The sequence below is a fragment of the Eretmochelys imbricata genome, chromosome 6 (genome assembly GCF_965152235.1).
Source record: "Eretmochelys imbricata isolate rEreImb1 chromosome 6, rEreImb1.hap1, whole genome shotgun sequence".
In the NCBI taxonomy this organism is placed as follows: Eukaryota; Metazoa; Chordata; order Testudines; family Cheloniidae; genus Eretmochelys; species Eretmochelys imbricata.
This window is the reverse complement of record NC_135577.1, coordinates 91,376,779-91,665,136: the sequence shown is the minus strand read 5'-3', so window position 1 is coordinate 91,665,136 and position 288,358 is coordinate 91,376,779. Positions and strand designations below refer to the sequence as shown.

Sequence of the window (288,358 nt, the reverse complement as noted above, 5' to 3'; positions counted from 1 at the left end):
GGGAGACAGGCCAGTCCTTGCTTACAAATACAAAGCAAATACTCACCAGCAACCACACACCACACAACAGAACCACTAACCCAGGAACCTATCCTTGCAACAAAGCCGGTTGCCAACTGTGCCCACATATCTACTCAGGGGACACCATCATAGGGCCTAATCACATCAGCCACACTATCAGAGGCTCCTTCACCTGCACATCTACCAATCTGATATATGCCATCATGTGCCAGCAATGCCCCTCTGCCATGTACATTGGTCAAACTGGACAGTCTCTACGTAAAAGAATAAATGGACACAAATCAGACGTCAAGAATGATAACATTCAAAAACCAGTTGGAGAACGCTTCAATCTCTCTGGTCACGCGATTACAGACCTAACAGTGGCAATACTTCAACAAAAAAACTTCAAAAACAGACTCCAATGAGAGACTGCTGAATTGGAATTAATTTGCAAACTGGATACAATTAACTTAGGCTTCAAGAGAGACTGGGAGTGGATGGGTCATTACACAAAGTAAAACTATTTCCCCATGTTTATCCCCCGCCCCCCACCGCTCCTCAGATGTTCTTGTCAACTGCTGGAAATCATAGAATCATAGAATATCAGAGTTGGAAGGGACCTCTGGAGGTCATCTAGTCCAACCCCCTGCCCAGAGCAGGACCAACCCCCAACTAAATCATCCCAGCCAGGGCTTTGTCAAGCCTGACCTTAAAAACTTCTAAGGAAGGGGATTCCACTACCTGCCTAGGTAACGCATTCCAGTGTTTCACCACCCTCCTAGTGAAAAAGTTTTTCCTAATATCCAACCTAAATCTCCCCCACTGCAACTTGAGACCATTACTCCTTGTCCTGTCATCTGCTATCACAGAGAATAGTCTAGATCCATCCTCTTCGGATCCACCTTTCAGGTAGTTAAAAGCAGCTATCAAATCCCCCCTCATTCTTCTCTTCCGTAGACTAAACAATCCCAGTTCCCTCAGCCTCTCCTCATAAGTCATGTGTTCCAGACCCCTAATCATTTTTGTTGCCCTTCGCTGGACTCTGTCCAATTTCTCCACATCCTTCTTGTAGTGTGGGGCCCAAAACTGGACACAGTACTCCAGTGTACTCACCAATGTCGAATAGAGGGGAACGATCACGTTCCTCGATCTGCTGGCAATGCCCCTACTAATACACCCCAAAATGGCATTGGCCTTCTTGGCAACAAGGGCAGACTGTTAACTCATATCCAACTTCTCGTCTACTGTCACCCCTAGGTCCTTCTCTGCAGAACTGCTGCCGAGCCATTCGGTCCCTAGTCTGTAGCGGTGCATTGGATTCTTCCGTCCTAAGTGCAGGACTCTGCACTTGTCCTTGTTGAACCTCATCAGATTTCTTTTGGCCCAATCCTCCAATTTGTCTAGGTCCCTCTGTATCCTATCCCTACCCTCTAGCGTATCTACCTCTCCTCCCAGTTTAGTGTCATCCGCAAACTTGCTGAGGGTGCAATCCACACCATCCTCCAGATCATTAATGAAGATATTGAACAAAACCAGCCCCAGGACCGACCCTTGGGGCACTCCGCTAGATACCGGCTGCTAACTAGACATGGAGCCATTGATCACTACCTGTTGAGCCCGACAATCTAGCCAACTTTCTACCCACCTTGTAGTGCATCCATCCAGCCCATACTTTAACTTGCTGACAAGAATACTGTGGGAGACCGTGTCAAAAGCTTTGCTAAAGTCAAGGAATAACACGTCCACTGCTTTCCCTTCATCCACAGAACCAGTTATCTCATCATAGAAGGCAATTAGATTAGTCAGGTATGACTTGCCCTTGGTGAATCCATGCTGACTATTCCTGATCACTTTCCTCTCCTCTAAGTGCTTCAGAATTAATTCCTTGAGGACATGCTCCATGATTTTTTCCGGGGACTGAGGTGAGGCTGACTGGCCTGTAGTTCCCAGGATCCTCCTTCTTCCCTTTTTTAAAGATGGGCACTACATTAGCCTTTTTCCAGTCGTCCGGGACTTCCCCCGATTGCCATGAGTTTGCAAAGATAATGGCCAATGGCTCTGCAATCACATCCGCCAATTCCTTTAGCACTCTCAGATGCAACGCATCCGGCCCCATGGACTTGTGCATGTCCAGCTTTTCTAAATAGTCCCGAACCACTTCTTTCTTCACAGAGGGCTGGCCACCTCCTCCCCATGCTGTGCTGCCCAGTGCAGTAGTCTGGGAGCTGACCTTGTTTGTGAAGACAGAGGCAAAAAAAGCATTGAGTACATTAGCTTTTTCCACATCCTCTGTCACTAGGTTGCCTCTCTCATTCAGTAAGGGGCCCACACTTTCCTTGGCTTTCTTCTTGTTACCAATATACCTGAAGAAACCCTTCTTGTTACTCTTAACATCTCTCGCTAGCTGCAACTCCAGGTGTGATTTAGCATTCCTGATTTCACTCCTACATGCCCGAGCAATATTTTTATACTCATCCCTGGTCATTTGTCCAATCTTCCACTTCTTGTAAGCCTCTTTTTTGTGTTTAAGATCAGCAAGGATTTCACTGTTAAGCAAGGATTTCACTGTTAAGCCTGCCATATTTACTATTCTTTCTACACATCGGGATGGTTTTTCCCTGTAACCTCAATAAGGATTCTTTAAAATACAGCCAGCTCTCCTGGACTCCTTTCCCCCTCATGTTATTCTCCCAGGGGATCCTGCCCATCAGTTCCCGGAGGGAGTCAAAGTCTGCTTTTCTGAAGTCCAGGGTCTGTATTCTGCTGCTTTCCTTTCTTTCTTGTGTCAGGATCCTGAACTCGACCATCTCATGGTCACTGCCATGATGGCCCACCTTGATTATCACTACAAAAGGTTCTCACCCCCCCCTCCCCCGCTCTCCTGCTGGTAATAGGTCACCTTAAGTGATCACTCTTGTTACAGTGTATATGGCAACACCCATTGTTTCATGTTCTCTGTGTACATAAATCTTCCCACTGTATTTTCCACTGAATGCATCCGATGAAGTGAGCTGTAGCTCACGAAAGCTTATGCTCAAATAAATTTGTTGGTCTCTAAGGTGCCACAAGTCCTCCTTTTCTTTTTGCGGATACAGACTAACACGGCTGCTACTCTGAAACAAAGTACACAGTGCTCTGAAAAACGTAGAAACTACATAATCCCTGCCCTGTGTTGTCTACAATCTAATATAGACAAGACAAAGCGCAGAACAACAGTTCAGGTAAGGGTAAGTATGAAGAGCAGAGATAAAGGTAGGTGTTCAGATACCGCAGAGGTGTGTAGTATAAACCATTCACAGGCTCTATTAAATAGAGATCAGTGGTAAATAAGGCAGGAAGGATTTTTCTGTCAGATGCTGCGTCCTTCAGAATTTGCAAACTGTATTAAACAGTTGGGTGTGGCTGGTCTGTTCATTTTAAGAAAAGGATCCCTAGTTTACATAGCTCTGTGAGATCCATTTGTGGAATGAATCTCCAAAGAGTTTGTAACTAAAGACTAAAGGAACAGGACACAATTCTGTGCCCCCAAAGGCACACAGAGCACATTTCTGTCTTGATGCAGAGATGTTAATACTCCTGGGCCTCTTTCTGAAAAGGCTGTGTCAGTTTGTGCCAACCTTCATCTACAAAACTTTGCCTTGCCTATAAAATTACTGGTTTACAGCTCCCTGATGCCTGTGAGAGCACAAGAGTCTAAAACTGCTGCACAGCACAGGAAAAGCAGCAAAACTTTTATTCTGGGATCAGTGTCATTTGCATGTTGTGGGCAGTGGGGGAATTCTCAGGGTCTTTTTGAGATGAACAGGAAAATAAAGACATCTCTGGCTATTTTCTTGTCTTGTACCATGGTAAGTTTAGCTAGAAGTTTAGAAATTCCTCTCCCTCTGCAGCTGGACCCTGTGTAGCATCAGTCTTTGTCTTTGACTGGCAATAGCAGGATGTCCTCTTGCAGGTCGGAAAGGTGCATATGTCAAAATGAAGAGAGTCAACGGAACTGATCAGGGGATGGAAATATGGACTCATGAGGAAAGATTTAAAGAGCTAAATATGTTTAGGAGATGGCATAAAGGTCTGCAAGCCTAAAGATGAAGGAACAAAGGAAACTATTTTTGGGTGGGGCCTGGAGTTATAATTAAGACTAATGGAAAAATTTTATGTTGAATATCAGAGAAGAGCCTTAGTAATAGATTTCACTATTAGCCAGGGAATAGTCTCCCAAGGGTAATGGTGTGAGCTGCATTGCTTGGGACATTTTAAAACTCAGCTGGACAAAGCACTAGAAAATGTATGGTAGGGAACAATCCAGCTTTGAACAATGGGTGGGCTGGAATGACCTCTCTTCCAATTGATCTTTTTCATGTGCAGAAAATATCCCTCCTGGGGGGAGGGACAGCTCAGTGGTTTGAGCATTGGCCTGCTAAACCCAGAGTAATGAGTTCAATCCTTGAGGGGGCCATTTAGGGATCTGGGGCAAAAATTGGGGATTGGTCCTGCTCTGAGCAGGGGGTTGGACTAGATGACCTCCTGAGATCCCTTCCAACCCTGATATTCTATGTAAAAACCTATTATACCTGAACATGTCCATAATATCCAAGAAAGGACATGGCAATTTTTTGAAGCTGTGCAGAGGCTTGGAATGTTGAATGTAGTCCCGGTAGCAATGGATTAATGTGCAAAGTGCCTCCAAAGGTGCATGACAATGCCATTCATCATGTTATTTTTATAGGTCCTGTGGCAGTACTTGGGCAGGATCATTGAGGGCACCATTGTGTTGTACGAACACATTGCAAGACATAATGCATGCCCCAAGGAGCTTACAATGGCCCTGCAGTTTATTATGTGGTTATTGCCCATATCGCCAATACTTCCAGAAATGGAGGCTCAAACCAAAGTCTGGAAAAACAGTAGTAAGTGCATTTCATCTTGATAATAGGAGTGCCAAAAACACACTGAAAGTAGCTTTCTGTGGTAAAAATGTGCCACATGATTACACCCCTCCATACCTCGGAGTGAAACTCAACCAGACCCTCACCTTCCATGATCATCTTGAGAAGGTAGCTGCAAAGATAAAAACGAGAGCCAACACAATTCAAAAACTAGCAGGTACAACCTGGGGTGCATCGGCTTCAGTGTTGCGAACATCTGCATTGACACTTGTATATTTGGTGGCTGAATATTGTGCTCCGGTATAGAGCAGGTGCCGCCACACGCGACTTGTTGACAACCAGCTGAATACAGTGATGTGGTGCATCACCAGAACCTTTCAGTCGACTCCAGCACCATGGCTACCTGTTCTGTCTAACTTCGCTTCCTGACTGATATACCGAACTGCTGCGACACTCTGCGAAGTTCAGTGAATCCAGGAAAACAGATGTCTTCCTATCCACCAAGACCTTGACAATGGCCCCCCCAACACCGTAAGTCCTGCAAGCCTTTCTGGGAACATTTGCTTAGCCTCATGCAATCGGGCTATGATCAGAAGGAGGTTTGGAAATCAGACTGGGCTAAAAAATAAGCACTTTGTACAGGATACCACACAGCAGTTTCCTGGGTTCACCCTTCCATGGTCATCTTGGTCAACTCTGAAGCAAATCCGAACTAACTATGGTAGATGCAGACATCTAATGCACAAATGGAAAATCAAGGACTCCCCAGCATACAAGTGTGGCTCCGCACAATAGACTATCAAACATCACCACCTACTGCCCTATCTATAAATATGAAGAAGTCATCACTGTAGTAAATTCTGCTATTCCTGATGTAGCCACTTGGCTCGATCAACTTCAGGTGAAATTGTAGCTGCTGCTCTACACCAGCCATACGAAAGAAGCAGCAGCCCATATGTGTGGTGAGGAAGCACTATATAATTTAAAACATAGTGTTTAAAAAAACAAACAGGATGAGCACCAAACCTCAGTATCCTAGAATTGAATGCCTTTGTCCTGGTCATTTGCCCCCATACCCACTGCTTTTGTTAGCTATGGATGCCTGTGTGACAGGGTACTGCCTACTGGCCAGTCCTCCCTGCTGCATGGCATGGCCCTTTAAGAGACTGGGGGTAGGCTGATACAGACAGTCTGAGGAAATAGGAAAGGGGTCCTGGGAAGAAGTAGCATTTAGAAGGCATCCTGTTACTGAATCTGTAAGGGGCTGGGACCTGGAGCCTTGCAGCATGTGGGGACAGGGCTTCCCTCTCACCCAGCCAATAAGGAATGAGCTGGAAGAGTTAGCCTCCTTCCTCTCACAGCAGGGCAGATGCCTGTAGGCACTGCAGGGAGTAAGAAGGCTCCTGCAGGGCCCTGAGTTAGTGGAAAAAGACTGTGGCAGGGGTTTGGCTGCTGAACCCTCCCAGCCTGAGGCTGGAGGGACTGACTGGGAAAAGGGCCAGCTGGAGGAGCTGACTGAGGCTCTACAGCTTTCCTAATGTACAAAGCCAACTCTGAGGAAGAGAGCAAGGAGAGGGACAGTGGGATTATATGAGGTACAGCCCAGCTCCAAGAGGAGGGCTGCAACCTCCTGAACAGGGGAGGAAACTGATCAGGATTCTTGCATGGACCCAGAGTGGGTATAAACTGGAGCAGCTAAATAAGTGAGTTACCCTCTGTAGAATGGTTTCAGAGTAGCAGCCATGTTAGTCTGTATCGCAAAAAAGAAAAGGAGTACTTGTGGCACCTTAGAGACTAACAAATTTATTAGAGCTGTAGCTCACGAAAGGTTATGCTCTAATAAATTTGTTAGTCTCTAAGGTGCCACACGTACGCCTTTTCTTCTTCCTCTGTAGAATGAGTGAATAAACCAGTCCCTGCAAAGAGGGCTTGAGCTGATCTGGTCTGGGTAATTTTCTGAAAAGACCCAAGGGACACTGAGTGCAATATGCCTGCAGAGCCATGATAGACCGCAAGGGGAGAGGAACATGCTCTCTGAAAGGCTGATCCTTTAAACCCTTGACATGTAGAGCTGACTTAAATGGAAGCTCTGTGTGAGATTGTTAGCATAGGGCACTAATGTTGTAAATTGTGGGCGGGGGAGAAGAACTCTGTCTTGTATCTACTTGCAAGGCACCATCCACGTGTATGGCATTACAGAAATAACAAACAATACTGGCTGCTGGACTTCCTTTGGCCTGGACACAAGAGATGCTGACAATGGGCTTTGGTAAGGACCGATTTTTCTTAACCAATCGGGAGCTCTCCCTAATGTTTCTAATAGAACTTGTGCTATGGTTGTTAAACAAGTGCAGTGTCTGTGGGGAAAATGTGACAGAAAACAAATACCGAAGTAGTAAAAGTAACAGAGTGGGTGTCAGGAGATAGGGGTTGTATTCCTAGCTCTGCCACTAACTTTTGCGTGACTTTGGCAAATAATTTAATGTCTTTGTGCCTCAGTTTCCCCACCTGTAAAATGAAGATACTGTTACTTACTCTCCTTACTAAAACACTTTGAGATTTTTTTTATGAGAAGTACTGTAAGCGCTGATTTGTTATTAATAAATATGAGTAGTTGTGATCACAGAGAAACACAGAACACCTACTCACTGACTTCTATGTTTTGTCATTTCTTATGGTTTAATTTTTCAAACCATCCTCACTGAAGTGTTCAGAGGCAAAACTCCACCCAGTGTTGAGTCTTACAAACCCCTATCAGTTCTCGTGAACTTATCCAGTAAACGTTTTTATTTTTATATTTTTTCCTAGCGATGCTACGCTGACCTAGTTTTGCTCTCTAGTTCTGCCCTAGAGCACTGGTATATGACCATAGCTTCTAGCATTAAGTATTAACACACTTTGTTTTCTACAGCTTTCGGCAGCTCTTTCTCACTAACTATTAAGTAGCTTTCATTGTTGTGCTACACACTCTACAGCTTCACTCTAGCAGCTGAGTATGAAGCTGATTGTTTTTACTTTTAACCCTTTTCCAGTCATTGAAGTTGAAAGTTTAAGTTGCTGTGTTCATTGGGAATATTATGCTTTTATTCACAGGATACATCTGTGCTGTAAGAAATTTCTAAACTGAAGAGAACTTAGTTATAAAGCTGGTGACAACGTTACATTGGGCTGCAGGACTCAATCCCTTCAGCATCCTGTACTGTTACTGGCATAGTTTTGAGAACTGTAGAGAGATGTGTAACTATGAGCTTTGTTGATCTGATCTCTACTACTTGGCTATTCACACAGCAACAAGTGAACTCTCAAAGTCCTGTCCCTACCATGTGCTTGGCCTAAGTGTAAAAACCTGGCATGGGATGTCTGAGGGCAGAATTCTCTATTTTGGATGTTCTGCGGTTGGGTTGGATCAGGACCAGGAGGGAGCGTAGTGATTTACTAGTCTGGTCTGAAACTTTGTTCTCTGGGCCCACAGTTAACATCCCAGTTTGCGCCCTTATGTAAGAGGAGGGAGACAGGCTCCCATTTGTCTCTAGGGCATCATTCTGAACCTGGCTCCAGTTTGATTATGAGCAGAAGTTCTTACCGTCTGATAACAGGTTGGGGAAGTCTCGGTCCAGTTCCTAGTGGGTAAATATCTAAATTCAATCCTTGGCTTTTCCAGTGAAACTGTCAAGGAGGCCAGTCACAAGAGTTTGAATGAGCCATAAAAATCAAACTCCTCTCTTACCTGTGGAGGGGGTCCTTCCTCAGCCCTGCCCTATTACTCCGGCAAAGCAGTGGTGGAAAACCATGAATTGCCATTTTCTATGCTATCCTTTGTGAATCTTCCATCTCATTTCCAGTCTTAACTGAAAAGACACTTGTCTTCCTTCCATGTGCCTCCTAACTTCTGACTTGGATACTATTTAATACTAGCAGTTGGCACCCTTCAAAAGGCTGCTGCTACCAATGTTGGTGTCTGTAGCATATTTGCTCACTGTTTTCTTGGTTAAAATACACTTAACTGATGACCTAGATGCCTTTTAATGCCATAAAGGTCAAAGTTCAAATTTGGGATTTTTTTGTGTGTGTGTTTACATGGCAATCCCCAAAGTATGAGCTGATTAGGATTCAAGGCTGTAGCTCTGATGGGCACCTGAATGTTTGACATCCAAAACTAAAGTCTGGTGACGTTTTGGTGAACTCGGCTAGTAAATTCAAAAGCCATCTTTCAAACAGGACCAGGAGGGAGCGTAGTGATTTACCAGTCTGGTCTGAAGCCTGTTTGTTCCAAAGGATGCCCTCAGTGTAGTGAGTTAGTTCAGAACAGGAGATCTCTGGTTCAGGGTGGAAATTCATAGAGGAAAGTTGACCTAAATCTATAAATAAAGAACAGTTAGTTGTCCTTTTGACAAATGTGGCCATGAAAATGTGAATGAGTTTACCCTGCTTTTGCTATGGATGTTAACAAGGGGAACTAACTTGTCCTTTAACCAAGGCCTTGCTATATATTATACTAGGGAAGCCCAAACTTTGGCCACCCAAAAGCAGATCCCTGGCATCTTGCTAAGAGCCCAAGAGCCGTGGAATCTGCATAAAATGCAACAGGTTGTAGCCGCCCTTCTCTTTCACACCAAGGTATAGGTGGCCCCTGGAGATTACAGGACCTGGCCTGGCTGCTCGTTCAAGGTGGAGCATTGCATGTTAAGATCTGCAGGTCACACATCTATATTAGAGATGAGAGAACTACTGGGCTGCATTGCAGAAGCTCGTGGGCTGTATTTGGTTTGTGGACCATGCCTTGGCTACCCACGCTATATAATGTCTCATCTTCCAAGCCCAAGACTATAACTAATTGTGGGTCCTCCACCAGCTCTCAGTGGATCCAGCCTCAGGTTTCTGATGAGTTGCTGCTGCCTAGACAGGCAGCTACTTAAATTGGCCCCAGCTGTATGAAGCCGCTGACAGCTACTAAAAAAAATGACCCCAGGTCTCTCTTGATTCTCCCACTTTCTACATTTCCTATCCCACTCCCTTTTGAGGTTTCCTTATTTTAACTTCTTGGGAATCTTTCTTTCCAGGTCTTCCATTTACTCTGTATCTTTTCTCTCTCTCCTTTTTTTTCTTTTAAAGGAAAACCCTGTCTTTTGTTCCTCCTCTTTGTTGGCTTCCTTTGTCTTTTCCCCCCTTCCTACCCTCTCTCGTTTCTCCCCTTTGTAGGTGCCTAGTAGCCAGAAAAAAGGGGGTGGATACCTGGGCCTGCAGCTTTGGCATGGAGTCACCTCCAGAAGCACATGCCAAACACTTCTGGAATCAGCCAAAAGGACTGCAATAAAAGCATCATCTCCACTCCTCGCTCCTCCAGGGCTCCCTGGGCTGCATTTATTCACTATCGTTAACAAGGATGGTGCCCCTAACTCCCTCCAGGGTGCCTGGAAAATGTCACCCTGTGATGTTAGAGTTTTAATCTCACTCCCGAGCTCTTCCCTCTGGCTGTCTCCGACCATCATGCTTGTATTCTCAGTTCTGTATTCTCTAGCCTAGAAGGCTGCCTCTTCGTTATGCTCCATTTTTGGGGAGAGGTGGGAGTCTGGAATCTCACCATTTCCTCGCTCCACCTTGCCTCCCTCCACTAAGGTTCCACATGTGGGTCACCAATTCTGGCCAGAAAAAACTTGCCACAACTCCCTTTGGAGTTGCTAGTCTGGCTGAAGGGAGCTGCTGCAGAGTGGTGGGAGATAGGCCACCCACCTCAGCTCTTCTTGCAAGGCTGAATGTGTTGTTTCTGCAGCACAGCCAGCCCAGTGTGGGAAGGGCACATGATCTCAGGTTCCCATGAGGGGTGGGTACAGCCCAATGTATTGCCACCCAGTCCTGGTTTTTAATAGCAAGTTAACACTTTGTCCCTACCCAATATCTTTCACTCGAGGATCCCAGAGCACTTTACAAACACCATTGAATTAAGCCTGCCTACACCCTGTGTGAAGTGGGTTAGTATCTTTACCCATATTTTAGGGGATGGGGAAACTGAGGCATAGACATGAAGTGACCAGGGTCACAAAGCGAATCAGTGGCAGAGTCAGGGTTAGAACTTGGCAGTCCTGGCTCTTCCCAGCTCTAACCAGTAAACCTTACTCCATCCCAGGGGTGAAATGTAACCCCTATGTCCTGACTGTCTCTGGCTCCAACTACTAGACTACCTTCCCTCTCTTTCTCTCTTCCTTCACTACTGATCCTCCCACCTTCCTTTCTTCTTCATTACTTTCCTTTCCACTCTTGCTCTTCCTCCTCCCCATACCAATGAGCTCTAGGAGGAAGGAGCTGATAATGCAATAAGTCAGGGTGGGAAACTCCCCTCAACCGTTCCTTCGTTCCCCCCCAACCCCTGTCCATACAAGATTGATAATGAAACCGATACCTTTCACCGGCGTAATTTTCATATTTAATGAGCGTGACTCAGAAACTATTACATTAATTAGTCAAATCCCACAAACCGTTAATGGTGCACGCGGTAATTAATATTGTATTCAATTAAAAGCTGACCCGTTTCAGGTGCCTTCCCCTGATTTGGGGAGCTCTTTGGAGACGGCGTATGTTCCAGTGCCTGAGGCCAACCCTTTTATTTTTTTCCCCAACAGCGGGTGAGGGAGGTATTCGTCTTTTCCGTCTTGCTTCTGTAGTTTTTTCTCCACGAACATATGCTGGGTTCTTTCCCCCAGTCTCTGAATCTGGCTGCTCTCGCTATACAGACAACCTGCTTTCTGTGATTTATGGGTTAGTCCAGCGCGGGGCTCACAGACTGGAAAATTTCCAGTTTACACAAGAATTCCCTGAAAAATGAGCCTGGTTAATTTATTTCTTTCATTAACGAGTTCGAACTCTGAGATAATCTTTCTGAAACCTGCCCCCTCCCCTACATGAACCCTGACAAGCTCAAGGCCCCTCTACCCGACTCCCAGCAGATGCTCAGATTGACTCCTCAACTAGCTGCAAACAAAGCCACAGAGATGAAACTCACTTTAAAAACTTCTGCAAAGAGGGATATTCTCATTGCTTGTGAGAGTGATTCCTGGCCATGTGCTCACATCCCAGGGCTGCTATTTCGGGGCTGGTAGTCTAGGTTCCCTAACAGATCCTGCACCCATTGAAGACACTGGGATTATGGCCTTTGGCTTCAAGAGAAACAGAGTCAGACCTTTGTGCTGGGCCTCTGTGTGTCACAGCTGCCCACTTCCCATTCAGCTGTGTGTATTCAATGGCTGCTCTGTACCCCAGTCTCTCAAAAGCTGCCTGGTGGGTTAGGGGACATACAGGTCAACAGGAGGCAGTAGGTCCTAGCTGCTATCACTGTGATCTTTGTTTATTGAACTGATCCAGTTGCTAGGTAGCTTGGGAGATGCTGGTTACAGTGACCTCACGGTCAGGAGTTCTCTGCTTGAAATCCTTTATTTAGGTTCAGGCCATTACTCCCGAATAACTTCTCCTCTCCATCCTTTCAGAACTATCCTGGCCTCAGGTTTTTAGAGTCTGTGCCCAGCTGCTGTCTTTGCTTCCTCTCTCCCATGCTGAACAGTTTTGGGATATGCTAATTCCTTGAGCATTTTTGGTGCTTTTCTTTGGACTCTGGTCTCCAGTGTTCCTATGTGCCTGCTGTAGGCAGGGGCCAGAACTGAGCACAAGACTCCTATGCACTCTCCTAAGGCTGAACAAAGAGAAATGATGACTTCCTCTCAGTCTCACAAAGGATAGCCCTTTAGATACGTCCCAAAATAGCACTGGTAATAGCATCACGCTGCACATGCCTGTTTAATTTGGTATCTGCTCTGACCCGTAGGTCCTTCTCTGGATCACTGCTCTCTAACCAGCTCCCTCCTGGCTTCTCTCTGTGTGTGGTATTATTCCCCCAAGTGTATTGCCACCATTTATCCATATTAAGTCTCTTTGGAACAGAACAAAGATCCTGTTGTCATGTATATATCCTAATATAACAAAGAACCAGGAATGGAAAATACAAAAAATGTTGATGCAATTGTTTCTAAATATTATATTTGTCTAAGTTTTGCAGGAGGGGTTGGCTGGCCTTTAAGGAAACATGTAATATTTTCAATGACAGCAGCACAAATGTCTTTTAATTACCCTTTAGTAAACTTTGTAATTTAATAGGACTTACTGTTGAGGACTCTGTATCTACAACCATTAGGCTCCTGCAGGTTATTGAGTAGTAGGTCCAGTAATTTCCATGTATAATACACTGACCTGCTCTCTGGTTCAGAAGAAATGATCATGTATTTACACTCTCTTTGTGTGGTGCTTGTCATATCTAGGTGGTTTGATTACATGGTATTGTTAGACTGTAAATTAGCTCTTCAAGGCAGGGACAGTGTCCTCTCTTCTGTTTTCTTTTACAGAGCACAAAGTTTGTACTTAACAAATACACTTTCTATGTTGATGGCATATTATGATTATCTGGCCACTGATTAGTATGTGCAATATCATTAAATAGCTGGAAGTTACCAGCTGAGTAAAATGTTACCAGCCACCTCAAACTGCTTATGCCAGAGGAATAAGGAAGGCATCAAGTTGGTAGAATGGGGTATAATTTATTTATACAACTAAATTAAGGTAAGGACACTGTGGGAATGAAACCTCTGAGCACGCCCAGTGTGAACTAAGGCTGGAATCTTTAAAGAGACCTAAGGGAAGTCAATGGGACTTGTGTGCCTAACTATCTCAAGCCTCTCTGAAAGTCCCAGTCTAATGTTTCCATCAGACTGAGCTGAGCACACAGGTAGCTGTTAAAACAGGCTGGACCTGATTCTCCCCTGCCTTGCACCGTGTGTCTTCATTTACAACTGCGTAATGAGGGTGCTAAGACATTAGCAGTAGGGCTGGGTGAATATCTGGCCGTTCCAAAAAACCAGGAAAAGAAATTCAGTTCAACCCCAATTGAAAGCAACATTTTTTCAGAATTTTTGGTAAATTGAAAAAAGTTGGAAAAACATCTTTTCAGATGGAACAAAATGTGTTGTTCCCTTGCTAAGCATTTCAAAAATAAAGCAAAGAAAATGAAAGGCTAGATTCACAAACCTGGTGGTGGTGCCACCCATTCCTATAACTTTCAGCCCAGTGATTAGTGCACTCACCTGGGAAGTGGGAGACCCAGATTTGATTCCCCCCTCTGAAGCAGTTATTTCTTATGAGGTATGGCAGCATTTCTGTCCTGGCTACCTAGCCCTCAGCTTGATCGAAATGGCAGTTCTCATCTGCATAAGCAAGTTATTGCATTCTGCATCTAGAACCTTGATTGTCATTTGGGGACTGCCAACTTTATGATTTAGAGGATAAAATCCCTATAACAGTCCCCCTGTGGCCTGAGGTTCCTACTTCAGGGGTTGTTCTAGATTGCTCTCCTTGCAGAAATGGTACTGTTACTTAGTAGTTGTATAACCATTATACCCAGGGGCTCCAATCAGGCGTAGGCCTGTGCAAACATACAGCCTCTGTCCCACAGAGTGTACAATTTAAAAAGTGGTAGGTGCTTAAAAATGTCTTGGATAGACCTATGTTCTTCTCTCCTAGCTTCCTAATTGTTAAGTCCCATTGCCTTGTTATCTTTTCGCTCTGTAGTCATTGTCTTTTGTGGCTTTCAGCAATTTTTGTACCTGCATTTGTTGAATCTTAGCTGGCCTGGGGGTACACTAGAACTCCAGAGTTACAAACACCTCAGGAATGGAGGTTGTTCATAACTTTGAAATGTTCGTAACTGTGAACAAAACATTATGGCTGTTCTTTCAAAAGTTTACAACTGAACATTGACTTAATACAGCTTTGAAACTTTACTATGCAGAATAAAAATGCTGCTTTCGGTTTATTTTTTTTTAGTAGTTTACTGTATTCGCTTTTTGTTTGTTTGTTTATCTTTGTCTCTGCTGCTGCCTGATTGCATACTTCCAGTTCCAAATGACGTGTGTGGCTGACCAGTCAGTTCGTAACTCTGGGGTTCGTAGCACTGAGGTTCTACTGTATTTTATTTCCTTTGCAGTGTGAGTGCTCCTAAGCGATGCATCTTTCCTCCCTGGCTGGTGGCTCTGCCCACAGAGAAGGAGACATTTTTGCTGCTGCGGCAACATCCATCCATGCCCATGTTAGCTGTGCGCAGCCAGATGGAGGTTCACTGACATAATTTGGTCTGTAAACCTGCCCATACATACACTTGCACGTACACATGCTCATGTCCATACTGACAGGCACATAAATATAAATACTTCTGCTGAAATCTGGCCTTATATAGTCACAAGGAGGCTGCATCTCAAGCCATATGTGAAGTGAATCCCTCTCTGTTGCCAGTGTGTTTCTTACAGATTGACCCTACAGCAAAAGGGTTTTAACTAAATGGCCCCACATACTTTTGCCCTAACTATTTTCCCTCTGCCAGTAGCTTTCTGTCTGCCTGCCTGGTCATACCCACAGCTCACTTGACTTCTTCCCAGAATACTGATCATCACTCATGTGGCTTACAAACCCTTTCCTTCCCTGCCCTCCATCAGTACTTCTAGCCCTGTCTGTGCACACAGACCCCTCGCGCTCACACATTGCCTGGCTGAATCTGTAATTCTGCTCCTTGGCTGATGCCTAGTTTTCCACTGGCACAATGCATGCTGGTATCTTCCACCTGCTAATACTTCGGTTAGTGTCAGGAGACTGTGTTATTCTTTGATGTGATCCACCCCTTGCTATTTTAGACCTTGACACCCCCTCCCACCAGTAGCTCAGTTGATACACCTCAATTCTGACCTACAGCAATCTCTGCTATTTCACTACTGCACCTTCCTTGGGTGCTATCCTGTCAGACTGTTGTGAGGTTTTGTGTCTAGCAGGAAAACCACCAAGCTCTCATCTCTTGTGCCATGGGGCCAGGATTTGAATACTGGTATGAAGAAGTGAGCAGCCACTATACTAACCCACAGTGCCATCCACACCATGTACCATTTGCTCTTACATATATTTGATGTTTCTAATTCTGTTGCACTGTGCTGATGTCATAAACCAGGGTTTATGATGAATACCAATATTCCCGTGGCCCAGGGCCTGCCTGGGTTGTTTCCATCTGAAGGGGATATTGATGGTCAGTTATTTCTTTGATTAAATCCTGTTCGTGTGCATTCTTTGTAAATAGCATCCTGTTTCCCTGAACACAACAGGAACTAAAAGGAGGCAGTTTCCTTATTCAAAAATCTAAGCCTGCTTTCCAGCCAGTTCTGTACCCCAAAGATCTCTGTCTTTGCTTCCTCTCATGGTCATGCTACCCATGTTTCTCTGGGTTTCTGGTTCCTTTCTACTTCGACCTGCACAGACAGACTCAGTCTCACCAATCAATGCCCAACCCGCTGCATTTTCACTCAGTACCAGGAAAATCCCTTTTATTCTTCTTCAGGTGGTATTTGCTCAGGCCTTCTCATGTGGCCTGCACCTTGGATGGTGGTTTCAGTTGTTTTCTCTGTCTTAATCAATAAAGAAGCTTAATTGTTCTTACATTTAGCCTGAATGAAAGGGGCCTAGCATGCCCATCAGCGTCAGTGACACCTGTGATTTGCCCATAAATCAAAGACCCACTTGATAGCAGCTACCAACACCCTCTAGCACAACAACGCAGTATGTTCTTGAGGGGTTGATTTTAAAGGTTGTAAGAATTCTTGTGCTAGTCTATTTGCAGCTAATCTTGAGGCCTCCTTTAATCCATGGGAATTTGCCTAAGGATCTCAAAATTTGGTTTACTGGAAATAGGAACCACTACAGAAGGCAAGGCACATGCCTACTCTGCTGCTCGTGATGCTGGGGAGCCACTTGCAAGGGTAGATGCTTTCCAAGAACAAGGCAGGCAGTCCTGAATTTTGTGTGTGCATCTCTCCCCAGCGCAGGGAGAGAATCCAACAATATTTCACCCAAATGAGAAATGTTATTGTGCAGATTAAAGCCACGCAGCGCCTGGTTTTGTCTTTATTTATGCCTTTCTATTTCCTTCTCTGCTGACATGGGTGCACATGCCGGGAAGCACTGAAGGACATAATTGGCGTTGTGAAAAATTATTGGGAAGCCAGGACGTTCCTTTGCAGTGATCCCCCCCTTCTCTTTCCCATCTGTCACCATCTAATGTGACAAAGTTTTTATCGGGCATTGAGGCAGAGGAGATTAAAAGTAAATACTGCAATCAGGAAGCAGCTGGGGGGAAAATGTAACACATTTCACACTAAGCTGAACAGCTCATCAACTTAGCCTTGTATATCTACAGTGGGAGGGAGCAAAGGGAGGAAAGGCTGCAGGGGGATGGGGAAGTTCAGCATGCTCCTCCATGCTGGAAAGCTGGAGGGGATTGTGGTTTCCTATGTATGCAGGGCTCCCACTTTCGGACATTTGTTTTGCTTGGGGAGGAAGAAACCCCACAGCAGTGTCTTCCTTTTTGTGTAATAAGGTCCTGTCAAGCAGTTTGTTTGCAGGCTCTGATCCGTGTATTGATGTTTGTGCTCTAGGCTCCCCTCCCTGCTTTAGAGATTATCCTCTGTGCTGGTGTAACTTTTGGGTGGGCTAGAGTTCACTTCATTTCCCATCTCCAGTGCCTTAAAGATACCCTCAGCTCCCATAGAAAGTAGCTGGAGATCCAGAATTCAGCCCATAAGGATTTTCAGCAAGGATTGCACAGGGTCAACCACATTCAAGTCCCAAAAGGAACTAAAGAAATTAATTTAATTAAATAACTATAACGATAAATGACTATAAAGATAAAGAAACAAATAATAATTTAATTTTTACAGCATGACATGCCTATTTTATAATCCACAGACATTACCATTTTGGTTATATATAAACATAAATAAAGAAAACTAATTAAAATCTGAACAGTTCAGTCCCCACAGAAATACAGAAAAAGTGAGAAGAAACTGAAAGTTCCCAAAAGCCTAGGTTTTGTTCACCTAAGTCTCAGTTAGAGTCTTTGATCACCAAATCTATACAGACTGCTGAGTCTAAAACAACATCTTCCCTCCACTTGCTTGTAGGAATTTTCAGCTGGAATCCATGCAGACTCTTCCTCTGCTGAATCACTGCTAGCCAGTCAGCTAACTGACACTCAGTTAAGTGTATAGATTAAGAGAAAACCCTCTTACAAGCAAATACAAAACTGAGAATAGCAAAATATAAATGACTCTTTCCCCGTTACTGCCTTTAAAGAAAAGTTGGTGAATCAGACTAGTTGAGACAATTTAACTAGAACAGTTTGGCTAAAATCAAAACAACATTCAAAGCATACAATTAAAACAGAAGTTGTTATATATATTTCCCTCCCAATTTCCCCTTGCTTTAATTAGCATTGCCCATGCTTCCCTGTTAGAGGGTTAAAAATATCACTAACCTGCTGCAAAATGCTTCAGAGTTAGGGCCAACAGCCTGTTCCTCCTGGGCTCAGCTTCTTCCAACTCACACAGGACAAATGGCTCCACCTGCACACTGTGGCAAGAGGCAATAGGCCAGAGTGGGGAACCAGGCCAGCCCCATAGGATAGAAGTCACTGTGGGGTGAATGTGGGTCAGGCTTGTTCTGCACCATTTCCCCCTCCAGAGCGTCCCACCCCCAGGGCAGAACTGGGCCCTCACCCCTCACATGCTTCCCCTTTAAATGACACTCTGCAACCCCTGGACTTTTTGCTATGGTACTGCCCACCTCCCACTCAGCTGGGAAGGCTCTAACCCCCATGAAGCATGGGGTACTCTAAACTCCTGTCACAGAATCACTAGCAGCTCTCAGGCAGCAGTGAGGGATGGAACACGTAGCTGAATGGGAGGCAGCGCACTCTGACTGGAACAGGCAAGGTCTTAGACTGGTTAAGCTGAACACCCATGAAGTTTGGTAATCACTGGCTTAAAGCACCTTTATATGTAACCCTTCTGCCCGTCAGAGTTGGCAGCAACAAGGGCCGGGTTCAATATCTAGGGGAACCATTCCAATAACACAATGCAAACCGGCTCGAGCCCCCACCCAGTGACCTGGGACAAATATATACCACCCCCGCTGGGCGCCTCCAAGAGGCAATACTTCCCCTCTCGCAAGCACATAGTCTGAGTGTAGCAAAAGCCTTTTAATAACAGAGAGAAACAATGTGGCATTATGTTGGGGAAACACCACCAACAGGATTCATAACACAACCCATGAGCAAAAAAAAACCCACCCCAGGCAAATTGGGGCATGCCCTTTTCCCTTTGGTTCTTGAGTCCAGCAACCCCAAATCACCCAAAGTCCCAAAAGTCCAATGCCCCAAAAGTCTCTGTCCCTGGTCAGGGCAGCCCCAGAGTTCGAAAGTTTATCTGCGGAGCTTTACCTCCCAACCTGGGTGGAAATGGGACGGGGGTAAGAGGCACCTTACATGATCTGAAGCTGACCGCCCCATTGCTCCATAGCGGCGCTCCGCTCCGCCAGCCGCCCCACAAACTCCTTCGCTCAGCTGCACTCCGCTCCGCCAGCCGCCCCACGAACTCCTTCGCTCCGCTGCGCTGCGCTCCGCTCCGCCAGCCGCCCCACGAACTCCTTCGCTCAGCTGCGCTCCGCCAGTCGCCCCACGAACTCCTTCGCTCAGCTGCGCTCCGCTCCGCCAGCCACCCCACGAACTCCTTCGCTCAGCTGCGCTCCGCTCCGCCAGCTGCCCCACGAACTCCTTCGCTCAGCTCCACAACCCACAAGCAGCTCCTGCCATCCACACACTGCTCCACGTCGAACTGCTTCACCAGCCGTCCCGCAAACTGCTCCACAATATATCTTCAGGCTCCCCCACTACTTAACACAACACTCAGTGATTTCAGCTCTTAGGTGAATTCAGCTTGTAGTAGGGGAGCCCCAGTGCTGGTGCACTGTCAGCCCAAAGTGAGCTCAGCAGCCTATAACTAGACTTCTAATGAAATCAAAATTAGCTCTGATATTCCACAGTGGAGAGAGGAGGAAGTGCAATTAGCATGTAAGGCCCTCACCAAGGGGCCCATGCCACCAAGTATCAATACTTGTCCCCAGCCTCTCTCTATTCACACAGTTTTGGAACCCATGACCCTTGCCTAGCGAGTGCTACTTAGTTGATGGTGAATCCCTCCATCATAACAAAAGGCCACGTACAGTTCCAAGCACAGTTCCCATAATCAGGGTAATAACAATTTATTCTTCCTGCCCCAATAACAGAGACGCTGGGGATCCCACAGCAGCCAAAGTGACCATTTGAGCAGCTATGGTCTCATTCTAGGCGTGGTGGGTGTGCCTATGCAAATGACATCGGCCCCTGAAGTTCTTTTCCACAACTTGCCACACCTCACCACCAGATGTCAGGGTGGAGCTCATCCTGACACTGCTTACATCCTCCCCCCAGCCGAGACTTTGTCGTCCCGACAAATCACACTCCCTTTATACCAACTCATTGGTTTCCTCCAAAGGGCCTCAGGAAGCCCACTTTAGCTTCCACAAGCCTGTGTGCTAAATGTATTGGCTCCTCACTAGTCACCCCAGGTGCATCATAAGTTAACCGTTTCACTGGTCTTATCACCCTGTCTCGTCTATTGAGAATCTCTGTTGCCGAGGTAGGGGGAACATCCTCTTGAGTGACGGATGGAGAGGCTTCCCTGGAGGGTCCCTCGGCTACTGGCGTAGGCCCCTGCACTCCTAGTTCTAACGCTGGAGGGTCCAAGGTGCCCAGGACATCCTCTACCTGTCTGTCCCCATTGTCCAGTAACCTGTGTGTGTCATCACAGGGGGGTCTCATCAGCAGCACCGGGGTATCAGAAAGGGGCCTAAATAGTTCCGCCATTGGGTTTAGGGCGGAAGAGGGAAAACTCTCGTTTGGTTCAGCTGATCGAGACTGAAATCTTGTCTCCATCCCAGGATACACCAGGGTTGTGTCTTCCTCCTCAGACTCACTCTCAGATGTGCAGAATAGGGGTAAGTTAGCTGCAGGGGGCCCACTGTCTGTGTTGGATGGCGGCTTTGGTCTAGCACCTCTGTTCTGCCCGGCGGCCCTGCCGTGGCCCATCTCATAAGGGGTGCTTACCAATTCCCCCACAGGGAGCAAAAGGTTTCTATGCACCGTCTTTATTTGCCCTGGACCGTCTTCAGGTTTGATCTTGTAGACCGGCAGATCTCCCAGCTTTTCCATCACCAGGTAAGGTATTGCCTTCCATCTGTCAGCTATCTTGTGTTTGCCAGCAATACCCAAATTTCGCAGCAGGACTCTGTCCCCCGGCTGGAGCTCCTGCGAACGCACTCTAGCATCATATCGATGCTTGTTGCGGTCTGCGTTCTTCCGAGCCGCAGCGGTAGCTAAGCGATAAGCATCCCGCAGCTTTTCTCTTAGTCGGGATACATATTGCTGATGAGTTTCATAGCTATCTCCATCCTCTGATACACCAAAGCACAAGTCTATGGGTAATCTTGGTTCTCGCCCAAACATCAAGAGATATGGGGTGACTCCCGTAGCATCGTTCTTTGTGGCATTGTAGGCATGCACCAGAAATGCGACATGCTGGCTCCAGGTTGCCTTCTGCTCTGGTCGCAAAGTTCCCAACATATCTAATAGGGTTCGATTGAACCTCTCTGGCTGAGGATCACCTTGGGGGTGATAAGGCGTTGTCCTAGACTTTTTAATTCCTGCTATCTTCAGCACCTCCTTCAGAAGGTGACTCTCAAAATCCCGCCCCTGATCAGAGTGTATCCGAGCCGGGAATCCATAGACTGAGAAATATTTGTCCCACAATACTCGAGCAACGGTGGTGGCCCTCTGATCACGTGTGGGATATGCTTGTGCATACCGTGTAAAATGGTCAGTCACTACTAGAATGTTTCCAACATTCCTCTTGTCTACCTCTACAGACAAGAAATCAATGCATACCAACTCCAAAGGTTTGTTGCTGGTGATGTTCTTGAGACATGCAGCCCTCGTGGGCAGAGTTTTCCTTTGAACACATCGAGCGCAAGTCTCACATTTCCTGCGAACATCTTCAGCCATTCGGGGCCAATAGAACCTACTACGAATAAGTTCCAGGGTCCTCTCCATCCCTAAATGCCCAAAGTCATCATGCAGGGCCCTCATGGCCAGGGCTCTGTACTTTTTTGGCAGTACTAGTTGTGCTCGTTGTTTTTGTAAAGGGTCAGTGGTCATTCGGTGTAGCACTCCCTGAATCAGTTTTAGTTTGGTCCATTCTCTCAGTAGTAGTTTACCCTCCGGGTTAGGTGGGACAACCGCAGCTGGGCTTCGCCCCTCCCTTTTGGCAAGTAGTGTATCACGAATGTCAATATCTTGCCGCTGGGCTTCTTGCCAGTCAGCCACATTGAGCATGGGCAAAGGAGATTGGTCTAATGCAATATAGTTCACTGAAGCAGAAGGCATGCATTCAGGGGGCAGGCCCAAAGCTTCTGCAACACATCCCTGAAAGCCCTCACGGGCCTCTGGCTCTCGGCGACTCACACTGCAAATAGCTCTCACTCCATCTGTGGGTATCACAGCAACTTCTGGAGCCTGCGGACGCCTGGATAATGCATCTGCATCTACATTGCTTCTCCCTGATCGGTACTGAATGCTGAACTCATAGCTAGCCAAGGCGGCCACCCATCTCTGCCCTGTAGCATCCAGCTTAGCACTTGTTAACACATAAGTCAGTGGATTGTTGTCTGTCCACACCTGGAACTGAGCACCATACAAGTAGTCTCGAAATTTCTCAGTGATGGCCCATTTCAAGGCCAAAAATTCCAGCTTGTGGGTGGGATAGCGAGTTTCACTATCAGACAATCCTCGGCTGGCAAAGGCTACAGGTTTACATTTGCCTTCCACTTCCTGGTACAGGACTGCTCCCAGACCCTCCAAACTGGCATCAGTATGCAGGATAAATGGTTTGCTTGGGTCAGCAAAAACTAGGACTGGAGCATGAGTTAGGCAAGTAATGATTTCTCGAAAAGCTCTTTCACATCTCTCATCCCACCGTGGCCCAAATGGTGCAAAGGGGCCATTGTGTCTCTGCACAGGAGGCTTTGGGGACCTCCCCTTATTCTTGGACTTAGATTTGTTCTTGCTGGACTGATGTCCCCTGGTAAGATCATTCAGAGGCTTTACAATCGTAGCATAGTTTTTCACAAATCTGCGGTAGTAGCCACTAAATCCAAGAAAGGTCTTGAGTTCTCTGTAGTTACTTGGACGTGGCCATGTAGTGAGTGCTTCTATTTTATCAGGATCAGTACTCACACCTTCTTGGGACACAATGTGACCCACATACTTCACTGAGGTTCTGCAGAACTGGCATTTGTCAATTGAAAGCTTCAGACCATAATCCTCCAACCTATCAAGCACTTTAAGAAGTCTTTCTTCATGCTCCTCTAAGGTTCTTCCAAACACAATCAGGTCATCCAAATAAACTAACACTTGCAGTAAATTCATGTCTCCCACAACTCTCTCCATGAGACGTTGAAAGGTGGCAGGTGCTCCAGAAATCCCTTGGGGCATGCGTTCGAACTGATAAAACCCTAATGGGCAGATGAAGGCTGTCTTCTCCTTATCTTCTTCTCCCAGAGGGATCTGGTAGTATCCACTTCGAAGATCCAACACAGAGAACCACTGGCTTCCCAGCAAACAGTCTAAGGCATCTTGCACTCGAGGCATAGTGTACTGGTCGACCACAGTACGGCTGTTTAGGGTGCGGTAGTCAATACACATCCGGATTTTTCCATTCTTTTTGCGGACTACCACAATGGGTGAGGCGTATGGGCTACGGGACTCTGTAATGATGCCATTCGCAGCCAGCTCCTGAAGATGATGTCGCACATCTTCCATCTCAGAGAGAGCAATCTTCCTAGATCTCTCCCTGAAAGGTCGAGAGTCATGTAGTCTGATATTGTGCTCTACTCCTTTTGCACATCCCACATCCCACTCATGCAGTGAGAACACCTTGGATCTTTCACAAAGTTTCTTCCTCAGGCGATCTTTCCAGTCCTCAGACACTGGTGAATCTCCAAAGTCAAACTTTGCTGGGTCTATTGTCGGAACTTGAGTTTCACACTGGGGTTTTACAATCGACTCAGGCTCAAAGAGGTCTGCTATCTTTTGTCCTTGCTTCACAACAACATCACGACTCGTTTCATTAGCAATCAGTATAGTCACCCTTTCCTGGGCTTCAGCAGGTAGGGTTATGACTCCACTGGGGACCAACACTCCTTCAGGGAGCTCTCCTCCCATCGGCTGCTCTATCATTGCTAACGTCCCTTTACTGCCTTTCAGACAGGTACTCATGACAAGCACTTCTTGCTCCGTCCTTGCAGGCACTACTAAGGGGGTTGTGCCCGCGTACTTCAGTGCCCCAAGCGGTAGCTCAGATGTGTCCCTTTTAGCGCTCTCAATTTTCCTATAGGCTTCAGCACAAAGCGTATGGATCATCAGGGTATTCAGGTATTGGTCCCCAGCCCGCCTTCTGCAGTAATCCGCGAGTACCTTGAAGAGACTGGAGTTGGTCCCTATCAGCACAGACATATCAGAAGTCCCTTTAGGGTCAGGGCATATTAAGGCAGCTGTGTCTACCTCTTCTCTTACCCCAGCAACCTCCTCTGGGAATTCCAGGTGCACTATGACATACCCTTGATAGGGGTATTCATCCATGCTGAGGCCACACAGGCCAAGGCCAGTCAGTGGCTGTATAGGCAGGTGCCTAAGCATCTGTTGGTAGAATGACTGAAATATAATAGTCACTTGAGATCCAGTGTCAAGCACTGCTTTACACTCCACCCCTTCAACCCTCACCGTGACCTCTGCTCGAGGCCCTATCAGTCCTGCAGGGATCCCAGCTGGACAGTCTTTTCTGGGGGAATCTTCAAATCCTGCAGACCTGGGGGGTCCCTGTCCCCAGACCCTCTGGCAGCTACCGGATCTCTCCCAACTGATCCTCAGCTTTCCATACACTAAGGAGGGGTTTTCTTCATTACGGCACTTGGCAGCACTGTGTCCATCCTGACCACATCGGTAGCAGAAGAATTGACCTTTTCCCCTTCGCCTGGGGGGGATGGTGGCTCTAAGTGCGGGCTTCTCAATCGCCACAGTTTGAGGCTTCTTATTCCTGGAAGTCTTAACTCGGTCAACGGTACTTTGCAGCTCAGCTATCCGTTCCGTCAGGACCTGCATTTGTTGGGCAAGTTCCTCTCTGGTGCTCACCATCAGTACACTGGCCGTTTGCAGTGGTGTTGTGCTGCCTGGCTCCGATGTTTGGGCTTCCCAAAACTCACTGGCAGCCTGCCTTTCTTCCTCCTCTCGGACCTCTTTTATCAGCTGGGAGTAACTTGGGGGATGTTCCCGTCGTTCTCTTAGCTGGAGATGAAGTAGAATCGGGTTCTGATACTGAGTTCCTCTTACAATTTGAGCCAGTCTGGTCTGATCCATCTGCTCAGCAGTCACTGCTCCCCTCATGACAGCTCTCTGAAGCAGTCTCTCCAGTCTCTGTATGTAGGCTGAAGCCTTCTCGCCCTTTTGTTGTCGGGAATTAAGGAACTTACAGTAGCTGTCTTCAGGGCCCTCTACGCTCCCAAAGTTGTGTTCAAGGGCCTCTAGGCAGTCCTTCACACTGACCCCAGGGTCAATGAGCTTCAGGGTGCGAATCACATCTAATGCTGGGCCGCCAAGGCTCTCTATAAGGCATCTTCGCTTTTCTGCATCTGGTACGGCCCACTCTTGCAGCATTTCAGTGGTATGCTCTAACCAGGGTTCAAACTCCTCCTCCCCAGCAAATAATCTTAACTTACGACAAGAGTCTGACTCAGCATGGGGCAGCACAACCTTTTCCAATATTTGCCCCAGAGCTTTTGTCCAATCATCAGCCGAGGCTGCAGCCCCTGAGCTAGAAGCTGCTGAGCCAGGGCCCAACAAACCTGACATATTAGCCATTATACAAACAGTAATTTCCTCAAAATATAAGCACAAACAAAACAAAAAAAAATATCAATTGTTTCCCAATGTAGTGGATCACTCAACAGGTGCTTGCGAGGGGTACTGACCCAGGCTATCCCGGACGAGCCCCCAAAAATGTAACCCTTCTGCCCGTCAGAGTTGGCAGCAACAAGGGCCGGGTTCAATATCTAGGGGAACCATTCCAATAACACAATGCAAACCGGCTCGAGCCCCCACCCAGTGACCTGGGACAAATATATACCACCCCCGCTGGGCGCCTCCAAGAGGCAATACTTCCCCTCTCGCAAGCACATAGTCTGAGTGTAGCAAAAGCCTTTTAATAACAGAGAGAAACAATGTGGCATTATGTTGGGGAAACACCACCAACAGGATTCATAACACAACCCATGAGCAAAAAAAAACCCACCCCAGGCAAATTGGGGCATGCCCTTTTCCCTTTGGTTCTTGAGTCCAGCAACCCCAAATCACCCAAAGTCCCAAAAGTCCAATGCCCCAAAAGTCTCTGTCCCTGGTCAGGGCAGCCCCAGAGTTCGAAAGTTTATCTGCGGAGCTTTACCTCCCAACCTGGGTGGAAATGGGACGGGGGTAAGAGGCACCTTACATGATCTGAAGCTGACCGCCCCATTGCTCCATAGCGGCGCTCCGCTCCGCCAGCCGCCCCACAAACTCCTTCGCTCAGCTGCACTCCGCTCCGCCAGCCGCCCCACGAACTCCTTCGCTCCGCTGCGCTGCGCTGCGCTCCGCTCCGCCAGCCGCCCCACGAACTCCTTCGCTCAGCTGCGCTCCGCCAGTCGCCCCACGAACTCCTTCGCTCAGCTGCGCTCCACTCCGCCAGCCACCCCACGAACTCCTTCGCTCAGCTGCGCTCCGCTCCGCCAGCTGCCCCACGAACTCCTTCGCTCAGCTCCACAACCCACAAGCAGCTCCTGCCATCCACACACTGCTCCACGTCGAACTGCTTCACCAGCCGTCCCGCAAACTGCTCCACAATATATCTTCAGGCTCCCCCACTACTTAACACAACACTCAGTGATTTCAGCTCTTAGGTGAATTCAGCTTGTAGTAGGGGAGCCCCAGTGCTGGTGCACTGTCAGCCCAAAGTGAGCTCAGCAGCCTATAACTAGACTTCTAATGAAATCAAAATTAGCTCTGATATTCCACAGTGGAGAGAGGAGGAAGTGCAATTAGCATGTAAGGCCCTCACCAAGGGGCCCATGCCACCAAGTATCAATACTTGTCCCCAGCCTCTCTCTATTCACACAGTTTTGGAACCCATGACCCTTGCCTAGCGAGTGCTACTTAGTTGATGGTGAATCCCTCCATCATAACAAAAGGCCACGTACAGTTCCAAGCACAGTTCCCATAATCAGGGTAATAACAATTTATTCTTCCTGCCCCAATAACAGAGACGCTGGGGATCCCACAGCAGCCAAAGTGACCATTTGAGCAGCTATGGTCTCATTCTAGGCATGGTGGGTGTGCCTATGCAAATGACATCGGCCCCTGAAGTTCTTTTCCACAACTTGCCACACCTCACCACCAGATGTCAGGGTGGAGCTCATCCTGACACTGCTTACAATACAAGGAGCTCTGATTTAATGGTGGATGAATTGACATGCATACCGCTCCTCTGTCCACTTGACAAAGTGTCCAGGAGCACTAGGCAACTGAGAACTGGGGGTGGGGAGACTGAGAAGGACATGAAGGGTGGAGGTTGGGGATTAGCAGCAAGGTGATCTGCAAAGGGTTAAAAGAATTGACAGTCCCATTCTCATTCTCTCTCTCGTACATATGCAGCAACTCAGTTTCTGGTGTTTTGCTTAGTAATTGTTTTTCTTTTCACAAAGTTTGTGAAAGAGTGTTCGTGTTTTCTTCCTCTTTTTTACACAATTAGTTTTGTGTGAATTCAGTGCTGGTGAAAGAGGCTGTATTGACAGCTCTGGAAGGTGTCAGAATCCTCTATTTATCCCTAGGGTAAATACAGCTTCCCATACACGCCACCCCCTGGTAATGTGACTCACTCCAAGCTTGGAGTGAAATGGGATCTTCCAAGGGGTGAAAGGAGTTCAGTTTCTGGAATCCATTCAGTCTTTGGCTTTTCTGCTAAGTGCCAGTATGGGGGGCAATTATTGGCACTTCTCCTCGTGGTTTATGTGATGTAGACAGCTGTCCTGCTGGGAACTAAACTCAGACCCAGCACCTTTAATTAATTTGATAAGGTCTCCCTATCACCAGCTCTGCAATCTTGAAGACACTTTCCCATTTTCGCAGGTGCAAAATCCTGCCAGCCAAATGCTGAAAAAACAAACCTGTCATTTTCTCTTTGTGTGATATGCCTTTGACAGTGCTTGGTAACTTCCGGAGGTTTTTGAAAATAGGGAGCGTGTTTCACCTCAAGTCTGTGATGGCTCTTGTGTGAGATGGGACGTTAGTGTGCTGTTTTGAGCAACAGAATTAGGTAACTCCAGGGGCTTGGAATGGGACTCAGTGTTACAGGTACAGACTTGGTACCGACTCACAATTGCCACAATCAGATTGCTGTTTGGTGGCCTATGAAAATTATGCTGATGATCTCGATCTGGGGCCATCCAGCTGGAACAACTTGGTCAGGTCATGGAATCTGTGCTCTAGGTACAGCAGAGGGAAAGCTGTGTCCAGATTCAGTACTTGGATTGTGCTGTGGCTCTGTGGCCTCTTTAGTGAAAACAAGGGTTTGCCGGCCATTGCAGCTGCCTGGCTCCAGCATTAGGCTTTGACTGTAGTCACTTATGACTATAGGATAGTCTAAAAGGCAAGGCACAAGCATGCCAAAAAAGGTGCACTCAATCAATTGCCATAATCAGAACAATCTGGTTCCATGGAGCTTCTAGGAGAGACTGTGGAAGGCCTCTGGCAAAGGCTTCCCCTTTAAGGAAATGGACTAGACAGGTTCCTATCTTGTCCTAAATGCATTGGCACTTTCTCTGATTTGGCCAGCCTTGCGGTAAGGGAAAGAGTTCTCTCTGTTTATGACTAGGAGTACTGACTTGAATAATAGAGAATGGATGGATGTTGTGGGGCACAAGAGTTATTATTCCCCCCACCAGGATGGGATAAAGTCCTGACAGTTATCTGAAGCACAACTGGCATTTCACACATGAAATATTTGGCTCAGAGCTGTGTATAGTGGCCAAACATGGATGATTACCGGGAAGAAGTAGTAAAGGGATGTCATCAATGTTAAATACACAAGCAGACCTCTGTGCTGGCATGCCTTCATATCTGGGATTGGCCAGGACCCACATGGTTCTGCCCATGTATAGACTTTGCAGGACCTAACATGGGAAAAATGGTTCTAATCATAGTGGATGCACATCTGAAATGGTTAGAAGTCCATATGATGACCTCGGTGACCTCCACTGCTACCTGTGAAAAGCTCAGATAGACCGATGTCATACTTGGGCTACCAGGAGTACTTGTCACAGACAATGGACCACATTTTACATGCATGGGATTTAAAGACTTTCTGATCAAGAATGGGATTAAACATATTAAAACATCCCCATATCATCCAGTGGCCTTGCAGAGACAGCTGTAAGGACTTTTAAAGTGTGGTTGGAGAAGAAGATTTATGGGAGCTTGGGGACAAAGCTGTCTCTATTTCTTCTGAAATACAGAACCACTCTCCACCTACAGGGAGCGTGAACCTGGCCCAGCTGTTGATGGAATGGAAGATAATTGGGACTTCATCCATCCTACCATGGAAGGGGGAGTGTTAAGGAAGCTAGTTTTTCAAAAAGCCATGACAGTCATGCTAAAGACAGGGAGTTGGACACAAAGAATCTGCTCTATACCAAAAGTTTCAATGCTCACCAGCCAACATGGATTCTGGGTACTATCCCAGAGCAAGTTGAACCTTGGTTATTTAAAATCTGTTTAAGTGATGGGCAAGTTGTAAGATGATATCAGGATCATGTCTGCTTGCAGAGTGATGTGCAAGCACCAGAGCCTTTGCCCTTGGGTGATGACCATCTGGAGGAACTGAGGCCAGGAGAGGATGCAGTTTTATCAGGAAATAGCTGAGACGGGGTATTGACAGACTTGCTGGACCAGGGCACTGAGGAAAGGGGGTCTCTGCTCCTGGAGGAGGCTCAGGCTGCTGCATGCAGGTGGTACCCTCTAAGAGAGAGAGAAAAGCCCCTGGTTATTTAAAAGATTTACATTCAGGATATAACATTGAAAGGAGAGGAATGTAGTAAAGTGGTCATCAAGGGGTTAACTGGGTTACTAGATTATTATGGGTTGGCGCTATGCTCCACCCCTCTCTTACTTTTGATAATTAGTGTGGGTTCCCCCACTCTGTTAGGTAGCTCAATAAAGCAGCATGTTCCCCACCTGCAGTATTGTAAGTAAGCGTGTTTCTTGTGCACTTTAAAAATGGTGGTTTGTTTACTTGTTTCTAGCATGCTTTTAGATGCTCAAAAAATAATTATAGACAGAGCTGGTAGAGCCACCTCTCTTTAAGAATGCCAGACTCTTCCAGCTTAAGACCTTGTTTTCAGTTGCTTATAACTTTGCCAAACTTAAACTGTTCAGGTTGAAATTTTCCATGCCAGGTGTTGCCTCTGGCTGAAATTTTCTACAAAGGTTTCAGCTAAATAGTTAAGCTGTTTCTGAGAATAAGATCATGGAAAAACACATTGTTTTGCTGGTGTTAAAAAAAATTCTTATGTTTTTGTTGAGAAGCTCTAGTACCTCTATTCATTCCAGCTGGGGTTTGAAATTGGAAGTCCAGGACATCCCTTTGGCCAAATTTGGGTGAATTTTCAAGTTTTAAGGCTCTGAAAAAACCTATTTGCATGTGCTCAATAGCAACTGGTTAGAGTTTGGATAGCTAAGTTCTCTGAAGAGCCTGTGTGCATTGAGAATGCTTCAGCCTCCTACAGCACCTGCCTGCTGACTGCACTGCAGGTGTCTTCCTCACAGTGACTTGAGTATGCTCCACCATAGGCCTGCAGATGCTAAGTAGGACTTTCTGCCACCTAATCTCACAGGGATATTGTGAAGATCAATTCATTAATATTTGTGATGTGTTAAGACATTATGGTAGAAACACTCGAGGAAATTAATACTTTTTATATTCAGTGTTGGCTTTGGATTGTGTGCCTTTTAAATGAGACCTGGGCTGCACATTGAATGAGGGCAAAAAGAAGTGTTGAATAACTACCCATTCACTAAGTGAAACAGGGGTCCCAAGGAGAAATAGTTTGTGATTATGCAATTTAAAGACTGGTTGCGTGGGTAACCTTAATTCTGGCATTTCCTAACTCTTATGAGTTTGCCATCTTAATGCTCTTTTAATGTTGGTTTGGGGTTGTTGTTGTTTTTGTTTTTTAAAGAAATTCAGTGGTGTTTAGTTACAATTAAATGTTGCCCAATGGTCTTAAACAAGTGAGGTTTTTTTCCTCTGTGTTTTTTATTCCTGAGCTAAGTTATAAGGAAAGAAACAACAGGGTTTGACATAAACATAGGTTCAGACAGAAAAAGCCAAGATTGGGCTATGATCCAGTAGCTATATGACTGGGTGTGGGCCTCTGCCTCTTGAGGGACCCCTACATTCCAGTAGCTGTTCTAGAATGTCTTTGAGTGCTTGATTGGCCCGTCAGTCCCCAGCCTGGCTTCATTAGGGTACACTTGTGGGAGATCTGCACAAAGAGTTAACCCTTTGCTTATTGGGGTGTAGTTAGGGATCTGCATCCTATTGCATCTGTTTATCTCCGCCAAGTTGTTCTCTCTGAGACCATCAACATTTCCGATGTAGTCTGCCTCTTTCTAGCATGCACTTAGAATTCGATAGTCCCTCAAAATGTCTTTGCCAATCTAGTTACTGTAATTTTCAAGGTACTCGCCTTTTCAGCCTCATTTTCAGTCTGTTTTAGCCTGCCTCTTCCTCGTCCTCCTTGATCCCACAGTAATGATAAGCTTGGCAACAGTCTGTGCACATAATAAACTTGATAGAATTCTATTCATGTTTGTTACACTGTGCCCATCACTGTGGAATCTGAGGACAATCTCAATGGCAGATCAAGGAGGAAAAGAGATGGTCTGGGAAACAGGTGGCACATGCAGTTTTAACAGTGTGTTAATTCCTTTTGTCTTGGGGCACCTGAAAACTACTGCTTCTTGGTCAAAAGTGAAATGAGTTGGGATATCTTAGCCTGATCCCTTGGGGATGTTTTTACACCACACAAGCATTGCATAACTTGACATGACTGCATCTGTGATCAGAAGAGGATCCGGACTGGAACAGTACCAGGTGCTGTAGACATGGTACCAGTGGTAAAGTTCCGTGTGGGAATCTTGCATAACACACATCCATGCTATGCCTGCATTAACCAAACACTATCAGCACCTCACTTTCATCAGCACCAAAATCACTGTGTTTTTTCAAATTAATGAAGCAGGGATGCTTTTATTCCAACACAGATATTTGACTGAATAGCTGGGAATACGCAAAACTATTGACAAGGTCATTTGGATTTTGTGTAAGTGATGAGCCCCTCTATCAATTCATTCATCCCTCAGTTCAGTGGCAGACATCGCTCGTTGCTTCTATTTCTCAGGGTATCCATCTGAGAAGAGCTTTAGTTAGATGGCACCAGTAGGTGAATTTAATGATCTCGTATAGATTCAGAGTCCTTGGGTAATATTATTTGTCATTATACAGTTACCCCTTTGCTAAAAGCTAGCAGGATTTGGAGCCTTGTGATTCAGTTTCCTATATGGAGAAAAGTTGGTAACATGGAGTCAGGTATTTCTGTAGTGTAATTTGTTTATTTACCAGATGTGCACATTCCCGATTCTTTGAATTGGCGTGATAACAAATGACAACGGAGGCCTCTCCCTCTAGCCCAGAGGTTCTGAACCAGGGGTATGTGTATGTCTGGGGGTACACAGAGGTCTTCCAGGGGGTAAGTCAATTCATGTAGATATTTGTCTAGTTTTACAACAGGCTACATAAAAAGCACTAGATAAGTCAGTAGAAACTAAAATTTCATACAATGACTTGTTTATACTGCTGTATATACTCTATTATATGATAATGTGATGTGCATATATGCACTGTATTAGACATGCCTGTTTTATGTCATTTACTGATGCATGCAAGCATGTTAATGAAGCTGAAGTTGTGGTTTAAGTGAGGTGAAACTTGGAGTACGCAAGACAAATCAGACTCGTGAAAGGGGTACAGTAATCTGGTAATGTTCAGAACCACTGCTCTAGTGGAAAGCTCTGTTAAGGCACCTTCAGAAGCAGCTTGTACTCTGTATCAGTCTGAGAAGGTCTCACACAGGTCTCTCTCTGGTTAACATGCTCTCTGCTCCTCTTCCTACTGCCTGGTCTGCACCTAAAATGTAGGTCGACCTAACTGTTGGTTAGGGATTTGAAAAATTCACATCCTTGAGAGATGGAGTTTAGTTGACCTAAGCCCTGCTATACCCACAGCTAGGTTGATGGAAGCATTCCTTCGTCAATCTAACGACCACTGCTCAAGGAGATGGATTAACTACAACGATTGAAAGCCCCCTTCCATCACAGTGGGAGGTGTCTGTGCTACTGCAGCATAGCTGCGTCTGTTCCATTTGTAGTGTAGACGTACCCTGACTCAGCTCCTGCCTTTCAACCTGTGAAAGCCCTAGTAAAAGGCTGCTCAGTGAGACTATGGCTTACGAAGGTGAGCCTGGGCATCTGTCCTCCTTTTGTGCAGATGTTTTGTGACACAAAGGCATCTCAGAGTTTCAACTGGCAGACAAAAAAGAGTGCTTTAATTTGTACAATACCCTTAATGACTATCTGGGGACAGTTACTGCATGGCATCTTTAACTCGTCCTGTAGAATTTCATCCTAGTTACTTGTACATCAATGACTCTGAACATGCAGCCATTGACACCGTTCTATATAATAATATTATTAAGAGGAGAAATACCTGCTACTCCAATTGTATGCAGGCACCACCACCTTGGGCTATGATCTTGTCACCTTGCTAAGCAGAATCTGGCATGGTCAATACTTGGATAGGGAGACCTTCAAGAAATAGGTTGAGATGGGAAGTCCTATTGGTGGTTTACTGTGGCATTTTCCCAGCCCTAGGAGACACTGAGCTGCTAGAGATGCTGCTTTTGGGTGATGCACAAAACTGAGACCCTGAATGCTTGCATATTTTTATAACTGGCTGTCTCCTAGGTGTATTTTAAAGAGCTCATGTGTTTTGTTTGGGCACTACTGAGTACCATGATGAAGTGCAAGTAACTCAATGGGATTTATATGAGCTTATGAAGCGGAGAATAAACCCCATAGTTTGCAGAGTAAATCAATTTGTAAAGCGCTTTGGGATCTTTCTGGATGAAAGGCTCTATATAAATGTAAGTCGTGACCATTCATCATTATTGAATATGAAATAGAGATATACACTCTATCAAGCAGCAGCAATAGGCTGAGGCTCATGATTGCTCACAAGGCCCAATCAATCATCAGATCACGGAATAAAGCAGCTAGAATAAAAAAGAAAGAGAACCCACAGCAAATCATTCCAAGCAATGCAATTAATGGGTGTCCAATAAAAATAGTGATCTCAGAACTGGGGAGCATGGGCTTTTCCTGAACAGCAAAGTCCAACAGGGCTGCACAGTGCAGGAGACAGGAATTAAAAGACAGACCCCTCCCAGATGGTATACCAGCCATATACACATCTAGTAAGGGCTTGCTAAGAAAACTATGTATATTCTTTTCAGAATTACCTTTTATTCCATCTGGTTCTGTTTTCTGTTGAACTTTTCAGGCTATAAATCTGGGGATTGAGCTGTACCTTCTGCAGGTAATTAAGACACCATTCCAGTTATCACATCACAATGCAGCCACAGGCCAAATGTGCCCTGCCAGTCCCCGCCTTGGTCACTCTTATCTTTAGCATGCAGGTGTGTCCTATATAAAACTACAGGTCCCAAAATGCTGTTCTCCATCTTGATCTAACCAGGAGGAGGCTTGGCTCAAATAGAGAACAGGATGCTGAGATCTGTAGTCTCTTTTGGCTGTTAACCCTTATAGAAGATGAGGACTGCTGCAATCTGTTCCATTTTATGCCAGTTGGAAAGGGTAAAGCATGGGAAGCTCCTGTACTCGGTGCTATGAGATCCAGTATCAGCTGAAGGCTAACTGTGGACTAGAACAAAAGGTCCTCAGTCTTGTGAGGGAAGGCAGTGTCTAGTATGATTTTTGACTGTGCTGAGAATGCTTTTGTCGTTCAAGCTCTTGAGGTGTTATGAAATATAATATTCTGCTCTCTTTTGTTTGTTCACTATTATAGAAGAGAGATTGAAAATTAATAAAATATAAGGGGGGAATGGCATAAGACAGTAAGCAAGTAAAAGTACAATCTCGTTAAACATAATGCACGGAGCCACAGCTCAGGAAAGGAATGGCAGGTAACTTCCTGTCTGCTCATAACACGGGCCATTCAGTTTCTTAGTGGAGGACTGCTGGCCAGGTATGGTCTGCACTTTCTATGTCTCAGCCTGCAGCCACCTTCATCTTTAATACAGAAGTGCAGCCCACAGATGCTACAGGTCCTAGTGTGTCCCAGTAAGCTAAGTGAGCTGGGACTGAGCTATCTCAGACACTGCTTCTATGATCAAGACTTTGCAAGGCTTTTGCAATCCAGTTTTGAATGAAGGCTAAGGACTTGTAAGACTGGGAGATGGAGAGTTAGCAGCAGCCAGTCCATGGCTGTGGAAATCTTGTGCACATGAGTTCAGGATGAAGTGTGGTTGCCTTCAGGACAGAATGTAAGACCCACCTTTTACCAACACTTCCGCATAACATTGACAATCATTATTGGGGGTGGGGAGGTGGGAGGTGTGTGTGTGGAAATCTACCACTCTGCCTGTTGTCCGAATGGAGAAATGAATAAAATTAGAAGGATTAGATCATTAAAGACCTCCTGAGTCCTAGGCACCATGCGCAATCCTGGGGCGGGAGAGAGAAGAGAAAACTCAGGGTTAGTTGTAAATGTCTTGTATTTTATAATTTAGTAAGATGCTCCATCACTAAATGGTGGGCCTGGTATAAATGCCTGGGTGGATAGCATACCATTCTTCAAGTGATCGGCCTTCAGATCAAGCCGGAGCATAGCCTAGGTTGGCCTGCCGATTCCATAATCTGCTTCTCAGTGTTAAAGATTGAGTTAAAGTGCCCGCAGTGTATTCCATTTTATGCCAGATGGAATGCAGCCCTTCATCTCCCCTTCTTTTGAGGGATCTGCTGCAGGCCAGCAAGCAGACGCTTACAAATGCTTCTCAGGTTTAGCTTAGGCACTGTCACAGGGTGAGTAGCATACACCGAACAGGGTATTAACCTCTGTGGGGATGCTGTTAAATGTAGTTGCAAAAATCATCAGTTTTACTTCTCATTCCAGCAGGTCCCAGAGACCCTACAGTAAAGACAGCAGCTGATACTAGGGATGGAGGACTAGATAGATCCTTCGCTCATCTTCACTTCTTTTCTTCTCAGGGTTTGATTACTATATTATCAGAGCACCTAGGAATCCTAGTAATGGATGAGGACCCCATTGTGCTAGGTACTGTACGAGTACAGAACAAAGAGGCAGTCCTGGCCCCAAGGGGCTTTGATGCACTCTGCTTCCTTCACGTCAGGGATTCCTTGCAGATTCCTTGCAGAGTCATAGTCATGCACGTTTGATAGTCATCCAGCTTGTTCTGGAGTTGGGGTTGGGGTCTGTTGTGGGGCTTCACAAGTTCAAATAAACATTCACACTTATAGCAGCTAATCCAAACTTCGAATCCTTTCAGATTCCTCATCACGGATTTCTCTGGCACATCTCTAATCCATCCACATTTAACACATGGATAGCTTCAATTTTATTTCCTAGATCCAGAATTCTTTTCTTTCTGCAGCAACATTGTAATTACATTGTTATTTCCAGCTACAATCGATAGCTTCTCAGTCGGGATTTAATAGCTTCGTGATTAATTAATTAGTTAATGTAGCTAATTTTATAACTTCTTGATTAATAGATTAATTAGTGAATGTTTGTACAGCACTTTGAAAATGTAAAGTGCTATATAAGTGCTAAGTATTATTATTAATTATTAATATTATTATTTATTATTCTGTCTCCGTTGGCCAAATCCTAGTGAATAATTAGTTCAGGCTGAGTGTTTTAATGCCGGACTTGGTTTAGAATTCAGCTGATAGCAAAGCATTTGGTGTTCAGGGCTTTGTTTGCACTAATGGACGCTAGTTCAGATCTTTCTTTGCTTTCTTTTACCTACATGCAGGTGTAATATCTTTGGGGAAAAATAAATGGGACAATATTAGCCATTTAAATGATCAACTAAGTAAAATATCTGTCCTGTTCCCTAAGGCCTGTGTGTACTGAATGTGCTTGTGTTGTATTTTTGTCTCTCTTCAGATTGCAAGTTCCTAAAGACAGGGACTGTATCTTTCTAGATTAGAAGGTTGTACAGTTGCAAGCCTGTTTTGGTACTTAACATTAATGTTGTGTTTGTGTAACTATCGGAAATGTCACCTGATGAACCTCCAGTCTCTATGGAAGTTAATACCACTCTTCAGCCAGCTCTACACTTGGAAGGCTTTGCCGGTATAGCTATACCAGTATGCTACACCCGCAAAACAATCCTAGTGTGGTCACATCTTATGCAGCAAAACTCAGCACATTTGCCAGTGTAGCCTACTTCAGCCCCCCCATCCCCACTGCCCCCATCTCCCCCCTCGCACCCCCCAAAAATGAAACAAGTTATACTAGTAAAAGTGCAGTTTTACCCGTATAACTGTATCTACATTTGGAGCTTTTGTTGGTAGAGCTCTGGCGATCAGGGATCATGTCACGGATCACACCTGTTCATGCCTCTGACCAGTATAGCTATGCCAGCAAATGTGTAGTGTAGACCTGGCCATACCGGACTGTACATTGTAAACTGTGCTGGGACAGAGAGGAAGATGGGACAGAAGGGATGGGAACGAGCTATGTGCTTGCAAAGGGATGGCTCAACTTTTCAGGTATGAGCAGTTAAAATTGAGCCAGTTAAAGCTGGTACATTGGGCAGAGTCTTAACAACTGCAAAATCCCCTAGACCAACCACAAAGAAAAGGAAATCCACTGTGAGTTTGGGGTGACAGGAAGGGGAAGAAAAAGAAAAAAGCCAAAGAAAAGAGGGGGAAACTTCAGGTATAAGTCCTCGTGAGTGACAGAGATCTTTGTATTTGTTTGTAACCAAATACAGAACTAATTTCAGGATAAACTATAAAGCTGTTGCTTGAGATATAACACTGGTTTAGGGAGGCCTTCTGGCATAGTGGTCTGAGCATAGGATTGAGAACCAGGAACACTCACATTCCAGGCCCCGCTCTGCTACTGCTGCCTTGTGTGACCTTGGGTAAGTAACGACTCTCTTTTTTGTGCCTCTGTTTCCCCCTTTTTAAAATAGGGATGATACTGACTGACCTCATAGAGGGGTAATGAGGCTTTCATCACTGGGTGTAATACACAGCAGAAGTACTGAGGCCTTGTCTTTATGAGACAATTGCATTGGCTTAATTCAGTGTTTCCCAAACTTGGGATGCCACTTGTTCAGGGAAAGCCCCTGGCGGGCTGGGCCGGTTTGTTTACCTGCCGTGTCCGCAGGTTCGGCCCGCCGCGGTTCGCTGCTGCAGGCCAATGCGGGCTGCAGGAAGCAGCACGGGCTGAGGGACATACTGGCCACCACTTCCCAGACACGGCAGGTAAACAAACCGGCCCGGCCCTCCAGGGGCTTTCCCTGAACAAGCGGCTTCTCAAGTTTGGGAAACACTGGCTTAATTGATGGTGTGATTTTTAAACCAGTTTAGTCAAACTGGTGGTAATCCTTCTGCAGACATTCTTAATTCATATTAAGAGTGGCTTATTTCAGTTTAGCTTAAGTGGTTTAAGCTAAAGCAAAATAGAGTGCCTTACACTGAAATAAGAGTACCTGTCAAGGGGTTTGCACAGGTTTAATTTAAATCAGTTTCAAAACCTATGTAGAATTTTCTCATGTAGACAATGCCTGTGTATTATTGCTAAGCTTTTCTTGATCAAGATACAATGTGGATGCAGCTGTTTCACCAGCAACTACATGGTTTATCAGGAAGTTATTAATAGAGTGGTCTTCAATGCAGTGTTGTATTCCTGAGTCTGCAGACTATCAGTTTCATTTCTTGTGTTGCTGCACTGAGATTTGCCCAGCAGCAGCCACAGAGTAAAATTAAGAAGACTGATCAGTTTTGCACTACAGTTCAGAATCTGAGGTTAGTTATAACATTGCATTAGTTTTATGGCATTTATTTGCTCTTCAGCTTTGGTGAATTGTTAACCCTAATGACTCTGGAGACGGTGAGAAAAGAAGAAGAGTGCAGTGGCAGTGTAGAGTTAGCCGGGCCTATCATACTTGCATGGTCAGATTCTTTAGCAAGGAACTGACCTGCTCTTTTGGGTTCAGTCAGAGTAAGTGGAGTTCATTTTCTTGCCAATAAAGAAGAAAGGTGTATTTGCTTGAGGGCTCTTACATAGAGTGGGGTGAGCCCAGAAATGAGGGGTTCAGAGTACAGGAGGAGGCTCCGGGCTGGGGCAGGGTATTGGGGTGCAGGAGGGCATGAGGGCTCCGGCGGGGGGTGCAGGCTCTGGGGTGGGGCTGGGGATGAGGGGTTTGGGGTGCAGGAGGGGGGGCTCAGGGCCGGGGCAGGGGGTTGGGGTGCGGGAGGGAGCTTGGGTGCGGCTGGGGAAGGGTGGTTGGGGTGTGGGCTCCAGGAGGGAGTTAGGGTGCAGGAGGGGGTTCTGACCTGTGGCAGGAGTTTGGGGTGTGGAAGGGCATTCAGGGTGTGGGCTCTGGCTGGGCGGCGCTTACCTCAGGCGGCTTCTGGTTGGCGGCACACCAGGGCTAAGGCTGGCTCCCTGCCTACCATGGTTTTGTACAGGTTCCGGAAGTTGCGGCATGTCCCTATGGGCCTCTAGTCAGAGGCACGGCCAGGCGGCTCTGCACACTGCCTACCCCAGCAGGTGCTGCCTGCCTCCGCAGCTCCCCTTGGCTGCGGTTCCCGGTCAAGGGGAGCGGCGGAGCTGGTGCTTGGGGCAGGGGCAGCGCCGGGAGCTCCAGTGGCCGCCTGTGCCACATGCCAGCTGCTTCTGGGAGCCACGCAGAGCCAGGGCAGGCAGGGAGCCAGCCTTAGTCCCGCGGTGCCGTCGACCGGACTTTTAGTGGCCTGCTAAGCCACCAGGGTCCTCTTTGTGACTAGGCAACCCTAGTGCAACCCTCTAGTTTGGACACTTCTATTTCAGTTTACAAGAGTGCCTTACATTAATTTAGCTTACATTGATTCCTTACCAGTTTCGGCTAAATTGATATTCCAAGATTTAAAAAAAAAGACATTAAGATGGTGATAAGGTTGAGGGTATACATCAGAAGCTTAAGGTTTAAAAAAAAGGGGGGGGGCTTTTGCAGTTATCCCTAAATCAAGCAGTATAAGCACAGGATATTCAGATTTAAGGTTACATTTAAAAGAAATCCAAACATTTTATGGTATGGAAGTGCACGCTTAAGGCACCCAAGCAACCATAACTCTGCCTTGTAGTGATTATACAACAACTATATGATTATAACAACGGCATTTTAGTTTCTGTGGGGCCAGATTAGATTAAAGTATTTTTAAAAAACATTCCCCCCCTCCCCCAATGTTTTTTCTTCTCATGGTGTTGCTACAGGGCAGAGTTAATGTTGTGTCTGCAGTTCCTTGTTGTGCTGTTGTTTGTTTTTTAATTAAAAATTTCATTTGTGACCACTAAGCAAAAGAAATGGTGAATGCTACCATTTCTAGTGATATGAAGATACATAGTATCAACTTTAAATTATGTTTAAAAATTTAACTATTAAGGGCAGACTCACTGTTATGCCAGAGCAGCACAAAGCAGCCAGAATGCACCAACCAGTTAAAATGAGATTACAATTTCTTTACATTGCCAGAGCAGTGCAAAGCCGTCAAAATGAACTGGTGAATCTGGCCCATAATTTGTAGTTGACTTATTGGGTAAGAGCAGGGGTAGTCAATCCTTTTTTTTTTTTTTTTTTTTTTTTGTCAAGGTCCACATTTCTTGGTCAAGGGGGGAGGGATAGCTCAGTGGTTTGAGCATTGGCCTGCTAAACCCAGGGTTGTGAGTTCAATCCTTGAGGGGGCCATTTGGGATCTGGGGCAAAAATTGGGGATTGGCCCTGCTTTGAGCAGGGGGTTGGACTAGATGACCTCCTGAGGTCCCTTCCAACCCTGATATTCTATGATTCTATGATATGGTCAAGGTCCAGATTCCAAAGAACATAATAAAAAACAATGATGATGATGATTAGCAAATAAACAGATTCCGGGGTCATTCAAAAGTGTCTGCTGGTCTGCCTATAGACTACCCTTGGGTTAGAGAGTAGGGCTATGTGAGAGAAATCCAGTCTTGAATTCCAATGTGTCTGCACTTTCAGGGTTCCCTGGCACTTATGCCTCAGTGCACAGAGAATAGCTGAGTTACCTCTGATGGCACAGTGACCCTAGTTTAAAACTGACCTGTCTGTAACCTATATAGTAACAATTGGATATAGAATTTGTTAATAACTTGATGTAATTGCAATTTATTTTATTCAAATATGGATTGTGCACAAGATTTCAATGAAATGTAGTGAAAGGGAAAGTTTGAGGAGTCTGTTGTTCTGTTACTGAAATAATTCTGGACAAAAAACCCAAAAAAACCACAGTACCAATGTGAAATTTCCTAAAGAACTCATTTTAAGGTAACTTAAACTCATTAAGTAATAACTGTACTTTTTGGTTTTTCATATGTAACAGTAGTTGAATCCCTGTTTAAGGGCAAAATGAAACTCCACCTTATTTATGGAGGCACTGGTGGTTTGGCTCCATAATTAATAAAGCACTTAAACCAAAAAGAGTCCCCTCCCCCAAGGGTTTGCATTAATTTAACTAAACCAGTTTCTAAACCACTTTAGTTAATTAGGCACACTTTTTTGTGTGTGTAGACAAGGCCTTAGAGACGGGAGAGTTAATACTAGAGCTAGTTGGGATAAAGTTTTCAAGAAATTTTGTTCCTGTGTTTTAACCAACTCTAGTGAAATGTCATTGACTTGTAGTACCCACAACTGCCTTTCCTATTTTCATCAGGCACTTCCCACCTGCAGCTTGACAAGTGAGGTTGCAGGCCCATTGTTGTATGCTACTTTATTTTTGTTTGCTTGCTAAGTTCATATCCTATAGGCCAACTTTCCCTCAAGTGTGGGGTACACCCCACCCAGGGGATGAGAGGCAATGGGTGCATGGGGTACGGCCTTTAACAACAAATGCTGTGGTTGTAGGGGGGCTGTAGCAGTTTAATGGGTGCATGGGGTACGGCCTTTAACAACAAATGCTGTGGTTGTAGGGGGGCTGTAGCAGTTTAATTTTCCTGCAGGAAGCTCAGCTCTCAAAAGTTTATGAAATATGATTGCAGGCAGCAGCTGCATACAAGAATATCAGTCAGAGAGAGGCTAAGGCAGCAAACAGACTTCACTGGTGAGATGCACAATTTCTTAAATGAACTGCGCCACAACTGACACAAAGCATTTGTTCAGCATTAACCCTGTCTGTACGGTGAGCTAAGCAGCACTTATAAGGCTATCTGTAATACTGCCATCTGGCTATTCCCAAACCCTACAATGCAGCCCACAACTACCATCATTTTTTTACAGGAGGCATGGCCTATCGAGAGTAGAGGTCTTAGCATGCAGTGAAGACGGTCATTTGGATTGAGGTGAATTGCCAGCTGGAATTTGTAGTCTCTAGGAGTTGCACCACTGTATTGAAAAGGAGGGTGCCTGGGATCTGCTCCATTAATGCAAATTAGGTCCTGTGTGCAGGCTTTTGTCAAGTTGCTGGTTAGGCTCCCAGTTAGGCAAAGTTTGGGTGACCCTGATCTGTTGAGTCACTGAAGCTGCCATTGCCTCTGTTGCTTTTCCTTTTTCCCAGCCCGTGCTTAACACTTGAGATGGTGCTTGCCCCTTATCTTCTTCCCTTTGTCGGGATGGAGGAACCTGTGCTGTGCGTTAGCGTCTCTGTGTGTGTGTGTGTGTCTGGCTGCCTGTCATTACAGCACTAATGGAAATACTGCACGGATCACAACTCTCAATTAGCTCCTTGGGAGATTGCTGTGACAGCCAGTTACTGAACAGCAAGGCCTGAAGGAATGAATTAATTTGTAGTACACGGCAGTTAGAGTCACAGTGTTAGTGATGGAATGAGACGGCAATAGACCCTGATTAGGCTCAGGTTGTGTGTTGCAAAGGAGTGTTACCTGCAGGATGGTCTTTCCTTCTCCCTACTGCCCCCCCCCCCCCCCCCCCCAGGACTGGGAATAGTCTCAGGCCATAGATGAGATGAGTGTGGTGATCTCAGTTTAACTCTTGGAGGCACAGCCTGCCTGAGGCTATCTGGCAGCCAGCAATGGACCTTCATTCTGCACAGACCAGGGCATGATGCAATCCAGCTGGCTTGGAGCCAGGCCAAAGCCACTAAGTGAGTAGTGTTCAGGGAGCGTAACACTATCTTTCTTTCTGTCTTCAAACAAGATCTCTCTTCCTTATTAGTTTAGATAAGTGTAGATCAGAGAGTGTACCCTGGGGTTGCTGCTCCCAGAGATGCTAGTGTCTTGGCTTCCTTGTGCAGCACAGGATCTCACTATGATATGGGGAGAGGCAGGAGTGAAAAATCTGCTCAGCATGCACTAGCAGGCAGGGAAGCTTGGAAGCGCATTCCCAGAAAATGTAGGAATCGTCACACCTGAATAAACAGACTGAAGTTTCCAGAGCTGCTGCCTGGAGCCAGTTGTGCATCCTTTATTACCCTGAAGTTCCCTAGTACCCAGCCCACTACTACATTATTGCCCATAAGCCTCTGGAGCTGCTGCTGCCCAAAGGCAGCATGACATTCTCTCTGACCTTGAAATCTCCAGATCTGCTGCCCAGAAGTCTTACCCTGAAATCGTCTTATCCTGAAATCCCTGGGATTGCTGCCCAGACCTAGCCTTTCATTTTATGTTGTATATGATTTTGTTTTTAGCGCTATATAGGGGTGCAGTTATAAACTGGTTTTTAGGTATACGGAATTAGATTTGTTAGGACGGTTTTGTTCGGGAGCTTTTCACCCCCTCGAGGGAGCATCAGTCAACTGGAGAAAAGAACTGTGAAATTGATGAGGTGCTGGGAATTGTCATGATTTGAAAGGAGACAGGCCCTGGGCTCCAGAAGTGCGTGATCTGCAAGCTGGGTACAGGAGCAAGGTTGAAGCATCAGGGGAAGATTAGGACCTATGTGATTTGCACTGGAACAGTCCTTGCTAAAGACAGGAAGCAGGAAGGGATTTTTTCCTTGGAGAGTTTTGTTTTTTAATGAATGTTGTGCTGGTGAACAGTACAGCGAGGCAGTCCTGTTGTTTATAGTGATGTGTATTCTAGTAGCACCAAGAACGTGCTGGATGCCATACAGAAATGTATGAAAAGACAGTCCCTGTCCCAAATTGCTTACATTTTAAAAAGACAAACACATGAAGGGTGAGGAAAAGAGAAATAACTTGCCAGCAATACAAGCCCTACAGGCTTTTGCCCACGGTTTTTCCACAGCGCAGGGCTAGCCCAAGCAGCACCAGTGGAAGCTTCCTCCGCTTACTTGGAGTGTGAGCTCTTTGGGGACAGGAACTATCTTTTTGTGCTGTGTTTGTTCAGTGCCTAGCACAAGGTTTGGCAGCCTTTCAGAAGTGGTGTGCCAAGTCTTCGTTTATTCACTCCAATTTAAGGTTTTGTGTGCCAGTAATACATTTTCACATTTTTAGAAGGTCTCTTTCTATAAGTCTATAATATATAACTAAATTATTGTTGTATATAACATAAATAGGGTTTTTAAAATTTTTAAGAAGCTTCATTTAAAATTAAATGCAGATCTTATCAGTTTAGTATGATCCTTCCTCTTGCTTTTCCTTGCTGAGTTTTCCAATGTCTGGCACGTATTTGGATACTTTAAGCTGCACCCAGGCTTCTGAGTGATCAGTTGTTAACCAGCTCCGAGAGGGACAGGTTTCATGTGTGAAAATACCTGTTCACACAGGTATGTGGATCCAAATGCTGAAAGCATTGCAAATGCAATTTTCTTCAAACAGTTAAATTTCACTGGCAGGGACGTCCAGCAGGTCAGAATAGAGGCCCCATGATCTCTCTCAGTAGCTTCAAGTGCACGCCGCAGATCTCCAAATTTTGATGCCCACAATCCTGAGCTTTTTAACTGAATGAGCTGCATTTTGAAATCTTCAGCACCCATCCACTGAAATACAGACAAATCCAAGTTGCTTTCGTTGAACTTTTCAGGTTTAATTAGAAAAGAAAACACTGGGCCAAATGGCTGGAAATCTTGAAATCTGTCAGAAAATTCTGATTCCAGTTCTTGCATGTACATTCTAATCTCAGCGTCAAACGCCGTGCGCTGTTCCACGTGGTGCGATAGTGATGTAAGCAGCAAATCCGGACTTAAAAATATCCCAGTACAGTGGCGCTGGAACAATTTTTATGGTGGGGGTGCTGAGCTGTGGCCCCTCTTGCTCCTGTCTGCACCCCTCACTGCCCCAGGCTGGGACCAGTGGGCCATAGCTGGGGGCGGCAGCAGAGCCCTGGGCCAGCAGCCGGGACCCCAGGCCGGCACTAGAGCCCCCCTGGACCAGTGGCCGGAACCTGGGGCCGGCAGCAGGCTGAGTGGGGCCAGTGGATGTAACCCTGGCTGGCAGGGGGCCAGCGGCCAGAACCCTGGCTGACGGGGCCAGTGGCCAGTACCCCAGGCCAGCAGTGGAGCCTGTGGGACTGGTGTCCAGGACCTGGGCAGTGTGAGTGCCACTGAAAATCAGCTGCAGAATCAAACCAGATTCCATTCAGCTCCTGTGGCTTAATGATTTGGGGGCTACTGGGGATAATGGAACCACCATTTAGGATTATGGCCCTTGCAGCATGGCCTGGCAAATAGTAGTGTAGGTCCCACAGGCAGCATTGTACTAGGTGCCTGTTTATTTTCTTGTAGTTGTGTGTGTAAACAAGGTGAGTAGGCCCATCAGCCAGATTCTTCCTGTACACATCCTGCCTTGCGTAGCCTTCCGTTCTTCATGGGTCTTTGGGTCTGTTGCTTGTGTTCATTCTCATGTGGAGCAGGTGCCAATAGTCTCACCCTGGACACTGTAACCGGTGCTCCTGGGCTGCCCAGCCTCCTAGTCATTGTGCAGAACTCAGAAGCACCATTTTGCTTCAGTATCACTGTAACGTTATCTGATTAAAATATGACCACATAGATCATTGTTGCAACCACTATTACATATTTGCAACAAATCTTGTGCAAAATGTGGCATGTAAGATGTCTATGAAAAAGTTATGATTTGCTGAATATAATTATGCTAATTGTATGCATGTATCATTTTTGTATTTGAAGTTATGAGTATTGGCTCTATACCTGTATTTCAAATGTTTGCTCCTGGGGTAACGCCACAAGGTAGTTAGCCAGCACATCTTGAAGGGACTATTCAAATTAAGTGGCTCATCAAGGAACACTTAACTCACAATGAACCATGGGAGATGCCCATCTACACTGAGTGGACGTTCCATCTGAAATATAGGTAATGGCTTCCTGCAATGACTAAGTGAAATCAGGCATGCACAGGTGACTTGCCCATGTGACTCCGAATGCTCATCTTGTCATTTGTAATTTTCCACTAGCTATGCTGAGGGCTTTGTTTGGAACAATGGGTTTCCCTCCACATGGCAGAAGATATAAAAGGCCCTGGAGACCCCCTCCATTTTGTCTCTTTTCTGCTCCAGCCTCTGTACTATGAACTTATATTAATGGAAGCATTCTAACCAAGGAACTGAGGACCTTCCAATGATTTGAAAGCAGCCAGACTTGACTTAAGCCAACAGTTTATTCTATCTCTGCTACAAGCCTGAACCAAGAACTTTGCAATTACTCTATGTATTTGATTCCTTTCACCAATTTTAACTCACCTTTTTCTTTCTTTTTATGAATAAGCCTTTAGATACTAAAAGATTCGCATCAGCATGATTTTTGGGTAAGATCTAAGTTATATATTGGTCTGCTTGTGTGGCTTGTCCTTTGGGATCAGAAGAACCTTTTTATCTGAAGAGATTGGTTTAAAGAACCACTCATCTCTATGTCTAATGTTCTCGGGGATAATACGGGGACTGGAATGCCTAAGCAGACTGCTTTTATGACTTCTTGTTAGCCAGTGTGGTGAAACAGAAGTTTACTTTTGTTGCTGGTTTGGTATATCCTATGGGGTCTTACACCCCAAGACTGGTGGCTATCTGCCCTATTTTCCAGCAGTTTGTCCTGAATTTGGCATCCTCAGTTGTGACCCACTGAGGCACAGTTACAATCACTTTCAGATATTTCTGGCCCAGGGTGTTTGGTGTGGATTCTGATGTGATTTAGTGATGTGAGTTACCAGCATTTCTGGCGTGGGATGTACTGGTGTCTTCACTGTGATGTTGGCATTGCACGATTGTCCTTTATTATTATTGTAGAAGTTTAGCAGCCCGAGGCATGGTCCAGGACCCTATTATGCTAGGCACTGTACATACAAAGAACTAAAAGAGGGTCCCTGCTCCAAGGAGCTTACAATTGAAGTATAAGACAAGAGACAACAAATGGGTACACACAGATTGGGGAATATAAGGAAGCAATGAGACTATTGGTCAGCATGATTGGCTGTGATCTCAGCACACCAGCAGCATAATAGGGATTTTACATCTGCCGGTAAAGCTCCTCATACTGTCCACTGGCAGTGATGGGACACCAGTGCAGCAATTTCTCTGTATTATTCAAAACCCCTTTTTTCATAGTTGTATCTTGGCCAGTTAAGAAATCTCTTTCACTACTGGAACCACTTGCTTTGGGCCTTGGGACTCACTTTCGCCCACTAAGCTAGTTAGGCCAGCACCTTATTTAAATTCCTCTGTGAATTTCTGTGGCTTGCAGCCTGAAGGCTAATCACCTTGTTGGGAGTGATGCCCATTTTCCCCAGTTGTAAAATGCAACTCTTCTGTTTTGGGATCTGCTGGGCACTTGCTTTGTCCAGATCTAAATGAGGACACAAGGAGTGGAGCTGATGAGAATGGGGACTACTGTGGGGAAGTTCTTGGACCTAAAGTAGCAGACAGCTATCTGAACGTTGAGACAGGGAGCAAAACACAAACGAAGGAATAGGGGAAAACAGCCTCAAAAAGAGGCAGAGAAGAGAATGAGAGGAGAGGAAAATTGATAAATAAAAAAAGGTGACTTAAGTGAGAAGAGAGAGGGTGATTCTCTCCTGATTAGAATTCATGAACTCTGTTCTTACATTAAGTCTATATATGACACCTGGCCTTTAATGTGAAGCTGCCTACAAGCATTAAAAATTAAAAGCAGAAGGTAGGATCCATCCATCTCGGGCAGTGCTGCTCCCCTCCTATCTGAGCTCTGCACAAAGCTATTACACATTGATAAATTATTTTGGGTAATAGCTGAGATATTACATTGTTTCTGAGTGAAGGTAAAATCTCTCCATGACATGGGCATTTATCAGGAGCGCATTTCATCCTATTTATTATGGCCGAGACGAGATCGCGGGCTGCGGGCAGAGCTGGCACGGCGTACTGATCACCTCCCCCATCGCCTCCCTTCCCTCTGTCACTTGGGTGATGGGATATTGATGGAGCTCATGACAAGTTAATTATTAACTAAAGATATGCAGTTCACCCTTGCCAGGGGAGGAGGCATGGAGAGAAGCAATGATAGCTCTTTAAAAAAATATATCCATTGTGTTCCTGGAATTATTTCCCCTCTACCCAGTACATGGTCCCCTCATTCTGCAGCCCCTAAAATTAATGTACAAGTTGTTTGGAGCTCACCTAGGTCCAGGCATTGAGTAGGGATGGATGGAGCTCTGAAGATGTGGTGATTGGGTTCAGTTAAGCTTCCAAAAGCTCAGATACTTTTCCTGCTTCCTTGGGTCTGAAATAAGTGCTGTAGAAACCCTATTGGAACAACTACTTCTATGGTACTTAGCATTTCCAGTTCTTGTGCTGGCCAGAAAACTGACTTAGCCAATGGTGTTAGAGCAACGAAGGTTTGTTTGAGTTCTGAAAATGATTTTTTTTCTCTTTGTGGGGAAGGATTGTTCTCATTTGCTTAGAAGCCTTTCAGCCATCCCTGGCAGTGTGGAGTGCTGTGTGAAGGCTGGAGGACAAGGGCAAGAAGGGTATTACCACAGCTAGTGTGGTTATGTGCTTGCTTGGGGACTCTCTCTCAATACTTCCTTGGGTGCTGGAGTAAGTGGGGCAGAGTTGTCTCCCATTACACTAGCATGCCAACTACCATCTTGGCTGCCACCAGGGATAGAACCAGGGACTTGAAGAGCTAAAAGTTTGAGTCTCTACAGCTTGAGCTAAAGTGCCTGGCTGTGTAGCTGGGGGGCTGTAACAGAATCACATCCTCTGTGGATCGGGCACGGAGAGGTATACACAGCACACACTGACCAGTGGGTAACATTAGCACATACATTATCACATTAAAATATTCGAGTGACTGAAGGGATTGGGACCTGCATCTTTTTACCTTTAGTTTGGCAGTTCCTGTAGTAGTAGGTCACTCCCATCTGATGGCAGTTTGGCCTGTGTAAAATGAGTTAAAGTTCCAGTTGAGTTCTTATTGGACCCAGTGCCACATCTGTGGAAAACCACCATGTTGGGGAGAAGTGAACAGAAGTTTGCCTTGCTATTGGCTATGCTATGCCTGTTCTGGGGAAATACAAGCTTCAGTCTCCTCAGAGGCCAGTTTTGCGCACTGTATTAGTGCTCTAGTCACAACAAAGGAAAATTGTCTGTCAAAGAGCATGTTGATTATGTGGTTTTACTAGTATATGAGCAAATGGTATCTCTATATGTTGTAGGCTGCCACAGCAATGATCCTATTTAAAATGCAGTCACAGGTAAAAGGATCATTACCTAGTAACCGAGGACCCCTCTCTCTGTCCCTGTCTGGAGACCTTCTAGAACTGCATTGGCTCTGCAGAGGCTCTCTTGTAAGGTTCATTCCTTAAGTGAACATTGGCAAAATTGGGGGGTTGTTTTGTTTTGCAAAACTAAAGGTGGCTTGGATTCAGTTCCCAGTATTTACATCCTCAAAAAGTTAATGATGGTTTGGATAAATCAGAGTTTTTCCATCTCTGTTAGGCCTCATCTTCTTATGGGTTTTTCCTTATACCCTATACTCCAAGGTTGTGTCCTGTCATACTTGAGATGTCCCAAGAAATGGGGCTTCTGGGTTTGGCCTATGTCTGCCTTCAAGTGTCATATCTCGGATACTAAGTCTGCCAGCTGGTGGTCAGAAACAAAAAACTATTTAGCCAAGCAATGTGGTATTTTCTTGGGACTGAAAATGGGGGCCCTATTCCATCCCTCACCATTTGGGTTTGTTCAGATTTGAACATGGGAAACTGGCTCCTGTTTGATGCCTATGTACAAGAGACCAATCTTTCTCCCCCAGGGATGTCATCGTACATTTCATTAGTGCCTCTCACATTGAAGTACCCCAAGGCATGTTATAGACTATGGATAGGCATCTCCCCTACAGTGCAGCCACTTCCTGGGTGGATGGCAGTAGCCAATATGCAGCTGCACTGAACAATGGAAGGGAAAATAGAGAATTATCTGCTTGATCCCTTTTCACTTTCTGATACCAGGGTCCCATGTTGGATTATTTGGAACTGAAGTGTCATCTAATTGATTTCCAACCTTTCTGCTCCCTGACCCCATGGTTCCAAAGATTCTGAGCGAAAGCCACAGCTCCAAGAGATTGTGTTGAAAATCCTGTTAGCCTGCTGTGTCACTGCCTGAAAGACACCCAGTTTAGCCTGAGTAGGTTAAAAAAATAGCCCATTGGACATAAATGTTCAAGCTGGATTCATCAGTGGCCTCCTCAAATTTAGCTCTTCCTTGCTGATACCACCCCATTTGCTCCTGCATTAAAATTGCAGTTTATAAAAGCAAAACTTGCAGAGATTTCACCTGCTTCATCCATCTGGCTTTTATAAATCTTGGTCAAAAAGTTTTTAGTCCCTTGATGATATCAAAGGTTTTGAGAAAGAGAAAAGGGCCTGGCTCCTACCTGCAGATAAGGTGAGCACTATCTGGAGTTTGATGGGTAGATAAGCTGTCTGGAGCCCAGGTAAAAAACTGCCCCACACTGCAGTAAGGCTAATCTCAACTGTCCTTGTCTGGTCATAGTGATTGGTCTGCCCTCTACTTAATATAATAAAATATATAATAAAAATATATTAGCAACCCTAAACCTTCCTCCTCCCTCCACTTTCCTTCAGGATCTTTCAAGGTTACAGGAGTTATGTAACACATACTCACCTAAAAGAAACTACATGAACTTATTGTCTTCACCCTTATTTCCCGCACCTTACCTTCCCAAAATGCCTTTCTTGTTGTTGTCCTCTCTTGCTGATGTCTTTTTTTTTTTTTTTTTTAATAGCGGCCAACTCTGTAATCACTTACTACAGAGTATAGTGCTTACTGCTATAATATGTGCGTTGAAGTGAGTAGGGCAATACTCATGGTAGTAAAACACTTGGCCTGATTCATCTCCCATCATCAGTAGGAGTCTTTCCCTGGATTTTAGTGGGAATTAGATCAGACCACATGCCCACATGCAGCCCTTAGATTTGTGTAAGATCTCCAGGGAAGAGACTCCATTTCCCTTTGTTTCATAAAACAGCCTGCACAACGACCGGCACCGTCTAGAGGCAAGTCGGACATGATGAGTTGGTCACCCTCCCTGGCTTAGCACCACTCCTGATCTCCTCAGTCGCAGCACCATTCACTGGCGCTGGGTTCCAGGCGAGGTTTTCCGACACCATTGGGGCGATGATCACTGGACCAGCATCGGTCCACGGCACTGGTCTCTGGCACCAGACCCTAGGCACCAATCCCTGGCTCAGCACCAGTCCCTGGCGCAATATCCATTGGCGCCGCCATGGTCCTCACAGTTGAGATCGGCGTTGTTGGACTCTGATGCGGACTCCTTCTACTCCAGAAGCAGCCGTCACAGGTCAGGTAGGCACTGACGTGATGCACCAGTGGTCCCCTGACACCTCCAGTGGCAGCTGCCTGCACAGTGGCCCTTTTGGACCCCCTGGGCTTATCACCAGGCCCAGGGCGCTCCTTCCAGGGGCTGCAGGTAGGTGGCCTCCAAAAATCGAGCTCCACCACTGCCTGCAGACCAACCTATGCCTCGGGGCTCTGAGACAACGCCGGCACAAGGACCATCTCCAACTCAGGCCACCGCTACCATGACACTGGCCACTGCCAATGTCTCCAGCACTAGTCAGGAGGATACAAGAGAGCTGGAGGGTCAGGAAGACCCTGCACCATCTTTGGCCTCATCATCCTTGTTCCCGGATGAGGTGGTGGCAGGGGCTTCGGCCTTAGGACCACCCCTGATTGGCCACAGAGCCCACCAAGACCTACTCCGCAGGATTGCCCGCAACATGGGGTTGCAGGCAGAGGAGGTGGTCGAACCTGTGGTCCCCATGGTGGACATTTTGGCACCAGAGGGACTATCTAGAGTTGCTCTGCCATTGATAAAAACTATCTAGAGCAATATCAAGACCCTGTGGCAGACCCCTGCATCCATTCCACCTACTGCAAAAGGGGTTGAGTGGAAATACTTTATACCTTGTAAAGAGCATGAGTGCCTCTTCTCGCACCCACAGCCTGCTCTTTGTTGGTGGTGTCTGCGGTAAACAAGAAAGAGAAACAGGGTCATCAGGGTCCGACTCCAGAGCTGAGTTTGCGGCAATAGTCGAGGAAGGGAAGGCAGTGGCATGAACCTCTTTGCAGGCCATGATGGATGCTGTGGATTCTGCCGCCTGCACCCTTTCCTCCGGGATAGCCATGAGAAAGTCCTCATGGCTGCAGGCATCCGGGTTGCACCTGGAACTGCAGCAGACCTTACAAGACTTGCCCTTTGATGGGGCAGGCCTGTTCTCAGAGCAGATGGACTCCAGGCTGCACAGCCTAAAAGAAGGAGGGGTAGAAATGGCAGGCTCAAGCCTTCCCATCTGCCCAGCCTCCTGCTCCCGGGCAGGGCCTGACCAAGCCATTGTCGAGCTCAAAACAGGCCTTTTGAAGGTGTGTCCAAGGATGGCACACCAGCCATGTCACCGGATCCTTCCCCTTGTTTCTTGAATCATCTGTCCCACTTCTACCATACTGGGTCCCAAATAACATCGGACTGCTGGGTTCTTCACATGGTAGAAGTTGGATATTCTCTCCAATTCTGCTCCTCCCCTCCCTCCCACCCCCATTCCCTGTCCCTTCAGGGACCCTTCTCACAAGCAACTCCTTATCCAGGTGGCAACAGAAAGCCCTCAACTAGGGCCACATACCTAGCAAAGTGGAAAAGATTCACTTTCTGCTCAGCATTGCACACCTCCACTCCAGGAGCCCATACCACTCATCCTGGAGTACCTGCTGCAGCTGAAACATCACGGTCTTGCAGCGTCGTCCATCAAGGTGCACCTTGCAGCTATTTCGGCCTTCCACCCAGGAGTGGCCAGGCGTTCAATCTTCGCCAACTGTATGGTTGCCGATTTCTTCTTCTTCTGAGCGATTATACCCATAAATTAGACAACTGCTCCCTGCATGGGACCTTAACCTGGTCCTCTCCAGGCTAATGTGGCTCCTCTTCGAACCACTGGTGACTTGCTCCCTTCTCTACTTCTCATGGAAGGTTGCTTTTCTGGTCACTGTTACCTTAGCAAGGAGGGTGTCGGAGTTAAATGCCCTCACTTCCGACCCCCACTACACAGTTTTCCATAAGGACAAGGTACAAGTTAGACCTCACCTGGCCTTCCTTCCAAAGGTGGTGTCATATTTTCACACCAACCAGGACATTTTTCTGCCTGTCGTCTTCCCTAAAGCCTCACGCTAATGTCTGAGAACAGAGGCTCCACTCACTGGACATTTGGCGGGTGCTGGCCTTTTACATCAAGCGCACAAAACCTTTCCAGAAGTTGAACTAGCTGTTCGTGGTGATTTGTGAACTGGATGAAAAGCCTCCTGATCTCATCTCAGAGGATCTCATTGTGGATCACGTCCTGCATCTGGATGTGCTACAAGCTGGCCCTTACGGCACACACCACAAAGGGGCAGGTGTCTTCAGCAGCATTCCTGGCCCAGGTCCCAATACAAGAGATCTTAATGGCAGCAACATGGTCCTCGGTACATGTGTTCATCTCTCATTACGCCATCGTCCAGCATGCCAGAGATGATGCAGCATTCGGCAGAGTGGTGCTCCTATCAGTATTTCCATAACTCTGACCCCACCGCCTAGGTAGGGCTTGGGAGTCACCTAATTGGAATTGATACAACAATCACTCGAAGAAGGAAAAATGGTTACTCACCTTCTCGTAACTGTTGCTTTTTGAGGTGTGTTGCTCATTTCCATTCCAATAGCCACCCTCCTTCCCCTCTGTCGGAATAGCCAGCAAGAAGGAACTGAGGAGGGGCTGGGTCGGCTGAGGTATATATTCAGCACCATAAAGGCACCACCGGGAGCTGCTCAGGGAAAAACTTTCTGACGATCGTGCATGCAGCGCGCACATACTTAATTGGGATGGATTTGAGCAACACCTCTCGAAGAACAACAGTTCCGAGAAGGTGAGTGCGACAAAGTTCCTCCTCTACCTTGGTGGGTCTTGCGCTTCTTGGCGGATTCGCTCACCTTGGAGCTTCACAACAGCCCTCAGTTTGGCCGTTTTTATGAACCCACAATCCAGGTCAACTCCTCCTGTGTCTGACCAGGAGTTGGGAGGATTTGGGGGGAACCCGGGCCCGCCCTCTACTCCGGGTTCCAGCCTAGGGCCCTGTGGAATGCAGCTGTCTACAGTGCCTCCTGGAACAGCTGTGCGACAGCTACAACTCCCTGGGCTACTTCCCCATCGCCTCCTCCCAACACCTTCTTTATCCTCACCACAGGACCTTCCTCCTGGTGTCTGATAATGCTTGTACGCCTCAGTCCTCCAACAGTATGCGTTCTCACTCTCAGCTCGTAGCGCCTCTTGCTCCTAGCTCCTTACACACACACACACACACACACCAGAAACTGAAGTGAGCTCCTTTTTAAAACCCAGGTGCCCTGATTAGCCTGCCTTACTTGATTCTAGCAGCTTCTTGATTGGCTGCAGGTGTTCTAATCAGCCTGTCTTAATTGTCTCCAGAAGGTTCCTGATTGTTCTGGAACCTTCCCTGTTACCTTACCCAGGGAAAAGGGACCTCCTTAGCCTGGGGCTCATATATCTGCCTTCTGTTACTCTTCTGTTGCCATCCGGCCCGACCCTGTTACCGTTTTTTTATGTGCATTTTATGTGGATATGCTGACCTATCAGCTATGGATACATTAATTTAGCTCTGACTCGTGGTTGGTGAATCTTTTTCTAGTGGTTAGTGGAAATTCACACAACCACCACAAGATTCAGCATGATTTGACAGAGCTGTGTGTAGGAGTATACCAGGACTGGAATAGCAGAGGATGCTTCAGGGCAGAGCTGAGAGGCACTGACAGAGTGGAATAGGAGGGTTACTACTTGTGAGAAATGAGGTGCATTGGCGTAGCTGTATGTGGGTTGCAGGCACATTCTGCACTGAAATCTTGCTCCTATGATTTGTTCGTCATTCTTATGAGTTCAAAATTCACTCAAATTTTAAATACGATTTTGAAAGTGCTCCCAATAGAAGAGCACCTCAGCAAGGAAAGCTACCTTATTGAGGTCAGAACATGTAGGGACAAAGTGAGAGAGGCTAAAAGTCAAGTAGAGTTGGACCTTGCAAAGGGAATTAAAATCAATAGTAAAAGGTTCTATAGCCATATAAATAAGAAGAAAACAAAGAAAGAAGAAGTGGGACTGCTAAACACTGAAGATGGAGTGGATGTTAAGGATAATCTAGGCATGGCCCAATATCTAAACAAATACTTTGCCTCCGTCTTTAATAAGGCTAATGAGGATCTTAGGGATAATGGTAGCATGACAAATGGGAATAAGGATATGGAGGCAGATATTACCATATCTGAGGTAGAAGCGAAACTCGAACAGCTTAATGGGACTAAATCGAGCGGCCCAGACAATCTTCATCCAAGAATATTAAAGGAATTGGCACATGAAATTGCAAGCCCATTAGCAAGAATTTTTAATGAATCTGTAAACTCAGGGGTTGTGCTGTATGACTGGAGAATTGCTAACATAGTTCCTATTTTTTAAGAAAGGGGAAAAAAAGTGATCCGGTAACTACAGGCCTGTTAGTTTGACATCTGTAGTATGCAAGGTCTTGGAAAAAATTTTGAAGGAGGAGTAGTTAAGGACATTGAGGTCAATGGTAAATGGGACAAAATACAACATGGTTTTACAAAAGATAGATCGTGCCAAACCAACCAGATCTCCTTCTTTGGGAAAGTAACAGATTTTTTAGACAAAGGAAATGCAGCGGATCTAATTTACCTAGATTTCACTAAGGCTTTTGATACGGTGCCACATGGGGAATTATTAGTTAAATTGGAAAATATGGGGATCAATATGAAAATTGAAGGGTGGATAAGGAATTGGTTAAAAGGGAGACTACAGCGGGTCATACTGAAAGGTGAACTGTCAGACTGGAGGGAGGTTACCAGTGGAGTTCCTCAGGGATCGGTTTTGGGACCAATCTTGTTTAATCTTTTTATTACTGACCTTGGCACAAAAAGTGGGAGTGTGCTAATAAAGTTTGCGGATGATACAAAGCTGGGAGGTATTGCCAATTTAGAGAAGGACCGGGATATCGTACAGGAGGATCTGGATGTCCTTGTAAACTGGAGTAATAGTAATAGGATGAAATTTAATAGCGAGAAGTGTAAGGTCATGCATTTAGGGATTAAGAACAAGAATTTTAGTTATAAGCTGGGGACGCATCAATTAGAAGTAACGGAGGAGGAGAAGGACCTTGGAGTATTGGTTGATCACAGGATGACTATGAGCCGCCAATGTGATATGGCCGTGAAAAAAGTTAATACGGTCTTGGGATGCATCAGGTGAGGTACTTCCAGTAGAGATAAGGAGGTGTTAGTACCAGTATACAAGGCACTGGTGAGACCTCACCTGGAATACTGTGTGCAGTTCTGGTCTCCCATGTTTAAGAAGGATGAATTCAAACTGGAACAGGTACAGAGAAGAGCTACTAGGATGATTCGAGGAATGGAAAACCTGTCTTATGAAAGGAGACTCAAGGAGCTTGGCTTGTTTAGCCTAACTAAAAGAACGTTGAGGGGAGATATGATTGCTCTCTATAAATATATCGGAGATACCGGAGAGGGAGAGGAATTATTTAAGTTCAGTACCAATGTGGACACAAGAACAAATTCATATAAACTGGCCATCGGGAAGTTTAGACTTGAAATTAGATGACCCTCAGAGGAGTGAAGTTCTGGAACAGCCTTCCAAGGGAAGCAGTGGGGACAAAAGACCTATCTGGCTTCAAAATTAAACTTGATAAGTTTATGGAGGAGATGGTATGATGGGATAACATGATTTTGGCAATTAATTGATCTTTAACTATTCATGGTAAATAGGCCCAATGGCCTGTGATTCGGATGTTAGATGGGGTGGGATCTGAGTTACTACAGAGAATTCTTTCCTGGGTATCTGGCTGGTGAATCTTGCCCACATGCTCAGGGTTCAGCTGATCGCCATATTTGGGGTCGGGAAGGAATTTTCCTCCAGGGCCGATTGGAAGAGGCCCTGGGGGGGTTTTTCGCCTTCCTCCGTAGCATGGGGCATGGGTCACTTGCTGGAGGATTCTCTGCATCTTGAAGTCTTTAAACCATGATTTGAGGACTTCAGTAGCTCAGTCATAGGTGAGAGGTTTATTGCAGGAGTGGGTGGGTGAGATTCTGTGGCCTGCACTGCACAGGAGGTCAGACTAGATCATAATGGTCCCTTCTGACCTTAATGTCTATGAGTACCTGCTCCTGGCTTGAATATTCCCAGATGCATGTGGTGTAGGTGAGGACAGACTCTTTAAAATCCCTTAGCCCCTAAAGCTTTTTTCTGTGAAATTTCCATTGAAGAAATGCTTTGTCTGTAAAGGTAAGTCACAGGGTTTTGCCTAGCTCCTGTGAAGATTTTGCATAAAACAGCCTTGCATTTTCAGTAGTAACTTTCAATTTTGTGCCCACATTTATCTGAGTCAAGAGCCTTCTGAAAATCAGGGGCAAGGTTTGCAAACTGCTTAGAAGGTGTAAAGGGCTCAATAAATGCTAAGTCCAATAGTAGAGTATCTTTAATTTTTGTGCGTGTAACTGAACATATTGAGACATTGATAGCAAGTTGTATGAAGAATAGTGTGTGGTTCATAGCTGTTGAACAGAATTTGTGCTTCTGAAGTCATCCTGTGCATTTTTAGGGCTTTAAACTGAGCCCAGTGCTCCTGAGATGAAGAGATGTAACATCTTCCCAACCAGTGAGTCCACTAATTCCCATAGTCAGGCAGGCTCATCAGCCCATCAACATTTACCAGACTGCAACTCCTCCACAAGAACACAGTCACTGATGGAGCCACATATGCAGTCTAATAGGCATATGTGACTGACATAATAATGTCTATACAATGCAAGCCCTGCGGGGCAGAGAACCTGTTTGTTTGACACTGTTTTGTAACTACACAGTATCATGTAGGAATATAAGAGCTGCCATACTGGATCAGACTAATGGTCCATCTAGTCTTGTATCCTATCACTGACCGTGACTAGTACCAGATACTTCAGAGGAAAATGCAAGGATTCCTGCAGGAGACAGTTATGCGATAATCTGCTCACGGGGATAGTTTCCTCCTAACTCCCAATAGTTAGAGGTTGGCCTGTGCCCTATTGCTGCACAGTGGCTATCCTTTCCAAAACTCTTGGTTTTTTTTACTAGTAGTATCTCTAGAGGTACTTGTTATCTGTATGTAAAGGTCTGATCCTTTTTAGAATTATGCTAAACTCTTGACTTCAATTAACTTTGTAGCGATGAGTTCCACTGGCTAATTACATGCATTGTGTAGCAAAGGTATTTCATTTAATCAGTTTTGAATTTTTGCTACCTTTCAAAATCATTGAGTACCCCCATGGTCTTGTATGTTACAGGGCTAGACAAATAATAAATCCACCTCCCACTGGCCCATTCTTACATCTTCTCATATTTCCTGCTGTCTTCTCTACTCTGCTAATGATGTCAGCCTTGATTGTGGGAGAAGCTGACAGACAAACACTGTGACGCTGTCTCCCACACTGCCCCTCATTCATGGAACATCCTCCACAAACTTACCTATAGAGCCATTTCCCTCAACTTCTTCAAATGCTTCTTCAAGACAGACCTATACTGTGATGCCTTTGGGACGCTAACTGGCTCTGTGAGTGCCAATAAGGAGATTCATTTAGTATTTATTTCTACCTTATAACTTATTATAAACCTACTGTTAAATGTCTTTGGCTCTAATCCATCTAGTTGTGCTCACGGGGAGTCTATGTAACTATATGTGCCTATCTCTGTTAACCCCGTCCGCTCTCTTCTTTTTCCTCCAGTTGTTTGTTACTCCTTGTATCTTGTCCAAAACTGCACTGTAAGCTCTTTGGTAAAGGACTTAGGGCTCCTCTACACTACTGCTTAAGTTGATATAAGTTATGTTGCTTAGGGGTGTGAAAAAACCACCCACTTGAGCATCACAACTTACATTGATTTAAAGCGGCATCTACACCACACTATGTCGGTGAGAGAGCATCTCCCGCCATCTTAGCTTCCACCTCTTGTTTAGGTGGATTAATTATGTCAGTGGGAGAGCTTGCTCCCATCGTCATAGCTCGTCTTCACCAGACGCGCTAAATTGACACCGCAAAAGCGCGGTAGTGAAGATAAGCCCTGAGTCTTTGTATGTGTCTATATGGTGCACTGCACAATGAGACCCAGAGCCTGACTGTAGCCTCCGAGTTGTGCCATAAAACAGATCCATAGTAACTGATATGCACTGAAGTGTACACCTTGTTACATTTCAGCACAGCAAATGTAACATTGCATACCATCCCATACCAATAGGCGTTCTACATGTTAACGCAGGCACACATCATCCTACGCACACTACAAATGGATAGGGAGAAACAACATCCCATATGCTCTCAGGTCCACCTTGAGGAAGAGTTTAAGTCGTTCTGTTTCACAGAGATGTTTAAAGAGAGAACCTTATAATAATTGTATGGGGGTGGGGGCGTGTGATGGCGGGGTGAAGAATTTCCATAAACCCATTGCCTCAGCTCAGAGAACCCGCTAAGGGGCAGTGGTCAGAGAGAAACAGAGGGAGAGAGAGAGAGATATCAAGTGTAGTAATCAGAATGAAAAATGGAGCTCCAGTTACTTTAAACAAGAGCTAATTTATCAAGAGAACGAGTGGATAAGTAGCTGAGTTTCAGGCGTTCAGTAAGTTCCCCGTTCTGCTCCAAAAATTATTCCACCCCTGTCTCCATGCTCCCATAAATCATCCCCTTCTTCACTTCTGCTCCGATTGCCAATTACTCCTTCCTACGACACGCTTTCCCCTGCCCAAGACAATCTGATGGGGCCCTGCCTTTTAATTTTACAAGTGCTTTTTTCTTCCTCTCCCACTATCCCCCTTCCCCCCCCTCCCCAGGTTCTTTTGTTCTGATTTTTTTATTTTATATTTTTATTTATTTATTTTTAAATAAGAAGGGTAGGGTAGAGATCTGTTTTTGGCACTTCCCAACTGGGAAGCTAGCTGGATTGCAGGAGGCATATGGGAATTAGTTATTTCTGCCAATGTGGAGTTGTCTTTGAATTTTTTGTGTCCTTTTTCTAGGTGCATGGCAGATTCTAGATCCATCAAATCTATACCAGACCTAAATGGCTTATTGGTGAAAGGTTGTTTTTCACCTTATAGAAAACCCTGTATTCTCTATCAGTTTGTGTTTTTCTTTGAACTAGATACTGCATATTGCATGTATAGCTTCAGTTCTCTGTAAAACATGGTTGCTTGAAAGAGTTTCTGTGCTGCACTGATTGCAACTGTGGGAATTGTAAGCTCCGTGGCAATGCATTGCTTCTTCTGCAGGGTCCCAGTACTAGGTGCTGTACAAACATATAGGAAGAGCGCATCTGGGCCCTAATACAGGTAACTTAGGATAGGTCTGTACTAGCAACTTTTGCCAGTGGAGCAATGCTCGTTAGGGGTGTGGGTTTTTGAATGACATTTCTATAGTAGCAGAAACCCTAGCATAAACACTGTTATATTGGCAGAAAAGGGGTTTTGCCGGTATAGCTTATTTCATTTGTGGTATAAGCTGTAGTTGCCCTGTTTTGACAGCATAAGCTGCGTCTACTCTAGGAGGGTTTGCTGGCATATCTATACCACAACATTTTTCTAGTGTACAGAAGGACTTAATATAGTGAGAATCCTCATACTATGTAGGCACTGGATGGGTATGATTTCAAATCTGAGAAAAAAATCTCAGCAAATCTATTCTTCTAGTGTTTAAAATATATGTGTCTTGAAACGTTGTCTTGCCTGTATATTTTGTTTCATAGCATAGACGACTCCATATTTAGTTGAGTCATATTTGTCTATGTTATAGTCTATATGTTTCACATAACTGCATTTTTTTGTTCACTAGTTCAGCATGCAAGTAATGTGGTTTTTCAGTAAGGATACTAATAAGGTAAAATCTATGGGAATCCAACAGCTGCTGAGATTCCACTGGGGAAGAGGTTGGGTGGATGCTGTGCTCCAGGAGAGTGGTGCCTAGAAACCACAGCAGTGGGTCCGTTACAAATGCTTGATAGGTAAGACACCATAAAAATTATCTGTCTCTCCACCAACAAGATATGGACAATAACATGGTCTTTGAAGGGTTAATTAGATGATATTGATACAGTGTGTAGAAAACAAGAAGAGCTTACTAAGGGCTCATGTGTACACCCTTATTTACGTTGGTGAGCGCTTACATGAGTTGTCCCGTTGAAATGATTGGGGCTGCTCCGGTGGGTAAGTGCTCACTAATCTGAATAAGGAGTATACAGCCTAGCAGTACGTACCAAGAGTTAGTAATTCCTGTAAGACATTAAATCAAAGTGGATGAAACTTATTGAATCTGAAAAAGGAGATTCCCCTGCCCTACAGAAGAGAGGATAGGCAAAGTGACAGCTCCGACTGCCTTACTGCTGAGAAGGCTGCTGCCCAGAGCTGATTTTCGAGCTGGATAATGGATGGAGGAGATGGATTACCTAGTGATAAATCACATGGAGGAATCGCTGATGCCAGAACTCATGAGCGAGGGGCGCTCCAGCACACACTGCAATGGGTATTGCCATCTCTGTCCTAGGAGCGCTCTTCTCTAAATGTGCCACTGTGAGATATAAACAGGAGTTAATTAGAGTCTGCTCGTTGAATGAGGACTTTACATGGGAGCAGATGTGAAAAAGGGAGCATTTTCTTTGTGCTTCTATCTGGGCACATGTTTCCTGTGACCCCTTTATGTGAGGCAGGCCTCTGGGCTCTTGTTTTCACCCTTTATTCCTATCCTTCAAAGACCCTGTGTCATCACTGCATCCCCTTGTCTGACCAAGGAGGGTGGGAGGCATCTCTCACTGGTCCTGTCAATGCCAGATTGGCCAGAGGAGCTAGTCACAAGTCCTTCCCTTCCCACGGGGGCTGTGTGCACTTCCTCTACAGTGTCCCCTCCAGCCCAGGGACCTGAGCTTGGGCCTCCTGAATGACAGCATGTTGCAGTAGTAGTAGCCCTCCTTGCTTTCCTGAAGTCACTGATGCTTTAAATAAGAGTTCCATGCATTCTGCTTCACAGGATGCAGACGTTCTATAAATTTTACAGGGAAGATTCTTGTGGCTACTGGAAATTAGCCTGTATCCTCCAATTCCTTCCCTCAGCCCTATGGATGATGTTGCACTGAGGAAGTCCGCATGCACCCAAACACCACACAAATGCTTTACATTTTCCTGCTTATCTAAAGGATACAGATAATACCCATGTAGACTTGGGCACGTCCTAAACCTGATACAACTCCAAATGGGGGTGAAATGGACTTGGGACATGGGGGTAGACTGGGAGAAATAGAGCTGGGAAAGACGGTCTGCTAGCTGGTTTTCCTTACTTCATATAAGCTCTTTTCGATCTCTAACTTCTAGGTCTTTTGGCTCATTTCCAGGATAGTGTTGTTCCTTATAGTCTATTCTCCAGGTCAGCATCTAGTTTAATTTTAAATGTTCTAAGAGATGGAGCTTCCCCCACTTCCCAGGGGAGGGACTATGCTACTGTCTACTAGATCCTTCATTTCATTCTCCCCTTTGGCTCTGCAGCCACAATGTACTAACTGCTCCACACCACACTGCTGACAGGCTGCAAATGCTGTTGGCTCACAGATCAGGGTGAAGATGAGGCACTCAGTATGTTTGACAACATTTCAGCTTCATTCAAAACACAAGGGAGATTCTTTTTTTAAATCCATATTTTCCAAAGAGAATAGGACTAAATGTGGAAGGAAGGATGCCGTGTTGATGTGAGAGCAAAAACACACCTCTCTTCCCTTCCCTTTCCTACCCCTCCCCCCTGGTTGCCAATTCTGATTGGACTTATTCCTGGAGGCTTCATCACATGACATAATATTTAATTGAATATTAATCTTTAATTCCTGGAGACTCCAGGACAATCCTGGAGGGTTGGCAACACTGCCTCCCCCAGGAAAAACATGTAGGAAGCACAATTTGGCAGTGTCCCCTGTTCAGGTTCATAACAAGAGCTGGAGAACACAGATATATTCCCCTCTGGTGGGGCAAAGCTAATCTGCTGCACAAGAACTGGTAAGGTAACCCTATGAATTGCACAGAAGGAGTTTGAAACCCAACATACTTCCCATAGAGTGGAACAGAAATCAGTGCCGAGCAACATTCTTGAAAGCCCACAAGGAGGCAGTCAACAAACATGTCTCGCTGCTTACCTCTCAAACAGGAGGATAATCAATTGCATGGACACCCAAACCTTGCCCACCCTAGAGGCTGCGTTGGCAAATTGATTGGTTTAACCTGTGAAGTCCTGAGTGGCTTGGGACCGCTTCAGTAATTATTAACCTGGCAGTGTTGCTTTACGTAAAGAATCTGACTGGTCTTCACCAAAGTTGGGCAATGCCCAGTCAAAGGTGGGGATGTAGTTCTTACTCTCTGTCTTGAGCATAGGTAATTGAGATCCCTCTGCAGCTATTAGGAATTGGGTTAGTGTGGCCCACATGTTGTTTTCAGAAGTAGGGGAGCCCTGCGCATCTCTTTAAGGCAAGGATTTTTGAGGCTTTGTTTATTTTTAAACATTTTTCTTCCCCCTCCTCCCAAAAGGGGATTAGGGAATAGGGAATCTCCTGGCTGAGTTCTCCTGAGAGCCTGGAACATTGAAATGACAGGCTCCACTATCCTGCTCTGTTTCATATTTGGAAAATCCTAAATATGTAGTTTAATACTAGAAACTTTCCCCACAATTTCCTGTTATTTCACAGCAACCCTGGGGAGTGCTCAGTGCTCAACCCCCTGCTCTGCCCCAGGCCCTGCCCCCACTCCACCCCTGAGTCTGCCATGCCCTCGTTTCCCCCCCCCCAAGCCTCCTGCGCACTGCGTAACAGCTGATCACGGCGGGCAGGAGGTGTGGGGAGGGAGCGGGAGGCACTGATTGGTGGGGCTGCTGGCGGGCAGGAGGCACTGCAGGTTGGAGTGGGGGGAGCTGATGGGGCGGGGGCTGCTGACATATTAGTTTGGCTCTTTGGCAAAGTACATTGGTAAATTCTGGCCCCTTCTCAGGCTGGCTGCCCCTGCTCTAGAGCAGAGCAACATGAAGGCTTGAAGACTTAGGCATCCTAAGTCAGGTGCCTAAAGAGTTTAAGGTTCTTGAACTATTGTTAGCTCAGCCACATCTTAAGGTGTAAGACTTGGCATGTTTGTTGTTAGAGGTGTCAGAACCACAGATTCTGCTGCTTCTTGCAAAGTGACACTGCTCCCCTCAGATGTGCCTCCAGCAGTTATCACTCCACACGCTGGACTGTAGGGGCTCCTTAGTACGCATTACAGGATTCTCTGATGGGGCTGGACTGGCTTATCCTTCAAGTGGCTCATAATTGACCCAGTGTGCCTTCCTTTCACCTCTTTCCTAGCCATTGTGCCTCTGTGCTGGTAGCGTGATACAAATGCAAAAATTCCTCAGGAAACTTCTGATGGGAAGCAGTCCTTGTCCATGCTGACCTGGCAGCCATCCAGAGGAGTGTAGCAGACAATCCTGAGGTGGGACAGGAAGAGAGAGAGTATGGTCAGGTCAGAGTGGTCAGGTTAGACTTAAGCACATTGCTCATAGATGTAACTCACCTACTCCTGTTGGATACTGGATGAAATAATTTGCTAAAAATCCACTCAATTTTGTGTGTGCGCATAGGTTTGATGCTGGATTTGACTGCTGTGAAGAGGCTGTGCCTGGGGCTTTATCCTCACAGCAGGTACAGCAAGGGCAGTGCCAGCTTTTCCCACTCATGCACACCCATTGCCCCAACAGTGTATGTTGACTCTTTAGGGGAGGGGCTTCCTCTGGAAAGTCAAAAGAGAGTTCTGTTTCTGATGAGTCCCTGGCCTCCCTGCTAAGCCAGTTGAGCCTAATGGGTCAATTGCTGCCAACTACAATGTGTGACTTAGAGACGAGTGGCTCAGGGGCCAATTCCCAATTTCCTAAGCCAGTCAGTCCCCTAACAAAATACATCCTGATGCTGTTTCTGTCCCGACAGCCATTCAGAGGGTGATTTCTCAGGAGACGCTTCTCCCTTTCTCACCCAAACGTTAGTCTGTGTTACTGTGTCTTCCCCTCCTGGCTTTATTGTGAGCCACTAAGGATTGGAATAAAACTAAATTAAAAAAGAAAAATAAAGGATAAGAGGAATAGGCTGGGCCCTGCTGAGGTGACCCAGTGCCAGTGATACCATCATTGCAAGAGAAGAGCCTTCTCCTATCAAGAGATCTCCAGGCAGCACTAATGTTTCCTGCCACATTCATTCTGTCTCTAAAACAAATCTCAGTGGGGAAGGTTATCTCAGAGGCTCTTTAGCCTATGTCCGTCACAGCAGGAAACCAATTAGGCTGCACTGGTTGCTTTCCTAAGCCTTGCTTGGTTGGGGAAAGAGCCAGCAATGTTTGGGATTAACTGGGAAAGGAGGGAGTTGAACTCAATTCAGAATCCCTGCCTGACAATGTTAGGTTGGTTTGTTTTTAAGTGAATTTAGCACTGGTGAAAGGGGCCAGGCTTGGAACTTAAGTTGTTCAAATTATTCTGTTTGTAGGTGAACTCACATTGAATTTTCCAAGTGTCATTTGTTGCATGTTACTTTCTGACAAATAGTTTAGTTCATATGAATGAATTTGACCCACACTGGGAGCAGAGTTAAAGTTGTGTTTGTGTGCTGTAAGGATGTGAGTACTCTTTCTTTAAATTTGTAGCAAGATGGGGAATTGTGGAAGGTTCTGGGCAGAAGCTGTGTAGTGAGGCAGAGAGAGAGAGAGAGAGAGAGAGAGGGGCTTTACAGATAACCTGGTTTCTTATTTCAATAAAGTTCCTTGTTCAGCATTAGAAGAAAGTAACTTTCTGTGATTCTTTACTGTTGTGACATGACACATGCAGCCTTAATGCTGGCATTTCTTGACTCATGAGAGCTTTGCTTTGTGTTATCAAAGTCAGTTCTGCTCCAAAAAATGACTTTGAATAAGGAAGGCATCTTCTTACTGGGCAGATCTGCCCTTTGTGTGGATCTGCTGTTTTTAGTGACAATGTTTTACTCTTGTTAGTCTGTGTCACAGATCACAGAGCATGCTATGCCTTGTACTCTTCTACAGTCTTTCTTTCATGAGTCTTTTCCTGTGGTAGGCCTTGAGCCTCCATGTCCCTCAAGGTGGCTTTCCAGGACTTTGCTACTCGTGGGACTGTAGGTCCCTAAGCTTCAGCATCGCTGTTTCATGCTTCAGCAGGGCCAATTTGGCTGGGCTGCCCCTAGGAGTCTTTTCTCTAGGCAGTTGGTAACTGGAAGTAATATGCAATGACATGGGTCAGCCTTTTAAAAAAACAGGTATTTGTCAACGGGAACACACTGTGCAGAGATGTGGATTCAAAAAACAAAGAATGAATGTATCTTGCCTTACATGTTAGCTTCTCCTTGGTTACTTAAGCAGGCCTGCTTAGCCTAGAGAGCCTTCAGCCTTGGGTTGGGGGAGGGAGCCTGCAGCTCCCACCTCTGACTTCCTGCCAGCCTCTCTCCAAGGCATGTCTACTCTGCAATGTAAGCTCAGGGTTAGTGGGACTCAAGTCAGCAGCCACTGGGTTTGAGAACCCAGGGCTTGAGCATCTACACGGGTTGCCAATCCTAGGCACAGGCACCAACTTTGTCATTTCCCAGGGGGTGCTCGACCCTTACTTCACCCCTTTCCCCAAGGCCCCACCCCACCTCTTCCTACCCCGTTTTGCCCCTGAAACCAAGTGCACCCTGCCCTTGCTCCACCCCCTTCTCCCCAGCACCTTCTGCACGCTGCTGAACAGCTGATCATGGCAGGCAGGAGGCAATGGGGGGGAAGGGAGAGGAGCTGATCAGTGGGTCCACCGGTGGGTGCTGAGCACCCACTATTTTTTTCCCATGGGTGCTCTAGTCCCAGAGCACCCATGGAGTCGTCGCCTATGATCCTAGGTAAGATTTTTTTTTATCCTGGGCCCAAATCCGGGACTGTGGCATCCACACTGCAATATGCAGACCTGAATGTGATTGGGGGAGGGGAGAGGGTCAGTGTTTGGAATGGATGGTGGGGTTGATTGCCATGCAATGTACTTATGAATGACCTGACTGGTTATCAAGTGGGAGGGAGGTAAGGGGGTTGATTCACAGTATGGATTGCTGTACGGAAGTGATTGGTGTATGGATTGATGTAGCTAATTGCATTGATTGAGAAATAGTGTTTGCATACAAATTCCCAGTTGTCCCTGGTCATGTGTTTACCTTTATTAATTGCAATACAGGTTATATGATGTGATACAGTGATAGCAATAAACTGGCTTAATATGAGCAAGAGCAAACAGTGAAACCATGTACAAGACAGTGCCCCGGCTGCCTGTTCTTTCCTTTCCTTTCCTTCCACATTTTCTGCACACTTGGTGCTAGGGGAAGGGGGTGGAGGCCTCCACAGGGAAAGGGATCAATATGGAGGACGGCATGGGGTAGTTTCCCTGCCCAGCCACTCATAGGGCCTGATTGCACAGGTTCACCCAGCCATGGAGTTGTCCAAGCTGTTCCTGGACTGTATCACGATACTGTGGAGGGGATGCAGGCCAGGGTGTGAATGCAACAGGAGCTGGCAATCTTGTAGCCATTAGTGATAGCAGCCACTCAAATGGTTCTTTCTGCTGAGCTCTGTCCTCCTTTCTTAGCTGTCATTCCTGTTCCAGGAACTGCAAAGCAAGTACCTGCTTCTGTGCTGCAACTGTGTCCTCAAGCTGTGCAGCCAGCCTGAGCCTTTCCTCTGGCTATTAAGTCTCTCTATCTTTGGCCTCTCTGCTTATTGGCCCCGTCCAGAACTTCAACCATAAGTTCATCATGAAATGCTTCCCTGTGAAACAGTGCGTGAAGACACGCTGGGCTAGGCTTCCTGCACTGTGAGCCAAGCTGTGGAGGTACTGCAGCCTATAGAGATCAAGGGGCCTGGAACAAGACAAGACACAGAGGCCGATGGTCTCAAATAGCTCAGTGCGGAAGCACAGCAAAAATCCAGGTGGAATTTCAAGGACATGAAATGTTACTTTTCCAATCTGAATTTCAATATTTTGTGAGAGGGATGCCTCAGACACGCCCTGGACATAGCCTGGTTAATTGCACTGAAAGAAGTGCAGAGACAATGGTAAGTTAAAAATCAAAGCCTTTCCCACCCTAAAAATTGCAGAATAATTTGGATTTGGGGTAGATAGTGGACAGTTGGTGGCCATACTACGAAAATTTCTCTATCGTTTCAGACCTTCCACATTTTGGAGGACATAACCGTCCTTGTGGTGCTTGACTGACAAAGAGAGGTATTAATAAGCTACCGGTGGGAAACCAGCAGTGTATACCCTTGAAGTATTCAAAATACAGTGACTGAACAGCTCATCTATGAGTGGAGTGTGCTGGTCAGCTACTGAGGGGGCCCTGGAAAATAGTCTCTTTCCTGAAATATGACTGGCCCCAGAATCCAGCATGGGAACTGATGGGAGGCAGCAGCTGGTGCCGAATGAGATCAGCTAGTGACGCTGCTGCTGCTACCAGTCCTAGAGGAGATTTTTCCACAGGAGCCAGTAGATCACCATCCCGACGGACCAGGTCATCCTGAATTGCTGTAGGCTCTGAGCTTGACACAGTACTCAGTAGCTGGTTAAACTCATAAAACAGGCATGAGGTCAGCGAGTTGCCCAAGATGCAGTTTTGGTTCCTGGTTTTCCAGTATTCAGATTTGAGCTGCCTAATCCACTCCCTGCACTGGTTATTGGTCCAGTAAATTTCCAGTGCTGCCTGTTTCTTTGCTGTTTGAAGATAATTGTGGTCATTCATGGTACTCTTACTAAAATCCACTGTTTTGCGCGCCTCGCACCCGTGATTAATCTGTTCGGCTGTGCTCCTGTCACCATGAAGCAGCACACCTTTGCAAAGGATGACTTCTGGGTGGTGTCCATTGCAAACACAGAAGCTTCTCTGAAGGGATGTTAGCAGCTTGGTGGTCAGAATAAAATGGAAGGGTTAAACGCTGACTTGTTGAGCTGCTGTACTACAACAAAGGAGGTTATTTCTGTTTCCCTGGAGTCAATTGGTGATTATTCGGGGAGAGGACAAAGGAAGTTGGCCCATGGGATTGTGGGAGACTTTTGACAGACTCCCAGGACCTGGGTCTGGGCAGGGTTGCATCTACACTGCAAAGTGATAGGGTTTGGACCCTGGGTCCCAGCTTGACTCGGGCTTGTCCCCGTACGAGATCTTAGATGGAATAGGGGATTGGGCTCAAGCCTGAGTCTGAACCTGGGCTTACGTTGCTGTGTAGACATTCCTCAGAGTCCTCTTCGTCCAGTTTGTCAGGGCTTCTTTTTAACAGAATCAAATCCCTTACTTTCAGCTTTCCTACCTCAATAATTCCCCCTCCTTTATCCCAAGCCAGGGCATCTGCCCACCTGTGTAGAGACAGTACTTTGCAGCCCTGATCACCTGTGTGGTTGATGAAGTATTGAGTGACAGAGTTAGTTCAGATCATTGTCTCTCTCCTGGGAGGACAGCTCCAGGCAGGAATCAGCCTTTGTGTCCCTTTGTAGCCCACAATACAAAAGTAGGTAGGTAAACTGAGTCACACATAATATTACAAAAATAGTGCACAAATCTCCCACAGTGCTGTAGAGTCAACACGGCTATAAAAGAGGATTGTAGGTTCTGTTCCTTCTCAAGCCCTACCAACTGAATGAGTCCAGTCAGGTACTTCTGTGAAAATCCATTGATGGCAGCTGTGAGTGTTATTGGGAGCAAAATTTGGTCTGCAGAATCTTTATGATTAATGATGCGTGAGATGTAAAGAACCCAGTTTGACTCTCAGAGCCCAGAAGACGTTTGTGTTAGGGGCAGTTAGTAAAAATCTAATTGTATGTATAAAGTGAGGACATTTGACCTGGAATCACTGAGATACCCTAAACATAAAACCTCCTGCTGTGCTGGCATTTTATATGTGGTTGTGGGTGTGGTTTTTTGTGTGCATATATAAATAGACAAATGTAAATGCCTTGAAGGACAAGTGTTGTTAGCAGAAACTCTAGAATATGCTTGGCCCAATAGAGCCCAATTTTGTTGACCTTAAGGGAATTCCCCTGGGCTCCTCTCTTCCATCAGACTTTTCCCTGACTAAGGAGTCTTTGGGGGTTGGTATTTCGATTTGATCAAAAGGCATGTTGAGCATCTATAACTCCCATAGAAATAGCTGCTAGTTGCAGGGCTTAGTTTGTTTTTGAGGCAGGCCTGTTCTTTTTATTTATGTGCTTATTATTGTAGACATTCTGGGAGGATTTTCTTTTCTTTTCAGTCTTGTACACATGCCCTGAGTTTTTATAATAAGATGCACTGTATAAATTAAAACATAAATCTTTATTGTAGTCACTTCAAAATCCTCTATACAATACACAGTACAAAGAATTTGTTAGCTTGGTTTAACACCAAGTGTATCTAATTCAGTTTACTTCCTCGACTTTCATTGGCTACTTAGTGGGTTTCGAAGGATGCTTATTGAGCTGTATGTTTGTTATTGTTGTCAAGTGCCCCCAATCTCTTTAGGCCCCAAAATGCACCTTCCTTAATTCCATGCTGTATTGTTCCTGGGGATATGCCTTTATAGTTAGTCTTTATAGAAAAAGAGAGGAAGTAAAAAGACAATTGGGCATTTAGGCGAATATACATATTCTAATGACTGGCTAGAGTATAAATGTCACTCTGCTCTCTACTTCATGGAATCAGAATTGTTTAACACTATGTCAGAGGCCATATACAGCTAATGGTGAATTGAGATTCTCCCTTACTCAAGTGGTAGGAGTCTGTGCTTTTGAAGTAGAAGGATCTGAGTTCTTTCCCTGCTGGGACTGTGAAATTCCAAGTGGCCATGGTATGTTGCATAATGATAACTAAAGTCCCAGGTGGCCATGTGTTCATTGCACTACAGAAGCCTCCAGAGGGTAAGAAGGCATCTTCCATCCCACTCTCCTAATGCACAGATATATTCCAGAAGTGATACTGTAATGGACTCCACTGCTGGAGACAGGATACTGGACTAGATGGTTTGATCTGTGGTGGCACATTCTATGGCCTGTAAGCCTGATCTAGAGATGCTGTGTGGTATGAGCCTGCCTTTTGGGAAGGTACCTTTGTGGGCCTACACAAATGTAAGTTACGTTTTTAATATAGGGCCACAGAATTTTAGACGTGTACATGGGCATCACAAGAGCGTTGTTGTGTGTGCAGTTTTAACAGTTTCTTATTTTTCCTTCTCTGAAATATCATCATCATCATCCATCATCATCATCATCGAAGAAATTTCTCCGTTGGGCCTCACTATATGTGGAGTTGAACAGTGCTGCTTTTGTGCTACAAAAGCATTACTGTTTCTTAGGGTGACCAGATGTCCCAATTTATAGGGACAGTCTCAATTTTTGGGTCTTTCTTATATAGGCTCCTATTACCCCCCACCCCCGTCCTGATTTTTCACATTTGCTGTCTGGTCACCCTACAGTTTCTCTAGTGCGTCGTCCTGTGTTTTTGTAATAGCTATGTCATCACTGGTTTTAGTCTGGTTCAGGTGAGAAGGTAGAGATAAGACAAGTAGCTGAGGACTCATGCTTTGCACCCACCTCTGCTTATGCAGATCCTGGCCTGGGCAGACTCATCCTCTGGGGTTCTTGGGAGATGTGAAAGAGATGATTGCACAAAGTGACAAACCTGCTAATATCAGTGGGAGGTATTGTGCTCTCGGGTATATGACTGGGTTATCTTTGAAAACTCATGGCGATTGGGGGAAGTCCCGGATGACTGGAAAAAGGCTAATGTAGTGCCCATCTTTAAAAAAGGGAAGAAGGAGGATCCTGGGAACTACAGGCCATCAGCCTCACCTCAGTCCCTGGAAAAATCATGGAGCAGGTCCTCCAGGAATCAATTCTGAAGCACTTAGAGGAGAGGAAAGTGATCAGGAACAGTCAGCATGGATTCACCAAGGGCAAGTCATGCCTGACTAATCTAATTGCCTTCTATGATGAGATAACTGGCTCTGTGGATGAAGGGAAAGCAGTGGACGTGTTGTTCCTTGACTTTAGCAAAGCTTTTGACAGTCTCCCACAGTATTCTTGCCAGCAAGTTAAAGAAATATGGGCTGGATGATGGACTATAAGATGGATAGAAAGCTGGCTGGATTGTCGGGCTCAACGGGTAGTGATCAATGGCTCCATGTCTAGTTGGCAACCGGTATCAATTGGAGTGCCCCAAGGGTCGGTCCTGGGGCCTGTTTTGTTCAATATCTTCATTAATGATCTGGAGGATGGTATGGATTGCACCCTCAGCAAGTTTGCGGATGACACTAAACTGGGAGGAGAGGTAGATACGCTGGAGGGTAGGGATAGGATACAGAGGGACCTAGAAAAATTGGAGGATTGGGCCAAAAGAAATCTGATGAGGTTCAACAAGGACAAGTGCAGAGTCCTGCACTTAAGACGGAAGAATCCAATGCACCGCTACAGACTGGGGACCAAATGGCTTGGCAGCAGTTCTGCAGAAAAGGACATAGGGGTTACAGTGGACAAGAAGCTGGATATGAGTCAACAGTGTGCCCTTGTTGCCAAGAAGGCCAATGGCATTTTGGGATGTATAAGTAGGGGCATTGCCAGCAGATTGAGGGACATGATCATCCCCCTCTATTCAACACTGGTGAGGCCTCATCTGGAGTACTGTGTCCAGTTTTGGGCCCCACACTACAAGAAGGATGTGGAAAAATTGGAAAGAGTCCAGCGGAGGGCAACAAAAATGATTAAGGGACTGGAATGATGAGTTATGAGGAGAGGCTGAGGGAACTGGGGATGTTTAGTCTACGGAAGAGAAGAATGAGGGGGGATTTGATAGCTGCTTTCAACTACCTGAAAGGGGGTTCCAAAGAGGATGGATCTAGACTGTTCTCAGTGGTAGCAGATGACAGAACAAGGAGTAATGGTCTCAAGTTACAGTGGGGGAGATTTAGGTTGGATATTAGGAAAAACTTTTTCACTAGGAGGGTGGTGAAACAGTGGAATGCGTTACCTAGGGAGGTGGTGGAATCTCCTTCCTTAGAAGTTTTTTAAGGTCAGGCTTGACAAAGCCCTGGCTGGGATGATTTAATTGGGGATCAGTCCTGCTTTTAGCAGGGGGTTGGACTAGATGACCTCCTGAGGTCCCTTCCAACCCTGATATTCTATGATTCTGGGTTGGGTTTTTTCCCACCACTCCAAAGACTGGTAGTGCTCTCTCGGCTGCTGTGGGGATAAAGATATTGACCCATAATGCAGGGTGGTTGTGAGGCTTAATTCACCAGTGTTTCAAAGCACTTTGAGAAGACCCACGAAGATCAAAATATTATTAATTGCGACAGTGGAGAGGGGAGCACAAAGAGGGTACATGGGGAGGCAGAGAATAAAGGAGAGGCAGGGTATTGGGGGGAGAAGGAGGCAGCAGTAGGTTAGACAAGGAGAGAGGACAGGAGTGGAGAACTCTGTTGTCTCTGCCCATGTCCCTCTCTCTTTCCCTTGCACTCTGAACTCCACCTGCTCCCATTCTGAAAGCAGCTCGGACCCCTTATCAGAATTCAGGATTGCAATAGGTTGTTTTTAATCCTCTCCATATCTCCCTTATTTTTTTTCCCCTTGCCGAGCTTGCTGGGCTGTAATGTTTCCCTCTGTGTAATCCATCACAGACACAATGTCGCTTGTGCAAATTAAAATGCACCTCAGAATAATAAAAAAGGGGCTTTTTTTTTCTTTCTTCCCAGCAGCAGTTCCTCAACACAAACCATTTGTCTCTGGGCAGGAATTCAAGAAAGTTAACCCTGTATGTGCTCCTCTGGGGTGCACATGCACCTACTGTTGAGAGAGCCCAGGAAACTTGGACAGTGGGATAGCAGGTGACAAGGGTGTCTGTGTTGTGCATTAAGCTGCCCTATGTTGTTGAGCTCCCAGATAGTTGGAGCAGTGAGTCAATTGTCTGGCCATTCATGGAGCAGATTGCAGTACTCTTCACTTTCAGGATGGAGGTACAGCCCATGAAGACTACATGTCCCAGCATACAGTGCTCCATGGAGAACCCAGCTGCCAGGATCTATATGAGTATTGCATCTTGGTACCTATAGTTTCCTTGGGTTTCTTCTATATCGAAAGATAAAGGGGGCATCATACAGCTCTGTGGGCTGTGTTTGGCCAGTGGGTCACATGCTGGGCACTTACGAATTGGCTACTGTATAATGAGCCCATACTGAGAGAGGAGTATTCCATCCTAGCTGAGACTTTATCTCTAAAAGGTTTCAGAGTAACAGCCGTGTTAGTCTGTATTCGCAAAAAGAAAAGGAGTACTTGTGGCACCTTAGAGACTAACCAATTTATTTGAGCATAAGCTTTCGTGAGCTACAGCTCACTTCATCGGATGCATACTGTGGAAACTGCAGAAGACATTATATACACAGAGACCATGAAACAATACCTCCTCCCACCCCACTCTCCTGCTGGTAATAGCTTTTCCAAAGTGACCACTCTCCCTACAATGTGCATTATAATCAAGGTGGGCCATTTCTAGCACAAATCCAGGTTTTCTCACCACTCCCCCACCCACACACACAAACTCACTCTTCTGCTGGTAATAGCTCATCCAAACTGACCACTCTCCTTACAATGTGTATGATAATCAAGGTGGGCCATTTCCAGCATAAATCCAGGATAAATCCAGGTTTTCTCACCCCCCCCCCCACTTTTTTTTCCAAAGACCACACACACAAACTCACTCTCCTGCTGGTAATAGCTTATCCAAAGTGACCACTCTCTTTACAATGTGTATGAAAATCAAGGTGGGCCATTTCCAGCACAAATCCAGGTTTTCTCACACACCCCCCCCCCCCAAAACACACACACACAAACTCACTCTCCTGCTGGTAATAGCTCATCCAAACTGACCACTCTCCTTACAATGTGTATGATAATCAAGGTGGGCCATTTCCAGCATAAATCCAAGTTTAACCAGAACGTCGGGGGGGAGGGGTGTAGGAAAAAACAAGGGGAAATAGGCTACCTTGCATAATGACTTAACCACTCCCAGTCTCTATTTAAGCCTAAATTAATAGTATCCAATTTGCAAATGAATTCCAATTCAGCAGTTTCTCGCTGGAGTCTGGATTTGAAGTTTTTTTGTTGTAAGATAGCGACCTTCATGTCTGTAATTGCGTGACCAGAGAGATTGAAGTGTTCTCCGACTGGTTTATGAATGTTATAATTCTTGACATCTGATTTGTGTCCATTTATTCTTTTACGTAGAGACTGTCCAGTTTGACCAATGTACATGGCAGAGGGGCATTGCTGGCACATGATGGCATATATCACATTGGTGGATGTGCAGGTGAACAAGCCTCTGATAGTGTGGCTGATGTTATTAGGCCCTGTGATGGTGTCCCCTGAATAGATATGTGGGCACAGTTGGCAACGGGCTTTGTTGCAAGGATAGGTTCCTGGGTTAGTGGTTCTGTTGTGTGGTATGTGGTTGTTGGTGAGTATTTGCTTCAGGTTGGGGGGCTGTCTGTAGGCAAGGACTGGCCTGTCTCCCAAGATTTGTGAGAGTGTTGGGTCATCCTTCAGGATAGGTTGTAGATCCTTAATAATGCGTTGGAGGGGTTTTAGTTGAGGGCTGAGGGTGACGGCTAGTGGCATTCTGTTATTTTCGTTGTTAGGCCTGTCCTGTAGTAGGTGACTTCTGGGAACTCTTCTGGCTCTGTCAATCTGTTTCTTCATTTCCGCAGGGGTGTGTGTGTGTGTGTGTGTGTGTGTGTGTTTCGGGGGGTGGGGGTGGGGGGGAGAGAACCTGGATTTGTGCTGGAAATGGCCCAACTTGATTATCATACACATTGTAAGGAGAGTGATCACTTTAGATAAGCTATTACCAGCGGGAGAGTGGGGGGGAGGAGGTATTGTTTCATGGTCTCTGTGTATATAATGTCTTCTGCAGTTTCCACAGTATGCATCCGATGAAGTGAGCTGTAGCTCACGAAAGCTTATGCTCAAATAAATTGGTTAGTCTCTAAGGTGCCACAAGTACTCCTTTTCTTTTTATCTCTAAAAGCTTAACTCAAGGACAGTATTTTATTTCTTTTTTTAATTGTTTTTTTAATACAAATTTCTCCTTAGTGACTTGTAAATTCTAGGAAGTTGTGTATAAATTCTTAAAATATCTTTTGTAGGGCAAGGAAAGCCCAGAAAACTGATGAAAGGTAGATAGGTGTTGGAAGAGCTGGGTGGGTGGATGTAGGCTAGTGGAGTGGAATGAGAAGGGGTGCTGTAGGGCAGGACTGAGGTGCACTAACAGAGTTTTCTGAGGAGACCAGGATTGGAATAGAAGGGGCATCTGTGGTTCAGGATTGAGGGACATTGGCAGAGCAGTATGGTGGAAGTTTACACAACACTTACGTGCCCCATTCCCCTTGCTCAGAACCAGCTATGAGAGCTCTTGCTTTCATGGACTGCTTCACCCCCAGACTTCTCACAAAAACGATGCTTTTGTGCATCAACCTGCTCCTAGAGCTCTCAGTCAAACACCTTTGTCTCCATAGGCGCTGGTGTCTAGTTTTCCCCAGGTGTGCTCCACCCGAGGCTCTGTCCCCACTCCGCCCCTTCCCCGAGGCCCTGCCCTCACTCCACCTCTTCCTTTCCCTGTTCCATCCCCTCCCTGAGGTCCCCGCCTGCCCACTGCTCTCCGCCCTCCCTCAAGCCCCTACCTGACCTGCTGATCAGCTTTTTAGCTCATCGGGGGCACCGCCAAACAGCTGTGGCTGTTTTTTTTTTTTCCCCCCCCCCCGTGGGTGCTCCAGCCCCTGAGCACCGACAAGAGTCGGCACCTATGTTTGTCTCCCTCGTGACTCCCTTCCTAATTAATTCTCCTGGCAAATTTGGGGATTTATTAGGTTAGGGACGGACGTCCTTTTAACTTCCAAGCTGAGGAGACTTTTCCCTAGCCTTCGACATCTGCATGTGCAGGATTCTGTGCTACAGGTTCAAGCTTGTCTGGGATGTGTGGGACATGGGATGACATCTGAAGCTCCTACTTCTCTGCTCTGGGTTAGTAATATCTGGGAGCTATTGTCAGGAGTAAGGTGGAAAGGCCAGGGCCTGAGGGATGCAGGGGAGCTTAGCTGCCATGTGTTGTAAAAGCAGTGAGTGGAGCAAGTAAAGGACCAGGCTCAGAGTGGGCAAAATGAACCCAAAGCTGTAGGTCTGTGGCTAAGGAGACTTCCCCAATGTTCTTAATCATTGCTGAGAATATTGGAATAATATGGTCACTCTGAAAAGTTCTAATCAGGACTAATGATGAGTAATGGGGCTGTGAGTGGGCTTTGTTGTGTCTGGAGAGATGGGTATATATCTGGCTGAGGGGAAATGCACAGCTGGATATGTGCCCTAAACATCTAATGGCACTCTGGGAAATCTTTCCTCTGTGCGTGGGCCTGATTTTGCTGTAACTTACAGTAATTCCAATGTCACAATTACAGCAGTGTAAAAGTGGTGTGGGTGGTCAACATTTGCTACCCTCCAGTTCTCCTGTATAATAGCGAATTTTATTTAGATAGCGCGTTTTGTGTTAGCTGCTCAGCCGCTTCATTCTGGATGTCCTTCAGGACTCTTGGGTGAATGACATCCAGTCCTGTGGACGTCTTGCTATTTAATTTATTGATTTGTTCCAGCACCTTCTGCTGTGACACCTACCTTTCTGGCAGTGTCTTGTCTATATTACCTGGAAAGAGTAATTCTGGGGTATGTATCTGCCCAGCTGCCGTTCAGCATCTCTGCAATGTCCTTATCCTCCTTAATTGTTCCCCTTTCCTCTGGTAATCCAGCAGATCCACCAAATCTCTCACAGGTTTCCTGCTTCCAATATACTTGTCTTATATTTTTATGAATGTGGTTAATTGTTTCAGAATCCCCCTGACATTCTATGTCCATCTTACATTTTACTATTTATGGTCCTTTTTACTGGCGCTGCTTAAATTGGATTTCCATTTTCTGGGCCTGAATAATCTCTTTGAGATTTGTTAAATGGCAAAATATATTTATGCCTGAATCCAAAGGCTGTATTCATTTAATATTCATGAGCTCTCCTGTGTCACAGGCATTCCTGCCAGAGCCATGTGAGAAGTGCGTGCTTTCAGTCATGATATTCTGTCCACTTCAGCCTCCCTATGCTCCTGCCCCCGAAGTGCGGGAAGGCAGCCAGCAGTGCCAATAGCCTTGGGCCCAGCCCCATTGCTGGTATCTCTGAGCCCTCCCACACTTTGGGGGCCTGTGGGGAGAGGCTGGGCGTGTGCCTGTCACCAGGAGAGGTAGAGACCTAGCCTGTGGAAAAGCTGGCAGCACATACTATGGGGTATGAGAGGTTATAAACCATTTTGAGAGAGAAAATTGTGAGCAAAATGGAGGACTGGGAACTAGGAAAACCCAGACTCTAACCCCTGCTGTCTATGACCCATGGCAGGTCACTTCCCCACTCTGGCTCAGTTTTCCCATCTGCAAAAGGAGGATAATGATAGTCACCCATGTCTCTCCCATGGTGGGTGAAGATGAACTGTTTGTAAGATGAAAAATGCAAAGTTTTATCTTGGTAAGGGAGGTTGGAATTTGAGCCTAAACAACTTCTTTGTGTCCCTCAATTTGAAAAATAGGCAGCCAGCACCAATAACATGTACTAACAGCCCTGCTCACCCTCTCACACCCGCTGAGTTGTGATGGGAATCAGGGGAGGCCCTGGGTTTTATGTTTGTTTGGTGTGATCTGTTCAGTTGTGGGGAGAACACATTCTGGTGGGCCAGGTTCCCCTGGGTCTGCCTCTTCCCGGGGGGCTGAACCTATTCTGTGACATTTCTCTCGTGATGGTGTTTCCTCAGTGCCCTTGCTGACTGCTGCGAGGGATATAGGGGGTACAAGAGAGGCAGCACACTTAAGTCTCTCATAGAAGCTCCGTGTCTGGAACCTTCAGCACCAGCTCCCAGGACTGACCTGACTCTGCAAAGAGATGATGCGTCCAATATACTGTGGAGAGGCTGCAGCGCTGAACTAACCAAAGAGAAGCATCTCCCCCCACCCTGCCCCTGTTCCATGGGAACCCAGGGAAGATGAATTGGTCTGTTGATTCTGAGCAGAAGTAACTTGATAGTTGTGTGCCTCTCTGGAAAGCACTGTGCTGCCCTGTGCCCATGTCTTGTTATGTGCTGGCTTCATTGCTCTGACAGCATGAAGGATGTTTGGTTTTGTTCCTAGTGCTGTTATCATTTATCATCCTCTTGTAAAGCTGGAACTGTCAGCTCGCATCCCCCCACCCCCCAATCCTGGCTTTCTGCTCCCCCGCCTCCCCAGCATTGAGATGTCTTGTATCCAAGAAGCAAACACTCTCTCCATCAGTAGGGATGAAGAAGTCAGCCCTGGAAGTGCAATGACGCCCTTTCTGCTCTGTCCGTCTCTCAGCTCCCCAGGGCCAAGAGTCATGGTTTGTACAGGTCAGGACTCTGGCTTGGGAGGAATGAGACGGACCTGATTCAAGGAGAAAGACTGCTGGTAAGAGCCAAATCATGAGGATTTACTCAGGGAATCTCCTACTGAGGCTGATGCCTGAGTAAGGACATCAGTATTCAATTTAAAATGACAGATTGTGAGTAGGGCCTTTCCCAGTCTTCCACCTCCTGGTATATTCGTTGTTTGGTCTAAGGTGTAGCACTGGGTTGAATCAAGTATGTGCATGAATGGGGGATATGCTGGGGAGGGACATAACTATAAGAAGAGTTTCCTGCCCAACCCCCCTTCTATACCCACCCAAGAAATAATCTACAATCACCCCTTTAATTGCAGACCAACAGCCCATCAATTCCCCAGCATCACTTTAGATAACCTAGAGGGAAACAGGGATATTTCTAGGGCATATGGAGTGGTAGGGAAGGGTAACTTAGGGGCTGAATACTATCCTTTGCCCTCATCTGCTCTGGCAATGTTTTAAGTTAAAAATCAGAAGATAGTGCAGGTACATTTTGGAGCTGCAGAATGTGACAGCTCCATAAACTACTGTGGAAACATGGTGCTGGAAGGCTCTACTTTTCCTATCATTCGCCATCCTGCCTGCTCTTGCCATAGTAACATAAGGATCATTGCATTGTGTTACTGGGAGTATTGTGTTCACTCTAGAGGATGGTATCCCATGCTGTCCTGCTGATATGCACCCACAATGCCCTGGATACACTGCTTATAGCAGTGAGAAAGGTGTTCAGGTTCCATGGCCCACTCATTCCTTGATTGATTCCTGTCAGTTGTGCTGATGGTTCTCTCTAGGAACTGGGTTCAGACCAACAACTCATTTCAGGTAGGACACAGCCACTAGGGGCAGATGGGTCCATATCCCATTCGCAATCCCCAGAACCAGTCTATCCCTGCAAATATGATGTTTTTCAGGAGTTCAGAAGTTGTTCTCCACGTGTCAGGAATCCAGTACAATTCAATATTTTCATTAATGATTTGGATAATGGAGTGGTGAATATGCTTATAAAATTTGCAGACAACACCAAGCTGGGAGGGGTTGCAAGCACTTAGGAGAACAGGATTAGAATTAATTTCAAAATGACCTTGACAATTTGGAGAATTGGTCTGAATTTAACAACGTGAAATTCAATAAAGATAAGTGCAGAGTAATTTACTTAGGGAGGAAAAATCAAATGTACAACTACAAATGAGGAAATAGCTAGCTAGATGGTAGTACTGCTGAAAAGGATCTGGGGTTTCTGATGGATCACAAATTGAATATGAGTCAACAATGTGATGCAGTTGTGAGAAAGGCTAATAATATTCTGGGGTGTATTAGCAGGAGTGTTGTATGTAAGACACAAGAGGCAATTGTGCTGCTATACTGGGCACCGATGAGACCTCAGCTGGAGTGTTGTGTCCAGTTCTAGGCACCACACTTTAGTAAAGATGTGGACAAACTAGAGAGTATCCAGAGGGGAGAGCAATATAAAAGGTTTAGAAAATGTGACCTATGAGAAAAGGCTAAAAAAGACTCCGGGCATATTTAGTCTTGAGAAAAGAAGTCTAAGGAGGGGGACACACCTGATAACAGTCTTCAGATATGTTAAGGGCTGTTATAAAGAGGTCTGTGATAGATTATTCTCCATGTGGAGAGTTGGACTGGAATGGACTTAATCTGCAGGAAGTGAAATGTAGGTTAGATATTAGGAGAAACTGTCTAACTATAAGGGTACTTAAACTCTGGAACAGGCTTCCAAAGGATGTTGTGGAATCCCCATCACTGGAGGTTTTTCAGAACAGGTTGGACAGACACCTGTCAGGGATAGTCTAGGTTTATTTGGTCCTGCCCTGAGGCAGGGGCTGGACTTGATGCCTTCTTAAGATCTCTTCCAGCCCTACATTTCTATGATTCTGTGTGTGATTGGAAGTTACTAGACATTGTTACCTGAGCTCTGTTTCTTTCAATGCACTGCGCAAATGAGAAGTGCAGCAGTACAAATCATTCCATCTGAATCAGCTGCTAATGCTTCCCTAACACAGACTTTGCTTTTATGTCCCAGGTGTCAATGGAGTTTTGATGCGCACTGGACTCCGTATAAAGGGCAGCCTTTTGGGCATAAAAAATAAAAAAAATCTTCACAGTAAGCAGAATGATCTCACTGCTCAGTTTTCTCTTCTTCTGGGCCAGGCACCATAATTTCCTTATGCATCTGTTGGAGCTGCCGGCAGCAGACTTCTTATTATCCTTATTTATAGAGTATCATAAATGTTTAGAGCTCTTTATAGACACATAAAAGACAAGATTCCTGCTCTCTGAGGAGCTGACAGGCTGCCAGTGCAACTCAGACATACAGGAGACATGGGACAGTAATTCAGACTTTGAGGAGGGCAGACGAGGCAGAAGAGATAAAGAAGGGAGCCTTTGCAAAAGACGTATGTTTGAAGGAGGGACTCAGTGGAGGAGAGGGAAGACCCTCATGGCACGGAAGCTTGGAGCTGACCCAAGAGTAGGGGCTGGCATGGAAGAAGGTGTGACGCTGAAAGGGGAACAAATTAGTTAGTGAGGGGGTGATAAGGGGGGAGGCCTGAGAGGTGCATGTCGAGTGAAGGTGAACAGAGGAAATGGGAACAAAAGTGTAGGCAACAGTGGAGTTACGAAGGGGAGGATGCAACGATCTTTAGAGCAACCTGGCCAGTCCCGTTACCTTCATCTCTATCCTTCTGCTGCTGCAGAAGGAGCTGAGAACATCTGCACTCCTCCTGCTTTCCCGCTCTTCCCTTTTGTTCTGCCTGATGTGAGCAGGGGGGATGTGATGTTAATGGACATCATTAGCAACGCTTCTGTTCATATCTGCTCGGGAAGTGCAAAGCACCACTGCACTTAACAGAGGAAACCACTTGTAGCTGGAACACCCATGCCGAGTTTATCTGTGTTGGTTAGACAGACTGCCTGCGGCTGACACCAAATTCCAACACCAGGTTCTCTGTCAGTTGACACCATGCTGAAAATTTGTGTCAGCACCTGGCTGGGCCTTTACTCTAGTGCTCCCAATGTTGCTCATGCCAGTTCAGCTGAGCCAACGTTAGCAATGGTGGGAATCTTTTCAAAAATATCCCCAGTGTTGGCAGAGCCCATGTGGAATGCAAACCCTTTGCAATGTGCTGGAACAACTGAGGATCTCATTCTCCAGTACTATAAATAGTTCATTCTATTCAAGCTCACCTGACATGAACTTCACTGGCATTCTGTGAGTGTGTCGTGGGCTGGAGGAGTGGCTTGAAAGCTTTGCTTTCCTTCTGCAGGATGAAGCGGTGTAGTTGTGGGTTGTCAGTGCTAGAGTGGAAGAGGCTTCTGTCTCCCTTCAGCTGTGTCCCCAAGCTGGGCCTGATTGCTTCCTGCAGCCTCTTATTAATCTTCTCCTGGGACAGTGCTATCAGCAGCCGATCAGCATTCAGACTGCCCTCAGCCACTAGCATTAACTCGATTAGGGCAGTGAGGAGTGACTTACAGGGGAAGCTCTTCTCCATGGTTGGCATTTACATACAGTGATTGATGTTGATATGTCCTCTAAACACATCCACATTTTGCATTTTAAACAAAGCAATTGCTGTAGAACTGCTCCCTGTCACTCAGGGGAATTTCCAGTGCCAGCAAAGGGCTTGTCTTCCTTTCTTAAAGGTTCTTTTCTCCTCTCCAAGGAGGAATTGGTAGTGGGGTGGGGAGCCTTTCACCTTGAGGTCATTTGTTCCAGTCCAGCCTCAGGCTAATAGAAAGAAACAAACATTGCTGTCTGGTGGCCTATGAAATGAGTTGGTGCGCACAGTCCTGGTTTTGGTGGGTAGTTATCCACACAACCACCACAGTTGGTACCAATTGGTTTCCAAGTCTCAGCAGAGAGGCCAAGGATTGAATTGTTCTTGGGGATTAAACTCCTCTCACATTCTTTCAGGGGGTCCTTCCAGCTCAGGTTTCGGACTTATTTTTTTTTCTTCAAAATTTCCTAAATGTTTCCTTCCTTGCACAGCGAAAGCAGTTTTGACTGGAGAGAAACTGCGCGAGAGTAGCAACAAAAAGCCACAAAGGATTAGTCTACAATTTAGATTGCAGCATTCTTGGGGGCAGAAACCAGGGCATCCACTATGTCTGCATAGTGTGGAGATCAATGCCCAGGGTAAATAAATACTAATAATCTGTATTGCACTGTCCACAAACCAACAAAATGACACTGCTCCAATACAGAATGTGTCATGGCAACAGACATTTCATCCTTTGTCCCTGACAGGTGTTCTTCCCTCCCTTGATTTGCAGTGATGCAAGAGTTTAATTTTCTCCAAATGAAATTCACAAAGGCCCATTAGGCACCAGTCCCTGGGGAGACCTGAAAAGCTCTGCTAAGGCTCATGGCGAAAGCACCTCTATTTCCACCCTTTTCGCTCACTAATTCTAAGTGTTTGTGGCTGGTATTCTCATGGGATCTCAGAGGCTCTGCATGTTGTCCATTTTGATTCTAAAAGCTTCATGCCTGTGAAGATCCACGCACCTCATTCCAACTACATTTTATTAATTTTGCAACTGTGACAGGTACAGTTTTGCTAATCACATATTGCCTGTGTTGAGTTATATTTGATGTTGCATTCAAATAGGCATTTGGTAGCCTTCTTAGCAGCTTGGGAGAAGAGGTGGAAAACGGCTCTGCAGACTTTTTTTGGCATTGATCATTTGATTGACAGTTGGCTTCCAAGACCAAGACACTTGCAGGACTATCTCTTGCCTTGGGTCCTGCCCAGGAAACAGATCAGCTAGCTTTACTCTCTATCCTGAAGTTCAGCCTGGATCAGGCAGTTTATGGGCTCTCTGGGAAGCTTCTTCCTTGAAAATGTTCCTACAATCTCCTCCGTGGCTCTTTTCAGAACTCCTGGCAAAATCCTATTTGGGTCAGTTTCTCCAAGTAACCGCCTACAATTTCCATTTCCCTTCCATTGAGATCGAGCCAGGGGAAGGGTCTGATGCTGGAGTTTTGGTAGCTGTAGGGCACTGAGCATAGTTTGATTTTTCAACTATTGACTTTTTTGGGCAGGGCCCAGGATCCTTTGAGTGACCGTAATTAATATATTAGTTGAATAAATAAAGATACACTTTCCATCTACATCTTTTGTTAGTTCAGTGTTAGATTAGTGTAGGATGGAAGTTAAGGAGGACTCAGAGGGAGTTTCATGAGCATGTAGCCAAAGGCATAAAAAGAAACAACAAATTATTAAAATATCACAGAAGCAAGAAGCCTGCAAAAGAATTGGGGGGCGGTCCCCTGGACTAGCGGGGAGTGGAGGAAGGAGGAGAAGGACATTGCAGCAAAGCTAAATGATTTCTTTGCATCAGTCCATTCCTAGGGTCCTAACTTTATTCAACCAATGTACCTTAGTATTGAAGTAAGGCTAAGTGAATGGTAAATATCTCTTAAAAAGTATTGGCATGATCCAGGACGTTACAACATTTGCTAGTAGTAGCTGACTTTAATAAGAGAGTGTATAGTTTTGTTAGCTCAGTTACTTCATTCTCAAGTTCATGCAGATCTCTTGGATTTATACATCTGTGGTGTTGGTGATGTGTTACTATTTATCAATTAGTTCCAGCACCACCTCTTCTGATACCTTGATCTCTGATGATGCCTCATCTTCCCTACCCGAAAAGAGTAATTCTGGAGGCAGTACCTCCCTAACATCCTCTGTGGTGAAGTCTTGTGCAAAGAAACCCTCTGCCTGTTGATTTCGGTGTTGGTTATGGCCTATAAAGCCCTAGGTGGCATGGGAGCTGCCTGCCTGAGAGCCCTTCTCCCTATGTGATACCTGCACAGGGACAGCCAGCCCTTTGGTACTAGAGAGCTGCTGGGAGAGCATTCTCTGTGAGAGTGCCTTGATTCTGGAACTTGTTGTCCACCCTGATCTGAAATGATCAATGCTGTTGACCTTCAAGGCATGGCACAAGGCGATGTCCTAATCTGTACCTGACATGTTTCTCTGTAACCCAGGGTGGCAGCAGAAATCATCCAAGTCTTGCTCCAGAAATGGAAGGGGAGAGCAGCTGTGTAGAGGCAAAAGTCAGAGATGGAATCCGTGTAGATGGGAGGTAGCAGTATATTCCCCCAGTGCCAGTGGTTCCTCTTTCTCCCTCTGCTGAGGAGATGGCAGTCTCCCATTTTCTTGCCATATCCTTACTTGTGGCAGCCTTTTTGATGGGGATAGGATAAAAGGCTATAAAAAATCCATGCCATTTACTCTTCTGATTAACTAAGCATGTAGCAAGTGGCAAAACTTGTTGCATCAGCCAACTAACAAGGGAGGGAAGCTGTGTTGTCTTCTCACTGTTGTCATTCTTCTTTCCACTGTTGTGATACTTGGGTCTACAAATTTATCCTAATTGTGAGTTTTTACCTGTGAAAAGTGAATGTAAATTCATAAGATGTCACAATAACCCATAACAAACGTATGGAAAAGGCGCAAAAGTGAGACAAACAGAATTAGTCCAGACAAAAAGACCTACTGATATAACTCAAGGACTGTTTGATCACGCTTAGTAAACAAGAAAATCACTGAACCAGAATTGGTGCTGGAAATTAGGCCTAATTGGTGGACAAAATAATGAGGGGATGGGCTATTCTATCCACCATTCTCTTTTGGGCTCCTGAAAGAGAGCAACTTTGGGGAGAAAAATTGACTGCTGGAGCAATCTTCCCCATCATAGTTACCACCACTACCATCTTCTGGGACCCTGGACCTTCTTTGTCCTAATCCAGAGAGAGTTCCAGCCAGGCCAGGCCAGAGAGAGGGACCAAGATAACACCACCACTGGCTCCAGCTAAATCACAAATACCACCTGGGATGTGAGACTCCCCTCCACTCTCAGGGGGCAGCTGAGCACTTGGATGGTGTTCTGATATTTTTTTGTGCAGGACCTGGCAGCCATTAGCTGGGAACCTAGCTTCCCACACAGGCTGTAGAAGGCACCATGCAAAACGGGGCTGGTGTACATTAATGCAGTAAGGATTCTCCACAGGAAGTGGCTCTGCTGGTGCAGGAAAAAGGTCATCTCTTTCTGGGCAAGCTGGTTGGGTCCATGTTGAACCTGGCTTGATGGGAAATTGCATTATGCCCAGTGTCTACCCACATCTCCTTAAGACATGGAATTAGTATGACAATCAGGGTCCAGACACCCCAAAGGGAGAACAGGGGGGCTGGACCCCGAAGAATAAGCCATTGAATCAACTGGTTATATACAATATTATTAAGTATAAAAATGTATCCAGTAAGGTCTTTTATGAAATCTTGTAATGTGAACTTGATGGTCATTAGAAAATAGGTATGCAGGTTATGGGTGTGTGTGTGGGTGTGTGTGTGTGTGTGTGGAACATTGTAACTGTAATGGTGCTGCAACTACAGCATCACCTCACAACAGTGTGAGGAAGCAATCAAGCAGGGAGGGGCACCTCCCAGTCTAGTTGTTTACATGAAACCAACTTCAAGTACCCCACCATTGCCCAACCAGAGGAGACAATGGTGGGGCCATTAAAGCCAATGGGAAAACATTGAAACAACTTGAAATTGAAAAGAAAATCCCAGTCTTGAAAAACTAAGGGCAGGTCTACACTACAAATTTACATCAGCACAGCTGCACCTATTCAGCTGAGCTGCTGCGGCACATCTGATGAAGACGCTCTAAGCCAACGGGAGAGAGCTCTCCCATCAGCTTAATAGCTACTGCCTCTTGTGAAGGTGGAGTTATGTTGGCAAGAGAAGCTCTTCCACTGTCCTAACACTGTCTATGGGGGGGGGCGTGTTAAGGTCAGTATAACTACATCATTCAGGGGTGTGGATTTTTCACACCCCTGAGCAACATAGTTATACCAAAGTAAGTATGTAGTGTAGATCAGACCTAAGAGAGGAGGGAATTTGCCCCACCATGAACCACCGTAGTCTGAGAGAAAAAAGAAATACTTCAAACCCCCTCTCTTTTTAGTGAGGGATATCCAGAAACTGAGGGCTGACATCTAAGCAGGGTGCTGTCTGTGAAACACTGGATCCCCTAGCATAGAGGGAACGCTGGGAAACTTTTCAGAGGCAATAGGTTGCCTGTACTAGAAAAGGGAATTTAGCTGATATAGAAGTGTAAAACTTGGTTGAATCTTTGTTTTCCTGTGTAACTTGTATGTGTTTGCATTATTACTTCATCTTGGAATCTGTGATTTTTTTTCTATTCAACTTTTTGTTTATTTTTACCCCAAATAGGTGTCTGTTGTGCAAACAGTGTGGCATGTGTCCCCCCCCCAAAGTTAACTGACAATTGGGGGCCTATTTCACAATTTTGGGGGTGATGTCCCACACGGGAAAAGTCTAAGTGTCTGGTAGTTAAGAATTCGGTGTAGACAGATTTGGGGAGATTCGGGACTGGAAGGGCTGTTGAGTTCACTCTCCAAAGAGTAACTTGGCTGGTGGAAGCCAGGGTGAAACTTTTATGCTTGTGAGTTGGCTCTTGGTGTCAAGGCTTTGAGCGACATCAGCATAGCATTAAGGCACCCGAAGTTACAAGGCAGGTGGTGATAGAACCCGTGACAGGAAACAAAACAGGAAGGTGGGTGAAGGAAGCAGAGCTAGAGAGGTCAATATTCTTTAATCCGCTGTGCATTAATCATTGAGAAATGAAGAGCTAACCTCAAAAAGGGGTTGAATCCTCAGCCAAGTTGAGATGCTGAGATTCTGAGGAACTGCTGAAACCTCCTTTTTTCCCTCATGTGCTATCATTCTATCGTTCTGTCCCCTCTGTCTTTTTTGTTTCTGAGGCACTGTGTGTTCCAGATTTGCTGGGTAGCCAGTTACCTGATGTATATGAGAGAGACTATCTCATTTCTCAATCGCAGCTGGGAGGTCAACAGAACACCTTCCTGAAGGACATTCAGCCAGCACTGCTCATCTCCTACCACAGCACCTTAAACTGGGTCAGCCCCCTCCTCAAGGATATCACATCAGAATCTCATTGAGTCATATAAATGACCAAGACAGATGCTGTTGCAATTCCTTTCCTTTGGTGGTTTGGATTTTTGAAAAGAATACTGCATCATTGCTAGATAAACCATTCATGCCACCAAGACACAGTGGCCAGAGTCAGTGAAAAAGGCACCTGCCTTAATGACTTATGGGTGGGTGGGTACATGAAGCCAGCCATGTATACATGTGGTACCAAGGAGGCGACAGTGTTCGTACTTGCTGTAGTATTTCATTGGTGACTGAAGCAGGTTGTAGGATAACTTATATTTAACTTAACAACAAGGGATAAGTTAGAAACACAGCACTCCTGTTGCTGTTGTCTAGCCTGGCTGTATTCTCTGTCTCTGTGAGTGTGTCAGAACTGCATAGTGTCCTGTCTGATGTGTAGCATCTTTAAACTCCCTACTAAAGCTTAGACTTCTTATGTTGGACACCTTCCCTTTTAACAAACTGGTTTCTGAACAGTTGGCTTCTAAATCCCAGCGATTTAACATCTTTTATTTTGTATTTGAGAGGTCTTAGTCAATGTGTTGCAATATTTCAAAAGGATTCCAGATCTGCTGTAAAGCAAAATATATTTAGGCATGTCCATTATTTTATTTTATTTTATTCATTCACTTATATTGCAGTAGTGCCTAGGAGCCGCAGTTGTGGACCAGGGCCCCACTGTGCTAGGTGCTGTCCAAACACAAAAAAGGCTGTTCCGGCCTCAAAGAGCTGACAATAGACAACAGAGGGGTACAGGCAGCAGAGCACAAAACAATGAGATGATACTGGGCAGCATGATGGCCAGTGGTATTATCAGACAACTTGGTCTCTTTCACCTAATCCAGAATAGGATCAATCCATGAAGCATTCCTCCAGCGTATCTGTTCTCCCTTCATTCTTCTCTGTTAACTGCTTGTTTTCTTTCATGTTTCCATTTCTGGGCACCTTTAGCAGATGTTTGATTCATTTATAAAATGGTCCCACTTTCTTTGATCAGTGAATGTGAACATGGTGTCACTTCTTCAATCGCTGTAACTTGTTCAGGTCAACAACCATCTTGCCAAATTCTAAATTTTGTTTTTAATCTGTATGAAGGATTTATGCCTCTGTTATATCTTGTTTTGACTTGACTAATGTCTTAGACAAGATAACAGAGTTATTTGTCATGCTTTGGTTTTTAGTCTCATTTCTGGTAATTGAGTGTGTTTTATAAGTCAGTTATATAGCAATTCTACCAGTGATTTTCCACATTGCAGCGGTGTTGCTCTGAACCTGAGTGGTACTAAATATGGATCTCCTCTTGCATCGCTTACTTATTTGACCAAGTGTCTGACTAGATGGACTCTACATTCTGCTAGTCCATTTGCTTATATATAACTTGGGCTAGATATCTCAGGTTGAAATCCATACTTTTTAGAAAAATCCAGAAATTCGCTGTTCTTGGACCATGGTCCAATGTTTGTTGTTTTCTGGGTGTCTGTTATGTGAAAAGATGGATTTAACGTCTTTGATCACAGCTGTGGTATCTGCAAGTGTCACCGTTCTGGAAGGCTGCTAGAACAGTTCATTATAAGCAGCTGGTCCTGTTTTCCTTGGTAGTTCTAATATGTCCCCTGGAAATGTTGGTTGATCATTGGGTATCATAGGGCATAGGTGCCGACACCCTGGGTGCTCCGGGGCTGGAGCACCCATGGGGAAAAAATGGTGGGTGCTGAGCACCCACTAGCAGCCCCACCCCCCGTGCCTCCCACCCACCAGCGGGCCCTGTGGATCAGCATCTCCCCTTCGCTCCCCACACCTCCTGCCCGTCACAATCAGCTGTTTTGTGGCATGCAGGAGGCTGGGAGTGGGGGGAGGAGCGAGGACGCAGTGCACTCAGGGGCGGAATTGGGTGGGAAGAGGCACGGTGGGGGTGGGGTGGGAAGAGACAGGGTGTGGGTGGGGCCTTGGGGAAGAAGTGAAGTGGAGGCGGGACCTGGAGCAGAGCCGGGGATTGAGGGCAACCCCCCTTCCCCCCGGCACTTTGGGAAATCGGCGCTTGTGTCATAGGGTCTCTGTTGGTGTTATGTATCCGTGTACTTCGGGCAGGTCCCACACTAGCTCACCATTTCAGCAATATCACTGTTCCATTGTGGCCAGAATGGGACTTTCCAAGCTCTTCTTTAGGACTTCATCATCCCAAAGTGCTCTTTGTGAATTCTTCCCAATGGTTTCCATCTCCTCACTGTAGGAATTAAGATATTTGTACTTTGATGGGAACTTCTTTAATCAGTGAAAGCTCACTTTTTTATATTGGGAATATACAGGTGGAAAGTAGAGTAGAGCAGAACAATTACCTCCCATGTCTTACATATGACATTTCTGGTAATTCACCCAGAATGACATTTGCCTATTTTGAAACTGCATCAAATTGTTGACTCATTCAATTTGTGATCCACTCCCGGATCTTTTTCAGCAGTACTACTGCCCACCCAGTTATTTCCCATTTTGGATTTGTGCATTTAATTTTTTCCTTGGTAAGCACTTGTCTTTATTGAATTGCATCATGCTGACTTCAGACCAGTTTTCCAATTTATCAATGTCATTTTGAATTCTAATATTATCCTCCAAAATGCTTGCAATCCCCTCCTAGGTTGGTGTCATCCACAAATTTTATAAGCATGCTCTCCACTCCATTATCCAAATTTTTAATTAAACTACTGAATTAGTACCAGACCCAGGACAGACCCCTGTGGGACCCTACTAGATATGGCCTCCCAGTTTGATAGTGAATCATTGATAACTGCTCTCTGAGTTTGTTTTTTTCAATCAATTTGCACTCCCGTTATAGTACTTTCATCTAGATGACCTGATTAATTTCAGCTGTGAAGTGAGGATTAAAGAGAAAATTATGACACTCTAAACAGCCAGTGATGATGCCTAGCATCTCTCTTTTAATTTGTACATATGTATTCTCTGCTGCTGTCATGGTTCTCAAACCAAACGTTACAGCCAGCCATTCACTGTCGCATCTCGGTAACACTACAGCTCTCCACCCTCCTTTTGAAGAATCTTGTGGAGGTCTTGAGCCCTTTCAGTAGGGCAAAAAGTAGCAGCACTGTGCTGAGTTCAGTACATCCTTCAGATATTTTTAGGACATGTCTATACTTACAGCTAGATCGGCACTGCTGCAGTTGATGCAATGGTGTCGATTTAGCGCAGGGGGTCTCACAAGAAATTTTTTGGTGGCCTCAGAGTGCGGCCACTAACTCTTGCTGGTGGCCACTTTAAGGAAAAACAAATAGATATGCACATATACAGGTCCAGATCATTGTAATTTATTTATGTAGGTTTTTATTGCAGACTCAATAATAAAAAATAATGTAAGTTGTCTCTGTTCTTTACTGGATCTAAACAGAATAGAAACAAGTAATGTGCTTTGCATGTTCTTGTCTGTTGTTTGTTTGTTTCTTTTGCTTGTTTGGTTGGTTGTGTTTTTTTTTTAGACTTGTTAGCTAGTAAGTCTGTTTCTGTGAAAAGTGTTGTTTGTATGTTTGTTAACACTGCTTTGCGCTCCCCCGCCTCCCCAGTCACCACCCAGAAGTCTGTGGCCACACAAAAAGCCCCTGGTAGCCACATGTAGCCACAGTGGCCATATTTGAGAAACACTTCTTAGCAGATCTGGTGAAGACCTGCTAAATCAATGGCAGAACGCTCTCCTGTCGACTTCTGTACTGCAGCTCCCCAAGAAGCGTAAGGTAAGTCGGCCGGCGAGTGTCTCCTGTTGACACAGCATGGTGTAAACACCACTGTAAGTCAACCTAAGTTACGTCGACTTCAGTTATGTAACTTACCTAACTGAAGTAGTGTAACCGAGGTGGACTTACAGCTGTAGTTTAGACCAGCCCTTAGTATTTCATGCTTTGGCTTCCATGCCCATTCTGAATCTTTATAAACGAATTTTCTTAAGTGACTTGCCCAAGCTGCATAATTGGATGTGAATTCACTAATTCAACATACCTTGCTGTCTCTACTTTTTTATCTTTGGGCCGCTGCATATTTTTGTCACTGGAGTCTTAAACTCATCGAGCATTATACCCTTTTGGTCAGTTTCTCTCCTAAGTAAATTTCAGTTGTGTGAAATTCACTCATAGCCTTGTTCCATTTAAGATAGTTTTTTGCAGTTCCCAGGAATTTTCACACTCATTCCTAATGTTGAGTAGAAGTGCTATAGGGCTGCACCAGGCTGCTGGGTTATCTACACCCACACTCGCTCCCGTGAGAGTCCCTAATTCTGGGACGTTGTGTGGTAAAAGGCTTCTGGTGCTGAATGTATTCCAAAAGGCAATTTAAAAAAGCAGTGTCTGCCAAAGAGTGTTTTGAAAGTGCAAATCTTGGAGCATTCTGTGTCCAAGGAAATGTGTCAAAACCCTGCCAGTGCAGCTAATCTTCTGAAGAATGTGTCTCCTGCCACCTCAGCAAACATTTTGTTCCTTGTAGGCATGTGGAAATGTTCCTTTTTAGTGTTTGCATTCAGCTCCGGGGGAGGGGGGTGTCAATGCACTACCTCATTCTGCATCCTTTTTTCCCCTGTACAATTTCTAAGGAATTTCTAAGCCATCTGTTGGCTCTTCTAGTCTACAAATGACTCTGCATCTTGTTTGTTGCTGGGAGACATCACTTTCCTGTGGACGCATCTTCATGGGACACAGGCACATCTTGGTTCTGGCTCGTTACCAGCATTGCTGTTCTGACTCCTCTCTGTGGCATTCTCTCTCTTGACTAAGCCAAGCACATCACATGTGTGCAAGCCCAACTGATGGCTGTCCTTGGTGTATTATGACAAACTCTTGTCTTGTTTAGCTCTTGTACCTTAATGACAGTTCACTCACTCTCTGGGAGCTGGCATTTGTTCCTCTCGTTGTTTGACTTTGACTTTGAAGTTAAATATTTGCTTTGTGTTGCTCTGCTTCCGTTTCTTACATTCACTTGCACTTCTGTATATATTTTGTATGTAGACCATTTGTGCTTATCTTTAGTAGCTATTATTTTGATTTGGCAGAATCAGTCTTTTATATTTATGAAGAGCTCATCTTTAGTTGAGGGATTCTCACATTCTTCCTTTAGCCCATCATCCACTTTTCTGCTTTGTCTTCACATTTCTGCAAAAAGGTTGGACTTATTATTATTTCTGCGTTTGCCCAAATGCTTGACATTTGCTGTCCTCCTGACAGTTGCCACATTGCTAATATTGTTCCTTTTTTGAGTCCTTATCTGGAATATATCTTTCATAAGGGACACTTTTTTTCTAGGGGTACAATTATTCTTAAACCGATCACTGCTTCTTCACAACTTCCTCTCCCTTAAAATGCATTGTGGATATGCCACACTTCAGCATAGGCATTATCAAAAAATGTGCAATACTTATGGCTTATCTTCCATTTTATTAACTCTTCTGGCTTTCAGCTGCAATTGAAATTGCTATTTGAATTTTTCGAGGTCTCCTCAGCATCCCCTACAAGAGCTGCTATGAGATTTATATGTTGCATTTGCAAAGGGTTTACTGCAGCCATTCTTAGTTCACCGTTCTCATTGTTGAAATTTGTGTCACTTCCATTAAACATTTGCAGTCTAGTTGCAATTTACCAGCATTCCATTCTTTTCACATCTGGTTACATGTGGTATTTCATTGATAACTGAGGCAGGTTTTAGGACACCTGATTTATCTAATGATCAACAAGAAATAACTGTTAACTGCATCTGAGCAGCATGTACTTTGTGAGCTAGCCTGGCTGTAGTTTTTGTCTCAGTCCTGCAGCTGGTTCCAGTCTGCATGTGTGTCTGTAAGACTCAACAGCAGTGTAGCCCCATAAAGCGTCCTGCAGGATGAGTGGCAACTTGAAATTTCTTTTCAAGCTTAACCCTTTTGTGCCAGATTAGTATACATCTGCATGTCTCTGTCTCAGTCTGCAAACTCCACTTTGTTTTGTGAACACCATTTTGATTGTAAAACTGTATCGTGCCTTCTCTGTTGTTTTTTACCTTCCATTTTGGACTGGGATTCTAGGAGGTGTTAGCAGTGCTTCCTAGGAGAGGATTAACAATGGAGCACAATCAAGAGTTGTTAACCTGGATGGTCAAATGAAAGCGCTAGCTGCTGCCCAGGGAAGCCAGAAGGGACAGGAGGAGGAAGATGATGATAGGAGGGTCCCGGAATCCTGAAAGGACACTGATCCAATCCTCATCTTCCCTATATGACAAAATCCTTATCACTCCTCAAGTGTAGCTGCGAGGAAGCTGAGGCAGGGATTCCCGTGTGGGTTTTGTTGTTTTTCCATAGATCTGTATATCTCTTATGCTTGTCTGTGAGTGAAGTATGATGGGTTTAGAGATTCCTGTGCAAAGTCTGTGTTGCTTTACTTACTTGCTTTAATTGTCAAGTAGCCCTGACGGGTGAAATAGTATTCCAGAGGGTCCACAGCTTCAGGGAAACTCTGATAGAGCGAAGTAGCCACTAGGGAAACATGGGAGAGTTGGTACTAGTTTCAGGCCCTAGACATTTGGACTGCAGAGTCCAATACCTCAGAAGGGGAGCTGGAGAAAGGATATGCACCCTGAGATTGTGTCTGGAGGCCCAGAGCCAGTTCTTAGTCTCTGTCCACCCCCAGCAAGTCTGAGGGCACAGGGGATCCATCCTGGTGAGCATCTGCCTGGGGAAACTCATCCAGGATTCTAACACCTTTATTGCATAATATTATCTCCAGCTGGAAAAACTGAGGCACATAGAGGTAGTGAGAGGGCTAGGGATAGAATTATTCTCACAGTACAATCATGTGAGGTTTTGGTGTGCTTTCCTGGGAGAATGTTTTAAAGCTCTGAAAAAACTAATGGGAGATAAATAATTGCTTGTTAGCCCCGATTACATTTGCTCGGCTTGGTTGGTCATTGGGTCGTGGTGAGATTACATTGTCTTCTAAATCAGATCCAGGGGATCATTGGTTAGCAGTGGCATTAACTGCTGGTAAAATGGTTGTTTATGTTTTGGTTAATGAGTTTGGGTTTGATAATGTAAATGGTATGAGAAAATTATGTGCAAAGTTGACTGATTTCAGTGTTGCAATAGAAATTAATTTTACAACTCTGAAAATGTAATGATCAGAGGTGATCATAATTTTGGCTTCAGATGGATCATTTTCCTTCCAAATATAGTATTTCTCACCCCAATAAATGTATTAATAACCTATGCATTGCACTCAATTTAATTGACAGGTGGTGTAAATTAACCCTCCTCAAAAAGGTGATTTACGTGGTTTGATTCTAACTGATCTATTAAATACAGGGTTGGTTTTTGTGTTGATTTCCGGGCAATTTAGGTAAAGTGGTTTCAGTTTGCTCTATTTTAGCTTCTGCTTATCTGATCGTTGCTCTACCTTTATTATTCTACAATTGCAGCCATGTTGGGAGTGTACGATAAAGCTTACTGAAAATGTGCCAATTCATCAGAGCAGTAAATACATCCCAGGTGTAACTCCATTCATTCCAGTAATGCATTTGGCTCAGACTATTTTGTAAAAGGGTAAGTGTTTTCATTGTAAATGTTTTGGAAAAGAGAATTTTGATTATGGAATTTACAAAAAGTGGGATTTCTAATCAGAAAATCAGTTTTAGTAGAGAGACAGCAGCCTCAAGAAATACTTTAAAAACTTGGCTTTTCCCAAACATTTCATTTGTACTGTATTAGAGATTACCAGGTAAAGGGCAAGGTGAGTTTATAATTCTTTCAGTTTCAGGTGGGAAAGGAATCTATTAGGGCAAGGATTAAATGAATAAAAAAAGGAAGGAGGGTATATTGTTTCTTAAATCAGAAAAAATCACCAGTCTAAGTATGGTATTAATTAGTTCTTGTCTGTAAACTGCTTTGAAGATACACACTAACTGCATACAGTACTGTGCATGAAAGAATGACTAAAGATATCTATCTTCTATACTGTTTAAACTGTAATCTCTTCTTAGGTGGGACCTTGCTTTCATACATGTCCATAAAGTATCTAGCTCAGGCAGAGCAAATCATCGGGACAGCTGCCTTAAAGGGCAAATTAGCTTTGCACCACTCATTTTCCTAACACATACTCAGAGTAGAGGGGCCATGAAGGGAGAAAAGTCCTGCATTCTGGCAATCATCAACATCAAAATGGTCTCTAGGGGCCACTATGGGCCAGGTATTCATATGTGCTCATTTCTCAGCACCCTCTGTTGGGGTCAGATTTTCAAGAGCTCAGCTCCCGTTTAGGCACAAACTGAGTGACGAGGTTTTCAAAGGAGCTCAGTACATTGGATGCTGAACTCTTCTGAAAATCTGACCAGAAGGGTCACCGTGAGAGCTGCTGAGTGCCCTCATGCCAAGCTGGTGTTGGAGCCCCTCAGTTTTGTAATCTTTTCTCACATCAGTCCTTACTGCCTGTTGGTCATTCTTGATGCTCTTCTTTGAATTTCCTCCGACTTAGCAACATCTTTCTGATACAGAGCCCTGTGGAAAGCGAATATCCCCTCCCTGCTCTATGAGCTGAGCTCTGCATATAAAGGCCAAAATCATACTGAGCCTGATTTAAATCTGTTTACAGGTGATGGAAGCCTCTCCACTGGCTGAAAAGGCCTCAGGATCAGGCCCATTGTGTTTCATTACAGCTACCATACAGATAATGTTGTGTTACCTAGTCTTTCTTAGCCACCCCTAGTTTACTTTTAGGTTTCTCCCGCCCATCCTGGTAATTGGGTTTCAGTTTATTCCCCATAGTTAGTTTTCCAGTTTTTTGGCTGGTGTCAGTTACAGGTCAGTGGCAATGAGAGAAAATTTCCTTGGATGATGAAGCATTTGGATGCGGTATGTGGAATGAGTCATAGCTCTGTCATTTACTGGTACAGGAGAACAAAGTTTAACACTTTTGGTGGTGGTGAGGGGATGCAGAGATCACCAGTGTGTTTGGGGGTGGGAGGACAGAGTTTGGAAGAAGGATAGATTTTGGGGGGGTGCAAAGATAGTTATGGGTGGGGGAGCATCTTGGGGCTATGTGTGAGGGGTTTGGGTTTACTCACACTACTCTTCTGATCAACCCTCTTTCAGCCCCTGCTTTCCATACTAATCCTGTTCAGATCCTGCCCCCTTCCTCCTCTAGCCACCACTGGTGTCTTCTCCTCTTCTCTATGGATTACAGGCCAGAGAGGCCTCCTGGAGTATGTCTACACTGCAGCGCAGAGGTAGACAGACTCGCACAAGTGAGGCTTGAGCTAGGACGCTGAGAATAGCAGTGTGGACGTTGCAGCCCCAGCAGAGACTGGAGCTAGCTGCCAGAGCTCAGACATGGGGTTGGGTAGGCTTGAGAGCCTGAGCTGCTGTCCAAGCTGCAAGGTCCACACTGCTATTTCCAGTGCTAGCTCAGGCCTGTCTACCCGTGCTGAGGCTTGCTTCCAGCTGCAGTGTCCAACATACCCTTAGTTACCTGACACCAGGTACCACAGGGGTCATGGGTGGCTTGGAGGAGGAACTACAGCTCTGCCCCACAGTGCTGCTGAGTTCATACCATGCACGATGTAAGATGCACTCAGCCTGGAGTGAATAACACAGAGAGGGGAACTGACTGGCCCTGGGTCCCAGTATTGGTGGTAGCAGTAGGCTCAGAACCCAGGTTTGATGACTCCCAATTCTCTGCCTCAGCCAGTGAATCACTCTTCCTCCATCTGCTCAATGTGTGAGATTTTCACATCCTGTGAATGCCAAATGAGGGCAAGTTACACCACTTTACTGCTCCCCTTGATTTTCGGAGCAACTTAGAGCTGCTACGCAGCTTGCATCATTCTTCATGTCACTGCTGCATTTAGGCCTACTGTGTATTTTATGATTAGCGAGTCACTGTTTCACTGGAACAGCTTCAAGCTTTTTCATCACTTGCTTATTTTTATGCCCTATGAAAGTGCAGCTCAGGCTGCAGGGACAAAAGTGCAATAACAGAGATGGACCTTTCCCAAGCCAGTGCCAAGTACAATGCATACATCACCATAGGTTAAAAGCAGAATTGCTGGCCAAACTTTAAACAGCCAGGTTTATTTACCTGCTCACAAGAGAATTTTGACAGAATCACAGAAATGCAGGGCTGGCAGAAACCCCAAGAGGTCATCAAGTCCAGTCCCCTGCACTCAAGGCAGGACTAAGAATTATCTAGACCATTCCTGACAGGTGTTTGTCCTACCTACTCTTAAAAATCCCCAATGATGGAGATTCCACAACCTCCCTAGGCAATATATTCCAGTGCTTAACCACTTGACAGTTAGGAAGTTTTTCCTAATGTCCAACCTAACCTGCCCTTCCTGCAATTTAAGCCCATTGCTTCTTGTCCTATCCTCAGAGGTTAAGAAGAACCATTTTTCCCCTCCTCCTTGTAACAACCTTTTATGTAGTTGAAAACTGTTATCATGTCCCCTCTCAGTCTTCTCTTGTCCAGACTAAACAAACCCAATTTTTTCAATCTTCCCTCATAGGTCATGTTTTCTAGACCTGTAATTATTTTTGTTGCTCTTCTCTGGGCTTTTTCTAATTTGTCCACATCTTTCCTGAAATGTGGCACCCAGAACCGGACACAATAATCCAGTTGAGGCCTACTCAGCGCAGAGTACAGCAGAAAAATTACTTCTCGTGTGTTGCTTAGAACACTCCTGCTAATACATCCCAAAATGATGTTTGGGGTTTTTTTGCAACAGTGTTACACTGTTGACTCTTATTTAGCTTGTGATCCACTATGACCCCCAGATCCCTTTCCACAGTACTCCTTCCTAGGCAGTCATTTCCCATTTTGTATGTGTGCAACTGATCGTTCCTTCCTAAATGGAGTACTTTGCATTTGTCTTATTGAATTTCATCCTATATACTTCAGACCATTTCTCCAGTTTGTCCAGATTATTTTGAATTTTAATCCTATCCTCCAAAGCACTTGCAACCCCTCCCAGATTTGTATTGTCCACAAACTTTATAAGTGTAGTCTCTATGCCATTATCTAAAACATTGATGAAAATATTGAACAGAACTGGACCCAGAACTGATCACTGCAGGACACCACTCGTTATGCCCTTCCAGCATGACTGTGAATCACTGATAACTGCTCTCTGGGAATGATTTTTCAGCCAGTTATGCACCCACCTTATAGTAGCTCCATCTAGGTTGTATTTCCCTATTTTGTTTATGAGAAGGTCATGTGAGACAGTATCAAAAGCCTTACTAAAGTCAAGATATACCACATATACCGCTTCCCCCCATCCACAAGGCTTGTTACCTGTGAAAGAAAGCTATCAGGTTGGTTTGACGCGGATTTGTTCTTGACAAATCCATGCTGACTGTTATTTATCACTTTACTTTCTTCTAGGTGTTTGCAAATTGATTGCTTAATTATTTGCTCCATTATCTTTCTGGGTACAGAAGTTAAGATGACTGGTCTGTAATTCCCCGCGTGGTCCTTATTTCCCTTTTTATGGATGGACGCTATATTTGCCTTTTTCCAGTCTTCTGGAATGTCTGCTGTCTTCCATGACTTTTCAAAGATAATGGCTCAGATATCTCCTTAGTCAGCTCCTTGAGTATTCTAGGATGCATTTCATCAGGCCCTGGTGATTTGAAGACATCTAACTTGTCTAAGTATGGTAATTTTTGACTTGTTCTTTCCCTATTTTAGACTCTGATCCTACCTCATTTTCACTGGCATTCACTATGTTAGACGTTCAATCGCCACCAATCTTCTTGGTGAAAACCAAAACGAAGAAGTCACCTCTACCATTTCTACATTTTCTGTTGTTGTCTTTCCCCCCCTCCTTGAGTAATGGGCCTACTCTGTCCTTGGTCTTCCTCTTGCTTCTAACGTATTTGTAGAATGTTTTCATGTTTCTTTTTATGTCCCTAGCTAGTCTGATCTCATTTTGTGCCTTGGCTTTTCTAATTTTGTCCCTATATACTTGTGTTATTTGTTTATATTCATCCTTTGTAATTTGACTGAGTTTCCACTTTTTGTAGGACTCTTATTTTAAGTTTTAGATCATTGAAGGTCTCCTGGGTAAGCCAGGGTGGTCTCTTGCCATACTTCCTATCTTTCCTACGCAGTGGGATAGTTTGCTCTTGTGCCCTTAATAATGTCTCTTTGAAAAACTGCCAACTGTCTTCAACTGTTTTTCCCCTCAGACTTGCTTCCCATGGGATCTTGCCTACCAACTTCCTGAGTTTGCTAAAGTCTGTCTTCTTGAAATCCATTGTCTTTATTGTGCTGTTCTCCCTCCTACCATTCCTTATAATCATGAATTCTACCATTTCATGATCACGTTCACCCAAGTTGTCTTCCACTTTCAAATTCTCAACCAGTTCCTCCCTATTTGTCAAAATCAAATCCAGAACAGCCTCCCCCCAGTAGCTTTCTCCACCTTCTGAAATAAAAAATTGTCTCCAATACATTCCAAAAACTTGTTGGATAATCTGTGCCCTGCTGTGTTATAGTTAGAAAGCTTTTCCTAATATCTATCCTAAATCTCCCTTGTTGCAGATTAAGCCCATTACTTCTTGACGTACCTTCAGTGGACATGGATAACAATTGACCACAGTCCATGTATAACCCCCTTTAAACATAGTTAAAGACTTGTTATCAGATCCTCCTTCAGGCATCTTTTCTCAAGATTAAACATGCCCAGTTTTATTTTAATCTTTTCTCATAGTTCAGTCTGTTCTAAACCTTTTATCATAGTGCTCTATACAAAGTGAAATGGGTATAGTTTCCCTGTAGTGCACTGCAAAATGCCACCTCCCCTCAGCAAAGGGGGAAGGAGCATTTCAGAAACCCAATAAACATCACCTTGGCTGGCTTAGTTTGTACATGTCTTTGTTTTATTTCTTGTTTTGTTTGAAATGCCCTGTACCACAAGAATACAATTTATTTATTTAACAGTTTTTCAGGAGCAGATAATAGTTGAGTAAAATAGATACTGTTTATTGCACTGTCTGACTATAACTCCCTGCATCATTCGTACAGCCTCACTCTCCCTCCGGCTTCCCCATATAATGCAGCCACAGAAACAGGGTGGACTTTGACCATGTGTCTGGTTGCAGCTTGTGGATACACAGTGGAAGCTCTTTCTCAGCTCAACCAGTTACATTTTAGGGTCTTTCTCAGTGACTTTTCCTTTAATCGTTTCCTACATATTTTCTGGTGCAGCATGATTTTATAATATGTTTGTAATAGTTCAAAAATTGATGCAGTCAGGTTAATGAGAGAGAATAATGCCCCCTGTTCGGCATGAACTATACTGCCAGGCTGTGATTCAGTGTTTCTTCCGTAGCGTCATAGTTTCACTGTAAGGTAATGCCCGTGTTTGCCCAGAAACATAGTTCCATGCAGCGTTTCACCATTTATCTGAATTGATCCCTGTGCAATTTGTTTTGCTCTAGAGGCCAGAGACCTCTGTTTCCCAAGAGGAATGTGACTGTCTAAGAGGCGCTGTCCCCTCTTGAGTAGGACTACCTTTTGTAGCAGCTGCCTGCTATTTAGTTTATCTGCCTATGCAAAGCTTTGCTGTGTGTGGTACATAGTGAGTGGGAGCTGTGTGATGCAGCTCTCATTAGTGTGAATGAATGGTGGACTCGGCTTCATGCTTATGCACACTTGTTGAGGCACTTACCTCTGTGTCTTGTTTTAAACTAATCTCAGGTGTTTAGTAACCACATGCATCCCAAGTTTGCATTCCAGCATCTCCTACACCATGTGAAGTTACAGTAGTACAGGACTGGATCAATGACTCTTACACAAGGCATGAATTCCCTACAGGGTTTCTAGGGAATCTGTCCTAGAACCTCTTTCCTATTTAAAGGCTAGATTGTTACATCGCTGACCATGTGTGGGAGATGTTGCTGAGCATACACTAGCCTAAGCAGTAACTGCAGCCCCCCAGGCTCTCTAAGTGTGAGAGGCCTGGAGTGTGACACACCCATAAACCCAAATGCCATTGTCTTGCTCGCCTGGGCATCCATCCCCATAGTTTAAGTACTGCTGTCATATTGGCTGGTTAGAGTAAGCCTGGATGTAGGTTTCCTATGACTACCTCACGTGCTAAAGAGCTGTGGCCTTGTTTCCTAGTTAAAGAAGGTGGGGCGGCTGTTGGGGTTTGTTCCCGGCATGTGTTCCCTTTGCATTTCCAGGGGAGAGATCACAGCCCTTGCTTAGAGGCAAAGCGATTCATTAACACACTGATTGGTTTTTCCAGCCCACTGAGATACTTATATGGCTTGGTCCAGGGTCTGTCATCTTAGAGTGTGAGGGGACTTGATGGGCACAAGGATTATGCAGATAAAATGGAGAAAGAGTCCTGCAGCTCTTCTGAGGGCAGCATGTATCCATCCAGCCTGCTTTAGGCTCTGCTTATCTCCAATGGTAGCACATTAGGGGTGAAGGGTGAGGCGATAACCGCAGAAAGCACTTCAGAAGTTTTACACTCCCCTCTCACTACACAAATTACACCACTAAACTATTCAGGCTGAACTAGCCAGCAGCCTTGGGGAGATGGGACCTAGATTCAGCAGCTCCCTCCTTCCTCTCTTCTCCCTCCTGTGGGGCTCAACTTTCCCTTAGTGACTCAAAAATGGTCCCACCAGTAGCACTGTAGGACAAGCCCTTTTGCAACAAAGAGAAGGCTCCTTCCAGGGACCTGTGGCTGAGGCCACTGATGTTAACCGCTTCTGAGGGCCTCTACAGCCAGGTCTGTACCAGGGTGCTGTGCACAGAAAAGAGGCATGGCCATGCTCGCTCAGAACACAGATCAGTGCAGCTGCCTGCAGAGCTCCAGGTGGAAGTGGCATTGACAGGAAGTGAATCCAGGGTGTTGGCCACAGTGCTGGGTAGAGCCCATCCCAGCTTGTGAGTAAAATTACCTGATGCTACACAGCCAGAACCAGCTGCCAAAATGCAGCATGTACTCAGAGCTGGCTACACGCCAACCATACGTGTCTCCCAGCTCAGGTCACGGAGCATTACATGGATGTTTTATACAACCGAAGTCTGTTTCGAGAGCAGCTGGTGATCAGCACCGGAGTCTGTTCCAAGCACAAGGCTGCTGTCCATTCTTGGCCTTGCGGAAGTGGATGCACATCTCCCAAGTGGCTGCTGGCTCTGCCGTCTAAGCCTTGTATTGGGTAGTTCTGTCTGTTCTCTAACGTGGTTGATCCAGAAAGGGAGTGAGTGTAGCAGTGGCAAATGTAGTTTGAATGACAGTCCTGGACAATGATGCCTGCTGCTCTCATGGAGATCAAGCTCCACGATACTGTGTGCTAATGTGCCTCAGCCTTGCCTCAGAGGTGCTACTTCTAGGGGAGGACCTGCTCAGTCAGTTCATGGCCTTTCTGCTCAGACTGCCAGCAAGGGCTCACTGAGTGCCAGTCGAGCTTGTAGTTTTAGGATGCATAAATTAACCAAGACTCTTCGCCCTCCCTCCCCAAATCTGGTGCCAGAAGATAATTTTGAGCCATCACTGTGTCAGGCTGGCTTTGAACAAGTGCCCTAGAAAAGGTAGTCACTGAAACTCCTTCCCCAATTTCTTCAGCCACCGAAGTTCCCCTCTGACGGCTGGAGTTGTGGTAGTTCCCACCTCAAAAGCCATTCTAGAAACCTGGTTAAAGGTGGGGAGTAGGACAGGCACAAACCCTTCCCCATGAAAGTTTCCTGAAAAGAAATATTTTCTTTTGGAGCCAGCCCCATGAGGCCTCACGAGGCCACAGAGCATTCTGAGATGGGCTGTTGATTATTTTTGGGGTGGAAGGGAGGCAAGGGACATGGCCAATTGTATGTGGGAGTCAGGGATTAAATGACTCCATTTAAATGTGTTTTCAGTTGGCATCAACTAGCAGCTTCCTAGGCCTGCGGTACATAGTTTTCTCCAAAGGACAGTTCCCTTTGTTCCCAACTAGTGGGTGGAGTAAAGTCCCAGCATCTCTGGGGGCAAACATCCATTCTCTCAAAAATGGATGGGTAATCCTTGGGTGGGAGAGGGGGGTATTTACATTTGGGCCCCATTATTGCAGACAGGTATTTGTGTCACATGAGTGGGGGAAGGACTATTTACTGAGTTGACGCACTGCATGGTGGAAATGGGGGGATTTTAATTAGCACCATGGGTGAGGTTGCAGAGACTATCATGTGAATCCAGCACCGGAGCAAAATGTCAGGCTCCTCCCTGTGAGGGTGGGGGGGGGATCTCGCATTCTCAGAAACATGTAGCCTCCCACTTGCCAAGCCTGGGGGAATGTGGGATTGCCCCAGGCGTGGAATAGCCAGGCGTGATGACACACTGTACAAGATCGCCAAATATCTTCCATGGGCAGGAACATCTTTCCCCATCGGAAGTGGGGCCTCTATGTACATGTGTTCTATGTGGCTAGAGGCGTGCAGGAGGCAACCGTTTTCGAGTGAAGAGGTCCCATGAGGCTCTTCTCTAAACAAGCACCTGCCCCATGGGCCTGCAAGCTGGCACGAGATGACAAACAGCAGGAGCTGCCCTCTCTGCCTCCTCCCTCACAACACCAGGAGATGAAGTCTATTGCCTCTTTTCTTCCTCATGTCCTGCTTCAACCCCCCACATCACCCCTCCAGAGTTGGTGGAGGGAGCTGGGGAACAGGCTGGCCCGGATAGGGCAGAGAGCGTAACTGCTCAGGGGCCCACATTCCCTTCAGCCCCTTCTGCAAGTGCAAGAGCGCGTGCACGCTCTGGTACTTCCTACAGAGAAAATAAAAACAGAGAAACAGGTGACTGATTAAAAGAGTTTCCCCCTCTGTACATGAGATTCTGCAGACAGGCAGGCAGGCAAGCAAGCAGGCCGACAACTGGACATTAAATAATTCTTCCATAATAAATGATTGGAGATAAAAGCCGGCCCCTGCTGCTGTTTGGATTGCTTTGTGTCTGCGTCTTTGTTTCTAGTTTGTTCCCCGGCCTCTGCGGGCTGGCACCAGGGCTGTCAGACCTTGGCCTCTAGCATTTCTAGGAAGAGTTTGTGCATGGGGACCTTGCCCTGCAGTTTGATGCTGTAGAAGTGCTGAACAGCTTTGGCGGCCGTCTGCCGCAGGAGGGGCAAGGTCAGCAGCAGCTTGCCCGCCCGCCGCGGCTCCTCGTGGCGCTGACTCAGCTCGTAGTCCTGCAGGGCTTCATGGAGAAGGTCCTGGAGTTTCTGCACCGCCTCCATGTCCTCTATGTGCATGGAATCTGTGAGGGGGCAGACAGATAGCAAAGAGCAACGGTCAAAAAACAGAACTGCATTTTTAATTTGAATCTAAGGCTTTGTCAATGCTGCGGCTTCTGGAAAGTAGCTCCTGGGTAGGAAGCATCAGAGCCCCTGTGAGAAGAGCTAGCAGGGCTGCCGCTGGAAGCGGTGGGTGCGCCCCCCAGTGTGGCTCCCTGTGCCAGGCTTTGCAGCACTCTAGCAGTGGGTGCTCAGGGGCCAGTAGGGCTGCAAAGGGTGGCTGGTGAATTGCATTAGCCCACCTGTAGAAGTGGTTTGGTTATAGAGAGCTGTGCAAGAACGACACTAGCTTGAAGTTAGGATGGGTACTTGGCTACTCCTGTGCCTACCAGCCCTCTATGTTCCCGAGGGGGAGTGGCATGAACAGTGAGGGGCTGCTGCTGTGCCATCAATCAGGAGTGATCGCAGTAGGTATAATTAACACTTCCATAGAGCTTCATCAGTATGAACTAATTGCTGTGCAGCTGCTCGGGATGGCAGAGAGACGGAAACACTTCCTGGAGTACTGGCAGGGCCATACCCAGCTCAGGACATGGTGGAGCAGAGGGTCACAGAGCGGCAACAGCGTGGCTTTTAACCAGCAAAACTATCCTTTCTCCACAGCTGCTTTGTGGCTCCCCCCTTTTGCTGAGCAGTGTGACTGGAGTGGCTGCACAGTCTATCTGAGGCACATGGGCAGCTGCTAACAACAAGCTTTTGCCCTTGAGGTGAGTGCTTACAATCGTATTTTGCCAGTCTGTGTGCTTTACAGATAAGCCTCAAACCCCAGCTGAGAGGGAGGTGTGTTACAGATGGGGAAACTGAGGCACGGAGCTGCTAAGTGACTTGTCCAAAGATACAACGAGTCAGCTTCAAATGAGAACACCAGATCTGATCCTTATCACTAGCTCTATGCCCCAGCTCACGCTCCCTGTGTTCATTCCCTTAGGGGCAGTGGGATCGGGTGGAAGCATGTACCTTACTGTGCTTTATATACCAGGTACTCTTGGAGTGGGGTTGCTGTTGTGTGATAGGTGAATCGGAGTAACAGCGCTGCTTCTCCTTGCCAGCTGATTTCTATAGGCCGAAGAACCCCAGCAGCAATGTATTTCCCATTTCCTCCCCTCTGTTTCTTTTATAAAGACCCAGCCGCACCCCAAACCCGCTCTGCCTATTGCCCTTCTCTATGCTGAGAAGAGCTCCAAATCTGCAGCGGCCTGCAAAAACTAAAATAACAGTGCAGGATTAATTTCCCAGCAATCCATCAGCGAGCGAGCGTTGATTGCATTGATAAACTGTTAATTACAAAATCAATGGCTACGAATTTTTACAGCTGCCAGAGCACCAAGGAGGAGGGAGGCTGCCAGGCTGTGGCCCACAGGGGCATACGGCATGGTAATCTAAGGACTCCCTCCTAACGTGTGCATTCAGCAAGAGCCATGCCTGCACTTCTGCAGAGCTCCATGAATGGGGGGACAGAGTGAACGTGTGATAATGGACAGCAAGTCTGTTGAAGTTGCTGCAGACAGGGCCTATTGCCTCCCCCAACAACAAAAGTTTAGTTTAAGCTGGCACCCTGGCGCCCCATAGGAGCAGGGGTCTCCATGTTCTACCCTCACAGAATTTGTGGCACAGTTCACCCCTTGCTGCAGAACTGTGCTCAAATCACCTCAGCACTATGTCTTCAGGCAGGGCAGCTGCAGGGAATAAAGGGATAAGGTTACGGACAGGATGAGATCCCCCAAACTAACTAGGGCTCAACTGCGGGGAGCCCCTCAGCACTAGAATTCCTCTGAATGCTTAAGCTCTGGGTGGTAACGGCTGACACTGTGGCACACACAGCACAGAATAACAGGGCAACAGGGGATTCAGAACCTGCTCCCTGCCGGGATGTTTCGAATGAAGTATTTGGGAAATGGTGGTCTTCACTACTCTTTATTTGTTGTTGTTCTCCAAATAAAACCACACCCCTTCTTCTCTCCAGTAGTCCCACACAGCAGCTCCTTGAAGCTTTACACACAAAAAGGGTCAGTGATCTGCCAGGGCTCCAGCAATGGAAGCTGTCTCCCAGCAATCTCCTGTCTGTGCTCAGCTGAATCACTCAGCTTCTTCACATAGACTTTCAGGCCAGAAGGGACCATTGTGGTCATCTAGTCTGACCTCCTGCACATAGAGGGCCCCAGAACTTCACACACATAGGGGTGTCAACCCTCCAGGATTCTCCTTGAGTATCCAGGAATTAAAGATTAATCTTTAATGTGCTGAAACCTCCAGGACTATGTACAACCAAAACTGGCACTCCTATACACACACACACACCCCTCTTTTAATAGACCCATAACCTCTGGCTGAATTATTGAAGTCCTCAAATCATAATTTAAAGAGACTCCATGATTTACTCGAGTTTAAACCAACAACTGACCCATGCCTATGCTGCAGAGGAAGGTGAAAAAACCCCAGGATCTCTTCCAATCTGACCTGGGGAAAATGAGTATGTGGGCAAGACCCACCAAGCAGACACCTGGGAAAGAATTTCTCTGTAGTAACTCAGAGCCCTCCCCAGCTAGTGCCCCATCTCTGGCCACTGTGGATTCTTACTAGTAGCAGTTGCAGATGGGCCACATGCCATTGTAGGCAATTTCATCATACCAGCCCTTCCGCATTGATCAGGTTCAGTCTTGAAGCTAGTTATGTTTTTGCTCCCACTGCTCCACTTGGAAGGCTATTCCAGAACTTCACTCCTTTGATCATTAGAAACCTTCGTCTAATTTCAAGCCTAAACTTGTTGAGGACCAGTTTATATCCATTTGTTCTTGCGCCAACAATGGTGCTTAACATAAATAACTCCTCTCCATTATTTATAGAGAGCAATCATATTTCCCCTCAGCCTTTGTTTGGTTAGGCTAAACAAGCCAAGCTCCTTGAGTTGCCTCTTGTAGAGTAGGTTTTCCATTACTCTGATCATCCTAGTAGCCCTTCTCTGCACCTGTTCCAGTTTGAATTCATCTTTATTAAACATGGGAGACTAGCACTGCACATAGTATTCCAGATGAGGTCTCACCAGTGCCTTATGTAATGGCAATAACACTTCCCTCTCTCTGCTGGAAATACCTCACCTGATGCATTCTAGGATTGCATTAGCCTTTTTCACGGCTGCATCACATTGGTGGCTCACAGTCATCCTGTGGTCAGCCAATGCACCTAGGATTTCTCCTGCTCTGTTGCTTCCAACTGATGTGTCTCCAGCTTACAGCAAAAATTCTTATTAGTCCCTACATGCATGACATTGCATTTTGCACTATTACATTTTATCCCATTGCTATTACTCCAGTTTTCAACATCCTCTAGATCTTCTTGTATGCTATTCTGATCCTCCTCTGTATTAGCAATACCTCCCAACTTTGTGATAGCCACAGATTTGATTAGCACACTCCCACTTTTTGTGCCAAGATCATTAATGAAAATGTTAAATAAGATTGATTCCAACACCGATCCCTGAGGAACTCCACTAGTAACCTCCCTCCAGGCTGACAGTTCACTTTTCAGTATCACCCATTGTAGTCTCCCTTTTAACCAGTTCTTTAGCCACCTTTCAATTCGCTCATTAATCCCCATCTTTTCCAATTTAACTAATAATTTCCCATGTGGAACTATATCAAATGCCTTACTGGAATCCAGGTAGATTAAATCTACTGCATTTCCTTTTACTAAAAATTCAGTTATCTGCTCAGAGGAGGAGATCAGGTTAATCTGGCATGATCTAACTTTTGTAAAACCATGTTGTATTTTAGCCTAATTACTGTTTATCTCTATATCCTTAATTATTTTCTCTTTCAAAATTTGTTCCAAGACCTTGCCTATAATTGAGGTCAAACTAACAGGCCTGTAGTTTCCCAGATCACTTTTTTCTTCTTTCTTAAAAATAGGTACTGTATTAGCAATTCTCCAGGTAAAGGGTATGACCATCCCCCCAGTTTACAGATTCATTAAAAATCCTTGCTAGTGGGCTTGTAATTTCATGTGGCAGTTCCTTTAGTATTCTTCTGTGGAGATTATCTGGGTCCCCTCATTTGGTCCCATTAAGCTGTTTGAGTTTGACTTCCACCTCGGATGTGGTAATTTCTACTTCCATATCCTCACTCCCATTAGCCACTATTCCCAAAGCTCTTTATTAGCCTTATTAAAAACAGAGGGCCATGCCTAGATTATCTTTCATCTCCTCCCTATCCTCAGTGCTCAGCAACCCCACTTCTTCTTTCCTTATTTTCTTTTTGTTTATATAGCTATATAACCTTTTACTATTGGCTTTAGTTTCCTTTGCGATCATAGAGTCTTAGAAAATCAGGGTTGGAAGGGACCTCAGGAGGTCATCTAGTCCAACCCCCTGCTCAAAGCAGGACCAACACCAACTAAATCATCCTAGCCAGGGCTTTGTCAAGCCTGACCTTGAAAACCTCAAAGGAAGGAGATTCCACCACCTCCCTAGGTAACACATTCAGTGCTTTACCACCCTCCTGGTGAAAAAGTTTTTCCTAATATCCGACCTAAACCTCCCCCACTGCAACTTGAGACCCTTACTCCTTGTTCTGTCATCTGCTACCACTGAGAACAGTCTAGATCTATCCTCTTTGGAACCCCCTTTCAGGTAGTTGAAAGCAGCAAACAAATCCCCCCTTAGTCTACTCTTCTGCAGACTAAACAATCCCAGTTCCCTCAGCCTCTCCTCATAAATCATGTGTTCCAGTCCCCTAATAATTTTTGTTGCCCTCCGCTGGACGCTTTCCAATATTTCCACTTCCTTCTTGTAGTGTGGGGCCCAAAACTGGACACAGTACTCCAGATGAGGCGTCATCAATGTTGAATAGAGGGGGATGATCATGTCCCTTGATCTGCTGGCAATGCCCCTTCTTATACAGCCCAAAATGCCATTAGCCTTCTTGGCAACAAGGGCACACTGTTGACTCATATCCAGCTTCTTTGTCCACTGTAACCCCTATGTCCTTTTCTGCAGAACTGCTACCTAGCCATTCGGTCCCTAGTCTGTAGCGATGCATGGGATTCTTCCGTCCTAAGTGCAGGACTCTGCACTTGTCCTTGTTGAACCTCATCAGATTTCTTTTGGCCCAATCCTCTAATTTGTCTAGGTCCCTCTGTATCCTATCCCTACCCTCCAGCATATCTACCACTCCTCCCAGTTTAGTGTCATCTGCAGACTTGCTGAGGGTGCAGTTCACGCCATCCTCCAGAACGTTAATGAAGATATTGAACAAGACCAGCCCCAGGACTGACCCTTGGGACACTTCGCTTGATACCGGCTGCCAACTAGACATGGAGCCATTGATCACTACCTGTTGAGCCTGGCTATCTAGCCAGCTTTCTATCCACCTTATAGTCCATTCATCCAGCCCATACTTCTTTAACTTCCCTCAAGAATACTGTGGGAGACCGTATCAAAAGCTTTGCTAAAGTCAAGGAACAACACATCCACTGCTTTCCCCTCATCTACAGGTGTCCAACTCTATTTGGCTTTTGGCAGTTGTCACTTTTCCCCTAAACTTTCTGTCCTCGAGGAGGTAGCTTTCCTTGCTGATCTGTCCCATCTTCCATTCCTTGTAGGCTTTCGGCTTTCTCTTAATAACCTCTTGGAGGTGCTTGCTCATCCAGTTTGGTTGAATTTCCTCCCACCCTGTGCTTGGGATGCAGGTTTCAGATAGCTTCTGCAACTTGGCAAAGTAATTCCAAGCCCCCTGTACATTCATATCCTTGAGTTCTTCAGTCCAGTCCACTTCCCTAACTAATTCCCTTAAGTTTGCCCTTTTGAAATCAAAGTCCCTAGTTGCAGACTTATTTTTGTTTATCCTTCCACTTAGTTTAAACTGAATTAGCTCATGATTAGTAGAGTTGGGGACTGGCTCAGAGGTACATCTGTAGGTGCAGGTGTTGGCCATTTGCATGAAGGCATTTATGTGTGTCCCTGCATTTGTGCAAGTGTACCCCTCGAGATGGAAATTGAGTCCATAGTGACATTACAAGGACATTAAGGTTAAGTCAAGTACTAAAAAGTTAGAAAATGCCAGCCTAAGGTCAGCTGTGCAACCTTAATTCATACGCCTGTGTGTATAGATTGTGATGCAGTTTTTAGTTACATGATCACATCCTATTTTTTCCACAGGAAAAAAAACAGAGGCATGCAGGGAGATCTCACACACTGTAACTCACCCCACAGACTGTCTGCTCTAGCATCCTGAGCTGGGCATTGCCCTGCTTATGCCCCAGGCATGAGCATGGTCAAGAGAGAGAGAGAGCAACACCGAGTACTGAAGCGCCTATTGCAAAAAACTCTGATGGCAGCATCGAGCTCATATGTCCCCACTTAGAGTATAGCCCACAAAACAACCTCCTGTGGTACTCCTTAGCACTTCAGCCCAACTGGGTGGGTGTTAGGGCCTGTAGCTTCCTTCACATCACTGCTCTGGTTTCTGCTCCCAGTGTAATGCAGGGACCTTCCTTTTAGGTTAGAGGCTATTTCTTCATAAAGAGTTTAGTAGATTGCCAAAAAGCCACAATCAAGAAAGAGGTCCACTGTGGCTAAAAGCCCATCCTGGTCCAGTGCAAAGTGAAGGCAGCAATTTAGAAATATAAAAGCAACTCATAACAAATGGAAAAAGAGGGAAATAGATGGCAATCAATATAAATTAGAAGTGATGAAGTGCAGAAAATTGATAAGGGAAACTAAGGACATCAGAGAAAAATCTATGGCTGTCAGGCTAAGGACAATAATGAAGGTTTATTTAAAAAGTATATTAGGGAACAAAAAATCTAGCAACAGTACTCCATTACTATGTGGAAATTGTGCACTTGTTAATAATGATGCAGAAAAGGCAGAAGTATTCAATAAATATTTCTGTTCTGTATTTGGAAAGAAGCAGAATGATGTAATCTCATTATCTGAGGATGAAGAACTACTTTTCAGTTCCTGAGTAACTGAGGACAACGTTAGACAACATCTAGGCATGAACATTTTTAAAATTTAAAATTTAAATAAGAAGGCCCAGATAACTTGTACCCAACAATCCTAAAATATTTGGCTCAGGAGCTTTCTGGCTCACTGATAATTTTTTAATAAATCTTGTAATACCAGGGAAAGTCCAGAAGACTGGAAGAATGCTAATACGCCAATATTCAAAAAGACCAAGTGTGATGACTCGGAATTACAGGCGAGTTATCCTGAGTTCAATCCCAAGAAAAATAATGGAAAAGCTGATTCAGGATTCCATTAATAAAGAATAGGAATATAACATTTGACAGTCAGCATTATTTTATGGAAAATAAGCATGTCAGACAAACCTGATTTTGTTCTTTGGTGAGATTGCAAGTTTGGCTGATAAAGGTAACTGCATAGAAAAAATAGACGTAGACTTTTGTAAGGTGTTTGACTTAGTAGTACACAACACTGATTAAAAAATTAGCACTGTAGGATAGCAATAAAGCATGTTAACTGGCTAACTGACAGATTTCAAAAAGTAGTTGTCAATGGGGAATCATCTTCAAATGGGGTTCTGCAGAGATTGGAACTAGGCCTGATGCTGTTCAACATTTTCATCAATGATCTGGCAGTAAATATAAAATCACTCCTGATACAACTTGTGGGTGATACAGATTGTCAGAGTGGTAACTAATGATGAGGACCGTGTGGTCATACAGAGCAACCATTGAAACAAAATGCCTTTTAATACAGCCAAATGTCAAGTTATCCATCTAGGGACAAAGAATGCAGGCAATACTGCTAGAATGGGGGATTGTATCCTGGAGAGCAGTGCTTGTGAAAATAATTTAGAGGGTCATAAGCAGTTCAACGTGAGCTGCCACTCCAAAGCTATGGCAAAAAGGGCCAATGTGGTCTTATAAACAGGAGTAGTGAGTAGGGGGAGGACTTTACCTCTGTTACAGCACTGGGGAAACCAACTGGAATAATGCATACAGTTCTGGTGTCCACATTTTAAAAAGAAGGTTGAGAAATTGAAGAGGATGTAGAAAAGAGCCACAAAATTATTCAAGGACTGAAAAAAATGCCTTACAGTGAGAGATTAAACAGCTTGATTGGTTTAGCTTACCAAAATAAGTTTGAGAGATGACTTGATTAAGCTGGATGAGTACCTTCCCAGGGAGAAAATACCAGGCACTAAAGGGCTCTTTAATCTAGTTCAGAAAGGCATAACATGAACCAATAGCTGGAAGCTGAAGCCAGACAAATTCATGTGAGAAAGTAAGGCCAAACTGTTAACAGTGAGGGTGATTAACCATGGAACCAGCTACACAGTGAAGTGGTGGATTCTCCAGTTCTTGATATCTTCAAGACTGGATGCCTTTCTGGAAGCTATGCTTTAGACTATTACAAACACAGCTCATTGAGCTCAAGGCAGAATAACTGGGTAAAGTTAAATGGCCTGTGTTATAGACCAGGGGTTCTCAACCTTTTTCCTTTCTGAGGCTCCTCCCAACAGGCTACAAAAACCCCACAACCCAGCTGTGCCACAACATATTTTTTCTGCATATAAAAGCCAGGGCCGGCATTAGGGGGTAACAAGCAGGGCAACTGCCTGGATCCCCACACTCCAGGGGTCCCCGCAAAGCCCCGCAAAGCTAAGTTGCTCAGGCTTAGGCTTTGGCTTGAGCCCCAGGTGGCAGGCCTCGGGGCATCAGCCCCATGCAGTGGGGCTTTGGGTTTCTGCCCTAGGCCCCAGAAAATCTAATGCTGGCCCTGCTTGATGGGCCCCCTGAAACCTGCTCGTGGCCCCACAGGGGACCTCAGAGCTCTGGTTGAGAACCACTGGACTAGATGATCTAATGGCTCCATCTGGCCTTAAGCTCTATGAATCTCTGAAAGCTTAGGCAGGCAGGTCTCATCATGCAGTAGCTTTAGCTCTGATGACTTTCACTGTTCCCTGGTGGACAGATGTGCGAGTAGCAACCTTTTCAGCTGCATGGGCAGTATTCACATAGCACACACTATCTGTTGTGATTTGGGGCAAGCTTTCTCTGCCCTAATCCCAACCAGTGCACCTCAGTCTGCTCTGGAGGGCCTCTCCCCATTTTCTGGCTAAAGTGGAGTTTACTCTCCATGGCCTGTTCAGACCTTGGCTTCTCTGGTGAGGCTGCTAACGAAGGGGGACAGTCAGTGCCGACCGTAGTGGTGCTTTTGGTGTTGTAGCCACTTGTCAACTGGGATTGGAACCCTCAGCTAATTTCACACTGGCCAGCATACACCCATACATTTGAGTAGGGTGTAAAATCTGATTTTACAGTCTGACTTCTCTCTAGTCACCACTGAGTTGGGCTAGATTCAGACAGGGCCTTTGAAACAAAAAGTGGTGAATCCCATTTTCCAAGAGCCATCTGGCTCCCTCTGACCTGGGCTTGAAAGGAACTGGTGACTTCAAGGTAAAGGGTTCCATATCCCATTCCCTGATCCAGCCTGTCCCCCTGACCTAGGTCTGATTGGATCCAGTACACTAGTGGGGAAAAAGCTCCATATTCAGTAGTTCTGTCTCCCATAGCCAGCCAGTCCCTTCTCTCAACAAACTTGAGGTCAGATTGGAGCTGGGGACTCGCGAGTGAAAGGGCTCTTATTTCATACCTCAACTCCTGTCCCAGCCAGTCATTCCTCTCCAACCAGGGCCCATATTGGGAGCAGCATTCTAAGAGGGAAAAGGGTCTATACCCTATTTCCAGACCCCCTGGAGATAAGGCCTACATTTCCACCAGGTACTCAATTCTCTTCTAAACTGAAGGAAAAACAGTGTGGGAGAGTGGGTGCTGTGTTAGACCCACTGGAGAGACTCATTGTTACCAGGAGGCAGAGCATTGCCAGGCACTAGTCCTCTGACTCCTCAGGAGCATCTTAGAATGCTAGATCCATGTTGGCATTGGCTCCCTGAGCCTCACACCAAACCGGGTCATGGCTTTACCTGAGTTGGCAAGGGCCAGGGCCTTGAGTGTGACAAACTCCTCCTTCTCCACCTTCAGCTTCTTGTACCGGCGCACCAGCTGCAGGATGGCCATGTAGAGCTCCAGCAGCCCCGTCAGGCGCGAGTGCTCCTCATCCATTATGTAGTCCTCGGCATAGACCAGCTTGTCCTCGTAGGGCAGTGAGCGGTACACAATGCCCAGGATGAGGATCTCCATCCAGGCGCTCTGCAGGAGGCTCATCTGGTCCCCCAGGGAGAGATTAGAGAAACCTGGCAGGGCAAACGACAAGCAGGGTCAAACTGGGATGGGCTCCAAAGGTTGTATCCCCCACAGCTCCCCAGTTTTTCTGGGAGTCACTCCATCTTCCCAATCCCCTGCTCATTACATGGAATCTCTGAGCACCTCTCCAAAGCCTGTGGTGAGCCTGCCAGCTCTGGTCAACATCCTTGGGTTTGTGAGGCTCCTGCTAGCACTCAAAAACTGCTGTGGAGACAGTGCTCTGAAGTTGTGGCCTGGGCTGGAGCTCTAATGCCACCTCCTTCCCCCCAGGCTTCAGAGTCTGAGCTGCTATGTCTACAGAGCTATTTTTAGTGTGGTACTGGGAACCCACGTCTCTTGACCTGGGCTGGAAGGCTTGCTGCTGTGGGCCGTGTAGACATGCCCTGTCTAGGTACTTACGTGGCCCTATCATGTAGTGACTGGCACCTCTGGAATTCACCCATCTCTCTATTTCCCAGTCCACCTGAAGCCCTGCCTGGAATCCATCCTTTGTGTTCCCCATTTTTCCTTGCAGCGCTGTCCTGAATACAGCCAAGTCCTCAGGCCACACCATGGTGGGATGTACCCTGACCCTGTTCCTCCTGCAGTACTGCCTGGTAGGTACTTTTCTTCCCTGTTCCTCATGCTGTATTTTATGTAATGCAACCCATTGTCTCCACACCCCAGCCAGGAACTCAGCTGACTTGACAGGGAAGCACTCCAAAGGGAGAGAGTGGACTCCTGATGGGGTAGGAAGAGAAAACGCTTGCCTGAGTTTCAAGCTCATCATGATCAAAATGCCATCTCAGCCAAGTGGCAAATTCTCTTCCACTGTAGCACACTGGAGGATCAAAAGTTAAATCCATATGAAAACATGATCCACTTCTGACCATCACGACTCCCCGCATTCAGCGACTCCAGCTTTCCAGTGAAAGAGCCCCACCCAATATTGAAAAATGCTCAGGCTGCCAGACCAAACCCTAAAATACCAACAGATGCGTCAGTATGAACAAACCAAGCAGCAAGAAGGTACAGATCCCTCCACAGACATAGATCCTGGCCCACATGAATAGAGCTCACTACAGAGACAGGCAGACCTGAGGCAGACCCTCCCCAAATACAGACGAAATGACCATAAACTGGGAGGCACAAAGCACTGCTCACACCAAAAGAAGAGTGAGTTCACAACCCACGTGACAGAGGAGAGTGAGACGAGAGGCTTTCTCTGCTCCAGTGTCTGACATAAAAGGGAGTTTGAGAAAGATTTCTCCAGAAATGATCAGACCTCATCAGAAAAGCAATGAGGAAAAACTCTGCTGGAGCCTCAGATAAAGGAGCGATATGGCAGAGATGGCCTCAGGCTCTGTAGCAGCCTGACATTGGATCCTGAATGGACACAGTTGCCCTGCGTCTATTTGTCAGAAATCACGGTATGTAGTGTCCCTGTCCACCCTGACAGAGACCTGAGCGGGGTGTCTGTCTCTGTTTACACTTGGGCAGCACTGGGGCAGCCTGTCCTGGCAATAGAGTTTCACAGCACTGAGTTGAAATGGGAAGGCCTGGGTATTTCTAAGCAGCAGGAACACCTAAGACTTGGTGTAGCATTCTCTCCCCTCTCTCACCTTCAGGCTGCTGCCTCTCTCTCCAACACTGGCTTTTTTTTCCCGTCCAGTTTTCTCTCATAACTCAGCATCCTCTGCCCTTGGATCACTCTCCTCCTGCAGCCCTGTCTGAGCTCATTAGCCTCTGCCTCTGAGACTCCCTAGCCCGGCAGGCTGCAAACTGTGTGCAGTGAGATGCCCTTTATTCCCACAGTCTTCACCGCTCACGTCGCTGTGTCTGGGCCCAGGTCACCAGCCACTGCAGTGATCATTTGATTTCTCTTGTTATCAAGTCAGCAATTAACAAAAGAGCTGGTGATTGCTGTATTGACCGATTGTGGGTTCTGTTTTTCTATCTGTGCTATCTCAGCCCAAGGAAGTGAGGGCAGAGGGATGGGTTAGTCTTATTTATTTATCACTACGCCATGTTTTGTGTTTGTGTTGCCAGGGGAAGAAAAGGGTGATAATGGCATGGCAGCCCTTGGACATCCAATTTCCCTTATCAGGCCCCTGAATAGAAAAGAGGCCCCAGGCTACATTAATTAACAGATACCAATCAGCTGTCACGTGTTGTGTGTGTGTGTGTGTGTGTGTGTGAGGTCTGGGGGTAGCAGTGCGTGGGAGGGAGGAATCAATAATCCATTGGGGAGGAGTGCCAGAGGGAATAAGGGAACAGCTAAAGACCACCAGGGAGACAAGCTGGAATAGAGAGTGAAATGAGTTAGATTGAATCCCTAGCTGAGAGCTATCTGCCCAACAGCGTCTGGTCTATCATCATTATGCGAGGGATGCTCGCGCAGAATCCCCATTGCCACAGGCTTCTTTCCAGATAACAATCCAGGCCTGTTCCAGGCCTTGAATATATTTGTATAGGAAGGACCTGCTGCGTTCTTGAGTTAGCTGTGCTCGGCCAGGAGTGCGTGGAGGTCCTGGAGGGTTCAGTTTTCACATTAGTAAAGTTTGGTGCCCCCTACTGCAGGCTGTCACAGCCAACAGAACAGTAACATATGGGTTCCTTCTTTTAAAAAATCTGTTTCTCTTAGATCTGCCTCTTCATTGTCCTCAGCTCCTCCTCGGCAGTTAGTATACAGTCCCCTTTTACCCCAGCCCTTGAAGGCAGTATTCTGAGTAAATGGGAGAATGGGCTGAGGTGAAGTGCGTATCAGGCTCCTGATCTCCTGACGCCTTGCTGACACTGCCCTCTACTGCATGTGGAGCTGATGCTATCCCCTCTGGGAGAGAGGACGTCTGCTGTGCAGAGTAGTTATAGCTTCGGTTCCCAAAGTTTATAGCCTCTCTCTCTCTCTCCCTCTTATCTGCACTCCCCATTCCTACCCTCAGTCCAACTACTGTGGCATTATCTATTCATTCAGCTACAGAAAGGAAGGCTGGTCCAGTGCTTCAGGCTCTAGCCTTGAGGGCCCTAGATTCAACTCTCACAGCTGTCCTGGGTCAGTTGCTTAGTCTTACTCTGCCTCAGTTCCCAATCTGTAAAATAGGGATGATAGCACTTCTCTCCCTAAAAGAGGTGTTGTGACAATAAATATGGTGAAGATTTTGAGGAGTTCAGCCATCTGGTAATGGGGCCCAGACACACAGAATTTCCTCCTGCTTTTCTTTTTGGATAGTGTCAATCAGTTCTTCTAAGTTATTTCCTTTCTTTGCAGCTGCTGGTGTGCACAGTATGTGGCTTTGCAGGTGCGTGTACAAAGTCCATCCTGCTCTCTATGGATCTTGTGCATTGCTTTGATTCCTTTGGCCTCCCAGAGCAATGCTCAGACGCATCCACCTCTGTAAGTACACCTTATTAATCACCAGTCTTCCCACGATGTCATCCATGACATCTCCAGCTTGACCTACTTGTCCCCAGTCCCAGCAGGCAGTACATCCTTTCCCCACTATGCCAGCACCATCAGAAACAGCCCCCTTTGCTCCTGCACAGAACTGTGTCCTAAACTTTCTCTTCAAAACACACCATGGAACCCCACCTCCTGCTGGGTTCTGATTCCCCCTGGGCTCAGTCATTCTCGCCAAAGTGTCGCCTCTGCACCCTAACTCCCATCCCACCTGCAGCTGCTGGTCTAAATCCCCCTTTCACACAGGCATGCTCTCCATTGACTGCAATAGGCACCCACGTAAGAGCGAAATGTGGCCTGCTTCCTATACTGCCATTGTATTGTTACATACAGTGCCTCCTTCATGCCTGTACAAATGGCAAGCACTTGTGGAAAACTGCTAGAAAGTATGCTCGCTGGAAATGAATTGTGTATATTGGACCTATGCAAGTAGTTTTCAACCATTCCAGACTACTGTACCCCTTTCAGGAGGCTGATTTGTCTTGTGTACCCCAAGTTTCACCTTGCAAAGTCAGACATAAAAATACAAAAGTGTCACCGCACACAATTACTGAAAACCTGCCGACTTTCTCATTTTTACCATATACTTATAAAATAAATTATGATCCTCTCCCCCAGTTGAAAAACTCTGATATAGTACACAGAGCAGTATAAACTGTCAGTGTGAAATTTTGGTTTGTATTGATTGATTGTGCTAGTGCTTTTCATGTAGCCTGTTCTAAACTAGGCAAATATCTAGATGAGTTGACATACCCGCTGGAAGACCTCTGTGTACCCCCGAGGTACATGGACCCTTGGTTAAGAACCACTGACCTATGGCACCTGTGCCTGTCTCTCTTACCCCCTTCAGAGATCAGTCATTACCAGAGAACTGTGATTTAAAGAGCCAGATTCTGATCTCACACTGGTATAAATTAAGTAACTCCATGGACCCCAGGCGAAGTGAACTCTGGATTTACGCTGGTGTCACTGAGATCAGAACGTGGCCCGAGGAGTTTAGGTCGAGATTTGTGGTAAGAACTAGAAGCAATGAGCAAGCCTGTCCCCAGGAAGAAGGAAGCTTCCTGTTCAATTGGAGCTAGTTAGTAGCAGTGTGAGGTTACAAGTCAGTTTGCATCAGCATGGACTCTACACCCAGCTTCAGCCATCTCCTCTGTTCTTGTCCATTCTCCAGAATCTCTGTTAGTTGGACTAAAATTGGGAGAGTTACTGGCCATAAAGACCTAATCTATATGCACAGCAAACTCACCAGTTGCCTCCTATACCAATGAAGAAACAAGACTAGGGAGGCAGGAATGATAAGAAACAGTACATAGACAAAACCCCACTGAATGCAAAAATAGAGATACAGGGTTAGCTGCTCAGGTCTGCCTGAGCTTTGCTCAACACAGAGCAAAGAAACTGTTTTATGTCACCTTTGTAACCCATGCAGCTGGCTAAAGGCTGTTTGGTGCAAGTTAGAGCACTATTTAGGGTTGCTCTAACTTCCACCCAGCCACAATGGCCCCCAAGGGATAGTTATGGCAGTTGGGGATTGTTGGTCATGCATCCTTTGCCATAGCAATGCTCCCTAGGCCAGGCAAACAAGATTGGTGGTGCAGAGCCAACTACACTAGGCCTATACTGCCTGGAGATCCCCCTCTGACAGGGGAATTCTCAGGAAGCCAACTAAGCAGCTTTGCACCAGCAGACTGGCATAGAAGCACAACAGTGGGGGGCCAGCAACTGGCTTGCAAGCTAGGGCCCCCAGTTCCCCAATTTTATTTATTTGTTTTACAGTAGAAGGATCATGGCTCTGTTGTCCTGGGCACTGCTTGACAATCAGAAAGATAGAGCCCCGAAGATTATACAGCCTAGGGCCCTGATGCTGCAATTGCTGTGTGGAGAGGTATATATTGGTTTCACCTTGACCAGCTCTCTAATATACAGAGCCCAACTGCATTAATGATACAGCATCTAAGAACTTCCAGCAATATGACTGCATTACCTGTGCTGTTTGCCAGCACAGCCTTCAGAAAGACCCAGCAATGAAAGGTAAATCGCCTCCACTAGATTACGACACTGGGGAACCTTCAGCAATGAGACATGATTGTCTCCGTGCTACTATATTAGGGCCTGGTCCTGAAGGGTGCTGAGCACTCAACTTCCTGACACCACTCCTACTGCTTATGCCCTTGTACTGAAGCATTCAGGAATCTACCGTGATGTGCTGCGGCTGTGTTCGCTCTGCTATACTCTAGCACTGTACCTGGTCACCTCTAGCACAGAGCCACACATGCATTTCCTTCCCATGTATTCCAGCTGCAGGTTGCCATATCCCCTGTGGAAAGTTATTTGATTTGCCCTAGCTGATGTAGTGACATTTGGGTTTTTTTATTTCAGTGATTTGGCAGGGTGAGGTCCCAGAATTTTTTTTTTTAAACCCACACACATAATTTGTGGCAAGTGGAGTTCATAATCTGTTAATTTATTATCATTTCTGTCATCCTGGAGGGCCATTAGCAGAGGTAATAAAGGAAGCTGTAATTATAGGATCTAAGGCCACTCCAGACACAGCTGCTGTCACTCCACTTGCCATATTTCATTCTGTGCTGGTGCTATCAGCTTCCTAGTGAAAACAGCACAACGGCTACCTTGGGACAGCCTCTGTTGTTGTCCCTCAAGAGAAGTCTCCTCGTCCGGCAGAAAAGCACATGTAAAAGGTAGATGAAATACAAATGTGATTAACAGAGGGGCTGGGTGGAAGGAGGAAAAAAAAAAGGAGAGCCTCATCCAAAGGGCAAGGACTCCAAGCTGGCTGGGGAGGACACTGAGCTAATAATGTTTGCTGAACACTTTTAAATCATGTTTTCATGTTCCTGATTGCAGGAGAGTGGCTTTAAGCTTAATCAGTTTCATTTTGCTGACATTAAAGAATAAGAGTTTGCTCTGGGACCTGGTATCTGAAGTGCAGGCAATCCTGTGCCTTGATTTTAAAAACAGCATTCTAATTTAACACAGGACTGACAGATGTGATCTTTAGTCCTTTCGCCTTGTTCTTAGTGTCTGAGATTCAGGGGCTAGGTTCACGACGGGGGGCTTAGGCGCTTAACTGCCACTTTAAGTTCCAAAGGCTTTGTCTACACTGGCAAGTGAAAGACAAAACTTTTGTTGTTCAGAGGTGTTTAAAAAAACACACACACACCCAAAAGACAAAAGTTTTGTCAATGACAAGTGCTGGTGTGAACAGCGCTTTGTCAGCAGGAGCGCTCTTGTTGCGGGTGGAAGTTTTTTGTCAGCAGCCGTGTCGCTAAAAGCTGCATAGTGTAGACATAGCCTTTAAGTCCAACATTTAGAGCTGCAAAAATTCCTATTCCCAGCAGCTCCTTAACACTGCAGGTACCTAAGTTTCCACTGATAAGGTCCCCATGGCATCTAAATTTCTTCCAGGGCCGTGCACATGTCCCCAGCTGCTCAAGTGTGGGGGGGCAATGACAACTTAAGTAGTCACTGGAGCAGGGATTTGAACTCTCCCACAAGTGCCCACCCACTGAGTCAGTCTCAAACTCTAACCCTCTATGGAATAAAACCCCAAAACAAAAAGCACAGTCACAAATGGGACAGATCACAGCTATGAAAAGAAACCAGCCAACTCCTCCCCATCCCAGTTTTGGTCTGAGAACTAAGAGGTCAATTTGATGTCATAGGCCATCCTGAGGCTGCCATTTTGCCAAATTCATCTGTTTTTTTCCTTAGCCATTGTGAGCAACTGAATGACTGCAAAAATAGTGTGAACTAGAGTTTCAGGTAAGGCATTCTGTGCCTGAAAGGGGGCTGACCTGCAGCTCTGCCAGAGGTAGTATAAAATTACAGCAGTAACAACTGCCAGAGGCTCAAAGAAAATACACAGCAAATGGCTGTCCTACCTTATCAAGGTAGATACCAAATCCTTTGGTGTCTGAAAAGATTCAAAAGCCAATTGGCCATAAGTCTGGCCATGCAACACTGGAACTCTCCTTTTCAGACCAAAAGATCCCAAGTGTGGCTATTAAAGGAGCAGAATAGTAGGAAGTGTGCCATGGGGTGTATCCACACTGCAGAAAAAGCCATGTGGCAGCCAGTCTCATAAGGCTTGCACTACGAGGCTAAAAATAGCAGTGTAGGTGTTCCCACTCAGGCTGGAGCTTGGGGGGAAGGGTCTCAGAGCCTGGGCTCCAGCCCAAGCAGGAACGTCTGCAGTGCACGGGAACCCACAGTCTCCTCTGTCCTAGGGGAAGCCTTTATCTACTATGTACTTCCCTGGTGAGCTATCTCTGACATACAATTTCTGGTGACATACCTGCCAATGTCTATCCCTGTACTTGAAGAGAACTCTGTTATTTCGAATGAACCACAGTGTCCCACTAAGACAACCTTGCAGACAATTCAAATTAATGGACTGATGTTACGAAAAATATTCCTTCAGGACGCTCTGGTATAGTGCGCTCCTAATGTGTGAGCCACGTGCCAGAATGCTGTTGCCTGGATTTGCCAATGGGAGATCAGTTTAACATCATAAACAAGCTGTTTGTAAGAAGGAGTCTGCTGGGCTGTTACAGGAAAAATACCTGTAGGGGCCTCTTCCCCTTGGCCCCAGGGCGATTTAAGTATTTTTATACAAAGTGGGAAAGCTTCAACAAGAGAATCCCAAGTGGCGGAAGGCATCTCTGGCCAGCCTTGACTTGAGTTAACTACCTCTGAGGGCCTAGCTTAGGCAGCTCCCCCCTTAGCATACTGGCTTCTGTTAATCCCCTTTTTAGCTCCGAACTCTCCCCAGGCCTGGGTGCCTAACTTGCGGCTCTGAATTCTACTGGGTGGCAGGGTGCCTAACGGCTATGCACTGCAAATGCTCAGCCTAAGTGCCCCTTGGGAATCAAGCCTCACATGTCTATGAGCGCAGTTGTGTGGGAACCTGAGCATGCAATCACCCTGATGTGTGAGCTCCTTGGTGTCTGGGGTTCGGGGAGTGCAGACTCAAGGGAACAGACTGCATTGACATGCCCATTTGAGTCAGTCCCCTTCCCCGTGCTCCTGATGCGCTCAGTTTGTTTTAGTCATTTTCTATTTCTGATGGGGGATTAAAATAAAAAGGCTGTATCCTATTTTATATATATTAAAATCTCTTGTATAAAGCTGGACTGAGCCCTCTGACCGACCCAGGAGCTGTGTTGATTGGGTTGCCACACTGGGTTTGTGTTGTTTTTTTTTTTTTTTTTGCCGGAAAGGGAAATACAGAGAAAACAGAGGAGGTTGCAGGAGTACCCTGTCCTTCTGGAAGAAAAAAACCGCCCCTTTTACAGAGCAGTAGTCACCTTGTGCTTACATCCCCGTTCTAGGAGAGCAGCAGGAGCAGCAGCAAGATGGAAAGTGCATTGGTTCCAAAATGAAATTCAGGGAGGAGTAGCTATTCATCACAGGTGTAAGCAAGAGATCCCTGAGCTACTGTAGGGCATCCCCAGTGCGTAGCAGTGATAATGGCCTGCAACACCTAGGTGTTTGGGAACTAATAGCCACAGTGACAGTAATCTGTGAGTAATCTGTGAGTAACTTTGTTTGGGTATGTCTATCTAGCAAAAACAAAAACAAAAAAAACATGGCAAGGACTCTCAGGGCTGGGTCAACTGACTTGGGCTTGCGCTCAGGAGCTAAATATAGCAGTGTAGACATTTGTGCTGGGGCTGGAGCCCGGGCCCACCTGAGCAGGAACATCTACACTATTATTTTTAGCCCTGTGGCGTGAGCCTGAATCAGTTCACCTGAGCTCTGAGACTCACTGTTGTAGGGTTTTTAGGCTGTGGAGCCATACCCCTAGCTGCATTGTGATAATGCCCTTTCTGTTAATGGAGTTAACCCTGCTGCTGGGTTAATGGAGCAATCCAGGCTGAGATTCCTCAATCAGCAACATAGCCTTGTTTGTGCTGAATCAGCCTCAGGTGGATTCCACAGCTAGCAAGTGGTGTAATCCCTGATACTGAAGATCTCCTTTAAGAAGGGCACCCATGGCATTAACCTCCGCTCAGAAACACTGCCTGCAGAAAGACCTATTTCTTCAAACTCTATAATCAGGGGTGTGGCTCTATGAAACACCTAACTCGTAGGCATCTAGCAAATCACTGGAAGAACAGTGGGAGCCACAAAGCCTGAGTTAGGCCCCTAAGCTCCCTATACAATGAATGGGGGAGAGGTAGGTGCCTAAGAATGGGATCCATAAAAACCTGCACACTAGGCAGAGAGCCATGTAAAGTAGTCAGTGGGTGATGCCAGCAAGAGGGGTGTGTCCTAATCCCCACCACCCACCCACATCATGGAGATAGGCATCTAAATCCAGGCTGCAGGCACCTATTTCTGCTTGCAATCCATAGCCAGGACCCGCTGTCTGGAGTCAGATGGTGTCGCCATCTCAGCCATTTCTTGTGAGGAGGAGGTGACAATGGTGACCTTCCTTACAACCTTTAGCGCAGTGGTTTCGGTACTCACACGGGACATGGGAGATCCATGTTTAATTCCCCCCTCTCTGCCTGATGGGTAGAAGGGATTAGAACAGCAGTTGCACATCTCTCAGGCGAGTACCCTAACCACTGAACTGGAGAGTGTTCCTCACACTGTAGGGCCAATTAATATATTTTTTTAATGAAAGTAGAATGACTTCAACAAGAGAGACCCACATCAGAATATCCTATATCCCAGTGGTTTGGGCACTCACCTGAGAGATGGGGAAACCCCTGTTCAAAACCCTTCTCATTGGACAGTGCGGGAATTGAACTGGAGTCTCCCACATCCCAGGTGAGTACCCTAACCACTGGATGTAAGGGAGGCCCCCTTGTGATGTTTGGCATGCTCTGAGTACACCTACTGGATGGGCCCTGGGGGAGATAGGCGGGGGAATGCCTGTCTTCCCCTGTTTGAGGATTTTGCTGGGGTTTAGGCATGAGAGAGGTGTCTGGACCCCTGCCGGATGCAGCAGTGCACATGTCCAGAGGGGCCTAGGGAATTTTTACAGTGGAAACGTAGGTGCCAAGTGAGTTTAGGCGCATATAGAGTTGGGTGATAGCTGAGCGGGGATTTTGTGGATCACAGTGTTATCTAAATCTGCACTTCAGGTGCCTAAATCCTTTTGTGGATCTAGGCCCAAGGTACCCACTTCAAACAGCCCAGGAAGTCTTCTCAAGGGGAGCCTCCAACCTTAGAATCCAATGATGACAAATTTTACAGGGAAACAGTCACTTAGAACAAAGAGGAGCGGCAGCCAAAGAGAGAACAAGGACAAGCTGCAGAAATTAGTCATTGTGTGAGCCAAATGTCTGCTAGGCTAGGACAACTGACCTATAGCAGATATTCCCAAATGATCAGATGGGGTCGAAAATGTTTCATGGAAACATGCTGCATGGCTGAAGCTAGGAACTGATGAACCAAGAAGCGGGATGGGAGAGTGTGAACTTGTACTGAAGCTGGAGTAATATGTGCAAGATTTGGCAGCAGATTAGGTCCAGTAGCTGAGTACAAAATGTTCCTCTGGGCTTGGGGGAAAGAAGGGAGAGGGGATGAGACTGCTGTATCAGATTATTCATGCCGCATGTCTATCTGAAGCAGTTTTCTGCAACGCAGCAAAGTGAGCCCTGGGGACACTTTCTGAAAGCCCTCCCTACTAGCCACTGCACTTTTGCTTTGCAATCAGAACTTCTGTTCAAGGTGCCAGGGCATCTCCCCTTGATACTTTATGTTATGGAGCTTGACATAAGGTCAAGCCGTGGACTCAGAATGCAACTCTTCCAACAGCAGGAATCTCATGGGAGCCCCCAATATCTGAATGAGGGAGATGGCCACTCCTTCAGTCCTGGATCTGTTACTGTAGTGCTGATATTCTACATGGACTGCTGCTGCTGCTGTGCTGAACGAAGAGTATGGAAGTCCTATGAATGCTCCAGTCAGCTTCCTGTCAGAGGTTGATCACATCACAGTCAAAGTGTTCCCAGCCTCCATCAACACAGGAAACAGGAGCTCCAGAGTGGCGCCTTAATCAATGTCCTGTAGGAGTGGGCCTTGCTCTGTGGCTTCGCTCCTTATGGCTAGGAAAGCTTCCCCTTCAGATGGGCAGTGAGCTCCCTATTCTGTGGTGGTGCAGCAAATGTCATGCAAAATCACCGAAGCCTACCACTGTACCACCTAGTCCCAAAGGTTAATCAGCAGGGGTTATTGCTGTACCACTCGGTCACAGGCACTACTGACTGCTGTACAATATCATCTCTAAGGCTACCACATAATCCCAGGACACTACGTGTATATAATAATTAATTTACACAAATTAATACACACTGTATTGGAACTCAATGTTAATGAGGCTTCACCATGAGCAGCTTTCTCTTGAAGTAGATTCAACCCATCAGAGTGCCAAGATAAAGTGATGCTCACAGAGTAAATAATCACCTCCCCTTGTCTTTCACACTAATGCCCCCATCCGTAACTTCCCCTTCATTACCTGGGATGTGCTTTGCCCATCCAATGATCACCACCAGTTCCCTGTCTGCTAAGTCACAGAGGGTTGTCAGTGCTTTGATGTCACTCTCCGGCATAGTGGGGTCAGGCATGGCATAAATCTTCTCTGGCTCAGCCACCAACAAGTGGGAGACGATCTTAGTCACTGCAAATGTCAAAGGAGAAGTTACTACTGTACCTTTCAGGAGATGGTGTGTATGTAGCAGCTTTCAGACAACACTTAGCAGGATACACAACTGATAGGAGTTCTCGTACCATACAGCCTGCAATTTGGGATCTCAGAAATGTGTTTTGTTCACAGCAGGAGGGAGACTGCACTGTAGTTAAGAGTAGAGTTTTCAAACTTCTTTGGCTGCATATCCCTTTCCAAATAATATAGTCTACCAGATACCCCCATCTGAGATAGGATAATAATAGACCTATGATTAGATTGCCAAGTCTTCCTAAATAAAATGCGTTGTCCGCCATTACAGGACTTTTCTCATGAATCCCCTGATAGAGCCTGCGTACCCCTATGGGTATGTGTACACCAGTTTGAAAAACACTGGTGTAGAGGTTGGAAACTAGAATCTGTGATTCTTCAGTACTGAGCCAACACAGTAGAAGTCTGAAAAAAGCAGGAGCCCATTTTAAGACATGGCTCAGTTATACCAGGTAGATCCCATGGGGATATGACAGGGTGAGAGAAGCCTAAGATGAATGTGATGGACAAACAACTGTTGGGATTTTGAGAAGTTCAGAAAACAACTTGGTGACATGGTAGAGAGAGATCAGGGTGTGGGGCTGATTTAGTGGATCTTGGGTGCAGGGAAGACCAGAACTTCACTGAAGTTATACAGTTAGTCTCTCTCTCTGAGAAAGCTCTGACTGATGATCCAAAGAATCCCATCATCAACGGGCCACAACCTCAGATGACACTATTCCACCCACACACTATACTCATTGGAAAAAAAATGAATATCTGACAATGGTGATTTGTAATGGAAACAGAAGGGGACAACAACCACACAACATTATTTGTGCATCCATGGCACCAACAGAAAAAGAAGCTGTGCTGGCCTTAAGGAAAACAATAGGAAGCTTGTACATACATGGCTTTTTGGCTGGAGGAGGGATCTGTAAGCTCAGATAAGTACTGCTCTCAGAGTCCAGTCTTCGCTTGTACTTCTGGCGTCCTCCGCGGACTCGATCCAGACGAACCCCTGTGGGTAAGAGAGGAAAGAAACTCGTGATCCCCTAGCAGTGTCGTAGTGAATCCTGGAATTTCACTGCTACAGCTTTGTAAGAGAGGAGGCCTGGATATTCTTCCTTACCCAGCAGAACTTCCCTGACCAGGCCACCTGGCCTGTCCACTGAATCCAGCACAGCTGTCCCAACAATGCCAGCTGGGCAGCCTCCTGCTCTGACCACATCACTGGGATAGTTACCTCTCTTGAAAACATTAATGAAGACAAAACCCAACCCACCTCAACTCTTGAATCATCGTCTGTTTGGTAGATAAATTGAGGGCTTCAGATTTCAGTGCTCTCTGGATGATCATGTTTTTAAAAAGGAAGTCTCAGAAATGTCAATCAAACCTGCGCTTATAAAAAAACCCCTTTAGATTGTTCTTAAAAATGAAAAGTTAAATATTCTGTGACCTTTCACTGTCTATATTTGAGGAAAGCTTCCCATAACAAATAGATTATGAAATATGAATAGAACCAAGATCTGTCGAGCAAGGCAACCCATAACGAAAGTAGAACTAAATATAAACAGAAACAAGACAATGCAACCTCTACCACAGTAAGGCAATAATAAAACTGAACTAGGCAGAAAGCGAAGATTTGTAGCAACAATGCCTCAAATACAATGAGTTAAACAGCAAACAAAGCGTCAAATACAACACCGAAATCACTTTACCTATACAAACAGCAACAGCAGGATCAAGCATCGATACAAGAACAGCAGCTGAAATTCTACATCAGTACTAGACTTGAGCAAATGGTGGAAAAATAAGACCATGAATAGTTGTCCAGATTATTAAATAAATTCCTTTCTTGTTGGATCCTTGGTCCTTTGTGTTCAATTTCTATGAAATTGGGGGAATTGAATTTTACATGGACAAACAGCTGTTGAAAGTCAATTGTGAGTATACATGGAAATTGAATTTAAAATTTGCAAATGCAAGTATTCACACCTGTAATATTTGTGTGCTGATTTCATCCAGAGTACAGAAACAACACCATGTGACTTATCTGACCAATCATAATAAGCAACAAATATTTGGTGATCAATCCATACAGTAAAAAATAAAAAAGAGAACGTGATAGATGAATAAATTTTGAACAACACGTACCTTTGAGGAAACTGCAGTCTGCTCACAGATATTTTACAGCAGAAAGAGACTTAATCTGACAAGTAAATTATTCATTTCAGATCAGCACTTTGGTCACTAACCAATACCAACAGCGCGGGAGGAGCTATATGGAAGCCGTGCCAGAAGCAGTGATACCCCTGCCCAATACGAGCCGTCATACCCTGCTGCTAGCCCTACCATCCCTTACCATGCATGTCTGTACGCACCAGCGCCAGCACGCTTAGCGGTACAAATACATCGACACCAGCACGCTCCACAACCGTTCTCCTACAGCACCCCGTATAGGGCTACCCAGGGCTGTTGGCAAAGCCCAACATCAGCGCCCACCTAAGGGCTACGGGGTGGTTTTTAAGCTACAGGCCTGAGTAGTGCACGAGGGCGAGCCCCGCTGCCGCGCCGTGGCACCTGTGGTACCGATGTAGGAGCACAGTTGTGGGCGAGGCTTCTGCTGACAATGGTGCTGTTCGTGCTGTGTGCCAGGGGTGCCTAGTTCTTGGTATTGCTATTGGTGCTGCTGTTCGTACGCATGTCAAGGCTCTTGGGGCTGCACAAGGAGCTTCCTCTTCACGAAGCACGGCTCTCCGGCGCTGCTTCTTGCACACGAGCCTGGGCGTGGTAGATAGGTACATTCAATCAGTGCCATCCAATCTGATGGAACAGATTGATTCCCCTGGTATGCCATCCCCACTCCAGGAGCCAGCATTGTAGCGGGAGGAGCCATAGACCCACCTTGCTCCCTTTCAGAGTCCTGCTCCCGTGTGGAGAGAAGCAGAAACGACCAGTCCTTGAAATCCCCAGAGCAAAGGAATTGCTATTGTGAGTTGCCCTTGCATAGCCCAGCATGCAGGAAAGAGAGGGGTAGAGCATGAGATGCGGCTGTCGGGGAGTAGAGGGAACATGGCTGAGTTAGGCTCTGCTACACTTGGTTCTCCACTGGCATCGGACCTTGCCCTAGTGGTATAAGTTAAAGCTGTCTCCCTGCAGATGAGGCTGGGCTGCTAAGAATCAGGATGAGATCAGCTGCATGTCAGCCCCTCTCTGCACCAGGCCCTGCACAGTAGAGAATCAAGCCCTAAAACTATAGTTTAAGCCATCAGCCTGGGCCCTGGAACTATTCGTTTTAATTGAGATGTTAGGCCTCTCTCTCCACTGCCTTCCCCTTCATATTGTCATTTACATGAGTGCAGAGGGGCGCAAAGTACGTGTCCCACACAATCACTCTGAGTTGGCAGCATTTTACACCCACTTTGCACAGGTGCAAATGATGACACAAGGGCCCTGATGATGTCTGAGCTGTGCCTGGATATAGCAGGGAATGGTGGCTGCATAGAGCAGGGTAAAAGACTGATCTTCAGCCACCTGGCCCCAGCAGAAGTTAGAACCACACAGGGCTTACTCTAACTTCCACTACTGATGTAAAGGCCAATGCCTGTAGATGCACAGATATGGTACGGCTCTACTCCACCACATGCTTGCTGCCCACATCACTCCCCACAAATGCCCCGATACACCCCTTCCCTCCTTGTGCATGGGGTGTGGGAGCTGACTGATGTGAGAGGTGGCAGAGCTTTCAACCAGCAGAGAGTTCACTTATATTGCTTTCTTTTAAGGCCACTCTGTGTCGTTTACATGGTGCAAACTTATTTGTCACGAAGAGGCCTTCGCGGACTGGAGAATCTTAAGCAAAGTGCAAGGCAGGAGCCAATCAGCCCCAATGAGTTCAAATAGTTGTTTTTCCTGTGAGTAAAGTCAGGGTATTCAGGGGCTCAGGTACCAGTGCTGAGCAGGGGGAGGGAGGCTTGATGGCTTGACAGAGATATGTCAGAAGAAAGCCCAGGAAGTGAAATGTGTGGAGTCAGAGCATACTGAGCGAGTTTGCTGCAACTGGCACATTTTCTAAGCTGGTCACTGATCCAATGAAGAGACCCACTGAACTCACAGAAAGTCGATAGGACCTGGCTTCCATATTACAGGGGCACCTTGGAAAATTTTAGCAGGTGTTTCTTATTTCCCTGCTCAGCACCGAGGAGCCTGGCTGGACAGCTCCTTCTCTGATGTCCCATCAAGTTCCAGGGAGAGAAGAGAAAAAGAAAACAGCAGAATTTGGAGCCTAGGGAGCCTCTAGGGAGACCCAGGAAGAATGGTAGACCTGTGTGAGTACAAACCTGGAGTCCTGTATTAGCCAGGAGACCCCAAGACTGGCTTCTATCCTTTGACGTCTCCATTGAGATAAATGTGTTCAGATTTCAAAAGACAGAAACCCCATGAGGCCTCCACCGCACGCTGTGCTGAATGAGCAGTGCCTCAAGTCAGTCAGTGAGAAAATATGCCTCCCCGGGAAGTGCTGAGTCAGCAGCAGAATGGGGAAAAGGCTGTGAAAGTGACAAACATCACGAATATGACTGAATTGCCTGGCCCAAGCAGGGCTTTCTAAATGAAACACAACTTCCCATTCCCTCTCACTAGAGGCTCGCAGCTCCTGTTTCTTCTATGTGCTGATGGGCAGATATGATATTAAAGGGTGGAATCACCTATCCGCTTAGTAGAGGAAGCTGGGAACCAATCTGCAATTCCCCAGAGTGCACTCTCTGCACATTTTGATGAAGCGAAAGGAAAAAAAACCTGGGGAGGGAGTCACTTTGCTTTTACCAAAGAGACATGCAGACAGGCGCATCGTCCCCAGCATTTGGCTGGTGGAATGGCTGCACAGGTTGCAGAGGTATTAGGGATCCTCAATCAGATTATAGGGACACAAAGGACTTAAGTGCATTAAAAGAGATAAGAGAGAGAGACAAGGAGATTTACCCTCCATCCCTCCTTCCCTGGCTGAGTGGATATAGGCCTGTTCCTCCAAGGACTTTGGCTTGTTAATTTTGAATGAGACTGTATTTTCCTCCTGTTCCCCATCCAGTGTGACACTCCTTGAGGCAAACGCTTTAAATAAGGTCACAACCATTGTTCTGCCTCAGCAACACAAGCATTAGCCTTAAAGAGACAGGGCGTAGACTGACCCACATGCGAAACATCTCATCCATCTTCCAATCGTTAATCGGAGCGATTTGTAGGCGTGACAAGCAGCTAACTGCACGTCAATCCATTTGTTACGTGTCTTATTACTGATCCTGGGAACAGTGTGCAAGATACTGGAGAGACAAGTAACAAGAGAAGTACTCTGCCCCGAAGAGCTTACAGTCTTAACAGTCCCATACAGACACAAAGGTAGCTCAGCTGATAACAAGAGCGCCTACTTTTCTCTTGAACTTTTCACTTCCCTGGGTTTTGTTACTTTTCTGTTTGGTTTGTTTATTGTCTGATTTTGTTATTGCCTCTTACAAGGAAGTGGGGAGGGAAGAAGAAGGGTGTTAAAATGGGTTTCCAAGAGAGATGTGAAGAAGGACTGGACGTGTGGTGGGTGGGGTGAGAAAAGCACGGCCAAGCCCGGAGCAGCATGGGTGCAGTCACAGCGAGGCAGTGTCAAGTCCAAAGCAGGATGGGTGGTGCTGGAGAGGCAGTGCCAGGCCCGGAGCAGTCAGATGAGATAAGAATGGGAGAAAGAAACAAAAAGGGAGACAAATTGTGAGCTTGAGTAGAACAAGGAGGGTAAAGGAAGCAAACAGAGATGAGATGAGAGGCACAGACGAGCCAGGACACCAGGCTGTGCAGGGCCTGGAAACATATAGATGGATGTGAATCCGAAATCACATGGTGGTTAAGCATTCTGCTTAATTCCTTTGAAGTTGAATTGCAGGCTGTGACACCTGGTATGCAGATACTTGTGGGAGGCAGCCAAGCCTTTAGTGGACACACCTACACATGATTTGCTGCCTTCAACCCATCCCAGGATGGGAGCAAGGGAAACTTGTTACCCTCCAGCTGCTCTATGACTTTCCAACTCATTTCACACAGGGGCCACCACAGTCCAGTTCCCAGCAGGACAGATGTACCCATCACAAAATCTCCACCAGGACTTGGCACTCACTGGCCCCCATGTTGGCAGCTTCAGCAGAGAGGCATAGACAGAATGGGCTTCAGAATTCCTTCCTCACACCTAGAGGGAGTCCCTCCGCATCAGGTGTGAGGCACATTGGCATGGGAAAGTTTGGGGGGAAGTCTGCTTTTTCTATTCCAGTTTTAGGGCAGGGGCTCCTTCTGACATGGATGCTTTCTGTGCTGAGAATGTAAACAATCCCACAAATCTACTTGTGCAGTAACAAAGGGAAGGGCACACTCCAGTCCTGTCGCCTCTGAAGGGAACACCTGTGTTAGTCCTGACACGTATACGAGACTCCCTTCTGACCAGCGTCTGCCATGTTTGTCTGGCTTTCTTTGTTTAGAGGTGTATGTTATTAGTTCCCCTGCCTGCCCTATCCCAAAAGGGGTCCCAGGATGAAGGAAGGTGGAGGCCCTGGACTTGGGTGTTTGCCTGGTCCTTTTCAACCCATCATTCTGCCCTGGTTAGGGCTGTCAGTTTTCTAACCATCCTGTTGGTGCCACTCGTGTTCCAGGAGCTCACGTGAAAAAGTCTGTACCAGTGCCAAGCCTCTGCAGTGCAAGAGCCAATCTGCTGCTCTGTTCAAGCTCCCTGCAATTCTCTGCTGTGCCCCCTCAGAGAGACATCTGCCTGACGAGTTCAAGATCACATGTCCCCTCACTGACTTGATAACATCAGGCTTTGGGGGTTTTTTCTTAATGGGAGTAAAATAATTCCAGCGTTTTTTTAAAAGCTGGACCCACGCCTAGTCCGTCGGAAGTAAAAATAGCCGAGTGTGCAGAGGCAGCAGCACGGGAAATCAGGTTTAGTTTCTCTTTTATATTCTGGGGGCTAAAAATACTCTTAAAAGCTCTGTGAAGCTCAGCCTTGGCCAGTGGGAAATGCAGCCTAGGCCCAATATCAGCTGTCACATCGAATTACTAGCCTCACATCACTTTCTATAGAGTCCTATCACATGCTCCTGAACTGATAGTAACAGAGCGATCTATCCCAGCCCGAAGGGCTCACAGCAGAATTTTGCCAAGTGGCTTTGATGGGATGATTGGTACCCAGATTGAAAAGAACATAATTAAATGGAGCTCTAAGAGAAATGCATAGGCTGGGGAGTGATGCCCTAGTGTTTGCACCACCGCATGGCTGTTCCCTGGATACAGAGGCCAGAAGCTGCTTTCACAGGCTAACTGGAATCAGGTACAGCTTCTACTCCCGTGCACCACTACCACTGGTATTCATACAATGCCATAGCTGTGAGCCCCCCTCCTGGAGGTAGGTACCTATGCCAAATCAGCAGCTTAGGTACCCCATACCCTAGCAGCCGAAAATATCTCTTGCTTTCTTTCTCTCCTGCTCACACTCAATACCTTTCTCGTGCTCGCCCTGCATTTGCATGTACCTCCGGCCGTCCCACCCCCTATTGGTGGTCTGCCTCTGGCCCTCCTGATGTGGTGGCTGGCAGGTGACAGGCGTTAGGCACGCTCTGCACATGCCCATGGGATCAGACCCTGCTGGCAAGATAGGCATTCCCCTGAGTTTGAGAATCTAGGTACGGGGCCACTGTGGCTTTGGCTTGAGTTAAGGCTCCAAGTAGCTCGCTAGCCACTGGGATGGATTTGGCATTTAGGCAAATGTTGACTGGTGGAAGCTTAGCCGCCTGGGGCCTCAGACGCCTACGGGTTTGGCAGCAGCTTTGAAAAGGTCAGTGGCAGCTAATGGTGAACTTAGGCACTAAAGTACCTTTAAAGATCGGGGCCTTAGACACTTGGAAAATAAATGGGACATAGGCTGCAAAGTGTCTGTCACTTTTGAAAATGAGACCTAGGAGGCACTTCTGAAAATTTTATCCAAGTGCCTTTAACTGGCTTAGAGAAGCAGGTATCTAGCATAATCCCACCCCTGCTTGGAGCTCAGTCTTGCTTTCATAAAACGGTTTTAGTTGGCTAACAACATGTAGCCATATGGGCCTGGACATCTCTGCAGAGCTGGGACCTTCACCAGGATGTCAGATGTCTCCTTTCCCAATGTCCATTTTGTCGAAGTACTGAATAGAATCCCCCTGATGTGGGAAAAGCAGATGGGGGGGAGAGAGGGGGGATGGGAGTTAGATCTATTAAGCTCTCTGAAGTCCCCTAAAATAAATGCCACTTGCAGAGTGCCTGGTGCAGACATGAAGCTCTTTTTCTGAAACAAGAGCTATATACCACTAATGGAAGCGGGACACCAGGTTTGCTGGTGCAATGGTCCAATTCACTCTGGCAGCAGACTAGATACCAAACTAGACAGCTCAATGATACACAGAGTGGGGGAAACCGGACCAGGTAACCTAATAGTCTGTTCAGGTATGCCAGTGGTCTGATCTGTTATGGCAGGAAGCTGACATACCAGACCAGATGGACCAATGATGTGGCTCCAGTATATAAATTCTATATTCCTACAATGGTAGGTACTCAGGGTGTGGGTGACACAGACATCAAAGTGTTACTGCCCCTGGCTCCTGCTCTAAAGGGCATGGAGTTTGTTTGTTTGTTTGTTTTTAAGCACAGGGGTATTTTAGAGAAAGAAAAATTGTTTTTCATTCTCATTCTTCATTTGGATGCTTAGAAAAGTGATATTTCTGGCATGAGCTAGAGGCAGAATACTCTATAAATACAAAACCATTAAATCCCTGCAGCAGCAACCTGATCGGGGCTGCCTTTTAATTTCCTGACATGAGCTGGCCACTAACCCAATTACCCAGAATTCCCAGAGGAGTCCTCATCCTTCCCACGAAGCACCGAGACAGCCCAAGCATATTGCATGGATTCCAGCTGAGCTTTCACTGAAATCAAATATCATTTAGGAAACTCATGGTCTGAAAACAAGGATGGGGGCAGGAGGTGGAGGAGGGAGGTTTCTGGAAACACTTTGCTCTATTGAGAGATTCTGAAACTTAAACAGAAAAGAGACACCCCAGATTCGGTTACTCTGCTGGAAGCAAGCTCTACTGTTTATCCAGCTTTCTGGGGCTTTGTGCAGGGTTATTAAATGGAAGTGGATTGAGATCACTGATGCCTGCCATTTCCCGTTTAGTTACAAGACCACCATATTCTATTCACATCACGAGAGATGTGGGTTGGCCATGGGTGAGAAGTGAATCTATTTCTGTTACAAACACTGGGTGGCACCTGCCATTCCATGCAGCTGGTTGGGTTGGGAACAGCAAAATGGAGGCTAAACCTGAGTAAAGTGCCATTGTCTACAGGACTTCACAGCTCACAGACTGGGTTCACAGAAAGAAGGTCAAGTTGCAAGGGACAGTTGTTTGGGGTGAGAGATGAGTTTGATTTCCATTCTTCTCATCACTAAAAGTGAACAGTGACTACTTCCCAAATACATGGACATGGAGAGGCTTGGAGAGCAAAAAGATCGAGTTGGTATAAGGTTGGAAGATCCTAGGATTGAGACCATTCCCATGGCAGTTGGAAATGTGCTGGGAAGGTATACAGTTAACAGAAAGGATAGTTGGGTCAATTCTGTGGTCATTGTTTACTTCCCATTCATATTTTATTTCACTACCTGGCCCCACAATGGTGGTACTCAGGTGATGAGTGCACCAGAAAGAGATTAGATTAGGAAGAGAGGAGTCCAAGAGTTTGTGAGATTGGCAACAGAAAGAATTTGGACGCACTGTTGAATTTTAAGGGCTAGTCTACACTGGCAACTCTGCCACAGCAACGCTTTAACGTTCCTTGTGTGGTCACGGCACAGCGCTCTAAAAAAACCCATCTCAACGAGGGGCGTAGCTCTCAGAGCTCGGGCACTGTTTACACTGGCGCTTTACAGGGCTGCAACTTGCTGCGCTCAGGGGGGTGTTTTTTCACTACCAGCGTAGACAGCGTAGACAAGCCAGCGTAGACAAGCCCTAACATATTTTCTGTCACGTCCTTTGCAAATTCACGAGTGTGACAAGTAGCAAAAGGTAGCAAAGGAAAGGCTCATTCTGGAATCTCAGTAACTGGGATTCCTGTACCATGGAAGTTCCAGTTCTTGGGAGAATGGAATATGTAGAGAGGAAAATAAATCATATCCCATTTTTGGCAAGTCAGAGTGTCTTCTGGGAGTCTCTTATTGTTGATGAGAGTCCCTCTTCTGCTCCTGGAGACCCAGTCTCTTCTTTCTGCTATGAAAAGAACCTTCTTTGCATTTGTCAGTCTCACCACATCCCATCTCACAAAGAAACACAAGTTGCACAGTCACCGGGGGAGTCCTCAGAATCCTGGTGCAATGCGATTGGTGCAGGAAAGTAAGAAGAACACTTCCCTTCCCAGACACGCTAAGTATGGAGAATCTTCACGGAGCAACAGCTCTTGCCCTAGGATGGAAGTTCCCATTCCTGCCTTTATTACTCTAGTTCTTATAGGTAAAATGCTGGAAATCTGGGAGACTACAGTTGTTGTCTGCTTTATGCAATAGCTGAACACTCCTTTGCCTCAGGGGAAAGCTTCCCTCATACTATACCTGCCAGGTGAGACAGCATACAGGTTCCTGCAGTGGCCATGGAGGCACCAGATCAGAAGGGGCATCTGACAAACCCCATCCTGGTACCAATCTGCAATTCCCCAGAGTACCAGGTTTAGTTTGAACAGATTTCAGATCCTTTTATGGAATCATTTTTCCTGAACTAGCAGCTTCAGAAACTGCCCCTCCTGAGCAACTTACTCTCAGTCCTTTACAAGCAGTATTTTTAGCAAATTTGAGGCTGGTGAAATGTGTGTAATTAACATCTGTGGAGAGCAAAGCGCCTCTGTTTATCCACAGAATAATGGGTACAGCATGAGCAGTGGTAGTGTTAATCCCCACCCGTGGTCTTCTGGGACCATCTCTAGAGTGAGAGGGGCTCCTGGCTCCATAGCCCAATCAATAGTTGGCTTATTTGCTGAGAGTGCCAGTGTAGGAGCCAGTTAGTACCAACTGTAATGATAGTTTTTACCAGTCCACGAGGAACTGGATGGAGGCCATTAGCCTATTTCAGAGACTTGCTCCCAGTCCTTACAGCGAGTGGGGACTCAAAAGAGATGAGTCTCAGCACACTGCTTGCAGGGAGCAGAAGATGGCTAAGTCTTAGCAACATAAAACAGATTCTTACTGCTTCACTTGAGAAAGAAAACAGCAAGAATGCAGGATGTGCTCTCCATGGCCGGCCAGCCAGCAAAGCATGACAGGATTATTAGAGGGCTATGCACTTTGGTGACCCCTCCTCTTTCCCCCACCCCACCCATGTGCTTTGTGAAGGGATCTGGCACTCCTGACTTCAGAGCATTTTTCCCTTCAGAGTTTCTCTGACTCCTATTAGATGTGTGAAATGCTGCTGCAGAAGTGCAGTGGAGCTAAAAGCAGCATCGAGGGAGCAGGCACTGAAAGGACGGGGCCTTTGGAAGATTAAACAGTTTCTCTTTCAAAGTGAAAAGTGACTGAGTGGGCTGAGCCTTGGTAGCCTGCCAGGCGTGTGCCAAGCTGCAATGAGAATAAGAGGCACCAACACAGAACTGTGAGCAGTAGCAGCCACCTGCCGTTTACGCGGCTTCAGGGCCAAGGCAAGCATTCCCTGCGGGGAAAGGTCTCAGTGGGATATCACAAAGAGCTGAATGACCACACAAGGAAGAAGGAAAGGCTTGTGTCAGAGAACTCCTAGGGCCATTCTGCTCAATAAGCTGCCTGTGAGCTCACCTAGTATGGGGCTGGAGGGTATCTTTGTTGTGCCCTCAATACTTCTGGCAACTTCTAGCTCCTCTCCTTCTTCGCTTTGTGCATTTGTCTGTGGTGAGGTTTCCAGTGATCCCAGCAAACAGGCCTCCTCCCACTCCCTTTCCCCTCAACAAGGGATTTTTCCAGGGGGAATTTAACATGCAGCTGCTTCTCACTGGCCATACATCATCCCCCTTCCCATGTCTTGTAGCTGCTCACGCTGTTTATGTTTAAACAAAGGATTGGCACCCTCTTCTCCTGTTGGCTCCTTCAGGGAAAACTGACACCATAGTCATTTCCATAGCAACACCCTATGAGGTAACAAACATAGGATTATGACCTCAGTGCAGTATCAGAAAGATGGAGAAGTTGGGCTGGGAGACCTTATCCAATCAGCTTCCATCTGGAACCAATCCCCCTTTCTCTGAACCCATTTACATGAACATTGTCTGAAATTACATCCTTCTCCTCCACTTTTAGACAAAGAAACTGTGAGCATGACTGAAAAACTCTTAGAAAAAAGAAACACAACAGCTGACTGAGGGATGAGTAGCAAAGGCTTATTCTCCCCATAGCTGATACGGCACAGACAGGGATTAGAAGAGTCACATCTGCAGCACTCCAGAGATCCACAAATCCATGATCAGGAGGTAGCAAAGTATAAGCACTTCATGCAAGACTGTGCTGTAAGCACTGCCTGTGTTGGAGTGGGATAAGGAGGAGCTACGTTCCAGCAATTGTGTGTCTGAAACAGACAATGCCGGTGGGGGCGCACAGTCCTGAACATCCCCTCTCTTTTGCAAGCAGCAGCATATGCTCTCCCTTTACAGGCCCAGTTCCACTGTCCTGTGTGTGGGGTACACAGGAATCTGTACCAGTTTGCTCTAGATTCCCCAGTCTTTGCACAGTAGGAACACATGGACCAGGATAGTGCCTGGCCCTGCACAGGAGATGGTGAAAGGTTCTCAACCACTGTCCCCTGATGTCTTTCAGGCAGGGACACCAAACAGTACAGCACAAGTAGCACAGAGTTCCCAGGTTACATGCCTTTCTCTGGCGGTTCGGTAGAATTTCAGGTCCACACAGCCTTGGCTTCTCTGCTGAGACTGCCAACAAGGGGGCCAATTAGTACTAACTGGGGTAAGCTCTAGATGAAAAGAGAGAGAGATTCACAGGCAAAAAAGCTACAAAAAGCAAATGCTTTAGGAATAGGAGCCAGATGTGCTCTGCAAAAAGAGTTTTCTGCACCATGTTGTATTCTCCCTAGCAAGTCTCCCATGCTCTGCCGCATCACGCTGGAAGAACCTGAGATGTCAAAACTCCGGTGCCTGTGCAACTCCCTGGTTGCAGCCCATTGATCAGGGCTCTCTTAAAGAAAGTGACCTGGGGATATCTGAGAAACCTATTGATCTCTCACTTGGCTCCCTTCCTGCCTGTTTCTCATTCACTTTCCCCCATAACAAACCTGCACTGCTGTGTTCATCCCAGGGATAGTCTTGCTAGGTCTTAAAGGGGCACCGTCATATCAATGCATCCTACTGGATCATTCCATCTTCACCTGATGCAGGGGGGAGCATGTGTATTCCTGCTCATGCCCACACATACCAACTGTGGTCTGAGCCTGCTCCCATGGAAATCATGCCATGGATCCCAACAGGAGCAGGCTCAGAATCATTACCAGCTTTCTTCGTGTCACCTCTACATATTGTCCCCAGACATCCCTCTGGCTTAACTCAAGTGCCGAGCAGGCAGGAAGGTATAAATATGTAATACAATAAATTAAAATTAATACTTTCCCCCTCTGTAGTATCTACTGCTCAAAGATCTCAAAGCAGCTGAACTAAATATTAACCAGTGCAGTCTCCCAACCCTCCTGTGAGGATGGTCAGTGTCTTTACACTGAACCATTACAGAAAATAGTTGCCCAAGGCCACAGGGGCGTCAGAGAATAGAACCAGGGTCCTGACTCCCTGATCTTTTGCTTTAACCATTCGACCATCTGTAGTCTCTAGTGCCCACCTCGTTTCCTGGCAGCTGGGGGGAGAAATGTGTTAACAGTCTTTTGAAAGGGGTAAACACCAAGAAGAGAGAGGGGAGTTACTTGGTGTGATATAAGGGAGTGGGGAGAACTAGGAATAATTAGATGAAATTATTAAAATGGAGGAAACTTAGCATGGGTATCCAGATACACTTCTTCACAGTGAGCTCTTCAGGAAATCAGAGCAATCTCTCCAGGGAAACCCTGCCACTTGGGACTTTAAAAACTAGACCGGACAAAGCACTAGAAAATGTACAAAGGGGAACAATCCTGCCCTGGCTGGGAGATGGAGTGGATGATCTAATAGAATCACAGAAATCAGAGATGGGAAAGACCAATGAACCTTTTATAATCGAAATCCTCTGTCAATTCTCCAATTTTGAGCAGAAAGTCAAACAATTATGGATTTCCTCTTTCCAGAAACTCCTGACTCTGTGGAGACCATGTACTATAAAACCATTTTTTTCCCCTTTTTGACTTTGGCTTTTAAAAATGTGTATTGACTGAATTCTATATAATAATATGTTGTATTTCCACAGGACTTTACGTAAGTTAACTAATCAATCCACAGAGTCCACCTGCAAACCAGGTCAGTAAGATCTTTATTTTACAATGGGGAAACTGAGGAACTGAGTGGAAAATCATGCCTTAACTCTCCCAGCAAGTCTGTGTCAAAACCAGGAATCCTGGATACCAGATCTGTTTTCAGATCACTCAACCAATCTCCTCCTCCCTGGCGTAGATTATTATATGCACACATATTATACTACTGTTGAACTACCTTTATATTACGTATCTAAAATATTACAGGTCCAGTCATAGATCCACTGACATCAGTAGCAAAACTCTGATTGATTTTAATGATGCAGTTTCAGTCCCTATAAGAAGAACAGTAAGGAACTCTGCCATTAAGGCTGTTTGGTATCATAAGACACGACAGCAAATAAGTGTCAATAAACATGAAATAGCGAAAGAGACCAGAGGATACTTCATTTTCTGCAGTACTGAATGCAGTGGTATCAAGGGGGTCAACCCCTAACCCAAAAGTAGGTGCATCCCTCTTATAAACAGATTGATGTATCCTTCAGACTCCATCACCTTCTAAGGCAAGGCCATGGAGGGTCAGACAGTACACTGCTCACACCCTCACAAAGTCAGTCACTGGAGAGCTGTGGTAGGAAGATATCTAGCCCCAGACATTACACATCCATCAAAGAACAGGCAAGGGTTTAAAATCTAATCTACATTCCTAACAGCACTGGCTGCCACCAGCCTGTCTCCCAGGAGATAAGTATCAGCACCCCACAGCAAAGCAACACACCCTCCTGGCAAGAGCTTACAATTCATCACTGGCTCATAGGATGGCGTGCCTGGAAGTGAGTAGTGTGAAGTGCTGGCATCCTTGGCTCAAGCGTGCTGGACCTGCACAGACAACTGCCGGCTGCTATTCACTGGGGTTAGGCTGAAGCCGCTGTGCTTTGCCAGGTACAGCAATGCAGAGAATTACAAGCAGTGCCTCTCCTCCCTTCCTCTCCCAGAAGGAACTTGGGGAAATGAAGCTTTAAAGTCAATCCATAAGAATGTGTTTAATTGCCACTGAATTCCCAGTGGTTCACCTTGAATAGACAAGGATGAGAGGAAAGAGCAGCACAAGAAAGGAGCCGAGCGCTGCTCAGAGAACATTGCTCAGATCAATAGGCTCAGAGAGGGGAGAGACAGGCTGAGCATGCAGGGCAGAGGGACCCACCTGCTCAGGGACAAAGGTCTCTTCCCCACCACTTTCTTAAAGCCTCCCCTCAGAATGGAATAGCTGTCAGACCCTCCTTGCACTCTGTGACATGTCTTCATGCCAACTTCACCCTCCCCTACAAACAACCCAACCTGTTCATTAACAACAACAATAATTCCCTCTTCCCTCCAGTTGTACAGGTACTAGTACAGTTACTCAGCCAAGTCACTGTGGGAGGGAGGGATGTGCCCCCATCTGGGGTTCCTTTAGAAGGGGAATGTACACTATCATGGGTCAGGCTCTCACTAATTGTCAGATTTGCAGCTCCATACAAAATATAACATAAGGACCCTGCCCTTTGGAGACTGAGGCCTGGTCTACACTGGGGGATGGGGGTGGGAGGGGAGAGATGGGGGGCATCGATCTAAGTTACACAACTTCAGCTACGTGAATAACATAGCTGAAGTCAACGTACTTAGATCTACTTACTGGGGTGTCTTCACTGCTGTAGGTCAACTGCTGATGCTCCCCCATTGACTCCGCCTACACTTCTCGCTCCAGTGGAGTACCAGAGTTGATGGAAGAGCACTAGCCACGATAAATCGACACCCCTCCCCCCTGGATTGATCGCTCTGGAGGTAAGTGTAGACATACCCTGAAACTAGCCCTCATAGGGCCCCATCTTCCCACTTAGCAGAAACAGATTGTTGTCCTTCCTGAGTCCTTTATAAGGGCTGCACCTTGGGAAAGCCAGGGAGGCCCCTGTGCAGTCAGTCTGGAAGCTGGTACGAGGCCTGGCCCAGGCTCAAAGGTAGTGAGTGGTCCCGAGTCCCTAGTACCCTCTCTCTTACCTTCTTTCAGCATCCCCACTTTGAGGCATTTCATGAAGCGACAGGCCTGACAGGACTTGCGCCTCCGTTTCGTGATCTCACACTCATTGGTGGCTGGGCAGCTGTATTCAATGTTCCCTGCAATCAAACACAGAGATGGTCACTCAAGAGGCCTTGTTCCCTCTAACAGCAGGAATCACTATCATGGCCAGAGTACAATGCCTCCTGCCTGCACTGGATAATACCCTTATACCCCCTACACCACCCAGATGCATACTGTCCGTTCCTTCATTCACACACTAGGGGACTGTGATGATGACTCCATCTGTGAAAATGTTTGGGGTAACCACACAGGCTGGGCTTCTTTGTTAGAAAAGCAAAATGAAAACATTAAATAAAAAGCAGTACTTGCAGGTGGAATTAGAGTACAAGCCCAGCTGGGGGTGCTTGGCCTTCAGCCATGTAGCGTCTCTGAGATACACTGCTTACCAGTCTAATCAATGCACCTGGCGTTATTATTGGCACATATCCCTTACTGTTATAACCGTATCCCCAGGAGCCCAACCCATGGGGATTGTTCCGTTTGCTGCCCTAGTCTCAGCCTTTCCTGTGATGACTGTGTTTCCCTCAGGGCTTTGGGACTCTTGCTGATCTTTTCCACCTTTTGTTTTTGGAGGGCAGGGAGCTGGGGAAGTGACTTTTCTCTTCACTGTGTCACACACTGACTCTAATGATCTTATGCTTATGATCTGGCACAGTACAATGGGATAGCAGGGGCAGGGAAGTGCTCGATCTGGAGTAGGACATTCCTGTGGAATACCCCAGGTTTGGTTACAGGAAGGATAATGCAAACCTTTTTGGTTTCACTTGATGTGCCACTGATGTCCCCTGCTCTTGTCTTTGAATTTATTTGGAGTTCAAATGAACCCCCAACACAAAGTAAAATTTATCCAAAAATACTGATTTTTTTCCTGGTTTTGGGTCAAAATCACAAGGACAAACACATTTCCAATGGTTTCCCATGGAAACTAGAAACTGAATGCAGATCTCCTGAAACTTGGCCGCTGGACTTGGCAAAAGGTGCATGGGCTTCAGCAAACCTGGCCAGAGACTCTGGTTTCTTAATGAAAACAGAATCTGGTTTTGTTACAAACAGGGACTTCTTCTGAGGACTTTGCTCCAAAGAGGGATGGAGGCTTCCTACTGCATTTGAGGGATATTGATCCTGTCAGTTCCTACCTCTAGTCCCTGAGCTCAGCACACAGAGCCCCCATGTTTCCAGGTGCACCTCTCACTTTTTTCTTTTAGGTCACCTCCCACTCCAGCTGCCAGGGCTCTGGTTCATCCCTTGCAACACCCAAGGGCAAAGAAAGCACCCCAAATTTATTTCCTGCCACATGGCGCACTATCATGAAGCAAGAACACAACCTCAGACACAGGTACAATGACCTGACATGAGGATGTAAGTGCTGTAATGCCCGGTCACAGCATCACAGAACTTTTTTAACCCTACTGTTAAAGACTGTAACAAATGGGGCTGTCTCACCTCCTGCCAACCACTCTTCAGAAGATACTTCTGGACAGGACTGTTCAGTATAAGGGGTGAAGAGAGGGGGTTGGAAATCTAAGCTTGATAGTGATACATCGACAGCAATAATGTATTTAAGGAATGCAGGTCTAGTAGGTAAGGCAGGCAGCTTTGCGTCAGGAGTCCCAGGTTCCATACTCAGTTTTGTGGGGGGAGTTTGTTCTGGTGGGCTAGAGCAGAAATTGAGATTTAGGACTCCTGGATTTTCATTGGTAGCCCTGGGTAGGAGTACTCATTTAGTGTTAGAGCAGAGGGGAGAGGGAGTCAGGACTCCTGGCTTCTATAACCACATCAGGGAGGGAGAGTTTGATTTAGTGGGGTTGGAGCAGAAGTCTGGGAGTTAGGACTCCAGGGTTCTGTTCCTGGTTTTGCAGTGGACTTGTGTGATCTTCAACAAGTCCCCCCTCTGTATAACGAAAAGGAGTACTTGTGGCACCTTAGAGACTAACAAATTTATTTGAGCATAAGCTTTCGTGAGCTACAGCTCACTGTATAATGGGGATGCTCTAATATCCACCTTTTGCATGGGGATGGGGTGAGAGGTGAAATTTAGTTAGACCAACCCCATATAAAGCCCATTGAAAATCTGAGTGGAAGAGGGCTAAAGATGGGCAGAGAAGGGAAATTCAAAGTGAAGGATTCACCAGCTGTTTAGCTCACAGTGTTATGTGGGAGAATTTCAGTCCCACACTGGTGGCATGGGGCCAGGAGCACTGTAAGCCCCAAAGGCACAAAGACTTGATGTCTGCATGCAGTATGTAGAGCTTTCACCTTCAGATTCTTGTCTTGTAAGCCCTGCACCCTGACAGTGATCTCCAGCGTCACTGTTAAATTCTCAGCCATCGCTCGTCTGCATGCTCGCAGCACTGCCATCACACAGTTGGATCGGAGACACGGACGCTGTGTGGAAGCGGAGAGAGCTGCACAAGCCACTTCCATTCAGTATATACCTCAGCATTGTACAGCACCTGAATTTCAATAGCCGTCTAAGTATCAAATATCTCTGAAAACTGGAAATTGAGATTCAGGCTTGGTCCCAAGGTAATAAATGAACTCCCACTTCTGTTCCTGTACATCCAGTGAGCCACAGACTGGAGAGTGCAGCGTCCCTGCCCTCAGGGCTGCACAGCTGCTGTGTCCCACATATGAGGAGCTGGAGCAGTAACACCCCGAAGGAGAAGAACGTGGCAGATTCATTTTGTCAGGGTGGTTCCCGTCTTTCTGTTTCCAAGCCTCTCTTTCACAAGCAAAACCCCAGCCCTCCCAAATGAGGCCCCACCTCCTGCTAAGAGGCCCACAGCACCATAATGTTATGGGATTTCAGCAGTCACCTCATGAGGCAGCAACACTGCACTATGCTGCTATGAGGTTTGTGCATCCTCATATCAAAACTTTGCATCTGTGGATGACAAGGGCTCCTCACATTGCAGCTCAAGGTCATCACAGATGGATTAAGGCAAAGATTCCACCGCTTCACATTACTCCCAATTTGAGGAGCCAATTGTCATGTAAGAAATTGGGACTGTCACATGAACGTACCCTGAGAAAGCTCTGACACTGTCAGATGGAGTACCAATCTGTAAATGCTACAGTCTGTATGCAAGAGCCAGTGGCTCCCCACAGTCAGTACAATAGCCACAGCAGAGCAAAAGGAGGGTGCTCATCTCTCAGACCGACCCTTCAGGATGGGAATGCAGTAGTCCCTTGCATAGCGGATCCTTCATTTCCTGGCTTCTCTTTTAATTCTATCCATGGTTCTGTGCCCCTTTCTTCCCTGCCACACACCTTGCATCGTCATTTACATCTGGCAAAGTATTAAGTCAGAACAGCATTTTACATCCACTTGTACAGGTGCAAACATGCAAGCCAGTGGAGAATCAGTCTCAATATGTCCCTTTCATGCCAGTTCACCCCAGTGTAAAACTCCATTTACTTCTGTGCAATTACACCAGATGTCACTTGGCCCAAATCTGTTCTCTGCTGTAAGCAGGATGATATGCAGGGATGAAGTACCTTTGCCTAAAATGGCTCTTCATTTTGCAGGGGGTGAAGCGAGGAGGACACCACAGAGGAGAGAAAGACGCAGTCAGTGTTAGCCAAGCAAAACTCATCCAAGAAAAGATACTGTCTTCAAAACTTTAGCAAAGTTCTTTGACTTTTTTTTTTCTCTCAATTTCTTTTATGGGTCCTGGGCCGGCTGCCAGCACAGCTGAGCTGCTCACGCTGGCTTGTAATTTCTGTAAGTGCCCTGTGATAAAGTGATGAGATTAACTCATCGGAATTCCGGCAGCCTCCTGCTGGCTGGCGGTCACGCTGCCAGCTCAGTCACCACAGACTGGGTGCTCTGGGGAAGGAAGGCTAAAAGAACTCGATTCTCTGCGACAGCCAGCGGAGGAGGCTGTGCGTGTCAATGAGCAGCTGCAAGGGTGCGTGTTTGTTCCTGCATGTGAGTCTGTATCTGCATGTGTTTGAATTTGTGGTGAGTGTGTGCGCCTCGTGTGTGTTTAATATTATATGAGCCAGAAGGGAAGAGTAGAAGATGGGTTAACCTAAGCTCCCAAGAAACAGTTCTGAACAGTCTCTCATTACAGGGGCTTTCCTCACTTTAGAACAGTATTTACCTCTGATCCAAACAGATCTGCACATTATTTACATCAGAAATTACTTATGAAACTAAAAGACAGGAGAGGCAGTGTTGTTTAGTGATTAGAGCAGGACTCTTTGGTTCAGTTTCTGGCTCTGCCATAGACTTGCTAGGGTGGCATGATGCCACTCTTCGGTCCCCTAGAGCATGGGAAGTGGGAAGCAGGATTTCCCATCAGGATTGGTCTCACATCCATTTCAGATCACACCACTTGTTCTTCCTTTATTCCATTTCTCATAACATTAGAGAAGTTTCCTCTCATTTTCTTTCTTTAATCAGAAATAGCTTCAAAATGGCCTAAATATAAGAGATTACTTTAGCAGACAAATTATTTTGTTCAATCAAAGAGCAACACGTCATGTGCAGAATACTGCATCTACACTTTAGCAGTTCTGCATGATCAGGACTGCACAAAGCTATACAGGCTACAGTCCTGGATGTCCCAACATTTGGACAGTTCAGCGGGAATAAAACTGGACTATTCAACAAGCAACTAAGTCAGGGGACACAGTCATTCCAGTTTCCATCAGTGTTTTACTTAGTTACTTTTTATCTCGGGTTCCAGTTTGGTTCCTAAACTTGTTCACTTGGATCAATCAAGGTTGTCCACCACAAAAAGAACCTGGAAATGATACAGCGGCACCCTGTACCAGTAAAGTTCAGCAGTGCTCTCTTCCCAGTAACTCACTCAGATTTATGTTAACGCGGATACTATGTGTAAGTGACAGTTTGCAGAACTGATTCCGTGTTAACCCACTGCTTTTACACATGCATCATTTACAGACACATTCCTTGTTTGGGTTGAAACTTTATATTCTGCTCCCTATGAAAATATGAAGGAAATCCCTTCAGCTATATTCAAGTGAGGTGAGTGTGTGTGTTTGTGTCTGGGGGGAAATACACTCTGTGACTATGATTTTCAAAAATAGGAGCCTGAAATTAGGCTCCAAAATTCATATTTTAGTGACCTGATTTTCAAAACTGGTGAGCACCTTTCAGCTCCCGACTGCCATTTATTTAGGTGTCTAAATATGGATTCAGGAGCCTAAAGTTAGAGCCTATTTTTGAAAATTTTGGCAAGGACTAGTGTGTGCATGGGTGTAATCTTCGGGACAATGAGATTTTGAGAAAGCAGATTCTGTGCAATAGCACTTTGGTTAACCAAGAATTTCATTTAACCAGGTCTCATGGCAGGGAAGGGTGAGATTCTAAACACTTATAAGGCATGATACCATCAAGGGCGTCTGCTGACAGTAGCCACAAATGCCAAGCTTGAGTCACCAGCATGTCTCTGCTTTGTTTATATTTTAATGCTATCACAGGATTTTAACAAGTAAAATACATTTTTACTGAAGTCCCAGGGAAGATATGCTTCTGCATGGAGTCAGTCTGCATGATTCTTCTCCTCAGAGAAAAAGGAAAACCAGGGGTGTCCGAGATGCTGTCTGATTTCAAGGCAGCTGATTTCAAGACATCTTCTCATTATGGGTGGAGGGACTGTGACCACTGTTCCCTCTAAGTTGTGCATGTGTGCGTGCACACACGGATCCTAAACCCCGCGCACACGGCGAAACACCACGCACACAACAATTTGCACTGAAGAAATTTTTTGTGCACACGGCCTGTCAAAAATTTGCACAGAAGAAATTTTTTGCACACACGGCCTGTCAAAAATTAGAGGGAACATTGACTGTGACATAAGATATAACTTAGCCAATCACTACATAGCTGACATTAGTTTATGCAATTTTATTGGTTGTAATGGAAAAGTTGTTCTGAGCTTTCAAAAAAAATCCTATTTCTAAGTTGTGACCTTTCAGCTGAGAAAGAACATATAAATCTCTGAGGATAAGTTTACAAGAGGGCTAGCGTGTGCATATGCATGCATACCACTGCTCTCTACGGGATGGAAGCAGAACTGTTCAATTGTGTGTCTTAAGCCCTATAGGGCCAACCACTAGGGGGAAATTTCCTTTAGCTCAAACACTAGTGGCTTGGAATTTTGGAACAGGAAGATCTGGATTCTATCCTTGCTGCTGCTATGAAGTTCCCAGGGGTCTCTCTGAGCATTGTAGCAACAACCACAGAGCCCTAGAAATCCACGGATTTGTTACAAGCACTTTGTTACCACCCCTATGAGGTGAGTGATTAGCATTATCCACATTTTAAGCCTTAACTGGTGTAAACTCCAGCTATGTTTTTTCCAGAAATTGCACATCCTGCTATGTCCTGCCATAGCAGCTACAGTCAGCTATTTGTCCTGAGGGTGATGCTTACAGGATCCAGGGCATTCATATGAGTGGGCTCTCCACTTTGGAATTCACTTTCAGAGATATGGCTGATCCAGAACCTGGCCAGGTAAAATATGATGTAAAATGTTTCTGTTTGTCTGTGTCTTCACTAGCTGTAGGTTCTGGTATCTCTTGTCATTTAGTACACTGGCTAGATTTGGGGGTCGGAGACCCAGAGCATAGTACAAGCTGATTTTGTGGGGAGGAGAATACAACAATTTACATTTATTTTATTGCCTACCCAGAACCCTAATTTTTTTTAACAATTCAAAAAAAAATCAAATATATCAAAATACCAGCCCAAACGAATAAATTAATAATGACTAGAGCAGAGCAAAATTTGGAATTTCCATTGTGAGAGAAATTCTGACATTTCAACATTTGCTTTTGTCCCAAATCAGGATGAAAAGTCAACATTTTTGCAGAATGGAAATTCTGAAAAATTCCAATTGTGAAATATCAAAACAAAATGTTTCAACATTTGCAAAATCAAAATGTTTCATTTCAGTTTATTGAACTCACCCAAAAGACTTTGAATCTGATCAATAACGCACTGCATATTCTAACACTGGCACACTGCCTCACGCAAGCTGTAGTCTGGGAGCCTAACACCCCCATTCGCCCCTTACGTGCCAGGTTATGTGGCTGGACTACATCTCCCACAGTGCACCCACAGTCATGTTACTCCCATGATGCACTGCACACTCAGCCAGGGGGAAATCTGCATTGCATTATTGGACACGTGGAGCCCAGCTTTGTGGAAGATGAGAGGATGGGGGCCTAAACTACAACTCCTACATGGCAATACACTGATTGGGAAATTCAGTTTAATATTTTGTTACCCCAAATGAAAGATCTCATTTAGATTTTCCCCAGTGGAAAAAAAAATAAAAAATGTCCAGAAAAAACAAAATTTTCCCACAATTTTGTTTTTGGTGGAAAGTGCATTTTCTGTTGGAAAAATCATTCAGCTGGAAAATTCCTGACCAGCTTTCATGATAACTACATAGCAAACAGCTTATCCCTCCAATCCCCCAGCCCATCACCTTCCCGAGCCTGAAAGAAATGGACTTTGCAATGTGTTTAGGAGAGGGAAGCAAGGTCCAAAGCTGATGGGCTTTCACAGAAAACACTCTGCCAGTCCTTTAAATCAAAAGATCTTCAGCTTGGGCATCTTGTTTGATCACAGCTATGGCAGTATCATATCGGGAGAGAGGATATGACGAGTAATTCAGTCCCAAACCAATTAGGGGTCGGCAGCTTTCAACTCCACTATGAAATCAACAGGGAGTCAGTGCGGCTAGGGAGCATCAGTGACGTGCTCTCAGCATGAAACTCTGCTTTGCAATCAGAGGCCACATGCTGCACTCGGTCTCACTGTTCACAGGAATCAGAATTTAGCACCATGCAGAGAACAGTACAATAGCATGTTACTACTTTAGCTCCCCATGTAACGCCTGTAAAGAAGACAGGTTAGAAATGCATGTAATGAAGTCATTAATTCTGCAGATTGGGAAACTAAGTCACAGAGGAGTGAAGTGATTTGTCCAAGGCCATAAGGGTGTCAGTGTCAGAACTGAGTACAGAATCTATCCGCAGTATCTGTCTATCTAGGTTCTTATAGTATGCACATCACTGTGCTATCTGCATCCCCAGTCCCAATTCTGTGCTTGCACGATCAGACAGCACCTCTCTCTGACATCACAGCCACAAAAAAGATGATCTGTGCTGGCAGGCAATGTAATAGGTTAGACCAAAACACACATCACAAATACATCACACGGGTGCACACAGACACATGCGCACACGTATATTAAGAAGCTTGGATGGTGATTTAAATTCTCTCATTTGTTATCAAATCTAGTGAATGAAATAAACCTGCAGGATGAATAAGGCTTTTGGAAACTTGTTTGCTGTGGCTACTGATATACAGAGAGCCTCTGTCTCTTCCCTCCTACTGCCCCCTACTTAGGGCCCTGTCACACTTGAGAGCTCATTCTCCTTTTGCTCAACATGTCCTGCAGCAAAGCCTTTTTTGATCGTGCAATCTGCAGACCGCCCTGGCTCCCAAGCAGGCCCTGCTTCCTCCGATCTGATCACCTTCTCTGCCTCTGCCCCTCATCTCCATGATGGAATAAAAGCCTCAGTCTCAACTGCATTAGACCGAGCTCTGCAGCTCAGATGAATAAGAGCATTTTGGTGCCCTAACTGCCAGACCAGCCGATGGAGAGAGGGATGTGAAGCTGCCTGAGATGGGCTGATGACAGGGTGAGAGAAATCCCCACTTATTCCTTCTCCCCATCTGTTACACGTTACAATTAGGGAGCAGCCAGCAAGGCTGCTGCACTCAGCGGGTCTCTCTGTGCTGTAGGATGAAATCAGCTGATAGCTTACATAGGCTGGTGGAGTCTCTGATTACTCTGTCTCTTCCCCCTTCGCTTTCTCTCATTCTTTCTGAACTCTACAGCTGCTGGTCTTTCCCCATCTCTCCTGATCTATTGTGGCTGGTAGTTTTCTAGGGTACGTAAAGACTGCCTTCTCCTCTGCTACAGAGATTCCCCAGTGTTGCTCCCCTAAAGGGTTAACCTTTACTCTCTTTCCATACAAAGATCCCCTGGTGTGTCGTCCCCCTCCCCAAGTCCCTCCTTTAGCGTTGATTGCCCAAATGTTCAGAACTGAAATACCAAGAATGTATCAAGAGAGGGACGACACTCAGCGCTGCTAAGCGAGACTGGATGTAAAAGTTCACACTCAACCCATGAAAACTCTGCAATGACAAGCCACAGAAATATTGCATATGAACAGCTGGGCATTCCATAGTGGTTCATGTTTTCTACATGGTGTGATGAGAGAGGATAAGCCAGGCAGAGGGAGATGGACCATGTCAGTCTGGGGCAATGGAGAGTTAATTTCCAGGGAGTGTAACAGTAAGTAGAGATGCCTGGAATCAGAGAGATCAGAGATAGAAATAGTCTATCCACAGAGACCTATGGAGGATTGTTCCCTGCCCAGCTCTGTCCAGTCCAGATTCCAGCATCCTCAGCAATGAGGTGTGATCAGATATGAGGGAACCACTCACTGAGTACAAATAAAACGTGTGTCCTTCCCGCATACATATTTAATTAATTTAATCAGAGTCAAAGGTGTCTTTGTAGTAAATTCAATACACTTTCTATTGCAGGCTGAATGATGCTGTCCATCTTTTCAATTGGAGAGGGGGGGAATGTATGTACAGCGTGTCTATGCATGTGTGCTTATACTGGTACATGTATATGAATGGACATACAAGTATCTGTGTATGGCAGCCTGCCTGTAAGTGTGTGTGTATTTGTCTATATTTGCATGGTATATCTGTGTACATGTATACACGTGTGCCTTTGTTGGTATGCATCACTGGTCCTGCAGGTACACCTCTACCCCGATATAACGTGAATTTGGATATAATGCGGTAAAGCACCGCTCCGGAGGGGGAAAGGGCGGGGCTGCGCGCTCCGGTGGATCAAAGCAAGTTCGATATGACGCGGTTTCACCTATAACACGGTAAGATTTTTTTGGCTCCTGAGGACAGTGTTATACCAGGGTAGAGGTGTACGTACAATTCTTCTGTGTACCTTTGTGTGTGTGTGGTATGTAATAGGTGTACATATGTGTGCGCATGTAGGTACGCATGCAGGTATATCTGGCTGTATGTTTGTGTCTGTGTCCATGCATGCACACATTTGGGGACTGTGGTGCGTGCGCTGCTGTTTACACTGAAACGCCAAGGCTGAAATTTTCAAAACCACTTAATGACAGGTTTCAGAGTAGCAGCCGGGTTAGTCTGTATCCGCAAAAAGAAAAGGAGTACTTGTGGCACCTTAGAGACTAACACATTTATTTGAGCATAAGCTTTCGTGAGCTACAGCTCACTTCATCGGATGCATGCAGTGGAAAATACAGTGGGGAGATTTATATACATAGAGAACATGAAACAATGGGTGTTACCATACACACTGTAACAAGAGGGATCAGGTAAGGTGAGCTATTACCAGCAGGAGAGCAGGGGGGGGGGGACCTTTTGTAGTGATAATCAAGGTGGGCCATTTCCAGCAGTTGACAAGAATGTGTGAGGAACATTAAGGAATTTGCAACTCTGACTGAGACTAAACAGAAATTGGGTGTCTAAACCCCCCACCCCCGGCATCTGAAAATCTTCATCTAAATCTTTACAACCATGTGCTGTGCTGCTGAGAAGGGAGAGGTATCAGTGTGTCTCCGTATCTGCGTGCACTATACAGCATCTCCATGAGGCCTATAGTGCTTCAGAACTTAACGGATGCAAACAGGATTGACAGGTTTGTGTGAAAACCTCTTTTCCTGGAGCACTGTTGTTTTCCCCACAAGATGCATAACATTACTAACAAGGCCCCAGCCCTATCCTGATGCCCTCAGCAGGCAGGGATTCTGCTCTCCAGATGAGCCTGTGCCAAACGAATACCCTCCCAGAGTAAACCCTAACCCCCCTGCCAGCTACAAATCAGTGGGTGACTCCAGGAGTGGGGAGGGGTGCTGCCTCTTCACTGCAAAACTGGAGAACTCCCTGGAATTACATTTCCTGCAGCAACATTTTGAAAACAGCTTTGCCACGTGTGATGATGATGTTGAAAGCTGGGAACCTAGCAAAGCTTCCCAGAGTCACCAAGTATAAAGGCTTTGGGTCACATCCAGGGGTCGGGGAGAGGTGGAGGAGGCTTGGCAGAGCTGTGCTGGGGAGCAGAGAATAGATTATGTGTATTTTTGTTGCTTGTCCTTCTCTCCTTTAAAGTGCCACAGGAGTACAAGAGCTTCTTCAACCACAGGAACCCAGCCCCCCATGGAGTGAATGTGTGAGCTCCCTCTCCCACCACACTGTACCTTGAATTGTTCTTTTGAAGAAAGCTTTGCATGCCTCGCAGGAGGCCACGCCGTAGTGGTAGCCAGACGCAATGTCCCCACACACCAGGCACAGCCTCTTGGGGATGGCATTGAGCATGTACTCGCACTTGGTGGGCGAGTCCTCCATGATGGCGCTGGCACAGTCGTCATAGCGCTTACGGCAGGACCCACCCCCAATCCCCGCACCATTGAACATGGGTGGGGAGTCCAGGCCGTCTGGGTGGCCACCCATGGCGATGCCGTAGCCACCACTAGCATCAGAGGAGCCGCTGGGACTGTGATGGCTGATGGCATCAATGCCAGAAGATGGGCTGGACGGCTCAGTCTTAATGAAGGATCCGCAGCTAGAGGTGAGATGCCGCTCCTCTGTGGACATTCTGCCAAGCAGCCTGTAGGAAGACGGAAACTTATCAGTCCACAGAAATATCAGGCAGGGTGCAGTCACCACAGAGTCCATCCCATTCCCACCTTTGGTCTAGTTCAACCCACTCCCTTTGACTTCCTAATGGACATCAGTCCAATTTGTTACGAGCTGCCTCCCTACTCTCCACTGACCTGAGCAATGGGTAAGTAAGCACCATGATATTTTTTGTAGGTCACCTTTTGAGACAGTCCCAAATTTCAGTGAACAATCTGTTGAAGCGGCTATGTTGTTAGCAGTGCCAGCTGGTCATAATCTATCCAGAGCAGGAGTTCACTACCATGGAGGACAGGTGAAGATCAGGAACTGAGCAGGTCTGTAGTGGTGTCAGATGAGGTGCGGGATCCCTCAATCTGGGATTCCCAGACACTGCTCCAGGCAAACAGAGTTTACTAGCAGATTGCATAGTAGGACATCAACAAGAGAGGACACCTTCCGTTTGTAAATTCCCTTGCAGTAAAGTGGGTTATTATGCCCACTGTTTTCTTTTTCACCTTTTTCTTTTTTTCTTAAACATTTGGGAATCCTATAGAAGAGAGGCTTCAGAAGCTGACAGATAACAGTTTGTAAAAGCCTCCCAACTGTTGAGGGTTTTTTAGAAACAAACAAACAAACAAAACCTCATCTATAGTATCTATGAATATTTTAATTAGCCATAGATATGTTTGATCTTTTCTTGAATCCCACTAAACTGTCAGCCTCAATGATATCTTGTGGCAGTGAGTTCCATGAGTTAATTGTGCACTTTGTGAAAAATTATTTCCTTGTATCAGTATTAAAGTTGCTGCCTTTCAATTTCACTAAAAGACCCTTTATACTTGTGTTGTGAGAGGGTGAAGAGGAGTGCCCAATCTACTTTCTCTATGTCATTCATTACTTGGTGTACCTTTGTCATTTTCCCCACTTATTCATTTCCCCACTATCTTTTCAATCTTTCTTAATACAGAAGTCTTTCCAGGCCTTTCATTGGTCTCATCAGCCATCTCTGAACTTCCTCCATTTCTGCTATATTTGTTTTTAGAGAGGGTGACCAGAACTGAATTCAATGATCCCAATCCTCAGCTGATGTAAATCAGCATAACTACATTGAAATCAATTCTCCAGCTGCAGGTGTAGCCCAGTGTTCTAGATCAGGATGAATCTCCAATTCATATAAGGACATTATATATTTTCAGTGTTATTTTTCATCCCATTTATTATACCTTCTACCATTGTTTGGTTTTTTTTAAACCATTGCTACATACTGAGCAGAGACTTTCACTGAGTTGTCCACAATGATGCTTAAGTCTTTTTTCTGAGTTATTACAGTTAATTTAGAACTCATTGCTGGGATTCCATCCGAGACCTTTTCTACACAGCTTATCCAGAACACCTCGTCCAGTTCTGGGAGAACACTTCATCCAGTTCTCTGGGATCCAAAAACTCAGTTCAAGTCCCCTCATCACTTAGGCTTGTACCCTATGCCCACACAGGCCAGGGCCAGACACAGGGATTTAGAAACAGAGTGATACTACAATTCCAAATCATATCACACACTACACAGTTTATATATATTTTTCCTAACTACTAACATCCATATTTCTTGACCTAATTGGTTTGGCCATCACACAGATCACATAAGGAGAAATTGCTTTATGTCCTTCACCTTATTTACCTTTCAAGCCTATCAGTTCAGCGTGTTCCCACTTATCTCAAATAGCCCGAAAATGCCATCTCCAGCACACAGCCTGTCACACCCTTGTTTACAATTTAACCTTGCACTCAAATCAAGCTATGGGCAAGTTTACTCATGCCCAGCAAGATCTATGCCTACATCCATCAACGTGTATGAAAAATTGAATGATTCCTTCTAACGTACATCATCCTACATTTGTCAACAATTAATTTCATATGCCATTGTGCTACCCATTTACCCAGCTTTGTTAGGACCCTCTGGAGTTCATCACAGTCTTCTCTGGTCTTGAATAACCTAAATAACTAACTTTATGTCATCTGCAAATTTTGCCAACTCACTGCTCTCCCCATTAAACAACCCAAGTATGAACCTTGAGGCACCCCACTGTTAACCTTCGTTTGCCATGCTGAAAATTAATCAGTTATTCCTACCCTTTGTCTTCTGCCTCTTAGACACTTTTTAATCCATACTAGTACTTAACTTCTCACCCCAGAACTACTGAGTTTCCCCTCTTGTGAAGGAATTTGTCAAAAGCTTTTTTTAAATCCAAATAAATGATAGCAATTCGTTGTCCTGTGTGCACTAATTTGTTGACATGCCCAAAGAATTCTAACTGATCGGTGACACATAATTTTCCTTCATGGTTGCCATACCCTAATCATCTAGGTATTTTATCATTCTGTTTTTAATTTCAGCCCAGGTACCTGTTAAATGTACCACCATCCAGCCATCAGAAGGTCAAACCCAGAAGAGACAACACGACAGAGCTTCTCTCATGTACCAAAATTAGAGTATGCATGAGTAGGTGAGTACTTATTCCAATGTGTATGTTCTTCATGCCTGTGTATTTGTGTACATGCAGCTACACATTGGAGATGCAGCAGCTTTAGGATCCTGTATCTTCATAACCTCATTGTAACCAAGTCTCTCCTAATTTTCCCTCCTCTACTCTCTGTTTAGCCCAATATGTTTGATCTAGATCTGCCAACAACTCTGTTACCTATTGAGACTTCTGACCTCAAGAGTGTGGGCAGGCATCTCCCATCCCTGGCCTGATGGGCTCCTCTGTGCCAGGGTTACTAAAGAGGAGCCCAACTGTTAGTCCCACTCAGAGACAAGATCTGAAGAGTTAAGGCCAACCCAAGCCTCGCCCAGCAGAGGGCTACAATGGACTAAGGTCCACCAAAAGTTTGCAAAAATGTAGCTGACTGCAGCTGCATTCATCTTAAGTAGAGAGGGCAGCTACAGCAACCACAGATCTCAGCATGCAAAGCTACCTGTCTGTTTTGGTCAAAATACAGCTTTGCATGCTGAGACCCACCTCTATCCTCCATGGCCACATCTCTGTATTAAAGATGAAAGCTGTGGTCACACTGCTGAAAGCTCCCGGCTTCACTCTATCTGACCACCACTGTGAAAGGAGTCCAGATGCAGCTCTGATCTGAAGAGCAGCTGGCACAATATCATCAGGTGAGGGTCACAATGGAAGGCAGAGACACCAAAAAACAATGTTGGTTGCCTTTTATTGCACAAAGGAGCTCACAGGTGAGAACAGGCTGTGTCATAACACCAGATGGAGGGACTGATGCTGTGCATATAGGCAAGGCCCCCACACTATGTTGGGGATTATGAAAAAGATCAGACTGGGATGTGAGCCACATTCCCAAATTCAAACAGGTGAATTAGAATCCCAGCCTCTTCTTTTAAGAAGACTGTAATTCACATGCTTAAGGGGAAGGGGAGACAAAGGAAGGCAAATTTACTGCTGGGGGAATTCTGCACCAAAAAATAAAATTCTGTGCACAATATTTTAAAAGTCTGCAAAATTCTGCATATTTTATTTGTTAAATTAACACCATATAATCACTCTGGTTTCAATTATTTTGGTAATTTATGTAAACTACAATCCAATGGATGAAGAATGGGAGAGGGGAGCATTGGAGGAAATCCCACAAATCCCCTCTAATAGTAACGTAGCTAGTATTGACCCTTTACTTCTAATTATTAGTCAACAAATATGCTCAGTGTTACATCATAGGCAACTGAAAAACAAGGGAGGGCTGGGAACTCAAACTCACAATTTATATTGGCTACTGACCATCCCCAGAAAGGTCAGTAGCAAACAGTTCATGGAGCACATTTTGATAGGAAATTTTTTCGGTCCAAAAATTTAGACCAGTTCTAATCACTAAAGCACCATAAGTATTTATGAGGCCACCCTGTCCTTTACAATAAGGCTCCTTTAGACCACTCTGGCAACGTAAAGGAGCCTTAAACTTTTTACACCAGTTTTATACTCCTGGGGGAATTCACTAAGAACAATGGGAACAATTCACTAAGCAGGCAAGCTGCTACATTCTGCTCTGCCTGAGGGGACATGCCTACCTCCCCAGAAACACCCCAAAGCCCTGCCCCTCCATGATGAGTATGCCACAATAGTGAGCGAGAGGGACAGAGTGTTTCTCTCTCTCAGATGCATGACTGCCCAGCCCTCCTGTCCTGCTGGTGATTTATGTCTCTACTGGCTGCTCCAGGCACCCAAACTGACCTGTCTGCACTGCAAGGAGGGGCGCATGACCGCTTTTGCGGCTTCCCTTTGCTTCCCCGTCAGAAGTCATTTTTCTGTGGGGAAGCAAAGAAATCTGCGGGGGCCATGAATTCTGTGCACGCACAGTCATGCAGAATTCCCCCAGGAATACAAATTAGACCCTTCAGTGAATTGGGGAAAGGATACTGAAAGCTGATAAATTAAGGGTCTGGGAAAATATAAGCCAAACACAGAAATGCAATACAACCAGGCTAGCGTACCCCATAGTCAGGCACCAAACACTCCTAATGGAAGACAGACAGCATCAGGGGCTAACAAAACAGATGGAGAATACTCTGATATTGTGTCTGAGCTGGTAGCTACCCACATCCTGGGAAGAGCACATTCCACATGAATCATAGGAAACATACTCAGTCTGCTGCAACACAGTCTAATGGTAGCTTTCAAAAATATAAAGCAAACCCCTATTAGAAGGAATAGAGTTGTGACTGTTAGGAGAACAGTACTAGTGAGACTTGCCCCATAATAGTTCAAGAAAATCCAGATATACTCTCTCTGGCTGAGATTCAGGAACATTTAGAAGCATCTTCCACTTTATTCCCATACTGAGTCTTCGTTTATTAAAAATAGCTTTTAAGTGAGGTTTCATCTAGGTTTCATGCCCCTGTCTGGGCCAATCGTAACCCAGCCCAGAGATGACTCTAGTTTGCAGCCACTTCTCAAAATCATAATCCCTGATAGTCAAACGTGTATTTAAAGGACTGACAAACCTGGAGACTGAAGGCCTCTGTTTATCTCCAGCATAGGAAGGCCACGAATAGAGGCAGGGTGGGCTTCCCTACATGCTGACCCATCAATGTGCTGCCTTCTTGTGCTGGAGGAATGTGAGGGGAGCTCAGTCTCCTTGGCCCAGTTCAGTCCTCTGACTCAGTGCTGAGACCAACACACAGGGGCCGGATAGTGCCACCTGTGATGGTGGTTTTCGAGATATTGACACCAGTCCTCTAGGATCTAGACTGAGTCCTCCCCAAGCCATTTCACGTGGGACACCGACTAGCCAATAGATGGTAATAAGTCATGACTAGTGACTGCTGACTAGGCCAGATTTGCATCAGTGACTTGGAGTAAAAGGCTGCATGTGCCACTGAGGAACAGAACTGGCAATCAGGACATCTTTGTTAATTACTCAGCCTATATTTTTATTTTCTGGTCTATGGCACAATTTGTGCATCCCATCACAGCCCAGGGTTAGCACTGTTCTGGGTCTCCCAAAAAGCTCCATGTGCTGAGCAAAGCCTGACAAATTCTGACCTTCCATAGGTTCCATGAACACTACTAACAAAAAAATCCCCCCTTTGGACCAGGAATGTTTGTTATTTTTAAGCTGACTAAAAGTGATGGCAGCAAAATGCACAAAATGAGGCATTCTGAACAGCAGAAATAACTGCAAAATAGATCTACCTGTCCTGCAAGTTCACAAAGTGAACAGCAGCTATTTGCTTGAGTCTGGTTACCTTACTGGGAATAGGTTTCAGAGTAGCAGCCGTGTTAGTCTGTATTCGCAAAAAGAAAAGGAGGAATTGTGGCACCTTAGAGACTAACCAATTTATTTGAGCATAAGCTTTCGTGGGCTACAACTCACTTCATCAGATGCATAGAATGGAACATATAGTAAGAAGATATATATACATACAGAGAACATGAAAAGGTGGAAGTTGCCATACCAACTCTAAAAGGCTAATTAATTAAGATGAGCTATTATCAGCAGGAGAAAAAAAAACTTTTGTAGTGATAATCAAGATGGCCCATTTCAGACAGTTGACAAGAAGGTGTGAAGATACTTAACATGGGGAAATAGATTCAATTTGTGTAATGACCCAGCCATTCCCAGTCTCTATTCAAGCCCAAGTTAATGGTATCTAGTTTGCAAATTAATTCCAGTTCAGCAGTTTCTCGTTGGAGTCTGTTTTTGAAGCTTTTCTGGACCCATGGAAAAGAAGCCCTTGAGAAATTCCACCATGATTTCAACAATTTCCATCCCACCATCAACCTCAGCCTGGACCAATCCACACAATCAGTCCATTTCCTGGACACTATTGTGCTAATAAGCAATAGTCACATAAACACCACCCTATACCGGAAATCTACTGACTGCTATACTTACCTACATGCCTCCAGCTTCCATCCAGGACACACCACATGATCCATTGTCTACAGCCAAGCTCTACAATACAACCACATTTGCTCCAACCCCTCAGACAGAGACAAACACCTACAAGATCTCTATCAAGCATTCTTACAACTACAATACCCACCTGATGAAATGAAAAAACAGATTAACAGAGCCAGAAGAGTACCTAGAAGTCACCTACTACAGGACAGGCCCAACAAAGAAAATAACAGAACACGTCTAGCTGTCACCTTCAGCCCCCACTAAAACCTCTCCAACGCATCATCAGAGATCTACAACCTATCCTGAAAGATGATCCCTCACTTGCACAGATCTTGGGAGACAGACCAGTCCTTGCTTACAGACAGCCCCCCAACCTGAAGCAAATACTCACCAGCAACCACACACCACACAACAAAAACACTAACCCAGGAACCTACTCTTGCAACAAAGCCTGATGCCAACTCTGTCCACATATCTATTCAAGTGACACCATCATAGGACCTAATCACATCAGCCACGCCATCAGGGGCTCATTCACCTGCACATCTACCAATGTGATATATGCCATCATGTGCCAGCAAAGCCCCTTTGCCATGAACATTGGCCAAAACGGACAGTCTCTAAGTAAAAGAATAAATGGACACAAATCTGACATCAGGAATCATAACATTCAAAAACCAGTAGGAGAACACTTCAACCTCTCTGGTCACTCAGTAACAGACTTAAAGGTGGCAATTTTGCAACAGAAAAGCTTCAAAAACAGACTCCAATGAGAAACTGCTGAACTGGAATTAATTTGCAAACTAGATACCATGAACTTGGGCTTGAATAGAGACTGGGAATGGCTGGGTCATTACACAAATTGAATCTATTTCCCCATGTTAAGTATCCTCACACCTTCTTGTAAACTGTCTGAAATGGGCCATCTTGATTATCACTACAAAAGTTTTTTTTCTCCTGCTGATAATAGCTCATCTTAATTAATTAGCCTCTTAGAGTTGGTATGGCAACTTCCACCTTTTCATGTTCTCTGTATGTTGGTTTGTGTGTATAAAAAGATCTTCTGTGCTCTCCACAGTATGCATCCGATGAAGTGAGCTGTAGCTCACGAAAGCTTATGCTCAAATAAATTGGTTAGTCTCTAAGGTGCCACAAGTACTCCTTTTCTTTTTGCGAATACAGACTAACACGGCTTTTACTCTGAAATCTGTATGTATATATATCTTCTTACTATATGTTCCATTCTATGCATCTGATGAAGTGAGCTGTATCCACGAAAGCTTATGCTCAAATAAATTTGTTAGTCTCTAAGGTGCCACAAGTACTCCTGCTCTTATTGGGAATATAAAAGGAGAGAGACTTGATCCAATTCTCCTCCGAGCTGGCACAGGACGCTCCGTTACTATTTCTGTGCCCATGTAACAAGCTTAGAGGTTCTAAGCGTTTCGTTCTTTTCACCTTTCCTAATCATAGGTCATTCCCTCTAATCCTGTTAGCATCTTTGTTGCCCTTCTCTGGATTCTCTCCAATTTGCCAGTCTTTCCTGTAGTGAGGTGTCCAGACCTGCATGCAGAACTTCAAGTGCAATCATGCCAGGGCTCTGTGGAGAGTCTCTTTCCTGGCCGTGCACTACAGTGTTGGCTTTTCTAGCGGTTGGATCACATTATATAGGCTGCTATCACTTGGTAACCACTAACCCAGTAGTTCTCAACCAGGGGTCCAGGGCCCGCTAGGGGGCCTTGAGCAGGTTTCAGGGGGTCCGCCAAGCAGGGCCAGCATTAGACTCGCTGGGGCCCAGGGCAAAAAGCTGAAGCCCTACCTCATAGGGCTGAAGCCCAGGTCCCTGAGCCCCGCCACCTGGGGCTGAAGCTGAAGCCTGAGCAATATAGTTCGTGGGGGGCCCTGTGGCATGGGGCCTCAGGTAATTACCCTGCTTGCCACCCCCTAACACCGTCCCTGGCTTTTATATGCAGAACACCAATTATTGTGGCACAGGTGGGACATAGAGTTTTTATAGTATGTTGGGGGGACCTCAGAAAGAAAAAGGTTGAGAACCTCTGCACTAACCCACCCTGGTCTTTCTGAACATAACAGCTTTAGCCACCTTGCTTCCATTAGCACAGGGGATTCTGCCACTTTCAGCCTCATGTTTCTAATTTCTATCCATTTTACCAAACCCCTCTAGCACAGCTTCCTCACTTGCTAGGTACTTGTTTCCAGGACCTTCCAGCTTGGGGACTGTCTGTGAATATATCAACTTGTGCCTTTCACATACTCTTTCAGGACCTTTTGAACATTTCATCCCGAGCATGGTAAAGAACTTCTCTCACCCCTCCCTTTACAGTCTGTCAGCCAGTCTGCGATCCATTTCACAGGATTTGCATCCAAACCAATTGGATCTAATTTCCCTAATAAGATCTTGTATGGCTCCATGTCAAATGCCTAAGTAAAGTCAGACAGTCTATCCACAGTATTGCTTTTGCCCACTAATTATCTAATTGTATCAAGAACGGCTATTGTCTGTTGAACTTGTTTCATAAACCCATTGTTGTTTATTGCTCATGATGCTGTTAGCCTCTACACACCCAATCCTGCCGTTAGACACGCGTGCACAAATCCCATTGACTTTGGATGGAGCTGTACAGATTTAGATGAGGGCAGAACTAGGCTCTGGAAGCTTACAGATTCCATCTATTAATATTGGTTGCATTATCTTTCTAGGCAGTGATGTTAGGTTAATGGGAGTTAGGAGTTCTCCCAATTCTCTACTAGCTTTTCTCCTGCCTTTCATCCTCCCCCTCTTCCCTGAAATGGCTGGATTGCTAATGGCTCAACACACTCTTAAGAGCAATGTTAGGAGCTGGAAAGGCTGCTAGATAGACAGTGCTAGAGAAGGCAAAGTATTCTCACTATAACATTAAGGTAGTGAACACTGCCCTTTAACACACCCTTTAACAGAATTTTCGAATTCAGAAATAATATATAAATGGCAAAAACTGAGGATATGTGCAGTTAAAGCTCCCATACCAATTTTTGGCACGTTATTCATGGTGATGTCTGTAAGAAGTCACCCTTTTCCACTACCCTCGTCCCCATCCCCACACACATAGCTGTGGAATACCAGACTTCTTCCTGCAAAAGGCCAACATTTTCTAATCTCCAGTAATACACTCGTACTTAGGACAGTGGAGGATCAGTGGAACAAAGACACATCCATACCCCCAGCACAAACTCTATGCCTGTGTGAAATAGCTGGAACAATAGCTGGCTTCATGTTAGAGGGGAGCTCCCATCCACCAGAGGGATTTTCTGTTGGCTACTTTTGTCCAGAATCCAGCTACTCTCTGCTATCTGAGCAGCACAAAGTGGTGGGAGCAGGACCAAAAATCTGGCCCCAACTCTCCGCCTCCTGCCAACAATACCAAGAAGGCGGGCGGTTGGAGGCTACAGGAAATAATTCTGCTTAACTTCTTCAGTGGCTGAGTCTTCACCACATGGACAAATGAACAGGGAGGAGGCAGTGGCATCTCATCACCCAAGCCTAATACTAGACTCCAACTTCCTGTAAGGGAGCAGGACGTGGTTGTTGGAAGTTCTGACCTATAGGCCAGGTCTGTCATGAGGGTCTTGTGCCCAAGTCATGTATAAACTGACCCAAAGTGGTCGAGATTTCCATGACCAAGATTTAAATCATGGTTAAAAGGGACAAACACTGAACCATTTCCCATAAGAAATTGCAGACATTTCTGGGCATGGGAAAAGTGGTGGAAGGAACATTCTCTCATGTGTTTCTGAAGTGGGGGTGTCAGATTGCTATCTATTTGCAGAGGTTTCTCTGTTCTGGATACTCTGGCAGAGCAAAGAGTCAAAAAGGGGCCTTTTCATCAGTTCCCACTATGGGATCTGGATTCTAAACTGTGTGAAATCTTGATTATTTTAATCCCTAAACTCTGCCATAAAGTTTGTAACCTCTGCAAGCAATATACCAGTAAAGCATCTAACTTCCATGTGCTTATGGCTATGCAGGTGGAATTTACCACTTTTGTAAAGCCTCAAATGGGGGCGGGGGGAGTTCATAGGGGTGACAGGCTTTTCTGGCGAAGATCTGTGGGCCCCCACTATAATTCTGTTCAACTCACATCAGATACCAACTTGTGAGAGCTGAGAAGCACATTTGCAGCAGCATAGAAGTTTGGCCAGAAAGGCTGCAGAACTTTTAAACCTCATAAACACCACCAACCAAACAGAAACTGCACTGAAGTCAGAAGCAAAGTCTGTCCAGGCATACAAGTAGGAAATAAATTAAATTTTTATTAAGGTTGGAAAAAGTAAAGAAATTCTCAGTTCAGGGTGCTGTGGCTGCTTTTTAAAGCTACGTTAACAGAGTCTAACAGATTTATAACCAAAATAATCCCAAACATTTATAAAATTTGCAAATGATGCTAGTCTGGGAGGAGTTGCAAAATACTCATGAGGACAAAGGAACAATCCAAACAGACCTAGAGAGATTTAACATGAGTAAGAAAAAAGAAAATGAGAGTCATCTTAGAAAAGTGTAGTAACTATACTTGAGAAAAAGTAGTCAGAAACCCAGATGCAAGAATATAATTAATGCCAATCCACTTGGATTTATGGAAAATAGATTCTGGCACACTAACTTGATATCTTTTTTTTAATGAGATTACAAGTTTGGTTGATAAAGGTAATAGTGATTACATAATAGACTTCTGTAAGGCGTTTGACTTGGTACAGCATGACATTTTGATCAAAAGACCAGAACGGTATAAAATTAACATGGTACACATGAAATGGATTAAAAGGTGGCTAACAGGTTTTCAGAACATAATTATAAATGGGGAATCATATCAAGCAGATATGTTTCCAGTGGGACCACACAAGGATCACTTCTTGGCTCTATGCTATTTAGCATTTTTATCAGTGACCTAAAGGAGAACCTAAAATCACTTCTGATTAAGTTTGCAGACACGAAAATTGGAGTGGTAAATTATGAAGAGGAACGGTCACTGATACAGAGTGATCTGGATCACTTGGTAAGCTGGGTGCAAGCAAACAATATGCATTTTAACATGGCTAAATGGGAATGTACACATTTAGGAACAAAGTATGTAGGCCCTACTTACAGGATGGGTACTCTATCCTGGGAAGCTGAGACTCTGAAAAAGTCACTCTCAGTGCAACACTGTGGCCAGAAGGGCTAATACAATCCTTGAATGCATAAACAGACGAATATTGAGTAGGAGTAGAGAGGTTATTTTACCTCTGTATTTGGCACTGCTGTGGACACCAGAACTGGACACAATATTCCAGCAGCAATCACAATTCAAGAAGGATTTTGATAAATTGGAGAGGGTTCAGAGAAAAGCCAAGAGAATGATAGTAAGGAGCTCAATCTCTTTTGTTTAACAAAGAGAATGATAAGGGGTGACTTGATTATAGTCTATAAGTACGTACATGGGAAACAAATATTTAATAATGGGCTTTTCAATCTAGCAGAGAAAGGGATCATATGATCCAATGGCTGGAAGCTGAAGCTAGACAAATTCAGACTGGAAATAAGTGTACATTTTTAACCATGACAGTAATTAACCACTGGAACAACTTACCAAGTGTCATGGTGGATTCTTCATCATTGGCAATTTTAAAATCAAGATTGGATGTTTTTCTAAAAGATCTGCTCTGGGAATTATTTTAGGGAAATTTTATGGCCTGTGTTATACAGGAGGTTAGACTAGATTATCGTAATGGTCCCTTCTGGCCTTGGAATCTATCAGTCTATGAAGAATACTCGAGAGAGACCAAGGGGAGAGCATTGGCAGCAGATCAGAAAAGAGTTTGCAATGTGATGTGGCTACAACAATGGCCAATGAAATTTTTGGGCTGCATATGCAAAGGGATGATGTCGTGGAGCAAGGGAGGTGAGAGGGAAGCTGCCATGTGTGTAGGCCTGTTTGACAGCTTATCACCTCTGGATAGCTCATAATTGCCACATGCTCTCCATTCTTTCAGGTCTGTCAATAAATGACTAATGTCATCTGAAGGGCAGATACTCCTGAAGTCTTCCCGGTTCCTCTGACCACTCATTATGAACCCTGCATGTTACACTGGCAGAAGGCAGAGAATCATCACATGGGCACCACCTCCTGACAAACTTGGTGGCCCTTTTCAGTGCAAGGTCTGAATCCCAAAAATACCAGGATCTGGTCTGGACACTTTACAGTTATTTAGCAGAGATCCTGCTATAGCTGGTGTAGGCTGGAAGGGCTGGTGTGGGTTAACCCGTTCTACAACTAAAGAGCATCCTGTTGGAATTCATGCGCTCAGCAGGGCAAACTTCAGTTTTGTAGGGCAGCAGGGAAGAGTTTCTGGGCTGTAAGTGGACAGGGTTTAGGGCAAAGTTAGAGATGGTATTATAAATTGGATCTTAACGGTGACGTTCTTGAGTTTCTAGCATGTAGGGCTTGGGGATTTTTAAACTCAAGCACTTTGCTTAGGTTGCTCTAAAGGTCAAGAGAGTCTCAACTTTAATTTAATTTATGTGTTTTTGGCCTGGACTACAGATGCTTTTCTAAGAGCTCTTTCAGCTCCCCAGCAGCTCCTCCCTTTGGATTGTCTGGTTTTCTATTTCTCCTGAGTCTCCTGTGCCTCTTCTCTAGAGTAGTGCAAATCCCCACGGTTTCAGGTTGCAGGGGTTTGTGTTCACATGGATTTTTTTGTACACTCACTAATATCAGATTTCTGTTTTGGGCTCATACACAAAGAACAGCTCACAGCAGAAGGCTGCTGAATTTGCCCTGATTTGGGGTAAAAATCCTCAAGTGCTAAATGAGTTAGTTCCAGATTGTAACAAAGCCCAGACTTTTTGAGTTTAACCTGGAGTATTTTTCTATTGCTTCTCTCTTTGCTATTGATCTGGATCTGGTTTCTTTTGTACAAATACATTGCAACCACCTTGCCCCCTTGTCTCTGATTTGTTGTGCAGTGATCTGGTTTTTTGGGTGGGGTTTTTTAAAAAAAATTTTTGGCCTTATATTTTCCTGTAGGGAGGAAAAGCTAATGAGTCCAGAGGTTGAAAGAGATGGATTGAAACTGTAAACAAGTGAGTTTGCCAGTAAACCCAACAGCTCCCCACCCTGAGAAGTCTATCTTGAGGCAGGTCTCCAGGGGGCAGTCTCACTGGTGGCCACAAGAGAACTGGGTTATATTAGGTCTATTGATATGGGCTGTTGGCTGAGACCCAGTTCCTGCAAATGGATCAAAGAAATCGATTCCTGGCATGGGGCCAGGGGGAAGCTTAAATCCACGCTTCCTAGCAAATTGGGGGATGGAGAAATAGATGCTCAAATTCAGAGTCTTGCACAAATAATAATCACTTGTCTAACACCCAGGAAACATTTTATTCCTCTGATCCATTGTATAACTAGATCCCAGCTATACATCAATAGCCCAGGTCTGATCATACTGACAAAAGCTGCCCCACAAGCTGTCTGGATGCCTTTAAAAAAATAAGAGAGTCTTCTTGAAGTGAGGAGACTTTCTGGTTTTCCTGTTAGCCTTTATCCCCCTCCCCACCTCACCCCCCAGTCCTACTCCTCATTATTTCACCTTTAAGAGTACTCTCTTGTTTGTAAACTGTAAGAAGAATTATACAGATGAATTAAGACAATTAATCTGGAGCTGTGACACATATTATCAGTTTCAGAGTAACAGCCGTGTTAGTCTATATTCGCAAAAAGAAAAGGAGTACTTGTGGCACCTTAGAGACTAACCAATTTATTTGAGCATGAGCTTTCGTGAGCTACAGCTCACTTCATCAGATGCATACCGTGGAAACTGCAGCAGACTTATTATCAGTTCACTCTCTTATTAGCAGGTCAGCTTCCGATGCTACTTTGCCCTCTGGTGCATTGCAAGCATTTCCTCCGAAGTAAATTGCTTTATTATGTGGGCTAATGCTTTTAACGGAGAGCTACTGGTGAAATCCCAACAAAATGAAGACCAAGACTGACTTGCAAATCATTATTTATCCAAAAAGACCCCAATTTCCCCCCTAAAATCCTGTTTTTCATGTCTCTAGCCTGCCTGCTTCTTACTACACTGCGCCTTCTGCAATCATTCCTGTATCTGCAAATCTAACCACACCACCTCCACAATACTGCTCATATAATGCCCAAGGCCACAACTCAGCCCCTGCTGAAATTTTCAGCCAAACCTTCATCTCCTCTTAGAGTCCCCTTCTCTACAGTCTACTTATCTATGGTATTTACAAGATACTTTTCACCTTGGTATCTAAAGTGTCCTCCCCAATGTCCTTCAAACACTATGGTAATACGTGCTATACAAGAACCTAACAGAATAAAATAGAACGTTTCAACTCCAGCATGCGCAGCATTCTGCGTCCATGCTCTCAAATGTGGAAAGCAAGGCAAACATGCCACCCTCCAACACCTTCCCCGAGATCCCATTCATTTTAGCATTCTGCCCTGCTCCCTTGGCTCATTTAGCACTCTTTCCCTCAGTACCACCTTCGCACTGTCAGTGAGAAGGCCTCCTCCTTTGCAACTTCTTTCAGTCTGGACCAGCCTTCTTGCTCCTCCCTGCCTTATCACCAGTTCTCTATCACATTTTAGATCTCCCTTGATAGCATCTCCCCTTAACTTTGCCTATGCTTCATGTTGAACAATAGCAGAGGGAGGCGGGGGATTATTTAACTCCGTGAAATGTTTGGGTAAGAAGCTGGGAGAAAAGACACTACACAAAATGAAGTGGCACTGAATTGATGGAGAAATCAGGGACACAAAACCAGGAACAAAGGTGAAAAGAGACTAAAGAATTACCTTCTAACTATGTATTTGCTGAAAAGTGGACTCTGGATTTATTTAGACATAGGCAGGCTGGAAACCCCAGCACTCCTGTTCTTCAACTTCACTGTGTTCGGGGATTCTCTGACTTTGGTTTGTTGTTCAATTTCTTTTTCTGTCCTTTCTTAGTCTCCCTCCATTACAACCCCTCCCCCAATCCAGAGCAGGAGCAAGACATCGCCTCTCTATCTTCCCTCTCCACCCACCCGAGGAATCGAACCAGTAAGCGGCAGTCTGCTGGGCCTAGACTCCACCCGGAGCTCTTAGAGAAATCTATAATTAAGCCTCTCATCATTATAAAGATTAGTCAAAACCAGCCTGAGCTGGACAACTGATTGAAATCTCATTCCACACAAATTATGGCACGGAAAATAACAAGGGGCAATTAGTGTTTTTCAATCAGGCCTTTTTCTCTCTGACTTCCCTGGAATCAGTCATCAGACTGAGAGGGCACAAAAGTAGGGTGAGGGTGTGAACATGGGCATAGGAACTGGCATAGTCTGGCTTCCACAGAACCCCTGGGCTATTGCCAGAATGGTATAGGGAATTAGGAATGGAACAGCAGGGGTGCTACAGACGTGGCAGAGTCGGGGCGGGGGGGCATGAATACTGCAAATCAGGATTGAAGTACAGCTGTAGGGCTGTGGGGTGAGTCCAGGTCTAGAAAAGAAGTGGAGGGTGGGGGTGGCACTACAGATAAGGACTGAGATGCATTGGCAGAGTTGTGTGAAGTACACTTGCATGGCACATACCTACTCTGTGTCTGGCTTTCGCCCTTTCTCTCAGCCTCTCTCAGTATTTCACAAGCAATACTGAAAGCTAGAGAGGGGTTCGCTTAATGTGGAAAATTTGTAACCCAATCCCTTTGCTGGTGTCCCTAAAACACTCAATGTACCTATGTGTACCAGAGGTCACTGTTAATGTACAGCACTGTTCTCAGCCACAAATTTAAGATATCCCAAGGTTTCCAGTGCAATTTTGTTCACCTTTAAAGACCCATCTTTGGTAGCTATTTAGCAGTTCCCTTAAGACACATGTCTTTGCGATAACAAGTAGCCATTTACACTGGACCCAAATTCCAGTCTGGGTTTTAGAGTAGCAGCCGTGTTAGTCTGTATTCGCAAAAAGAAAAGGAGTACTTGTGGCACCTTAGAGGCTAACAAATTTATTTGAGCATAAGCTTTCGTTAGCTACAGCTCACTTCATCGGATGCATTCACTGGAAAATACAGTGGGGAGATTTTGTAGACTCCCTCCTCAGGCCCTACGCTACCAGCACTCCCAGCTATCTTCGAGACACAACTGACTTCCTGAGGAAACTGCAATCCGTCGGTGATCTTCCTGAAAACACCATCCTGGCCACGATGGATGTAGAAGCCCTCTACACCAACATTCCACACAAAGATGCACTGCAAGCCGTCAAGAACACTATCCCCGATAATGTCACGGCTAACCTGGTGACTGAACTTTGTGACTTTGTCCTTACCCATAACTATTTCACATTTGGGGACAATGTATACCTTCAAATCAGCGGCACTGCTATGGGTACCCGCATGGCCCCACAGTATGCCAACATTTTTATGGCTGACTTAGAACAACGCTTCCTCAGCTCTCGCCCCCTAATGCCCCTACTCTACTTGCGCTACATGGATGACATCGTCATCATCTGGACCATGGAAAAGAAGCTCTTGAGGATTTCCACCATGATTTCAACAATTTCCATCCCACCATCAACCTCAGCCTGGACCAGTCCACACAAGAGATCCACTTCCTGGACACTATGGTGCTAATAAGCGATGGTCACATTAACACCATCCTATACCGGAAACCTACTGACCGCTATTCCTACCTACATGCCTCCAGATTTCATCCAGACCACACCACACGATCCATTGTCTACAGCCAAGCTCTATGATACAACCGCATTTGCTCCAACCTCTCAGACAGAGACAAACACCTACAAGATCTCTATCAAGCATTCTTACAACTACAATACCCACCTGCTGAAGTGAAGAAACAGATTGACAGAGCCAGAAGAATACCCAGAAGTCACCTACTATGGGACAGGCCCAACAAAGAAAATAACAGAACGCCACTAGCCATCACCTTCAGCCCCCAACTAAAACCTCTCCAACGCATCATCAAGCATCTACAACCTATCCTGAAGGACGACCCATCACTCTCACAGATCCTGGGAGACAGACCAGTCCTTGCTTACAGACAGCCCCCCAAACTGAAGCAAATACTCACCAGCAACCACACAACAGAACCACTAACCCAGGAACCTATCCTTGCAACAAAGCCCGTTGCCAACTGTGTCCACATATCTATTCAGGGGACACCATCATAGGGCCTAATCACATCAGCCACACTATCAGAGGCTCCTTCACCTGCACATCTACCAATGTGATATATGCCATCATGTGCCAGCAATGCCCCTCTGCCATGTACCTTGGTCAAACTGGACAGCCTCTACGTAAAAGAATAAATGGACACAAATCAGATGTCAAGAATTATAAAATTCAAAAACCAGTTGGAGAACACTTCAATCTCTTTGGTCACTCGATTACAGACCTAAAAGTGGCAATTCTTCAACAAAAAAAACTTCAAAAACAGACTCCAAGGAGAGACTGCTGAATTGGAATTAATTTGCAAACTGGATACAATTAACTTAGGCTTGAATAGAGACTGGGAGTGGATGGGTCATTACACAAAGTAAAACTATTTCCCCATGTTTATTCCCCCTCCCCACCACCACTGTTCCTCAGACGTTCTTGTAAACTGCTGGAAATGGCCCACCTTGATTATCACTACAAAAGGTGTTCCCCCCTCCTCCCCTCCCGCTCTCCTGATGGTAATAGCTCACCTTAAGTGATCACTCTCGTTACAGTGTGTATGGTAACACCCATTGTTTCATGTTCTCTATGTATATAAATCTCCCCACTGTATTTTCCACGGTATGCATCCGATGAAGTGAGATGTAGCTCACGAAAGCTCATGCTCAAATAAACGTGTTAGTCTCTAAGGTGCCACAAGTACTCCTTTTCAGTCTGGGTTTTGAAATTTTAAATTTCATTTTAAATCCACCTCATCCATCCACCTTCCAGACGGTCTGTCTATTCACTCCTCCCTCGTACTGACAAAGAAGTTTCCATCGCACTCAAGCCCAGTCCGAATTCAGCCACACCATGCGATGCACTCTTGCCTGACTGATCGAAGAGATGAGAAGGAGCCATAGGTCATGATAACTGTTGTTCTATTCGATAATTCCATAATCTGGAATTTTATGGCGCATGCATTCATTCTCTCCTCTGTACACTCATAAATACTGCAAGTGCTTCCAACTGTTCGACAGAGGAATCAGAGAGATGTCACTAGAACTGTGATATGGGACAGTCACCTTGTTACAGAGTGTGAAGTGGCCAATAACAATGAAAAACACAGTCTCTACGGAAACAGTCAGAACGAATGTAATAAACTTTCAATATTCCTGGCCCCTAAAATATCAATTATCCTAGGACTAAAAGAACAGAAATTCAAAAAGAGTAGAAATATCTTCTGACTACAAAACAGACATACCTTTAATTCCAGCTGCCCAATATAGATGATTAGAAAGCATCACAAAGACAACTGCAGGAGCATTTTACCTTTTTCATTTTTTATGCAATATAATCTGGTACTGAGAATGCCTAGTTATTGACAAAGTTCAAAACCAGTAATAGTCCACTGAGGTTACTGAAAGTTCACCCTCGCAATGAGCAGGTCCTTTTATTATAGTGATAATTTATTACATGTATAGAGAACCTTTCCTCTCAGAGGATTCTGCAGACCTTTACAAATTATACTTGTGTTATATCTAATCTATGTAACTATAACATGGTTCAAAAAAGAACTAGATAAATTCCTGGAGGATAGGTCCATCAATGGCTATTAGCCAGGATAGGCAGGGATGGTGTTCCTAGCCTCTGTTTGCCAGAAGCTGGGAATGGGCGACAGGGGATGAATCACTTGATGATTACCTGTTCTATTCATTCCCTCTGGGGCACCTGGCACTGGCCACTATTGGAAGACAGGATACTGGGCTAGATGGACCCAGTATGGCCGTTCTTATGTTCTTAATGGTTTTACATCTATACATGTCTGTATCCATATATATACAGAATATGGAGTTCAAGACTGTAATGGATCTGCAGATCATGACTGAGGCTCATCAGCGCACCCAGAACTGAAACAGAAAAAGGTTCTGAAGTCAGGTCTCAAGTGCTTTGGGATAGCTGTGTGAAGGAAAAATGCACAGCAAATGCCCACATCATGCCTTAATTTTTAGCCAGTTCTAGGTGCCTTTCACGTCTCTGAGCACCAACACACACAAAAAAACCCAAACCAAACATGAAATTTCTCCCTGTGCCTTCCCAAAGCAGATGACATCACTGGATGGAAAATAAAAATAATCAAATTCAAAAATATCAAAGCAATGATTTAAATTGAGAAGCTGGAATCCTCTCTCCCATCACTGGAATTTGTCACTCTGCCTTGTGTTATTCCTCAGGGAGGAAAGGGAAACGCATCAAACTCACAACTACTTCAATGTCAGTTTCACTTCCTGCTCTCCTTTTTCAATATTTCTACTAACAGACAAACAGAAGCCAGAGAGACAGAATAACACAGATGGAAAACCCAGGGAGGAGGAGATTTGCATCTGCTTATATGGCAGAGACAGACTTCCACTGTGTATCTGCCTAAGGTGAGCATTGTGGGTCAGATGGTTTTCATTGAGTGTATATGGAAGAAGGTGGTTTTCAGCTGGGACTTCAGGCCAGGAGGCGCACAGAAAGATAATGGAGATTTGGCCAGATTTTCCTAACATTTGGCAGCTCCGTTAAGCAAATAAAAACTGACCTGACTTTGGATCAGCCACATAAATGAAAGAGAATGAAACAGATAGAAATTAATCTGTAACAAATCAGTTTCTATACTTATGCATGTATATCTAAATATAAAGTACTGAAGTGGTATAAATATTAAATCAATTAGGAATTTGTAATGAATCCACCACCATAGTATCCAGGCCACATTATACAGATGTGCTGAGGGAGAGGTGTATGTGATGTTACGTGTGTGTGCGCATATGTGTATATGTCGTAAATATATACCATGCATGTATAATATAAATTTATGCTACACACACACTGCTCTCCCTCTCTACATGTGTCTAAATACCATGATGATGGGTCCCTTGCATTGCCAAACTATGATTTAATATTTATATAGCAGCATAATTGTACACAGAGCTTTACAACAGACAAAAACATACTAAGTAAAGAAGAAAATCATTGCCTACCAGCGCCACAATATCTGTGAGCAGCACCCTGCGTCAGAGCCCTGTGTCTACCGGGACATGAAAGGGAGAATGTCTCGCATGATTTTCCATATATCTGCACTACACTGAATCTGATATTTTAGAGATGGTCATTCTCTTTCCTGAGAGACAGAAAAGAGGGCGCAGCTCTTAGTGGCTGCTGGTAGGAAAGGGGCTGCCCTCTGCAGGGAAGGGTGAAGGGGAGTCATAGGAGAGCATGTTTCAGAGACACCCTAGCCCACCCTGATGGCGGGTCCTCCCTAGTGCATGCATTCCGTTTGCCCTTGGAATGCTATCACTTATTATCACGCTGACTTCTCCAGATGGGGCATTTTGGCTATTGATCTGATAAATAAACAGCCTGCTCGCTCGATCAAAATGTTATTTTGCATTTCAATTACTGTTCACTAATGCAACCTTCATCCCGCCAAGAGCGCTGCTGGCAATGACACTCGACCTGGCACAGGCGCTGCGAGCAAACTCGGCAGCGCCTGCTGCAAGCACCTAACGGGATTACCACCCTCCATTAGGTGCGTAGAAAGAAAGGGTGATGGACAGACAGTCTTGCGATGAAGGGGAAAAGATGTGCAGAAAGGGAAGTGTGTGGGGGCTGGAGACGGTGCAGGAATAAGCAGGAGCATGAACACATTGACATCAGGAGTTTGCCAGGCATTTGCCAGCTGGAGTTCTCCAGGGGGTAAGTCAGCTCTAGCCTGCAAATGGCTGGTTCTGATGGTCCATCTTCCAGATGGGACTGAGCTCACTAGGTTGGAGACATGCGAGAATTCAGAAATATGAGAACTGGAGATCAATCTGTGATTACGGGCCAGCAGTGTGAACTGAAAACCAATCAGTGGCAGATGGGGTGGCTTCCAAGATTTTATTTTTCTCCTGGCTATTTTGGGGTTTAGCAACACACAGGATGCACACAAAGCACTCAAGTTTGGGGAAAGAGAATCCGCTTAACTCCTGACTACAGCCTTGAAGAGATGAGGAAACATGGCGAGTTCTGGAGGTGGCGTAGTAACAACATGACACACAAAAGTGCTGGTAAGAGACTGTTCTATAGTTCCTGGCCTAAATCACATGACACGGGTCAGAATTCCAAAAGTTTCATACCCTGTCAAGTGGCAGGTGTCAGTATCCAGCCTCACAAGTACCTTCTTTTATACTGTCCCTTCTTTAAAAAAAAAAAAAAATCAAATGCAAAGAAAACATAAAGCCAACTAAAAATACCAATCCCAAACTAACACAGACTATTTGTAAAAACACACAAAGGGAGGTGCACACATATAGGTCAGCCCTAAACTACCACACAGAAGCCTGCTTCTGTCAACAACAACCTTCTCTGGAAGGCAATGACTTTCTGATTGCCTGGCTACCTCTTGTTTTCAAAAAACTTAGCTCCTTCTGCAGATAAAGCTGATAAGGTGGATCTGCCACAGAAAGCTTCTGTCCACTGCCTTGTCGTCCCACTGATGTTGAAAGAGCCTTTCTTCTGGGATCAACTAAATAATATATCCTCCAATGCCACACAGATGTATTCTCAAATGGAGGGACAGAAGATCACTTTGTTAGTGCACAGAACGAGCTCTCGCTGTGGTGTTAAGTAATAAACATGCTCACTGCAATAGGAGCTTTCCTCTGCCACAAGAACATCCCCGACATGCCCCAACTGGCTGACAGACTGCAACTTTTCACACACACACACACACACAGAGAGAGAGAGAGACAAGTGCATTATAAAACATGTAACCTCATCTCTTCAGTCAGGATTCTACATTTGGCTATGGAGAGTCAAAATCACAACAAGGCTGATATCCTCACCTTGCTCCTTGTGTAGTCATTTACATCCATTCAGCATGGGTGTATAATACCGCCATTATGATTTGGTAGCATTTTACACTCACTTTGCATAAATGGCAACACAAGGTGCCAGACAATGGAGAATCAGGCCCCAGATATTCTGCTTCTGACTCAGTCCAGAACATTTGAACTTGCCATTTTTGTGGAGGTTATGAATTTTTAAGGGCCAGTTTGCAAAATCTTTATCCAGACCTGAACTCTGCCTCCCAGTCCAGCCACATTGAGTGTCTGTGTGTCTGACAAAGTGGGAAACTGCTGGCCACCTAGGGATTAAAAATAAACAAGTCCATATAAAACATCCACATTACATAAATGAAACTCTCAGTATAATACACTGGAATGAGATCAGTGTGATGTGTAAAGACAGAATCTATAACTCCACACCCTCTGACCTCATCTACAGTGTCTAGCCAACCTCCAGCTATCTTTGACCTGATCTATAGCCCAGCCCTGACTTCTTGAGACTAAGCTTTATCCCAGCCCTATCTCCTTCCAACCTCTTCTAAACTCTTAAGCCCTGTCTCCCCAGAGCCATATACCCTAGTACGTCTTACTCCCTCTGAGTGTCCTCTACTGACTCATCATTCTATTGCAAATACTCTCTGTGTGACTTATTCTGCACCCTAACCTTTTATTTTTCCAGTGAGCACTGTATTCCCTAGCCCCATGCATGCCCTTGAGACCCATTATATAACTCAGTTCCCTCTCTCTTGTTCATCATCACAGTGGGGCAACATGATATAGGGCACTGAGCACTGGGCACAGAATCAATTCTAAGTTCTTATTCCAACTCTGACACCCTCCTCTGTAGACTTGGGCAAGTCATTTCAACACCTTGTTCCTCAGTTTCCCAAATTGACTGACCCACCTCCCAGGAGCATGTGAGGGTTAATCCGTTAAAGTTTATACAGTGCTTGGAAATATGAAGCATATAGATTTTATGAGAATGAGTGAATTAAACAGGATGGCTAGATTTTATCTTAAGTGCTCACATAATGACCTCTACGACAAGCTGTCAGTAGGGTTTGAACCCATTCCTTCAGTGCCAAAGCACAGACCTCTGCCATTTCAACTAAAGGAGTAACTCCACTAGCCGGCAGTAGTAGTAAGCAGGTTTCTTCTATGTGGACTAGCCACTAGATGGGAATACAACATATACTTAGGACTTCTTATTTTAGGTTATAACCAATAAAAACATAAAACACCCTGACACAAAAAACAATGAAATCTGGAAATGGTTACTTGTATCCAAGGGCTTGTCTATGCGGAGCAGTAATGTGGACAACAGGGCTGTGATTTTGAAAGTACACTAACACTTTGAGCATTTATCGGTCCATGTAGACCCTGCTGGTGAAAATGCACTTGGGAACCTTTAGTGTTAACACAGTACTTTTTGAAATATACTATGTTAAAATGCACTAAAGACATTACAAAGAGATTACTCATTACAGAATATACAAAGAGAAAGCCCCAAAAAATCCCAGTTTTTAAACACCTATATAAAACTCTAAAATTGCTAAAAATAAACCCTGAAAAATGAAATTAATAAACTTTGACAAACAGAAGCCTTACATATACTTTGTAAACATCTTACAATGAGTATTAGCATCATTCAGACCAACTCGGTTTTCCTTCTACTTGCCTGCACCACTATCTCACTACACCCTAAACTCACTCAAGAACTTCATTCTACCTCTATCTCCCCGGGTCCCATTTCAGATTCCAGCCATCTCCTGACCCCCATCTCCATACAACCCATTCTTCTGTTACATCCCAACTAGAGCTGGGCAAAACTTCTCAGACAAACATTTTTTGGTGAAAAAATGCAGATTTGGTGAAACAAACATTTACTGACTTTTATAGATTCATAGATTCCAAGGCCAGAACGGACCATTGTAATCATCTAGTTTGACTTCCTATATAACACGGGCCATAGAACTTCCCCAAAGTAATTCCTAGAGCAGGTCTTCAAGAAGAACACCCAGTCTTGATTTCAAAACTGGAAGTAATGGAGAATCCACCATGACTCTTGGTAAATTCGTCCAGTTGTTACTTACTCTCCCTTAAAAACTTACACCTTATTTCCAGTCTGAATTTGTTTAGCTTTAACTTTCAGCCATTGGATGATGTTATATCCTTCTCTGGTAGACTGAACATCCCATTATTAAATATTTGTACCTCATGTAAGTACTCCTAGCCTGTAATCAAGTCATCTCCTAACCTTCCCTTTCTTAAGCTAAATAGATTGAGCTCTTTGAGTCTATCACTATAAGGTATGTTTTCTAATCCTTTAATCATTTTTGTGGCTCTTCTCTGAACCCTTTCCAATTTATTTACATCCTTCTTGAACTGCAGACCCCAGAAGTGGACCCAATATTCCAGCAGCGGTCACACCAGTGCCAAATAAAGAGGGAAAATAACATCTGCTCCTCAAGATTCCCCTCTTTATGCATCCAAGAATTGCATTAGCCCTTTTAGCCACAGCTTCACGCTGGGAGCTCACGTTCAGCTGATTATCCATCACAATACCGAAATCTTTTTCAGAGTTGCTTCCCAGGACAGAGTGCCCAATCCTGTAAGTAAGGCCAACATTCTTTATTGCTAGATGTATATAATTTCCATTTAGATATATTAAAATGCATATTGTTTGCTTGTGCCCAATAACCTGTCCTTTTTATTATTTATCACTCCCCCAATTTTTAGGTCATCTGCAAACTGCATCAGAAGTGATTTTATGTTCTCTTTGAGGTCATTGGTAAAAATGTTAAATAGCATAGGGCCAAGAACCTATCCCTGTGGGCTCCCACTAGAACAGGGGTGGGCAAACTTTTTGGCCCAAAGGCCACATCTGGGTATAGAAATTGTATGGTGGGTCATGAATGATCACGAAATTGGGGTTGGGGGTGAGGGAGGGGTGAGGGCTCTGGCTGGGGCTGCGGGCTCCGGGGTGGGGCCAGAAATGAGGAGTTCAGGGTGCAGGAGGAGGCTCTGGGCTGGGGCAGGGGGAAGTGGGGTGTGTGTGGGGGGTGAGGGCTCTGGCTGGGGCTGCGGGCTCTGGGTGGGGCTGGGGATGAGGAGTTTGGGGTATAGGAGAGTGCTCTGGGCTGGGACAGAGGGTTTGGACGGCGGGAGGGCGATCAGGGCTGGGGCAGGGGGTTGGAGCAGGGGGGGTGAAGGCTCTGGCTTAGGGTGCAGGGTCTGGGGTGGGGCAGAGGATGAGGGGTTTGGGGTGCAGGAGGGTGCTCCAGGCTGGGACCAAGAGGTTCGGAGGGTGGGAGGGGGATCAGGGCTGGGGCAGGTGCATGCGGGGGGGGCGGGGGGTGTCTCATGGGTGCAGGCTCTGGGTGGCTCTTACCTCAAGCAGCTCCCAGAAGCAGTGGCATGTCCGCCCTCTGGCTCCTACGCAGAGACATGGCCAAGTCGCTCTGCTGCGCACTGCCCCATCCGCAGGCGCCGCCCCTGCAGCTCCCATTGGCTGCGGTTCCCAGCCAGTGGGAGCTGCAGGGGCAGCACTTGGGGTGGGGCAGTGTGTGGAGCAGAACCCCCTGACTGCCCCATGCGTAGGAGCCAGAGTGGGGACATGCTGCTGCTTCCAGGAGCCGTGCAGAACGGTGCCGGACCCTGCTCCCTAGCTGGAGTGCCAGAGCAGGGCAAGCCCCAGATCCCGCTCCCCAGTGGGAGCTTAAAGGTCGGTTTAAAACGGCTGGCAGTCCGGATACGGCCCATGGGCCGTAGTTTGTCCACCCCTGCACTAGAAACTCATCCACTGAATGGTTTTTCATTTACAGTCATGTTTTGAAACCTATCAGTTAGCCATCTTTTAATCTATTTCATGTGTGCCAGGTTAACTTTATATCATTCTAGTTATTTTTTTAAAATCAAAATGCCATGCTGTACCAAGTCAAGAGCCTTACAGAAGTCTATTACATCAACATTATTACCTTTACCACCCAAACTTGTAATCTCATCAAAAAAAGATATCAAGTTAGTTTGACAGGCTCTATTTTCCATAAACCCATGTTGACTGGCATTAATTATATTACCCTCCTTTAATTCTTTATTAATCTAGTCCCATATCGGGTACTCCATTATTTTATCTGGGATCGATATCAGACTTACAGACCTAGAATTACCTGGGTCATTCTGTTTACCCTTTTTAAATATTGGTACAACATTAGCTTTCTTCCTGACAATATAGCCTTCTTCCTCGATTGTGGCTTTGGGGGCATTTAGTAAAGTGTTCTTAAACAATTTCCAATAATCATTAACATTTTTTTTAATTAAATTCTTCCTCCGAGCTGAGTTGGCTCACGGCTTTGTGTCAGTTTTGCCAAACTGTTAGTCTAGAAGGGAAAAAAAAATTCCAAAGAAATCAAAATGTTTTGTTTTGACGTGTTCTAACCAAATGTTTTGATTTTTTGGGTCAAAAAGACTTTCCATTTTGGAATTTCCTTCAATTATATTTTTAAATAATTGCTCAGAATTTAAATGAAAATATTCATTTTGGATCAAACAAAACTTTTAGCTTAACCTGAAGTAGTTTTCAGGTCAACTTGAAATTATCCCTCCCCCCAATATTTTGGGACTGCCAGTGAACTGAAAAATCTGTTATTTGAACAGCTCCAGTCCCAACTCCATCTACCTGTGACACATTCTGTATCTGAATCCTGCCTTGTTCTGTCTTATCTGCAGTACAGAAGATGCAGCATTTCATGTCCCCCTTTACATATGTATTGTGTATGGAAAGGGCTTCTATTTCGACACTTATCTATTTAAGTAGGGAGATTAATGGTGAAGAAAGAGGGAGGCTTACAAATTACATTGAAATAACTTTAAAAGTTCTAATGCTAAAAGAGAAACCCTGACAATTCACAAGTACAGTGGATGCTCTGCCCTTAATTCATGTGAAATGGTCACCCTCTATTATGCAGAGCTTTGTAAGGGTAGGGAAATTAGCCACATGTCGTAGGCTTCACACAGCTAAAACCAAACACCCTGTTTTGAAACCTGAGTGCTCATGGAGAAATCCTAGTCTGTTTTTCCATATGGTGCCATTTAAGCTTTACACCGATTCTCCTGCTACAAGATGAACTTGGTGCTAGTATCTGGTACGAGGTTCAGAAATCCTGACTGCATATTGACTTGTAAAAGTGACCTGAACATTTTATCCCCTTTGAAATGAGCTTGAATGAAACTTCTTCCTCATCCACTTGTGATAGGAGCTACAGAAGCTGTGTGAGCCATTGAACAATAGTGAATTTTACAATCTGTTGAGGAAGAATGGCTGTTAAGCAATATCCTATCTACCACCTAAATCCTACCCAAATCGTTTATAGCTCCACTGGAAGACCATCAGAAATTAGGTAAGAGAAATACCCACATCTGCATTTAGGTCCTGAACCAGCTCCCATTAAAGTTAAATGGTGAGAATCCCACTGACTCCAGTGGGAGTTGGACCTGAGAATACAGGACACATGTACTCGGATGAATATGGTAAAAAGTAGTGCCATCCATTGCCTTTAGTTTGGAGGGTCAGATTTCTGAGGTTCCTGCTGGAGGTCCGTCTGCCTACCATGCCTGAGCTGAACCAGCTCTTCTTGAAATAGGTACTTAGATCAAAGGCAAGGCTGTTCCAAGGAAGGAAAGGGCGTGAGCAGACCTGCCACAATGATACAAATTTGTCAGAAGTCACTAGTAATGCTAATAAACATTGCTAACAAACTGTAGTGTCAGTCACGCTGCATGTATTGCTGAGGGTGCTAGATATCCAACTGGTGGCAACTGCAGTATAACTCCTTTGAGTATTACTGGAAGTAATGAGTCAATTAACACGTCCCAGTCCTCTGGTGACATCCAGTAGTACAATGACCCCAGGGAGACCATTTCACCACTAGCTGTCAGCAAGTTCACCCACCCTGTGCAGATCACTCTGGAAGAAATCTTCAGCAGCAACAGCTACCCTAAAAGTGTCCCTCTATGAATGACTCCTTTATTTACTTGATTCAGAGTAACAGCCGTGTTAGTCTGTATTCGCAAAAAGAAAAGGAGTACTTGTGGCACCTTAGAGACTAACCAATTTATTTGAGCATGAGCTTTTGTGAGCCACAGCTCACTTCATCAGATGCATACCGTGGAAACTGCAGCAGACTTTATATATACACAGAGAATATGAAACAATACCTCCTCCCACCCCACTGTCCTGCTGGTAATAGCTTATCTAAAGTAATCTTCAGGTTAGGCCATTTCCAGCACAAATCCAGGTTTTCTCACCCTCCACCCCCCCACACAAATTCACTCTCCTGCTGGTGATAGCCCATCCAAAGTGACAACTCTTTACACAATGTGCATGATAATGAAGTTAGGCCATTTCCTGCACAAATCCAGGTTCTCTCACTCCCTCACCCCCCTCCAAAAACCCACCCCCATACACACACAAACTCACTCTCCTGCTGGTAATAGCTCATCCAAACTGACCACTCTCCAAGTTTAAATCCAAGTTAAACCAGAACATCTGGGGGGGGGGGGTAGGAAAAAACAAGAGGAAATAGGCTACCTTGCATAATGACTTAGCCACTCCCAGTCTCTATTTAAGCCTAAATTAATAGTATCCAATTTGCAAATGAATTCCAATTCAGCAGTTTCTCGCTGGAGTCTGGATTTGAAGTTTTTTTGTTTTAAGATAGCGACCTTCATGTCTGTGATTGCGTGACCAGAGAGATTGAAGTGTTCTCCGACTGGTTTATGAATGTTATAATTCTTGATATCTGATTTGTGTCCATTTGTGTCCACTGATGAAGTGAGCTGTGGCTCACGAAAGCTCATGCTCAAATAAATTGGTTAGTCTCTAAGGTGCCACAAGTACTCCTTTTCTTTTTATTTACTTGAGTTCATAACAAGCAAACAACAGCCACCCATCCCAAGCTCCAGGTGCCTTTGACAAGTGGTGTGCCTTCACAGATGCAGAAAATTCAGTCCAAGTCCAAACAACTTTCTCCTCCCAAAAACAGCAATATCCTCACAACAGAAGGAACTCAAGTGAGTCCCCAAGCTCAGACGACAAGAATTAACCAGAACAGAGCACCAGCCACTTGACAAGAGAGCATCCCAGTATGCAGTGACAACTGCTATTCAACAGAAATAAGTGTGTATCCGCAAAAAAGAAAAGGAGTACTTGTGGCACCTTAGAGACTAACAAATTTATTTGAGCATAAGCTTTCGTGAGCTACAGCTCACTTCATCGGATGCATGCAGTGGAAAATACAGTGGGGAGATTTATATACATAGAGAACATGAAACAATGGGTGTTACCATACACAATGTAACGAGAGTGATCACTTAAGGTGAGCTAATACCTGCAGGAGAGCGGGGGGGGGGGGGGAGGGAGCGGGACCTTTTGTAGTGATAATCAAGGTGGGCCATTTCCAGTGGCTGCTCCTGCCCAGCACAAACAGCTAGTCCTATCAGTGTTATTTTTTTATTTTTGTGTGTGTAATTTAGCTGAGATGTTTAGGTTTCTGGCAAATCTGCAAATGCTTTAAAGTTCCTCTGACGCTCCAGAACTGCTGGATAGAGTTTCAGGCTACAAAGGACTGAAAGAACCCTTCATCTGTCTCTCCCAAATATTAAATATCCCTGTAACCCACTTTCCGCTCCTGCTGCTTGTGCGGTCTCTGTACCTCCAAAGATCAGGGTGGATGGAAGTGAAGGGGAGGGAGTCCCCTTGGATCAGTGTTTATTCTAATCAATCAACTAAAAAAATTGCAGAAGAGAGTAATTATTAATAATCAAGTAAAATTGGATTATTTCTCTGCACTGCGGTGCTGACTGGATGGGTAGGTTGGTATAGAACTCAAATTCATTGGAGCAGGCTACTGAACTAAAATAGCTGACCTCAGCAGTTTGTCAGGGAAGGTAGAAACAGGGAAATCATCTAACCATATGGGGATACAATTTGAAGGGCATGGAGTTACTTGGTCAGGCTAAATAATATGGTGGCCATGTATGGATATGTTCAAATCAAGCAGCATATCCAGTTTCAATTCAAGTGACAGTGATAATCCCACCTGTCAGATCATCCCAGGATATCAAAGAATCTTCCTGATTTTGAGGATCACTTCTGGACTTTCCTTCTTTTTAAATAGTAGATCAGCCTCCCTCCCCACAAAAGGTGATCTACAAGTAGCACAGAGCAAAGGGCCTCTGAAAACTGTAAGAGCAAGTCACTGAATATGCCATGCCCTCAGGGACAGCTCTGATCTTTGTTTGTTGTTTTAATCAGGGATTCAAGCGCAAAAAAAAAATCCCAAAGGAACATTATGATGAAGCTTTTACGTGCACTGAAGTCAGGAAATTCAATATTACACTTTCCAAAACACGTGTGACATGGACACATTGCGTAGAGGGCCATATTTTCGAACAGTCACCTAAATTGCATCCATAAAAAATGCCTGCATGAATATGCATTTTTGCTTCAAAAATGAAAGCAGACTCAACTGCCCACAAGCATGTATCTGCATGTGCAATTATGTGCACATGTCTTTGTGCATACAAATACTTGTGTGTTTGCCTGTGAATATTTTGCAGGCATGATTTAGACACCTATGTTCAAAAATTTGGCACACACGCCACATTAAGGGCCAGACCCTCACCTTGTGTAAATTGGCATAGGTCCCTTGAAGACAATGTAGCAGGGATGATTTACAACAGCTAGGCAGCTAGCTCTAAAACACTAAAGTCATCATCACTCATAGTAATACAAAATATTATCTAATTGCAAGGGGACTGCAGTATGGTTACCAAAGGAAGCAGAACTTGGAGTTTCCTGACATCCTGTGTATGTAAAACCTCAGCCATTAAATTAAAATTAATATACCATAGGTTTTATATTTAATAACTCGGTAATTAACTTTTCAAAATAAATATTTACCTTCCTCTATCTTAGGTATTATTATATCACCCTATAGAATCTAACGCTTAATTGCTTTCCTACCTTTTGCACACTTATTTTTTTTAAATGAACATGATCTTTTTTTCCCCAAGGGAAGGGGAATAATCAGGCTTACTTCCTGTCCCCAACTTTTTTTTTTTTTAAACACTGAAATGTAGGTTTTGAGAGGTATGCAATGTTACACATAATCCCTGGCGCATACAATCAATGAATAATCAATTTAAAAGTGAAAGGCAGCAATAAAGCAGCTATTGTGTGCAACGACTTCCCCGAAGGGCCAAGTCCGTTTCCCTCAAAGTTGGTTATCGCACACTACCTGCTTACTAAACTTAGTGAAATGGGTCTCGGCTACCTTATGGTTTTCACGGTCACTCCCAGCAATGACAGCATGGCTGGGGTTTTTTTGTGATCAGAACAGCCCCAAAAGGTTTTGACGTTGTGGACCGTATGTCACTGCAGCAATGTAGCTTAAATTCTACACCATTTGGCACCTATTTGGGGCATCTTCGCAGATAGGAGAGGAAAGTGTGTGGAAGGAGAAAACAGTGCTGAATGAACAGCTCTTTAGGCCTTTGTTTGCCTGGAGTGGAAAGGGTTAAGCCTGCTTTGAGGTTCACTTTGTTCTCCATGATTTGTGCAAGCCCAGCAATCAATCAATCTTGCTCTCTTTTTTTCCCTAGGAACCATTGCAGGAATATCATGCCCAGGATCTTGGTTAAATCCACTACTCTTTTCCATCAAGTCACTCCACCCCCACCTCCCCACAGCATTCCCTCCCAAAAGGGGCCTTCTGAGCTCGTTTTGCTAATGTATTCTCAAACCAAATTAGAGGCCCTGACTCTCGGTGAAGTTCGTGAGTTAGTTGCTGCGATGCACTGAATTAAAGATACCATCTCGGACTCAAATCAGATTAGAGCCCACACACACACACATGCAAAAGCCCACTTTCTAATCAATTTTATAAAGGGCCTTCAGCAGAGATACACTAATGGTATTGAGCTGAGATCTTTAAACTAAGTCTGCAAGAAGTCTGTGGAGATAAAACACATACTGTATTAAAGAGAGAGCTCTTCGCTGTGCCCTTCCCACTGAGAGCCCAGCGCGCATGGGAACAACAATTCAAAATACAAAAACAGCCCTCCTGACACGGACAAGACGTCCCCCCATCCTCCTGTCTCCTTTTCATCCTTCAGACCTCCATTTGGCTCTCTCTCTCTTTCCTTCCTTCCCTTTCAAGCTGCTGCAGGAGGTTCCTGCACACCATATTCTCCTCTTCGTGGGAATTACTGAGCATTAGTACCTGCCAGGAAGGGGGCTAAAAGTAACAAAGTGGGGATCCTTCTAGTTCTGACAGCTGAATTCCAACACTGCTGCATCTCCAGCAGGCAGGGGTCCCAGATAGCAAGCCATCCTGCTTGTGGCTGAAGGGGAGTCTCAGTTTCAAAAGAGCTGTCCAGTGGCTGCTTACAAGACATTAAACCTGATGTGGTGCTGGCTACATCAGGATATCATAACACTGAGTTGTGATGCCACAATACATGCATCCTAGAGTAAGGATGTGAGTGAGTCTGCCACAGAGGATGGTGTTTAGAAGGTGGCAGCCCTTACACTTCATCTCCCCACCCATCTTCAGCTCTCCCACAGACCAGGAAATCCTCGTATTTTTTTAAATAATATGTTTTTAACAGACATGTAAATAAATATACATGCTCCCTAGAGCAGATTCATTAACAATTCTCTCTGGCAGGAATTTTCATCTTGCAAAATATATAATTTTTATTTTATATTATCAATAAAATGTCTGAGATGAAGGGCAAACCTTTAATAAAATCAGCTTGTCCTATTGTTTTCCACAGAGGTGGTGATTGTAATGTGAATTGGGAAGGATACAAAATGTAAATATGGCATTTTGCAGCAGGGGGAACTCAAACTACACCCAGCCAAGAGCTGTAGCAACAACTTGCCAGAAGCCCGAGGTTTACATCTAACTGGCATAAAATAGAGAAGAATGCAATTGCCTTACCATAAGCACAGAGTTGTGGCTCACAGAGACTACAGATCCCAGCCTGCAATGCTCCTACTGGCCACACATCTGTATTAACCATTCAAGCAGCTGTGGGCTGCATGACAGGATTCTGACTGATACATAACAAGGGAATATCTTTCACCAGCTCAGAAGCCTCTTCTCCCCCACCCCCCACCTCCCCAAAGCAAGATGTACCCTGGCAGAGAAGAGAGGGATGAGAGACAAAGGGTAAGCAGAAGTGAAGAGGGGGATGCGCAGCAGCAGAAGGAATGGAATGGAGACAAGAGAGGAAAACTTGGGGTCTGACTTTTTCTGTTCAGAAGTGCAGTTGGGTGGAGCTGGGTTCATGCTCAGAGCTCAGATGTGCTCCCCCTTCCCTGGGAAGGTTCCAGGCCTTGCACTGCTGTGCAGCTTTATGATGGTCACGCACTGAGGACTATGCCAGTTTTCAATGCAATTAACCTTTCCAGACTAATGAAATGGTTCTATTGGCTGCGATGGTGGTGAGAAGCCCCTTGGCTCCAGCAGGCTCCTGAGAAGGGGTTATCGAGGTCACACAGCATTACCGCTCTAGTTCTATTTGCAGGCTGCAGCTAATCAATGCTAGACCTGAAAGGAGCAGTGATGCCAGCCCCAGCATCACACGCCAACATTGTATTGATCCCAGGAAGGAGAGGTGACTTGAGCCTGGGCCCGTCGATCTGCTGTGTCACAGGCAAAGTTCTTCCAGGAATGTACCCCACACGGCAGGAGAGCTCAGGAGGAAACAAGGCATCAATTCCAGGGCTGGGGAAGGGCAAGGATTAGTCTGTGTGTGGTACAAAGGCAAGATGCTGCCCCCCTCCTGCCTCGGAGAGGCAGTTCCTGGACTGACTCCCAGGCTTCCAGCCTTCTCAATCTGCCAGGTGGGAGCAGCCAGGCACCGGGATCTTTTTGAGGACACTGCATGCATCACCTGAATGCTTGGAGCAATACAGAGCCTAACACTGGCAGAGTCACCTCCCGCTTTCTAGTTACGGATCTGCATGGGTTAATGCAGCCAGTGGATTTGGGTCAAAGGGATTCTGGATGAGCACAGATCCCTCCCACAGGGCTTCTCCCACAGCTCAGGCCTGTCCTACAGTACTCATTCCATACGCCACTCTGTTGCTTTAACCCATTACTCCCCAGCTCAGATCTGTCCTACACTGTTCAGCCTTACTACTGGAAACTCAAGCATGCAAAAATCATGAGTCAGGCTCCCCAAAATCACGAGATTTTAAATAATAATAAATGTTAGATTCTTTTTATTTGCCTCTATGTTTCTGAGCCTTCTGGGGTTTCTTGAGTCATGCTTTCAAACTTTTCTCTGCATTCCTGAGGGCTAGAGAGTTACTTTTTTAAAATGAAAGTGGAGAAAACTGAGTCCAGGAGCTGATGCTATAAGAAAAAACACCAAATGCTGCAAGACTTTCAATAAACTCAGAAGAGTTGGCAACACATCAGGCTCCACTGAGCTCTGTCACTTTACTCTGTGCTATGAAACGCATACTACCCTTGTACTGTGTGTTCATACCATTGCTACCATCATCCTCCCTCCCCAATTCCCATCTTTTGTCCACTACATACTTTTCTTGGATCTTTTATTATATTAGATTGTAGACTCCAATGGCTTCTCGACACTTAAAAGCTAGAGTGGTGCAGCTGCACCAATGCAACTCCAGGCAGGGATTGACTTTTATGTTTGTGCAGTATCCAGTACTTTAGGGCCTATATCCTGATTAGGACCAGTAGATTGCAACCAAAATACAAATTAATAATAATAGTCAACTGACCAGCAGCTTCCTGACATTAAAAAAAAATGTGATTGCTCCTCTGATCTACAGCTCTGTCCATAACTTTAAGAAACACACAATCCCAAAACGGTTCCAGTCCTAGTCACAGGTGCCTACAGAGGTTAGTCTAGGGCCCTGGTTATTTTTAGTATAGCTACTAGCAGGAAGGGAAAGAATAGATAGGAGCATATTTTTTAAAACTGGAAAATGCACGCACCTCATCACCTGATGTGCTAATCAGGTGCCTCCATATGCAAGTGACTCATTGTATGTTTGTGGGAGGAGGGAGGGGAGTAAACACACAAATACAGGCCATATTTGCAAAGCCATTTTTAGAGGAGCAAGGTCAGCTTCTGCTTTTTTTGCCTAAAGTTTCTATGACAAGGTAGTGCATGCGCAGGTCTCCAATGTGAAAGCTGTCCCCTTGAATTCAGAAATGCATCTTTGAGGGCACAGGGCCCAGCATTCGTGGCATCCATCTCTGGAAACTCCAGTCCTGACAAAACAGGAATGGAAAACAATCTGATTTATGGGATTATGGATGGAGCAGAAAGGTCTCTTATTAAAAGCATCATCACTATCATTACTAGTATTAATAGAGATGTGCCTAGATGCCCCACTGCACTAGGCACTGTACACGCTCCGACTAATTGATTGTACTTATTAGGGCAGGGACAATCTAAGTAGGAAGACAGACAAATAGTAGAGAAAAGAAAACACTATGACCCTCATTTTACACATGGCGAATAGAGGCACAGAGAGATTAAGTCACTTGTCCAACATCACACAGGAAACCTTCAATTTTCTTGAAGGTCAAATTTTTGCCATTTCTTCTCTAAAAATTTTGTCCTCGAGCTAAATTAATGACTCTTGGTGAGAAGGCAGGTAAGAGTTTTGCACAGCAATAACATCAGTGGAAGACTCTTGGGTAGGGGACAGAAATAAGCAATGAAGGGAAAAGGATCCTTCCATTAGGCCAGTGTGAACTCAGTTTCATGAATAATGGACTTTATGGATGGAGGTCGGGGCGGTTGCGCTGTTACCTGCTGCGATGCTCTTGCCTCTTAATCAGCTCCCCTTGATGGAGAAAACAAAAGAGAACACTGGTTGGAAGTCCTCGGATTTCTTTCATTCCAAGACTGCTGACTGCCTTGCCTCACTAATTTTCATAGAATCATGGAAGTTAGAGCTGGAAAAGCCCAATAAGTTCCATCTAGTCCACCAGCACCCCAAGGGGTCAGTGTAGGACTGCTCCGTAAGTCAGTTCACTGGTGCTTAGCCCAGTCTTGTTTTTCTCTCCTCCTCTAATCTGGACAAAGTTTGAGTGACAGTTGACTGAGCTTCAAAGATCAAATGTTCTAGATAAATGCTAACTAGCCATCACCTTTACAAAGCAATTCCAGAGACAGAAACCCAGACTCTTCCCCAGGGGGCTGCAATAAAATGAAACAGTTTACGGTACGCCCCCAGGGTTCCTGGCAGCCCTGTTTTGTAAGAATTAATAATGTGTAATACTAAAACCCATATAAATATTACTATTCTTCCTCCCACTAAACACCCAACAGACTTGAGATACTATGGAGGTGGAGGCTGTACAGTAGTGCAAGTAGCTTGTAGATAGATGGAATTAGGTCAGAAGATGGAAAAGAGAGAGATCATGACTAAGGCTAAGATTTTGTCACGGAGGTCATGGAATCTGTGTCTTCCAGAGACTTCCGTGACATTCTCCACTTCAGCCCTAGGCTTTAAGCCACAGCTCCCACCTGCCACAGGCAGCGAGGGAGACCCTGGCCCTCTCAGCCACTGTGGGGACCCCAGAGCCGCAGCAGTGGTGGATGCTGGATCCTCCTCCATCCCCATTTTGTCACAGTTATTTTTAGTAAAAGTCAGGGACAGGTCACAGGCTTCTGTGAATTTTTGTTTATTGCCCATGTCCTGATTAACAGACATGTCCTTACCTGAAGCCATCACAAATTACTTTTAGTGCCCTCGGTCTGGGCTAAGGGTGTTTGCAGCTCTACCTGTTACAATAGTTAGACTACAGTGAAACTGCTCTGTTCCACATGACTGTGAACTCTGAATTCTTGCCCTTTCTCTGACTCGTACCCTGAACTTCTCAAACCATTTCCCAAGATAGCCACACGACCCTCACTTGAAGCCAATGGGAGAGTCACGGCTCAAACGCTACCTAGCAAAATTTACCCCATTAGTATTGTGCTTTCAGGGTTATGGTAGTTTGTCTGGATCCTAGTTACTATATTGAGGTGCATCTCTCTCCACAAATCAAGGCTCTAGTTGTATATTAACCATCCATTCTTCATATCCGTGCACTCTGATTTGCTGCAGTCCTCAGGGCTCACCTTCCATGTGCCCTCAACGAACAGCCACCTCATCATCTTGTTTCATCCAGATGACAGAATAAGAGACAATATTTTTACCCCATTACATCTCAAAACATTTCACTCCTTAGACAGATAAGTATAATCAGTTAATATAAAGGATATCAAGCACTATTGCGAAGTTTTATTAATATATTAACAACTTCTTGTTAACACAAAGTTATTGGCCTTCGATTTTATTTAGCTTTATGGTACAGTTATTACCTCACAAAATGGAAGATTCATGTTATCCACTCAATAAGAAGGACATTTAAAAAAAAAATTGACAGAATGTGGTGTTCATATTATTGCAATAACTTTATACGTACTACACAGTGCCATTCAGCCAAAAGGTTTTCAAATCACTCTGCAAATTGATCACACATTAAGGGATCCATTCATCCTCTCCAGAAATGTAGCCACCTCTGAGGCAGAACACAGCAGCTATTTTATAGTACATATCAATGCTGCATGACAGTTTAAGATAGGAGGAAAAGAAGAATCTTGTGTCTGGTTGCAACTCCAGCGGAACACAAGGAGCAAGAATGGAATTACCCCAGTTGAAGTTTAGTCAGGACACTGGAATTAATGCCCCAACTGATTAATACCCCAACATGATGGGATGGTTAAGGACACAGTAGTCAGAACCTTAGCTTCACATCTCATCTGAAAGACGATGGCCTCTTGCACAGCCCCCCAACACCAGTACTCTGCTGTGGTTCAACTCTTCGAGAGTGAAGATCTTGATTCACCAGCATCACCTTTTACACTGCTCTAAAGTTTTCCTTGCAGGCCTCCCACAGCATACTAATCGGGTTTAACTCTGCCTAGCCTGTTAGATCAGCCAAAATCATAACCCAGGCAAGAATAACTGCAAGCATGAGGATGGAGCAAATTATTTGTTTTTAAATGATGTAACCATCAATGAACAGTCCTACAGAATTTAATAGAAAATTATTGCCTTTTCTGTAGGATTTTTTTAAACCACTGTAAAGAATTTAATACAGAACTTACCATGTTGCCCAGCCCACCTTTTCTAGTCCATCAGCTATGCCAGCGCTTTCCACCAATTTGTCAGCCCCTCACATAAATGTCTACAAGCCTTCCTCCATGCTGCTACTTACACTTGGGATGTTCTCTGAGGGAAGAATGGAACTGGCAAGATATGCACCTATCAGGGCCTTGATCACTATCTGTGTTCTAACCTGCTCCCCTTTCCTTTGTCAATTACTTGTCCTTTTAGATTGGAAGCACTGCAGGGCAGGTACCATCTCTGACCATGTGTTTGAACAGCATGCCGCAAAATGGAGCCCCAATCCTGGTAGGAGGCCTCAGGGTGCTACTATAATGCAAATATGTAAGCGGATATTTGCCCACCAACATCAAACTATAAATCTGCACAACTGCAAGTCTGTGCTTTGGAATCTTCATGATTAGATTAATGAAGTACAGGGGTGCCGCAGATCTGGATCAAAGTTCATTGGCAGAGCTGTGGAAATCTGCTGCACACTAGGTTTAAGGTACATAAGTAAAATAAGGGTGGGCTCAGATCTTGAACAGCAGAGGCTGTGGCAGGTCAAGACTGAGGTGCACTGGTGGAGAGGCAGGGGGAAGTGGCTTGCTCACACCGTGCCTTGGTCTGCCCAATGATATGAGTTCCTCACTTTCATGAGCACTAAATTCACACAAAAATGTTTTTTTAAAAACCGACCACAGGCGATTAAGCTGTGATCTAGATTAATTAGCTGCCATATTTCATTTTTAAAATCAGAACTGGCCTGCACTGACACGGAGGAAATGTGTAATATTTTCACTCCTATCTAACAGACCAATCTTTCACTTTGTCTTGAACTAAACAATCATTCCTGGCCCCGTGCGCCTGTGCCAAGCTGCCAGCTGCACCCACTCCTATAGGAAAGTTCTAGAGCACCATGGGAAAGGGTGTATGCGAGCGTGTGGGGGGGGGAGGAGGGGAGGTCTAATGAAAGTTTTGACCTCTGTGTAACCAGAGTGCCCTGAGCAGTATCGCTTCAATGCAGGAAACAAAAAGATTGATGAATTGTATAATGTACTTTTATTGTTGTTAATATTTCTGAGTGCTGCTGGTTGGTGTCTCTTGGAGACTAACTGGCCCTTTCAGCCACAGAACAATATTAACTCCATTCTAGAGACTTGCTGTCAGAGACAGAGGCTGTGTCCTCTCTTTCAGAGTGACGAGTAAATGTCAAAACACTCACCCGACTGACAATACCACGTTTGCAAGGGACTTAGAATCACTTGTGAGTGCATGTTGCCACCTCACCTCCTCACTCCCCATGGAGCAACCGTGCCTTGCTCTTTCATTCGCATGCACAGATATTTGTTGCTTACTCAGAACTCTGCACCTTTAAATCCAGGCACAACAAAACTGTAGAAAAGGTGCTGTAGGGAACAATCCTGCTCTGGTAGCAAGATCTGGATGGAACCCAGTGGGCTTTTCCTTCACTAATTTCTAGACTGCTATTCCCCTTTCCCCCGTCCCTTGTTTGGTCTTTGTCCTTTAAGATTGTAAACTCTGAGGGGCAAACACCTGTCTAATCCTATGTTCTTCACAGACATAGGATTAGACAGGCACTACAGAATAAATTCATTTGTAGGCACTACGGAATAAATAATTCCATGATTCTATTGTATCGCCAGCCTTGGGCCAGACACTGGAGTGGAGGCCTCTGGTTCCTGGAGTTCCCCATTTCATGGCTGAGTCCCCAAGTATGAGCATCTGCACAGTACTGCAATTCACACTCCAGTTAGGTCTTCCAGTACCCTCAGGTGCTAGCTTTTCCAGGTGAGCCCAAAGGGAGCCTTCCCTCTGGCCAAGATAATAGGAACTGCATGGAGCTGGGATGGCTGCAAGCACCTTGGCTGCTTGAAATAGCTGGGCCACACTGAGTAGGCCTCATTTGTAACTTGCATTTTGCATGTCTTAAAAGAATAATATGTGCACAAGGATCACGCATGAGTGTGCACAAGATGCATGCACAAGCATCAAACAATACACACATGCATCGACACACTGAAATCCATTAATGCTAACAAAGAGACATATACGCCACTACCCACCATATGTACACAAGCATGCATACTCCTACATTCACATTAAACACCAACATAAAGACATTAAACAAAGCATTCAACAAACACATACAGATGAACACTTTCCACAGAACCCCCCATACCCCACATCACCCAAACCTACATACTCTGTGACAAGCACCTTTGCAAATATAAATGGCCAGAACGCAAATCAGCCTGGCCCTTTAATGACCCTTTAAGCAGAGAGGGTCTTTGTCATGTTCTACTCTCACCTCACTCACTCTATTTTCAGTATAAAATATTTCAAATCAGCAGAGAGGCCAGGTGAGAGTGAGGCTGGCTACTGCCATTCACTGCTGTTAAACCGCAATGGAACAACTGGAGGACTCAGTAATTCCACGGAGCAGGACTAAGCACTAGGTTAGAGCACAGAGAGTTAAAGCCACTGCAAGTGTCAGCATGAGCCCACTGAGCAGGTCAAAGAAAACCCTCAGATAAGCTAATCACCTTTCTCTCTCTAGGATTGATTCACTGTAAGTTTTCCTCCCTGTCTGTTCTCTTATGGCTATTTTTATTTTATCCATCACAGAGGCAAAAATGACAAAACGGGATGGTTCTGAGCTTCTGCTCCCTCCAAGTGCCAAGCCAGGACTCAGCAGGCCATGTGCTCCACCTCACCGTGAACACCACCTTTGGATTCCATTCCCATCAGTTTCCATTAAGCCTCATACTGGGACATGGTTCCTGTCTCCTCCCACTCCTTTGGAGCATCCACATAAGATAGAGCTTCTATCAGCTTCCAATTAGTGTGTCTTCTCCAATTTCCAGGACACTAAACATGCTGTAATAAATTATCTCCTGAGCTGATGAGGGCAATCCCTATTCCTCAAACTCCATGAAGTCCATCACTATAACTCTTTCCATTATCAATGGCTCCATTTCAAACTCTTCCGCTCTTTGGAATATCCTGCTTCCCAAGTCTCACCATCTCTCTCAGGTACAATTCACCTCTGGCTACGTATAGTTCCAGATCTCAATGTCACTCATCAAGAAGGCTGCAGGTAGCAGACTCTGCTTTCACAAATGACCTGGCACTATCAGAGACATCAAGCACAAAGGACATTGTATATGCTACACCTTGCACCGATCTGGCTGCCACTTGCTCAGTGTGACATGTTCCTCAAACCTGAAGGAAAGCCCATTTCCAGCAGAGTGGCTCAGAGGCATACTGAGGTGTTGGTTTGAAATTGCTTGTGAGATGGATAGGACAAAGGTTAGTGCTGTTATTATTGTTTGTTGGATTTAATGTTATTTTTAGGCAAATCCTGACTCAGTTTTTGTGAAAGTCGGTTTTTCTAATATGCATTTTAAAAAATCCTTTCCCCCCAGCTCACTATAGATACAAACTCAAAACCCCGCCTTTCCTTGGAATGAACTGCCCCTGGCCTGGGCATTTGCAGTGTATATTTCATAAAACTTTATCTTAAATGTGGGGAGTTTGTCACAGTTTATCAGTTTCAACCTAAAACCAGAAACCCTGGTTACACGAATAAGACAGTCATGAGGACTCTTTGTTTTTTTCCCCCAATCATTATGTCTAGGTTACATATCTGATCCGACGCTCCCTGACCTCAGTTCTGCCCTTGCTTGTTCTGCCTCCAGTTTGCATTCCATTTTCAAACACTGTTCCTAGAGTAACTGGTTGTAGGGTGCTGCTCACATGAGAATTGTGTGATGCTAGCCTGTAACTCCAACTCTTCTTCAGACCACCTGTCTGGGGTGGAGGGGCAGAGGTGTGATTATCAGCTGGTATCAGTCAGCCAGCCATTGCTGGTTTCCCTTCTGGCCTGAGAGATCTTGTGTAAAGAACTCATCCCTTTTTCAGCAGCAGAGCTGTCATCTCTTCCAAGCTTTGTCTCTGTGGATTTTGTTCACACGTTGCTCATTTCATATTTTAAGGGGCTAGAGAGTTCTTTTGGAATTCCTCCCCAGTCGGGGCTATCAGGCAGCCTGCCTTGTTTCAGAGCAGAGGTTATCATCCTTCTTTCACTTTTTCTTGATTTCATGTGCTGTTGTGAGGGCTTTACTGTTGCTCAGTTTGGTGGCACTATAGAGTTTCAACAGCATTTGCATGGGTCAACTCCCTCCACACGGATTTCTTCCTCATTCTCTCATCAGAGCACCTTCCTGCCTGGAGTTCTCAGGGATTCTCCACATGACAGAATACTTCATCTAAGCCTTGTTTTATTCCTCTCTGCCATGTTTTTATCCCAATAATATTCTTTGCAACTTCAGTGAGTTCACACTTTGTCTCCTCTCACACTTCATTTGCCTTTTTGTCCTCTGTGCATTTCAGCAATGCATCAAATTCATCCCCAATTACCACTCTGTAGCTTCCTCCAGCATACTCCAAATTATTCCCAAAGGACTGAAGGAATTGTTTCATGCATTAGAAGCATGAAACCTGAACTCTGAAAGAAGCAGCTGGTGATCTGACTCAATAAGAGCACCTGGCAGTTTTGCAGAGCGTAGAATGCTAGTTTCTGTCTTCCCCGTACAGTGGGAGCATTAGTCTGCTTCTCACAGAGATCTCTTTAAACAATTCCAGGTGTATCTTCCCTTACTATGATGTGAAGCTGAAAGGCCTAATATTGATCTCACATCAGTTTTACACTGGGGTAACTACTGATTTCAACTGAGTTACTCCTCATTTACCCCAGTGAAAATAAGAATCCGCCCAAAGCATCTTCAGATGCAGAACTCAAAAGACTTGATGATAGTGTCTTCATTTACTGACCTCTCCTATCTTAGTCTCCTATTTACATTCTTATCAACAATATCCTTCTATACTATACATGCACTGACAGCATCTCATGGTTGTTAGTTACTTTGAGAATGTGCAGTAATCTATTACAAATTACTCATTGCTGGATGTAAAATGGAATCAGTTACACATTAGTCACTCCTAGAAGTTGTGAAGTACTGATTAGTTTACTTCTGCGTGGGGAAAAGTGAATCACTGTGAGTTACTGCCATTTAGTATGGTCTTCCATCTCAGAAGGCAACAAAGATTCCTTCTTGAGTTTGTGAGGCTCTTTTGTCTCATCTGATGGTCCGCCATGAGAAGTATCAAAGCTCTAATGTAGCTGTAACACTGGTGTTGTATGATCATTACATACGGAGATTGCTCATATTGGACAGCATGACTTTCATGGCGTCATTCCCCATGGTAGAAGTACTTGGAGGAAGTAGGACTATTAAAGATTGAATAGGGGGATTAGTTTAGTGGCAAGCCAAAAATGATTGGGTTACTGCTTTTCAACATCTGCCTTTAACGAGAAATAAAAGAGGAACAAACATTTTGGAAGTAAGAAGCACCCTGCTAAACCAGCTATTAATAAAAAGAAAGTAAAAGAATACTTAAGAATATATATTCATTAGTTGTTCTGAACAAAATGTATTTTATGACAGACAGGGGATTAGCTAACAAACATCTGGCTCCACAGACTGTTATTTTGGAAAAGTCATGGGGAATGTGTATACCACACTTACACAATGAATCTCTCTCTCTCTCCCTCTAGTGTCTGGACTACAAAGAGCCTGTTACAGACACTGAGCAACATACCTGAGTCTTCTAGCTCAGTCATTCAGATCCTGAAGTCTTGTGTGTTAACTCCACTGCCAACCATCCACTCCAGGGATATTGCCTTACAATGTCATGAAGCATGGAGGTGACAATTCTCCACACAGTTCTGCTGTAATTGTACCTGGAATACTGTGTTAATTTGTGGGCATCATTTTATCAGAATGATACTGACAAACTGGATGCAGCTTTGAGCACCCAAAAGTGATCAGGTGGTTGTCTGGACTCATTAGGAAGAGAGATCAACAGATGACTAAGGGGATAACAATATACCAATATTTGAAGAGAGAATAAACAGGAAGGATGGACAGAAATTGCTTAGCATGATAGTAGAGGACATAATCAGGAGGAATGGGATGAAATTAAGAAGGAAAACTTTTGCGCTGAATATTAGGAAAAAGTATTTTCTGTTATGAGAACTCCTTAGGCTGTGGAATCATCCCTGGAGGGAAGGGATGGAAGTCTCCTCACTTGTGACACTTACAACTAGACTAGATAGAATACTGGAAAATGTACCATAGAGCAGAATCCTGCATTGCCATAGGAAGATGGGCTGGATGACCCAATAGTTACATCTCTAATATCTGATTCTCTGATTGAGACAGGAATTAAAGAACTGCCAAGATAAGTGGCTGAAAGGAATCCACATTTACTTCTCAGACCACAAAGTAATTTGATTATTTCCCAGAATTACATATGTAAAAAGTAATCTGTGATTGTAACCCTTCCCAGTACTTCATCAACTCTGATGTGTCAATGCAGCATCAACCAAGTCCTGCAGGGGGCTGTAGAGTTCTTCTGACTTTTCTCATCTGGTGCATGGATTGGAGTACCGTAATGGTCGGAGCTATTTTAAGGCAGGCTGAGGCAAAGATGATGGGCACTGACTGACTGATCTCCCAGTAAGGTATGCAGTTCCATTCTTGTTTTGGAAAAATGACACTACTTTCTCAGGTCTCTCTCCTATTCCTATTTAACGTCAAGTCTCCTTCAGGTTTAAACTAGTGACTGACAGATCCTGTAACCTCAGAAAAATTCTGCAATGACAATTTTTCCATACCGAACTGCCAAAGCAGAAGGTGCTGTGGCTATTTGAAGCTGAAGCTGGGGTTAATCTCAAACTCCTGTTAACGGAGCAGTTGTTTTTAACTCAAAGTGCTATATAATCTTGAACAGCTCTTACAGGAGCAGACTTTTTGGAGCTTATACTGGCTCTATCCCTTTACTCTGCCTTACCCAATGCCGCTGTCATGTCTTTCTTCCTCACCCACATAAGCACATCTTCTTAACTGATTGCGGTGAATCGCTTTGTGGTGTGGAAAGACAACGTAGTGCTTCTGTCCTTGGCCTGCCTTATTCACTCTTGTGTTGAGCTCCAACGCTATCTCACGAGACGTGCAATTACCCCATACCCTATTCCACACCACTGCACAGCAAGACTCTGCTTTGAGAGAATAACTGTGCATACATTGCTCTTTATCAGTTATTTTCAACAGCAAAGAAACTCCCCAAAACTGGAGCCCAACCTTTGAAAAATAAAACAACCAAAACATTTTCTTTCTAGTCCTCCTGAAGCAAATAAATTAACTGGATCCAAATCTCCAGCCTGCTGCCCACCCACTTGCACGCTATAGGAAACTGCCAGCTGGGGAGTCTCCACTTTTCAAGAGCAAAGTTTTGAAGGTGGTAGACTATGGAAAGTAACTCTTTCCTCTGGCTCTGTCAGTTTGTCTGTTCTTTCTATGCCTGTCTACTGGACCGTAAGCTCCCTTGGGCAGGGACTACCTTGCCTGCTGTGTATTGTACAGAACCCAGCACATTTGCCACAGTCCCACTGGAGTTGAAGGGGATTTGGATGCCTAAATCCCATAGGCTTTGTTGAATATCCCAGCTTTTACAAATAATGAGTTTAAATTATTTTTAAAACATGTATTTTGTTACATTCCCTTTACCATCCATACATTTTTAATCAAATGAATTATCTGCTAAGCAGTGGTTGAGAACTTGTAATAGACACCAGCCACCTGACCTTTCTTAATTAATCCAATTCATACTTTCTCTAGTCCAGCACCTTCAAAACTTTGCTCTTGAAAGACTGACCCTTCCCAGCTGGTGATCTCCATATGGGGCAGGAGTGTGTGCAGCAAGCTGGAGATTTGGATCCAGCTAGTCATCAGGATAACAATCCTATTTGCAAATCAAGTACCTTTATCAGATAACCAGCGGAGACCAGAACAATATCTAATAGTTCAACATCAGCACCAAGATATATAACTGCTTCTGTACAAAAACCTTTCTTCTAATCCTTCTTAAACTCAACCAGATTGATTGGTTTTTATTATTCATGAATTAATTTTTAACTCTTGGTCCAACAGGGGAATTGAATGTATAACATTTCCCACAAATTGAGGCAAAGAAGCTCTATGTCGACAGAGCAGAACAGCCAAAAGCAGATTTTTTTCCTTTCAACTAACCATTAAAAAATGGTTGTGTCTATTATTTTCCTAAACACCTTAGGTGAAAATTTAAAGGAAAAAATGAATACATTAAAAATATACATAATACTGTAGTGCTGAGCTGGGGGAATTCATTTCCTTTTGCAAATATACACAGAGGGAAAATGAAGGATGATAGGGAAATAAACTGCAGTTTTGGGGCTTAAAAAGGCAATGGTCTTGAGGCAGGGGAGAAATTTGAAGACCGGATCTGTTCTGGAATGGGAGAAACGGGTATAGGCACTGTTTAGGGCATATGGTTCTTTCAGCCTTTTAACTGTAATTTACTGGAACCAAAAGCAAATAGTTCTCATTTTAAATCACAAGCGGCTCCTAACAGTTATAACAGGATGGTCAGAAATGCTGTTTGCTTTGATAGGGTGTGACTTGAATTATTCCTTATTCAAATTCCTTATTCAAACTCTTTCAAAAGTGATGAACTATACAGTGGGAAGCATGTTACATTTTGTGCCCTCCCATAAGCGCCATGCTTAAAATCTCCCCAAAACAAAATAAAAGTTCCCAAAAGTAAACCAAAGATTAAACCAAAGTGTTGACTTTTCCGGCTTCGGCACAAGTCCCCAGCTTCATCCAAACAGTACTTTGTGGTTTGCTCCATATTTTGCACATTTGTCTTTTCATCCTTTCTCGCATTTTAATAGAAGTAAATATCACTGCATTTCTTTAAAATCAGAAACCCTGATGTGGGGGGGAAATCTATAAACAAAATATCTAACCACATTTAGCTATCCAATGATATCTAATCTTATTATCTACGATCTAATTATATCTGCTCTAATTCAGACTACAAAAATCTATAAATACAGATGTTATGTACACTGTATCTAGATACCATTAATATTATTTTTAGTTCTAGAATGCCTTTTATTCAAAGATCTCAAAAGCTTTAGAAATATTAATTAACTAAGCCATAGAACACTTCTATGAGGAAGGAAGTATTTTCATATATACTTTATGTACACACACTGTAGATATACACATTTATAGACAGTATTCACACACACTATATTTAGAGTATACATATACACATATATTCACATATACAGTATATGTACCTGTTTTATATAGAAATATACACACACACATACACACATGGTATGTGTGCTTGTTTATTTATAATATATTACATGCAATGTTGTTGTAGCCATATTGGTCCTAAGATATTAGAGAGAGAAGAGGCTGAGGTACTATCCTTTAACGGACCAACTTCTGCTGGTGAGAGAGACAAGGTTTCGAGCTTATACAAAGCTCTTCTTCAGGTCACACATATATACACACACAGATTATACATATAAACACTTATTCACATGCATGTGAGAATAAAACTGTTTCTTTCTCATCTTTACTCATGTTAAGTCTGTGTAGTGTGTAAGGTGCAACAGCACAATTTTCATCAATTATTCTAAGGGCGACCTGTCTGGTATCATTTGTATAAGGTAGAATGTATGGACACATCAGTACATCTCACCATCATTTTCAAAAGGTCACACTTGCTTCGATCTGTTGAGGCAGAAAAAGCCCACAAGGAGTGAAAGTAAAATATTTTCTAAAGCTGAAGTGCCACTGTTACAGGCCCCCGTATAGGGATTAATTTGGCTTTGAAAGTAAGTTTTGACTCTATCAGACAGCTGTGCTTCCTCTCCCTGCCCCTGATCCCAGGTTAGACTGCATTGCAGGCTACACTCAATTGCCTGGAAATCACTGCTTAATAATCCAGTTAAGCGTAAAGAGTGCCTTGCTCCCTTCTGATACCTTTGCACTACAGATGAATCCGATAAGCAAACTGACTGCTAAAAGAGTGTCAGGCACCGGGTATTAAGGTCTTTGGTTTCACAGGAGTAGCTGCCCTGCATCTCACTACAGAGCAGCGCCTCCTCCCCCCCCACCCCACACACACTCCCTCACAATGACCAAAAATGCAAACGGCAGAAAAACAGAAACATTTGAGAGGCTGAATGAAGCAGCAAGTCAGAGGGGTGGAGAGAGGAAGGCAATGCCCAGAGAGGCTGAAAAGGGGCTAGAGAGGGACTGCAATCTGAGTGTTGTAAAGATATTAATCTGACCTTCCCCCCACCTTTTAGACAGCTAAAATATATATCAGGCAGTGTTTGCCTATCATACCCAATTCTGAAACAAGGAACAAATGAAAGACAAAGGTAATTCTCAGAAACAGTCTTTCAATCAAGGATAATTTGTAAAAAAATGAAAAGCAGACGAAGTATGAATACACACACACAAACATTTACAAAATTTTGGGATTAACCCTGGCTACCAGTACTGTGGTAACAGTTATAAAATAAGCCCCTGAACTCAATGTCACAAGCCTATATTTTTAACTGTTGTATTTCTAAGTCTGCGAAAATCCCATAAAGAATTTTTTTTTAAGAATAAGCAAATAAAACAACACTGTTGATGTTTCAAAACATGTCAGATTGAATGAACAAAAAAATGCAAGGAAAACTTTTTAAAAATAAAATCAGGAAAACCAAAATTATTTGCTGTCCTTCTTTTTGTGTGTTTATTTTTTTTTTTAATTCTACAAACTGGTATAAAGCGCAGTGGAAGGATGTTTTGTAATTGTTTTTGCTAGCACATTTAAAGACACATTCAAAAAAATCTTTATTTACTGAAGGCAATTGACATAAAATTATATTTATGTCCTTTACTTTTCCCCACATCTTTGTGGAGGAGGAAAAATTAGATGCTCTTAAAATGATCATCTCCATATGCAAAATCATAATGACAGAATTAAACATTTTTAAGGCTATTCTTTTGACCTTTCTCTTGAGTCAAAGGACAGTGAGACAATACGCTCACCGGTATCGTTCACGGTGATGGCTTCATCACCAGCGATTGAGGCTCATTATTACTGAAGGGAACTTTAAAGTGCCAGGAGAAAAACAGAAGGAATTAAAAAATAATGTTTTGTGAAACTATACGCGTGGGAAAGACTGGGAGAATAGGAGAAAAATAGCAACAAGAAATCTCCTAATAAAAACAGCTGTATTAAAAATGTACAATCAGTTCAGAATGAATGGCATTTTGAAAAGAGACTCTCTTTCACAGGCTCCCCAACTGAAAGTATCTGGCTCTCTCTAACCCATCCGATGGCCTAGTTTTCTTATGTTAAAGAAAGTGTTTGAGACTTAAAATGTATGGTGAACTGGACATGATTTCCTGGGACAGAAAAGGAAAGTTGGGACTGTCAGAGAAGGGTTCTCACCAAATGCTCTTAGCCTCCTAAAGAACAAATGTAGAACAGGTTTCCTTTTTCTCCCACCCCTCTCAAATGGGATGTAAAATCAGGGAGATGCCCTAAGAATGAACACCTCACCGGCAGTGCAGCATCGGACAAGACAGGCCGCCTCTCTCTATGCTCAATCCATTCCCTTTCACACTAAAAAACAAAACAAAAAACAGTTCTGTCATGGAATGTTACTGCAACTTAAATCCCAAGCGCAGAAAGGAGCAGAAAAGCAACTAAGGAAGGAATTTGCAAGAGAAAGCAAAGGACACTCTTCCCCTCACACACAAGTTAGTGATTTTTTTCTGAAGGGATTCTGGTTCTATTGTCCATAACATTCTCATGGGCCAAGTATATTCTTTGCAAACTGACAAAGTCAGATTAAGGATGACTAGGGTGGGATTTTCTGGGATCCCAAAAAATTGAATTGGATTTCTTGTGCTCCGTTCCCCCTCTCCCAATAGAAAGAAACAGAGCTGAGTAGGCTCCCCCATTTAGAAGAAGGGAGCAAGAAAAATTCAGCTCAGCAGGGACACAAACCCAACACAGGTTGTGTGATAACAGCTTGCCACCTGCTTTTCACAAGTTGCCTTTGCGAAGTGTAAGGGGGCACTGAATGGGAACATTGCCTGCGGTGATCAGAATGCACTGAACAGTGCAATGTGCTAGTATTTATTTGTACACAGTGCTCTTTGTAAAGGGCATCACAGAATGCTTTCCAGAGGGTGTCAGAAGCAGTAGGGAATAGGAAATATTAGTGAAACGACCGTAATCATTTGCAATAAAATAAATTATAAACACACACCCCCAATCAAAGCAAGGTCAGACCTATGGAAAAGAAAATTTAGCATTAGTAAACCCTAGGAAGACAGAGAGGAGCGGTGTGCAGGAATGGTGAGGGTTAACAATACACAAGCTCCTGTCCAGCCAGCACAGGGTCAAATGATGTGCAGTGAAAGTTTCAAGTCCTCTATCCCCCAGAGCTTGTTTGCTAATTACATTTGCAATTACAAACATGACAAATATATTATTGTACAGCCCGCTCCACCTTGAGCAAGCATGTTTCTCCTCACGGACAGTCGCTTCCAGCAGCAGAGCTCTCAAAAGCTCTACATGATCAACAAAGTAAAGTGTGCTTCAGCACCAAGGGTCACTTTGTGGGCATCTCTAGTGCTCTGAAGAGGCAGGGCAGAGTTTTAAAGAGAAGCGACATGACAGGTACAGAAATTGATATTGATAGAAGTTACTGAAATTTAGCTCCTCAACAATAAATTCCCCAGAAGTTGGCTAAGATTTCTGCAGGTAATTAGTTATTATTATTTTCAATAAATAATAATTTATCCAGCTCAATATTTATTATTAATAAATAATAAGGCTGTTACATTACATTTCCACTTGCAGATCCCAGAACACATTGCAATTCAGACTAACCCACAAACTACATGGAGCAATCACCTCGCCTGCTGCTGAAATGCAGCCGATCCTGGAGGGCAGAAACAGTGCAAGATTTTTCCTGTTTTCAGCAAAATACACAAATCTGATTGCTGTTGCTGTTTTCATTGTCCACCAGCCTCTTCAGACAAACAGCCAATAGATTCATGGCTACCTATGGAACTTCTGTTTATTATTTATTTGACGGTGGTGCCTAGGAACCTCAATCAAGGTTCCTGGCCTCTTACGCTAGGCACTGTACAAATGCTATACCTACCTACTCATGCAAACTAAAAATAAATGTAAAAAACCTTTTGTATTCCCCAGCTGCCAAATAACTAACTATCTAAGATGCGGAGATGGACTTGCGGAGGAGAATTTGCCCTGTCTCTGAGGTCTACAATAAAGTCTCTCTCTCTCTCTCGCACACACACACACACACAAAATCTGGTTGCTGTTAGCACTTCCCGACTTCTGAACTGTGGGATGCAGAACAGAAAGGACAGAATTTGAGAGTAGGGATTTGGCTTTTATATCCAGCATACACCAACATCTTCTTCTTTTGCTATTTCTTTCTCTAACTAAATGCAGCCAAAACATTTTACATGCTTTGAAGAGGTTTCCCAAGAATGTCCATCACCCCCACAGAGACCATGAGGTGCAGTTCGGTTTAGATATATCCATTCCCCCACCCCCTTTCCTTTTTACATTTCTTTGGAGAGATTCCATCCTCCCAAAACATGAAGTCTTTGGTAGAGAGTTGTTGATGTCACACACAAACCTCCTTAATGGACTAAAATTATTCAAAGAGCATAAGAAATTTCGGGAAGCATGAAATTAAAAATAATGGGAATCAAGCATAGGTAATAATGCAGCAGAAATGGGGCTGGGAGTCTCTGAGTCAGGGCAGTTGGTAGTGAGCAATGTAGTCTCTGAGAAGAAGGGTCTGGGATATGAAATCTCTGTCACAGCAACTTTCTTTGAACGCAATCCCTCCAAAGTCTTTTCCCTCTCGGGCTAAATGCAATATTTATTGATTACTTCAAATCAATACAATGAAAGATCTGTTTGGTTGGGTTTTCTTTAATAAATTGATCTTTCCATATCTCTCAAAAATTAATATGATTAAAGTTTTTTTTTAAAGTGGAAGTTGGGAGGAGGAAAAGGGGATGTTAATAAAAATCCTATAAAATAATTTCCCAAATTCCAGTGCCAGACAGATTCTTGATAAGCTCAGTAAAGCAGGACCCCATCCTGTGATGTGAACCTGCTCAGGGAACTCAGATACTCAGTCCTTTTCATTACAGACACTTCTCAATTTATGCTGCCAGTAAAATATAACAAAAACCAAAAACAACAACTCCTTGTTCTAGTCCTTCAGAAGTGCTCAAAGTACACAGCTACAGTCAGCATCTGACACCAATTTCCTTCCATTCACAGACTGTGGAGATTTTGGAGGTTACTGGAAACAAAGTGACATTTCCTCAATCTGTAAATAAGAATCAACAAAACAAAACAAAAACAAATGAAAACAAAGTCTTTCTCTGAATTTGCTCTTTGATTGTATCAAAATTCCAGTACAGTATCTCTCTGTGTCTGTGTTTCTATGATCATACAGATACTTTATTCCTTTTAAATTTTGTTTTCTAATTGCACAATAAGATTTCAGAATCATCATCGGACAATGATTTGTGCATCTCTCTTTTACATCAAAGGAAAAACATTGAAAGACATAACCTTTAGTAGGATGCCCTAATTTGGCAATTACACACACACACACACACACACACGTAACTTGGTCAGTCTCTCTTTCTTTCTCTTTCCAGGATATTAATTAGAAATGGCAATGACATTTTCCTACAGTCCTATCAACATCTTAGGCAGTAACAAAAACAAAACAGAAAAAGAACCTCTTCTCTCATCTGGGAGTGTGAAATTAATATTAAAGGATAAAATGCCAGATTTCACTCTCTTGTGAAAAAATCTTACGTTTATATACCGCAAAGATACAATAGAGGCATTTTATATATATGTGTATGCATACTGTATACATTTTATATATATGTGTATGTACATGTACTGTACTTTTGATAGACATCGTAAGCACAGTGTAAGTATGTTCATTCCACCTGCCCTGACCTCCGAGACAAACTGCAGACTCAAATCATTAGCTTTTATAGTTTGCTAATCCTACCCTTGCAAAAGGTTCCTCCTTGGACCTGCTTCACCTGCCACTGACAGAAGAACTTTCCCAAACCCCAGTACATGGAGACAGCAATGAGTCCCTCAAAGCAGTAACTCCAACACATCAACTCTCTCTCTCTCTCTCTCTCACACACACACACACACTCAGAGTCAATTAGGAACAAGTGTTTTTTTACTGTCACTGCAAGATCCAGCACTGCAGGAAACAATGCATACCAATAACCGGAGTCCTCCCTGACTCCTTGTGTCATTTCTTAGGTCAGGACACACATACAGGCAGAAGAAAAGGGAACTTTTACTACTCAGAGAAGGTGAAATTCAAAGTATAATGGAGTTTGATTAGAAGAGGTGAATTCCTCTGCTCAGTTAGTTCTTGTCTGGACTCATCCTGGATTTGGAACTTGTGTAACTTAGATCTTTCCATGGACTCCAAAGTGGTGAGGTGACCATTTTCCTCTCTCTCTCTCTCTGTCTCCTATGTAAACTACAACTTCTGGGCATTCCACAATGGATCACCCAAGGTGCTATGCACACTTATCCCCCCATTTTACCACTATTAAAATACATAAATAAAGGAGCAGCTTTCAATATTTTAAAGTTCACATTCAATGTAATGTTCAGTTTGCCAAAAACAATCGTTGCGAACATAATTAAAACAAGAGAGTTTGGACAGAAAATAACATTATTTCAATACCCAGTATTCAGCGTAGTAAGCCACTGTATGTAGGATAGTACACTCATGCAAATAGATACAGATATAAATGTATATACACACACACACACACACACACACTCACTCACTCTACAATATGCCGTATGTACATATATACTCATGCATACACATTTTACACTTGCTGCAAAGTGTACTTGTACTATTTACACATACTGGATAGATAGGTAAATGTACATATATTGGGCCAAATTCTGCCCTGACTGATACACACACACACACACAATCACACTGAAATCTGATCTTAGTTACACAAGGGTGTAAACCAAAGCAGAACCTGGCCATTGTATAAATTTTTATTTATACACATTATCTGGAAGGCTTCCTACATCTTTCCTCTCCTCTTGACTTTCTTCAGATTCTGAATTAGTCATGGTTTCCATAGCACTTGCCCCATAGCTTGTGCTCCTTTAACTTTTCTTTACTTTAATTTTTTTTAAATGCGTTTATTTGGTTTTTTTAATTCTCCCAATTTAGTTTCTCTCTCTCTCTCTCTCTCACACACACACACACATACACACCAAAAAAAAATTGTAAATGAGCTTAGAAGCCATGCAAGCCCAGGAAAAAGAAGACAGAGATCACACCAAGAGTTTATCATTACCAAAGAATAGCTCCTCCAACCCATTTTGAAGCCATGGATCTCTCACATTTCCTAGTCACTTTCATTTGTCTAACCAGAAGCCAAAGTTAAGGGAGGCACAAGCAGGAATGAAGCACCTTGGATACACGATTGTTGGGTGCTGTCCAGGGAGACCATTAAATAGTAAAAGGTACTAACAATAATCAAATGAGTGATTTACTTTTATTGTTTTCGTACTGTCTGAATTGCTTTTCCGGATTCAACAAGTAGAACGGATGAACAGAAAAAAGTTAACAAGAGCAGACATGACAGTTGGTAATTATCAAGCTACAAACTATTTTTCATGGAGGTAACAGTGCACTTTCAAAACTTTGACTTTGTATTAAAAATACCTAATGGGATGCAATCCACTTTTCCTTTACAAATCTGTTTGTTTATTTTTAATTCAAAGCGGAACAGCCAAAAGCGAAGCACCAGTCACAAAAGCCATAGGGCTTAAACTGGTAATTCCCATTTAAAATAATAAATCTCATGTTAACAGCGCTGTTGGAAGCAAAGGAGTAAGGTAAGGAAAGAAGGAATGAGAGCAAGTCAGGAAAAAGGGAGGGAGAGAAACAGAAAGATGTGAGAGAGATGAAAGAGAGCTGTAATGAGAAGAGCAGAGTAAAAGGCATAATTTTTTAATTCTCTTTTAATTCATGCTAACTAGGATGCAGTTATTAAACAAATAATGAACCAGCCAAAGTGACTATTTCTGTCTCTGGTGACACCATGGAGCCCTTGTAGGTGACACACAGACTAATATGCAAATACACAAAAGGAGACTCGACTTAGAAAGAGATTTGTCGGAGAGGAGAAACGTACTTGAAAAGGAATTGTACCGGTGGACCGGACACAAATTGCAAAAGGAATTCATCCTGTCTCCCAAGTTCCCCAAAAAGGATCAAATCCAACTTACTTGCTGAAGTGATTTTATACAAAGCATTGTCGGGCACGTTCCAACATAACATACAAAGAATGAGAACACCAGCAGGTGCCGAGGAATCTGTCATCAGTCCAGCTTGGGATGCCTGCTCAGTAGCTCTCCTCCACTCTTTCCCCGCGCTGGCTGCCCTGATTGCAAGCCTAGGAAGGCTGGCTTTCCACAGATGAAGCTTTTGCCTTTCTTTTAAATAAGTGAACTCAGTAAAATATCTGTGTTTTCATGTACTGTATCTACTTTGCGTGGACAGTATATATCTATTTACACCCAGGCACTAGTTCATCTAATAGAAATTTTACATAGCCCTGAGCACAAACAGAAAGTAAATCTGTGAAAGCAGAACATGCATTGTAGATTTTCTGTTTCATCAGTCTGTGTTCCCCAGAGATGAAGCATTAAAGGAAGAAGTTGCAAGAAGGAAATTAATAAATTGGCACAAACTAAAGTCAAATCAAACTGAGTTGTGGATTCCTTAGAGAGATTTTCCTTTCACCTAAGCAGGCTTTTTGGTCTGCACCTGTTCTAAAAGGAGATTTGCTTCCCTCCATGCCTCAGACAGGAACATTGATACCCCCTCACACAATCCCCTGCCCACCTCTACATAATTTGTCCAAAAGATAGGAAATCTGCAGAGGAATTTCTCCTCGGGGTGGTGCGGGGGGAGAGGGAAGAAACCTCAAGTAAAAATTGCTTTCCCCCCTTCCCAACTCAATGTCAGACAATACTCAGGGTCACACAAGTGCCAGCCTGTCATTTCCAGCACAGGCAAAACCAAACCAAACCAAACAAACAGGGCACCTACTGGTTGTGGTAGCTGAGAGGGTCTGAGATGCAAAGTTCGGAAATGTCCATCAGTCCAGTTTTAGCATTCCCAGTTGGCAGAGAAAAGCAACTAAATTACAGTGAAGAGAGAGTGAAGGGGAAAAAAGGGAGCCACAGAAAGGGGACCAGACTGCAAGAAAAGGGACAAGGAAGGAAAGAAAGGGGGTGGGAGAAAAAGAGGAGACAGTTAAAGAGGGTAGGAGAGAAAGAGAGACAGACATATGCACATCCACACACATACACTCATCCAGACACACTGAAGCAGGCAGAGGGAAGGGAGGCAGCTGAGAAGACACAGGCACAAGAGATTTAGATCCCACTAACTCCACTGTAGCTTTAAGACTGAGAGACTGATGAATATGGCAAAGCTGCTATTGGTTACCACTCAGGGGCTGGGCTTGAAGTGACAGAGCAGAACTGGGCAGGGAGGGGGGTGAGAAGGAGGGAGGTGGGGGGCAAGCTAGTGAGACTTCAATAGACTAACATACCCACACATGGGCTAATAGCATCAGAGGAAGAGAATGCTGATCACACAGCCAAAGAGCTTGTGATCCTGCAGTTGGCTAGGCAAAACCAGGGGGACAGGGAGTGACCTTCGGTCCTTTACACAGTCCCCCTTGCCTTCTACAATGTGAATTCCACTGGCAGCAGAACTGAGTGAGACAGGACCTCGTGGCTGGTGGGTCTCCTTTGTTTTTTGTTTGTTTCCAGATACATAGCCTGTGCATTCCTCTGAATGCCTGTGACTGTTAAAGTGTCTGCCGGGGGAACACTTTGGGGTCAGCAACAAAACCTCATGCTGCTTGTGCATTCATAGCAATTCCTGATCATTTCCTCAAGTTATCAGGAATCACAAAAGGCTTCTCATCAGAAAGTGTTGAGGAAAAACTTACCCTAACAGAAAGGAGAGACACAGCAGACACAATATAGTGCTAAGTAGCAGCCCAACACCAGCTCCCAAATGGACACTGCTGGATACAGCATAGCTGTATCCGGGGAGGATCCTATCCACCCCTGACAGAAATCTGAGGGTTCTGTCTCTACACTTTGTCAGTACTTGGATTGTCATGCCAATAAAGTCTCATAAATGAGTATGTGTGACTACCAGTTTGAATGCATGTGGGAAACAGAACTTCTTGGATTTATTGGCACTCACCAAAGGGTGATGTCTGTTAGTCAAATGCCACAGTGATGGGTGATTTAGAAATGCAAATGATAACAGTAATATTAACTACCATCACCTGATTCAATCTTAAAATGTAAGTTATTGTGACATGGTGACTCTCCCCGCATGTGCGTGCACACACACACTTACGCGTCAGCCTCTTACCTACCGACTCACTGTACTTAGTGTTCATAAAGCACTCAGACCCTGAAGTGAAAGGTGCTTTATGTATTATTACAATCTACATGCACATCCACACATGTACTTCAGTGCATGTCCAGAGACACTATCAAATACAGTCACACACAGTAGTCCATACGCACACCTAGACATGCATACGTACCAGTTTGCATACATCTATGCACACAGACACATGCAAACACATCACTCCATTTGTATATCTATACAAATACACACACAGCTAAACAGATATACACACACACACTTGTATGGGTGTACGCAATTCAGTGCTGGGCGCACACCAATATACACACACAGTGACTCAGCCCACCCAAAATACACACAGACAGACTAATATATGCAGATCCCCATATACAAACCCTCAAATACACACACAGAATGATTCATTCTGAAATATACATATGCACCCTCTTTCATACAAAGAATAGGGCCTGACTCTGATCTCATACCAATTTAAATCAGAAATAAATTCAATGAAACCCATGGATTTACAGTGGTATAAAACCTGTATAAGTGAGACCAGAATCAGATCTTCAGGGTAAATGCATGCATTCCAGATACAAACCTTTAACTCTCGCCCAGAGGTGCAAAGAAACACCCTGAGAGGTTAACACAGCAGAATACATTGATACATACATTTGCAGAGAAGTGCTCACAAAACTTCTCAATCTCAGACTCAAACTGTCAATCACACACATTCACTCTCTCTCACACACACAGACATTTCCAAGGCTCTGTACACATTTATTGGCTGCCATTAGAGTCAAGGGGATCTCCCCCAACTCCCACACCATCATGTTCACACACATATTTTCACCTTCAAACCACACAGTTACATTGGCACACCCACCCCCATCCAAACACTCACACTTAACCCCACACATGCAAAGTCAGAGTCTCTCATACATGATCATACTATACCGAGACTCACACTGGCAGTCCCTCTCCTACAAAGTTCTATTACTGATCTAGTTGTTTGTTGCTATCTTCCATGTTCTAAACCAGACACATGCAAATCTTATTTTCACTTCTCTCTGCCCTGCTTTCTACTTTTTTTTAATCTTTGGAGTTTTGCTACTCAATAAATTAAAAATTAATTTAATAAATAATTAAGAAAAATAGAGATTTTTAAGCCAAACAAGTCTTTCTATATATCTGTGGACAGCAGAACCCCTTGTTCTCCTATGCCAAGGGGGAAAAAAACCCAAGTTAGGGCAAAGAGGAGATTGCTTCATTATATAACACAGCATTAAACCTGAGTCCATAACTGGAGGCTATGGTGTAATACACCAGGTAAAGCACTAGACAGATTGGAGCTATTCAAATGAGGGGAATTACACAGCACAATGGCAAGTGAAATTTGACTTGGTTCAGTATTCAGCAATGTACATTGGCTAAAGTAGTTTAAATTTCTCATATAAGCCAAGGGGATCCGTATTTGCAGGATATTGAGGAAGGGATAAAATAATGGGCTAGATCCTCAGCTGGTACAAACCATCATAGCTCCACTGAAGTCCACATTAAGTCAGTACAGCTAAATCAATTTACATCAGGTAAGAATCTGCCCCAATGTGATCAAAGTACTGTATAAAATAATGGTGTGCCCTGACCTGGAGAACTGTGTTTGATTTTGATCAACTCACCTTCAGATGTAACAGACTAAATAATCAAAGTAAAGTGATAAGAATGGTTAGAGGTACAACATGGTGGAGCTTACAAAGAAAGAGACTGCAAAAGTGAGGATGATTCAGTTTGGAAAAGAGACGGGAGAGGGGACTGGAATGGGATGTTTGAGAGTATGACATACTTACAGCAGAATATAACAGGTGATTTACAGCAGAATATAACAGGTGACATTCAGATTATAGAAGAGCTGTGTAAGCTCAAAAACTTCTCTCTCTTACCAACAGAAGTTGGTCCAATAAAAGATATCACCTTACCCGCCTTATCTCTCTATATCCTGGGACCAACATGGCCACAACACCACTGCATTCAGATTATAGACAGTTCTGAGAAACAGGATTTATATGAACTGAAATAAACGTTTACATGCATACATCTTTATGCACAGGAGCATATAAAGATTTAAGCACTTAAATCTTTACCTGTGAATTCTGCAGTTCACTAAGACTTTAGCATGTAAATAAAAAGAGAGACCTGGGGAAAGGACTCTGTTTTGAATTATGAGGATTTTCAGATAAGTGAGATTTGGTTAATAAAGGTTCCACTAGTGAAAGCCCATAGTTCCCTGCTTTACCCATTTCCCAGAAGAATAATAGTACATTCAGTAAGTGTAAAACAAAATAAATTAAATACTATTGTATATACTGCAGTATATATTGTTAACTTGTGAAACTCACTGATGCAGGAGGCATCAGGCAAAATATGTGGCTTGATTTTTGGAACTCTGACCATTAATAGCATTTGCAACTCTTAAGACATTTCTACACCAAAACTTAAGTTGACCTGTATTAGATCAACTTACAGCCACCGTAGTAATTACTGAGGTGGTGCATGTCCACACTACACTCCTTCGGTCGGTGGTACACCAGAAGCGCTTCCACCGACCTAAGAGGAGCAGTGTGGGGAGCACCTCAGCTCCACTCATAACTCCCCACCAGAAGCCTGGCTGCCCCACAGGCACCCGGCTCACCACTGGCTCTCCCCCGCACCCTGTTCTCTGCTGGGAGCGTGGTTCCGCCCCTGCCCCCGCCTTCCCACTCCCTACTGGGAGCCCGGTGGCCCACTTGCCCCACCTTGCCTCCTTGCTCCCTGCCAGGAGCTCATTACGCCCCTGCCCCACCAGGGATGCCAGGAGCAGCCCAGCTCCAAGCGGCATGCCCAGGCAGTGGGCAGCAACCTAGCTGGGAACGGGGAGGATGAAGCCGTGAAATTGACAAGAATGACAGTCAGCAGCCAGTGTAAGTAAGTAACAGAGCGTCTATATGGACACTGTCACCCTAACTACACCAACATAAGCCCTATGCCTCTCGTGGATGTGGAGATATTATGTTGGGTGTAGCAGAACACTTAGGCCACGTCTACACTACCCTCCGGATCGGCGGGCAGTGACCGATCTATTGGGGATCGATTTATCGTGTCTATATCGTATCTAGATGCGATAAATTGATCCCCGATCTCTCTGCCATCGACTCCGGAACTCCACCATGGCGAGAGGCGGAAGCGGAGTCGACGGGGGAGTGGTGTTTGTTGATCCTGTGCTGCGAGGACGCAAAGTAAGTGATTCTAAGCTGATCTAAGATACGTCAACTTCAGCTACGCTATTCTCGTAGCTGAAGTTGCGTATCTTAGATTGATTCCCCCCCACCTGCAGTGTAGACCAGGCCTTACATCAGTGGGAGCAAAGCTGTAGTGTATACACTGATAGACATAAAGCTGCCTTATGTCGACCTAACTGCGTAGCGTAAATCAGGGCTTAGAGCCTAAAACAATAAGATAAGAGGAAATCATATCTCAAGTTTAATGACACAAGGGGATTGTTTGTGGATTTTATCCTCTTATTCCACATGCATTGATGGCTTTTGAGCCTCTCTCTGAACATCAAGTATTGTCACTGTCAGGTGCCTGTCACTGCCAGAGATGGGATAACTGAAGTAGATGGTCCACTATAGCAAACTATAGCAAACCAACTGTCTGGTCCACTATAGCAAATCTTACAGTACGTTCCTACAGTGCATTAAAGGATGCAGAATAAAGAATAAAATACATTGTATAGTAGCAGAGATCAACTTTCTTTAGCACTACATAAATGAAAAAGTGAAGCGGAGGTTTTATTTCCAAGGCCAGAGGATTGGATCCTGTAAGAATTTTCTATTACGTGGTACTTACGTTTTATTAGACCAAATGATTGATGGAAAATTAATCACTTTATCTGATGGTTGCACACAGTACTAATGTCAGTGATAGGTGAATTGCAAAAGGCAGGTTGATTCAGCATGGATATGTTTATACATTTATCCAAACCTTTGTGCTCCCAATCATTCTTCTCTTCAGATTTCTCTCAATCTTCCTCCCCGCAACTGGGTCAGGCTGCCCCCTGCCCTGGTATGCTCTCTATTGTCAAGAGGTGCAATGATCTGCCATCTTCTTTGGTAAGTCTTCTTCTTGTTCTGAGGGTGAATGTTCTCTCCACTGTGGTTCACAGAAGCCCAGGAACACCTCTGGTGGGTCTTATTTTCAAGCAGTAAAAGCAACCTGGCCAGAGCATGTGACTCAGAGTATACCATGGAATTGTAAAACCCTGGAGTACATTGTGTGAGAGATGAGAGATCCCTTTATACCCATGAGATTAGCAGGTCCTATGGGAAAGGAGAAAGGGATATTACCAAAGAATCTCACAAAACCAAGCATACTGTGGGGTGTTTTTATATTTTGAAGTGGCAGATCAGTGGGATCCAACAGGAGGATTTCTGTGGCCCACTACACCAGACTGGAGGGGCAGGCAATCTAGTCAGCCTCAAAGGAGAGAGGGAGGGATAGCTCAGTGGTTTGAGCATTGGCCTGCTAAACCCAGGGTTGTGACTTCAATCCTTGAGGGGGCCATTTAGGGATCTGGGGCAAAAATTGGGGATTGGTCCTGCTTTGAGCAGGGGGTTGGACTAGATGACCTCCTGAGGTCCCTTCCAACCCTGATATTCTATGATTCTGTGAGGAAACCTGATAGGAGGGGTGGGGAGCAAATACCAGGATGCTTCCTGAAATAGTCCGAGGTCACAGCAGGGAGCAGACTGTTCAGAAACCACTGATGATGAAATAGAAGCAAGAGGCCATCCAGTTGCCCCTTGAAGACGTATTCCCAATGTTGCACAGTTAGTGATGGATGATGGGAGGGGTTGGAGAAAATCCATAGGGGTCCTGTTGGAATATGCCCTGTGATATGGAGTTTGGAGGGACCTTTATCTAATCTGAGAATGGATAGGATTTGGTTCAAGGGTGGTTGAAGCTTCTGATTGGTCTTATTTATCTGAAATAGAGTCTCCCATTGTGGACTATTGCTCACCTGCTGCACCCTGACTGATTTAGTGAGCAGCCATTTTGTGTGCTGCTTCAGGCAATGAGCGGTCAGCTTGGTAACTGGCCTTTCAGGCAGCTGCCACTTTCCCAATAGCTGAAGTTTTCATTTTGTGTCTAAACTTTTATCAGGGCCTAGGGGAGCCAGCCAGGGAGCCATCCAATTGGCTGGCACAGGCTCCATGTGGTCTAATTAACTGACATCAGTAACACAATGGCGCTTTGTGCTCAGATAATGGGCTCCTGCTGACAGGAACTGCCCAGGCAAAGATGAGATGGGAATCTGTGAAGCGGCTGGGCAGACCCATTTTTGGTGCAAAAATTATAATCACTTTAGACCCAGTGTAAATGGACAAATGACACTTTCCATGCCTCTGGAGTAGCTAAAATTTAGCTACTAAAACATAGCTGCTAAGTGGAGCCCTGCTTCCCTCCTCAGGAACCTGAGGGGATGGCCACTATAGGCTTTGCCACATCTGCCATCTTGAAGTCTCTATGGAACAGGGCCTCAAACCCAAGACGCTGTCTGTGGAGCGTTAGAGGCTTCATTTTGCTTTCAAAAAGCCGATGTCGACAGTGCTCATAAAGCTTTTCTAGCTTCTAAAACTGCCAGTGGGGCTTCCTCCCCTCACAGAGGAAAACAACAATGGCAACAGTGAGTAGGTTTGCCAACTGATCTTAACCCTGCCCTTGAATGATCACCTCTAGGAGAGAGACATGAATTCAGTTACCCTACCACCCATTCAGTACATAGTCATTCTGCTGGGAATACCAACAAGTGAGCCACTACCCGTGGGGATGGTTTTCATGATGTGGGCATGTGGATTTGATTCTCTCCAGTTAATATCACACCTGGCTCACTGAACAGTCTTCTTCTTAGCGTATGCACAATGTGCCTTAGGTAGCATGAGACCAGGATTCATCGCTGAATTTGGTCCGCTTGTTGGATCATTAGCTTCTCCAAACTGGGCCAGGTACTGATAGGAAGTGTGATGTGAACACTGATCCATGACCCCCACCACACAGTTATCAGATAGCAAATACTTTCATTCGCTAATAGGATGGAATGGAATCTGTGTCCTATAGGCAAATTGTTCTATAGTTTGATATCAGTCCTCTAAACCAGACTGTTTCCTGCCCAGAAAGAAAACAGCAAATTCACATCACTACAGATCTTTGGTACTTTTACTGGCTTTCTGAGAGTTGATGAACTGAGATTTTCTTGGGACTTATTTTCTGTTCTTTAATGACTAAGCTATTTTCTGATGGATTAATTTTTACTTTTTTAACTTTTATCATGGAAGAACGGTCAACTTTCCAGCAAGCTGATTGATTGAATGACAGAAATTTCATTTGGTCTAATACAGCAGCAACCTACAAATCATGCCAAGCAAACCTGATTTCACTCTTTGATAAAATTATGTTTTTTTTGTAGATAAGGGGAATGCAAACAGATGGAACAGACCTAGATTTTTTTTAAAAAAGTCCCCACTATGATCTCCCATGATATTCTTGTGGGAAAGTCAGTAAGGTGGCATCTTCACAGAAAAAAAATTTGATGCAAAACTTAGGAGAGCTGGGCAAGTAACTTGGGTATACATGTCTGTGTCTGACACCATATCACATCAGTATGCTATAAGGTACAGCATATAGCATACTGATGTGATAAACAATTATTTTATGCTGCTTATGAACAAGTTACCTGGAACTTGTTTACCTGGGGATGTTGTGGAATCCCCATCATTGGAGCTTTTCAAGAACAGGTTAGACAAATACCTGTCAGGGATGAGCTACAGGGTAAACTTAATCCAGCATCAGTGCAGGGGGATGGACTAGATGACTTCTTGAGGTCCCTTCCACACCTACATTTCTATGATTCTATGGCAATAATATTGTAACAAAACCATTACCCACTAGGGCTTCACAGATGTATCTATGTTGTACACATGATCACTCAACTTCACAGTGGCAGTGTGGGTAAAATCAGATCCTCTTGCCCCTAACGATAGGCCCTAATCTCCTGAGCTAAAGGAGAGCCTCCCTTAAGCTGTTGGCAGAAGTACACCACCTCCCATTCTATCACCTTCCACAGCAATCAGCTATCCCCAACTGGGACAACACATAGGATCCCTCCCCTACTCTGCTCCGCTTTCTCTACAACTGTCCCTGTAAAACTCTTCATGCACAGATCACACAGAACACATATTGCACAGTACGAAATGTTTATCTGCCACTCCAAAGACAATTTCCTAACATGAACCAAGCCCCCCACAGACATTTCCTCAAGCAAAATTATTAACCTTGCTTGTTAATTGCATCCATCCGAAATGCACTGCTACCATGCTTGTAGTTAAGGCTGCATATTTACTGTAGAGGCAATAAGTGGCAATGGTGTGTGCTGTGCATTTAGGGTGTGGTAGTGGTGATGTGTAAGAGGGTGGATGTGTATGTAGATTAAATATACTCTCCTTGATTTTGAGGGTTTCTGTCAGTGGGATTTAACTTAACTCTTTATTAATGATTTTTTAACAAGGGAATATGTACAGCAGCCAGTTCATTACCATTATGATGTACTTCTATAGAGCCTTCTGTCTGCAAATCTACTTGTGTCACAAACATTAATTAGCCCTCAGACTCCTGGAAGATAAGTCAGTATTCTCATTCCCATTCTATAGATGGAAAAACCAAAACACTGAGAGGTTAAGTGACTTGCCCAAGTGTCTTGATTTCTGGTCCTCAGCTGTAGTTGCAGAATTCTGTTCCCCAAAAATCTGACCTATTTTAAGATTGGTAGAATTGAGAGGGGGAATAGTCATGAAGTTCTGATTTTTTTCCCCCCTTTCCCGCTTAGATACAAGAGTGTTAAGCAGCCTTGAGATAAGATAAAAATAGCCACTCCTTTGTCATGGAGAAATCAGAAAACAATCTAAACAAGAGTCCCCATTTTTGTAGGTCCCACGCTATTTTTGCCTTTTTATTCCAGCTTTGCAATACTAATAGCAGGACAAGTTCTATTTCCAAAGCAGTGCACGTGCCTGACACCCCTGATGCAAGTGTACACACAAAAAAGCATCCCAAAAAGAGGCACATCAACTGCTGAATTCAAAACAAGAAGTCAGAGCAGGAGGTGAGCAAGACGTATTTTGCCAAACGGAAAAAAATAAAAGGTATCTGGGAGGGAGATTTTATTTTCCATCTTTGAAAGAGGTTTTAAAATGGAAGGGAGGTGAGGTGGATGTGGGAAGGAAATCTACAAAAAGGATTTGAAAGATCAGCTCCCACTTGCATCATTGCCTTTGTTGGGGCATTTGATATGGAATTTTTGGTCCAGAAATGTTTAACAAGACTTCACAGTATTTTTGATCATATTTTAGCAGCCTATTGCTGTAACAGATCTTTGCATAAATCCATTCAAACTACAGCAGACAGCAGCCTGCCACCCACAAAGAAAGATGGATAGCTAGAAAGGCAAATAGATGGATCTGTTTCACCAGGCAGAGCTACGATGAGAGCTGTGGTCTGGATCTAAACTTTGACCTATTGGTGATCTTCTCCCTTGTGATTCCCTCCATTTACTGTATTACCTTCAGCCCTTGATGAGGCTGCCCTGGTAGGACAGGACACAACTGAGGCATTAAATGGTGAGTGATCTTATTCAGACTGACAGTTACATATTTTCTATTAGTATGCTTCCCCTTCTCCCCATCCTATCTCCAAATCCCTGCAGAGCTGCGACAGAGCCTTCTCCCCCTGTGACCTCAGAGACACTGCTCACAGTCCAGACAGCAGCACCAGGGTCCTTTGTTCAGCTGCGGGGCAGGAAAGGAAGAAGATCAAGGGGCCTTGAAATACCTTCACTTGGGATATCACCAAGACTTCCATTACAAAGCACCAAGACATCACAAACACAGCTTCCCCAGGCTGATGGGTCACCCAATCAGATGGCAGAGAGAAGCAGACAGCATCTAGCCACCTGCAGCTCTTTAATTTCAGCACAAAGGTTGAAAGAGCTAGGGGCAGAGGGCCACAATGGAAAGTCAGGGGAGTAGGGAGAAGGTTAGCAGGGTGCTCATTCATTCCCCTAGTTCAGGGGAGTTTTCTGTCTTTAACTCTTTGCACCCTAACTAGTCTAAAAGAAATTGACCTCAGGACCCTAATATTTACAATGATAGGCTCTCGACTAAACTGATCAAAAGAAGTGCCTCCTTGTTATCAAAAGGAATAATAGTTATTTGCTCCTATGCTGCAAGGAAAGAGTTAAAAAGTCATTGCCATGTGTGCTGCAAGGGACATGTTAATGGGTCTGATGTAGAAAGGCAAAGGGGCCTGAGGAAGTGGAATGCTTTGTAGCTGCTACCATCAAGGCAACACACCTTAATTCCCATTGAAGGCTGCATGGGGAAGAGAGAGGGAAAATTTTCAAGTTTCAAAGCTTCTCACTGAAAAAATCTCAAGTTGCTCTGAGCTCCCTTTCTCTGGAACAACAACAAAGGGGGCTGCAGTGTCACAGGCTGTATGATGACTCAGTAAATACTTTGTTTTGTTGTCACAGAGTATGTGTCACTTGTGGCTAGTTTGGGTCCCAGAACCGGTACCACATTCTTGATTGCTTTACGAAAATTACCAGAGAAGACAATTATGAAGAAGTGTCCTGTTTGGAGATCTCTTACAGTCAGCCTGGAGACGAACATAAGGTAGTTCTATAGCTAGTACAATCAGCAGCCCAGCAGGCAAGGATGGGCCACCCGCCAAGAGTAAGGTGTCACTAGGTGCTTCTACAATGCCCTGGGAGACACCGCAATGTGTGGCCATCACTTCTCTTTGTTAAACCTTCTTTTTCTTGTGAGCTCAGAGAGCTGGGGGATAAGCAGAACAGACTAGAAAAGATTTGTCTAGTCATTTATTACTTCCTCAAATGTAATTAGGATTCTGCAAACTAGTCCCATTGTGGTGACTTGGAGACCCCTGACTGTATATCCAGGGGAAAATCCTTGGGCAGGACTCAGAGTGCCCTAATAAAACCCTCCATTTCGATGTCAGTGATAATTGCACAGGAAGGGGCCTCAATCTTATTAGCAAAGCAGAGCAGTTAGAACAAAACTTTTGGTCAGTGGCTACTACAGCACCGGGGCTAATGACCAAGATGCAGAACCTGCTCATTCTGTTTCATGATCAGCAGCATGGTAGCTCCATTCTAACCAGAGGCATTGGATCCATTTGGCAGCACAACACGGGGAATTTCACCAGGCAGGCAGCCCAACACAGCTATTCCCCCGATATGGCAGCACAACACAGGGACATACTACAGAGCACAGAAAGTGAGCGCTATCTGAACATACCTAGCACATTCAGCAGCACGGTAGATGTGCTCTTCCTATGCAGACAGAACTAGTACATTCAGAAGCCGAGCACATGCATTCTACTGGGATATACCTAGACCTAGACTGTCTGTATTCCAATGCAGTCACTGAAAATGCTCCTTGGGATTAGACTGTAAATTCTTTGGGGCAGGGACTATTTCTCCCTGTGTACTATATCATATATTTACACACACACACACACACACACACACACACACACACAGAGTATGTATCATTAATATAAGATACTACAGTATACCCTTGCTATTGAGAACCCCTGGGGATCCAAGCCATTTGTTCAGTATAGCCAGGGGTTCATGATAGTGAGGGTGGGGGAGGCGGCTCCCAGGGCCACAGCCAGGACAGTGCTCCTCCGGCCTTGGGGCTGCAGTGGGGAGAGAAAGAGAGCTCCTCTGGGCCTGGGGCCACTGCAGGTGCTGACAGTGCTCATCCAGCCCCGGGCTTGCCACTGGGATGGAATGCTACTCCAGTCCCGTGGCCAGAGGGGCACTCTGCTGCCAGCCCCGTGGGCAGAGGAGCATTTTGTCCCATCCGCAGCATTGGGGCTGGAGGATCTGTCAGCCCCCCACCGCAGCCCCAGACTGGAGGAGCCCCCTCCCCCTTGCAGCCAGAGGAGCTCTCAGCCCCCCACCACAGCAGGCAGGGCTGGAGGTGAGATCCAGGGACCACATTCACTATAGCCCAAGGTTCACTATTGTGAAGGCGTTATATTGAGAGTTTAGTGTAGCAATGACTCCTTTTGGGTCAGTTATCAAATGCTTACTTTGTGTGGCTTAGTGGATGGCGCACTGGATTGACCTGAGGAGACTTGGGTTCTACTCCCAGCAATACCACTGGCCTGCTCGATGACCTCAGGCAAATCACTTCACCTCCCTGTGCTTCAGTTTTCCCATCTGTAAAATGGAGATACGATACTGACCTCCTTTGTAAAGCACTTTGAGATCTATGGATGCAGAGTGCTGTATAAAAGCTGGGTATTATCATTATTTCAACTGAGCAGGACAACTCTCACAAATATTTTTTGTTCTCTCATCATTAGAGCTGGGAGCTGGACTCCTGGGTTCTATTCCTAAATCTGCCATTAATTTACTGTGTGGCCTGGGACAAGTAATTTAACCTCTCAGTGCCTTACTCTCTCTAACAGTATAGCGAGTATAACATTTCCATCACAGAGCACTGTGGAAGTTAATTAATTAAATATCTGTGAGCTGCCTGAGAGCCTCAGATGTGCCCCGCAAGCTTCTCACACAATGGGTGACAATTAGCTACATGCTGCAATATCCAGGGGAGAGAGATATGGCACCAGAGCTCTGCATCTCCTGGGTGCTACCAGGCTAAGCCAACGTTACTGGAACAATTTCCTTGTGTGATTGGCAAATGCACTCGCTGAGATGCCAACTTCAATGAAACCAAGAGGGGACACTGAACACATACAGACAAGGGGAGCACGCAGTATAGAGGAAAAGGAATTTTGACCACTGGCAGTGGTTAGGACATGGTGGGGGGTGGCAAGGTACTGTGCACACCAGTACTAAGCAGAACACTGTGTGTGGTCAGCATGAGCACTTGCCAGTCACAACTCTACTGATCAGCTGCCATAGGAAACTGATGGGGGCTGTGAGGCATACACAGGATCCAGTAGTAGTGAAGGGGTTAATTGATTAACTATCCCCCTGCTTCACCTAGGTTAACACTGCTGACGAGATCCAAAAAACTCTCCCCAAAGAAGCAATTGCTCTTTCAGGAGGAGGAGCTGGGTCATCAGATAAGGGTGAAATTGCTTTAAAAGCCATTTTAAACAAAGCAATTCGGGCACCCAGGGGCAATCTCAACTTCTTGGGCTGATCAGGAGAGACAGAGGGGATTATTTATTTATCAAGCTCCTTTCCCACAGGGCCAGACATTTCCACTTGGGAAGGTTTAGGAGGGCTGGGGAGCTGCTTGGAATCCTCCAGAGGTTTCCCTAGGCCAGGGTCTCAGGAAAGTTAACACAATTCATGTCCAGAGTGCCCAGGTGATACAGGCTGTGCCAGAGTCTCAGTGAGAAAATAGCAAAGGACACTGAAAGCATCAAACAGGCCTCCTGAGGGATGCAGCACACATGGGCTCTGGGCACCCAGCATACGCAGCAGGCTCTGACTAGCTTTCAATTAAGTCCCTTTAGAGCAACTGTGGTTGAGTACAAGGGCTTTTCTCTTTGCTTTTGGTTAGGCTGCTTCTCTTCAAACACAGAGCAAGTGCCTTCAGGGACTCGACAAGTGTTTAATAGACATGTTTGATGGAGGGAACGCCAATGAGAAGACAAAGACCTGACACTCCTAGCAGACACACTCAAATCAGTCCACAGCTGGCAAAGCAACACAGGGAGCGATCAGCTACCAGATCCGGCTGCTTAGAAAGCAGGTCAAGTCGTCACCTAGATCCAACTCATACTTAAATAGCCCAGATTTTGTCATGTGTACACCCATGTGTACCAAGATGTCAGGGCAGGGGTACAAAAATCGCTCAGGAGGGAACATTAGGACACACTAGGAAAAAAAATAAAATAAAAACATCAAGAGTTTCTCTTGCCCTGAAAACTCTGAAATTGCTAGTGCAATTTCCTTCCCTTTCACCAAATCAGTGACTGGGGAGGAGTTATTTCCTAAATTCAGAAAGTTCCCGCTTGTATCTGGCACGGCACCTTTCACCAGTGATAAATTCACCTGAAAAAAAGAGCTACAGAGACACAAATCCCCACAGCAACACAGTTCTGATGTCGCTAGCAGAGTCATAGGGAAGCAGCGTTCCCAGGGTGATCTGACTCTGATGTCATCTGCAGAGTCACTGGGACATGGATATACCATGGCACTGAGAATATCAAGCAGCATGGTTTTTTTCCATTGGGAGGTACTAGCGTGGAGCAGAGACTCAAAATAGCCACCAGGCTGGACTTGGCTAGTCCGGTCCTTACACTTGAACATAGTAGTAGGTAAGATATACCATGCTGTCCTGCTTTATGGCTGCCTGTAATTCATTAGCAAGGAGGTAAAGCATTGAGGAGGAAGGGGAAGGCTGTAAATTACTACTTCAGACACACACCTGGCAAATAAAGGATGATGGGTGGAAAGCTCATCTTGTTCAATCTTGGTGATTTCCTTCTGCCTCCCTGAATTTTGCCAGCACTTTTCATTGGATACAACATTCTCCTTCACTCCCCATCTTGAACTATTGTATAGCGTTGCTGTGTGCTGTTAAATGCTGCTGCATTCCGTCCAGAAGTGGCTTCATTTCAGTGATGGGCAAAATCATCTCAATAGTTTGGATATTTGGGATCCCTTGAAAAGGAAAGCACTAATGGAATGAGATATCATCATCAAACCTGGTGATCCAAGATGGCCCCAGAGAGTCTGATGGCCTCCAAGAGTCCTAATGTTCTTGGACTCACCCATGCAGACCTCCCCCTCTTCCCAAAGAATAGGGCTTCTCTCCCAATCTTGTTCCATGTAGTGGACTGATTTACAAATGGAAGAAATGAAGTAAAAAGAATCCTGTGCCTGCCACAAGAGGAAATGTGAAGGGAAAGGGGAAGAGAGGACGAACCTTCCCGACCCCCTGAGAGGCAACATACAATTAGATCTGTTCTATTCGTATTTCCAGAGGCATCTCCTTTGCTACCCATTCATTTCTGAAGGGACCAGCCACATCTGTAGGGTTGGTGTGTCAACATAAACCTTGTTTCTCACTCTGTGCTCATCATGTGATGATAGCCTGCTCAGGCCTGGACAAGAGACAGACACAGAGACTGTCTCTGCCCTGCTGAGCTTAGAATGCTAAAGAATCAGGGATCGCTCTTGGAAATTGCACAGTCTTGCTGCTTTGAATACCAAGACTTGTGGGTTTGGAAATGGCCATGATGCCATAGCAAGCCTATTCCCAGTTCCTAGGTGGCAGGGTTAATAGATTTTGTGGTTTAAAAAACATTGTTAGGGATAGTCGGTTGATCCCTTATGTTTCTTACTAACAGTTTTAGGATATAAAATCCTAAACACATGGGCGGTGGATGAACCACGGGCTTAGGGAGGCTAGCCCCCAGCCCACCCCTTCTGCCTGAGGCCCTGCCCACCCTTCTTCCCTCCCCAAAGCCCAGAGAACCCCCACCCGCTCCCCCCAGCCCCAGAGCACTGGGCGGCGCAGCCCCAGTCCTGGAGTGCTGGGCAGCGCAACCCCTGCCCCACCCCCCCCAGCGCTAGGCGGCCCCAGCCACGAGCCACCTCAAGTCCCAGCTCCAGCAGGCTCCCTGGAAGAGAAGCAGCCTGCCTGGGCTGGGACCAAGGGAAAAGGGGGCCACAGAGCGGAACATGGGCGGGGCCCCACAGGGCTGTTTGGGGAGGCACAGCCTTCCCCAGCCTATTATACCTGCCACCCATGCCTAAATAGTTTTTAGAATCCTGTTTCCAATCGAGCGGTTTGTTTACTTCTTGTTTTTCTCCCAGATTGGACAGAGAAACAGACAGCTTTGCTTTTGCTTCTGGCCATTTTCTAGTTAACCTTGCTTTCAGATTCCCATGCACTAGCATCCTGCTGCAATGTTTGCGTTGCAAAAATGGAAGGGAAACATTTGTTTTTTCAAAAAACCCTTGCACTGGAATTTTTAAAAGGTCATGACAACATTCATATTAGACTTACACCTCATTTTAACAGAAATGTAATCAGACCCAAACTGAACACAATGACATCCATTTAACAACCAGAAGGCTTTACTGTTGTCAGTTCCTCTGAGAGGCCACCCCACTGAGTTTAGTCTCCCCATAACAAGGGGTGAGACTTCTGCCAGAAGGGGCTGAGATACCGACAATGATCAGCAGCAGGTTGGTAGCCTTTCAGTGGTACCTAGTATTAGCCATGCTCCTCTCTCACAACATACTCTCCTTACGCTCAGGCCGGTCTACATGAGAAAGTTGAATGAGTATAGTGTAAGGTACAATTTTAAACTGATTTAGTTAAACTGGTGCAAAAGGCAACTATTATTTCAGTTTAAACCACAATTATCTGAGAAATGGTATAATAAACTAAAATAAACCCCTCAAACTGAGGGGGTTTGAAGAGGGTCCACACAGGGGGTTGAACTGCTTATCTATATTAGATTAAAACCAATTTAAGTTACATTGGTGCAACTTATTCATGCAGATAAGCCCTTAGCTCAAATTGGTAGGGACCTGAAATCAGTTCAGTTGATACAAGGCACTTGTGAACCAAAATAAAAGTGTCCATACAAAAGGGTTGCATCAATTTAACCGTAGCCACAAAGCAGCATTAGCTAGGGGACTAGTGGGGGAGGGCCTGCATAGAGACAGTCACTTGCTTACAGTGGGGTGGGAGTCACCACATTAGAATCAACAGTAGAAACACTTGTTGGAGAAATGGTGCCCAAAAGTAACAGCCTAATAATAAGAGCCGAGAGCACCAGAACAGTCCCATGTTCCTTCCATGTTTGAGAGAAGTTCCCACAGCAAGAAAACCCCCACTAAAAACCAGGAAGATTTCCCTGTTTCCAATGACATCGGTATGTCACTGTGAGCAGTAGGGGCCTAAGTGCCAGATTCACCTAGCAGGCTCTTGTAGAGATTAGTTATTACAGTGAAAATATAATACAAGAAGGTATGGGGGCTGCTCCCCAGGGGAGCAGCCCCCAGGCCCATACCAGGAATGGTTGCAGGGCCCAGCCCTCAAGAAAATCTTCTGAGGGGGACCAATGCCCTTTGCTAGTATGGAGGCTGGGGCCAGAATCTACTCCTATTAAACATAACCACCCAGCTCAGGATGTCACTGCAGCTGGTGAAACGTTAGCTAATGAAGATTGAGTCAGGCAGGCAGAGACTATCCCCTCAGCCTGTTAATCCACTTAGGGGAAGGAGAAGGGAAACCTGATCTGAATTCCTGTGTTCCCTGCAATGGACTATACAGACTCTGGCACTTGGGAGAAGGAAAAGAACCAAACCTGGATTGGTGAGAGCTGTGGAATGGATTTATATGCCCTTGGGGAAAGAGGAGGAAGAGGATAGACTCAGGATGCAGCCCTCCCAGACTGGATTTTGGTGCTCACTAGCAATGGATTCTGGGTACAGCTCCTGGGATGAGCAAAAACTGAACTGGGTTTGTGTGTCCCCTGCGATGGATTATGGGGGCATTGGATAGGCGCAGCTGCCAGACTAAGTGGCATGGATAGTGCACAGCACCTAACATCCATTTCCAGAGGAGCAGAGAGGCTTGAAAAGGGGTTGGCTACAAATTCAGAGGCCCAAAAGTCCGAGAAAGAAGGGGAGAACGTATTCTTCAAACTTCTGTTTCCCTCCTTCATCCCTGACAGATCCTATTCCCTCTTCTCCAGCTGCCGTGGCTTTCACAGTAGCAACAGCAACCTGAAAGCCAGCTGGAATTAACCTGAGCCTCTCTGCAATCTCCATGCAACACAGCCCAAACCCAGCATGCTGGGACTGTGGCTGCCAGACACAGGAGGTGTTGGAATATCCTTGACCACTAGAGGGTGCTGCCCATCTCAAAGACACAGCCAATGTCACAGAGCGCGATCCCATGTCACAGATTCACTGAGACAGTGAAAAGAATCTTTATTTCCAACAGTTGTGCAATCAGAGCAGCCAAAAATTAGAAGCTGAATAATTAATGAATTCAAACCAGTGTATCTCCCCTCCTCCATATCGTACGGTCCCATTTGTCCTCTGCCTCCTGCTCAGTCAGATGATTTCCCTCCTACCAGAGGTTAAAATCACTTATTCTTTTCACCTAGGTCCTGGATCCAAAGCAGCAAGCAAACATTTTCTGCTTGACAGATCTGTAAAGAGCAAGACACTCAGCCTCTGAGCACATGCAGTTCCCACAATGCCCAAGGCCCAACCTTATGTCCATGCTGCCACAAGGAGCTGGATGGAGGCAAGGAAATGCTCCGTCCCCCACAGTTACTGCACTGGCTCAGTCTACCCGCTCCATGCAGTTCTCCAGAAGACCAGGTGCCCCACAGTGAGGGAGATGCCCATGGGCAATATTTTCAAAACAGATGTGACCAAGTTTGCCAGTGCAGCAAGTATAGCCATGTCTGTAAGACAAGCTATGCCCACTGTGCTGACCCAACTGTGCATTTTGTAACTACATCTTTATGATGTTTTTCCCCTTGCCATCTTTCCCTGATTTGGAGAGTTCTGCCACTCATTTCCAAAACTGTAGCTCATTAAAGAAGGTAGCAGGTCTAGTGGCTAGAAATAACACTGGAAGTCAGAATGCCTGAACAAGTCAGTCCCCTTTGTGCCTCAGTTTCCCCATCTGTAAAATAATACTGACCTGCTTCATATTGTGAGGAGGCAGGGGAAAGGGGGACAATGATTATGTTTGTAAAATGTTTTAAGAGCTATACATGGAAGGCCACAAAGAATGACAAGAAATTCTGGTCAGGATGCTGAGCCAGTGCGAAGCAGCATTGCTCTTTTAAGTCAATGTAGCTACACTGATTTTTACCAGCTGAGGATCTGGCCGAACACTATTTTAATGAACAAGTTTTATTTCTCCCAGAGGGAAATTGTAGATTTTGTGCTCCCATGTGGATGGTGGCTCCCACCTGAAGGTACTCACTTTTTTTCCTTTCCGTCTGACCAAATGCAGGAGCAGATAGTTTGCTGTTTATTTCCTCTCTCCTTTGTCTGTGAGTGCCATGCCGTGCTTAGCTGTCTGCCTGCCTGCAGGGATGCTCACCAGAGTTCCTGCTCAGCAGCAGCTTTCAATTTACAGAGCATTTTGGCACCACTATTTCTATCCTCCCCTTCACCTCTCACTCTGTCCTGACTGAAGAAGAACTAGATTGATTCTTTTCATTTTTTTCGAGTTTAAATAGTGTGTGGGTGATGAAGGGATGAGAGTGGGGAAAGGTGTTAAAGGAATTTTTAAAGAGAGGGAGTCACAGGTTAAAGGGAGAACGAGGCACAGTGCAGGCAGATATTATACAAGTTTCCCACAACCTTAACTTGGCCTTTAGGCTGCTTATGCCATTCTCAGAAACATACCTGTTAACCTGTAATTTCTTGTGCTCAAGAATTTAATGGATTTAAAAAAAAATATCTATTTAGTCATATTTGATTCATCCACAAAATATGGGAGGGAAGAGAGCATTTGCTACCATTCAATAATAATGAGACACAGCACATGACTTGCACTTTCCAAAAATTAACCAATATTAAAAAATGTCAACAGTTCTAGTTAAGAAAGATGTTTTATATAGTCCTAGAATTGTGCTTAGCTATTATGTGTCAGTAAAGCACTAACAAGCTCCTATCCTGATTAAACTATGACACAATCTAAGTTAGACGTAAAACAATGAGCAATGGAAGGGGAGGAGAAAGGATATAGGAAGAGTGCATTTTACAGAAGGTGCCTAGAACCTTTAAAATCAACATCACCTACAAGATCAAATGGAAGCAAACACAGTTCAAATATTGATATTTTCTACTTGTAATTGTTGCCAGTAGTCAGTAAGTGGAACTTTCTCCATCGTAAGTTTAGGAAACTCCACAAACACCACAGTACCATAGAGCAGCAAAGGCTAGGTTCAAATACCACAATGATCAGCACAGTATAAGACACCTACATCAATAGATTTTAATACCACCCATTTTATCATTTATTATTACAGTATACATCCATGAGACACATATCTCTGAATAAGTACATAACGAGTAAGCAGAGATGCAATTTACACAAATGACAGGTTTCAGAGTAACAGCCGTGTTAGTCTGTATTCGCAAAAAGAAAAGGAGTACTTGTGGCACCTTAGAGACTAACCAATTTATTTGAGCATAAGCTTTCGTGAGCTACAGCCCACGAAAGCTTATGCTCAAATAAATTGGTTAGTCTCTAAGGTGCCACAAGTACTCCTTTTCAATTTACACAAAGTTAGGCATTTTGAGTGCTGAACAGTTCTGTATTCTCTCTAAGAAAATTAATGTTTGCCAGGCTTTTCTCCACATGACAGTGAAGATTTTCAGGTCATAGCTCCAGGTTTTCATATGCCCCAGTGACATTCTTTGGTCTTGCATTTTGCTGCAAGCAGTAACAACTATTTAAAAAAAAACAGATTGACAAAAGCTCACGAGTATCCCCAATAATTATTAAGAGTAATTACCCTGTTAAAAGCAGCAATGTGTGGTTCTCAATAATGTTTGCATGTAGCGAAATTATAAGCCTTGTTCTGCCACCCTTACTCACACAGAGGAGTACCTCAATAGTGTGACTTACAGAATCAGATTCCACTCAGTGTGAGTAAGGATATTGGAATTTGTCCATATGTAACTAGCTGATATGCAACTACATGAAACAGCAATACATATTCTAATGGCATAGATTGGGGGCAACATGATTCTTAAGCACATAAGCAGAGCAAGCACCTAACCTATTAAACTCAATGATATAGTATTACACACACAAGTATGTTAAAAGAACATTATTTTATGTTAAGGTTGCAAAATCAAGCACTCAAAAGTTACAAAATACCAGAAAGAAGGTTGCTTGTGCAGCCTTATGATTATGATTGATCATGTAAATAAAAATTCTTACTGTGTCTTTGCCCAGACAGTCCTAGTTCTTCCCCTCACCCCACAATGCCCAGTTCCATGTTCTCTGTCCCACCCTCCAGCCCTAATTACTGCCCCCCCCAGCTTCTTATCCCAAACTATTCTCTCCCACCCTCAAACACTCTGCATTCTTGTCCCCTCTGCATTTAGCAGCTTCCTTCTTCCTGTTGTCTGGTAATAGCAAGGGGGCTCATAGAGGGCACGGGAGAGACAGGTTCAGCCATGAATGGACAGAGCATTTGTGGGAATTTCGCTGCTGTAAATCTAAGACATCTCTACTGAGCAGGTACTAACTGCATTTTTTCAAGGGCTGGTAACTTGGCCAGATGTGGGCAGATTTCCATGGGGATGGCAGAAGGCACATACCTGACCCAAAGGCCAACTCTGCCAAAATTCAAGTCCCTGGCTCCAAAGCATTAGGGCAACAGTGGTTTTCAAAGAAGAAATCACCACAATTTTTTTTTAAAAAACAATTGCAAAACCATGTATTATGACTGAACCATTTTGGTGGAATTTTTTTTCAAAAATATTCAGCCTGATGCAGACACCTGGCATGGAAAATTTCAGTACAAATAGTTTGTTTGGCAAAGTTGTAAGCCACTGAAAATAGGCTCTTATAAAGGTAAGTCCTGGGCAACCTTAACAAAAGGCAGTGCTACCAGCCCCATTTACAAGCGCATACCAAGACAAATAATTTATGCAAGTTCCAACTGAAGGTGCAGTAGTTGGATTGTTTAAACAGGCTGGTCTTAGTTTTTAAGACTTAACAGTGTTTGGCTTGGTCTGTATTTGTACTGCAGACCTCCAAGGGGAAAAGGAGTGTCTAGAACATGCATTCTTTATGTACCACATACCATCTTACAAGCTCCAGTATTTGTTTATTTCACATAACTATATCAATTCATCCAATGCCTATCCCAGACTCAGTTACACAGGCAAGTACATACACATTTTCAGCACAAGATTTCAATTATTTAGTTATTAATTTGCCCAAGAACCACCAAATCCTGAGACTACAAGTAGGCCTACTTCAGCTCTCCAAACCTCTGACCACAGCCTTCACAAACAAATACAACAGGAAAAGGAGTTGTAACCAAGAGGGCCACTACTGAGAGATGAAGCAGACTACCCTGTCGCTCTGTCGGTAGTCCGACTGCTTTTGGATGCACAAGGTCCTCAGCTCAATTTCTGGCTGGCTTCCTCATACGCAAGGCTAATCCTGCAGTGGATGTTTACTCATTTACCTCCTTCTTGGTATTCCGTAGTGTCTACAGCAGATCCTGCCATTTTTAATTATTCTTGCCAGGATGCACTACCGATTCTCATTATATAGTCATAGGAGAGATGGAGACACTTCCCAAAACAATTCTCTCTCTTGGGATCAGATTTCTCACATTTGTTTGCAGCCTAGAGTTGAATTGTTGAGAAACTTCCAAGAAAACCCTTTCGGGGAGGGAGGGGGGAAAGGGTCAATATTATTCTCTATTTGCACTGCGGTAGCAGTGCCCAAAGATCAGCGAAATGTCTAGTGCCACCCCTGGGCGGAGCCTGGGAGTAGGCCTAAGGTCCTCACTTCCAATACGGTATTTTAGCCACAAGTCCACCTTCCTTTCTGATGAGCAATGAAAACCTTCCAGTTTTCGTAAGAAATGTTGCTTCCAGGGAACTTGAAGTGATATCTAGCTGCATGGCTGGCAAGCGAGGGAATGTCCAGGCACAAAAGGGCAGGGATAAAATGGCTAGAGGAACCTTAACTGAATTCTTTGACTTTCACGCAATTACAATCTAGATCTCAATGCTATTGTGATATCACAGATTTTTCTTTTAACATTATAATACCCGCCCTGGTCACAGGCAAGTTAGTGCCCATTTCATACAGATGGGAAAAGAAGGAGCTGTTCTCTCTGATGAAGTCTTGTTAGGAAGACAAGGGAGGGAGAGAGAACAGGGGGATTACAACTCAAAGGTGCATCTGACCGCTCTGTACTGTGTGTTTGCACAAGTGCGTGAGTGTATCCCCAGGTGATGTTATTCACAGGCACTAGCTGACAGTAAATAAGACAGTTGAGCTTGATTCATGAAGGATGACAGGAAATCTATAGCATGTGGGCTATATAATCTGCTTGTTACTGCGTAGCAAAATGGAAGAACAACAGTCCAATTACTGAGTCCTTGCTGATCCTGGGCACATCCTTCAGGCTCTGCTCTGTGCAGATCAGCCAGGGTCTGTCTGGGTCAAGGGGAAGCCTGCCCTGGCACTGACTGCAGGGAAAGGCAGCAGCATTTTGATCGCTTGGAATCACTGTGCTGCCTTGTACTGGATCCAAATGGAACAGGGCTGGTGGCACGTTTTTTGAAACAATCAGCTGGCTCCAGATTGGTGTGATTCAGCTGAGCCTCCAGTCAATGAGTGGCTCAAGCAGAAACGGTCACCGTTCTAGATTTAACCTGACACACTGGGATGGTCCCATACATGCTGGCCTCATAGGCTGGGGCTGGATGAGCCAGACAGCAGCACCACCATCATGTACATAGGTGCATCTGGCTCAGCATCAACAAACTGGAAAATGCAGGCCCTGAGACAACACAAAAAAGTCAGGGCATAATTACACAAAGCAAATGAACAGAACAATCCAGGAAACCACAGTGTTATAGAGTTAGATAATAAATACCAGCTGGAGGGAGAGGGGGATTCAGAGACCAGAGAGAAAAGGGACATCTGCAAATGGAATTTAAAAACAGAAGGAGAGGAGATGAGGGAGAGTTGCAGGGAGCCTGTTCTAGGTGTCTTCAGCTGCAGAGGAGAAGGCTCTCAGACCAGCAGTGGAGCGCATCCATGAAGGGACAGAGAAGCGGTTTATGATGGATGAGAAGCAGTAGCAGAGAAAGCAGCAGATAGGCCTGCAAAGTCAACTGGAAGGATTTAAAACCAAGGAAAGTGATTTTGCATCAAATCCTAAAGTGAATGGGGAGCCAGCAGAGTCATCCAAAGGTATGTCTACACGACAAAATTAGGTCGAATTTATAGAAGTCGATTTTTAGGAAGCAATTTTATAGTGTCTATTGTGTGTCCCCCCACTAAGTGCATTAAGTCGGCGGAACGCGTCCATAGTATCATGGCTATCCCAGAGTCTCCGCTGCCCATTGGAATGCTGGGTTGAGCTCCCAATGCCTGATGGGGCAAAAACATTGTCGCAGGTGGTTTTGGGTACATGTTGTCAGTCGTCCCTCCTTCCGTGAAAGCAACGGCAGACAATCATTTTGCACTTTTTTTCCGTGCAGCTGCCATACTGCTGCCAGCAGCCAGTGCAGTAGGGCAGCTAAAACATCGTCGTCACCCACCGTTTCCGCTACAACTCTGCAGACAACATACCATGGCAAGCATGGAGCCCGCTCAGCTCACCGCTGCTGTTGTGAGCATTGTAAACACCTCGTGCATTATCCTGCAGTATGTGCAGAACCTGCAAAAACAGGCGAGGAGGCAATGACAGCACGATCACGATAGGGATGAGGACATGGACACAGACTTCTCTCAAAGCACAGGCCCTGGCAATTTGGACATCATGGTGGTAATGGGGCAGGTTCCTGCCGTGGAACACCGACTCTGGCCAGGAAACAAGCACAGACTGGTGGGACCGCACAATATTGTGGGTCTGGGATGATTCCCAGTGGCTGCGAAACTTTTGCATGAGTAAGGGCACTTTCATGGAACTTTGTGACTTGCATTCCCCTGCTCTGAAGTGCAAGAATACCAAGATGAGAGCAGTCCTCATAGTTGAGAAGCAAGTGGCGATAGCCCTCTGGAAGCTTGCAACGCCAGAGAGCTACCGGTTGGTCAGGAATCAATCTGGAGTGGGTAAATCTACTGTGGGGACTGCTGTGATCCAAGTAGCCAACGCAATCACCGAGCTGCTGCTATCAAGGGTAGTGACTCTGGGAAATGTGCAGGTCATAGTGGATGGCTTAGCTGCAATGGGGTTACCTAACAGTGGTGCGGCGATAGATGGAACGTATATCCCTATCTTGGGACCGGACCACCTTGGCAGCCAGTACATAAACCGCAAGAGGTACTTTTCAATGGTGCTGCACGCCCTGGTGGATCACAAGAGACGTTTCACCGACATCAACGTGGGATGGCCAGGAAAGGTACAGGATGCTCCCATCTTCAGAAACTCTGGTCTGTTTCATCAGCTGCAGGAAGGAACTTACTTCCCAGACCAGAAAATTACTGTTGGGGATGTTGAAATGCCTATAATTATCCTTGGGGACCCAGCCTACCCCTTAATGCCATGGCTCATGAAGCCATACACAGGCAGCCTGGACAGTAGTCAGGAGCAGTTCAACTATAGGCAAAGCAAGTGCAGAATGGTGGTAGAATGTGCATTTGGGCGTTTAAAAGCTCGCTGGCGCAGTTTACTGACTTGGTTAGACCTCAGCGAAACCAGTGTTCCCATTGTTATTGCTGCTTGCTGTGTGCTCCACAATATCTGTGAGAGTAAAGGGGAGACGTTTATGGTGGGGTGGGAGGTTGAGGCAAATTGCCTGGCAGCCAATTATGCACAGCCAGACACCATGGCGATTAGAAGAGCACAGCTGGGCACGCTGCTCATCAGAGAAGCTTTGAAAACCAGTTTCATGACTGGCCAGGCTACAGTGTGACAGTTCTCTTTGTTTCTCCTTGATGAAAACTCACTCCCTTGGTTGACTCTACTTTCCTGTAAGCCAACCAACCTCCCCCCTTCGATCACCACTTTCAGAGGCAATAAAGTCATTATTGTTTCAAAATCATGCATTCTTTGTTAATTCATCACACAAATAGGGGGAAAACTCACAAGGTAGCCTGGGAGGGGTGGGTGAGGAGGGAAGCATTTGGTGGGGTGGTGGATGAGGGAAGGCAGGAAGGACAAGGCCACACTACAGTTCAAAAAACGTATTGAATGCCAGCTTTCTGTTGCTTGGGCAATCCTCTGGGGTGTAGTGGCTGGGTGCCCGTAGCCTCTGCCCCTGCATTCTTGAGCATCTGGGTGAGGAACTTGGAGAGGAGGGCAGGCAGTTATACAGGGGCTGCAGCGGCAGTCTGTGCTCCTGCTGCCTTTCCTGCAGCTCCACAAGATGCCTGAGCATGTCACTTTGCTCCCCCATTAGCCTCAGGATTGCATCCTCCCTCCTCTCATCGCACTCATTTAACGCTTTCCTGGACTCTGCCATTGTTTGTCTCCACGCATTCTGCTGAGCTCTTTCAGTGCGGGAGGACTGCATGAGCTATGAGGACATTTAATCATGAGTGCGGTTTTTTCGCCTTCTAATCTGCGCTAGCCTCTGGGACGGAGATGATAGGGGGAGCATAGAAACATTTGCAGCTGTGGGAGGAAAAAAAAAAGGGAGAGTAGTATTTAAAAAGATACATTTTAGAGAACAAAGGAAAGACTATTTCACACTGAATCAAGCGATTCACATTACATAGCACATGTGCTTTTGGTACAAGGTCACATTTTGCCACTTATAATTGAGTACCTGCCGGTTTGGTGTGAGACTTCACACACGCTTGGCTAGGCAACAGAATTTGGCTTGCAGGCAGCCATGGTAAGGCAAAGGGTTTTGGCTTCTTCAACCTTCATAACATGTGGGAACAGTTTCAAACAGCAGCGCCCTCCTTTCCCATACCAAGAAAAGCCCGTTGGGTTGGCCATTTAAAAGGAGGGGCTACTGTTTTAGGGTGAATGTGCAGCACAGCCCAAACCACCCCGCCACCGAATTCTCTGGGATGATCGCTTCACACACACACCCCCACAGCGTGGCTAGTATCAGGGAAGATCCCTGTCAGCCCCCCACTGCACGGCTAACAGCGGGGATAATTTCTTTTCAGCCAAAGGCAAACAGCCCAGCAGGAATGGGCACCTCTGAATGTCCCCTTAAACAAATTTCCCATATTTCAACCAGGTGACCATGAATGATATCACTCTCCTGATGCTAACACAGAGAGTACCTCCAGGAGAGCTTCATGGAGATGTCCCTGGAGGATTTCTACTCCATCCCCAGACACGTTAGCAGACTTTTCCAGTAGCTACACTGGCCACGAATGCATCCCAAGTCTTCAGGGCAAATTAATCATTAAACACACTTGCTTTTAAACCCTGTATTATATTACAAAGGTACACTCACCAGAGGTGCCTTCTCCGGCTTCATGGTCCGGGAGCCCACCTTGGGAGGGTATTGGCTCCAGGGTGATGAACAGTTCCTGGCTGCCGGGGAGAAGGGATTTTCCGCTTGCCTGCTGTGTGCTATCCTCAACCTCCTCCTCCGCTTCTTCATCCACAAAATCCTTATCCCTGTTGCGTGAGACTCCCCCCTTGCAGGTGTCCACGGACAGTGGTGAGGAAGTGGTAGGGACTCCCCCTAAAATTGCATGCAGCTCATCATAGAAGCTGCATGTATGGTGCTCTGACCCAGAGCAACCGTTTGCATCCTTTGTTTTTTGGTAGGCTTGCCTCAGCTCCTTAACTTTCACACGGCACTGCTGTGTGTCCCTGCTGTAGCCTCTGTCCATCATGCCCTTGGAGATTTTGGCAAATATATTGGCATTTTGTCTTTTGGAAGGCAGTTCTGCCTGCACGGATTCTTCTCCCCATACAGCAATCAGATCCAATACCTCCCATTCGGTTCATGCTGGAGCTCTTTTGCGCTTCATGGTCTTGGGACTCCATGATCACCTGTGCTGATCAGCTCGTCACGCTAGCCAAACAGGAAATGAAATTCAAAAGTTCCTGGGGCTTTTCCTGTCTACCTGGCCAGTGCACCTGAATTGAGAGTGCTGTCCAGAGCGACCACAATGGAGCACTTTGGGATAGCTCCTGGAGACCAATACCATCAAATTGCATCCACACTACCCCAAATTCAACCCAATGAGGTCGATTTTAGCGCTACTCCCCTTGTCGGGGAGGAGTACAGAAATCGATTTTAATAGCCCTTTAAGTTGACAAAACAGGCTTGGTCGTGTGGACAGGTGCAGGGTTAAATTGACCTAATGCTGCTAAATTCGACCTAAACTTGTAGTGTAGACCAGGGCCAAGGCAGGGAGGGCACGTGGTCAACCACCAAGTCAGTCAGAACAACAGTGGCAGGGCCCTATTTTAACTGCTATTGTGCAGCAAGCCAGGAAGATTTCTTTATTTCCCTCCAATTTAACTTGTACTTTTCCTTCTGAGTGCCCCGACCCTCCATCACTTATCATCATCCATACCCATTCTGCCAAACCAGACAGCCCTTCAGAATGGAGCCAGACGGCAGCTCCCTCAGCCCAGGCAGCAGGCAAGCAGCATGGCAAATGGGGTATGATTTCCCCAGGATTTGTGAAAAAGGCCTTCTCCTTTGCTGAGCAGATACTCTGGGGGTTGCTGTCCTTTTCCTGCCTCCCCCTTCACCTGTCCCCACCACCGCCTTGTTATCTGTCAGCAAACAGTAATTAAAGATGTGGCCTGCTTGATAAAGCTCCCGCCGCCCTCACACGTGCTGCCCTCTCGGACGTGTCTAATTAAAATCCTGATGAGAAGATGAAGAAATCCCAGCAGTCAGGAGTCTGGGACTCGCCCAGTACTTGGCCTCTTCATTACAGACAACGAGGCAGAGAGATATAAAGGACCCCAGGAAATGCTCCGACAGACCAATCGATGCAGCCTTTTGTGGGACATGATGGACCACTCCAGGCTACCTTTTGAACTGCACCGGATAACGAGGATGCCGCAGCATGGCTTACTGTATGGGCCGATGCGAAAGAGCCCTAACTAATCCCGCTAAACAGCACCTGGGGAGTCCCTGCTGACTGGTAGCACTTCAGGGTCAACTCATAAGACCATTTAGTGAATTCAACTTGAGTTATAATAGCTTGTCACCTGCACGCCTCTCACCTACACAAGCCACAAACGTCAGGGTCCACAATGCCAGGGCACTGGAATGTTTTTAACTTCCGTGCACTCAGACAGGAAACCTGTGTTAGTGCATGTGCGAGAAAGCAACATCTATGAGCATACACCCGTGGCAGAATGAGGCGGGGGGAGGGTGGGGGGGGCATGTGTTTGTATTACTAGTGTGTGAAATGCAGTTTTCATTTTAGGAAGTTCTTTATTTAATTTTTTTCCATTTCATTGTATGCATTTGTATTCACCTCTAAAAGCAGCATTTGGGGCATATGAAATTGAAATGAAATGGTGAATTTTTCCATTCAAAATGATTACCATGAATTCTATACCCACTGTACTCACACACATTTCAGCAAAATGGCTATCTTCATGTTTATTTTTTAAAGCGAGGCCATTTTTACAAGGAAATGGGCCCATTTTCACTTGAAAATTAGCCTGCTTGCTCAAAACATTTGCACTGCTCAGTAAACTGTGTTGCAAAAAATGGTTCCAGTTTCAAGACCATAAGAAAGCATGAATTCAAGTTGTTTTGTATTTTCTTGAAGTTTTAACCGATGTGCCCCTGGGGTATATGTAGAGATGAACATTTTGAGTGTATGTGTATGTGTGTACTCTTACTGGGATGAGGGAATATTTGCATGCAAGAATGTATGCGTGTATCTATTTGGTTATAAGTGCAAGCGTACTGAGTGTGTGCATATGACGGACAGAGAAAGAGAAATAAAGTGTGTACAACGTGTGGGGCATATGTAGGAATCTGAATTCTTTTAAAAGTTCATATTCACCTCTCCTGTTCTGCCAATCTTTGGCATCCTCAGTGTGGCCAACTCCTGCGATTTCATCATAAGCCTAGCAATACTTTAAGGGTTTCGTAAAATGCTCGCTCCTGGACTCAGGCAATTATCCAAGATTCTCTGCTTTAATACTTTAAATAAACAATTTTCTAGACTTCCTGGTTGCAGAGAAAAAAATTGAAAATTTGATACCTAATGGTGCAAAAAGGCAGAAGACAATCTCATGATTTTTACACCACTTGTAATATTTCAAGGCCTAACTCTTGGGTTTTGAATGCTAGGGGTTTGCGACATGGTATCCTCTGCTATTCCTGTTCACACAGCTCTGTTAAAACCCCTCACTCCTGACCTGCAGCGCTCCCTGCTATTCTAGTTCTGGGCTCTGCATTCAGAGCTCTGTCAATGTCTAAAAACTGGACACTACAGCAGGAGTGCAGGAACCTCCCCTTGCTCCACCTCTTCCTGCAAGGCCCCTCGCCCCGCTCCCTCCATCGCTCACTGCTCTTCCACCCTCCCCCCCAGCCCATTACTGGATCCGTTCCACATTACTGGATCCCTCCATCCAGCTGTGCTCCCTCTGCTCTGGGGCTGGGACAGGAGCTGCAGCCGCTGATGCAGAGCCTGCCTGCCCACGAGATGCAGGTAGAAGGCGGCCCGGGCTGAGCAGGGGCTGGTGTGAGTTGATGAGCCAGCACCTTCCCCACCTATGGTGACCGGACACTAGAACGAGAGTGATGGTAACACCCATTGTTTCATGTTCTGTGTATATAAGATTCCCCTACTGTATTTTCCACTGCATGCATCCGACGAAGTGAGCTGTAGCTCATGAAAGCTTATGCTCAAATAAATTTGTTAGTCTCTAATGTGCCACAAGTACTCCTTTTCTTTTTGAGAAACTATAAAATAAGTGACTAGTGCTGGTCTAACACGGAGTTTAACATGCAGACAAAAACCAAATCCCACAGCCCACATCGCAATTAGAATCAGCAACTGTCAGTGGCAGCAGGAATTGGTCAGTCAGGTGCCAAGTTACCCACTGGCTTCAGAGGGAACAGTGCAGAAGCACTGATTATAATGGAGTTCACAGATACTGCTGGAAGAGGAGAGTAATGGGGGGAGGGGGAAGGGCTGCAGAGAACAGTGCAGCAGACCTGACAGGGAGGAGCTCACAACTACTCCACTTGCAGTTCCCACAATAGGGGGCACTCTAAGATATGAGGCAAGAGCACTGGCAATAGAAGCTCTCAACTACTCCAGGCCCAGCAGAAGGCGCTGCAAGGTCGGAGGCAGGAACATTGGCTGTGGGGAACCCACAGCTACTCTAGGCACAGCAAGAGGCAGTGTAAGGTCGGAAATTGGAGCACAAGTGTGCAAAGCTCACAGCTACTCCAGTCCCTGCTCTTCCAACAGGAGGTGCTGTAAGGTAAAAGGCAGGAGCACTGGCTGTGGGAAGCTCTCAGCACGGTCCCAGCCTGTCCCACTACCTGTACTTGATGGAATGACACATTGCTGCAGCAGCTAATAAATAGAAGTAATTTGATTAGCTTTCCCTAACTAGCGATAAGATCCTGACAAACCCTTTTTAATGCGTTTCTGGAGCAGGATGAAATTGTTTCATTTGGAGAGCAGGGCCCCTCGGGAGTTGCCTCCAAGCTCCTTTAGTGAGAGGTAAAAATATGCCAATCATTAATGAGGGGAGAATTACAGAGACTTTAATGCAATCAGAAAAGAGGAGCCCTGAGGCAGCTGGGGAATAAAACCTGCCCTTAAATCAGAGGCAGGCGGCTAGAGTATGGAAATAGAGGCATACATGAGCATGCACAAACACAGGCATATAGACACACACACACACACACACACAGAGAGCTGCTGTAAATAGTTTTGCCTGGATGACAATTACAAATGCCTGCCTACTCAGCAAGCTGTATCCATCTTGCTTAAAAAGTGATCATAAAAATCACATCTGGCAGCATCTGGCTGGCAGCTACAAGGGCTCAAAACAGTTCATTTCATTCACTCTCTCATCAGATCCACTTGTTAAAGGGGGAAAGATTGTCTTCTCTTAATACCTGCTCCCCATATCACTCTCTCTCACACCCACATACACAAATGAATCTTTGACAATTTAGGTTTTCAACACCTCAACCCAAAAAATATTTTGTGCAGGAGGAAGAATGGCCCCTGGGTATGAAGGGATGCCCCTTTCAGGGCTGGACTCGCTGCGTGAACATAGCATGTATAAACCCTCATCTCATCTCAAACCAGAACCCTCATACCAGCAGCAGTGGCTGCTGTGGGTATATTACAGGGCACCTCCTTGCCCCTGGCCATTTCAGCACATTCACTTTCTGCTCAGGTGGAAGCAGCTCTCCAGTGAATGCTATAACATTTATTCAAAAGCAAAAATTCTGTAAGCTGCTGGTATTTTCCCTGGTACAGTGGCAGGCGCATGTGGTTTTGCCAGGCTCTGCTTTTGCAGATACCAGGGTTCTTTAGGGACCTCCTTTTCCTAAAGAAACAGCTTTTGTGCCGGAAGCAGAGCAGCGTGGGATTCTAGTCCCCAGCCCATAGAAAAGGCATTGACTGGGTCAGCAGGGACCACACTCACTAACACCATCCATGTTGTGGCTTAGTGGAATGATGACCAGAAGAGCAGCTCTTCACCTCCTCAAATCACCTTCACCTCTTCCCACCTTGTCTTATCTGCTGCTTCCCTGGGATCAACTCACTAATAAGTGGAGTCAGTGGAACATCAAAACCCAACCACCCCTTCCACTTTTCTTCTCCTTGCAACAAACTCAGCAAGGGATGTCACATGAGGGGCACACACAACTCTATTAGCCCTCCTCCCTGCCTTGGATCCACTGGCATGAAGAATTGGCAACAAAGTGGCAGCTTTCAGCATCCAGTGTGATGGGTGATTTAAGGCCTGTTACTACCTGAGGAAGTGTGGGTTGGTGGAAGTGAAGTGGAAGGTTGTTCCCTTTTACAAAAGCCTCTGAACTATAGAAGTGTTTAATGTGTGGGGAAGTGATACCACTGCCCTCTGCTAGGTGGAATGACAGCCACTATTTCAGTGCATCATAAACCCTGCACTGGTAAAGCTAAGGTGATTCCTTTTTCACTGCAGAGGTAGGCCTGTACTTTTGAAACAGAAAGGCCTAAGTTCCATCCCCACTTATGATGGGTGGTCACACAATGACGTAGCCACTGAACTGAAGTCCCAGGTGACCAAGGCTTACCAGCTGTTTAACCCTAGAGACAAAGGGGCTTATGCTCATTGAGCCCATACAAAAGCATGTAGCGGGGAACCTGGAAACCAGCAGAACGGCAGAATGGGAACCCAGTAGGAACAGAAAGTAAAGGGCATGTCAGGAGATCTGGCCTGGCACACAGACCCCAAAACACCAAGAGAAAGAGTGCTTAGCCCTGTGAAGTGCACGGCCAATGTCTCCCAACAGCAACTCCCTCTGGCCACCTTAAGCACATGAAGATGGGCTCCAAAGGAAAGACAGTACAAGTCCTCTGTGGCTTGAAGGAGAGTAATAGTGGTCAGTTACCTGATGGAAGGGGGAGGGAACCTTAAAAGGCTCTCCCACACTCCCTCAGTAGTCTTGCCCCTCTAGGAATGAAAGGGTCAAACAAACTAGTCATGAGACAGATTCCTGCTGGGTAGGTCAGTTAGACTGAAAATTAGTGCGCCCTGAAAACCAGAGAAGCCACTTTCCAGGAATTATGTGGACAAAGCTGAGAAGGCCTTGCGTAACCAACATCAAGGCAGCAAGATGGTCCCTGGTCTGGCAGAGAACTCAGCAAGGGTCTCCAGCAGAGCTCTTCTTGACCTGCTGCTCACAAACCGGGAAGAATTAGTAGGGGAAGCAAAAGTGGATGGGAACCTGGGAGGCAGGGACCATGAGATGGTCGAGTTCAGGATCCTGACACAAGGAAGAAAGGAGAGCAGCAGAATACGGACCCTGGACTTCAGAAAAGCAGACTTTGACTCCCTCAGGGAACTGATGGGCAGGATCCCCTGGGAGAATAATATGAGGGGGAAAAAGAGTCCAGGAGAGCTGACTGTATTTTCAAGAATCCTTATTGAGGTTACAGGAACAAACCATCCTGATGTGTAGAAAGAACAGTAAATATGGCAGGCTGCCAGCTTGGCTTAACAGTGAAATCCTTGCTGATCTTAAACACAAAAAAGAAGCTTACAAGAAGTGGAAGATTGGACAAATGACCAGGGAGGAGTATAAAAATATTGCTCAGGCATGCAGGAGTGAAATCAGGAAGGCCAAATCACACTTGGAGTTGCAGATAGCAAGAGATGTTAAGAGTAACAAGAAGGGTTTCTTCAGGTATGTTAGCAACAAGAAGAAAGTCCAGGAAAGTGTGGGCCCCTTAGTGAATGAGGGAGGCAACCTAGTGACAGAGGATGTGGAAAAAGCTACTGTACTCACTGCTTTTTTTGCCTCTGCCTTCATGAACAAGGTCAGCTCCCAGACTACTGCACTGGGCAGCACAGCATGGGGAGGAGGCGACTAGCCCTCTGTGGAAAAAGAAGTGGTTCGGGACTATTTAGAAAAGCTGGACAAGCACAAATCCATGGGGCCGGATGCGCTGCATCCGGGAGTGCTAAAGGAGTAGGCAGATGTGATTGCAGAGCCATTGCCCATTATCTTTGAAAACTCATGGTGATTGTGGGAGGTCCTGAACAATTGGAAAAAGGCTAATGTAGTGCCCATCTTTAAAAAAGGGAAGGAGGAGGATCCAGGGAACTACAGGCCAGTCAGCCTCACCTCAATCCCTGGAAAAATCATGGAGCAGGTCCTCAAGGAATCAATTCTGAAACACTTAGAGGAGAGGAAAGTGATCAGGAACAGTCACCATGGATTCACCAAGGGCAAGTCGTGCCTGACTAATCTAACTGCCTTCTATTACGAGATAACTGGCTCTGTGGAGGAGGGGAAAGCCGTGGACGTGTTATTCCTTGATTTTAGCAAAGCTTTTGATACGGTCTCCTTTAACTTGCTGGCAAGAATACTGTGGAAGTATGGGCTGGATGAATGGACTATAAGGTGGACAGAAAGCTGGATAGATCATCGGGCTCAACTGGTAGTGATCAATGGCTCCATGTCTAGTTGGCAGCTGGTATCAAGTGGAGTGCCCTAAGGGTCGGTCCTGGGGCTGGTTTTGTTCAATATCTTCATTAACGATCTGGAGGATGGCATGGACTGCACCCTCAGCAAGTTTGCAGATGACACTAAACTGGGAGGAGTGGTAGATATGCTGGAGGGCAGGGATAGGATACAGAGGGACCTAGACAAATGAGAGGATTCGGCGAAAAGAAATCTGATGAGGTTCAACAAAGACAAGTGCAGAGTCCTGCACTAAGGACAGAAGAATCCCATGCACTGCTAAAGACTAGGGACCGAAGGCGTAGGCAGCAGTTCTACAGAAAAGGACCTATGGGTTACAGTGGATGAGAAGCTGGATATGAGTCAACAGTCTGCCCTTGTTGCCAAGAAGGCTAATGGCATTTTGGGCTGTATAAGCAGAGGCATTGCCAGCAGATTGAGGGACGTGATCGTTCCTCTCTATTTAACATTGGTGAGGCCTCATCTGGAGTACTGTGTCCATTTTTGTGCCCCACACTGCAAGAAGGATCTGGAAAAATTGGAAAGAGTCCAGCAGAGGGCAACAAAAATGATTAGGGGACTGGAAGGATGACTTATGAGGAGAGGCTGAGAGAACTGGTTTCAGAGTAACAGCCGTGTTAGTCTGTATTCGCAAAAAGAAAAGGAGTACTTGTGGCACCTTAGAGACTAACCAATTTATTTGAGCATGGGATTGTTTAGTCTGCAGAAGAGAAGAAGGAGAGGGGATTTGATCGCAGCTTTCAACTACCTGAAAGGGGGTTCCAAAGAAGATGGATCTAGACTGTTTCTCAGTGGTAGCAGACTATAGAACAAGGAGTAATGGTCTCAAGTTGCAGTAGGGCTGGTTTAGGTTGGATATTAGGAAAATACTTTCACTAGGAGGGTAGGGAAGCACTAGAATGTGTTACCTAGGGAGGTGGTGGAATCTCCTTCCTTCGAGATTTTTAAGGTCAGGCTTGACAAAGCCCTGGCTGGGATGATTTAGTTGGGGATTGGTCCTGCTTTGAGCAGGGGGTTGGACTAGATGACCTTCTGAGGTCCCTTCCAACCCTGATATTCTAGGATTCTATGAAGAAAGGGCTCCTGAAAGACATGGAATTTGGGGGCTGGTTCACTCTGGATTTTGTTTCATTCATTGTTGAGGGAGGACTTATGATTCTTGGTACTGTCTGGTTGAGGGAGGGCTTGTTCTGGTTCATGGTTTTGCACATTTCAGATCAGGTCCAATTTTCAGCCCTGGCCACTCTGTCTGGGGTTCCCCTCTAATTCAAGGGACCCTCTGGTTCTGCCCAGAGGTTCAGTCTGGTTCAAGGTTCTTCCAAGGTTCTTCCCAGGGATCCTTTCCCATTAGAGATCCAGTTTCTATTAGACATATGGTCCAGTTTGGATTGTGGTGTCATTTCTATCATAGGCCTGCCCCGGTGTGGAGCGGTCACGTTCCTGTTGGAAAGTGCTCCATCTCAGATCCTGTACAGCAGCCCCTATGAGCACAGTCTCCTTTATGCAGCAGACAGAAGTGTGAGATGACATCACACTCTGCAGCTTCAGACACAGGACTGCCTCACTGTAAATGACTCCCTCTCATTCTGGTTTGTTATGATTAAAAATGCACATCGCCTGGCGAGGCCTTGGAGTGGAACCCACCTGGAAATTGGATCATTAATATTCCCTCTCCTGCCCATTGCCATGATTTCCAGCCTCTTCACAAGTGATTGTTTCAATGCAACAGTTTTGGCTTGAAGACTGAAGTGGCAGGGGTTGGGGGGGAGAAGTTTGAGACCCCAAACAGGTTCTGTTCATACTTTTCAGCCAGTTTTTCCTACATCCTGGCATCCAGTCAGGCTGCACCACTGGGCTCTGTCCAGAATGTCTTCCTGCATCTCACATTGCCTCTAACTCCTCTTCCAAAGGATCCCGAAGAACTTCACGGCCACTGAGCCTCAATCCTCCAGAGAGGTGGGTCAAGATTATCCCCATTTTACAAAGAAAGAAAGGCACAAAGAAGGAATTGACTTGTCCAAGGTCAGACACAGTCAGTGGCAGAACAGAACCCAGAAGCCCGGACTCCCAGTTGTTTGCTCGAACAAGAGAATGCTTATCCCACTCATCTGTGTCATCACATATACTTTCAAAGGTCTGGCTGATTGAGAGAGTCAACCTCAGTTAAAGCAACGAGGAGTATTTGTGGCACCTTAGAGACGAACAAATTTAAGGTGCCACAAGTACTCCTTGTTGTTTTTGCTGATACAGACTAACACAGCTACCACTATGAAACCTCAGTTAAAGAAGGGATAGGACACAACAGAAAGCAGGAAGGTCCTAGAGAATCAGGAATGGAGACACTTCTCATTTCTAGCTCATTTGGGACCCATATTGACTTGTCTCATCAACACGTGCTGTTAATCTATCTTCAGCTTCCTGTGGTTCATGAATAATTTAAGTAGTGAGAGCGGTGCAATTTTCCCATCATTGCTTCAGCTCTTTAGGAATGCATCCTTCTTTTTGGGTCCACACTTTAGTCCTGACAGCTTGAGTGTGAGGGGATAGGAAATGAGTAGCTGTAACAATCCCTTAGATGGAGAGGAGTTGCACATTGAATGGCACTGAGCAAGCAGTACTGGGAAGTCTGGAGATGGCACAGCACTCTCAGCCCATTGTAAATGCCCACAAGACCTTCAGAACCTCCCACTCCCTGAACAAGGTCATCTATACTATGTTAGGTAGCACCCACCCAGCACCAGGCTGGCAAGACAAGAGCACTGGTCACAGGAATCAAAAGGCAGATATTTTCTTCTCAGCCATAAGCATCCTCTCCACCCTGTCCCAGTACAGGGTAGAGGGGCTTTGCTCTTTACTTGAGAGCAGCCAGGCTCATCGAGAGGACATTGCTTTGGTTTTAACAGAGGGAACTGCAGGCAAAGCAGCTTCAAAGAGGCTAATTGTACATACTAAAACAGAGAAGTTAGAGATGGTGTAAGCTACAGATCCCATCCAGCTGATCCCACCAGAAACATACTTAGCAACTCGTGCAGGACTAGGCTGACTATTGATGCAGGAAAATCTGTTTATTAGGTGGATTGGCCAAATGTTTATTCATTTACTTGCCAGCACCTTTGGCCAATCTACCCAAGGGACACCTTTCCCCAAATCAATAGCTTAGCTACTTAGATTGTACATGCTTTGTGGCAGGGGCTTTCTATTTGTACATTGCCCAGAACAATGGGGCCCCAATCCTGCACTGGGGCCCCTAGGCACTGCTGTACTATAAACAACAATAGCTGGGAGAAAGTAGGAAGAGGAATCATAAAAGCAATAAAGATTGTGTATTCCTTGCTACTAACACAATTGCTGGGCATTGTCACAGAGGGGCCACCCCACCTACACTGAAGAGGAAGAGTAAACGGGAAGGATCAGAGGGCCTAGGGGGAAGACAGGATTTGCCATACCTGCTCGAGCCACTGACCCATCAACCCCAGTGTCCTGTTTACAGTAGGGGCTACTAATTAAGGCTTCATTAGGAAGTCAAAAACCCAACCCCAACTGACTGTGCAGTGCTGCACGTGAGGAAGAGTCCTTCATGCAACAGAAGGCAGCTCCCCACAGCCACCATTCCTACACCATTGCCTACAGTGCCTCCTGCAGCATGAGGCTGGCTTTAGACCTCCTGGATTTCTTCATGTGCCTGAAGCTTGCTTTTTGCACACTGAGCCAGACCCTCAGTATCTACTGTAAATTGGCACAGCTCCACTGAAGACAAAGTTGTGGGCCTCAGGAGGCATCACAGACATTATGGTGAAAGACACTTTAGAAAAAACTATAAAAAAAACCCTACTACATCACTGTGTGTAACGCATATCAAGCCAGTGTCCATTAGAGAAGCATGGTGGAGGATTTCCTGACACGAGAAGAAACTTAATCTCATGATTAGGTTAGTGTCATAGACTGCTGGTGGCGGGCAGGTCAGCCATTCTAGTTCTGTCTCAAACATCTGAGGTTTCTATCAGATCTCAGAGGCATTCCTTCACCCTTTCTCCCATCATAACTGGGTTCCACAGCATCCTGATCCTGCTCACACTGTGTACTTTTTAGGGTGGTGGTCTCTGTGAATGTTACAAAGGACAGAGTATAGGTGTTCTGTTAACATTGTATCTTAGTGAGTACTGGCCATCATGCCACAAATTAACGAATTCCTGAGATTGCTTAAGGAGCTGGAGGACAGAAACCCTATCAGGTATAGTCTCCTCTTCCCAGCCAATTGTTTCCATCCTACCTGAACTCTGGCTGGACTTCCCTTTCCCCCTGTCCTCAGCTAGCACTGCTCACAATAGGCTCACTTCTCTCCACCCTAACCCCCCCTCCCCAAGGACAAGCAAAGTTATTACAATAATGAATTAGCCAGGCTGCTTACCGCTGCCAGTGGCAAAGGCAATTATCCCACTCCACGTCCCCAGCCGCTGCTCAGCTCCCTCATAAAGAGAGGCTTTTGGGGCCGCTTTGTGCTTTGATTGGAAATGAAGAGATTGCTAATTAGGGAACCCCTGCTGGGACCGGGCTGGCAGGAACAATGGTGAAATGGACGGAGCACACGTCCATTTCGAGAGGGAGAGAGAGGAATGTGAGCTCCTCTGCAATGTAGGCATCCTCTACTCACACTATAAACAACAGAGGAGACAATTTTATAGCGCTTTTCACCTTTTAAGCATGCTAATTTGTTTATGGGAGGCTATAATTTGGTGTGTGTTTGCATAGGTCAAAGCCTGTAGTTTCTCTGTACAGTATGTGCATGCCCCCCCCCGACACACACACACACACACACACAGTCAGCTCCAGAGATGCATTTTCTTGAAATGTGCATCTATATGGCTCAGTGCATATTTCTATCACTCACTGGACAGCACACATCAATCCCGTATTAACTGGGAAACACACTTAATGTCCAGACAAGCCTTTCCCATCTCTAACTTCTATACAAATACTTATTAATTCATAGAGTCACTGAAGTTAGAGATGGAAACAACCTATCAGATCATATAGTCCATCCGACACTTACCCAGTATAGCCCTGGGCCCTATAACTAGTTTTCCAATGTTTTGCTGTCCAATTTAATTTTAAATGGACAACAAATTAATTTAATTTTAAATGGACAATGGAGCTTCTACCTGGATATTACTTCACCACTAGTAAGAAATTTTTCCTAGTATTCAGCCTGAATTTTCCTTCTCTTAAAGTTTATCCCAATTCTGTAAATTATAGCTTTTTGGACCATAAACAACTGTTCTGTTGTTAAAGCTAAAAGAATAATGTGACAAATAATTTCTCCTATGTTGTTTTGTGAATTGTCCATGAACAGATTGTGAAGTTGTTCCATTTATTTCACTCACACACACACACCCCATCTCATAGACCATCTATAGCAATATCATTATACATAGAAAGTGCTTGCTCTAGGTTCTAGTCACTTTGACAGTGGATAAAAATAAAAAAAAAAGTCTATAAAAGTAACAGAGTAACATACAAATCACACTCATTAAAAAACATCCTGTCAGCAACAGAACAGACTATTGCCACCTGTTTATTTGTTATGCTAAAGTATTAGTGAATTTCTTCAGTCATTCTTGGTTTTGGGTGGTTTGTGAAAATTTGACTGCAAATATTTGCAACTCACACTGTGTTGGTCAGTTACATAAGATATTCAACCCTGCAACAAAACCACTACCACAACACATATGCAACTAACCAAGAGCACAATTTTCAAATTGTATATTTAACTATCAGAGCAGTAATTTGTGCTCTATTGTTTCTTTCACCATGTGACTCATGAAACTAACCTAGACCCCGTTAGGTGACTTATGTAACTAAACACAATGCAAACTTTAAAACTGAATCTACATTTAAAAGTTCACTTTTACACATTTTTTAGCTCAAATGCTTAATATCTTTTGTGAGAATTCATTCAGTAAAGCTTGAGTGTGAAAATCTTGGCAGAACATGATCATAAAAGGGTTGCAAACACAGTTGAGCTGAAAATCTCTTTCAAATTCACAGACTGTTTCCCCCCACTGTTTGCTCAGCTCCAGCACTAATATCCTTCAAACCGCTATAGGTAGTTTTCACATTTCCCCCTTAGTCATCATTTAGCCAGACTCTACATATTTAATGCTTTTGATCTTTCCCTCATAGAGCAATCCCTCCAGCTCTCTTACAATTTTTGTTCTTTAACTACCCTCCAAGATTCCTCTATCTTTTTGCCATTGCAGTGCAAAGACTGGCAGTCTTATCAGAGCTGTACGGAGAGGGAGTATTCTACCTCACTGGCTCCATGAGGTGCTGCTTCTGTGTGCACAAACAAATCCCATTCAAAGACTAAAATTCTCTCTCTCATTTTTTTGGGTGTCATGCCACTGTGCCAACTCAGATCCTATTTGCTGCTCACTGTTATTGCCTACCATTAGACCTTTACTGCTTTCCACCTATACATCAGTTATTAGAATGTTTCCCCTACACATATGTATATTCCAAAAGATAGAAAAAAACATTAAACAGTTACAGTTGACACCAATGTAGTTATCTATATCGTGTACAAAACCCAAGCACTTAAAAGCAAGGAAATAAAGGGCCAGATCCTAAATTGCTGTAATTTGGCATAGCTACACTGACATATACCAGCTGAAAATCAGCTTCCATAAGTATTACACAGCACACATCATAAACAGAACCGTGTTATTCAAAGAAAGACCTATTCCATCACAACAGCCGTATGTCTGACGCATGCAGGTCATTTACATGTATTATTCTGGCTATTTTCATTTCAGGATCTAAGTATTTTCTTTTAAAGGATGTGGTTAAATGGGAAACATCAGTTCAATGTGTTTATCAGCTGACTGATTTTTTTTTAGTAGAATATTTACAATTGTTCTTTTAATGAACTGTAATTTAATAAAAAGAGGAATAAGTGTCAACTTATGATAAAATTATGAATGTAAGTGCACCTGCATTGGAGATTGATCAATAGATGTCATTAATGGATGCGCACACACACACACACACACAGTTGGTTTTTGACTGGCCCTAATACACTACCAAGGGGAGTAATCTCCCCCACCCACCCATATATACTGCTCCTGCATGGCAACAGGACAGTAGCTTGCATCACAGCTGGTATGCAAGGTGGAGGGTACAAGCAGAAGCTGAATGGCCAAAAATCCATTTCTTGTGAGCAAGTGGATGAGGAGGAAGTGGAGCTCTTTCCCCTGCCCCCCACCCCCTGCTGAACTTTCCATACATACACAGGTGTGCTGCAAGAGTTGACCAGGCACAGGAGAAGAAAGCAAGCAAGCTGCACTGTGAGATGGAGCCAAGTAACTTACCTCCCAATTCTCCCTCACTGGGAGAAGGAGGGGAGCACAGTAGTTGTGAAAAAAGAAAAGGAGTACTTGTGGCACCTTAGAGACTAACCAATTTATTTGAGCATAAGCTTTCGTGAGCTCACGAAAGCTTATGCTCAAATAAATTGGTTAGTCTCTGAGGTGCCACAAGTACTCCTTTTCTTTTTGTGAATACAGACTAACACGGCTGTTACTCTGAAACCAGTAGTTGTGAGTCACAATTATTCCCCAGGGCTCTTCCTGAGGCTACCCAGCTATGCACTGCCCCTATATCCAGGGCAATGCTTAAAGCTGCAATCTGGCCTGTAATGTTTGTGTTTCTTTTTCCAGAAGGGCTTTGTGTAGGATTTATGTTTTGAGTTTACTGATGAAAGAATCACATTTTCAGGGTCAGAGTTAGGTTGTTCTGTTGTAGTTTAATATGCATTTCTTTTTACTTGGTGTGAATAATGTGCATATGTTATTTATATAGGCAGCGCAAAATGTATAATGTCCTTATCTCTACTTCCTTGCTTTTAAGACCTTAGCTTTTATAAAGTATGTGATTTGCCACTGAACTGTTGCCAGTTAGTCACCTCAATTGGTTTCTTAAACAAGGTCTTATTTGGGATATTTCCCTTTTTTAAAACATTTTTTCTTCTTTTGTACAAGTAACTGAAGACACAGTTTAGATGAAAGAGATGGAGGGGTCACTAGATTATTGGATTAAATGGAATGAGTGGCATTTACCACACCAACACTAGCTGGAAACCAACACCGTGCAGTGAGAGATTTAAGAAGCTCAATCAATTGAGCTTAATCAAAGAGCAGTTTAAGAGGTGATTTGATCATAGCCTATAAGTACCTACATGGGGGAAAGATTGCTGATAGTAGAGGGCACTTTAACAGAAAAAGGCACAAGACCCTATAACTTGTAGCTGAAACTAGACAAATCTGAGACTAGAACTAAGGTGCAAATTTTATAGGGAGGGTAATTAACCACTGGAACAATTTCCCTACGGGCATGCTGGAATTTCCATCATTTGAGGCATATCTGCACTTTGATCTGGGGATGTGATTCCTGGCTTAAGGAGACATCACCAAGCTAGCTCTCATTACACTAGCGTGCTAAAAATAGTATATAGCCATGACAGCACAAGTGGCGGGACATGCTAGCTGCCCTGAGTACGTACCATCCAAGACCCAGCATGCCAGCTTAATGAGAGGTAGTATGAGTATGCCACCTCGAGCTGGGAATCACACCCTCAGCTCAAAGTGTAGGCATACCCACGTAGTCTTCAAATCAAAATGAAATGTCTTTTTAGAAGATATGCTCTAGCACAACCAGAAGTTATACAGGAATTACTGGATGAATTCTATGGCCTGTGTGATGGCAGAGGCCAGCCTAGAGTACCACAGTGGCCCTTCTGGCCTGGGGGGGCGGAGAAAACAAACCCTATGACTTTATATTCATTTTGCCACTTTGAAATTGTTGTAGAAAGCAGTCATCTGAAAGAGTGCGATGTGTACAAGCCACACAGTATCTTTGCTTCGGTCAGTTAAAGGATTCACCTACAACAAGGGCTGTTGGAGAATATATTATCCATCATCTCTTTATTTTTCCATCAGCTAGTTTTCATAGAATGGCAATTTCTTAAATATTTCACTATCTCTGCCCTGGAAAATTGCCTGTTTATGCCAATGAGAATATCTGTCTAATCTATCAGCATTTCTAAAGCACTTGGCTATCACAGTGCTAAATGCTGTGCAGCACATGGATTTAAAAAAAACAAAAAAACAAAAAAAACACTGAGACTGGTCAGTAAAATTCATCCATGTTTTGAGTTTTGTGATGTCATTGGGCTGGTGAAACTCTGCAAAATAGATTAAATATTTTAAAAAGTTCTGCTCTGTTTACTCAAACTTTTCAGAACATGTACCAGTGGTCAATGAGACTTTACCACTAAAAAATAAAAAAAAAAATAAAGACTTTTTCCTTTTAGTTATAAGACTAAAGTCACCTTTATCACAGGACCGTAGTTGTAAATCAGTTAATTCCATAACCCTGCCTCTCTGTGCCACAACTTCTCTCATCCGTCCAGGATCACTTCTTTTCCTCTTATTATTATTATTATTATAATAGTTAATATTTATATTATGGTAGCACCCAAAGGCCTCAAACTGGGATTGGGGCCCCATAGTCCTCAGTATCATGGGCTAGGAATGGGAGCATGGGCTCAGGTTTTGGGCAGGCTTGTACAGCCCAAGGTGAAGTCTGGGCCACCATGTCTTCACTTGTGGGGAAGGGACAGGTACTGAGACTTGGCAGGGGGGGGAGGAGAAAGTTGGGCGGCGGCTCCAGGCTAGGAAGGAGGGCTCCAGGGGTCCTAGTTGCAGGCATGTTCCAGCTCCTCTAGGTTCTCTCGCTGTTCCCCGACCCAGTCCCAGGCCCTGCAGCAGCTACTCCAGCCCCTCTAGGTCTCACTCTCACCTTTGCCCGCACCCACAGACATGCGTGTGTTTATGTGGTAGCAGGGTCCCCACCATATTTCCACTGGAAACATGTACAGGCTTCTTTTACTCACTGCTCCTACAATCAATAGCTTCAACGACACCTGGTCAAGGTGGTCAGATGTTTTAAGGGGGCAGGTTATCATCCAGTCTAGTGCCACCTGCTCGTGCCTCAACTTTGCTATTTGGGGGCAGGTTATCCAGCATTGGTACAACACTACAGATACAAGCAAGACAAGAAGGAAGCTGACCTTGTCTTGTAAGTTTCCAGGACAGCTCCTCCACTGGTGAAATACCGCTGCATTCCAGAAATAAGGTCCTACTGACAAATTAGCAGCTTGGCTTCTCTTCTCAGAAATGTGCTTTTAACAGAGATGCAGGGGCTCCCAGATGAGCAGGAAAGCAGCAGCACAAACTCCCACTTGGCTGCATTTTAAGAGATGCCTGTAGAACATCTTCTCTTTTAAAAAATGTGTGTTTGTACAACAGCAAATCAGCATTCACATTTACCTGACATTTCAGCTGGGCTCAGAAAAAGGGAGACAGTGCTGTTTGTGGCTTGGCATGGAGTATAAATAGTAGTGTGGCTCCCTACCACTCCTGACCTGCCAGGAGTGTGTCAGGTCTTTGAGGAGATCACACACCATTAGAGATTCAGCTTTTTATTCCAGTCAGGATCAGGGCCCAGATGTGCTAAGCACTGTACAGACACACAAGGGGAGAGAATGTCCCTGCCCTACAGAACTTGAAATCTAAATTTGAAACAAGATACAAGGTAAGTGTAACAATCAATCAAGGACCACCAAGGGGGGAGGGGGAGTCAAATCATTCTGAAAGTGTTATTTTTCTTTTCTAATGAAATTAGCTGTTCCTGACTGCCGCCCAGCCTAGGCATCAATGGAGAGTTCAGACTCTGGACCCATCCAATCTCCTTTTCTTGCCCCAGGATCTTTTGAGGAAGACCATGTTAAAGTAGTAGTTCAGGAGGTGCCTTATTCCCACAATGTGCTCTTAAGCTACTTACAGAGCACACAGCACTAAGCACCAAGACACTAAACTCTTCCCAATTACCACTGCATTTTGCATAGAGAGCATTGTGAACGGGTCACCTTTTTACAGGGGCCTCATCTACTTGGTGGAATTTTTAGTTTTTAGCATTAGACTTTGTGACAATAAAATTAAATGTATTTATTTTCCATAGTTATTTCAGTGTTTTACAGGGCCCAGTTTTCAAAAAGGCCTTTAAAACTATACCTGTAAAATTCATAAGGGCATCTGTTTGCACAGACAAAAACAGCATTCGTGCTTGCAATTGCACTTGTATGAGAAGTGAACAACTATGCATCCACAGTGCGTCACTGGAGAAACTAATTTGTTTTAAGCATGCACTTCTAATAGGCCCATTTTAAAGCCTGGCCTCACAGTGCTTATAGCTGGATTTGTGGCTTGTCTCAGTAGTCAAGGTCCAGAACAGAACCGGAGGCCTGAGCTTCATAACCCAAACAGAAAAGCCTGGGAGATTGGAGTAGCCCTCATCTAACCTTTCTCTTACCTTGGGCAAATCTAGTCCTACCCAGCTCCTCCTTCAGAAGCCATGCTGCCATTGGCCAAAGTCTACCCTAGAGCTATGCAGTAAGCAACCCTTGGGAAAGCAGCATTAACTCCCAAGCAGAAATATGCAGCATCAACCAGGGAGGACAGCTGGTTTCTAGCCCCTTCTACAAAAGAACACAGAGGGAAGACCCAGTGAAGTTCCCCTGGTGTCCCAGGCAGTCAGAGGGGGTACACTATTCTGTTGACACTTACCACCGTCATCCCTCCAGGCAGAGGAGAGAAGGGGGCCATTCAGCCCTTACTGTCTGTAAAGCAATTTGAAGATGAAGAGCTCGGTCAGTGCCTGAGGTTGGGCTATTGATGCACATACTCAGCAGGGGATGAGAGCAAAGAAAGGCAAGGGCTGGAGCAGAATTAGGTGCTCAAGTATTTGGGAAAACTCCCCATACCCTGCTACGCAGAGCAGCAGGTCTGTGATGGCCCTCCCAGATGGACCACTTGAAAGTTGGCTCACTGATACCTGATCCACGCTGTAGCCTCAGCAATGTCATTTTAGAGGAGTGACACTTTCAGGGGCTGGGAACAGCATGGAAAACACAATCCCGACTGCCCTGCCCTAGAAGGGAGAGGAGAGGGACCTTCACATACATAAAGATGCTCTCGCTACCCTGGCTGCCCCTCAAAGCCACAGAAGCACCACCAGTCTTCCCCATCCCCCAGAGGGAACAGAACAGGTATCCCGTCCCCATCCTACTCCAACCCCCAAGAGGAGTCTAGAAGTGGTACCTTCTTACCACACAGCTGAATCCTTGGTTGTGAAGGTAAATTTTTTCAGCTGCCCCAAGACACTCCTGTTTTACAGGATATGTATGGTAAGCAGCAAAAGAGCAGGAGCTCAGCTTCTGAGTTTACACAGGCTAATAGCAATAAGGCAGCTGGCTACACTGGGGAAGAGGAAACCACATGACCCTGAGCTACTATCTACAACACAGACAGTCACTAAATGCTAATGGTGTGGGATGAGAGGTTGCTTCCTGTGAACACTTATTCTGTGAATGTTCATGGCCTTCAAATTCTCTCCTGCTTAGGCTCCCTTTCTTAAGAGTGGAACCTCTTGTGCTCATCTGCCCTCCCTGAACCCTGCTTCCCCTCCATGTTGAAAGGAGCCTTGGGCTGGGCTACAGCTAAAAGGAACATCTTTATGCTTCACCCTCCCTCACCTGCATGCAGGAAACATGCAACAGAAGGTAATGCTTGAAGCTACAGGGAATAAAGATCCTCTCAGGGATAGGTGTTCACTTGGCTGACACAGTGTAGTTCACAGCTAATTCAACATTACTCCACTGATGCGTGATTCAGCAAAGCGATACACCTTGACCACAAGATGAAAACCCATCAAGTGACTGAATCCTCAATTTCAAACCTTCTGTGGGCCTGTGCAATATGGAAGTGGGACATTTTTCACTGACTGAAGCCCATGGCTGCTATGTAATCTGTACATGGGTACAGATAGCAGAAAATGCTATAACATACCATCTTCATGCTTCTGAGCCATTCCTGTAAATGGTTAACATGGGGCCCCAGGATACATGTGCCCTCCAGACACCTTCGCAACAGCCAATCTAGATTCAGCCCACGCTGTTGTGGGGGAGAAGGGGAAGACAGAGAAAGAACAAGTATACTCAGCTTAAGTATACTCAGTCTGTGCATAACCATCACCCCATTCCCACTCTGGGGCCCTGTACTGTTTATACTGTTGCAGCACATCTATACTAAGAGTTCACTGATGCAGGTACACTGCTTGAACTATACCAGTATTTAAAAAAAAAATCCAGTACAAAGATAAGGCTTTGCCCTAGGATTAATGTGTTGCAACTCTGTGTAACAGCACATCACACATGCATGTAATTCAGCTATTAGCATACGAAGTGATGACCAATGTACTACTCTCCCAGAGATGTTAATAAGGGGAAAGGCAGCACTGTAGCATAGGAAAACAGGGTTGGCACATGTAAGAGCTCAGGACAAGGACACAGAGAACATGGAAAGCACTTTGTTTAGCAGAAAGAGCAGAGGCGCTAAAGGAACTAGAAATAAAATAACTAGGTGATTCTACATAGCCATGTCTTCCTTTCACTGTTCCCCTCATCCACCTTCTCTTGTTCCCTCACTTTGTTTATTGTACCCTCTGGTTGTGTCTCCTCTTAAAATCAGAATGTAAGACCCTCAACTCCATCTTTTATTATGGCTTTGTGCAGTCCCCAGGGCAATAGGACCCTGATCCTGATCTAAATGAATAAATAAAAACAGGACGACATCAATCGTTGTGGCTTGTACCAATGGCCTCAGCCACAAGGTGGGAATCTTTACAAATACAAAGGAATGAGCAGGGGCAGAACACAACATGGGATTGAGCAGTGTTTTTCATTCATTTCTTAACGTTATAACCATGGTACAGTACTGTGTGCTCTAGGAAACGCAGTACTGCCAGTTTCAAACATTCAAATATCATGAGCCGCTGCCTCCCCCACCAAAAGTCACAAGATTGGCAAGAGATTTTTTTAAATAGATGTTAGGTTGTTTTGTTTTGAACCTTAAAGGCCCAAAAATCAGAGGGCAACATGTTTTCAAGCTTTTCTCTGCAACAATGATGCTAGCAACTTTTTTTAAAAAACGAAAACAGATTTTCCCATAATCACTAGTCTCCAGGAGCTGAGGTTTTAAGTAAAACATCCAATATTGCAATAACATCGAAGAACTGGCAACACTGTACAGCGAAATACAGAGACATAATATATAGGGCAATTACATTGATTTTTTTAAAGTGTATAGTGAGCAGCTGGTATGATAGCGTACAAAAACACTTTACTTTAGATTAAAGCACCCTCTGGTTTTGGAGAGGATTCTGCAAGAGTCAGGGTCTTTGCAGATAGCACATACAACCTTCCAATCTAGCTACAGGCAGTTGTGTGAGACCTGAGTGAGTTTCTTTATAACCCTAGGAGAACATTCGGAAATAAAGGGGGTACAAGTTGACAGTGCATGTACATGCACGGGAGAGGGAACAGAGGAGAAAGGGGCGCAATGATCAGTGGGCTGGCCTTTCAACTCTGAAGACAAGAATCCAGCTCTTGTGTTAGGTTGCAAATGAAAGTCATTTGGGTGGAGGAGTATCTGGGGTGGCTGCAAGTCAAAACGGGAGCACACCAGCAGTGCCGTGTGCAAGCTAGGACTGAGATGCTTCAGCAAATCTGTGGGAGAGATGCTTTCACAGCCCATCCATTTGCTATGCCCTGCTCTCCGCCCTTCACTTTATAAGCACTCGCATTTCACCTGTGAGCTTCTTCACAAAAAGAGAGACAAGAAACAAAGCGTGTGGCTGCCCAGGATGGCATACATCTAGGGAGAGCCAGTAGAAGAGTAGCACTTTCTCCTCACTGACCTCAGCAAAGAGAAGGATGGTTTTGGTACAGAATCCCCTAAAGTGATAAGAACAGCACTGTCACTTCAGTGCCAACTACTTCCTGAAGGATCAATAAGCCAAAGTAATCAATTCTCTCAGACAGTCCTTATTCCTTAGGAGATGCCTGAGCCCTTATTTGCTATCATTTAACCTCTTCAGAGAAACCAGTTTCAGAGCCTTCCTATGCCTGACTGCTGCTTTGACATCAGGAGGGATGAATACACTCCCAAAGTTCCTGCTGACATTTCATAAAAGGAGACATCAGGAGCAACAGCTGGAGTAGGTGAGCATTACAGCGAGCCACAGCACCAGGGCCACTTCAAAAAGAAAGATCCAAAATTGAGGTTTACTGCCAGGTGGAAAGGGAGGAGGTGGGAAGGGAAAAAAGGTCAGGCAGAGAGGAAAAAGGATGTGTTCTGCATGGCACAAAACGGGATAACGGTTACAATAGGCAAAACACACTGGAGAACTCAGAGTATAACAACAATGCTGAGCATTTCTATGGGGCTTTACACCTCCAAAGCCCTTGTTCATCCTTACGGCCTTCCTGGGAGGCAGAAGAGTATTAATCCCATGTTATAGATGGGCAAACTAAAGCTCAGAAGTGAAAGGACTCGACACAGGCAGTACAGGGAGACAGTATGAGCTGTAGCTCACGAAAGCTCATGCTCAAATAAATTGGTTAGTCTCTAAGGTGCCACAAGTACTCCTTTTCTTTTTGCGAATACAGACTAACACGGCTGTTACTCTGAAACCAGTATTAGAGGTATGATTAGAACTCAGGAGGTCCTGGTTAAGGGCATTGGACTATAGGAGCACACTCCAACAAGGGAGAAACTGGAAGGAAACTTGGGTACGAATCTAATCTCCAAGAAGGGGAGCAAAAGTGCAACATAAAGCTACACAGAAATGCAACTAGAGTAAAAGGAGTTCAAGAGTCAAGTGTATTCATATCTGGAGAAGGAGAGGACTGAGGGTTTTTGTTGACAAAGCAGGAAATGAGGATTGCGATCAAACAAAAAGGGGAGGCTGGCTTGCTGAGCTAGGTAATCTGTCCAGGCCCTAATGCTGGTGAAATTCTTCTCACCATGAACATCACTCTCCTGGCTTTGTGAGCATCACATGACCCCTCAGTGAAACACCTAGGCTGTAACTCACAACTGCTGGGCAAATGGTAAAGGGAAGGGAAATGGCAGTGGCTCCTCTAATGAATGAAAATAAAGAGCCAATTAAACTTCCCTCTGATACATGTGAGACTTAGACCCTGGTTAGGCATCTTCTGTTCTGCATCCAGAGGATGATGTTTAACCAAACAGGAGTGGTATCCCACTGAAAGGGGAAATTCCCAGTGGGACACTCAGTGCTTTCGTCTAGATCTTGAGATTTCAGACTGTTCAACTGTGACATTTTCCAATTGTTATGGCTTCCTCTTAATCCTGTGCAGTTGGATTCATGGCAATACAGTACTTGGCTTTACAGGCGGAGAGATAAAAACCAGTCCCAATAATTTTTCTTAAAATAGTCTGTAACATATGGCATACGTACCCTACCACTGTGTGTTCTGTAAAGGTTTCAGTTGAGCTGTGTATGTATTTTGTGAAGCACTTCAGGATGAAAGGCAATACATATTTCTAAATTCTTCACAAAATGTACACATACACAGCTTCACTGAAATGCAGCCACCTCTGGGGTGGAGGGCAGAAAGCCATCCACAGAGTGCTGCACAGCAGTGTAGGGAGAAAGGAAGAGAAATTTTTGGTTAAAGGACACCATGGTAAACCCCTGCATTTACAGACACTGCCAGGCAGGGATTAAAATAGATTGAAACAGGAGGGGAAGCTCTTCCTGCACCAGCCAAGAAGCAAGGGTTCTGTGATGGGGAGAACAGAAGAAAATTTAAGACTTTACCGGGTGCAGTTTGGCCACAGAAATCAGCCTCAAAGCTGTGAAGGGAATACTTTGCTGTAGATCTGCCCTGGGTGCCATTACTATGGAGGGCACAGGAGAAGGCAAAGAGAATGATTGTTATATATATATTCAGAACATATATTATATATAAAACAATACATGTATCAATGCAGCGTTTGGATGAACTTCAAGATTTATTGTTACTTACGATAAATACTGACACGGGTTTCACCTTAGTAAATATTTACCTCTTGGATTAATAAAGCTGGAGGTTCATCTTAACAAAAAACAATAGGACAAATTCAGACCTCATGCACAATGCCACTGAGGTCAACAGAGTTATATCAGGGCTGAACGCAGCTCAATATCGATCTGCTTGTCATAGGATGAACGTTTAGATAAAGTTTTTCATCTACCTATCTCAGATTATGGATCAGCATCATTATTCCTATTTTACAGCTAGGGAAACTGAGGCACACGGAGAAGAAGTGATTTGGTAGTCAGAGCCAAGAAGCACACCTGCTACACTAAAAGACCCCTGCCGAAGGGAGCAGAGAGACTTTCACAGCACCAGCTCATTTCTTACACTTCAGTCTTTGCAGGTTTGGTTTTCACACCCAACCTAGGCCAGTGCCCTTCTGTCCTATTTTCCAACACACCAACACTTAGCAAAATAGGGTTGGGTCCTACCCCACGGAAGTCAATCAGAACACCTATTGTCTTCAGAGGGACGAGGCTCTATCTAAGCATTTGTACTGAACCCATCACCAAAACATTGATTTGTCCTTGTGGCCGCGATTCTGATTTCTTAACTATACTATTTGACCCAAGACTCCTGCTAACCTGAAGAGTCAAATATGGCCCACTAACAAATCTGTCTACAGAGGCAGCACAATTTAGGAGCTTACCAATCCACATTTTTAAAAAACAAAAAGGGTTCTCGATGAGACAAACGGGACCAAAACTAATCCATTAAAACATTAAATCGAGTCTTCTAGAAACGGATAAAAGTTTCCTCTTCTCACAAACATGTGGCCCCCCACCCAACTATACGTTAGTGGAGAATTTATTTGGAGTTTCTATTAGGCCTCTGCATGCATTCCATATATCTTGCCTACCTACAAGAGAGCTGTTCTGAAGCATCACTTGACTTTGTTTTAAATAGCTTGCTACAGTTTCCATTTTAGCTTTGTGAGATGATTATTTTTTCTTACAGAACTGAAGTTGTACAGCAGTTGAAAATGCTGATGGCTTAACTGATTTCATTTTTTTTTTCCATAGCAGCCCTAAGGGGTTTTAACTCTTTCTGTGGCACTGAAATCCTGCTTTGGAGTTCAATGTTTAACTCGCGCTGGGAGACTCATAAATATTCGGAGTCACTCTCTCCCTCTCTGTTTGATTAGGAAATGAGCCTTTAACTCAATGTAATCCCCAAGCCATTAACAAAAAAGCCCTCAACAGCTCCACTATTAGAATTTCACTCCTAACCCACAGAGGATTGAATTAGATTAACATAACTACCCGCAATCTGAGTTTATTTTCTGTGCCAGATAGAAATGTGTTTTCAGGAAAGAAAAAGAACGAGTGAGAGAGCAAACATGAGCATAATGAAATGTAAAAATAGAGGGATCAGAAATAGCTGGACAGATGTACAGGTGAAGAGAGAAAAGGAGAGAAAGATAGCTCCATAATAATTATTAACTGGCTGCTGACTTTTGGGCAGGGGGTTATTAGGAAGGACCCTAACAGCGTAGAATTGTTTTAGTAAGGACAGTGTTTCCCCCCAGGTGTTTATTCCCAATTTGCAGAGATTTACAGGTATACACCTGGTATGCTGCATTTCAGACACCTGTACAGCCGGTTTAGCACAGGTTTATTCAAAATTCCCAGGAAGTATTTTTTCACAACAACAAAAAAGAGAATGTATGTGTCAATTACTTTGCAGTCAAATGAACAGAAAAGGGTGTAATGAGCAAGATTTTTCATTCCTCAAAAATCACAAACAGGCCCATGACAAATTACATTTAAGGAATCAGTTTGGAGGAGATGAGGTTAATGGGTGCTTAGTCCACATAACATTAATTGTTAGCGAAGCAGAAACTAAATGATAACAGGCTGCATTCTTCCACACAATGCATCAAAGTTTTTTCCAATCATTTATCTAACCATGCATAGAGATAAAAGAGAAAGATGTCCCATAATCTATTGATCTACAAGCTATACAGCAGCAGGCACTTGATAATTTTTCCAAATGCAAGAACAAAACAAAGAATCTGCAGATTGTACAAGAAAAGATCCACTGTAGCGAAAAAGGGAGTAAAGTCCAGCAGTTTCATGGACACAGCCAAGAAATATTCCAAAAATCCTTAAGACTAAAGAGATAGAGGGTTTATTGGGAATACTTGCTCAGGAATGTTGGGATCTCTGCAGAAGTGTTTAATCATGGATATTTGCAGTCATGTCTGAATGTAGGCATGTTGGATTTTTGCTGCGTGCATGGTGGAGAAAGAGGTTGCTTTTTTAATTTTAAATTTTTAAGAGGATCTAAAACTAGTTGTACAGTACCTTCTTTATTTAACTAAAACAATTTTGATTTCTTCAATACATTTTAGAATAACCTGCTCTCATTTGAATAATTCAACTATAAAGGGAAATAAACAGAGAAACAATAAATGTAATACTGTGCCAAACAAACATTAAAAAAAATACATTAAAGAGCAACAGAAAGTGAAAAAATCTTACCAGTCAGAACTAAGCTTTCTATACTGAGCATTGTCAAGTTGAGAATTCTATTTGATTTGCTTTTTTGGAGGAAGCTTTGAGTTGCAATTATTTTAAACGTTACTAACCTATGGAAAATCAACATGTTTATCAGTGTTATCCTGCAAGCTGTGCCTCTACAATTCCAATTCGTTAGCTTCAGTCATTACATGGACTGTTTAAATCTTTGCAAGTAACAATTTGGAATAAGTTCCAAAAGAAAACAAAAAAAGGAAGTCAAAGACTTTGGGAATGGTAAAATTTGCATTGAATAAAAAGCCACAGTTCTATATGATGTATATTTATACGGCGAGATCTGGCCTGTTTGTCACCTTCCCACACTCAATCCCACCACACCAATCTACTTTATTTCTTAGTACTTGATACTTGAATCAAAAGGCAGCTCTCCCGTTGTTCTGTTCATATTTTCATTAGAAGTTTGTTCAGTCCAAATTATTTCAAACCAAACCATTTTGTGTTCTTTTTGTTGCTTTCAAAATGTTAAAATATCTGTCCTAAAAAAAGTTGCCAGAGTGTACTTTGGGAACAATGTATACAACCGAAAATGTACTACACTGGAAAAACAAAAATAAAAATTGTAATCTTGATTTTTTTCCCCTGTGACACATTATAAACGCAAGAAATTTCAAAGAAGCCACATACATTTGTAATAAAGATTGTTCTATCCTTTTAAAAAAATATTAAAAGTAAACAGTCAAAAATCCCAAGTCTTTGAGCCCAAAGTAAGAAACAAGACAAACGATTTCAATTATTTCCGTTTTTTGACCCAAAAAAATGTTTACATAATGAATAAAACCTAGTTTCAGATTCATTTTTAAACCTTTGTAATTAGAGCTTCTCCTACTTTTTCCCTTAACAAAAACCACACCAAAATACACACCAATTGTATGAGTTTTATTTTGCATTTTAGATACCTTAAAGCAAATACCTCACACAATGGAGTCCTCCTTTGATTGTCACTGTGCTGACTTCTCAAAGTCTTGCACCCCTCTATTGCGAAATTAAATTGTTTGGGGACCTTTAAAATTAGACAAACATCAGCTGCTCAATGCCAAACGCCTTTGGTGAAACAAAATTTCATTTTTGTGTGTGTGCTAGAGAAGGTGTGAGCCAAAACTAGGGGTTTTGGGGGGTGGTTGGGAGAATGGTTGTTTTTTTCTTTTAGTAATTGGTGCTGAAGTTTCCAAGTATGTGGTTTTTATACAAGCGGTGGGGAAATATCACCTGTCCTTGGTAAGCCCTTAAAGCAGAGTTACATTATACAGTGGCCTTTTCAGAACACCAGCAAAGCTATTTCCATTCCCAAAACAAATCCCATTCTGCTCAAACTTTCATTTGTTTTAAGAAAAAAACCCAACATCCAAATAGTGAAACTGACTGATTTACATGAAGTTCTGAAATCATCTTGCCTGCTTGTGGATCACTCTGACCTTCCTTTGACAGTGTGAAAACAGAAAAAAAAAATTTAAATCACATTGAGATGCTGCCATAATTTTAAGCCCAGATAAAAGGATTAGTACAGGGAGACATTTGGATCCAAAACACAATAAAAGGTAGAAGTTAAGTACTTACATGCTGCAGGTTGAGAGAGAAGCTCTGGGCTGGAACAGAATTTCCCTTGCCCTCAGGTGTTTCTAATTGCGGATTAAATATCTTTTGGTTCTGCCTGCACCAGCCGACAGTCCCCTCTGCGTCTCTGCCTCTTTGTGACTAGGACACAGTACTCCGAGTCCCAACCTATAAATAGATCCCAGCTCTGTGATTGATATAACAGGCAGCTGACAAAAAAAAACAAAAAAAAACAAACCACCACCACACCATAGGTCTTAAGGAAAGCAGCAAAAGCTGGACTTTCACCTCTGCACTGCACCCAGAGAGGAGTCCCCCACAGTCACCATTTCCCCACAGCAGCATTACAGCAACTTTGGGTATGTAAGCAAGTGAACAAAATTCACTGTACCAAAAGAAGGAAAAGGAAAAGTACAGATGCTGGCTTGGATTTGACTCCTTTACACCTTGAAGTTAAAAAAGAAAAGACAAGAAAAAATGTGAGCTGAGTACAGTTCTGAACTGTGTTTTATTCCAAACTCTTTCCATGAAACTTTGCATTCCTGCTGCAGAATAAACTGGGGCTGACACCTGGGTTAGTAACTGTAAGGTTAGACAGCTTCCTGAAGGACTCTGCAAAGAGTTCAGGGCTTGAGAATGAAGTTACTGTTCTCCATGAACCATTTGATCAGGACACTCCCTGACAACTAACATCAGGATATTGACAAAATTCCCACTTTTAAAGGATGCCCCAGACCAAGGAATTCCCTGTTGGCTAATGTTAGCTCAGAGTAACAAGTTACTAAACTTTGGGGGATTTGTATAGGAGTTTGGGGTTTGATCAAGTCCTTGAATATTTGGAAAAACCTCCCAGTGATTATGTGTGTAGCTATGGAATTGTCTTTCACGGAACGGGGTGAGCCCCGTTCTTTGGGACACTTATGCATGACTGGATAAAGCCCTTAAGGATGGACGTTAGCAAGCAATCCTGCCTGGCCCGCATTGGTAAGTGTGGGGATGGTCTAGATGGGACTTTACAGGGCTTTTCCCTCTCACACTTCTGATTTCCTCTACTTGCTCCCAAATCAGTCTCAGCAGCAGATCAGTTGAAGTCTCAAGCTTCTGTAGGAAGTGGCTGTTAGCACTATTCTCCAAGCCTTCTCTGACTCCCAGATGTTTAACATCAGTAGTGACCTCCATGGGGGATATGTAGCTCTCCATACCAATTGGACTCAAAGGTATGGCCCGGTGGGTGGCAACTGCAGCTGTGTATTGAGGGATACAGAGGGCAGAAGGAAAAGCTGAGGGAATAATGATCTTCTCAACATTAGACATTTTGGGGGGTCTCACACAGTGTGGTAACGAGGACCAGTTCAGCTCTGGTGGTGAAAACCAGGTACCAGCACTCATCAAAAACTTTTACCACCATGTCATCTGGATTTCCTCTGAGCAGGGTTAGGTAAGATGATGTTCAAAAATTAGTGCCCACCTACACTATTGCTACTATTTCCATAAAGTTGCACCAGTGCTAGTGCAGTGGTGGGAGATTTCCCAAAATAAGCCTAGGAGACACACCAGCATGGCCCAGGTTTCAGGTTACACCAGGTGATTATTCATGTAAATAACTGAAAGCAGTTTCCCTACTTTAAGGCCAAATCTTTCAGTGCCAACACAGGCAATGCATTCTTTGGAGTCAATGGGCCTTTTCCCTGAGTAAAGAGGGCAGGACTTATAATTCTTATTTCATGAAAAACATGTCATGTCATTTCCCTAATATTCTAATTCTTGCAGCATGGTCTAGTGGACGAAGCAGTGGGCTGGGTGCAGGACACATGGGTTCTGTTCCTAGCTGCGCCTTGTGTGATTTTGAGCTAGTTGAGCTCTGTGCTTCAGTTTTCCCATCCATAAGGCAGCGATAATGATGCTTAACCTCCATTGTAAAGCACTTTGGTATCTACAGATGAAAAGTGCTATACTTAGCATTATGATAAACAGCGTGCCAGATTCAGCCCTAGTATAGTGCCATTGACTTCAATGGAGATGCACCCAGGCCTTTCAGCTGAATTTGGCCCTTTGATTTTTGCTGAGATGAACACCAAGTCAATATCTAACTGAACGGACAACAAATCTTGAATTTCATCAAAAACACAACCATATTTTCATGAATGTGCTCTAATTTTGGGTCCCTAAAGGGAGAGGCTTAGGGTCAGATTTTGAGAGATGTTGAGTACGTGGCTCCCACTGACTGTCTCAGAGATGCCACTCCAACCCACCCCATCATGGGTGGAAGTGGTATTGTAGCAGCCTTTCCTCAGTTTCCCCAGAGTCTTCTCTGGCCATAGGAGTGACCTGGCCTCCAGCCAATCCATCTAACAGAGTCCAACCCCTTCCAGGCCCTCGGAGTCCTTCACTTGAAGTCCAACAGAAAATAGCAAAACAACTGAATCTTCAGCCCAGCTGGGCTCAGCTGCCAGCCTCCTTCTTTGCAGGCTAATCCCAGCTGCAAACTGTACTAACACTGACCAAGTTTCTGGCTTTCACTCTCACCGCCCCCGGGTTAGCACACACTTTCCCCTCTCAGGGTTTCAGACAGGCTACAGTCTCTCATTGGCTCCTGTCTCCACCGAGGCTCCTTGCCTACCGCAGGATAGTGTGTCTGGTCTGCTTCCCCCACCAATCCCCCTCTTCCAGACTGTCTTCCTCTAAAGTCCAACCTGCACAGGTATAACAGGGCAGGACTAACTGAACTAGGCTGACTGGTCTCAAGTCTATCCTTAAAGGGGGCAGGCCACCCTATTACAGACTTCAGCTGGAATTTTTAGTGCTGAGTACTTCTGAAAATCAGGCCAAGGTGCGGTACCCAAATCCAGTGGCCATTTTTGAAACGTTTGACCTTAATACAAGTCTAGTTGTATACATTCTGAACCAAATAAATAAAAATGCAACCAATTCGTTCCTTGCCTTTCCATATCACCTATCTCCAAACCCTTTACAAACATTACTTAATTAAGGCCCATGCAAGGTAGGCCAGTATTATCATCCCTATATTGTATTGGGGAGAGGGAGTCCGAGGCACAGAGATACCAAGAGATTTGCCCACACTGTCTCAGCAACACAGTGGCACAGCCTTGAACAGAGCCCAGAATTCTTTGAATCTTCATCTCCTCTTTTACTAGAGCACATGAATTTAGTTGTTATACTTTGGGAGAAAGAAGTCAGAGGCCCAGGAAAGACACTCCTGAGCCTGAAGCTGGTTCTTGCCACAGAACTCTCATGGCCCTGACCCAGTCAACTTCTATGTGGAAGCTCCTCTTCATTCCAGCAGTAAATGATTTGTGTCAGGCAGTCTCACAGAGACATGGACAGACAGGGGTAGAAACCCTATAGCAGAGGAAATCCTACATAGACTTTACACCCACTGCAACACACTGTAGAAAGGAGACCAGAAGACTGCAAAAAAAACAAAAAAAATCACCAAAATATATTTAAAAACAAGCTACTTGTAGAGTGGATAAAGTTTAATATATTTTTCTTCAAACACCTAGTCTAGAGTATTGCCATCTGGAAAACAGGGACTGTATCTGAGCAGTCTCTCTCACTGGTTATTTGCTGTTGCATTTGTTATTAAAAGGTGCCTGTCATTAGTACCTACTGTAGTTAAAGTTGAAAGCAGCTTCCACTATAAACTCCTGCTTCACAGGCTCATAAAACTATTATTTATGTATATGAAATTTTCAGTGATTGACTTCTGCTCAAGGGTGAGGGGTTTGGGGCAGAGGGCAGGAAAAGTGTAAGTGTGTGGGTGGGTGGCTGGGAGGGAGCAAGGGTCAATTGGGCAAAACCCTTTCAGCCATTTGTAAATTATTATGGAAGAATGAAACATACTACACTTTTCCTCCAATGTTAAAAAAGAAAAGTAATCATACTTTAGACAGGGCCACAGCAAATATATATGAAGCTTGAAAGATGGCTGAGACAGACAGCTGGGATCTTCCTTTGAATTGAGTGTGTGGAAAAAAGCAAGCACCCAAAAAATCACTTCAATGCATGCTAAGCATATCTGCCATGATTTTAGCAGAGCCCAATGTAACCGCACCTGTTTTAATGTCAGGGAAAACATAAGGATGTACAACTACAACAAAAAAAAAATCAATAAAAATCATTCCATAGTTTTAGGATATTCTATCCACAATCTTTTTTAAAAAATTTGTAGAATGCAGCAAAAATAGTTTTTTAAAAAAAAATTTCCCATTAGGAAGATTCAGTTGTCATTTTACTATCTACAAGAGAACTCTCACCAGCCAAAAACTGCAGCATAGGTGGGATATCATCCTATAAGCCTCAGTGGGGTGTGAACTTCAGAGCCTTCAAATTGGGACCATTTAAATACTAGCATTATTATGAAGAAATATAAAGAAAATAAAATAAAAAAAACCCATGTCAAGGCTGCCTGGTTAACACCACTAAGCGTGACAGAAATGCAGAAGTAGAGGTTCCAACAGCAACATGATTTTGAATGCATTGCCTATATGGAGTATTTTCCAGATCTGTTTTTGTGTTTAACTGGATTGTTCAAATATACTCCTCATACACAGAATGCACAAGACAGTGGAGTTGCTGATGCCAGTGGAAGCCTAGCTATTGTGTTTCCTGACCTTTGGAGAATTTTAATGCTGTAACCTTAACATTACATTAATTTGCATTTTTCTGTGTAATCTATATTCTCAACAGGGCTTTTCTTGGTGTTCTCTGAATAAAACTCCATGTCCAGCACTCTCCCAACAAGCTCTAGAATCATGAGATATTCTTGCACCTTGCAATGTCCTTTGTACCACTGGAGAAAATAACACCACTGACTCAATGCAGTTTTGACTTTTATTCCTTCTTTAGTTTCAATATATTTTATTAATTCTCAAATATTTTTAACTGTGGCTGTCCAGTCGCAGTTTTGCCATTGACTTTAAGAGTATTTGTGCCTGATCATACTCCTATCAATTTATGTACTGTTGAGTTCACCAATATTACACTAGTGATCCACTGTTCAGTATGCACAGTATAGTGTACTCATGTTAGATATTAGTACTTAAGTGGAGTGTATTCAAAGACTTCAATGTGTCTGAATTTGTACAGAAATAAAATGTATGAGGCTCTATCTAAAGCTTATTAGCAGCAGGACAATCACACACTGCAATATATTTAAATATCCCTCCTAAACACTTAATTCTGAAGCATTGACTCTGCCTACAAAAGTTAGTGAGTTTATATGATTGTTTAAATGTCCACTTCCTAGATTTGCTCCTTGGGGAAGGCATCTGCCTCAGATGTTATCATCATATATAGAAAACACATATGTACTTCTGTGAAGCACCTACAGCACTTATTTGTTACTTTATAGCACCAACAAGTACACACCTGTGCAGACAGAGCATTAACTAGGCACTTAATAGCCTGCTGGTATGTCTGAGATTTGTATAAGGTCAGCTTGAGACTAGCAATACTGTTTCATGTTCTCAATAACCTTGGGGGCAGGGAGAGGGAGAGAGAGCACGGCTAGTTTTATAGCAAACACCTATTGTAATAATATCCATACTAACGTTGATAGCAGGAAAAGGGGGAGGAAGACAGAGATTTAAACCAGTTTTAGTGCCAAAGGAAATAGGGAGGAGCTGAATAGCCAGGGACATGGTGGTACCCTTGCCTAGGTTGGTTTGTTTGAGAACAGACTCCCTTAGAGCATCTCTAACAACAAACAACAGTCACCGATGGGCCGAGCCATTACATTTGGCTCCAGATCCAAACTTCCAGAATATATGAAGGCCCTTTGATCTGGAGTTCTGGTTCAGCCCACCACAGAGATTAAAATAAGCTTCCAAATTCAGATTGGGCTTTTATACTGAAATAAAATGATCCTCCCCACACACTCTACAAACACTCTAACAAGTCACAGTCATCCAAAAGCAAAGTCCAGCTTCTATGGGAGCCCTAAAGCAGGGCATTCCTTGGCTACAAACACCATTTCTAGCTAATGAAGGAATAAACAGTTCCAGGAGGAGTCCCCCAGCTCCACAAAGCTTGAAAATCAACAGATAAATGAGACTCAAAATTACTTGCCTGCTTTCTGAGGTCTGCTTGGGAAGAGCCCAATTCCGCAGCCCTTATACACATAAAGAATAAGCTTCCTGATCAACGATAATCAGATGAATCCATGGAAGGAGATAAGTCACCAGCATGAATTGCCTGGGTTTCCAAAAAAGGAAAGGAAAGAATCTAAAGCAAGTCTCTTGTGGGGGGCCATAGGGCACAAAGCTCATCTCTAAAGCAGTGCCAAGAATTTCCTGCCTTGCCCAATCTCTTAGGAAAGTCACTAACTTCTCAACATTCTCCCCTTACTCCAAGGCAGAGCCCTCTCCTGTATCTCTGATCCGGAGCTAAAGCTGCGCTCTCCTAATCAAAATTAAGAAAGCGTCACTCTCGGGGCGTTTCATAAAAGAAAAGGAGAATCCTATATATGTCATACTGTGAGCATTCTTCTGTTCTTGAAGGCTAGTGAGATGGCAAAAACAGCATTCATGCCCAGACTGCCTCAAACCAACATTTTGTCAGATCTCCCATACCAAGCAGGGTCAAGGCCAGTCCATACTGGGAGACCTCCAAAGAATATCCGGAACAAGGAGTGGTGTTAATGATTCAATAAGGCAGTAGTGAACCCTAGTATCAGCATGGAGTCAGGAACTGCGCTGCTGGAGCTGCTAGTTTATGGATGAGACAAGTCAAACCATCTAATTTTTATTTTGGCATTTAAGATCCCATTTTACAAACAACTGGGGTGTTAGAATCAGGCCAAGACACCGAGGTTATCTCAGGAAATTAAATTCTACCTTCCCAAAATTCACCCTTGCATTTTCAGCTCTATACAGTATTTCCTTTTCCAGATGTTTGTGTAGGGCTGCTGTGCACTGTTAAACAGCTGCTACGTGCCACCCCAGAGGAGGTTGCATTTCAGTTGTGGGTTAAGCAATTTCTATCTCTCTACACAAATTCTGCTAGTGTCTCTCAATCCTTCCCCACAGCACCCTCTGCTTTTCCAGTCCTGATGCTTGAGGTCCACCCACCAAAACACACACACATTCCAGCTTTGCCAGTTTACCTCAGTTAGTCTTGGATTCCCTCAAACAGCTCTACCAATGCACTCCACTCTAGACCTCTAGCAATCCTTGTTCTTGCAGTCCAGCTCCCAAAGACAGGAAACCTTTCATGTGTTAGAGTATGTCATCCACATTAAACAAAACCCTTGTTTAAATTAGATCATAGTGCATTTGCTATGAGGCAGCTTGTAGGAAATTCCCAGGGGGAGTCCACACTGCTGTTGCTCTGTCTCTGGCAGACAACGAGCACTTCCCATTTCTATCATGTCAGGCATCCACCTGGATACCCAGAAGAGAGCTATTGTGAACAAGCTAATGGGAGCAGCACATGCTGCCTAATGCACACACAGACCATCAGGCAGGTGCATGTGCTGCCCATGCCATTGTCTGGGTTCTATTCACCTTTTATCACCCCTACCTTGGTCCAAGAGGTACTTACAGCCAAGAACAGGTAAAGAAAGTGCCATAGGTATCACAAAACCACAGACACAGCAGCACTGGAGGCTGTCAAGAAAACATGTTTGGTGTGCAGCTGAGGAGATACTGGGACTGCCTCTCTCAGATGGGCTGAACTGAACCCTAATTCCAAAGATGCCAGTGTTTGAGGGCATTGAAGGGAAGACACTAGGACTCTGTAGCAATCCCTGCCTACTAGGTGATGGTAGCTACAGCTGAACTTGAACTAGCCCATAGTCCCACACAAATGAAACACTAATGTGGTAAAAGTGAAGCCTATAAACAGCTGAATCTTTCCCCTTTCAAAAGGCTATAGATCTACTAGCATTAACAGTGCAAAGAAACTGCTAGCCAAGTTCTGCAATCTAAAGTGAATTTACCCAAAGTCCCACGCAAACAGCTCTCCTAGGATTCTTGTTTCTGCAGGATTCTTATTTCAGGTGCAGATTCTTTCATTTTAGTGGTGTTGCTCTGTCCCTTGTTATCACTTTATCCAGGACTCCTCCTGCTGCAGAGTCTATCCCAGCCTGGAATAACCAGTCCCTTCCATTGCTTCTGCCCACAGCCTTGTTGCTGTTTGAAGGTAAGGTTCAGCTCTCTGCCAGTCCCACCCTCCAGCAGGGTGTCACTGTCATTCTCACAGTGCACACAATTGCACATGTTCCAGCTAGGACTGCCCATAACAGAGGAAGTAAAACTATTGGTTGCAGATCCCAGATCATTAGAATAGCCTCTCCCCTGGCACACTGAACACCAGGCAACTCGCCCAGGAACTTGTACACAACTTTTAAAAGGCATCAATAGAATTAAAAGACATAGCAACCCTTCTCTACCACCTCCTGTATGAGGATCTCAAAAGGTCTTCACACAAAACTAATGATCCAGTTTCCCTCACCCCTGTGACGTAGGTCCCTTTTTATTATCCCCGTATTACAGATGATGAAACTGAAGCACAGCGAGGGCAAATGAAGAGGGATAGATTAACAGTTAAGAACAGGCTCATAAACAACTGGAGAAAATTTTAAAATAAAAATAGAGTCTAGGCATATATATAATTTGTTTGTGATTCAGTGGCATAAAGAATGCTCTCTTCATACAGCTGTTTAATAAAGAATAATGCTATTCCTGTTTCTTCATTAAAGGCCTATATTTCTGCTTCACACATCACTGACAGGGAAAGACAAGAATCTAAGAACAGGTGAAGGTCTCCTTTGGAGGAGAGCCCAGAAGAAGATATTTGTACACTCTAAGGGTAGCATACACTAACACTGTTGCATTATGTCTGGGTTTTTATCATGGGTAGGCCTCTGTTTGTCATGTACAATTTAGAGGGATGCTGCCCAGTCAAGTCTGACAAAATTTAATTTATGGATCAAAACAGGTTATTACAACTCTTAAGACACATGGGAACTTTTCCATGTCTTTTTCTTAAAAGAAAGTTTATTTAAAAAAAAAAAACAACAACAAAAAATCTTCCTTACAGTCTCTCACTGGCTGCCAGTCCATTTCTAAGTAAAATGCAAGACATTGGTTCTCATCCACAAAGTTCTAAATGACATAAGCCTAAATTATCCAAGACCCCTCCTCTCCCTTGCCACACCAGAGATGTCCTTGAGAAATACTTCCTATCTCTTGCCTTAGAGTGAAGCTCAAGCAAATCCTTCTCAGGAGCAAGCCCTGGTCTCTGGAATTTTCTCCTGCTAGAAATACAACTGAGCCCAAATTTGGCCATGTTTAGAAAATGCATCTGATTCCAGCAATGGTGAGCTCTGGCTTGTTTTCCCTCTCACCAGCCCCAATCGTTGTCCTCAAACATTGTGAAGCTGTGGGGTACCATAATGCATTTCATTATATTGGGTAAAGTTATGTGCTCCCATTTTAAACAGTGATGGACAACCTCACAGTGTTCAATATAATAAAATTTACAAGCAAAATCCATTCAGCCATTTTTCAGTATTATGAGTAAGTAAATAGTAAGGAACTTCCCCGACAAAAAAATAATGTCATTAAAGTCTTGACACAACACACGTGACTATGTAGTTAATGTTTCTCTCCTAGTAATTTGTTAATGTTTACAAGTCCTTTTTAGATTAACATTATTAGTACTACTAATTATAGATGTACTAGGATGACTCTATAGCTACATCTGTAATTCCCTTTCCATTATTATGTAATGGCTACTGTATGGTAACACCCAGAGAATTTATCTACCCTGTAATAAAAAGCTCAGAGCCCAGGTCAGCTGACTTGGCCTCACAGAGCTCAGGTTGCGGGACTAAAAATAGCAGTGTAGACAAGACCCTGCAAGGGAAGGGAAGGTTCCAGTGCCCGAGCTCTACCCCAAGTCTGCACATCTAAAGTGCAATTTTATAGCCCTGCAGCCAGAGCCCAGTGAGCCAGAGTCAGCTGACCTTGGTCAGTCACTATCATACTGTAGGTCTTTTATTGCAGTATAGATGTATCCCCAGAGGCCTCAATCAGGATCAGGGACCCTTTGTGCTAGGCAATGTACCTCCACCTACAAAGATATAGTCCCTGCTGCAAAGAGCTCACAATTTAAGGCCTGCACTACACAGTTTTTGTCCCAATGTAATTATTTCAACTAGGGCTGTGATTATATTTTGATATAGTTCAAGCAGTTTAACATCCTAGTATGCATAAACATGCATATGGGGTACAGCTTAGTCCTGTAAAGAAGCTATATTGGTATAAGCACCTTTATAGGAGGTATAACTGCATCCATACTGGGGGCTGAACCAATCAAACTACATTGGTTTTTAAACCAATAGAGTTAAAGTGGAACAAAAATTGTGTGTAAACTAGTCCTAAAAAGGCAGGAGTCATAACAGGCAGAAGAAGAAGGATACAATCAAGTATAGACTTGCAATTCTAAGCCTAGTTTTCAGTTTTCCTCCAGAAAGAATCCTTTCTACCTGAAGTTTTGTATTTCCAATCTCTAGTTAGATGCTTTTTAAAAAAAAAATAAATAAAGTTTGAGGTTGATCCATCAAGGCATTTCTGACAAACAGGACTTTGGGAAGGGAGGTATAATCCCCTTTTTATAACTCCATTAAAGATTTGTAAAGGCCTGTCCCAAAAAAAGCTTGCCCTGGAATCTCCGCATTTATTTTATTCAATATTTCTTACATTTAACTTTTATTGTACTCATCTTCTCTACTCATTCAGTCTGCCTATCTGCTTCTTCTGATAACACCAGCTCCTGTTATGTCTGTACTATGCATAACAACAATCTTTTGCATCTCAGGTTACATATGCTATGGTTACAGATTATCTGACGGAACCACAAATGAAGGTGCTTTTGCAGCATTTTGGTAAACTTTGCTTCTTTTATAAGACTGTTGCTCACTTAGCAGACTGTCACAGGGCACAGACTCACCCGGCAGCGCCTCCTGCTGGTTGTCGTCAGGGAATTAGCATCCAGCCTCCGGAGTACCTCCTTCAGGCCAGTGTCTCGCTGCCCCGGGTCTTGCTCACCCTTGTCTTGGGTGCTGCCCCCTGGCAATACCCCCACAGTTCTGGGTCTCCCCCTCCCAGGGGAACCCCCCCACGCACTATCCTTACCTCACCTCAGTCATAGACTCCTGCCAGTCACCAGCTAGCCCCTGCACCTTGGGGCAGACTGCAGTATGAGCCACGCATGACAGGCAAGATTGGGTTTGGACCTGCTGCTTCTGCTTACCCATGGCTGCCCCTGCAACCCCCATACTTAATAGGCCTTCCCAGGCCTGCAGCCTGGGGCCTTCCTAGGCCCGAGCTCCCCAGCTCCCTTGGCCTTCCCCAACCCTGCTCCCCACCTAGGTACTTTCTCAGCCCTTGCAGCCAGGTCCCTCTCTCTCCAAGCTAGAGAGAGTCTTTCCCAGAGGTTTTGGCTCAAAGCCTTTATGGAGCCAGCTGGGCCCTGATTGGGGTGTGGCCCCCCAGCTGCCGCCACTTCCCCCAATCAGCCATGGTTTTACTTCCTTCAGGGCTGGAGCATGTGCTCACCCTGCTACACCCCCCCTCAAAACCCCCAACCCTGGGATTCAGGGGGAGTCTTGGCCTGGGCTCCCCGAGGTTACCCCTACAGAGTCGCTCTTCCAGGCCTGCCCACTTGTTCTCCGTGGCCTCCCAGCCCCAGGCCATCTCCCAGACTTGGCCTTCCTGAGGGCCAGCTCAGCGGTCTCTAACAGCGCCCGTAGGTCCTGGTCCTCCAGGCCCTCTTCCCTTAGGGTCTGGTTTCCACAGCCACCTGTTCTACTCAGACCTGGGTCCGGGCCTCCTGCTGGGCCCAGTCCCTCTGGGTTTCGTCCTCGGCGACAGCCCCCTGTGATGGTCTGGGTTCCCTCCATCCTGATCGCCGCCTCTTCCAGTCTTGACCCTTCCAGGCACACAGGCACCTCTCCCAGCCTCTCCTCAGTTCTCCTGAGGGGGCAGTGCCTCCTTATGTGGCCCCGTTCCCAGCAGCCCCAGCAGGTTCCCTGCCTCCAGGCTGTCTTGGGCTTTTCTTGGTCCCTGTGGCCTGGGCAGGCCCACCGCATGTGGCCCGTCTGCCCACAGGCCCAACAGGTTGGCAGCCACCTGTGTTTCCGCACTCGGCGGCCTGCCCACGGGACCTCTCCTTGTCCCGGTTGGGGCTGCGGTGCCCTGCCCCTATCCCCATAGGGACAGTCCCGTTTCAAATGCGCCGTTCGTCTGCAGGCATAGCAGGCCTGACGCTCTGCCTCCTGGCCCTGGTGCTCAGCCCCTCACGCCATGTTCTCCGGTTCCTCGCAAACCCCTCTCTGAGGAGTTGTATCAGGGCCTGCTGCTCCCTAGCCAGCTGCCCCATCCTATCGTCTAAGGAATGGGTGGGTCCCTTATGTGCCCAGAATCCATCTTCTCAACAGACAACTTTCCTTGCGTAGGACACTGATGGCAGTTGTGTTCTGTTGAGCCACACCTCAGGATAACATTTTATTGTGTTGGTACTTTATAAGGTATCACTGATGCTATTTCTTCGTATTAAAACCCCCTGAACATACCTTCTGTGAATTGCAACATTTCCCTCAGTCTGTGAGGGAGCCTGCACTGATATTTTTAGGTAACCCACTTGCTCAATTTTCTTTCTCCTCTGTGACTAGATTACTGACTTATTCTAACTCATGTTGCCAGACACATTTTTCATCTCTTCCTCATTCCTGGTCCTCTTTGTGTTTCTTTCCCTACCCCCATCCCCATGTTTAGGTCAGGAGTCACTGTTGTTAGTCTAAATAGGGCTAGTACACTTGTGTAACACTACATTTAGTGACTGTGTTCTTCCATTGCTAGAAAGGGAGAGAAAAGAAGTTGTCGAGGCCCCGCCCTCACTCCCCCTCTCCCCTGAAGCTAGTGGAGGCTCTGCTCCAGCCAGTGGCCAGGGGCTGAGGTGGCCAGGGGAGGCTTGGGCTGGCTCGGTGCTCGGGCCAATGGCCTGGGGCAGCTTGGGTCGGCCAGGGGCCTGGTGCTCGGATGGGCCAGCTGGCAGCTCAGGGCAGCTGGGGTGGGTGGATGGGCCAGGGCTCGGGCTGCAAGTGGGGACTTAGGGCCTTGGGTGGAACAAACAGTGCTGGGGGTTAGCCTCCCCAAAGGGGGGCGGGGTTCACCAGCTGCCCATGTCCCCTATCCCCCATTCTCAGTGTAGTGTTGTGATAGGAAGCATAGAGACCATAGAGACATTTGACTGCACTTCCACCAAGGATATAGAGAGAACTATGGTGAAAATTTCAGTTAGTATTACTAATCAAAGCAGATTTAGCTCCCATTTCAATGCAGGTGAAGATATTAGAACCAGTCAGCAAAGAAAGGTAGCCTGCCTTACACGTGTGTAGAGTGAGTGTAAATCACCACTATTATGATACTCTGAGCGTTTTGTGCTCACTTTGCACAGGTGTAACTGACTGGACAAGGTGCAAGGTAGGAAACAGTCAGATCCCAAGGAATTAGTGATTCCCTTGAGTAATTGCATTCAATCAATTCTGGTGCTATTTAGGTTTCCTGGGTGTTTTCCTTTTTGACCTAGCTTGCATTTTGTTTCTCATTCTGCTTTTTCCCTGTCCTGGGGCACAAGCAGCCTTTTCTTATTCAGCCCTCTCATTTCAGCCTGCCCTGTCTTCTCCTCCCCTGTGTCCAGTCTCTTTGTCCTATGCTTTCCACCTTCTCCTTCCCCAGCTCCTCTCTTTCCCCCTCCTTTTGTTTTGGCACACAATCATCCCCCAGCATATCAACAGCAGTGGGAAGTAACCTAATTAAGAGTTACTTGATAGACGAACCACTCCTAATATCCCACTGGCAATTCAACAATCCTTTCTGCAGCTAGGAAAATATTTCCATGCTAATTAACAACAACATAGGGAATTTCCGGGCGGAAGGAACTGGAGATTCCCATCTGGGCCCACGTGTCTCATACTGAGTTAGCAATTGTACCTCACAACATATTTCCCTACCACATTCCTGTCTTATTCCATTATTAACTGTTTACACTGCCCCCTGCTCCTAAGGCCTTGTTAGTCTGACTTCTACTTCTTGTAAACAAACCCAGACTAAATTACTTCAGTGCCCATTTGACACTTGCTCAAGCAGCCACATAACTTCCCTTTTCTCTCCCTATGAGGGCTCACCTGAGTCGGGTCCCACCCCAAGTTCTCAGTCCTAAAGGATAGAGATGATCCTAGATCCATTTTAAAAAGATTGTTCCAGCAATGTGCTTGGTCTCCATTTCAGCCCCAGCCATTTGCTGTCCAAAGAGGACTGGGCACAGTTTCCAGGAGTCTCCCCTTACTCGTCCTTTTGATATAACTAAAATCATTCCCTAGACTCATAGCACTAGCTATGCACTTGGATCTACAGGATCAATGTTTTCAGGTGGGCATGAGGGAGGTGATGGTAATCAGTCATAGTTAGGGTGGCGACGATGGGTTTTGTGAACTGAAAAGCTGTTTATCTGCCAAGAACCAAGCAAAAATCGCTCATCTAAATGGTGACCTGCAAAAAAACAAAAACAAAAAAACAAACAAACAAACAATAAAACGGGGGAGAGGAGGAGGCCTTTTGCAACTGTTTGTTTCTTTATAATGGATAAAGGAAGTCTGAAAGGTTTCCTTTAAAAAAAAATCTCGACTTCTACCTTTGAAATATCAGGAATGTCAAATCGGTCCTTCCCTGGTTTTGGTAGAGGACTCACTGGAAGTCTTAGATGCCGAATGTGAGCTTTCTTACTCCTTAATGGATGCACTGGGTGTCGAATATTTAGCAAGGATAATTTTTATCCTAATGATTTATAGTGTATTTGAGATAAGTTACTACCCAAAAGCAACCAAAACCCAAAATGTTTTAAGTAGTGTAAATAAAAATCACTTCCCCTCTCTGTTAATCAGGTTTCAGTAGCATGACATTAATGGTAACTTCAATACAAGCGATCATATACAAACAGAATAAAGTCAAGTCCAGTGATACAGACACTTCATGTTTTAAAAGGGCCATTTTCACAAAGCTGAAAACAATTATGAGCCAAATCACCTGGGAGGAAGAATGGGAATGGTGATTGGGAATTGTGGCTTTTGGGGCATTTAGTCAAGTGTTCTTGAACAATACCACATTCAAGGAGAAGATCATATTTGTTTAAAAAAACCAACAACCTGGTTTAGAAGGAAAGTGAAGGCAGCTATTAAAAATAATAAACAACAACAACTGGAAGAAAGGGGAAGTTGATAGCAATGAATATAAATCAGAAGCTAGGAACTGTAGAAAACTGATAAGGGAAGCAAAAGGACACAACAAGAAATCTATGGCCAGTAGAGTTATGGACAATAAGGAGATATTTTTAAGTACATGCGTTAACAAAAAGAATCCTAACAATGGTATTAGTCCATTACTGGATGGAAATGGTAGAATTATCAATAATAATAAAGACATGACAGAAGTGTTCAATAAATATTTCTGTTCTGTATTTGGGGAAAAAACCCAGATGATGTAGTCAGCATATGATACCATTCTTTCCACTTCACTAATATCTCAGGAGGATTGTAATACCATGGCCGCCACCTGCCTCTATTTCCCCTCCACCAGAGCCCCCAAAGAACTCAGTTTCCAGCCACCTTCTCAGACCAAAATCCTTGAATTCACTCTGCACCAGGCTGGCAACAGAATTAATCAGAAACAGGACTCAAAATTCCCCAAATACAAACAAAGTCTTTCATCAGTTCCAGCTCTACACAATCTCCTGTTTCCCAGGGTTCCCTAGCTTACTGCTAGACCTCCTACCTCTGACCGTTGTAGTTACTTCTCTCAACCACACAGAACCCTGCAGCTTCCTTCAGACTTTTTTATTTGAATCAGCAGATTCCTCTTGGTGTGACTTATTCTCTAATCAGGGCTGGCTTAGCCCCAGCCCAAGGGCAAGCCACCCTATTACAAGGATGTTAAACAGCAATTACTAAAGTTAAACATTTTTAAATCACCATGGCTGGGTAAGTTGCATCCAAGAATTTTAGAAGAGTTGGCTGAGGAGCTTGCTGCACCATTAATGTTAGTCTTAGAACAATGGGGAAGTTCCAGAAGACTAGAAGAAAACTAATGTTGTGCCAATGACTTGGGTAATTATAGTCCTGTCAATCTGATATCGATCCCAGGCAAAATAATGAAGTGGCTGATACGGGTCTCAATTAATAAAGAATAAAAGAAGGATAATATAATTAATGCCAATAAAGAGAGGTTTGTGGAAAATAGACCCTACCAAACTAACTTGAAATCTTTTTTTGATGAGATTACAAGTTTGGTCGATAAAAGTAATAGTGTGGACGTAATATACTTAGACTTCTGTAAAGTCTTTGACTTGGTACTGCATGACATTTTAATTAAAAATCTAGGAAGCTATAAAATTAATGCGGCACACATTAAATGGATTAAAAACTGGCTAACTGACGGGTCTCAAAATGTAATTATAAAGGGGGTATCATCATCGAATGGGTGTGTTTCCAGTAGGGGTCTCATCAGAATTGGTTCTTCACCCTACACTATTTAACATTTCTGTCAGTGACCTGGAAGAAAACATGAAATCATCACTGGCAAAGTTTGCAGATGACACAAAAATTGGAGGAGTGGTAAGGGGACAAGTCTGAGGACAGGTCACTGATACAGAGTGATCTGGATAACTTGTTAAACTGGGCACAAGCAAACAATATATGTTTGTCTTAGCAGATCTGATTACAACATCAGGGCCAAGGCCTTTGGGCTCTAGTAAATTACAGATGCAGCCTTTGGCTTGGTAAAGCTTGATGCCCACAGTTTAAACCGTAACCTCATCCACTGATTCAGAGGCAAGCTAAGAAACCCTCTTCATTCACCTCAGTGAGGTTTCTATTTATCCTGAACTGAAAGGTGGGAGAGGAGGGTGACTGGAAATTATAGTAAAGTCTTTTCAAAAACCCTTCAGTGGCTGTTGTCATCTCTGAATCTCAAGAGCGGAAACAGGCTTTTCTTTTGTGGTGAGGAGAGCTCAGGTCCAGGCTCCGACTGGGCCTCAGAGAACCTGAGTCTAGGCTCTGGCTGACCAATACAGTTTAGGTGCCAGATAGGAAGCAGAGTAGTTTAGTGGCTGAAGCCCAGGAGTGACAGTCACATAATACAAGTTCTAGACTTGGTTTTGCCACTGACTCACTGTGCCACCCTGAGCAAATCCTGTCGCTGATCTATGCCTCAGTGTCCCTGACTATAAACTGGGCAGTAATGATTTTGACCTATCACTGTAAAGCACTTTCAGAGCTAGATTGAAAGCACAAAGGAAGTGCCAAAGAATTATTAGCAGAAAGTGTGGGTGAAGGGTAAACAATTCCAGTTCTTGTAGGGACGGTAAGCAGAATCATCACTCTCGGAAATAAATGAAGTCATGTGCAGAATTAATTTGGCCTTCCCTGATCCCTTTCCCTATGAGGGACTCTTGCGGGGCAGGTATACCCTGTCACCCTCAGAGGGGAGGCATTATGGTTCTGCAGCCAAGTTCAATGGAGTACTCCTCCCAGGGCAGTA

At 44.9% G+C, this 288,358-nt stretch overlaps 1 protein-coding gene across 1 annotated transcript; it reads right to left on the bottom strand.

The window, feature by feature from the left end:
• Nucleotides 1-106,455: 106,455 nt before the first annotated feature.
• Nucleotides 106,456-270,762, bottom strand: ESRRB (estrogen related receptor beta). Its single transcript, XM_077820356.1, has 7 exons — nt 270,741-270,762; nt 156,996-157,405; nt 145,601-145,717; nt 130,003-130,113; nt 128,895-129,056; nt 116,685-116,954; nt 106,456-106,700 (listed from the first exon to the last, which is right to left on the bottom strand). Coding segments are annotated over exons 1-7 (1,317 nt in total). The 5' UTR covers nt 270,743-270,762.
• Nucleotides 270,763-288,358: the final 17,596 nt, after the last annotated feature.

Coding starts and splice junctions, on each gene's coding strand:
- ESRRB (XM_077820356.1), bottom strand. Junction 145,718..156,995: donor CTTCAAAAGAACAATTCAAG/GTACAGTGTGGT, acceptor GTTTGATTGCAG/GGAACATTGAATACAGCTGC. Junction 130,114..145,600: donor AGTGGGGATGCTGAAAGAAG/GTAAGAGAGAGG, acceptor TCTTACCCACAG/GGGTTCGTCTGGATCGAGTC.